At 43.0% G+C, this 243793-nt stretch overlaps 1 protein-coding gene across 7 annotated transcripts; it reads left to right on the forward strand.

Annotated features, from left to right (window-relative positions):
• Window positions 1-15060: 15060 nt before the first annotated feature.
• MTUS1 (microtubule associated scaffold protein 1) lies at window positions 15061-242490 on the forward strand. Of its 7 annotated transcripts, none has more exons than XM_073645396.1 (16): window positions 15061-15162; window positions 71386-73678; window positions 96992-97196; window positions 133654-133830; window positions 138405-138545; window positions 142979-143074; window positions 143968-144000; window positions 187874-188082; window positions 205057-205123; window positions 224788-225002; window positions 225941-226046; window positions 227445-227518; window positions 227596-227694; window positions 228413-228529; window positions 231480-231577; window positions 240699-242490. In XM_073645396.1, exons 2-16 carry the CDS (start codon window positions 71576-71578, stop codon window positions 240910-240912), a joined length of 3954 nt encoding a protein of 1317 aa, XP_073501497.1. In that variant the 5' UTR covers window positions 15061-15162; window positions 71386-71575; the 3' UTR covers window positions 240913-242490. The 7 variants fall into 7 exon arrangements, with proteins under 7 accessions (XP_073501497.1, XP_073501495.1, XP_073501494.1 ...); XM_073645394.1 differs by having other exon boundaries at window positions 15101-15199; XM_073645393.1 differs by lacking the exon at window positions 15061-15162 and adding an exon at window positions 45506-46025.
• The last annotated feature ends 1303 nt before the right edge of the window (window positions 242491-243793 follow it).

Below are 243793 nucleotides of genomic sequence, written 5' to 3' on the forward strand. Positions count from 1 at the left end.
TACACTGTATCCTGTCCCGTACACTGCAGCATGTCCGGTACACTGTATCCTGTCCCGTACACTGCATCCTGTCCCGTACATTGCAGCATGTCCCGTACACTGTATCCTGTCCTGTACACTGTATCATGTCCCGTACACTGTATCCTGTCCCGTACACTGTATCCTGTCCTGTACACTGTATCCTGTCCCGTACACTGTATCCTGTCCTGTACACTGTATCATGTCCCGTACACTGTATCCTGTCCCGTACACTGTATCCTGTCCTGTACACTGTATCCTGTCCCGTACACTGTATCCTGTCCCGTACACTGTATCATGTCCCGTACACTATATACTGTCCCGTACACTGTATCCTGTCCTGTACACTGTATCCTGTCCCGTACACTGCAGCATGTCCCTTACACTGTATCCTGTCCCGTACACTGTATCCTGTCCCGTACACTGTATCATGTCCCGTACACTATATACTGTCCCGTACACTGTATCCTGTCCTGTACACTGTATCCTGTCCCGTACACTGCAGAATGACCCTTACACTGTATCCTGTCCCCTACACTGTATCCTCTCCCGTACACTATATACTGTCCTGTACACTATATGCTGTCCCGTACACTGTATCCTGTCCCCTACACTGTATCCTGTCCCGTACACTGTATCCTGTCCCGTACACTGCAGCATGTCCCGTACACTGTATCCTGTCCCGTACACTGCATCCTGTCCCGTACACTGTATCCTGTCCCGTACACTGTATCCTGTCCCTTACACTGTATCCTGTCCTGTACACTGTATCCTGTCCCGTACACTGCATCCTGTCCCGTACACTGTATCCTGTCCCGTACACTGTATCCTGTCCCCTACACTGTATCTTGTCCCGTACACTGTATCCTGTCCCGTACACTGCAGCATGTCCCGTACACTGTATCCTGTCCCGTACACTGCATCCTGTCCCGTACACTGTATCCTGTCCTGTACACTGTATCCTGTCCCGTACACTGCAGCATGTCCCGTACACTGTATCCTCTTCCGTACACTGTATCCTGTCCCGTACAGTGTATCCTGTCCCGTACACTGTATCCTGTCCTGTACACTGTATCCTGTCCAGTACACTGTATCCTGTCCCGTACACTGTATCATGTCCCGTACACTATATACTGTCCCGTACACTGTATCCTGTCCTGTACACTGTATCCTGTCCCGTACACTGCAGCATGTCCCTTACACTGTATCCTGTCCCGTACACTGTATCCTGTCCCGTACACTGTATCATGTCCCGTACACTATATACTGTCCCGTACACTGTATCCTGTCCTGTACACTGTATCCTGTCCCGTACACTGCAGAATGACCCTTACACTGTATCCTGTCCCCTACACTGTATCCTCTCCCGTACACTATATACTGTCCTGTACACTATATACTGTCCCGTACACTGTATCCTGTCCCCTACACTGTATCCTGTCCCGTACACTGTATCCTGTCCCGTACACTGCAGCATGTCCCGTACACTGTATCCTGTCCCGTACACTGCATCCTGTCCCGTACACTGTATCCTGTCCCGTACACTGTATCCTGTCCCTTACACTGTATCCTGTCCTGTACACTGTATCCTGTCCCGTACACTGCATCCTGTCCCGTACACTGTATCCTGTCCCGTACACTGTATCCTGTCCCCTACACTGTATCTTGTCCCGTACACTGTATCCTGTCCCGTACACTGCAGCATGTCCCGTACACTGTATCCTGTCCCGTACACTGCATCCTGTCCCGTACACTGTATCCTGTCCCGTACACTGTATCCTGTCCCGTACACTGCAGCATGTCCCGTACCCTGTATCCTCTTCCGTACACTGTATCCTGTCCCGTACACTGTATCCTGTCCCGTACACTGTATCCTGAACCGTACACTGCAGCATGTCCCGTACACTGTGTCATGTCCCGTACACTGTATCCTGTCCTGTACACTGTATCATGTCCCGTACACTATATACTGTCCCGTACACTGTATCCTGTCCTGTACACTGTATCCTGTCCCGTACACTGCAGAATGTCCCTTACACTGTATCCTGTCCCCTACACTGTATCCTCTCCCGTACACTATATACTGTCCCGTACACTATATACTGTCCCGTACACTGTATCCTGTCCCCTACACTGTATCCTGTCCCGTACACTGTATCCTGTCCCGTACACTGCAGCATGTCCCGTACACTGTATCCTGTCCCGTACACTGCATCCTGTCCCGTACACTGTATCCTGTCCCGTACACTGTATCCTGTCCCTTACACTGTATCCTGTCCCGTACACTGTATCCTGTCCCGTACACTGCATCCTGTCCCGTACACTGTATCCTGTCCCGTACACTGTATCCTGTCCTGTACACTGTATCATGTCCCGTACACTATATACTGTCCCGTACACTGTATCCTGTCCTGTACACTGTATCCTGTCCCGTACACTGCAGAATGTCCCTTACACTGTATCCTGTCCCCTACACTGTATCCTCTCCCGTACACTATATACTGTCCCGTACACTATATACTGTCCCGTACACTGTATCCTGTCCCCTACACTGTATCCTGTCCCGTACACTGTATCCTGTCCCGTACACTGCAGCATGTCCCTTACACTGTATCCTGTCCCCTACACTGTATCCTGTCCCGTACACTGTATCCTGTCCCGTACACTGCAGCATGTCCCGTACACTGTATCCGGTACCGTACACTGCAGCATGTCCCGTACACTGCAGCATGTCCCGTACACTGTATCCTGTCCCGCACACTGTATCCTGTCCCGTACACTGCAGCATGTTCCATACACTGCAGCATGTCCCGTACACTGTATCCTGTCCCGTACACTGTATCCTTTCCCTTACACTGCAGCATGTCCCGTACACTGTATCCTGTCCCGTACACTGTATCCTGTCCTGTACACTGTATCCTGTCCCGCACACTGTATCCTGTCCCGTACACTGTATCCTGTCCTGTACACTGTATCCTGTCCCGTACACTGTATCCTGTCCTGTACACTGTATCATGTCCCGTACACTATATACTGTCCCGTACACTGTATCCTGTCCTGTACACTGTATCCTGTCCCGTACACTGCAGCATGTCCCTTACACTGTATCCTGTCCCGTACACTGTATCCTGTCCTGTACACTGTATCATGTCCCGTACACTATATACTGTCCCGTACACTGTATCCTGTCCTGTACACTGTATCCTGTCCCGTACACTGCAGAATGTCCCTTACACTGTATCCTGTCCCCTACACTGTATCCTCTCCCGTACACTATATACTGTCCCGTACACTATATACTGTCCCGTACACTGTATCCTGTCCCCTACACTGTATCCTGTCCCGTACACTGTATCCTGTCCCGTACACTGCAGCATGTCCCGTACACTGTATCCTGTCCCGTACACTGCATCCTGTCCCGTACACTGTATCCTGTCCCGTACACTGTATCCTGTCCCTTACACTGTATCCTGTCCTGTACACTGTATCCTGTTCCGTACACTGCATCCTGTCCCGTACACTGTATCCTGTCCCGTACACTGTATCCTGTCCCCTACACTGTATCCTGTCCCGTACACTGCAGCATGTCCCGTACACTGTATCCTGTCCCGTACACTGCATCCTGTCCCGTACACTGTATCCTGTCCCGTACACTGTATCCTGTCCCGTACACTGTATCCTGTCCTGTACACTGTATCATGTCCCGTACACTATATACTGTCCCGTACACTGTATCCTGTCCTGTACACTGTATCCTGTCCCGTACACTGCAGAATGTCTCTTACACTGTATCCTGTCCCCTACACTGTATCCTCTCCCGTACACTATATACTGTCCCGTACACTATATACTGTCCCGTACACTGTATCCTGTCCCGTACACTGTATCCTGTCCCGTACACTGTATCCTGGCCCGTACACTGCAGCATGTCCCTTACACTGTATCCTGTCCCCTACACTGTATGCTGTCCCGTACACTGTATCCTGTCCCGTACACTGCAGCATGTCCCGTACACTGTATCCTGTACCGTACACTGCAGCATGTCCCGTACACTGCAGCATGTCCCGTACACTGTATCCTGTCCCGCACACTGTATCCTGTCCCGTACACTGCAGCATGTCCCATACACTGCAGCATGTCCCGTACACTGTATCCTGTCCCGTACACTGTATCCTGTCCCTTACACTGCAGCATGTCCCGTACACAGTATCCTGTCCTGTACACTGCAGCATGTCCCGTACACTGTATCCTGTCCCGCACACTGTATCCTGTCCCGTACACTGCAGCATGTCCCGTACACTGTATCCTGTCCCGTATACTGCAGCATGTCACGTACACTGTATCCTGTCCCGTACACTGTATCCTGTCCCGCACACTGTATCCTGTCCCGTACACTGTATCCTGTCCCGTACACTGTATCCTGTCCTGTACTGTATCCTGTCCCGTACTCTGTATCCTGTCCCGTACACTGTATCCTGTCCTGTACACTGCAGCATGTCCCGTACACTGTATCCTGTCCCGTACACTGCATCCTGTCCCGTACACTGCAGCATGTCCCGTACACTGTATCCTGTCCTGTACACTGTATCATGTCCCGTACACTGTATCCTGTCCCGTACACTGTATCCTGTCCTGTACACTGTATCCTGTCCCGTACACTGTATCCTGTCCTGTACACTGTATCATGTCCCGTACACTGTATCCTGTCCCGTACACTGTATCCTGTCCTGTACACTGTATCCTGTCCCGTACACTGTATCCTGTCCTGTACACTGTATCATGTCCCGTACACTATATACTGTCCCGTACACTGTATCCTGTCCTGTACACTGTATCCTGTCCCGTACACTGCAGCATGTCCCTTACACTGTATCCTGTCCCGTACACTGTATCCTGTCCTGTACACTGTATCATGTCCCGTACGCTATATACTGTCCCGTACACTGTATCCTGTCCTGTACACTGTATCCTGTCCCGTACACTGCAGAATGTCCCTTACACTGTATCCTGTCCCCTATGCTGTATCCTCTCCCGTACACTATATACTGTCCCGTACACTATATACTGTCCCGTACACTGTATCCTGTCCCCTACACTGTATCCTGTCCCGTACACTGCAGCATGTCCCGTACACTGTATCCTGTCCCGTACACTGCATCCTGTCCCGTACACTGTATCCTTTCCCGTACACTGTATCCTGTCCCTTACACTGTATCCTGTCCTGTACACTGTATCCTGTCCCGTACACTGCATCCTGTCCCGTACACTGTATCCTGTCCCGTACACTGTATCCTGTCCCCTACACTGTATCCTGTCCCGTACACTGTATCCTGTTCCGTACACTGCAGCATGTCCCGTACACTGTATCCTGTCCCGTACACTGTATCCTGTCCCGTACACTGCATCCTGTCCCGTACACTGTATCCTGTCCCGTACACTGTATCCTGTCCCGTACACTGTATCCTGTCCCGTACACTGCAGCATGTCCCGTACACTGTATCCTCTTCCGTACACTGTATCCTGTCCCGTACACTGTATCCTGTCCTGTACACTGTATCATGTCCCGTACACTATATACTGTCCCGTACACTGTATTCTGTCCTGTACACTGTATCCTGTCCCGTACACTGCAGAATGTCCCTTACACTGTATCCTGTCCCCTACACTGTATCCTCTCCCGTACACTATATACTGTCCCGTACACTATATACTGTCCCGTACACTGTATCCTGTCCCCTACACTGTATCCTGTCCCGTACACTGTATCCTGTCCCGTACACTACAGCATGTCCCGTACACTGTATCCTGTCCCGTACACTGCATCCTGTCCCGTACACTGTATCCTGTCCCGTACACTGTATCCTGTCCCTTACACTGTATCCTGTCCTGTACACTGTATCCTGTCCCGTCCCGTACACTGTATCCTGTCCCGTACACTGTATCCTGTCCTGTACACTGTATCATGTCCCGTACACTATATACTGTCCCGTACACTGTATCCTGTCCTGTACACTGTATCCTGTCCCGTACACTGCAGAATGTCCCTTACACTGTATCTTGTCCCCTACACTGTATCCTCTCCCGTACACTATATACTGTCCCGTACACTATATACTGTCCCGTACACTGTATCCTGTCCCCTACACTGTATCCTGTCCCGTACACTGTATCCTGTCCCGTACACTGCAGCATGTCCCTTACACTGTATCCTGTCCCCTACACTGTATCCTGTCCCGTACACTGTATCCTGTCCCGTACACTGCAGCATGTCCCGTACACTGTATCCTGTACCGTACACTGCAGCATGTCCCGTACACTGCAGCATGTCCCGTACACTGTATCCTGTCCCGCACACTGTATCCTGTCCCGTACACTGCAGCATGTCCCATACACTGCAGCATGTCCCGTACACTGTATCCTGTCCCGTACACTGTATCCTGTCCCTTACACTGCAGCATGTCCCGTACACAGTATCCTGTCCTGTACACTGCAGCATGTCCCGTACACTGTATCCTGTCCCGCACACTGTATCCTGTCCCGTACACTGCAGCATGTCCCGTACACTGTATCCTGTCCCGTATACTGCAGCATGTCACGTACACTGTATCCTGTCCCGTACACTGTATCCTGTCCCGCACACTGTATCCTGTCCCGTACACTGTATCCTGTCCCGTACACTGTATCCTGTCCTGTACTGTATCCTGTCCCGTACTCTGTATCCTGTCCCGTACACTGTATCCTGTCCCGTACACTGCAGCATGTCCCGTACACTGTATTCTGTCCCGTACACTGCATCCTGTCCCGTACACTGCAGCATGTCCCGTACACTGTATCCTGTCCTGTACACTGTATCATGTCCCGTACACTGTATCCTGTCCCGTACACTGTATCCTGTCCTGTACACTGTATCCTGTCCCGTACACTGTATCCTGTCCTGTACACTGTATCATGTCCCGTACACTGTATCCTGTCCCGTACACTGTATCCTGTCCTGTACACTGTATCCTGTCCCGTACACTGTATCCTGTCCTGTACACTGTATCATGTCCCGTACACTATATACTGTCCCGTACACTGTATCCTGTCCTGTACACTGTATCCTGTCCCGTACACTGCAGCATGTCCCTTACACTGTATCCTGTCCCGTACACTGTATCCTGTCCTGTACACTGTATCATGTCCCGTACACTATATACTGTCCCGTACACTGTATCCTGTCCTGTACACTGTATCCTGTCCCGTACACTGCAGAATGTCCCTTACACTGTATCCTGTCCCCTATGCTGTATCCTCTCCCGTACACTATATACTGTCCCGTACACTATATACTGTCCCGTACACTGTATCCTGTCCCCTACACTGTATCCTGTCCCGTACACTGCAGCATGTCCCGTACACTGTATCCTGTCCCGTACACTGCATCCTGTCCCGTACACTGTATCCTTTCCCGTACACTGTATCCTGTCCCTTACACTGTATCCTGTCCTGTACACTGTATCCTGTCCCGTACACTGCATCCTGTCCCGTACACTGTATCCTGTCCCGTACACTGTATCCTGTCCCCTACACTGTATCCTGTCCCGTACACTGTATCCTGTCCCGTACACTGCAGCATGTCCCGTACACTGTATCCTGTCCCGTACACTGTATCCTGTCCCGTACACTGCATCCTGTCCCGTACACTGTATCCTGTCCCGTACACTGTATCCTGTCCCGTACACTGTATCCTGTCCCGTACACTGCAGCATGTCCCGTACACTGTATCCTCTTCCGTACACTGTATCCTGTCCTGTACACTGTATCATGTCCCGTACACTATATACTGTCCCGTACACTGTATTCTGTCCTGTACACTGTATCCTGTCCCGTACACTGCAGAATGTCCCTTACACTGTATCCTGTCCCCTACACTGTATCCTCTCCCGTACACTATATACTGTCCCGTACACTATATACTGTCCCGTACACTGTATCCTGTCCCCTACACTGTATCCTGTCCCGTACACTGTATCCTGTCCCGTACACTACAGCATGTCCCGTACACTGTATCCTGTCCCGTACACTGCATCCTGTCCCGTACACTGTATCCTGTCCCGTACACTGTATCCTGTCCCTTACACTGTATCCTGTCCTGTACACTGTATCCTGTCCCGTACACTGCATCCTGTCCCATACACTGTATCCTGTCCCGTACACTGTATCCTGTCCTGTACACTGTATCATGTCCCGTACACTATATACTGTCCCGTATACTGTATCCTGTCCTGTACACTGTATCCTGTCCCGTACACTGCAGAATGTCCCTTACACTGTATCTTGTCCCCTACACTGTATCCTCTCCCGTACACTATATACTGTCCCGTACACTATATACTGTCCCGTACACTGTATCCTGTCCCCTACACTGTATCCTGTCCCGTACACTGTATCCTGTCCCGTACACTGCAGCATGTCCCTTACACTGTATCCTGTCCCCTACACTGTATCCTGTCCCGTACACTGTATCCTGTCCCGTACACTGCAGCATGTCCCGTACACTGTATCCTGTACCGTACACTGCAGCATGTCCCGTACACTGCAGCATGTCCCGTACACTGTATCCTGTCCCGCACACTGTATCCTGTCCCGTACACTGCAGCATGTCCCATACACTGCAGCATGTCCCGTACACTGTATCCTGTCCCGTACACTGTATCCTGTCCCTTACACTGCAGCATGTCCCGTACACAGTATCCTGTCCTGTACACTGCAGCATGTCCCGTACACTGTATCCTGTCCCGCACACTGTATCCTGTCCCGTATACTGCAGCATGTCACGTACACTGTATCCTGTCCCGTACACTGCATCATGTCCCGTACACTGCAGCATGTCCCGTACACTGTATCCTGTCCTGTACACTATATCCTGTCCCGTACACTGCAGCATGTCCCGTACACTGTATCCTGTCCCGTACACTGTATCCTGTCCCGCACACTGTATCCTGTCCCGTACACTGTATCCTGTCCCGTACACTGTATCCTGTCCTGTACTGTATCCTGTCCCGTACTCTGTATCCTGTCCCGTACACTGTATCCTGTCCCGTACACTGCAGCATGTCCCGTACACTGTATCCTGTCCCGTACACTGCATCCTGTCCCGTACACTGCAGCATGTCCCGTACACTGTATCCTGTCCTGTACACTGTATCATGTCCCGTACACTGTATCCTGTCCCGTACACTGTATCCTGTCCTGTACACTGTATCCTGTCCCGTACACTGTATCCTGTCCTGTACACTGTATCATGTCCCGTACACTGTATCCTGTCCCGTACACTGTATCCTGTCCTGTACACTGTATCCTGTCCCGTACACTGCAGAATGTCCCTTACACTGTATCCTGTCCCCTATGCTGTATCCTCTCCCGTACACTATATACTGTCCCGTACACTATATACTGTCCCGTACACTGTATCCTGTCCCCTACACTGTATCCTGTCCCGTACACTGCAGCATGTCCCGTACACTGTATCCTGTCCCGTACACTGCATCCTGTCCCGTACACTGTATCCTTTCCCGTACACTGTATCCTGTCCCTTACACTGTATCCTGTCCTGTACACTGTATCCTGTCCCGTACACTGCATCCTGTCCCGTACACTGTATCCTGTCCCGTACACTGTATCCTGTCCCCTACACTGTATCCTGTCCCGTACACTGTATCCTGTCCCGTACACTGCAGCATGTCACGTACACTGTATCCTGTCCCGTACACTGCATCCTGTCCCGTACACTGTATCCTGTCCCGTACACTGTATCCTGTCCCGTACACTGTATCCTGTCCCGTACACTGCAGCATGTCCCGTACACTGTATCCTCTTCCGTACACTGTATCCTGTCCTGTACACTGTATCATGTCCCGTACACTATATACTGTCCCGTACACTGTATTCTGTCCTGTACACTGTATCCTGTCCCGTACACTGCAGAATGTCCCTTACACTGTATCCTGTCCCCTACACTGTATCCTCTCCCGTACACTATATACTGTCCCGTACACTATATACTGTCCCGTACACTGTATCCTGTCCCCTACACTGTATCCTGTCCCGTACACTGTATCCTGTCCCGTACACTACAGCATGTCCCGTACACTGTATCCTGTCCCGTACACTGCATCCTGTCCCGTACACTGTATCCTGTCCCGTACACTGTATCCTGTCCCTTACACTGTATCCTGTCCTGTACACTGTATCCTGTCCCGTACACTGCATCCTGTCCCATACACTGTATCCTGTCCCGTACACTGTATCCTGTCCTGTACACTGTATCATGTCCCGTACACTATATACTGTCCCGTATACTGTATCCTGTCCTGTACACTGTATCCTGTCCCGTACACTGCAGAATGTCCCTTACACTGTATCTTGTCCCCTACACTGTATCCTCTCCCGTACACTATATACTGTCCCGTACACTATATACTGTCCCGTACACTGTATCCTGTCCCCTACACTGTATCCTGTCCCGTACACTGTATCCTGTCCCGTACACTGCAGCATGTCCCTTACACTGTATCCTGTCCCCTACACTGTATCCTGTCCCGTACACTGTATCCTGTCCCGTACACTGCAGCATGTCCCGTACACTGTATCCTGTACCGTACACTGCAGCATGTCCCGTACACTGCAGCATGTCCCGTACACTGTATCCTGTCCCGCACACTGTATCCTGTCCCGTACACTGCAGCATGTCCCATACACTGCAGCATGTCCCGTACACTGTATCCTGTCCCGTACACTGTATCCTGTCCCTTACACTGCAGCATGTCCCGTACACAGTATCCTGTCCTGTACACTGCAGCATGTCCCGTACACTGTATCCTGTCCCGCACACTGTATCCTGTCCCGTATACTGCAGCATGTCACGTACACTGTATCCTGTCCCGTACACTGCATCATGTCCCGTACACTGCAGCATGTCCCGTACACTGTATCCTGTCCTGTACACTATATCCTGTCCCGTACACTGCAGCATGTCCCGTACACTGTATCCTGTCCCGTACACTGTATCCTGTCCCGCACACTGTATCCTGTCCCGTACACTGTATCCTGTCCCGTACACTGTATCCTGTCCTGTACTGTATCCTGTCCCGTACTCTGTATCCTGTCCCGTACACTGTATCCTGTCCCGTACACTGCAGCATGTCCCGTACACTGTATCCTGTCCCGTACACTGCATCCTGTCCCGTACACTGCAGCATGTCCCGTACACTGTATCCTGTCCTGTACACTGTATCATGTCCCGTACACTGTATCCTGTCCCGTACACTGTATCCTGTCCTGTACACTGTATCCTGTCCCGTACACTGTATCCTGTCCTGTACACTGTATCATGTCCCGTACACTGTATCCTGTCCCGTACACTGTATCCTGTCCTGTACACTGTATCCTGTCCCGTACACTGTATCCTGTCCTGTACACTGTATCATGTCCCGTACACTATATACTGTCCCGTACACTGTATCCTGTCCTGTACACTGTATCCTGTCCCGTACACTGCAGCATGTCCCTTACACTGTATCCTGTCCCGTACACTGTATCCTGTCCTGTACACTGTATCATGTCCCGTACACTATATACTGTCCCGTACACTGTATCCTGTCCTGTACATTGTATCCTGTCCCGTACACTGCAGAATGTCCCTTACACTGTATCCTGTCCCCTACACTGTATCCTCTCCCGTACACTATATACTGTCCCGTACACTATATACTGTCCCGTACACTGTATCCTGTCCCCTACACTGTATCCTGTCCCGTACACTGTATCCTGTCCCTTACACTGCAGCATGTCCCGTACACAGTATCCTGTCCTGTACACTGCAGCATGTCCCGTACACTGTATCCTGTCCCGCACACTGTATCCTGTCCCGTCCACTGCAGCATGTCCCGTACACTGTATCCTGTCCCGTATACTGCAGCATGTCACGTACACTGTATCCTGTCCCGTACACTGTATCATGTCCCGTACACTGCAGCATGTCCCGTACACTGTATCCTGTCCTGTACACTATATCCTGTCCCGTACACTGCAGCATGTCCCGTACACTGTATCCTGTCCCGTACACTGTATCCTGTCCCGCACACTGTATCCTGTCCCGTACACTGTATCCTGTCCCGTACACTGTATCCTGTCCTGTACTGTATCCTGTCCCGTACTCTGTATCCTGTCCCGTACACTGTATCCTGTCCCGTACACTGCAGCATGTCCCGTACACTGTATCCTGTCCCGTACACTGCATCCTGTCCCGTACACTGCAGCATGTCCCGTACACTGTATCCTGTCCTGTACACTGTATCATGTCCCGTACACTGTATCCTGTCCCGTACACTGTATCCTGTCCTGTACACTGTATCCTGTCCCGTACACTGTATCCTGTCCTGTACACTGTATCATGTCCCGTACACTGTATCCTGTCCCGTACACTGTATCCTGTCCTGTACACTGTATCCTGTCCCGTACACTGTATCCTGTCCTGTACACTGTATCATGTCCCGTACACTATATACTGTCCCGTACACTGTATCCTGTCCTGTACACTGTATCCTGTCCCGTACACTGCAGCATGTCCCTTACACTGTATCCTGTCCCGTACACTGTATCCTGTCCTGTACACTGTATCATGTCCCGTACACTATATACTGTCCCGTACACTGTATCCTGTCCTGTACATTGTATCCTGTCCCGTACACTGCAGAATGTCCCTTACACTGTATCCTGTCCCCTACACTGTATCCTCTCCCGTACACTATATACTGTCCCGTACACTATATACTGTCCCGTACACTGTATCCTGTCCCCTACACTGTATCCTGTCCCGTACACTGTATCCTGTCCCTTACACTGCAGCATGTCCCGTACACAGTATCCTGTCCTGTACACTGCAGCATGTCCCGTACACTGTATCCTGTCCCGCACACTGTATCCTGTCCCGTCCACTGCAGCATGTCCCGTACACTGTATCCTGTCCCGTATACTGCAGCATGTCACGTACACTGTATCCTGTCCCGTACACTGTATCATGTCCCGTACACTGCAGCATGTCCCGTACACTGTATCCTGTCCTGTACACTATATCCTGTCCCGTACACTGCAGCATGTCCCGTACACTGTATCCTGTCCCGTACACTGTATCCTGTCCCGCACACTGTATCCTGTCCCGTACACTGTATCCTGTCCCGTACACTGTATCCTGTCCTGTACTGTATCCTGTCCCGTACTCTGTATCCTGTCCCGTACACTGTATCCTGTCCCGTACACTGCAGCATGTCCCGTACACTGTATCCTGTCCCGTACACTGCATCCTGTCCCGTACACTGCAGCATGTCCCGTACACTGTATCCTGTCCTGTACACTGTATCATGTCCCGTACACTGTATCCTGTCCCGTACACTGTATCCTGTCCTGTACACTGTATCCTGTCCCGTACACTGTATCCTGTCCTGTACACTGTATCATGTCCCGTACACTGTATCCTGTCCCGTACACTGTATCCTGTCCTGTACACTGTATCCTGTCCCGTACACTGTATCCTGTCCTGTACACTGTATCATGTCCCGTACACTATATACTGTCCCGTACACTGTATCCTGTCCTGTACACTGTATCCTGTCCCGTACACTGCAGCATGTCCCTTACACTGTATCCTGTCCCCTACACTGTATCCTCTCCCGTACACTATATACTGTCCCGTACACTATATACTGTCCCGTACACTGTATCCTGTCCCCTACACTGTATCCTGTCCCGTACACTGTATCCTGTCCCGTACACTGCAGCATGTCCCGTACACTGTATCCTGTCCCGTACACTGCATCCTGTCCCGTACACTGTATCCTGTCCCGTACACTGTATCCTGTCCCCTACACTGTATCCTGTCCTGTACACTGTATCCTGTCCCGTACACTGTATCCTGTCCCGTACACTGTATCCTGTCCCCTACACTGTATCCTGTCCCGTACACTGCAGCATGTCCCGTACACTGTATCCTGTCCCGTACACTGCAGCAAGTCCCGTACACTGTATCCTGTCCCGTACACTGCAGAATGTCCCTTACACTGTATCCTGTCCCCTACACTGTATCCTCTCCCGTACACTATATACTGTCCCGTACACTATATACTGTCCCGTACACTGTATCCTGTCCCCTACACTGTATCCTGTCCCGTACACTGCAGCATGTCCCGTACACTGTATCCTGTCCCGTACACTGCAGCATGTCCCGTACACTGTATCCTGTCCCGTACACTGTATCCTGTCCCGTACACTGCATCCTGTCCCGTACACTGTATCCTGTCTCGTACACTGTATCCTGTCCCGTACACTGTATCCTGTCCCGTACACTGCAGCATGTCCCGTACACTGTATCCTCTTTCGTACACTGTATCCTGTCCCGTACACTGTATCCTGTCCCGTACACTGCAGCATGTCCCGTACACTGTATCCTCTTCCCTACACTGTATCCTGTCCTGTACACTGTATCCTGTCCCGTACACTGTATCCTCTTCCGTACACTGTATCCTGTCCCGTACACTGTATCCTGTACCGTACACTGCAGCAAGTCCCGTACACTGTATCCTCTTCCGTACACTGTATCCTGTCCCGTACACTGTATCCTGTACCGTACACTGTATCCTGTCCCGTACACTGTATCCTCTCCCATACACTGTATCCTCTTTCGTACACTGTATCCTGTCCCGTACACTGTATCCTGTCCCGTACACTGCAGCATGTCCCGTACACTGTATCCTCTTCCCTTACACTGTATCCTGTCCCGTACACTGTATCCTCTTCCGTACACTGTATCCTGTCCCGTACACTGTATCCTGTACCGTACACTGCAGCATGTCCCGTACACTGTATCCTCTTCCGTACACTGTATCCTGTCCCGTACACTGCAGCATGTACTCTGCACAGTTATTATCCTGTTGTTTCGGTGATAACCGTTTGCTCAGCATTCTAGAGCGCTGGTTGCCTTCCTCTGCGCGACCAGCAGGAGGCGCCAGAGATCCAGCGGGAGAAGTGATTTAAATGACCTCTCCCCCTGTACAGCGGCCTCTGCAGGAGAGAGGATCAGCAGGAAGCTGAGCGCAGCAGTACACACGTGTAAGTGGCCGGCATCTCCCGGGGACGCCAGGAGCAGGCAGGTGCAGCGACCCCATTACTACTGTCTTTATGTGCATGACCTTCACCGAACACCCCTATAATGTACAGTACGGGGAGGGGACAGTGTAGGTGACAGCTGCGATCATAGTGGATTCCTATAAATCCGCATAGTGCTGCAGCCTCCATCCTGCTGCCCCCCACCATCCCTCCTGCGGGGTCCTCTTTCTGCTGTGCTGTGACTTGTAGTGCCCCTCCCTCCTCTCAGGACTATCTGACACAAACTGCAGTGAAGACAATGGGGTTGCCCCGCTCTCTCCTCAGGGTGGGCGGTGGGTTGTGCCATATGCTGGCCTGGGCTGCTGGTGACTGTTCACATGTCGGTGTGCATGGCTGGTACTTTGTGAGAAGTAGGAGGACACTGCTGTGTGCTGGGGATGGGCAGTATGGCTGATTCTCCTCTGTGATGACCTGTAACCAGGTGGTGCTGGTGTTTGCTGAGTTACCGTGCTGTGTATAGGGTATGGCGGCTGTGTATAGGGTATGGCGGCTGTGTATGATCGCTGGTCACTGGTGTGTGCGCTGCTCTACAGCAAGTAAATGGTAATAGGGCATGGAAATAACATAATAATAATAATTTTTATTTATATAGCGCCAACATATTCTGCAGCAAATAACATGGGGTTAACTATGTTTAAATTAAAAAAAACAAAAACCTGAAAGCCATCCCACCACGACAAGGTGCACCCATCTGACTGTTCCCTACGGATTCTGATTTATAAATATTTATGTAAAATACTGACCGTGTGAATGAGGCCTTGGGGTTAAAAATGGTGAAGGTGAGCTGCCATTCCCCTGTTGTCTTCTGCATAGTCTACAATCTAAGTTAGTGTGAAGGCTTAGAAGACGTCAGGGCATCTGTTTGAGCGTCTTGCTGCCAGTTTTACTTGGAAGAAAAAATTCTAGTGGTTTCTAAATTGTTGAATGGAGTTTAAAAAAAAATATATATTTTTTTTAACTAATATCTGAGAATGTTAAAAAAACAAACCTGTTTGCAGCCCCCTCCAAAACAACGCTCCAGAAACGTCCTAATAAAGTTCTAGAATAAATATTCTTTAGGGGAAAAAGTTCTAGTTATCTGAAGCTTGATCCTCTCCCTCCAGTAAAATATTGTGCAGGTAACCTGAGAGCTGGTGCAGACGTGTGGACCCCCATCACAGAGCGCAGTGCACAGATCGGCCACGGCTCTCAGGTCAGATCAGTGGCAGATTTTCTGTACAGATTTGTTTTCAGTGGAAAATCTGCCAGATATTACATTACTAGTGCTGTGGAGGAGGTTTTATGGCATGTCCTCTTCACACTGTGGAGAAAATCTCTAGTGTAAATTGACCAGTGCTGTGAATATTACATGTGGAAGATAGTGATATCCACACAACTTAGTGCAGACATGATTGCTGCGCATATTCCATAATTTCAGACAAAATTCTTTCCTTGTGACCCTTCCCAGGGAATAAGGACGAGCGCTCACAACCTGGTGTCACATTAATGCCCAGAGCCCGGCATTCATAGGCGATCCGGTGCAGCACTCGGGGCACCGCACACGTTTGATGTCTGAGAGCAGCATGAAAGTCTTATATCCAGGTTCTGTTTTTTAGGCCGGGTTCATACGATCCTATAAAAAAATTGTTTGAATTTCAACCAGAATGCTTGGTCGAATTTATTTGCTCCCCTTTAGACTTCTATGGGTGAGTCTCATCCAATTTACAGAAGAAACTAGTGATGCTGTAATTTTTTTCCCATTGGACAGCACTCAGGCCAAATACAGTGTGAAATATGGAAGGGAAACATCATTGGGGAACTTCTCTTCATGTTACCTCCCCCTTTACCAATTTGAGGACCATGTGTGATTTTTTTATTCTTATTTAAGTTGGTGTTTCTTTCTGCTAAAGGTGTCAGAATATCAGCAGGTACACGTCTATTCACACCTTGCACCCAACTAGGACATTTGTCAATTCCATGTTGAGACATCTGGATTATAGAGATCTTTCATCTATTTCGGCTGGTGCTGTAGACGTTAGATGGAAAATGCTACGGTATATATACGAGTGTGCCAAGGGCGATGGATGAATCCGTCGCTGCTGATAAATGACAAGCCGCTATGACATGAATAATTGTTTTAATGTCAACGCGTTTCAGAGTCATTCTTCAGGACAAATCATAACAATTATTGTGATTTGTCCTGAAGGAGTCGTAGTGACTCCGAAACGCGGTGACATTAAACCTCTTTGCTACTTTATAGTAGATTGCATGGAATTGGCAGTAGTAATTTCTTGTGCAGTCTGAGCCCAGATTTGCCGTTGTTGTGGAGAGCGCCACATTAGGTCACACCATGTACAATACTTCACTAATATCCCCCCCCCCTCCCGCCCGCCCCGTATCCCTGATTCCTATATCTGTTTCCAGACCTTATTTGATACTTCTACAGAGGTCATGTTACGGGATGCGCAGAGGTCTCTGAAGGCGTTCTTCATGTATAGGATTTCAGCTGCCAACTACTGTTAGTACATTCCTTTACCAAGAGCCGTTCTTGTCAATGAGGAGCCATAAGGTCAGCGTGATGTACGATCTGTCAGCCAGATGGAGAATCGCCCTATGTGCTGCCTGCGCTTTGCACCTCTGGATTTTAATAGACGCTGTAATGATAGAATGTTTTGTAATATTAAAAATGTATTACGGTAATACAGACTAATGCACATAATATGCAGTTAGTACACGCACACAATTATCACAACATCGCTCAGAACCTAGGATGACTAAAAGAACAGCTGTGGCGCCCTGCTGCGCATTGGTGCCACAGATCCCAGAGGGGTGCATGGACGGACTTCTCCACAAGAGGCCCTCATAGCATGTCGTCCCCAGCCATCCCCTGGGCGCGTCACAGCTATGGAGGGTATTTGTGTGGAGCATTGCTTACACCACTACTGATTCAGCCGAGAAGGGCAGGAAGGTATTAATTACCTTTTAAAAAGGGTTGTCTCACCTTAAGTGGGTAAAATTGTTAAAGAAGCACTCCTCCTCCCATTAAAGTGTTTATCCTCTTAATATATTGCAGTCATCATATTATACAGCGCTGTGTACTGACAATTGCTCATTTTGCCTTTCTACCCTGCTAATTCTTTTCTTTGCTCTATGTAGCAACAGGAAGTCTCTTGTTCCTGCATTTATCATACTCTTCAACTCCTGACCCAGCCGCTCCGCTCCCCTGCCAGGGACTTTTGCAGTGACTCGTTAGCCACACAGGAAACATTGACCTCCTGTTTCTACATAGGTCATAAATCAAAAATTAGTGGAGAACCTCTTAAATATACTCACCTACCGCCTTGCTGTTCTTCTCTTCTTCTGAGCACCCTATTCATTATTTGGTATATTCAGTGGTGCACCCTAATCCATACATGTTCTTCTCCTCACTGCTCTGCGGACTGTTTGTCACACTACTGTGTGTGACCCAGAAGTGGCTTTTATAATGTAAGTCTATGGAGCGTCAGAACGAGGTGCCATAAGCTAACATTCTATATGAGACTTATGGCTCTTGCAGTGAGTCAGCTGGCTAGTCGCAATTGTGGCGACTTCATTGAGAAGAGAAGAACAACGACCCTGGACACCTGAGTGATCAGCAGTAGGGGAGTACATTCATGTGTATGTATGTACAGTACAGACCAAAAGTTTGGACACAGCTTCTCATTTAAAGATTTTTCTGTATTTTCATGACTATGAAAATTGTACATTCACACTGAAGGCATCAAAACTATGAATTAACACATGTGGAATTATATACTTAACAAAAAAGTGTGAAACATCTGAAAATATGTCTTATATTCTAGGTTCTTCAAAGTAGCCACCTTTTGCTTTGATGACTGCTTTGCACACTCTTGGCATTCTCTTGATGAGCTTCAAGAGGTAGTCACCGGAAATGGTTTTCACTTCACAGGTGTGGCCTGTCAGGTTTAATAAGTGGGATTTCTTGCTTTATAAATGGGGTTGGGACCATCAGTTGTGTTGTGCAGAAGTCTGGTGGATACACAGCTGATAGTCCTACTGAATAGACTGTTAGCTGCATTTTTCTTGCCATAATACAAATTCTAAGTAAAGAAAAACGAGTGGCCATCATTACTTTAAGAAATGAAGGTCAGTCAGTGCGAAAAATTGGGCAAACTTCGAAAGTGTCCCCAAGTGCAGTTGCAAAAACCATCAAGAGCTACAAATAAACTGGCTCACATGAGGACCTCCCCAGGAAAGGAAGACCAAGAGTCACCTCTGCTTCTGAGGATAAGTTTATCTGAGTCACCAGCCTCAGAAATCTCAGGTTAACAGCTGCTCAGATTAGAGACCAGGTCAATGCCATACAGAGTTCTAGCAGCAGACACATCTCTTCAACAACTGTTAGGCTGTGTGCCCACGTAGCATTTTTCAAGCGTATATGCTGCGGAATTTCCGCAGCGTAAACGCTTGAAAAACGCATGTATATCCGCACCCCATGGTCCCCAATGGGATTCCGCAACTTCTATGCACATGCTGCGGATTTTTCCGCAGCGTTTATGCCGCGTTCAAAAATCCGCAGCATGTCATTTAATTTTGCGTTTCCGCAAGCGGAATTGCCTTAGTCCAATGCATAAAAAACGCAAGGCAATTCCGCATGTGGAAAACGCGTGATAAACGCGCGAAAAATGCGCGATAAACGCGTGCGGAATTCCGCATGCGTTTTTCCGGGAGAGGACTTGCATTTATGCAGCAGAAATTTTCTGCTTCATAAATGCAACGTGGGCACATAGCCTTAAGAGGAGACTTTGTGCAGCAGGCCTTCATGGTAAAATAGCTGCTAGGAAACCACTGCTAAGGACAGGCAACAAGCAGAAGAGACTTGTTTGGGCTAAAGAACACAAGGAATGGATATTAGACCAGTGGAAATCTGTGCTTTGGTCTGATGAGTCCAAATTTGAGATCTTTGGTTCCAACCACTGTGTCTTTGTGCGACGCAGAAAAGGTGAACGGATGGACTCTACATGCCTGGTTCCCACCGTGAAGCATGGAGGAGGAGGAGGAATGATGGTGTGGGGGTGCTTTGCTGGTGACACTGTTGGGGTTTTTATTCAAAATTGAAGGCATACTGAACCAGCATGGCTACCACAGCATGTTGCAGCGGCATGCTATTCCATCCGGTTTGCGTTTAGTTGGACCTCATTTATTTTTCAACAGGATAATGACCCCAAACACACCTTCTGGCTGTGTAATGGCTATTTGACCAAGAAGGAGAGTGATGGGGTGCTACGCCAGATGACCTGGCCTCCACAGTCACCAGACCTGAACCCAATCGAGATGGTTTGGGGTGAGCTGGACCGCAGAGTGAAGGCAAAAGGGCCAACAAGTGCTAAGCATCTCTGGGAACTCCTTCAAGATTGTTGGAAGACCATTTCCGGTGACTACCTCTTGAAGCTCATCAAGAGAATGCCAAGAGTGTGCAAAGCAGTCATCAAAGCAAAAGGTGGCTACTTTGAAGAACCTAGAATATAAGACATATTTTCAATTGTTTCACACTTTTTTGTTAAGTATATAATTCCACATGTGTTAATTCATAGTTTTGATACCTTCAGTGTGAATGTACAATTTTCATAATCATGTAAATACAGAAAAATCTTTAAATGAGAAGGTTTGTCCAAACTTTTGGTCTGTACTGTATATACCACACCTGTAGATAAACTCCCAAAGGGGTATAATTTCCAAAATGGGGTCATTTGAGGGGGGGGTTCTGCTCTTCTAGCACTTAGGGGCGCTGTATTTGGAGTCTGCATACCATTCTAGGAAAATTTGAGCTCCAGGAGGCAAATGGCTCTCCCTCCCTCCTGAGTCTCGCTGTGTGGCTACACAGTACTGTACAGCAACATATGGAATGTTTCTACATTCAGTAAAAATTGTGACAAATTCTGGTGCCATTTTTACCCATTTCCCAGTACGAAAATGTAAAATCTGGGGATAAAACAAAACGTTCCAATTCCTGCCGACTCCATCTCAAAAATATCTCCCGGATCCGTGCACTCCTCAGCAAAGACTCTGCAAAAACACTAGTGCATGCCCTCCTCATCTTCGGCCTCGACTACTGCAACCTCCTGTTCTGTGGCCTCCCTTCTAACACTCTCGCACCCCTCCAATCTATCCTAAACTCTCTGCTGCTCGACTAATCCACCTGTCCCCCCAGCTATTCCCCGGCTTCTCCCCTGTCCATCCCTTCACTGGCTCCCCATTTCCCAGAGACTCCAGTTCAAAACCCTAACCATGGCATACAAAGCCATCCACAACCTGTCTCCTCCATACATCTGTGATCTAGTCTCCCAGTACTTACCTGCACGCAACCTCCGATCCTCACAAGATATCCTTCTCTACTCCCCTCTTATCTCCTCTTCCCACAATCACATATACAAGATTTCTCCCGTGCATCCCCCCCCTACTCTGGAACTCTCTACCCCAACATATCAGACTCTCGCCTATCATGGAAGCCTTCAAAAGAAACCTGAAGACCTACCTCTTCCGACAAGCCTACAACCTGCAGTAACCACCGCCCCACCACATTACTGCATGACCTCCTCTACCCCCACTTACTGTATCCTCACCCATCCCTTGTAGACTGAGAGCCCTCTCGGGCAGGGTCCTCTCTCCTCCTGTACCAGCCGGTGACTCGTTTTGTTAAGATTATGTAAATGTTTTTGCTATGTACGAGAATATCTCTATCACATGTAAAGAGCCATGGAATAAATGGCATAATAATAATAACTTTGGTGGTAAAAATGTAATTATTCTTTCTTGACTTCACTCGACTTTCCCCTCTCCAGTCCATCCTTAATGCAGCAGCCAGGGTCATCTATTTGGCTCATAGTTACTCAGACTCCTCCTCTCTGTGCCAGTCATTGCACTGGCTGCCCATGAGTTATAGGATCCAATTTAAATAGCTTGTTCTCACCCACAAAGCTCTCCACAGTGCGGCACCACCCTACATGTCTTCCCTCATTTCTGTTTATCGGCCTACCCGTTCTCTACGCTCCGCAAGCGACTTTCGACTAACATCCGCACTAATCCATACCTCCCACTCCCGGCTTCAAGACTTCTCCCGAGCTGCACCTATTCTTTGGAATGCTCTACCCCAAGAAATTAGGATGAACCACAACTTACACAGTTTTAGGCGCTCCCTAAAAACACACCTGTTTAGGTCGGCCTATCACCTTCCCTAATCGAAGTCCTTTTATCTTCTTATAGCCCATCCCTTATTTCTTCAAACATATCTCTCCACCGAACCAAAAAGCATTACAGACACTGGCTGATGATGAGCTCATGCAGCCTTCATCTATCCCTCATCCCCTCAAGATGGCTGGACCATCCTTGTAAATAAGCCATTGCACTTTGTGTCACCCCCACCTCATTGTAGATTGTAAGCTCTTACGAGCAGGGTCGTCGCTATTTTTGCTGTAATTATTGTATTATCTTTAGCTATATTACTTATGACTGTAGTGTATGAACCTCTGGATTTTTTAAGCGCTGCGGAATATGTTGGCGCTATATAAATAAAGATTAATAATATAATATTATTCACCGCCCAATGGTGTAAATTTCTATGAGACACATGTGGTGTCAATATGATCACCTCACCCCTAGATGAGTTCATTGAGAGGTGTAGTTTATAAAATGGGGTCACTTATGGGGGGTTCTGCTGTTCTGGCACTTTAGGGGCTCTACCAATGTGACATGGCACCCGCAAACCATTCCAGCAAAATCTGAACTCTAATATGGCGCTTCTTCCCTTTTGAGCTTTGCACTGTGCCTCAAAGGTAGTTTTCAACCACATATGGGGTATGGGTATACTCTGGAGAAATTGCGCAACAAATTTTGGGGTCCAATTTCTCCTGTTACCCTTGTGAAAATAAAAAAAAATTGGGGCTAAAAGATAATTTTTGTGGAAAAAATGTGATTTTTTTTTTTTATTTTCACAGCTCTTCATTATAAACTTTTGTATAACACTTGAGGATTCAAAGTGCGCACCACACATGTATACAAGTTCCTTACGGGATCTAGTTTCCAAAATGGGGTCACTTGGGAGAGGCGGGGTTCCACTGTTTAGGCGCGTCAGGGGCTCTCCAAATGCAACATGGCGTCCGCTAATTACTCAAGCAAATTTTACATTCAAAAATTCAAATGGCGCTCCTTCCCTTCCGAACCCTGCCATGCACCCCAACAGTGGGTGTTCCCCCACATATAGGGTATTGGCACGCTCACAACACATTTTGGGGTCCATTTTTTCCTGTTACCTTTTGTAAATATAAAAAGTTTTGGGTCTAAAGTAACATTTTTGTGAAAAAAGTTAAATGTTCATTTTTTTCGTCCACATTCCAAAAATTCCTGTGAAGCACATGAAAGGTTAATAAACTTCTTGAATGTGGCTTTGAGCACCTTGAGGGGTGCAGTTTTTAGAAAGGCGTCACTTTTGGGTATTTTCTTTAACGGCTCCTCAAGGTCACTTCAAATGTGATGTGGTCAAATTTAACCCCTAAAACTTCTTAACAAAAAAAAATTTTGGTTCTGAAATTGTGCTTATATAAAGTAGACATGTGGGAAATGTTTATTAAGTATTTTATGTGACATATCTCTCTGATTTAAGGGCCTGAAACTTCTAAGTTTGAAAATAACAACATTTTCAAAATTTTCGCCAAATTTCCGTTTTTAGCACAAATAAACGCAAGTCATATCAAATAAATGTTACCACAATCATTAAGTACAATATGTCATGAAAAAACAGTCTCCGAATCAGCGGGATCCATTGAAGCGTTCCAGAGTTATTACCTCATAAAGTGACCAGTGGTCAGAATTGTAAAAATTGGCCTGGTCATTAAAATGCAAACAGCCTTCATGGGTAAAGGGGTTAATAACGGCCATCCAGTAATGGACAACCCCTTTTTAAGATTTGAGAGACCCTTATTGGCTGAAGAGTGGAGAATCTCTGAAATGTTTCATTGTACAAAGAATACATTTACATGACTTAAAACCCCTTAAATACAGCAGGTTCCCTAATGTCCCCTCTGTCTCCACTGTTCTCCTCATGCCTTGGACCTGTCTCTTTTTCCCCTTCCTACACTTAACGCCCTGTAGTGCAAATGTCATCTCATGCGAGACGCCTCCTAGTTCTTGATCTTTTTGCCTTATGGCGCTCCACTTCAGGGTGTCCATTCGCTTTCTCCACCAAGGCTTGTTCACACCTGTGCGGCTGTCATTGTGGAATTGCTGTAGGCTGCAATGGCCATTACTTCTGCCCAACAAAACTAAGTTTTGATTTTTTTTTTTTTTTTTTTAAACGTAGATTTTTTTAATTTTTTTATTTTTCTCTTTGAAATGTTTTATAAGCACACCTAATATGTAATAAAAAGCCATTTTCTAGGACTAAATAATTAATGGCCTGCCCTTGTCTCCCATACTGTGCCGTAGGCTGGGGTCACACGTTCGTAATAAAAATCTGCCCGATTTTCATCCAGAAAAGTGGGCTAATTTTTTATTTTTTTTTTTGTGTGCAGGTCATATGCAATCCGTTTTTTTACAGCAGCGGCTATTAATCCTTTACCGACCATTTATAGTTTCCCTTGCTACAGAATTGCATTGTATCCGTAAAAATCGGAAGCTGTACTGTAATATGGTATCTGATATTTTAATTTTTTTTCCTCACTCATTCAACTTTGCAGTGAAATCGCATGTTGCAGGTTTTTTTTTTCACGGCAGGATTCTATAAGTGAAAAAGTCAGCACTCTCCCCTAGAATTGGTCCAAGTGCTATCCTATAAAACATCTGATGGCACTCGTCCGACTTTATAGGGTGGTGTGAGCGAGCCCTTATACTTATAGTTCTAGTGGGAGAAACCTCCTGCATTGTGCCATAAATATGTAGACATAGTGCTGAAATGGTGAAGATTGGAGAGAAGGTGGATTCTGACCACTTATTCCCTTTCATGTTGGTGGGACTGTCATGTTAGTGGTTAAACCGGACTACAGTAGGAATCCCTACCTCGGTCTGTGCCCAAGCAGTACAATGCCACTATGCCAATAGTTTGCCATGGTGGCTGGGGCCTGCAGATCTACCATATTGGTGTTCCTCTTTGGTCCTGCCTGAGGCCGGCCTCTTAAGCTTCCTGTCAGTGTAGGGTCATTTTTAAAAGCGCATATTACTGGGTTTGTTTTGTGCTTGTATAATGGATGCTACACCACGGAGTTAGCAAATTTCAAGCTGTTTAGTTGAACCTCATGCAGTTCATTGGAGCCAGAGTTAAAGTTTTGCTTCCATTACACTGGTGCAACTACACCCAAACACTTGTCCGAGAGCAGCCTAACTCTCCCCAACCATCCCAGATCCATTAACTGTCCCTAATTTGTCGAGTTGTCCTGTTGTCCATGGAGGTCAGGGGTAGGTCCAGACTTCAGCTTTGTGTCTTTGTGACACTGATGCAGTTCAATGTTACTGCATAGCTCCCAACCGTCCCGTATTCAGCGGTACTGTGCCGCTTTGAGGGCTCAGTATCACTGTCCAAGCACGTCAGGGATTTGTCCCGGCTTCTAAATACTCACCTCAATCAGATGTCTTCATTGCTCCTCCTCGGGGGGCAGGGCCGCATCTCTCAGTGCAAAAATTAAACTATTCTATTCCCTTCCGGTCTTATGATTGTGTCTCGCCGACTCAAACCGAAGATCTCATGTTTGCAGGCAGCAACTCTAGCAATGAGCCACAGCACACAATGATGTAAATAGGAGAATTTGGTAATCTTGAACTGTATTGCAGTCAGTCAATTTAGAAGCAGATTATACTATTATACATAGAGATACTGTTCTATACAATGTATCTCTATGTATTTATATGTATTCTACAGGTGAAGAAAGTCAGGTATTTTTGTTCCTATAATACTATAAATAGTGAAAATCAATTACAAAAAACTCCTTTTCTCTCTCTTTTTTTGTGAGTCTCCCCAGGACTCGAACCGACAACTTTTATAATTGCAGGCAGGAGCTAAAGCTTTTGAGCCACAGGTTCTAGTGATGTAATTGGGAGAATTTTCTTGTACTTGACATTGCAGCCACTAACCCCACAGCCAGATTATACTGAGACATAGAGATAGAGATGAACAGGATGCATAGATGTCGCTCCAGACCTGGGTGATCCAAGGCTGAGCTGAGGATGCTGGAAGGGAAGAGATTAGCGGTCTCCTGTCCAGCCGCTGGGTACCACTGATCTGGATGCTGGACTGGAGTCCAGTGAGTCGAGACGCTCATCTATAGTCCCAACTGTCCCAGATACAACGGACAGTCCTGGATTTGGCTCTATGCCCTGGAGTCTCAGCTGAATGCCCCTCACTGCCAGTGCCCCTCTTACATCTGCTCCTGACAGAGTACAAAGAAATGTTAAATGGGCATGGGTTGGGGTATGGCCAGGGGCATGGCTAAAATTTGCCACAGCAACTCACATAATTTGTTCCTCTTTCTGTTCCTCAAAAGTTGGGAGGTATGATAATGGTGAGGCCGGGTACCAACAGATCTCTAGACCACCATTCAGTCGAAGTTGAGACTGAAGGACCTGCCAGGTACATTCTGACATGACATTATCAGGCCTTGTGACTAGGCAGCGGAGATGAGGAGATGGACACATACAAGGTGTGTGTCTGTTTGTCTTCCGTGTAAGGGCATCATGCTACATGTGAATTCATGAATCTGTTTGCTGTTTAATTGCTCTCTCTCATTTGAATAAACTTCAGTTTCTGCATATTATTAGGATGTTCGGTGGCACCCTTAGTGTGGCCAAGAGGCTCAGTGCACCATTCTGCCCACTGTTTTTGCATGCTCCCGATTCACTCACTGGTGATAGACATTCATGAAGTGAACACTGGCTGCAGAGGACGCTCAGGCAAGCCAGCAATATCAATCAATAGTGAGGGAGACAGACTTATCAAGCCAGTGGATAAAAGAGGGCACTGAGCCTCTTGGCCACACCTAGGGTGTACTGGGCAGCCTACTTGGCATGTTTGATTAGACATCAGTTTCTGCAGATTGAAGGTAGGTTAGAATACTAGGGTCTCATTCAGACTGCAAAACGCATACGTAAGAGACAAACTTTTTCATGGATAGAAGAAATCACAGCAACTTTTCCATTTTTTATTGGAGTCACTTACTATCGGCAGTACAAATCTATAGGTCCACGAGAATCGTGTACAGCACATGGTTGCAACCTGTGTGCTGTCTGTTTTTTAAATTGCAATAAATGGGATAAGCTTTGCAACTTTTTTTTTGCATATTAGAATATCGCTAATGGTAGAAATTGACCAAACCCTGCTGAAACTGATTCAAAATGCTGATTAAAATAGGCCCTCTTTTGTTTCATATATTAGGAAATAATTGTCGGAATGTGCCCTCAAATTGCATAGTTTTTTGCTTTGTGTTTATACCCCTTCCCACTCGCTCCCCACTTAGAGGGGCTATGTATTTAGTTTAGGCTTACGGTTTCTAGCATGTGATTTCTTATTTATTCAGATTTTTTTTACTACTTTGAGTCTTTCTATTAAAGTCCAGAGTAATTGGTCCCTGGTACAACCCCCTTAAAGGGGTTGTCCTGTACTTTATATTACCCCCCAGTGCCCCTAAGGATTTTTGTAATTACCTTACATGGCAGTATCAGTGGCTGCTCACAGGCAGCACGTGACCCCCGGCTGCAGCCGGCTCTGACATCCGCTGACGTCACGACAAGTGCTGGCAGCAGCCGGGGGTCTCTGTCTTCTACATTCCACGGTGGATGCCAGGCTGTGGGCGGGGTTACCCCCCCTTCCCCCCGCGTCACACCCGGCATCCACCGTGCGCTCTGCCTCTCCCCATTCATTGGGAAAGCGTGCGGTGGATGCGTCGACATTTAGCGTCTCCCACACTACATCCTCACCCCGCCCCCTCTCTGTTGAAGTCCCTCAAGGCTCTTTCCTAGGACCCCTAATCTTCTCAATCTATACCCTTGGCCTGGGAGAGCTCATAAAATCCCTTGGCTTCCAGTACCATCTGTACGCTGATGAAACCCAGATCTTCCTCTCTGGCCCAGATGTCACCTCTCTGCTGTCCAGAATCCCAGCTTGTCTAGCTGCCATATCCTCCTTCTTCTCCTCCCGCTACCTCAAGCTCACTGTGGACAAAACTGAACTCATTATCTTTCCCTCATCTCGCATATCTTTCCCACCTGATCTTTCTATCACAATAAATTACATCACTCTTTCCCCTGTACTGACAATCCGCTGCCTCTGAGTAACCCGTGACTCTGCCCTGTCCTTCAAACTCCACACCCAAGCTCTCGCCGCCACCTGTCGCGTCCAGCTCAAAAATATTTCCAGAATCCGTCCTTTCCTCAACCCTCAATCTACTAAACTGCTTGTGCATGCCCTCATCATCTCACACCTTGACTACTGCAACCTCCTCCTCTGTGGCCTCCCTGCTAACACTCTCGCATCCCTCCAGTCTATCCTTAACTCTGCTGCGTGACTGGTCCATCTCTCGCCTCGTAACTCCTCTGCTACCCCCCTTTGCAAATCCCTTCACTGGCTCCCATTTCCCCAGCGTATCCAGTTCAAACTGCTAACACTGACCTACAAAGCCATCCATAACCTCTCTCCGTACATCTCTGAACTAATCTCCCGCTATATTCCCTCATGTAATCTCTAGTCCTCCCAAGACCGCCTTCTCTCCTCCACACTTATTCATTCCTCACGCAATCGCCTCTAAGATTTCTCCCGAATATCCCCCGTCGTATGGAATTCTGTGCCTCAACAAGTCCGATTATCCGCCACACTTGGATACTTCAGACGGAACCTGAAAACCCATCTCTTCAAACAAGCTTACAGCCTGCCATGACCTGGCTTGCTGCCACCTCCACAACAACGGAGCTACTGCTACCCCCCAACCTACTGTCTCCTTCCCCATTCCTGTAGAATGTAAGCCTGCAAGGGCAGGGTCCTCTTCCCTCCGTACCAGTCTTTCATTAGTTTGTTTACTGTAAGTGATATCTGTATTTGGTATGTAACCCCTCCTTATGTACAGCCCAATGGAATCAATGGCGCTATATAAATTAATAATAGTGCTCTGCCTCCACCCCTCGAACCTTCCACAGTCCCACCAGCCACTATTGGAAAAACACCACTTCTGCTCCCCGTCCTCACCAATCAAACATTAACCATTAAACACCAGATCACATACATAGCAGTCAGCTTTTTATTTGGCCAAAAGCTTTTTTTTAAGCCGCCACCCCGATTAGGTAGACTCTCTCTTGGTCGGACGGGTGAGTCGGCGGGCGCGTGCACCTCAGCACTTTGGTGCCCTCAACTCCTGCGTGTAATGTGCAGCAAGGGCCTGGGGTGCTCTGGCACCTTAAGAACAGAGGGCGCACTGGCAGTGTCTGATGTCATTGTCGGACATGGCCGACCCCTTCTACTGCGGCCATACAATGTAAATAGCTGTGAGTGACTGGGGCTTAATAAAGTAGCCTTTTAATACAGTGGCTCGGCTGTGCTGCCTCATCGTAGACTGCACTATGTGTCTCACCTAGTCTGGGCCCCCCTCTTTGCTTTTGTTCACCAGGCCCCATACACCAGTAATGACAGTAATACACCAATTTTTTTTTAATGTGCCCATCTGACCCCAGCCCTACTAAACTACTCTTTTTTTGTTGACTTTCCTACATCTGGTCTTTGTAGGTGTTTTTGGACTCTAATTAGGATAGGTTACTGCGGCTCATCTACTGTATATACTTTTGGTTGTACCTGGTATTGCAGTTTGGGCTCCATCCCTTATGGAGGACTAGCTGTGCCTGTCTAAGTGATAAAGGGAACCAACCTGGGCTGTGACCTCATTCTGCTTATTGCGGTGGGTCACACAGACTGGAAACCCACCAATCACACCAAGTCTTAACTATTTAAGTCTCAGAAAAGCCATGAGAAGTAGCTGATCTTACTTGATGTATACATATCCTGTTTCCGGACACCCCTGGGATAAGTGTGTATGGAGACTTGTCTATAATAAGTGCTGGTTTATGATTTCAGTGTATACATTACGGTTGCGTGCTTCAGCTTGGCTGTGTGCACTGCCTCATGGTTCCTATGAATATCCTCGGTGCTGAGCCAGTGTCACCCTGTGTTTATCTTCCTGTCATTCCATAGTACTAGTATCTCCTATATATAACCGAGACTTGGGCACAACGCTGCACTGTTCATGAGGAAAGCAACAACCACACACTGTGGTCTCTTTTATAAATAAATGTCTGTGGGGCGTTGGTTTGCGGTTTCAAAGACTGGACAAAAGTTAATTTTAATGGCAGTGTCCCGTGCACTGCAGTTATTCCTATAACGCTTGAAGTGATGCTATAAATTTAAAGGGCTGTCTGGCATTACTGCTCAGCCCCATGCACTTGAATGGAAATAAATTGCAGTAACAGTCTTGCAAACTTTAGTCCTGATTCATCATTGTTTTTACACTTCTTTTGTTTGTTTTTCTATGGAATAAAAGTTAATTTGTTTCTTTTTTTTCTTTAAAGTTAACTTTAGTTGGTTTTGTCTGTTTTTATTATGATAATGTTGGCATGGTTTTTCTTATCCAGGTGTTTCTTCCTATTTCATCACTTTTTGAAATGTTGGAAAATTTTTGTGCAATTGTACTCCAGTACTTTGACACACACTGTTTAATATTATCTTTTTGATACTGAAGACGAACGTGTGACATTTTATGACTTTTTGTTCAAAAAAGGTAAAAGGGGGGGTGTCAATCATTTAATAGCCGGTTTACACAGGCCAAGCCAACTTCAGACTTCCAGTGAATGATCAGTGATCGTTCAGGCGCATAGGCTGACCTTGATCTTTGCTGCACAGCTCCTGTTTACGCACAAGATCAATGAGTTTTTGTGCAGACCAAAAGATCATTTTACGCATTCATAAGTTAGATGGGTCACCTGTGTAGACTGCACGATTTCCAGAAAATGAGTGCAGTTATTGTGAGTGAGCTTTCATTGGAACAGTGTAAATGCACTTTGGTATAAGGGATGATTTTTTTTTGTTTGTGTTTTTAGAGCTAGTCCACTCAAAGAAGAACTAATGATCGCTTCAAAGACACTTGAAGGGTTAGTGTGCTTTCAAGCAACTGTTCAGGCTAAGGTGTCCTGTTTTGTAGATGAGGAACAACACAATTTCTAGCCATTATGTGACTTATATTTTGCATTTTCAACACTTTTCCCCTCTACATGCTCTCTGTTAACTATAAATCTGTTTTCTGGGGGAAGAGGCGAGCCGCAGTGATTTGTCCCAATAGACCGCACAGAGAAGGGAATGCCTGCTCTTCATTTACATTCTAGCCCAGAGACCAGTTGCAGCAACATGGAGGACATTATACTGCAGAGCTGAGCTGTGTTGATCTGACTCTGGCTCTGATGTGAGGTAAAACACTTGTTAAAAAGCTCTGCACTGTGGTTTTCTGGGCGTCTGTCTGTTCCTTCCCCCTCTCCTCTCCAAGGAGGATAATGGGCTGTCACATGACACCTGTAATAAGCCTCTTCTGAGCAAGACAGACTTGAACCCCATCCTGGCAGGAAAGCAATTTATCCAGCACAAAATCCAGGGAATTAATTATAAACTTTAAATTTATTTATAGAAATGGCTATGTGGCACTCTTATGGTTTTGGGTGCTCAGATAGGATTCCATTCTGCTTACAGATAACTACAAGAACCTGGCACTCCAAAAATTGGTGAAAAAATTTCAAGAATTTTATTTACATAATTCTTCAAAATTAAATTGATGTTTCGGCCTCATACGCTTATGGGCGTGGAGAGCAGTGAATATTCATTTTCCTTAATGGCGCTCACACTGTCCCGCAGTGTGGCTCCTGCAGCGGCCAGCTGTCAGTGTGCCCACTATTAAAGACCATGAATATTCACTACTACTCACTCCCATAGGTTGTAGTGAATATTCACTCACTTTAATAGGGGGCACACTGGCCGCTACAGGAGCCGCGCTTCGGGTACAGTGTGCGCGCTATTACGGAGAATGAATGGTCACTGCTCCCCACGCACACATTCCCAGCGTGGGGAGCTGTGACTCTTCCGGCACAGCATCTCACAGTGTGAGGGCACATGGCGTCACCGCCATGCACGGCTCAGCTCACACTGTGAGATCAGTGCATGCAGCAGAGCAGGACACAGTGCTGGAACACAGGGAAAAAAGGGGAGTTGAACTAGGGTTTATTTTTTCTGTGTGCAGCATGGGATGGGGTGTGCCATGCATACCAGGAAGAGGGATGAGGGTGGCCATGCATACCAGGAAGAGGGGTGAGGGGTGATGTGCATACCAGGATGGGGATGGGGGCAACATAGAACAGGAAGGAGGGGCCATATAGATCAGGATGGAGGATATTAACGGAATTGGGGGACATTACCCCAACACCAGTGTCAGCAGCAGGACCCTCCCCCTTAACAGTGCATCATAACCACATTTTTTGCTTAATTTTTTTTTTCTGTTTTCCTCCTCCTAAAACCTAGGTGTGTCTTATAGTCCGAAAAATACGGTAACAGTTTGAGCACCCCTGGTTACTGTTATTGTGAACATTTAAGCAAATTGAAGATGAAATGATCTCTAAAAGGCCCAAGTTAAAGCTGACACATTTCTTTTGTAATTTATATTTTTCATATTTTACATTTTAAAAATTATGAAAAAGAAAATAGGCCAATGCAAAAGTTTGGGCACCCTGCATGGTTAGTACCTAGTATCACCAACTTTAAGTATCACCGCTTCTAAACTCGTTTTGTAGCCAGACAAGTGTCTTTCAATTCTTTGTTGAGGGATTTTCATCAATTCTTCCTTGGAACATTCTTCCAGTTCTGTGAGATTCCTGGGTCATTTTGCATGCACTGCTATTTTGATGTCTAGCCACAGATTTTCAGTGATGTTCAGATCAGGGGACTGTGAGGGCCATTATAAAACCTTCAGCTTTGCACCTTTTTAGGTTGTCTATTGTGGATTTTGACGTGTGTTTAGGATCATTATCCAGTTGTAGAAGTCATCCTCTTATTATCTTCAGCTTTTTTACAGATGATGTTATGTTTGCATCAAGAATTTGTTGAAATTTCATTGAATTCCTTCTTCCCTCTACCCGTGAAATGTTCCCCGTGCCATTGGCTACAACACAACCCCAAAGCATGATTAATCCACCTCCATGCTTAATGTTTGGCGAGATGTTCTTTTCCTGAAACTCTGTGCCCTTTTTCTCCACTTATACCTTTGATCATTGTGGGCAAAGAGTTCTATCTTAACCTTATTGGTTCACAGGACTCGTTTTCAAAATGCATCAGGCTTGTGTAGATGTTCTGTTACATATTTCTGACCCAGAATTTTATGGTGCGGATGCAGGAGTTTTTTTCTTCTGATGACTCTTTCATGAAGGCCATATTTGTGCAGGTTTCTCTGAACAGTAGAACAATTTACCACAACTCCAGAGTCTGCTAAATCTTTCTGAAGGTATTTTGCAGTCAAGTGGGGGGTTCTGATTTTCCGCCCTAGCAATCCTACATGCAGTTCTCACTGAAATTTTGATTGGTTTTCCAGACTTTATCTTGACCTACACTGTCCCTGTAAAGTGCCGTTTCTTAATTACATTTCAAACTGAGGAAAGGGCAACTTGATAACTCTTTGGTATCTTCTTTTAGTCTTCTCCTGCTCTGTGGGCCTCCTTCATTTTCAGAGAGCTACGCAGCTGCTTAAAAGAATCCATGGCTGCTGTTTTTTTGGCAGAAGGTCCTCTTGTGAAGCTGGTAGTTGACTTCGGAGTGGGGCTGGAGTGCATGGCATCAATGCTATGCGGCCCGTCATGTGCATGCTGACAGCTGTTGGCCTCTGATTGGCTAGCAGAGTGTATTGTCGCGCACGTACATGATGAGTCTGTGTGCCTTAATGCCCTTCAACTAGATGCGTGTCTAAGGACTCGCATCCAGTTGAAGTTTCTGCTGACGTTGGGCGGCTGACCCGCCGGGCCCGGTCGCAGAGGTGACCGCAGTCATTACGCCCTGGATACATTACACAGTTTCTTACAATTGCCTACATGAGTGATTTATGCAGAGTTTCTTTTTAAAGACTTTAATATTTGGTTTTATGGTAAAACCTCATTGCTGCTAGTAAGTTCAGCCTTTTGAGCATTTTTTCCCGCTTTAGGTTTTGAAAAATGCCTAGTGGAAAAAGAGTGCAAGTCCCTTCTTGGAAGTGACTCCTGATGGATCCTGCTCAGAAGAAGGCACTGTCCAATCAAAAGGCTGCAAAAAAAAAAAAGCGAAACAAGAAAACTTCAAAGGAGTAAAACCTTCTACACATTGCTTTTGATTCCCATCGAAAATTGAAACTCGATTTCATAAGGCTCAGTGCTATGGAGACATTTGGCCTCCAATTGTGTTCTAAGATGGGAGCAGACATACCATTGGGGCAACTTGTGCAGCCACACAGTGGCCCAAGAGCTAAGGGGGCCACTACCTCCTCCAAAGCAGCTGGAACTGTGCATTATGATGAGCTACTGGACTGCAAAAGACCCATATATTGTGATTGCACAGGAGCAATCACAGAGATTGCGATTACAGAAACCGCAAAGGCACCACCTCTATGAATGATACTGAATGCTGCCAGGGTAATAACGCTAATTTCCTCCCGGCACAGGGGCTCAAAGTGCGGGTGCCAGGCAGGTTCAGAAAGCGATTTAACCATATATCTACAGGTTAATATTGTTTTTTTACGTGACCGGTTCCCTTTAAGCTTGTACACGACCATTGTCATAATTGCAGTTATGTCAGCATTCATACCTTTGTGCATATTACTTGTTGCTTAACGAAAATATCAAATAAGTATCTACATTATAATTAAAAAAAGGAATGTTTCATAGATTCTAGTTAAAAGAAAAAAGGGTCTGGTATCATGCTAGCCAGTTGAAAAAAGATTGATTGCTCTCAATGAGAGAAACAAAATACTAATCTTGTATCATTAATTTATTATTTTGTGCATCCCACTGAGAGCAATGAGTTATACATTCTACACATTATGCACTATAATAGGGTATACATATACAGTGGGTGAAATAAGTATTGGACACATCACCAATGTTCTAAGTAAATATATGTGTAAAGGTGCTATTGACATGAAATTCTCACCAGATGTCTAACAGACCATCCAATCCACACAGGCAAGGAAATCAAACAATAGATGTCCATAAATTAAGTTGTGTAAATGACACCGGGAAAAGGTATTCACTATGCTTACTAAAATATATCTAATACTTTGTACAAAAGCCTTTGTTGGTGATGACAGCTTCAAGACGCTTCCTGTATGGAGAAACTAGTCACATGCATTGCTCAGGTGTGCGTTCCTTCCATATATTTTCTGCTGGATTCAGGTTATTTGATTGGCTGGGCCATTTTGGCAACTCTTTCTTTCTCTGATGCTAGTTTAGGGTTTCCTTCACTCTGTGTTTGGGATCATTGTCTTGCTGAAATGTCCACCCTTGTTTCGTCTTCATCATCCTGGTAGATGGCAGCTGATTGTTATCAAGAATGTCTCGGCATATTTGTCCATTCGTCATCCTTACTTAAATTTATTTGAAGTTTGCCAGTGCCGTTTGCTGAAAAACTACCTCACACCATGATGTTCCCACCTCCAAACTTCACTGTTAGTATGGTGTTTTTGGGGTGATATGCAGTGCTCTCTGGCCTCACAACATTGTGTGTATTATGGCATCCAAAGAGTTAAACTTTGGTCTCTTCTGACCAGATTATAGTCTCCTAGTATTTCAGGCTTGTCTAAACGTTGTTGATCAAACTTTAAATGCTCTTGAACATGTTTTTTCTTCTGCAATGGAGTCTTGTGTGGTGATTGTGCATACAGGCCATGGAGGTTGAGTGCATTACTTATAGTTTTCTTTGAAACAATTGTACCTGCTGATTCCAGAACTTTCCGTAGCTCTCCACGGGTTGTCCTTGGCTCATGGACAACTCTTCTGATGATTCGTTTCACTTCTCTGTCTGTCTGAAATCTTGCGGGAAGCACCTGGTCGTAGCCGGTTTATGGTGAAATGTTGTTCTTTCCACTTCTGGATTATGGCCCCAACAGTTCTCACTGGAACCTTCAGTAGTTTAGAAATTCTTTTGTAACCAATAGTATTAGTATGTTTTGCAACATTAAGGTTGCAAAGGTCTTGAGACAGTTCTCTGGTTTTTCTCAACATGAGATGTTTCTTGTGTGGCACTTTGGTAATGAGACACCTTTTTAGAGGCCCTCAGTTGAACCATCTGATATTATTTTTCACTAGTAGCAGGATTGCTTTTTACTTACTGATGGCTTTCATCTGCTGTCATTACTTTCTATGGCTTTTTGCACCTCTTTCTTCATGTGTTCAATATTTTATCCATGTATCATTTCTCATTATTACACGTTACAAAATTTATGGACATCTATGGTTTTGATTTCTTTGCCTGTGTGGATTGGCTGGGATGTTACCGACACCTGGTAGGAATTTTATGTCAATAGCACCTTTAGAAATCAATTTACTTAGTATACTGGTGACATGTTCAATGCTTAAGCACACTGTAGATAACACATGCACATACTGTAGTTACTTTTTCTATCTTTTTTTTATTCTTTTAGCATATGAAATGGTCAATTCCTGTGCGATATATGAACATGACCACCTGATACACAAATACATCTATATTTCTTCTTAGACACACCATTTATACAGTTTGTAAAAATTAATTTGGGTGTAGGTTCATTGAAATTTTCACACTCGATTATTAGATCTCAGATGTCGGAGTGAATGCGTTGATCGATTCTTAAACATTGTTTCCAATGCAGCCAATGAATGTAATTACCACGCATGCGCATATTGTTCCATCCAAAATCTCTCTGGCTCTCTGCTCTCCTGCATTTTGGTTTTCTATACAAATGCACCCACAGTACACATTTTGACTTTTAGTCTATGTGCCCACGTTGCAGAAATGAAGCAGAAAATTTCTGCTTCATTTCTGCAAGTCCTCTCCCGTAAAAACACATGCGGAATTCCACACGCGTTTTTCGTGCGTTTATTGCATGCGGAATTGCCTTGCATTTTTTAATGCATTGCACAAAGGCAATTCCGCTTGCGGAAACGCAAAATTAATGGACATGCTGCGGATTTTTGAGCGCAGCATAAACGCTGCTGAAAAATCCGCAGCATGTGCATAGAACTTGAGGAATCCCCTTGGGGACCATGGGGAGCGGATTATCTAGCGTTTAACAAGCGTTTATGCTGCGGAAATTCCGCAGCATATACGCTTGAAAAACGCTACGTGGGCACGCAGCCTAAAACCTGTCCAATGCTTTGTGCCCCTACATGTAAAATATTATATGCGTGTTGCTGTTTTTTTTTCCCTGCGCCTCTTTTGGATCCGGTGATATTCCCGGATAAATACTCTCAACCGCTGCTTCTTTATACTCTTCCCTGCATGATCATCGTTTGTGGGACCAGGGTTTCTAATTCTAGCCAGAGATTAGCGGTTAGACCCCCACCAATGTAACATTTTTCATTTTGGTCACTTGTTAGAAAGTTGCTCATCGCAGTCTTGTTCACACTAGAGGACTTGTCACTTGCCTTAAATATGTAATTTTTTTATTGACCTGGTGTAAAGGCCGTTGGTATCCTTAATCTTAAGTTTTTTTCTTCTTGTTCTCCTTTTCCGGTATATTCGCTCCTTCTTTCCTTTTATATAATTTTTCTTTTTTTTTCTTTAGCCAAGTGGGTGTGATAATCAACTCTTTGTGGGTGTTTTATTGATGGCTACACCCAGTTGGCTAAAAATACTTTGTTTCTATACAGGGAAGAAGGGGTCATATCTCAGTAATGGAAAGGCGCAGGAATAAAAAATTAAACGCTGCCAGAATCAAAAGATGAGCGCATTATACTAAAGATAAAAAAAAATCTGTATATTTATGGCAAATAAATGTCTCCTTTTAAATCCCAGGGAATAAAGACTTTTCCATAACTACTACTGATACAGCCAAAGAAGTGAGGGCACAGCGTGTACTCACGAAAATGACATACAGGCTGCTCTGTGGTGCAGTCGGAGCTCATGAAATGTTAATGCAGTGCTGACAATCCAAGTCCTCACTCCTTGGAGACCTGGAGATTAGGATCTCACTGTCCCTTTTACATATGATCTTACAGTAAATTCCGTGAGCAGGTTCCGCTGATGTTTGCTCGGGATGGTATGTGGCCACGTGACGTGGCTGTCAGCTAATCATGGTGCTGGCGCTGTGCCTGAACACAGACCATGTGGCCTCACAAGTAAATAGGCACGTCTGTCTCCTGACTGTTACTACGCTACTGCTCTTTGTTTTGTTTGCCCAAATGGCCTCTATAACGCCCCCGCTCTGCAGTCTGTTGCTATTGGTTGAGAAATCTTTAAAGAAGTGTAATGCTGGATACAAGTGTGCCATATTGGATGACATCAGGCTTTCATTAAATGTATGAAGAATATTTAGTTGCGGACTAAAAGTTGTATATGCCAATCTGGACCTGCTATTAGTTGGGTATCATTCATGATCAATGACTGCTGTTTAGCTGCTTTATCCACCATGCTTTACACTGCACCTCTGCCTATTCAGATTAGCTTCTATTAGCACTAAACTAGTTAGAATATACATTCGATATATAAACTGAAATACCCATTTCCAAAGTATTTAAATGCTTCCTAACACATTTGTTATCCTTTAATTGCTAAATCTTTGTGGTCAGAAGGAAAGAGTCACTGTAGTATTCATGTACAAATCTAACGTGAATCATTGACAGAATTATTCCCACCATTCTTGTCAGCCTGATAATATGCTGTCCTAGAGAAGTGCCATTAGAGTTAGTCATATTTTGCTTTATGGATTTTTACTGTTTACATTCTTATTCAACAGAATAAAAGAAGGAATACTTGCTGTATCTGTACCAATGGGCCTCCACCCATCACACCGATGGCCTATCATTAGGATTTTTCTGAAAAAAATCATGAGACTTAAACCAATGTCCTCTATAGAGAAAAAATATTTTATGTTGTCTATAGATTTAATAAGCGAACACTGATTGGCCTCAGGGATTGAGTGACATAAGTGTCATGAGATGCCCAGGAGAGCCAGTGCTGACACCGGAGTTGAGTATAGCAGCTATTTTACTGAGAGGGGTAAACATAGGAATTTAGAAGTGGTTTTCAGAGTAGTGGACAACCCCTTTAAGAAACTTATTCAAAGGAGTGTTCCCAAATCGGACATAATAGACCTGATTTATCAAAGGGATTGTGTCAGAATCATAACTTAGAAAAGTTGTACAATTTTGGGGCAGTGTGGAGTTGTGCAAAAAATGTTGACTTTTGGCATTTGAACACCATTTTTGCCTAGCTCTGCTAAAATTTGACTCACTCGGCCATGGAAGTCAGTGAGTCTATGGAAAACATCGAACCGCACTCGGATAACATCTGAGTACGGTGCGATTTTCACTGACTGACAGAATGGAGTAGGTGGAGAATTTAATTTTTTTTCCATCTGCTCCACATCTAAGTAAATCTGATCAAACTATGATCAACATATTTTCCCGATCCTCTTGGATGAAAGAAATGTGGTGTGTGCCTTATTTAGGACCATCTGACTCCACCATGTCAAGACTTGAGAAAATTTCCGGTTTTGATAAATCAGGGCCATGGTCTATTTAAAGGGAATCTGTTAGTAGGATTGTCCCTACTAAACCGTCTATATGGGCATGTATGTCATGGGAAGCTGAATAAAGTGACACCTTGATATCTGCAATCCAATGTCTTATTCCAGAGAAATCCACATTTTTCTAAGTTTGTAAACTTGCTGTTAAAATTTATGGGCCAGACACATCTCCCTGAGTGTGCCTCCAGAGATTATTAAAAATGAAAGTTACCAGTGTGAGACATGTAGATCAGGGGATCAGCCTGTCAGTCTTTACAAGGCCCACACTGGTATCGCCCCCTTTTATTTAAAGACGCCCTTTCATCGAAGTTTTTGTCCTTTAAAATATATTGCAATCATCACATTATATAGCACTGTGCACTTACAATTGCTCATTTTGCCTTTCTACCCAGCTAATTCTTCTCTTTTCTCTGCTCTATGTAGAAACAGGAAGTCTCTTGTTCCTGCATTTACCATTTCCCTCTTCAACTCCTGACTCAGCTGCCCAATCCTACCCCTGCCAGGGACTTTGCAGTGAATTATAACTCATGCAGGGAAAATTGACCTCCTGTTTCTACATGAAACTTAGGAGTCAGCTAGTCAGTTTTTAATAACTTCATGTCATAAACCTAATGGAAAAGAGAAGAATTAGCTGGGTAGAAAGGTAAAATGAGGAATTGTAAGTACACAATGCTATATAATATAATGACTGCAATTTATTTGGAGGATAAAAACTTTGATGGGAGGAGGAGAACTTCTTTAATACAATGTCTGGAGGCAGATTCTCAGGGAAATCTATGTCCGGCCAATAGATCTTAATGGCTCCTTTTATATATTAAGAAAACTATTTCCCGGATCCCAGATATATAGACTGCTTTGGAAAGGTTTGATCCTCCTGACACATTCTCGTTAAACAGAATCTATCATCAGAAAATTACCTGTTGAAATTTGGAATCCTGTGTTAAATACATACAGTACAGACCAAACGTTTGGACACACCTTCTCATTTGAAGATTTTTCTGTATTTTCATGACTATGAAAATTGTACATTCACACTGAAGGCATCAAAACTATGAATTAACACATGTGGAATTATATACTTAACAAAAAATTTGGGCTAAATGCCTTCAATTTTGAATAAATCCCCAACAGTGTCACCAGCAAAGCACCCCCACACCATCACACCTCCTCCTCCATGCTTCACGGTGGGAACCAGGCATGTAGAGTCCATCCGTTCACCTTTTCTGCGTCGCACAAAGACACGGTGGTTGGAACCAAAGATCTCAAATTTGGACTCATCAGACCAAAGCACAGATTTCCACTGGTCTAATGTCCATTCCTTGTGTTCTTTAGCCCTCATCAAGAGAATGCCAAGAGTGTGCAAAGCAGTCATCAAAGCAAAAGGTGGCTACTTTGAAGAACCTAGAATATAAGACATATTTTCAGTTGTTTCACCCTTTTTTGTTAAGTATATAATTCCACATGTGTTCATAGTTTTGATGCCTTCAGTGTGAATGTATTTTCATGACTATGAAAATTGTACAGAGAAATCATTAAATGAGAAGATTGTATGTATGTATGTATGTATGTATATATAAATATAAATATAATTTTTTTTTTTCATATTACCATCTCTATAAATAAACTAAAAACTTGTAGTTTTCACACCAGCCAATAGGCTTAGTATTAGACTTCTTCTGCTGTTCACATAGACATTAGCTGCAATAGACTGACTCAATCCCTATTTGATTATACACTGTGTGCAGAATTATTAGGCAAGTTGTATTTTAGAGGATTATTTTTATTATCGATCAACAACTATGTTCTCAATCAACCCAAAAGACTCATAAATATCCAAGCTTAATATTTTTGGAAGTTGGAGTGGGGTTTTCTTAGATTTGGCTATCTTAGGAGGATATGTTTGTGCAGGTAACTATTACTGTGCAGAATTATTAGGCAACGTATTAAAAACCAAATAATATAATCCCATCTCACTTGTTTATTTTCACCAGGTAAACCAATATCAGTGCACAAAATTTAGAAATAAACATTTCTGACATGCAAAACCAAAAAATTAGTGATCAATATAGCCACCTTTCTTTATGATGACACTCAACAGTCTTCCATCCATAGATTCTGTCAGCTGCTTGATCTGTTTTCGATCGACATTGCGTGCAGCAGTCACCACAGCCTCTCAGACACTGTTCCGAGAGGTGTACTGTTTTCCCTCCCCGTAGATCTCACATTTTATGATGGACCACAGGTTCTCTATGGGGTTCAGATCAGGTGAACAAGGGGGCCCTGTCATTATTTTTTCTTCTTTTAGACCTTTACTGGCCAGCCACGCTGTGGACTAGTTGGATGCATGTGACGGAGCATTGTCCTGCATGAAAATCATGATTTTCTTGAACTATACAGACTTCTTCCTGTAGCACTGCTTGAAGAAGTTGTCTTCCAGAAACTGGCAGTAGGTCTGGGAGTTGAGCTTCACTCCATCCTCAACCCGAAAAGGTCCCACAAGTTCATCTTTGATACCAGCCCATACCAGTACCCCACCTCCACCTTGCTGGCGTCTGAGTCGGAGTGGAGCTCTCTGCCCTTTACTGATCCAGCCTCTAGCCCATCCATCTGGCCCATCAAGAGTCACTCTCATTTCATCAGTCCATAAAACCTTTGAAAAATCAGTCTTAAGATATTTCTTGACCCATTCTTGACGTTTTATCTTATGTTACTTGTTCAAAGGTGGTTGTTCTTCAGCCTTCCTTACCTTGGCCATGTCCCTGAGTATCGCCCACCTTGTGCTTTTTGATACTCCAGTTACGTTGCAGCTCTGAAATATGGCAAAACTGGTGGCGAATGGCATCTTGGCAGCTTCACGCTTGATTTTCCTCAATTCATGGGCAGTTATTTTGCGCCTTTTTTGGCCAACACGCTTCTTGCAACCCTGTTGGCTATTTGCCATGAAACGCTTGATTGTTCGGTGATCACGCTTCCAAAGTTTGGAAATTTCAAGACTGCTGCATCCCTCTGCAAGACCTCTCACAATTTTGGACTTTTCAGAGCCCGTCAAATCTCACTTCTGACTCATTTTGCCAAAGGAAAGGAAGTTGCCTAATAATTAAGCACACCTTATATAGGGTGTTGATGTCATTAGTCAACACCCCTCCTCATTACAGAGATGCACATCACCAGATTTACTTAATTGATAGTTGGCTCTCAAGCCTATGCAGCTTGGAGTAGGGCAGCATGTATAAAAAGTATCAAAGTGATCAAAATACGCATTTGCCTAATTCTGCACGCGGTGTATGGAAGAGATATCAGAGCAAAGGTCATTGGGAGGGGGAGGAGGTGAGCTGTGACATCGCCTGATCTGAATGTTGGATCCTGTTACGCTGCATGTGGAGCATCAGCAGCAGTATGAGTCTAGTATGAAGCCTATTAGCCAGTGTGAAAATTGTGAGATAGAGAGATATAATTTTATATTGGGTTGATATGGAAAATCGTGAAAAAAAATCTAGATATATATTATAATATATTTAATTTTTCTTTTCATACCTTTTAACAGAACAACCTGCTTTAATCAATGTTTTTTATTCTGTGACTGTCACTGATGTAGTTTTTTATAGAGTAGTTCCTCTAGTTGTGGCACTTTACCATGACTATCTCCTGGTAGGTTAGTGGCAGTTTCTAGTGTGATTAATATATAACCTGTCGTGACCTCTGTACTATGTACATGGAGTGGATTTCAGTTGATCGGTGTCGATGTTTTGTTTCAAAGTTTAAAATAAAACAACAACAAAAAAGCCTCCTAAGTAATACTCTGAGGAGTCTCCACCTTGGTGCTGCCCCAGGCTGCTGAACTTTACTCAGTGACAGCCCGGCACACCGCACCCCTCCTTCACTTTCCTGAGTCTCCTCTTGTGTAATGAGTGCAGAACCTGATTGCTGGTAGTCATGCACTATTTACTTGGTATAATTTTACATTCCAGTGTATGCTGGGATAACTTCTTAAAGGGGCCACATCTGCGTCTTACTTCCAAGCAGTGCTGATGGTAGAGCTGTTCATGTCAGCCTTCCTCTTGACATCTGAAGAAGGTGAAGTGCTGACTGTGACTAGCTTGGATAGCATTTTCTCTACACAGCCCTGGTTCACAATTATTTTTACCTACTGCAATTTTGCATAATACAAGAAGAAGGATCCTAACATGGCATTTGTTTCTTCACATGGCATATACTGATCGATTTTAGGTTTTAGGGCCTGTGTGGCCACAACATCTACACTCCTTATGATGGCTCTTCTGACTGATGAAGTAATGTATGCATGCTTTCATAGTGCGCTTATTTTCACGTTCATGGGATATGGGTCCTGTCGGGGCTTGAGTCCGAAACCCCCCCCCCCCCCGCACAACAGGATTCGGAGCTATGTGCCGACAGGGCTATAGACTATAATGGTGCCGGCAGTGCGAACTTGCGCTCTGTCGTGCATTATTTTTGGGCGTATACACCTACTTGAGACGGACACCAGATTCGGTCTACTACGTCTGAGTCCATCTCCATTTGGCATATATGACTGAAAATTATGCCCGGCAGGGCGCACGTTCACTCAGCCAGCACCATTATAGTCTACGGCCCCATCGAATACATGCGAATCCTGTTTTGTGTGGGAGTTCCGGACACAAGCCCCAACAGGACCCATGAACGTGAAGATAAGCGCAACGTGAAAGCACTCTGACGGAGTTCAGATGCATGTGTGTTTTTATCTTTGTGCGAAATAAATCGCACCTGGACCACACAATTACCAATGTTTAATATGCCAGCGCACATGAGATTTTCTATTTTTACATAAGATCTCTGTGGAAAACATGGCAGCATGCTCTATTCTATTCCTGACGATTTTGCGGACAAGACTTAATTGTTTAAATGACCTGACTCCGGAGCCATCCACAATGCGGGCGAGTGTATGGGCACTAACACAGACTTAGTTGACTGGTCTGAGAATATACTTGTGTGAACCAGGTCTTACGTTCACATTTACTTTATTATGCTGACTACATCTATTCTGATTTCTAGTTATCCAAACTGTTCTATAAAGAATCACCTATATATAAATAAGAATCCAATTTTTTTGCACAGTGTTTCTACATAAATGTGTATATTATGCCTGATGAGACCTCAGAAGTCTCGAAAGCTTTTCAGTTGGCCATTAAAAGTTATCAACCACTATGGACACTCTACTCTAAATATTTTACAAAAAGTATGAAGCGGTTTGTCCCGGCAGGTTATTTCTGTAACTGAGGCGCAAGTTATAATTTGTGCCCCAGATCCCATGTGAAGATGGTTGTCTGCAGGTGTAAATTCTCCTCCACTTTCTCTTGTGTAATAATGCAGACGTTGGATGCCAAGTCTTCTCCTCAGTTGTGGGAGGTAAATCTGCTGACTGTGCATCCTCTTTACAAGACTGTACAAGGCAGATTATAATTAGACACAGATGACTAGGAAGCTGGATCGCTGGTGGTCTCCAGCACAGAGGGAGAAATGCAATCCGGACCTTTTATCATCTTCATCTTTTCAAACTTTCCCCTTCTCATTCACGCTTTCCTTCAGAATGTCCCTGGTCATTGCTAGGCAACTGGGAATGCTGACATGCCTTCGCTCTAGTTCCACCCCCTTCGTCCAGGGGGATAGGCTCCGCATTGGCCACTTTGTGGTGTGGGTCTGTGTGCTGCACATCCCTGTGGACCTTGATCCTGGGATGGAAGTCCTCATTATCATCAGTGTTTTCATCTAACCAAGGGCTGAATGATCTGGCGGTGGGTATGGCTACACGCTGGCAAACCTTTCTAGAGGAAATTCTTTTGTAATCCTGCAGCAAGTCTGTAAAGCTTCGCCTGCTTACTGCTGCCTGGGAAAAGTGCCTTGTGGAGAAGCTGTCCAGAGCTGGAAATACTGCAGCACCTCTCCTATGGAGCATCAGTGATCGCAGAGGAGGGAGACTTTCTCTCCACCACTAAGGTGTCCTTCTGTCTGACCAGCAAGGACAACCCGGAGAAGGTTAGTAGACTTCACTATTCCTTCTGCTAGGCGTGCTGTTAAAGGAAATGAAGCCTTGAGGGACTTTCTGAATCTATTTGACTAAAATCTGAAGGCCCCGCAGTGAGGTCTGCACTGTGCCTGGATTTCCCAGCGCCAGCCCCTATCTATAGATGGAAGAACAACTGACAAAGGGCACCGTCCTTCTAGCTGCCGTAGGACGTCTTATAAATCCTATAAGAAAAAGCTAATTCCTTATGCAACGTGACAGCCTAAACACATTTAAGCTTAGTGATGCCTTTATGACCTGTGCATACCCTTTGGTGTCTCCCTGCCTGCTTTTATGGGCTTGGGTATTGGAAAACATGCTCTCTCGGCTTTTCTCATCATAACAATTAGATGGTGAGCTCTGCTGGAGAGGAGGATTGATGTGCGAGGGATTACTGCATAAATATTGGGAAAACTCTGGCTATCTGCAGTACCTATGACTCGATGGATTAGCGCGCAGCCTACGTTTTGTGGTCCTATTGGTGTTGGGATTTTTTTGTCTTCTCCCTCTCTGCATATAGTGATTTGCTGGTGACTCTGCCGCACTACTATTCTAATCCTCATCAACACTTGGCTCTGTCAGCACAAACTGGAATGTTGTGTTCAGGAGAGGGAAGACTCTGTCCTGTTTGGTGACGTGCACTACCTCCCATCCCAGCTTGCTACCTATAAGGGACACAATGGGATATTGCTGTAGGCTCCAAAGCACACTCCTGCATGGTTTATTAGCAATGCGCTGCCAAAGTGAGAACCTACGCAGATACTAAAAAGTTCTGCAGAGTCCCAGCCCTGCCTCGCATACTAAATAATAGCTGGAATGACTTGCAAAACCCAAGAGCTTTCTGAGTTCTGCAATTTAAAATTTCAAGTATTTTTTAAAATCTAAATTTCACTACCGTTATTCACATTTAGCCGGAGCTTACCCTTTCTTACAGGTTCACTTAAAGTCATATCCGGACAGTTCTATTATGCCTGAGCAAGACAAAACTGATGTCGGACTTGAGCACATAGTCTATAGGTGGACACGGAAATGTCCGGTGTCCCTAGTAATGCCACTAGACGCACAGCTGTTCCAGAGCACACTAAAGGAACAGTTTTTCTTGTGGATTGTGTACTTCTAACCCTGATATGAGGGGTTGGGAGCAGGAGTCCGCTGTTTGAATACTTTAAATATACCCCTTTGCGTATTCAGGAGATTGCAGTACAGACTCGGCTGCAAAGCGATTTGTGACCATGACCTGACACTAATCTGAATGCCAACCCTTCCTGTTTTTTTTTTTTATCATTACTTTTGTCAGCTGAATATTGCAGAAATTTAATTTTCTCTTACCCAGTTTTTAATATATTTTGCTTTTAATGCATCTAAACGAGACTAAATCTGCGCCATATGAAAAGAGCCATATTAATTGCTTTATTTGTGGAATGGTTTAGCCTTCATTCGGGACTGACCACTCATGAGGTCTTTATTCCCTTACATGCTGGTTTGCCAAAAGTAGGCTCTGGAACAATTTTTTTTTTCTCCTTTTTTCTGTATCCTGGATCTAATCTCAACATAAAATTGTACCAGTCAGCTCCTCTATCCCTCTTGTAAACCACTGCTGTGACTTCAGATCAGCCTGTTACTCCAATATTAGAAGCTCATTCATGTGTGATAGACTAATTTCTATGTGTGAAAAATGAATAACTTTATTTCTCTCGCACTATGCAGATTGATCAGGAGTAGTCTGACCTTGGATCCTTTAATTATTCCATGTGTGATTGAAATCCAGCACAGCGGCGACATCACCATCAGGTCTTTGCAGATCTCGGAGCATATGCGACATTCTGCGTCCCTCGTCATGTACAGGGCAGACGTGAAGCCATGGAGTGTACACCCGGCTTCATGGCGCATGTGCCAGGTAGGGACCCTGTGTTGATGCTGCTGTGCTGGATGATGGCTAGGACCCGGAGGGCATGCTTACAAGTTCTGAGGCCGGACTAACCCGAAAACTAGTCTGGTGGGGTGTTAATTCTCCTTTAGATCAAGGGAGGTATATAACTTTATTTTGAGATAATTATATTGCACATGAAGGAGTTGGTATGTGCCTATGCCTGTATTACTATGTCTCGCTCGTGGTTTAGGACTCATTCAGACTTCAGATTTTTTTTTTTTTTTTTTTTTTTTTCCGTGTACGGGTTTTTCATGTATAGTAATCCTACCTATAATAATAAATTGTCTGTTCACATGTCCGTGATTGTTTTATTTTTTTTGTGGACTGAGCGGACCGTGCAAAATGGAGACCTGTCTGATATTTTACAGAGAGTCGGAACAAAATCTGCGATGCCAGTATGTTTCCCTGAAAAAAAATCAAACGGCACTTTGATTCCATCCAAGTTAATCCAATTTTCATGGACTGTTAGGGCTGGTTAACTGACAGGTAAGTAACAGGGATATTGTTAAGTAGAGGGTCACGTGGAAACATTTCGCTGTAATGTCTTGGATGACTGAGGGTATCTGTAATCGCCGTGCAGCTATATTTTGGTTTGGGGTTTTGGTACATGACCCTGCACCTATAGTAGCCTATAGGCCTCTATTGCTCCCGCCATATCAGTGGGAAATGGTGGCTTTTACCCCCACTGACAGATTCTCTCCAAGAAGCCGTGTCCTAGTATCCTCACGCAGGTACAATACTGGGTCCTAGAAGGGCACTGTCAGCCTAATTTAATCCCAAATGTGTTCTTACTACTTGTATATTGTGAAATGTAATCTAATCTCCTAGTAATCACCATTTGTGAATGACCTGGAACAATGGCTTTTGCCTAATATGTAATTTCCATTGTGACAGTAATTAAAGGGAACCTGTCAGCAAAAAAGCTACAGTATTGTGCTGCAGCTATAGTGAAATCTGCAGGTTAGTACTGTGCACCGTAATTGGCATTGGCGTAGTGCACCATAATGGAGCAGCCGAAACCCATCTATGTATTTCCACTTGCACTTACTGTGGTTTTGACTCTTGTAGTTTTGGTACTGATTTTTAGTAATGAAAAATCTTCAGTTTAATGAAACCTCACACATTTTAAGATTCTGGCAGGGCCAATTAATGTTCCTTAACATTTATCATTAATGCTATTTCCAAATGATGGCCTCATGCGATTATAGCAAACAAGGCTTGTAGCATGCGAGACCTAAACAGACCACCGTGCCCAAGAATAATTAGATGGAAATCGGTCAATATTAAATGTGTTTGTTGTGACCTAAAATAGATCAGCTCAGCCGATGGCCCAGGGTACCTGCAAGGGCTGTGCTGCAGCCAATGGCCCAGGGTACCTGCAAGGGCTGTGCTGCAGCCAATGGCCCAGGGTACCTGCAAGGGCTGTGCTGCAGCCGATGGCCCAGGGTACCTGCAAGGGCTGTGCTGCAGCCGATGGCCCAGGGTACCTGCAAGGGCTGTGCTGCAGCCGATGGCCCAGGGTACCTGCAAGGGCTGTGCTGCAGCCGATGGCCCAGGGTACCTGCAAGGGCTGTGCTGCAGCCGATGGCCCAGGGTACCTGCAAGGGCTGTGCTGCAGCCGACGGCCCAGGGTACCTGCAAGGGCTGTGCTGCAGCCGACGGCCCAGGGTACCTGCAAGGGCTGTGCTGCAGCCGACGGCCCAGGGTACCTGCAAGGGCTGTGCTGCAGCCGACGGCCCAGGGTACCTGCAAGGGCTGTGCTGCAGCCGACGGCCCAGGGTACCTGCAAGGACTCAACATGCGCTGTAGATTTTTCTGCACCAGAATCTAGTGGGTTGGCAGGAAAAGCCATGTGTTTTTTTTACACAATTGTACTTGAATTTTTTTTCTGTTTGAATGGGTGAAAAACAATGAAAGCGACATGCTGAAGATTTGACAAAATGCTTTGATTCAAATTCGCAAGATAATTAATAAAAAAACATCATTGAAACGTTCAACCATACCATCGTGTGATTGTTGTCCAGACAGATTAATAATGTATGTGAGTGGGGATATCTAGCTCTCATGAATCTAATATTGTTCCCACAGGGGAAGCGATGGGACTTATATTGGTTTATCAGGTTGAAATTTGCCCAGTTGGCACAGCCTGATGGTCACCATAGAGTGATCTGTCCTGTAGGTCGTGGCCTCTCATGTCTGCTGTTGTGCAGTATACAACACTAGATTTCATTTTACAGTTTTTAGGTTTATGACCGACATGATGAGCTGCAAGTACTTCCCTTCATGTGGGTTTATATGTCCCAAATTGTTTATTATTTTTAGTGTTGGAGCATTTCTCTAAGGCTACAGCCCCATTATCAGTATTTGGTCAGTATTTTTTTCCCAGGTGTGGGTGATAAATGCAGAATTGGTGCACTTGTTTTCTATAAGGGTACGTGCACACTATCAGTAATCGCTGTGGATTGGACGCAGTGCACCTGTGCTGCATGTAATCCGCAGTGGCCAGATGTTACAGCATAGTGGATGGGATTTGTAGAAATCCCATGTCCACTATGCGTCTCTGTGCTCCTGCGGATCACCCACGGACACGGACATGTGGCGCGTCTTTCCAGACCGCAGCATGTCAATTTCTCTTGCAGAGTCGCCAGTCACCACAAGAGAAATGATATCAATACAATGTATAGGATGCGGTGAATCCGCACGCTTCAATGAACACATGCGGATTCACCTGCGTACAGCGCTTTGGACGCAGCATAAAGTATACTGCATTCAAAGCGCGGCCAATACCGACTGTGTGCACATACCCTTATACCTTTCTCTGTTCCTCACCTGGTTTTGGCTCCCACTCCTGAGAAAAAATACTGACCAAATACTGATAGTGGGACCGTGGTCTTACTCACGTTCTTTCTGCAATGTGTTACTGATGAATCCACTCACAGCTAATTTACCAGACGAAGATGGGTTAAATTTAGTTCCGACATCTGTTTCATGGTTAGAACACGCACCCATTATAGTTTATGGTGCTGTTCACATGTCTGTGTTCCCCCACCCTCCGCGGGCCATGTATCTGTGTATTTGTATATATAATTTTTTTTTTCTTAAACTCTTGGGCTGTGTACTGCCAGTTACTCCATTCTCACCTTTACACATGAATGCTAATTACAAGCAATGTGTGAAGATCTTGTAGACTAAAGGAGCATTTACGCTGCATGGTTATCAGGAATGAGAGTTCTTGGATATGTTCATTCCTGATGATCGTACAGTGTGAACAAGCGCTCGATCACCCGTCGAATGTGCAGAGGGCAAATTATCTTTAGTTTTGGTTAAAAGATCGTCGTTCTTGGCAGCACATTGTTCTGAGACTAATGGACACCTATACACACAGAACGATCTATTACTGTTTGTTCTGTGCGCCTATGAAGCGAGGTCAGCCTGTATAAACAGACTATTAAAGACCACCGACCAGCAAATGTGTTACTGATTGGCGGTCATTTAACGCCACTGGTCCACTGGTGTGAACACAGCACAAATGCTCGTCACAGTGGTCACGCAGCTGCCGTAGACTGCTGCTGAACATGTGCATAGAAGCCGATTGGCGGTCGTGTAAGCCCCTGTGTAGACCGGCTTAGCACGCGTCTAATGTGCACATAACCATCATTAATATATCCAGACACAGACATATCATTGGTCCAACCTGCACAGCCGCACAGGGGCCCAAGAGGTAAGGGGGCCACATCCACCTCAAGCGCAGGTTGCAGTGTGCATTACCGTGCACTATTGCACTGCATAGGTGCCATACACTGTCCTTGCATCCGGGGCCTCTACTGTCTGTCTGCTCCTGAACAGACCATTCTGTTGGCTATTATTCTCAGCAGCACAGTTTTTTTTTACACCAAACAATATGCTACAGAGAAAGGTTACTTCTAAGCAAGATCAATAATTTAACTCTATAATCAAGCATTTTGCTAGTTGGTTGGATGATTGGCAGCCTATGACAGTTTATGGGGCTTTTCACATGTTCTTTATATTCTGCGGACAGTGGTCTGTGCAAAACCGCTGATCCTTGTTCGATATTGATCTGAGTGTTGGATCGGACTCTGCAATGAAAGTCTATGGGTCCTTGAAAAAAAAATCGGACAGAACTCTGAAGCCATACATGTGCTGTCCGGTTCTCACGAAGTGGAGAAACTTTTTTTTTTTCTCATCAGTGAAACTGTCCATTTTTTTTTGCATGTCACAAAAACTGACATCTGAATGAGGCCTAAAGTTGTGTTCACCTTTTGGTGAATTTCTGTGGAATTTAAAATCCTGTTCCATACATCTGAATTATTCCTAATATCTGCATTGTGCAGTGCATTGATCAGGCTGCGGATTTGGAAACCTCCAGCTTGCTCTTAATTCTGCATGATTTTTTTTTTCTCATGGCGTGTGCTCGAGGTTTCACTTTACCGTCAACAATCTTCTTAAACTACAGCCTTCGGGGTATATGCCATATTCAGCGTAATATCTGTATAGTGGAAGATCCACAGTGAAAATCCTGACAGTCTGCTGTGTATATGTGGGAATACACCCTAAGGGGTAACCCACCCAAAAAGGTGCTCAATAAACGTAGAAAAGAATGACCATGTGCACTGCAATGTGGAAACCACTTGCGGTCTTAAGTCTTTTCAACTTATTTTAACCGCTTTAAATTTCCAAAGACCTAAATTAGTTAAAAGAAGTGATCGGTGCATTCTTGGGGCAGCACGGTGGCTCGGTGGTTAGCACTGCAGCCTTGTAGCACTGAGGTCCTGGGTTCAGATCCCACCAAGGACAACATCTTGAAGGAGTTTGTATGTTCTCCCCATGTTTGTGTGGGTTTCCTCCCAGGTTCTCCGGTTTCCTCCCACACTCCAAAGACGTACTGATAGGGAATGTAGATTGTGAGCCCCAATGGGGACACTGCGCATAATGTCTGTAAATTGTCTGAATTGTAAAGCGCTGTGGAATATGTTGGCTCTATATAAATAAAAAGATTATTATTAATAATAATATTCTTCTTCGTGCCACTCCACTTGGAAGCCGCTCACAAGTTTATATGTACAATTTAGCCGCAAAAAACATCCAAAAAAGGCGCAAAGATGACTCTTCATTTAGACCCAAGTGACGTTTTTCCTGAAGTCTTGTGCACAGAACTGAACCTTTCAGCTGGACAATCACTATGTTATTTTTCCCATCTTAACCCTCCCTAATTCAGGCACTCGTACGTAATTTACCCTACCCAATACGTTTTTAGAGTGTGGAAATAAAGCGAAGGAACTAGAATATGCAGACTCAATGAAGCGGCACTATATGGACAAACCTATTGCGACACCTATACATTACACCTGACATTGAAATCCTTTATGCACCCTTCTTTGTACAGTGGGCACAGTCATGCTGGAACAGAAAGGGGCCTTCCCCAAACTGTTCCCGCAAAGCTAGAAGCTACAATTGTACAAGATGTCTTGGTGTGGTGAAGTGTTCAGATATCTCTTCACTGCAACTATGGGCCCCAGCCATGTCCTGAAACACAACCCCATAGTATTATCCCTCTTCCACTAAACTTCACAGTGAGTTGGCACAATAGTCAGACAGGTAGCGTTCTTCTGGTATTCGGTAAACCCAGATTCGTCCATCAGTCTGCTGGAGATTTGGTTTATCACTCTACAGAACATGTTCCACTGGTCCAGTGACGGTGGCTTTACACCACTGCACCCGCCAGTTGGCATTGTGCTTGGTGATATAATGCTGCCTGACCATGAAGGCCCGTGTCTGGACACACATTTTATGTGCCGAGGAAGTCCGGAGCTCTACAGTTACTGAGTCAGCAGATTGTTGGTGACTTTTCTTCTACAAATGTTAGTAAAGGCAGAATGCATGGCGAGGGGCTTTATTTTATATCCCTGTCGCAATGGGACTGAATGAAAAAACCTGAATTCAAAGATTGAGATGTTTATCGTGTGTGTCCTTACTCCTATTAGAATCCAGGACTTCAGTGCTGAAGAAAACTAACCACTGAGCCACTATGTTCACATTTTATAAATTATAACGTATCGGTTATATTAGTAATGTCTTACATGGGACAAGGTGACATTAGTAAATGATTCCCTAAGTTCGTCTTGTGTAAACATTTCTTTCCAAATGTGTCTTCATTACACGGTGAACCAGTCGCCTGTTCTGTAAGGATGACGTTGCTACAATTTTTACCTTCTGCCAGGTAGCATTACAACTTAAAGCGTCCCTGAAGTTTCAGATGAGTTTTCCGCATGTTGTCTCTGAGCTGGTGCGTGGAGATTTTCTACCATGTCTCCCATAAAGAGCACAGACATGAGGGTTTCCTGCTCTCCAGTGATGTGGTCAGATGTTTGGTGGGATTACACATCCATATGTTTGATAGAATTTCAGAATGCCTGGAAGAATAGAAATAATACCGATTTCTAAAGACCGGCCACAGATGCAAAGAAAATCATGTAAGAAATGGTGTAAACTGCTGGAAATTCGTTTAATGTACCTGAACATGCTTGAAGCCTCCCTCACCCATCCGTTATTTTCATCATGCATAAAATTAAGTGTTTGGCCAGTCGTTCAGTTTTATACAATCCCGGTTTCAGCAGTGATTTTTTTTTCATGCATTGGTGGGAGGTGCGGGGGGTAAAGATTTTACTATTCAGTACAATGTTAATCCCAGTCGGCACGCTGACGCCATCCATGTGCTGTCCGTAATTTTCATGAACCCATACATTTACATGGGTAAGTTTGATTCATGCCCATGATCAAAAAGCGGAAATGTGTCTGTGATATACATTTTTTTTGCCAACTCTAAAGTCCGCAAAAAGACAGACCTGTGAATAGCGCTCTAGACTATAAAACGGATGTCTTCTATCAGTGAAAATCGCATGAGTGCGTGATTGAAGGATGTCCGCATGAGGCCTGAAAAGTGTGACTGATTGTTTAGCTATAATTATTTTTAGCTAGTCAGATACTGCCTCTATGACTATAAATGACCTACTTATGAGCAACTCTGTTACAAATATAAGATGTAAAAAAAAAAAAATCCCAAAAATGAATCGTTCACCTGTAAGGCCTCCCCGCTGCTCAGTCTGGTCTGCTTTTTCCTGCCGTCACATCCCGCATCTCCAGCCTTAAAACTGTAGGTCAGGATTTCTGGTATCATCCAGGCCTCTGACGTCAATGCATACTGTTAGGCTGTGTGCCCACTATGCGTTTTTGGTGCGTTTTTTGGTGCGTATTTTCAGCGCGTAAACGCTCCAGAAACGCATTGCATACCTTATCCCATGACTTCATATGACATTCTGCGAGTTCTGTGCACATGGTCTGGATTTTTTCTTTGCAGATTTTACGGACATCACCAATTCTTGTGCATTTCTGCATGCTTCTTTGCCTATACAATGCATTGGAAAAACGCATGGCAAATACGCATGCAAAAACACATCAAAAACACATGGAAAAACCGCATGCTTTTTTCTGCCAAGGAGATGCAGAAATGCTCAGGAAAATTTCTGCTTCATTTCTGCATCGTGGGCACTAAGCCTAAGATTGTGTCTTCCAAGTCCTGGAGGCAGGTGGAAGTCCTGGCCTATAGTGATGAGCCTGGAGGTACGATGGTGGAAAGAGAACTGGACAGTGGGCAGCCAGGGAGGCGAGTATACGTAGTTGTGTGGGGTTTTTTTTGTTTTTTTTCTCCAGCCCTATTCTAACTTTCATACAAATACAGGTTACAAATAAACCTACAGAACCTATCCAGTTCATGACCTACGACTGCCTGTTCTTTGGAGAATTTGCCCCAGTATGCAGATGCTTAAGAGCCAAGAATAAAGAATACGTTGTGTAGACCATGATAATTCACAATTTAATGGATGGAGTTCCCTTAGAACCCATGGGAATGTTTGGTAACGACTGAGTTTTAAAAATAAATCTACCCTCAACTTTATTGAGGGTATTGAGCATGCTGCACTCTGTATTTGGGGTCCTCCTTGTTGATATCTTGGTATTATCCCGTATGTCCTTGAGATGCCCAGGTTGTGAGTTCTGCGTTGCTTTGCTAATGACATGAAGTATTGTCCTCGTGCTGCTTGTTCTTTATTCATGGTCAGTTGTTTGTCCTGTCCTACAGAACATATAGAATCCCTAGGTCCCACATTTGTGTCCGTGCTGATGACTCGTGGCCCAGGACAGTGCCATGTCCTACATGCATCATGTCACATGAGGTAGACGTGACTCCTAGACTGAGGTACAATTCCTAATCCTAAAATGGTGTCTTATCTACAGTAACCAGCGTACACTATTCCTTCAGCCTCAGTCACACTTTAATTATAAAAGCTAATAAAATAATGTGATGACTGTGAGGTTGGACAATTAGGAGGCCTGATGACGAGCAGGTCCTATTGATGTATAAGCTGGTAGACTGTTTCATCCCTTGAGAGGAAAGACGATTGAGACATGAGACGCTCGTCCTGGACTCTTCTGGTAAGATGGATGCATTATGTGTTTCATGTATATTAAGTAGATGCGTCCCTACAGGTTCATGCTATCGTAGAGACTTCGGTGTCTGTGCTTGTATGGTCCGTGAGGGTTGTTGGCTTATGTGGTTAATATGTGGTTTTTCACTGGTAGTTTAGTGTTTTTGATCTGGTTTGTGTGGTTCTGATCTTGATATAATAGTCCCTGGTGGTCTTGTGCTCCTTATAGCTGTGGTTGTGGCCATTCAAAAGCTTTTATTGTACAGCTTGACCATGCAGTGTCACGTCACTTTGTATGTGACCGCGAGACTGTTTTCACATTGATTCTTGAAAACTTCTAGCTAAACCCACATTGGAGCCTCTCCAACGAGCAGAGCTGTAGTGTAAAGCAGCAGCTTGACTCTGAGACAAAGGATGGATGCCATACTACCTTATACTATACTTATTAAATAATGTAGGTTGAGTGAACAATCCCTAAATGAAAATTATGAACGACAGAAAAGGTTGGACTGCTAAGTGGATGTTTTTCTTGATTTGCTTCATGCAGTTTTCCATCTGATGCAGGCAAAGGCATCCACAGCTCCGATCAATAATTATATGTATTGTCCCATCTTTAGGCTCCCATCATACCTATAAAATATAATGGGAAATTGGATTCTGCCTCCTACAGACCTTTCTTGAATTTTTTTTTTTTTTGGGGGGGGGGGGGGTAAGTTGTCCTACACTTCTCATTCGGTCGCACCGCGTCTTCACTGCAACACATGTTCTGTGGACAAAAATTACAGTGTCAATGTTACAGCAGAGCATAGAGTAAGTAACTGTGGTCCCGTTCCATGCAGAATATTACTTCAACACACGTGGCAAAAAAATCCATCAGGCTTTCAATATTTTTGGTAAAAGGAGTCAAAGTTGCAGCAACTGAAAACCTTGCGGCCACATAAACCTACATAAAGCTGCGGTGCAGCATCTTTGGCCTTGCGACATGCCGTGGCCAAAAGTGCTGCGTAACGAGCGGCCATCCTTACAGCAGTGAGACCTGACTATTGGGGAGCTTAGTGTTCACATTGTGATAATGATGCAATTTTGCATTGATTGGTTGTAGTATTCCATAATTCTTTCTTTTTGCCACATGTCCAGCACCATAGATCAGGACACCATAGCAATAAATGAGGTTTGTGTTACTGACATCAGCAAAATCTATACATTTCGAGGATGTTCCTGCTCATTGCAACATGGCATTCTATTGTTTAAAAGGAATATAATTTTTTTTGTGTGTTGACTGCTTTGTACTGGCTTTAAGCCCTCACGTCCCGAGTTGCGGTAGGACCTGCTTCGCTCAGGATGAATACGCTAGTCCTTTGTTTTTCTCTTGGCTCTGGCACAATAGGAGCGGTCCCATGTCTGTTCAGATATCCAGTGTATGAATGAATCATTCATGAGGTTTACAATTACAATGCCTGCTGAAGCCAATATGCCTAATGCAAAGATCCCATGGCCCGCATTGTGCGATCACGTTACATACGCCACTAGATTAAAACGCAGAGTTTATTCTTTCACCACCGTGGCCAGTGTTTGTCCTTGTATTGTTAGGGTCAATAAAAAATGACAAAGTAGACTTTTCAGAGCTAAAAATTTGGTTGACTATGTAGTATGTAGAATTAGCAGTTTTATCTTATTTTACTTTGACTCTCCACTTTAAGAGGACCATTTGGATTGTTTGTGGGGTTTGTTTTTGGCGCCATTTGTGCACTCGTGGGCGGTGCGCTCGCTCCCCGCTGACATCACTGCAGCGTGTACATGGCGCTCTGACTCCTAGCTCTGCAGTCACACATGCTGGACGGGTCATGTGCTAAACCGAATATTATCCCCATGTCAGGAATCTGAGCTGCACTTAATAATGGCAGGAATGTGAACAAAACTGGGAGAATTGTCCTTTGGCGCTGGAGCGGTGGGGACTTCAAAGGGGAGTATGTGTCTATTTGTTGTTTTGTACTTCTACACTGCAGCCAATGCCAGAAATCCAAATGTATCTTATATTAGTTGTATTTTACCAATTAAACCAGACTGTTGTACATATACTTAAAAGAGCAGAAAAACAGAATTGGTGCCGGAAACTGATCGGTTTCATGACTGATAAACGGCGCCCGACAGACCCGACTGACTTTGTCGTCTGCTGGGGTTTCATAGTGGTGGTGTTGTTCTACTGGGAAAAATATCGCCACTTGTTGCGCTTGTTCTACCAGTAATACTTGCGTCCGTAATGGAGCTTTCCATCGCTGGCTCCAACGCTGAAACGCTGATGTGAACAAAGTTTAAATTTGGTTAGAACCTGACCATTAAGGCTATCTGCAATTTTTACAGACCTCATCATCATGGTCTCCATTGGGCCTCAGTCTAAATTCTCTGTCATTTGAATTTTGGAGTGTTTGAGGGAAAATTTAAAATCATTCTCCAAAGGGCTTATCCACTACTTTTCTATGGATGATTTTTCCACAAAATAGGGGTCACCATTATCACATCGGTAAGGTGCCAGGTGTCAGACCCCGGACCAATCAGCTGTTGGCTCCAGCAAGCAACAGCCAGATAGATACTGCTCTAAACACGGTTTAGTGGCCACTGCTGGGTATTGCATATCACCTCCGTATTCACTTACCCCATTGCCGATATCCGCCATACGTGTACGGCACAATTCGATAGCGGGTGTATGGAGCGGGCTCACTGGTTGAGCTCACCCAATCCTCGGCAGGTAATGGCTGTGTGTTACAGCCAGCGCCTGCCTCTAACATCCGCAGGTGGAGCAGAGCTCTGCCCGAAGCTGCTAACCTGTTAACTGCAGCCGTCGCACCCTGACTGCAGTATGGGGGTGCATCATTCTATGCTAGGATGTGATTGCGGGGAGCTGATGGGTTGCTATGACACCCCATGGGTCTGGAGACCTCCATGCCTGTCATTACTTAGCTCGTTTGTGGCCGGGCTTCAAAGGAGACCGTGATTTTTTACTAAATGCAGCAATGCTGTGGTATTACATAGTAACATAGTAACTTAGTTTTTAAGGTTGAAGGAAGACCAAATCCATCTAGTTCAACCCATAGCCTAACATGTTGATCCAGAGGAAGGCAAAAAAAACCCTGTGGCAAACACTAAGCTCCACATTGGGGAAAAAAAATCCTTCCCGACTCCATACGACAATCAGACTAGTTCCCTGGATCAACGCCCTATCATGGAATCTAGTTTTTGTAACCTGTAATATTATACTTTTCAAGAAAGGCATCCATGCCCTGCTTAAATTTTAGTAGTGAATCACTCATTACAACATCATGCGGCAGAGAGTTCCATAGTCTCACCGCTCTTACAGTAAAGAATCCGTGTCTGTGATTATGTTTAAACCTTCTTTCCTCCAGACGTAGAAGATGCCCCCTTGTCCCCTTCTCAGGCTTCAGAGTAAAAAGATCAGTAGAAAGGTCTTTTATATACACCGCTTAAAAAAAATAAAGGGAACACTTAAACAACACAATGTAACTCCAAGTCAATAACACTTCAGTGAAATCTACCTGTCCAGTTATGAAGCAACACTGATTGTGAATCAATTTCTCCTGCTGTTGTGCAGATGGAACAGACAACTGGTAGAAATGATAGGCAATTAGCAAGATACCCCCTATAAAGGAGTGGTTCTGCAGGTGGGGACCACAGACCATTTCTCTGTTCTCATCCTTTTTTTGGCTGTTGTTTTGGTCACTTTTTTTCATTTTGCCATTGCTCTCACCCCTAGAGGTACAGTAGGATGAGGTGGTGTCTACAGTACAACCCACAGAAGTTGCTCAGGTAATGCAGTTAATCCAAGATGGCACATCAGTGCGAGCTGTGTCGAGAAGGGTAGCTGTGTCTGTCAGCACAGTGTCCAGAGCGTGGAGCTGATACCAGGAGATGTGGAGGGAGCCATAGGAGGGCAACAACCCAGCAGCAGGACCGCTACCTCCTCCATTGTGCAAGGAGGAACAGGAGGAGCACTGCCAGAGCCCTGCAAAATGACCTCCAGCAGGCCACAAATGTGCATGTGTCTGCACAAACGGTTAGAAACCGACTCCATGAGGGTGGTATGAGGGCCTGACGTCCACAGATTAAGGTTGTGCTCACAGCCCAGCACCGTGCAGGACGCTTGGCATTTGCCACAGAACACCAGGATTGGCAAAGTCGCCACTGGTGCCCTGTGCTCTTCACAGATGAAAGCAGGTTCACACTGAGCACATGTGACAGAGTCTGGAGACGCCATGGAGAGTTATCTGCTGCCTTCAACATCCTTCAGCATGACCGGTTTGGCAGTGGGTCAGTAATAGTGAGGGGTGGCATTTCTTTGGAGGGCCACATAGCCCTCCATGTGCTCGCCAGAGGTAGCCTGACTGCCATTAGGTACCGAGATGAGATGCTCAGACCCCTTGTGAGACCATATGCTGGTGCGGTTGGCCCTGGGTTCCTCCTAATGCAGGACAATGCCAGACCTCATGTGGCTGGAGTGTGTCAGCAGTTCCTGCAAGATGAAGGCATTGAAGCTATGGACTGGCCCGCCCGTTCCCCAGACCTGAATCCGATTGAGCACATCTGGGACATCATGTCTCGCTCCATCCACCAACGTCATGTTGCACCACAGACTGTCCAGGAGTTGGCGGATGCTTTAGTCCATGTCTGGGATGAGATCCCACAGGAGACCATCCGCAACCTCGTCAGGAGCATGCCAGGCGTTGTAGGAAGAAGGTCATACAGGCACGTGGAGGTCACACACAATACTGAACCTCATTTTGACTTGTTTTAAGGACATTACATCAAAGTTGGATCAGCCTGTAGTGTGTTTTTCCACTTGAATTTTGGGGGTGACTCGAAATCCAGGCCTCCATTGGTTAATAAATTTGATTTCCTTTGATGATTTTTGTGTGATTTTTGTTGTCAGCACATTCAACTTTGTACAGAACAAAGTGTTCATTGAGAATATTTAATTCATTCAGATCTAGGATGTGTTATTTGAGTATTCCCTTTATTTTTTTGAGCAGTGTATTTGTACATAGTAATAAGATCACCCCTAAGCCTTCGTTTTTTCCAAGTGTAATAACCTGTCTTGGTATTGCAGACCCCCCAGTCCTCTAATAACCTTGGTCGCTCTTCTCTGCACCCGCTCTAGTTCAGCTATGTCTTTCTTATACACCGGAGACCAGAACTGTACACAGTATTCTAAGTGTGGTCGCACTAGTGACTTGTATAGAGGTAAAATTATGTTCTCATGAGCATCTATGCCTCTTTTAATGCATCCCATTATTTTATTTGCCTTTGCAGCAGCTGCCTGACACTGGCCACTAAACGTGAGCTTGTCGTCCACCAATACACCCAGGTCTTTTTCAGTGACCATTTTGCCCAGTGTTTTACAATTAAGCATATAATTATACATTTTATTTCCTCTGCCCAAGTGCATTACCTTACATTTATCCCCATTAAAGCTCATTTTCCATTTATTAGCCCAAGCTTCTAGTTTACATAGATTCTCCTGTAATATAAAAGTTTAGTGTCATCTGCTAATATTGAAATACACTCTGTATGCCCCCTACAAGGTCATTAATAAATGTTAAAAAGAAGGGGGCCCAATACTGACCCCTGTGGTACCCCACTGTTAACTGAGACCCAGTCTGAGTGTTTTCCATTAATAACCACCCTGTGTTTCCTATCACTGAGCCAATTCTTAACCCACATACATATATTTTCCCCTATCACCATTGTTCTCAATTTATGTATCAACCTTTTGTGTGGAACCGTATCAAAAGCTTTTGAAAAGTCCATATACACAACATCCACTGCTTTCCTTGGTCCGGTCCGGAACTTGCCTCTTCATAAAAGCTGATCAGATTAGTTTGACAGGAACGGTCCCTCGTAAACCCATGTTGATATTGGGTCATGAGGTTATTCTTCTTCAGATACTCTAGTATAGCATCTCTTAGGAAACCCTCCAGGATTTTACCCACAGTAGAGGTTAAGCTTACTGGCCTATAATTTCCTAGTTCAGTTTTTGTCCCCCTTTTTGAATATTGGCACCACATTTTCTATACGCCAGTCCTGTGGTACAGACCCTGTTATTATGGAATCTTTAAAGATTATAAATAATGGTCTATCTATGACGTTACTTAATTCCTGCAGTACTCGCGGGTGTATCCCATCCGGGCCCGGGGATTTGTCAACTTTAGTGATTTTTAGACGCTGCCGTACTTCCTGCTGGGTTAAGTAAGTGACATTTAATGGAGAATTTTTGTCATCACTGATCATGTTTTCTGTCATGCGATTTTCTTGTGTAAATACTGTTTAAAAAAAATCATTTAGCATATTGGCTTTTTCCTCATCCTCATCCACCATTTCACCCAGACTATTTTTAAGGGGGCCAACACTATCATTTTTAGTTTTTTACTATTTATGTAGTTAAAGAATATTTTGGGATTATTGTTACTTTCTCTGGCTATGAGTCTGTCTCAATCTTTGCTGCCTTGATTTGGTTTTTACAGAATTTCTTTATTTCTCTGTATTTATTTAAACCTCATCACTACCTACTTGCTTTAGTTCTCGAAGTGCTTTCTTTTTGTCAGTTATTGCGCCCCTTACAGCTCTATTTAGCCATAGTGGTTTCCTCCTATTTCTAGCATGTTTATTCCCATAGGGTATATATTGTGCACAGGTCCTATTCAGGATGCTAATAAATGTCTCATTTGCTTTGTGTAGTTTTATGTCTCAGGATATCGTCCCAGTTTATTGCACTAAGATCATCTCTCAACCGTTGGAAATTCGCCTTCCTGAAGTTTAGTGTCCTTGTAACGCCTCTACTACACATCTTATTAAAGGTTACATGAAAACTTATTATTTTGTGATCACTATTACCCAAGTGACCCCCATCTCGTATATTTAATATGCGGTTTGGCCTGTTGGTTAATATTAGGTCTAGCAGTGCCCCCCTTCTTGTTGGGTCCTGAACCAGTTGTGAAAGGTAATGCTCTCTCGTAGTTGTCAAAAACCTATTACCTTTGCTTGAACTACAGGTTTCTGTCCCCCAATGTATTTCAGGCTAGTTGAAGTCCCCCATAATAATGACTTCTCCTTGAGTCGCTGCTTCATCTATTTGCTCTGAGGATATTCTCCGCTGCTTCCTTTATTTTTGGAGACTTATAACAAACCCCTATCAGTAATTTATTATATTTTCTCCCTCCCCTTATCTCCACTAACAGGGACATTTTCATTAGATTCACATAAATTCTCACGCAAGATGGGTTTTAAGGATGATTTTAAATATAAAGACGCCCCCCCCTCGCTTGTTTGTGCGGTCATTTCTGAACAGACTATGGCCCTGTAAATTAACTGCCCAGTGTCATGGCCCTTGTCCAACCATGTCTCAAATATCCCCACCATGTCATAATTATTTTCCAACAAAATTAATTCTAATTCCTCCATTTTGTTGGTGAGGCTTCTGGCATTAGTGTACATGCATTTTATGTATTTCTCTGTACCTCTATTCCTTCTTACTATATTGACTGTTCTAACCCCACCTCCAATTTCTTTATTAGTGCAGATAGTGACCTGGGCTCAATCTTCCCCACCTATAAAATGAATACCCCCCCCCCCCCCCAATCCCTAGTTTAAATACTCCTCCAACCTTGTAGCCATTTTCTCCCCCAGCACAGCTGCACCCTCCCCATTGAGGACGGGGAATGTCCCTAGCGTAGAATTTGTTGCTAACTGAGAAGTCGGGCCCAGTTCTCCAGGAACCCAAATCCCTCCTTCCTACTCCAATTCCTGAGCCACTTATTTATCTCTCTAATTTCCCGTTGCCTCTCTGGCATGGTACAGGCAGTATTTCAGAGAATGCCACCTTTTGAGGTCCTTGCTTTAAGCTTGCAACCTAATTCCCTGAAATCATCTTTAAGGACCTTCCACCTACCTCTAACCTTGTCATTTGTGCCAATGTGCACCATGTCCGCTGCGTCCTCACCAGCCCCTCCCAGTAATCTGTCAACCCTATCAGCGATGTGCCGGACTCGAGCGCCAGGTAGGCAGCACACTGTTCCACTATCCCGGTCTTTGTGACAGATTGCCTTATCTGTTACCCTAATAATTGAGTCCCCTACTACCAGCACCAGTCTGGCATGGCCTGCTCTCCTATTTCCCTCCTTACTGGAGCTTTCACTCCTCCAGCTTTCAGAGGACATGCCTTGCTGCAGCAGTGCTACCCCTGTACCGACACCCCCCTCATCTGCAAACTTTTCAAACTTATTGGGGTGTGCCAGATCAGGACTAACCTCCCTGGCACTCTTCCCTCTACCCCCCATTCTGTCACCCAACTAGATGCCTCACTGTCCTGCAGCTCCCTACTACCACCCTCCCCCCACATCTACCCCAGTGAGCAGCAGACTCCTTTCCATATTGTCAATGGATCTCAGTGTTGTCAGCTGCTCTTTTAGATCCAGTACCTGGGCTTCCAAACGCAGAACGTGCACACATCTCTCACAGCAGTGGCCAGATGTACACTGGATAGCATTGTCAATAATGGAGCTCATTTCCTAATGGGGATTGCACTTGACAGAAATGTTAAGTAAAAAGAAATGTAAAGAATTAATAAAATACAGACAGCAATTCAGTCCAAATTCCTCCCTTCCAAACTCCCTGAATCCAAAGTCACTGAACAAGTCACACACTTCCTTTTGTACTTACACTCAGCTCGTTCACACTCGCTAAGGAAGAAGATTTAAAGAGGTTTTTTTTTTTTTTTTTTTCTCCCTTTAGCAGCAATCCAACCTACAGCTCAATGCACTTCCAAAGGACTGGATGCCCTAACCAGCTGCCCCTTATAAACTCTTAATTATGACCCCTCACCCTTCATTAACCCCTTGTGAGTATAGCTACACCTCAGGATTTAAGTTAAATGTAGTTAACCCTTAAATACACAGGTAGTAAAATAAGAGACTGTAAAACTGTAGAGAGAAAATAGGTTTTAAAAAGCCCAATAAAACTATACAGGTAGAAAAGCACTCAGCAGGTCACAATTCAACTACTCAAAGCAATTCACACAGGTATTTTCTGCAGGATTCCCAAATACCTATTCACTGAAAAACAAGTCACACACTTACTTTCGTTCGCACTTACGCTCCGGTCACACTTAGCTCGTTCACACTCACTAAGGAAGGAGATTTAAAGAGGGTTGTTTTTTGTTACCCCTTTAGCAGCAATCCAACCTACAGCTCGATGCACTTCCAAAGTACTGTACTTGCTGTAAATAGTAGAAGCGATCAGACAATCGCAGGTTCAAGTTCCCTAAGGAGACTATAAAAAATACAGTGAAATAAAAATTAAATATGAAAAAAAGTTCAAATTCGCATCCCCCATTTAAAAATAAAGATAGTAAAAAATAAATAAATTGTAAAATGACATGTGGTATCGCCGAGTCGGGAAAGTCCAATCTATCAGAATATAAAAATAATTTAATTAGATCAGTAAACACTGTATACAGAAAGAAAAAATCAAAATGCCAAAATTGATTTTTTGGTTGCTGCAAAAAAAAATAAATAAAAAAAAATGCTGCAATAAGTGAGTACAATGTCATATCTATCCCAAAATGGTATCCGCAAACACGCTGTCTCGCCCCGCAAAAAATAAGCCATCAGTAAACTCCATTGACTCAAAGATAACATTACTGGTTTTTGAAAATGGCAACACAGGATTTTTTTCTCACCACTAAAATGATCAAAAAAACCTGGACAAATTTGGCATCACCATAACCGTACTGATGAGAAGAAAAATATTGGCAAGTAATTTTTGCCACACAATGTACAACGTAAAAACCATTCCCAAAAAACAATGTCCGAATCAGTGTTTTTGCAATTTCACTGCACTCGTCCTACAAAAAAAAATAAGACCTCATACATCTGTGTGGACAGAAAAGTGAATAAAAAAAAAAATAATAAAAAAAAAAGCTATGACTTTTTTGGAAGACTGAGAAGAAAAGATGATGAAACCTGAAATTGACCGTGTCGGGAAAGGGTTAAATAGTTGACTTTCAGTTACTCGTCAGCGGTCAATAAACAGCATGATGGGACAGTAGTAGTTGTCTTCATGTACCTAAGGGGGGGAGGGAAAGGATTGCCGGGTGTTAGACCCCCACTGATCTGATATTGATGACCTATCCGATTAAATGGATCCATAGACGTTGTGTCAGCACACTGCGACTAGTGAATACATGAACTCCACTATTGCTTCAGAGGGTAAATATGTAAGACTCTTAGTTAGCATTTTTTGATCAAAGAGCACAAAAGCCATCCAACCACGCCAAGGTGACCCTAAATATGGATGGACCCTATCACATGTCTTATCTCTCCATGTGCCAGACCAGGCCTCATCTGAATGGGGAGTGAAAAGGAGACCGGGCGTAGCTAGCAATTAAAACCTTGTGTGGGAAAGATAGGTGGCTAAGGAAGCTGGGTCCTGGAAGGAGCCCCCCCCCCCCAATATATGCTACAAAAAGGCAAAATGGGGCCGGCACACCTTTTAGTAATGTACAGGAGCACAAATGTGCTATGTGGCCAATATACAGACCTGTACACTGCGACTAGTGAATGCATGAACTCCAATATTGCTGCAAACATTAAAAACGTAAGGTACTTGGTTAGCGTTTTTTGATCAAAGAGCTTTTATCTTTCCAATAAATGGATCATCAATATAAAATAATGTACAACCCTTTTTAACTTTGTCTGTTTAGGAGGAAGGGAGGAGAGTAGGAAAGGAACGCTGTAACCTGGCCATACAGACCTGTGGGCACCTCTGTAGGAGCGGCACCAGCCTCCCTGCGGCCATATTGTCTCTGGGTACGTTCCCTATAATTGGGCAGCTTTGGACTTGGTTTGCAGATATGAATATTGGAGTATTACTCTTCTTTCTACAGGTCTGTGATCACTTTGCCATGTGCGCAGTTCCTTTTTTTTGTTATTTTAATCTCTATCCTACTAAATTGAGGAATCATTTGAGAGAACCAGCTTTACTTCTGAGTCACTTAGGAAAGGTTGATGATGCTGCTGGAACTTTAGTATTTCAGTTTTTAGTGGAAAATCTAGTGGTTTCAAGAGTACGTAGTAGTAGTATTATTCCTTTTGCAGTGTGTGCTTTGGCTCATGTATTGAATATTTTCCTTGATTTTCCCCGTGTACTTGGAAATGTAACACCGATTGGGGGTGGGAAGTTGTAAAAATCTCAAGAAATCTGTTTCTGTTAATACACTTATGTTATGGAATATATTTCATGTAGACTTTTTTTAATATTCAAAGGCTTATTTAACTGGAATATTACTATGGCAACATTCAGTGTGGAAACTTTCTGAGTGGGCGAGAATCTTACTTCTCAGAATGGGGGTTTGTCACCTTAATACACCTCCTTGAAAAGGTGTTTAGTTCTACTGATAAACCATAAGTTCTATGGAAAACTCAAGAGAAGACAGCCAGTCTTTAGAAGTATAGTGATGATTTAGGTTGTCTGTGCACTTCTACATTATTCCAGACAACTTGATCTCATTTGTCAGAAGTTGTTGATGTTGTGTGTTTCTTTTTTTTTTGTAAATTTCCTTTTAATTGCTCTAGGTTCCGTGTGGACAACGAATATATGGAGAGGAAGTTCCAGCACCTATAGTGCTTGTAAAATGCTGATAAAGGGACCACTGAGAGTGGATAGAAAGTTATAGCATTAGAGTTGTTGCATATATTAGACTGGTTGTGTTCACCAAAAGTAGCAACCTATGCTGTGATATGACAGGTCTATTTTAAGATACTCCCTTCCATTAGTATTCAGGGTTCATATATTTAGGAGACTGTAAATATTTTATAGAGGAGTTATACAAGTAGTGGACATGATTGTGCTCTGTGTAAATGCCGGGTATGCCATAAGAATCAATTCCCTGTATAGCAAGGCCAAAGCACACTGCCGAGGGTAATTGCTGATATCAGCTCATTATAACTATTTAATTAAAACAAATGTGGTAGACTTTGGACCGACATGGCTGCTAATCAGGAAAAATGTAGATGATATTAACTGGAGTTCATATCTACTTTTAAACGTTAAATGAATCAAGTTTCCCCTTTGTAATCCATGATGTAGAAAGCTGGATATAGGTTTAAAAACTTTGTGCAAGCAAGCTAGTGGCCCCATTACTTTGAGCCCAAGGGACTGGTTTACCAAGCTCATAACGTGTGCAGAGCATGGTGAGGCCATGAAGTTATCAAAACTACAGAAAGCAGCTCAGTAAGAGATAAATCCATGTAATCAGGATCTCTGCTCCTACATCCGCCTGCTCTGAGGTACAAAAACCTGCTGACAGATTGACTTTAAATACATCTGCATACGCAAACACCGCGTACGCATATTTATAGTAACTGTTCAAAAGTTTCAGGCAGGTGTGGAAGACATGTGAATAATTTAATATCAATTACCAGATTATGAAGTCAATATTTGTTGTGACCACCCTTTTACCTAGGTACACTTGCACAGTTTTTGATGGAGGTTGTTCCAAACCTCTTGGGCAACTGACTACAGATCTGATGTGGGTGTAGGATTGTACAAATCCTTTGTTCTCTACATGTAATCGCGGACATACTCTGTTGATGATATGGCCGCCACAGAGCTCTTCCTTCATTTCCAGGACTGTGTTCTTCTTAAGGCGGAATTTATCTCTTAATGACATTGGCTCCAAATTCATTCTGCAGCAGAACAATGTCCCCAAACATACATAAAGTAGATTTCTTCGCATTGAGGACACAAAGACTCAGTGGTCGGTCAAGGAAACTTGATGCAGCAGATAAGACCCATCATACTTATTACCTTAATGAAGTTGTATACTACTTTATATTACCCCCCAATGTATCCACCCGGGGCCCCTAAGACTTTTTGTAAATACCTCATGTTGCTGTTTCTGCCTGTGAGCGGCGCTATTGCTGGCCGCTCACAGGCAGCACGTGACCCCGTGCTGACGTCACGACAAGTGAGGCGTGACTCGGCGCTGGGGTCCCCGTGGTGGCTGCTGGGTTGTGGGCAGGGTTATTCCCAGCGTCACACCCAGCATCCACCGCGCACTTTCCCAATAAATGGGGAGAGGCAGATCGCGTGGTGGATGCCGGGTGTGACTCAGGGGGGGGGTAACCCCGCCCACAGCCTGGCATCCACCGTGAACGCAGAAGACAAGGACCCCCGACTGCTGCCAGCATTTGTCGTGACGTCAGCGGATGTCAGAGCCTGCTGCAGCCAGGGGTCACGTGATGCTTTTGAGCGGCCAGTGATACTGCCTCTCACAGGCAGTATCTGCAATGTAAGGTATTTACAAAAAGTCTTAGGGGCCCCGGGGGGATACATTGGGGGGGGGGTAATATAAAGTACTGGACAAACCCTTTAAAATTGGAATATGTCCAGCAGTGCCATCAGCTTAGAATTGGCAGCAACCAGTGGGATCCAGCTACACCCATCCGGAAAAGTCCGGCAGCCTTTTCTTCCAAAAGCTGTGGCTTTTATTTCTCTGTTGACTTAGGAGGGTTTTGGTTTTGTTTTTCCGGAATGAGTTGTAGTTTTAAAGGACATTGTTAATTTTAACATTATAAAGTGCTGGAAATTGGAGAAAAAAATCCAAGTGCGGAGAATTGGTGAAGAAAATAAGATTTGTGGCATAAAGAACGCCACTGCTCGTCATGAGTTTGACAAGCTGGTGTCATCATGTCCCCTGATGGAGCTGAGCCAAAATGGTATGAAAATGCCAAGTCACATGTACTACCTTTCTCAGCTTTTTACACCAGTTTTGTGGTACATCAGCGCCGCTGTGTCTAGCGAGTGCTGTGTCTAGCGAGTGCTGTGTCTAGCGAGTGCTGTGTCTAGCGAGTGCTGTCGATGGTGTTTAGTATATAGATTTATTTAGATATATAATATATCACCGAATCATCTGTTCTGAGTGCGCACACAGCTGTATCCATCAAAGTAATCTGTGAAATCCCATCATCTGGTCAGGAGAACATGGTTATTTCTATAGGTTCAGAACATTATTGTAATGTAGAAAACCTGTTCTGAAAGATTGTTCTTATAAACAATAAACTAAACATTAGGGGGTGTCATCATGTGTTGAAGTCCTTCTGTGACTGACTTGGGCATTATCTTTTGGAGTTCTGAGTTATGGGGTGATTTAAATGTGTGTGTGTGTGTGTGTATATGTATATATGTATGTGTGTGTATATGTATATATATATATATATATATATATGTGTATGTTTTTTTTTTTTCTTTACTTTGAGACTGGGTAAAGTGTGGGGCCATCAACAGTGATTGGAGTGATTAATGGATGGTTTAATGGAGATGTTGGAGAGAAGTTTCAGTTTTCTCCATGTTGAGCTAGAAAGTGAGAGGAAAGGGTAGGTACAGCTCATCGACTTGTTTGAGTTTTGAGTAGCCAAGAGCTGACTTCTGGGCCAGAGAAGTACATTTGAGCATCATCAAAGTGGTACTGAAGGGCATGACCAAGGGTTTGAATGAAGATGAGTAGGGGCCCGCGGCCAGTTTTAAGTGACACAAAGGGGATAATAAGGATGAGTGAAACTGTGCCAGAGAGAAAATCATGTCTTAGGAGTATCAGAAGACAGATTATAGAAGGTCAAAGAGCGAGTTTGATGAGCGGTTGGAGGACAGGTCAAGGTGGACATGTTCTAACGGGAGTAGGGAGACGGGATGTCAGCTGGACAACAGGGATAACAGTGATGTTTTCTTAAGGATGGATTCGAATGGGAAAAAGTAGCAATGCATGCGTTATCATGCTGTATTACATTTGGGTTCTTTGTATTATCTACTATTAAATTTTTTTTCTTCTTTCTACAGATTTCACCTTATCTGTTCTGATGAATGCATAACACAAACAGCCTGTTTAAAAAAAAAAAAAAAAAAAATCTTTGCATGGACTATTTCAACTCCACCTTGGTCAAGACGTAACTTTACTTCTTCTTTGGATTTTCTTTTCATTTTTATTGAAATGCCCTGATTGAAGTGTTAAAAGCTGAAAGGCAGCAGGATGAATGTAGATAATGTGGAGGAATCAACCAGGAATGGATTCAGGTCCCCATTACTTTATGATGATGAAGACAATGGAAATGGTAGTGCGGAGAATATTCCCAAGTGCTCAAAGTGTGAACAAAACCTAAACACCATATTTGATCACAATGGCAGAAGCGTCGAAGATGGAAATGATTCTTTGCTTAAGTTTCACAATGGATTGGAGATGGACAGTACCATGGACAATATAAAAAACACAGATGATAGTATAACTTCGACAAGTTCGGAGTATATAGACACAATAGATCTGGAGGAAACCGTGGATTATGTTAATAAGAAATACTCTGAGAAAAGCAGTTTATTTTCCAGTAAGATCATTTTGCCTGCACAATATGAATCCACCACAAATCCTGGTTCTTCCCAAAATAAGCACATTAATCAGAATGTTGAAGACTCTATGCCTTATGTACAAAAGTCGAAAGAAGCACAAAATCAGAAAATTGATTCCTCAAGGACTTCCCATTTCACTATAAAGCAAACTGATGAGCCCTGTGAGAATGTTCTCATGGAGCAGGTAGAGATGGATTCCCCATTTTCCAAACACAAGGGTTCTAAAGTACCAAAATTTAGCTTGTTCTCCCTGTCATTGGACTTAAGTAATGAAGAATTTATGAGAAAAAACAGTCATGTGTCTAGTGAGTCTGAAAAGCCAATGAGTGCTTCTTTACTCGAAACTTCCATGTTACCAAATACCTCCACTGAAGTGTTTTCCGGGTCCTTGAAGTGGACAAAGAATCTTCATGGTAACTGTCCGAATGTCGAACAGTCCAGCAAAGACTTGAAAGACTCAAGTAATTTTGAAGTGCCTCCACATAATAAAGATTCCAAAGAAAGGGTGCTGAACAATATGGGTGCAGAGTGTGTAGACCTTGTACTTAACACAGATGTACCCACTGGCAATACACCTAGAGAGAGCAGTGAAGGAGTCTACCAATCTCAAAACCATATTGGCCCAGATGTAGAAGTGCAGGACTCAAATAAAAATAATTTGTGCTCTACTCCAGGGACAGAAGAAGCCATAATTCCAGTTGGAACGATAGAGGCAAATGACATTGAAACCAAAAACTTAAGTGATGTCCTGGTTGAAGACACTGGCTCTGGTAAGTCCTCTGGTGGGACGCAGTCTTTAAGCCCGGAGTCAAAAGACTTGTTAACGAACCTAACTGGACACACCTGTGAGGACACTTTCTTAATTGCAAGTCCCTGTACAGAAACTGAGGCATACACCTCTACTCCTCTGCCAGAGTCCAAAAATATGACTTTCTCTGTTCCATTGCTAGATGATATTGGACGGATTGAGAAACCAAAAAATCCAATTTCTGTGAAGGATGTAAACCGTGGCAATGGTCTAGATACTGTTAAATCTTGCCTTGGGAATGGTGCAGCAAGACAAGCAAATAGGAAGCAAGCCATGGTACCATCAGTTCCGAAAGGCAAAAAAACTGAATTGGTGAACTTTCCAAAACCCAACTTTAAAAATGTAAGGGCAAAAGTGCTGAGTAGACCTGCATTAATCGCAAGAGATTGTCCTTCATCTGCTTCAAAACAATCTCCAAGGTCCCCACAGTCTCATTCCAATGTCTCTTCACCTGTAGCGTCACCTCGGGCCCCTGCTTCTACCATCAAAACATTGAAGAGAAAACCTGTTCCTGATCAGGACCTGAGAGCTGAGGCTGCTATTACTAAATATCAGAAGCAGCCAATTAATAAGCAGCTCTTCCCTGGCCAACCTGCACATGCCCCAACCCATACTAAATATGCTTTAGGTAAAGTTCCCAGAGCGGCTGTGTTGAAGCAGACACAGGATGAGATTGAGAGAGCGAGTTCTTCGAATTCATCGCGCTCCTCTGGATCAGCTGCTGTCGTAAGCTGCACAGCCAGCTCCAGGGTGATAGAAGAGAAGGGGGACAAGGCGAAAACCAGTTCAAAGACTGTCGCTGTGAATGGTGTACACATGGGACCGGACAAAACGGAGCAGAACGGCCTCATCGATGCTCCCTATGAAAAAAATGAATTCCAGAATGAAGATGGCACTTCTGGTGATATATTTGGCAACGTATCAGTAAGTGTGCATTGTATGTATTGTTCTCTTTGCTCTTGTATATGCTCGCCCTTTTAAAGTTGTACGTACTATCTACTTTTTCTTCGACCCCTGGAATGCTTTATTTTATTATGGGTTGATAAAAAATGCAACTTTTGTTAAACAAGATATGAGGAAATTGCTATTTGAGCATTTCCAGATGACCGTGTCTCCAACTAAATCAAGTCTTAAATTTTTATATCCCATATTTCTGGAAAAGTAATACTCTACATTGGGCCTCGGTGCTGCATCCATATAAACATCCTGCACGATTGTGAGGATCAGATTTCAAGTCCTTTCAGCCAAGACCGCACGTTTCTCTGCAGGGCCAAACTCATTCCACACCTTGCGGCTCAAGCATTGTTGCTGGTGTTTGCTCCTCGTCCGGTTATCCTGAATGTCTAGGTTTTGTTTCTCCACAACATGAGACAGTAGGGCATTACTGGGAACCAGCGATGTTCTGGGCTGGGAATTTGTTCTTGCTAATGAGACTGTAAACATTGCTCCTGGCTCACCTAATGTACAAGACGCTGAGTATACTCAGCTTAATGATATTACTGTTACATAATTGGGAGAGGAGTTGGTGGCGGAGTCATTTTTTAGTTTTCTGGGTGGTTCTTATTGTTGAACGCAAGCCAAAGTAGAAGTGTTTTGATCTATCAAGTACGTACTGACAGTATTTTTTTCTGTCATTCTAAGTTTGCCCTAAGGGAAGGTGCTTCAGATCAGGGTAGAGGAATGTCCTGTTCTACAGGCTTATACGTGATCTTGGCTCCGATCTGAAAAAAATACAGAATGTCCAAAGAACACCTTATATATTATATTATAGTTTAACACGGAATGTACAGTGAATGTTAACTACTTTATTTCGCACTATTAACTAGCCAAAAAGTAAAAAAAAAATAATAATTTAACTGTTATTTAAAAGCAAAATAAAGTCCTAAAATTGTCTCTAGTTGAGTCTCACTGTTCTGATGAATTTGGTTGGCAGTGGACTATCTTATATATTTATATATTTTTTTAACATTATTTATTAATTTTTTAACAAATTGCCCTTGATAAGGTCAAAATAGGCCATTTTGGCCACATTGAAAATTTTACTTTTGTAGAACTGATATTATTCCTGTACCAATTGCAGAACAGAACCAGAGGATTTTATTGTGCCGGACATCAGTGGCTCCCGATGGATTCCATTGATTATGGAGTCCTTCCCATTTTCTACACCTTTTTTTGTTTTTGCAATGGACAAATAAAGGCCTATCCCTCAGCTTAGGGTGGAACCACAAAATCATTTTAACCAGTCTACGAATTTCTAAGGCTCCAATTAATCAAGAATGATTTATTTTACACTGGTCTTAATGGACAGGGCTGATCTTTCAGCTGCCGTGTGCAACCGCAACAAATGGACGCCAATCAGTGACTAGAGTACATTTCTGTTGTAATTTCTGCCATTTTTTATGTATAACTTATGAATTTTCTTAATGTGCTTGGCCACACTGCCTCCTTGCAATGTTTTGCCCTCTTTTCAAAAAGTTGTCAGAGCTGGGCGCTACTCATGTAAAAAAAAAAAAAAATCACAATTTTTGTGCAAAAATTGTGACATTTCAAGTGGTTTCATGTCAGAATTCTGGCGGGCGAAATCTTCTTGAATGAATATAGCCCTAGAGCTGGGATTGCACCTGTAGATTTGTGAGCCAATGTTAGAAGTGGATCCTACAGGAAAGGAAAATAAATTCTTACTTTTAGATCTCCCATTCCGTCTAGATCCTTTTTGACTCCTTTTTGCGTGGTTCTAGACGAACGTTTCTCATGTTTTCACATTTTACTTGCTTTAGTGCCGCCTTTTTCAGATGTATGTGGTAATTTAAGTGGCTGTTGCAGTGGAAAGTTGCTGATGTGACTTCATCCATGTGCAGCTTCTGATCAATCTAGTTTCGATAGTCCGTGCTATGTGCTCTACGGCACAATCTGTTCCGCAAAATTGGCAGGATGAATTTGTGGTTCTCTGCGTGAAAGTCTGCTCCTGTGAGCTTGTACACTGACTTGCATTATTCCCGTGGTGTCTGTCGTGAAATTACTTTTGTCTGAACTGGCCCCAAGGCCTTATCTGGAGAAGTTACTACTAGCCATAACAGGATTAATACAAGGCAGTAATGGTGAAAGAAACAAACTTAAAACTACCCAACAATATTTGTGCATTTTCATTTTTTTCTCACAAAATGGTTACACTTGTGTTTTGAGTAAACAGATCCGACCTGTGATTGATACAAGTAGTGTCATCAGTTGTGTGTGTGTGTGTGTGTGTGTTTGTTTTTGGTGGAATGAGAACTGGAAACAAAAATCTTACAGGCGAGTGAGTGCTAGTTTTAAAAGTGCCACATAGCACTGCACAACCAAGATGTACTTTGCAGCCGTGACCGGCTCAAGGTCCTTAATTACTGTGAACTTGACTTAAAGGGGTATTCCCAACCTCCAAGATCCTATCCCAATATGTAGTAGGTATAATAATGATAATATTAGCAAATACATTCAATTAGAAATGTAGTATAGTTTTTCTGATTCGCCATATCTTTCCTTGTGCAGGCATCGCAGGACCCTGGGTATCCATGGTTACGACCACTAGCAACTAGCTAACTTTCACTATACCAGTGGTCGTAACCATGGATACCTAAGATCTTGCAATGCCTGCACATGAGGAAAGAGACATAGCGAATTAAAAAAAAAACTATACTACATTTCTAATTGGAGGTATTTGCTAATATTATTATTATTATTACACCTACTACATATTGGGATAGGATATTGAAGACTGGAATACCCCTTTAAAGCCAAATATTTTAGTTTCCCTTGACTGCACTGTAGTTTCTCTGTGTACTATGGCAGTGTGCAAGTTTAAAAAAAAAAATAAATAAATTCTGTCTTTCTCCTTTTACTGTAATTTATTTTGTATGGCATTCTGCATTCCACGTCAGCTTATTTCATTCCGTTTTGTATAATTTGCTGCTTTGAGAAGATGACAGTGACGTTTGCAGTGGATACAGTCCCTATCCTGCAGTTTGCATTTGCAGGCTCGGTAGCAGGAAAGCGGTAGTCCTTGGTTATCTCCATGCTTATGTCTTTATCCAGGCAACAAGAATCACTTTCTATGCACACTCAAAGCAGTGCAGGTCAAAGGCTGATCTTGGTGATGGTGCCTTGTAGATCTAGAGAGGTGTGGGTAGACTTATTGTGTAAATAATGGTTAGTACTAATTAGGAGCTGAGCAGTGTTCACACATCGCATGTAGGTTGAACAGAGGTCAGGTTTATATTAGTACAGTTTTGCATGTCATTATCAGGAGACTGGCTGATAACAGCGGGGAGCTGCAGACGGAGGAGTGAGCAGTGCAGTGAAAAGCAGCTTCTGTCACATCTGCCCCCTGATAATGTCTGTGTGCAGTCTGAGGTGAGGGGGCGTGGCCGGCTTGCAGCCTCTAGTAGCAGCCCCCTGATGTCTCATTCACAGGGCTACTAGAAGCTGGGAGCAGGCCACGCCGCCTCACCACTGACTGCAGGCAGACATTATAAGTGGTCTGGTGTGGCAGGAGCTGCTCGTCATGCTCACCCCTTGGTCTGGGACATTACAGCAGTGTGCATCTCCCCACTGTAATCTGCCAGTCTAATAGCAGTTTCTCTGCAGAGAACAGGGGAGTGGCCACGCCCCCTCTTCTCAGGCTGGCTGTTCCTTACAGGGGGGAGCTGCACACTGGTGTATGATGTAATGACCCAGAGGGAGGGGGAGCAGTGAGGAGCAGCTCCTGTCACACGGAATTATAAGGGTTATAAAGATAACACTGGGCATCTCTACTTCATAGTGTATGGAGTGTAGGAACTGCCCCGATTTTTTTTATCTCCTCGGAGTACCCCTTTAAAGAGGACTTGTCACCAGGTCAAAAGTGTAAAGTGTTTGCTCTTCTATTAATCCTGCTGACCCCCTGATTATTCCTTTTTCTTTAAATCCTCTGTACGCTTTCGGTTTTATGGGTCTTTTTTATTTATGGATAATTTTTAGGGTCTTTACAACTGGGTATGGCTCACAAGGTAATAATGCAGAGAAGCCTAAAGACGCGCCCCTAGATAATCCTGTGAGCTTCACCCCCCTCGGTACAGGTTATTAAAAAAATAGCTCTAAATAAAAGACCCATATGGCGAATTAAAAAAAATAATAAAAAATATCCGCCTTGGAGCAGCAGAAAAAGAGTATAAAAACTGAGCACTATTAACATGTCCACATTAAAGGGGTTTTCTCATGAGCAAAAGTACATTTTAATGAATAGATCTTAAAATGATGATGATTTCCACAATTAGATGTTTAAATAAAATGTTCTTGTGCTGAGATCTTATACATGTGCCCCTGCTGTGTAATGGCTGTGTCTGACCATACAGTAACATGGTCTGATCATACCACAGCTCCTGGGCAGGGGAGGACGCCAAAGACTATACAGACATTACAGCAGGGGATCACAAATTATTTCTTTGAAGTAAAACATTGTTTAAAAACAGGGAAATGTTTTACCTCACAAAAAATCACCTGTGATCCCCTGCTGTCCTGTCTGTATACTCTTTTACTCCCCCCTGCCCAGGAGCTGTGGTATGATCAGACCATGTTCCAGCACGGTCAGGCACAACCATTATAACAGGGGCACATTTATAAGATTATCTCCGCACAGGAACATTTTTATTTTTTTTTTCAAACCGATCCAATTGTTGAAGTTTTTATTAGTCCAAGATCTATTGATTAAAATTAACATTTGTTCATGGGGAAACCCCTTTTAAGGAGCAGTCATTGAGCAGTGTGCATGGTATAGTGGCAGTGCTGGTCCCAGGAATCGTGTGACTGATGGCTGAAATGCTAGACCAACGGCCTATTGCTGCCCCGTTACATTAGACAAGTGTAGTGTAAAAGAACAAAAGACTTTACATTTCTTATAAGAGAGACCGAATATAAATATTGTCCCAAAAATACAAACAAACTTATTCCACTCCTTTATATTATAACGCAAACCTGCAAAAATAAAACGCTTTAACGCCCATAGGCTGTAATGGTATCTGTGTAACCAGCAGTGTATATATAATAAACTTCTCATGACATACTTGTTATACAGATGCCATTACAGTATATAGTGTACATATGTTATACTATGGTGAAGTACAAGTCTGTTATTTTTTTTTTTTTTTAAAGTGATCTTTGTGGGATTAAAGAGTCTACGCCACTAATACCAATTATAATAATGTATTCAAGACTGCTCCCAAATAAGACACTCTTGGCTCCTTCTGAATATTAGTTCATATAGATCTATGGATATCTTTATCATGTTTGTCTTGAGCTTTCCTAGCATGCGTACAGAACAATGTAATGTGAACAAGGTCTAAGCCGTACTACAGGCTGCTATACTTTAGTCTGCAAGACACAATTTACCCCAGACTCCAACTCATTTAAGGAGTTGTCTGGGACATTTATTGAGTTTTAAATAGTCAAAAAGCTCATGCACACGACCAATATTCTCGGATAGCGCTTGGACATATATTATATGGGGCTGTGTAAATGTCCTATATTTTTTACTTATTTTTTTCCCCTTTTGGACCTAGTGCTTCGCAGAAAAAAAATCGGAGACTTGTCCGATTTTGAGCAGAGTGTCAGATCAAAATATGCAATGCAAGTTTGTGTCTGTGGGGAAAAAAAAAAAAATCACAATGCACTCTGGTTACATGCAAGTCCGGTCCGATTTTCACAAACTGACAAAATGGTGAAGGATGAGAACATTATTTATTTTTATTTTTTTCTCTTCATGTCCAAAAAATACTGATACCACTTTAATTAGAATAATCTGACCGTTTTTCTTTGATGTAGAGAAAACTGTTGTGGCCATACCCTAACATGCAGAATCCCAAGCGTGTAACATACTCACTGTTAGGATTTCACTTTCCCTACTCTTCCGGCAATTTGTGTAAAGCCCGTCACGTGATGACTGCTTTCTCTTGCGGTTCTTTTAAGACTAATGGTGACCAGAGCAGTCTCCTATCCAGGATGTCAAGAACATGATTACTCTGCCATGAAGCTTTATACCTTGGTAAATTACCCCCTTTTTAATTTTTTTTATTTCTTTTTCATTTTTATTGTTCTGTTTTTCTTGCGATAGACATTTTTATTGGTTTTCTCGAAGTTTCTTAGAAATCAAGGTCAATGTTTTGGCTCAAGTAAAGCATGTGTCCTACACTGTTGACTGGCATTGAACAAAATCCATTTGGAAAAAGTGATGTTTGCTAAAGGTGGTTGGTAATTTCATGCCAAGAGCTCCTATCCGGACACAGTATGCTATTGTATTACAGAAAAGCGGTGCTTTTGTGGAGTGGACTGCAGAGCGTTGTGACCTGGCCACTTGGCCCCAGTATTGAGCATGGGCTGTGGTTGTAGGCTTCGTCTAGAGACTTGACAAGCATTTCATATAAATCAGTGGGATCTTATCAAGATGTGCTCGCTAACGCGGGCTCTCAACTGCACAGTTGTCCTGATGTGTGAAATTTGTGTTTTTTTTTTTTCCGGCTTCGTACACTGTAGGTGTGGGAGGGGTGTAAAATTGGCATTAAACTGTATTCCTTTACTACATAAGAAGGAGTTGAAGGTGAGATCTTGCCTAGAGCGGTGATAAATTACTTTTTCGCGTGCAGTTCTGGGAGTGATCTTGGCTTCCAGTGTAAGAATCTTACAATAAAACTTTTTTTTGTGTGCGCAGATAACTGCAGTATAGTAAATGAGAAGTAAATGAGTTCTGATGACCTACTTAAACATAGGTTTGCAGACTACACAACTAACTACGTCAATGTTCATTTCATGGGTTTAACTTCTGTTGCATGAAACGCCAAAGAAACATTAAAGCTAGTGATATGTTTCTGTCCTCAAAATGACAATTTATGCTATAGTCTAAAAGCACAATAGGAAACCCAACCATTTTATTGTGCATACAGTGGGTACGGAAAGTATTCAGACCCCTTTAAATTTTTCACTTTGTTTCATTGCAGCCATTTGGTAAATACTAAAAAGTTCATTTTTTTTTCTCATTAAAGTACACTATGCACGACACCTTGACTGAAAAAAACAGAAATGTAGAAATTTTTGCAAATTTATTAAAGAAAAACTGAAATATCACATGGTCCTAAGTATTCAGACCCTTTGCTCACACTCATATTTAAGTCACGTGCTGTCCATTTCCCTGTGATCCTCCTTGAGATGGTTCTACTCCTTCATTGGAGTCCAGCTGTGTTTAATTAAACTGATAGGACTTGATTTGGAAAGGCACACACCTGCATATATAAGACCTCACAGCTCACAGTGCATGTCAGACCAAATGAGAATCATGAGCTCAAAGGAACTGCCCAAGGAGCTCAGACAGAATTGTGGCAAGGCACAGATCTGGCCAAGGTTATAAAAGAATTTCTGCAGTACTCAAGGTTCCTAAGAGCACAGTGGCCTCCATAATCCTTAAATAGAAGAAGTTTGGGACCACCAGAAGTCTTCCTAGACCTGGCCGTCCAGCCAAACTGAGCAATCGTGGGAGAAGAGCCTTGGTGAGAGAGGTAAAGAAGAACCCCAAGATCACTGTGGCTGAGCTCCAGAGATGCAGTAGGGAGATGGGAGAAAGTTCCCCAAAGTCAACTATCACTGCAGCCCTCCATCAGTCGGGCATTTATGGCAAAGTGGCTCGACGGCAGCCTTTCCTCAGTGCAAGACATATGAAAGCCTGCATAGAGTTTGCTCAAAAACACATAAAGGACTCCCAGATTCTCTGGTCTGATGAGACGAAGATAGAACTTTTTGGTGATAGTTCTAAGCGGTATTTGTGGAGAAAACCAGGCACTGCTCATCACCTTCCCAATACAATCCCAACAGTGAAACGTGGTGGCAGCATCATGCTGTGGGGGTGTTTTTCAGCTGCAGGGACAGGATGACTGGTTGCAATTGAAGCAAACATGAATGCGGCCAAGTACAGAGAAATCCTGGATGAAAACCTCTTCCAGAGTGCTCTGGACCTCAGGCTTGGCCGAAGGTTCACTTTGAAACAAGACAATGACCCTAAGCATACAGCTAAAATAACAAAGGAGTGACTTCAGGACAACTCTGTGACCATTCTTGACTGGCCCAGCCAGAGTCCGGACCTAAACCCTATTGAGCATCTCTGGAAAGACCTGAAAATGGCTGTCCACCAACGTTCGCCATCCAACCTGACGGAACTGGAGAGGATCTGCAAGGAAGAATGGCAGAGGATCCCCAAATCCAGGTGTGAAAAACTTGTTGCATCATTCCCAAGAAGACTCATGGCTGTACTAGCTCAAAAGGGTGCTTCTACTCAATACTGAGCAACGGGTCTGAATACTTATGACCATGTGATATTTCAGTTTTCCTTTTTTAATAAATTTGCAAAAATTTCTACATTTTTTTTTTCAGTCAAGATGGGGTGCAGAGTGTACTTTTATGAGAAAAAAATGAACTTTTTAGAATTTACCAAACTTCTACAATGAAACGAGTGAAAAATTTAAAGGGGTCTGAATACTTTCCGTACCCACTATATATGTAAAGGGGCCCAATACCAGAACTGATCCCGAGGGGTGCAGTTTAGGAGTCATATTTGGGGCGCTAAACCATTTTCTGCTTCTGTAGCGTGGGACGATGGCTTCGGGCGAAGAATTTTTCTTCTGTCTTGCCCCAACGTGCTCCATGAAAGAGTGGGTCCTGGCTGGGTGCTGGTGTTGGTGCTGTGAGGGCCTTGTGCCCTTGCAGGCTGCTTCCTCTGTAATCTACTCCAGGGCCGGTGAAGCACACGGATTCACCCTACTTCGTCACAGCCTAGCTTGTCGTCACAGTCCTGGTCAGCAAGTCTCTACGGGCTCTGCACCTTATTTCTTCCACTACTGGTGCCCTGGATCTACTGCTCAGGACCCCCACTTGTCCCACGAACTCGGTCCTGTTTAGGTCCGTTGCCTTCGGCGTTCTGTAAGCTCAGGGTTTATCGTCACAAGTCATCCTATCCAAGGACCCTTTAAGGTTGAAGGCCACTCTCTAGTCTTCGATCAGTTCCTGGTTATGCTACTCCCTCGTCACTTAGTCTCCTTTTCTTAGTAGTTCACCCAAACGGCAGCACTGCTCAGACACTTCCTACTTGTTCTTGAACCTGTTCCTAGCTAACGAACTACAGAAAACAGTCCCTTGCCCTAACACTAGTCCCAAACATTAAATCTATCCTTAACCTAATGTCACGATCTAACTACAGTCACTATCTTATACTAGTAATCTTAGGTTAGGACTTGGGATAGAATAGGGTATGACATATGTCCTATATTGTACACTCTTAGGATATGTGCGCACTATGCTAATTTGAAGCAGCAATTTCCTGAGCTTTTTTGCCTCTCCCTGGCAGAAAAAACGTATGCGAATTTTACATGCTTTTTTGATGCATTTTTTAAATGTGTTTTTGTACATCAATGAATGCATTTTGGAGCAAAAGTTATTTGGTGGGACATTTCTTAAACCCTTGGATTAGCATAAAAACTGGGGTGAATATATTGGTTCATTTAAATGTTTAAAGAATGTGTCTGTTGTATTTCAAATAAAGTGTTTTTACACTGTGTTTTTTTTTAACTCTTTACTTTAAATTTTGTTGTAAAAGGTGTCAATCAGACCTTTTCATATCACCACACAAGAGCCGGGTGTCAGCTAGTCCCATTCACCAAATCTTCATTAGCATTTCTATTCATGTAATTTATGCGGCTGCTGTGAGCTGCTAATTTTAGCCTGGGAAGGTGCAAACATGGTCCCTGGCCATAATTAACATCTCACAGCTGGTTTGTTAGCCTCTACGTCCCCCCGATCAGCACTCAGCAGCGCTTTGGACACAACGTATTTTTGTTGCATCCAAAATGCAGTGTTCTAATGCCGTACTTTTGTTGTCAGTACATGTGAATCCACCGCATATGACACTTAAATCGGTCAAAATCTGCAGCGGAGACTGGCGTGTCCGCTACAGACATTGACATGCTGCGGGTGAGTTTGGTATGTGGCCATGATCAGGAGCCGCTGCAGGTCTGACGCTGTGTGTTTATACAGCGTCAAATCCGCAGCGTCCAGATGCAACAGCATAGTGGATGGGATCGCTAGAAATCCCATGTCCACTATGCATTCATCAGAGGCTGTGATTCACTCGTGGACACTGACATGCGGCGTGTCTTTCAGGACCACAGCATGTCAAATTGTCTTGCGGAGACGCTAGTCTCCGCAACAAAAATTTGACTACTAGAAAGTATTGAATGCGTTAAATCCGCATGGTTCAGTGAACACATGTGGTTTTACCTGCATTCAATAGAATGCAATGTTTTGGGTGCAGCAAAAAATATGCGTCCAAAGCGCTGTCCGGATCATGGGCACAGAGACTAAAATTAAAAAAAAAAAAAATGGCGTGGGCTCCCTCGTCATTTTTATAACCTGTAGAGGTTAAGCTGACCGCTGGGGGCTGATATTAGTACCCGATGAAGGGGCCATTAGCCAACAATGTTCCCTGGCTATTAATATCAATCCACAGCTGTTTGTTTAGCCTTTACTGGCTAGATTACAGGGGGACCCCAGAAAAAAATTGACGTAGGGTCCCCCTATAAAATCTAACCAGCAAAGGCTAAACTAGACAGCTGCGGGCTGATATTAATAGACAGGGAAGGGGCCATGGATTCTAGCTTCGGCTGTTAATATCACCCCTCAGCAGTCCCAGAAATGGCATATCCATAAGATGCGCCAAAACTGGCGCTTAGTCTCTCTTCCCACTGCCCTGTAGCGGTGGCGAGTGGGGTAATGGGGTTGGGGTTCACGTCAGCCTTGTAATGGCGGCTGACGTGAAGCCCAGGTTAGTAATGGAGGGCGTATATAATATGTCCCCATTACTAACCGCGTAGTAAAGTGGTCGCTGCTTTTTCAATTAAAGACTCTGCCAGAATAAAGTATTTTAATGAAAAAAAAAAAACACATGGTTCTACAATTTTTTGTTATTACATGCGTCTGCAAATTTATCGATCGCCTGAAAAAAACGTAAAATAAAAAAACAACCATATTCCTCACCTGTCCGCCGTCAACGACGCAGTCCACGTACCGCCAACGATTGTCTCACGTTGATCTGGGTGACTTCTACAGCAGTGACATCAGCAATGTATACTGACAGGGGTGTAAAATCGCCCCTGCCCTGGTGAGCTTACGATCAGCTAATGGTCACATGACCATCAGCTGATCTGTGACGTCAGCGCAGGTCCTGTAAGTACCGCTGGAAGGAGATCATCGCCCCCGGGTGCCACCGGACAGGTGAATATAGAGGTTTATTTTTAACTTTTTCTTTTTTTTTCTTTTTTTTGCCTCTTGTGGTAGCCGACTTGGCTGGGAAGGCTACTTCTCCTCCCATCCACGTTGCTACCGCTGTTATCAGCGGGATCGGTGGTCGGGATGAGAGGAGTTTTAGTCTCCTCTTCATCCCGGGTACCACATGCACCGTGTTTGCACCGCGAATTCATGGCCATTGAATTTAATTGAAACGCAGCAAATCCACATTTACCTGCGTGTTTGCTGCGCTTCAATGTAACTCAATGGCCGCGAATTCGCGGTGTGATCGCGCTAGAGATGGCTATGCTGCGTTTTTCAACGCAATGCGAATTTGGTGCGTTAATTAAAGAATCGTGTGCAGCACATTCGAATTCGCATTGCTATGCATGGCAGATCGATTAACAAGCGTTTTCGTCGCCAGAAAAACGCTGCAAAAACGCTAAGTGTGAACTTCACCTTACACTATACATTACCAACATTACTTATCTTGCATTACTATAACACACAAGAACAAATCACATGATGAAATATATATACAACTGATGCAAGACATACTACACACAATGCAATTGTAAAGTACCAGTCCAGCGTTGTTGTTTTTTGTTATGCAGCGCTGGAGTGCTACTAATGTAAGGCCCTTGCTCTTAGTCTTATACTTACCAGCTGCCATCTTCTGTTACTAGCACCGCTTTGGTTGGTCTCCAGCAGTTTGTGACCTGCCTCCACACCATACTCTTTTAATGTCCTGTAACACTGGCTTTGAGTGATGGGGATATTGCTTTGTTTCAATGTGGCACTTTTTATGCGATTCGTGCATTTATTTATAGCCTTTATTACCCTCTCCCATGAATTGCCACTTGCACTGGTCAGTTTAATCAATAATTTATAATTAATTCAGGGTTAATGTTAATCCAATTGGCAGCATACTAAATTATAGTGCTCAAACTGATTGATATCTGATGGTTTTTTTTGCCCACATAGCCCTTGTCACTTTATTGATTTATCAGCTATTGTTTAGATTTGTGTAATATTTACTACTTCAATGCATAATATAACACTATGCCAGTGTTTCCATATTTTAATATAGCCATTAATATATAATTGAAAATTTTGTGGAGGGAGGGCCTTCCCCTTTTTTGCGGTACTGTGTTGTTTTAATTTTATATTTGTGTATTATAAGAATTTTTTGTGGTTAACTAAAACTCTGGCCTCCCGGAGCCTTTTTCTTTTTTATATGGGCCCAATTGTGCATATCTTAGATGATAGTCTGACGATTTGGTTTCTTTCATGGATTATATTACCATGCAGGAATTACTATTTTGTATAATATGCAAATTACCTCTTCAGAGAGGAAGAGGACTGGAACTCTAGTGCCACCTACTGGAAGTTTCAATCCTAAAGGTCAATATCGACCCTTTAACGAGCCTTGCCGTATGACTTGAGATTAAAGCCAAACCAGAATCTCCATTTGCAGACAGTGTTTCAGGGTGTTGCCCATCATCAGTGCAAAGCTGAGATCTGATTTGACTGTATGACAGGTCCTCTGACTGGGATATTCTACTTTGTCTAAGAAACATGGCGACAGACAATAGATATGAGCCCTCAGTATTATTCAGAGCAGATAAAGTAGTCCTAGCCCTCTGGAGCTCTGTTTACGGCCTATAAATGCAACTCTTGTAGATGCTGATGGTAAATGTTAATCCCTACACACAATATCGGTCTGGGACGGCAAGGCCCACCAGTAACTTTAACTGTGAGGGCCCACTGTTCAACTACATGCAAGTATTACATTACTCTTTATCAAATTTATCTTATCTTCTCTATAATAATCTAGATAGTTGGTCACATGAATGATGAGATGCTCCTTTTGTCTGTACATAGAGAATCATATGTATTGTGCCAACTACTGCTCATGATGGGGAGTTGGTGCCTTGTTTCTCTACAGGAGTCTACCGGGAGATCCACCAGTTACCCTGTGAGCCAGTCCAAACCTGCATGCAGTGTTCTTCTCAGCCTTTTTCTCTAATTCCTGCTGATAATTGGACCTGTCAGAAACTTCTCACTTTCTATTTCTGTCCAAATATCAAGACCATTTGAGAACTGTTCCCTTGAGATTTGAGTCTTACCTTAAGAATATTTATCTGGTGACCAAACAGAAGTACTCTGACTAATGAGATTACTGCCGATAGTGTTGCATAACCATTCAGTTTTAGTTACCGCTTATTCTACCTGGAGCCGTTGCTACAATGAGCTGTATGTAGACTTCCTGCATGTTTTGTTGGAGAGGTCAAAATCTGAGAGCAGAAAATCAGATTTTCTTCATCTAAAAGCTGGGAGGGTTTGATTGACTGAAATAGGAGAAGTCTGTTTTAATCCTCTGAGAGCAATTAGCTAAGAAAACAATTACTTCTACATTCCTGTAGTGTACTGCAAGACGTGCTCTGAACTCCTCTCGCACTGCACAAATCTCTGGATTAACCAGTGAACTGGTTATTGACTTTTTGGCATTTTCATATTTTGCATATTTTTCTAATGTACTTCTTGATGATTACCACTCCGGGAGAACTGACCTGTAAAGATCAGGTTTGTTGAGGACATGAGGGCTATCTTGATGTGCCAGCAGATGGTTTTACTGGGGAAATTCTTCTGGAGCTATTGAATTGTGAGGGTTTCATTTTAACACTTGTCGTACTGTGATATCTGATTAAAAATTAACCTAATGTAACACTGACTTGGGGGTCAAGTGTGTCTAAGGATTGCCGTCTTCTGTGGTGCTGACTGGCATATAAAGGACCTTCACTCTAATTTATACTGTACATTAGGTCCCAAACTTGATGCCACCAATTTTCTTAAATATGTTGATGGCAAAAGAAGTACATCAGAGCACAAAATAAATCCTCTGCCATCTGACCACTAACTATAACCTATAGAGCTCCAAAGTGTAATGGGCTCTGAGCCTACTGCTCAGCATCTCCAAGACATATATATATATATATATATATATATATATATATATATATATATATATATATATATATATATATATATATATATTCCTTACCATTTCTGGTATGGAACATGTCTTTGAAGTGCTGGACTCCATCCTAGTAACTTCAATACATCTTAGAGCCTGTTCTTTCCCAGACTGGAAGACTTTCCTTAAAGGCTTACACATATATTTAAAGAGCTCTCTCAGATACAGGTGCATCTCACTAAATTAGAATATCATCAAAAAGTTAATTTATTTCAGATCTTCAATACAAAAAGTGAAACATATATTATATAGAGTAAGTACAAACAGAGTGATCTATTTCAGGTGTGTGTTTGTTAATGTTGATGATTATGGCTTACAGCCAATGAAAACAAAAAAATCATTATCTCAGTAAATTAGAATAATTAACAAAAAACACCTGCAAAGGCTTCCTAAGTGTTTAAAAAGGTCCCTTAGTCTGTTTCAGTAGGCTCCACAATAATGGGTAAGACTGCTGACTTGACAGATGTCCAGAAGGCAGTCATTGGCACACTCCACAAGGCGCCAGAGTCTGGAGGAAGCATGGAGAGGCATACAATCCAAGCTACTTGAGGACTAGTGTGAAGTTTCCACAACCAGTGATGGTTTGCAGAACCATGTCATCTGCTGGTGTAGGTCCACTGTGTTTTATCAAGACCAAAGTCAGCGCAGCCGTCTCAGGAAATTTGAGAGCACTTCATGCTTTCCTCTGCCGACAAGCTTTTTGGAGATGGAAATGTCATTCTCCAGCAGGACTTGGCACCTGTCCACACTGCCAAAAGTACCAATACCTGGTTTAATAACCGTATCATTGTGATAGATTGGCCAGCAAACTCGCCTGACCTTAACCCCATAGAGAATCTATGGGGTATTGTCAAGAGGAAGATGAGAGACACCAGACCCAACAATGCAGACGAGCTGAAGGCTGCTATCAAAGCAACCTGGGCTTCCATAACACCTCAGCAGTGCCACAGGCTGATCGCCTCTATGCCACGCCGCATTGATGCAGTAATTGATGCAAAAGGAGCCTTACCAAGTATTGAGTGCATTTACTGAACATACATTTCAGTAGGCCAACATTTCGGATTTTAAAATCATTTTTTAAGCTGTTATAAAGTATTCTAATTTACTGAGATAATGACTTTTGTGTTTTCATTGGCTGTAAGCCATAATCATCAACATTAACAAAAATAAACACTTGAAATAAATCACTCTGTAATGACTCTATATAAGGAGTTTCACTTTTTGTATTGAAGAACTGAAATTAACTTTTCGATGATATTCTAATTTAGTGAGATGCACCTGTATCTCTTGGCTCAGGCTTATTAGGCCGCTGAGACCATGTATGTGGAGCCATCTCTACTCCATGATTTGATTCTCTTCCCGATTGTCCACAAGCCACAGCACAAGAAAAGACTATTTAACACAAGATATCCCAAGCATTACATTTATCACACTTTGTGACAAAACCCATCACCTCAGTAGCTGTCATGCTAGCTTTTGAAGAAAATTTTAAGGAATCTGAAGGAGATGACCTCTAGCTTGTGAAAAAGCAGTCATGTTATGAGCCCTCTTCACTTTTGACTGGCTGATAATGCAAGTCAAATTTTGAGTTACTTGACTGCAATGTGATCAGCCGCTTCTAGTTTACTGATGACTGCAGATTGACTAGGTCCGTTCATGTAACTTTCGAGTGAATAGCTGTACCAGATACAGAGGCGTAGACATTAGCATGACTGTATCAGGTACTGGTGATGGTCGGTATAACTGTGGGACATGCTGGTCCGCTTTATAATTTAAGAAGACTTTGCACTTGAATGTACATAGTAAAATATATTCACGTTTGTCCACATCTACATTGTTTCCATACAGCTGTGCCATATCAATACTTTGAGGCAACAGACAAACACAATGGGAATCAGAGCATGAAGTATTCTTTCGTTCACCCCAGTATCCCTTAAAGGGTTTGTATAATTAGAAGATTAACGATTGTCTAAATCTTCTAAAAAAGAGTTCAGAAGTCTCATATTAATCGCAGACAGGATAGACTATGACCGGTATTGCCTCTTTACACAGCCGATGACACAGGATCCTCTATTCGCAATGAGTGCTATCACAGTTCTCCTCTCCTTTCACAACCACCTTTGCAATACAACGAACACAAAAATTTGATTTGAACAATAGGTCATGTTCAGATACTGGCCCAAAGCTTAAAAGGAATGTAATATTGAGAGAATATTCATTTTATTTTCTTTTGGTAGGGGCTTAAGGAGGGCAGTCTCCTTTTAACAATAGTCTCTATATAAAAGGTTGAGAACCTTGAATTCTTCTTGAAGCTGCTAGTTCAATTGTTCTTTGTTGTATAAATTCATCTATCTTAGATCGTCTTCCAAGAATGTGGTTATCCTTCCATTATCTGAAAGAATGTGCGGTTTTTCTCTTGCAGGGACGAGCACGGTACGATCTCATGACAAGGGCACCGTTTATACCCTTGACAGTTAGATGTGGGAGTGTTGTGTCTGAATAGCTTTGAAAGTGTAATATGTTTGTTTTTCATTACACATTGTATTCCCTAAATTACCGCGCATGGTGCTAGTTGCTCTGGGTTTTTGTCTAAGTTGCAGATGACATAAGCGGCTCATTACTATGCACACGACCACACACCATGCTGCCGATTCAGTAAACTATTTTTGCCGAAAATCTGTTTTAAAACCATTTGAAATTCACCTTGTAGTTGCACAGACGTTTAGCGACTTAAAGCACTTTTTTTCTAGTCTGTCAGCTTCGTCAACTTATTGAAATGTGGGGAGAGTTTTGCAAAACAAGGTGGTGGCCAAACATGGTCCACAGATTCATCAAAATGTACACGAGGAAAGTGGCACAAGTTACGGCAAATGTACTGAAGTCTCTGGAGTACATGTCTTGTGGTAGCGCACAGTAGCTGAAAGATGCCCTAAATACATTAGGAGGTGCACTACTTAAAGGGATGTTCTAAAGTTTGATAGTTAGCCCCTAATCATGGGATAGGGGATAATTTTCTCATCGCCATTGCCCCCATTGATCCCCAGATGTGGGGCTGTAAAGAGCCCAGGTTCAATGGAGCGGAGGGTGACCATGTGCACTGCCTCCTCTATTCATCTAAATAGGAGTACCGAAGATCAGCCAAGGGCTGCGCTCAAATCTCTAGCGTACCTATTAAGAATGAATGCAGTGGTAGAGCACATGATCGACCTCTGCTGCATTCAGCCAGGGAACTTCCGACCCCTGTTTCTCAAACTCATATGGGCCCATGGTAGTTGGAACCCCAGCTATCGAAAGCTTATCCCCTATTCCGTTAGGGGATAATGTTTAAACTTGAGAACACCCTTTAATGAGCTTGCCACATCTTCCTCCAGCTCACTCTTCCTCAAGACCAGTGTACAGAACGCCAGTCTTGATTAATCTGAGCCCATGAGTTTAGAACAATGTCCTTCCTAGTTAACAAATTACTTGTCTAATGCACCTTCAATTAGTTAGAAGAATTGTCCCACATCCATCACCTATCCACAAGTGATGGGGACTCCCTTGTTTGAATGGTGTACATGCATTAACTTCTAAAAAGGGACTTGGGGCCTTTATTTTAGACCCCCTAGTGATCATACATTTATGGTCTATTAATTTTTTTTAGTGGGGACCACCCCTTTAAATAGAACCCATGTATACAATGCACAAATTTATGATATTACAATAGTCTCAACTTCAAATGTGTTAAGAATTTCTGTAAAATCCTTTGTGACTGATAGTGACTATAACTAAATCTCCATTGCAACATCCAATATCACAAGGTACTTGGCTTCAAGATCATGAATTGGTCAAATATTGCATTGTGTGGCTAAATCCTATGTATTAATATTCTATGTAACGCCACCTTCGTGCCTCTTGGGCCACAGCCCCACTATCAGTATTCGGTCAGTATTTTTTCTCAGGAGTGGGAGCCAAAGCCAGGAGTGGGTGATAAATGCAGAATTGGTGACTTGTTTCTATTATACCTTTTCTCTGATTGTTCCTCACCTGGTTTTGGCTCTCACTCCTGAGGAAAAATACTGATAGTTGGGCCGTGGCCTTAACATGAAAAACTGATTTTCAGTGATGGCAATAGACAAATGCCAGTTTATTTTTCATAGGCACAGGTGCCACGAGGGTTCAGCGCTGCTATAAATGGTCGCACTTGTAAAATGTCTTATCGCTCTGTTTGATGTAACATTAGTTGCTGAGATCTGTTATCTGCCACTTGACATTTTTGAAAATATTCTCACAAGTCCTTTAACCAAAGCACAGGCAGCCAGAAGTTGTTACTATTTGTTTTAAAGTGAAATGCCATCTTTGTGTTTTACCTAATCATTACGGTAAATCTTTGAACCATGATTACATGTGAACTGTACTTTAAGCAAAGTGTCACTAGTATGGAAAATGTAAGAAAGTTTGTAATAAATCTTTTCAGAGAAATCTGCTAATTTCTCCACTTATAAACCAGTTTTCCTCTCCCCCCTGCCTCCTGAACTTATTCATTCTGGGTGAAAAAATAACATCTGAAGTCAGCTATTTTTTTAAGCTAGTTTGACTGCCACCTCACTCACGGTGGGGAAAATAAGTATTTGATACACTGCTGATTTTCCTACAAAGAATGGAGGGGTCTGTAATTTTTATCGTAGGTATGCTTCAACTGTGAGAGACAGAATCTAGAAATAAAAACCAGAAAATCATTGTATGATTTTTACATACTGTAATTAATTTACATTTTATTGCATGAAATAAGTATTTTATCACCTACCAACCAGCAAGAATTCTGGCTCTCACAGACCTGTTGTTTTTTTTTTTTTTATCTAAGAAGTCCTCCTACTCTGCACTCATTACCTGTATTAATTGCAACTGTTTGAACTCGTTACCTGTATAAAAGACACCTGTCCACACACTCAGTCACACTCCAACCTCTCTCCCAAAAACAGAGTTGTCCAAGGACACCAGGGACAAAATTATAGACCTAGTCTAGGCTGGGATGGGCTACAGGACAATAGGCAAGCAGCTTGGTGAGAAGGCAACAACTGTTGGCACAATTATTAGAAAATGGAAGTAACACAAGATGACTGTAAGGCTGCGTGCCCACGTAGCGTTTTTCAAGCGTTTATGCTGCGGAATTTCCGCAGCGGAAACGCTTGTGAAACGCATGGTAATCCACACCCCATGGTCCCCAAGGGGATTCAGCATGTTCTATGCACATGCTGCGGATTTTTCCGCAGTGTTTATGCTGCGTGCAAAAATCCGCAGCATGTTCATTAATTTTGCGGAAGCGCAGCGGAATGGCCGCCATTGACTTGCATTGAGACGCATAGAATCCGCATCTGTACATTTGTACAAGCGGATTTTATGCGCCTCTATGTGCGGATGGTACCCAGTTCTGGAGGAGAGGAGACTCTCATCCAGACCTGGGTACCATTGGGTACCATTGTACCTGTAAAAAAAGAATAAAATAACAAAGTTTATACTCGCCTTTCCGAAGGCTCTCTCTGCATGCCGGCAGCGCTGAAGGACCTTTGGTGACGTCAGTCATGTGACCGCAGGCCCTTCACCGCTCTGTCTCGCGATATGCCGGCAGCCAGGAACCAGCGAGGAAGCAGCACTGCAGCCACGCCGGGGCCTCGGGGGTGAGTATAGCTTTTTTTTTATTTTTACGGTCACACTATATAAATCCATGCCGTTTGCATGGATTTATACAGTGTGACCTAGTTGTCAAGCACTTTCCAAGTGATGCTATCGCCTGGAAAGCGCTTGTCAATCTGCATGCGGAAACGCATGTGAATCCGCATGTATTCCGCATGTATTCTGCAGGAAAAACGCATGCACAATCTGCATGCGTTTTTTCTGCCAGGGAGATGCAGAAATGCTGCAGAAATTTTCTGCTTCATTTCTGCGTCGTGGGCACACAGCCTTAGTCTTCCTCATTCTGGGGCTCCATGCAAGATCTCGCCTTGTGGGGTAAAGATCATTCTGAGAGAAGTCAGGAATCAGGCCAGAACTACACAGGAGACGGGAGGACCTGGTCAATGACATGAAGAGAGCTGGGACCACAGTCTCAAACATTACCATTAGTAACACACTATGCCGTCATGGATTAAAATCCTGCAGGGCACGCAAGGTCCCATTGCTCACGCTAGCACATGTCCAGGCCCATTTGAAGTTTGCTAATGACCATCTGGATGATCCAGAGGAGGCATGGGAGAGGGTCATGTGGTCAGATGAGACCAAAATAGAACTTTTTGGTATGAACTCCACTCACCATGTTTGGAGGAAGAAGGTGGAGTATAATCCCAAGAACACCATCCCAACCGTGAAGCATGATGGGGGAAACCTCATACTTTGGGATGCTTTTTTGCAAAGGGGACAGAACGACTGCATTGAAGGGGAGGATGGATGGGGTCATGTATTGCGAGATTTTGACCAACAACCTCCTTCCCTCAGTAAGGGCATTGAAGATGATTCATGCCTGGGTCTTACAGCATGACAATGACCTGAAACAAACAGCCAGGGCAACTATGGAGTGGCTCCATAAGAAGCATTTCAATTTCCTGGTGTGGCCTAGCCAGTCTCCAGACCTGAACCCAATAGAAAATCTTTGGAGGGAGCTGAAACTGAACATTGCCCAGCGACAGCCCCGAAACCTGAACGATCTGGAGAAGATCTGTATGGAGGAGTGGGCCAAAGTCCCTGCTGCAGTGTCTGCAAACTTGGTCAAGAACTACAGGAAACGTCTGACCTCTGTAATTGCAAACAAAGGTTTCTGTACCAAATATTAAGTTTTGTGTTTCTGTTGTATCAAATACTTATTTCATGCAATAAAATTAATTATGTAAAAGTCATACAATGTGATTTTCTGGTTTTTCTTTTTAGATTCTGTATCTCACAGTTGCAGTGTGTCTACGATAAGAATTACAGACCTCTCCATTCTATGTAGGTGGGAAAACTCGGCAGTATATCCAGTAATGATTTTCACTGTCTGGATGCATAGGCCATTTATACTCTGTGGAGAGGGGAATTTCTTTACCTCACCAAAGAACTAGATTCACAGATACACAGCTCTGTACTGCTATACAATTTCATCTAGGTTTCTGTGTGTGCTGAAGAGGAAGAAGAGGAAAAAAAAAAAAAAAAAAAGCAGGAATCCCTCCATCTTCTGTGCTGTGTATGGGAAACATAACAGTTGGTCTGAGCTCTTTAAAGGGGTTTTCCCACAAACGAAAGTTCATTTTATAAATTGTCTGTGTCTGATTGTGTACGGAACATACCACATCTCCTGGGCAGGGGAGGAAGCAAAAGACAATACATTTATTACATCAGGGGATCACAGAGGATTAATTTTGTGAGGTAAAATATTGTTTAAAAAACAGGCAGTGAAATGTTTTACCTCACAGAAAGCAGCAGCTGTGATCCCCTGATGTAATGTCTGTATTGTCTCTTGCTTCCTCCCCTGCCCAGGAGATGTGGTATGTTCCATACATGGTCAGACACAGACAATTTATAAAATGAACTTTCATTCGTGGGAAACCCCTTTAAGTCGATGGAAAATGAAAGAAGCCCCCATGAATATTTTTTTTCTCTCCAGATATCTGTGTATGTAGTCTACTGTCAGGGTATTAAAGAAGTTGTCCAGTACTTTATATTACCCCCCCAGTGTATCCCCCCCGGGGCCCCTAAGGATTTTTGTAAATACCTCATGTTGCTGTTTCTGCCTGTGAGTGGCGCTATCACTGGCCGCTCACAGGCATCACGTGACCCCGTGCTGATGTCACGACAAGTGAGGTGAGGTGTGACTCAGTGCTGGGGTCCCTGCGGGGGCTGCTGGGTTGTGGGTGGGGTTACCCCCCGCGTCACACCCAGTATCCACCGTGCGCTTTCCCAATGAATGGGGAGAGGCAGAGCGCGCGGTGGATGCCGGGTGTGACGCGGGGGGAAGGGGGGGTAACCCCGCCCACAGCCTGGCATCCACCGTGGAATGTAGAAGACAGAGACCCCCGGCTGCTGCCAGCACTTGTCGTGACGTCAGCGGATGTCAGAGCCGGCTGCAGCGGGGGTCACGTGATGCCTGTGAGCGGCCAGTGACGTGTTTCTATTATTCTTTGTCCTCTGATTGTTCCACTCCTGGTTTTGGCTTACAAATACTGATGGAAAATACTGACCAAATGCTGAAGGTGGGGACGTGGCCTCATAATGCAAGTCTATGAAGCCTCCTTTGGACTCTCCATTGGCTCACATTGTAAAAGCCACTTCTGGGTCTCTCTGAGCGCAGTGTGACTCGGGGACTTCACTGACAGGAGGAGCGGAACGGTGCTGGATCCCAGACAAGACTGAGGCAGGGGAGTTTATTAACATACTACACGAAATACACATATTTGGGGGAAATGAAAGTTAATTGGAGGGCATCTTTGAGTGAGCCAGCAGACCTCGCTATTCTATGACTTTTAGCCTACATTTTCACTAAAGATGGTGTAATTCCTCTTGTGCACACAGGAGAGCTTATTCTGGAAAGACACGATCTTATTGGAGTTTTCAGATTATTAATAAAGGATAACTGTAATTAGTTTAGGAAAACTTTGCTGCCTCCTATTAGAGGCTGTACCGCTCTTTTCCATACGATGTGTCCCATTCAATTAAATGATGTGGATCTGCAGTGCCACACAACTCGTGGAGATATTTCTGTAAGAAAGTGACCACATTTTTTTAAAAATCTACCTTTTTTTTTTTTTTTTACTCACAAGTTAGGAAATACAATAACTCGTACATATACTCTAAGTGTTTAGAACTTTTCATGAATGGCTTATTTGTCACTGAGCACAATGTAAAAAATGTATATTGTGTTTTCGCAGCCATTTTCTACAAGGATAACCACTCCAAGCAAGAATTTACCTAAGGAGCTGTTGTCATGTCTGAAGAGTACAACCGCCCAAGTCACCACGGCCAAAGCAAGACTCCACTCCACCGAGCTAAGACGAGGAAGTCTTACGAGAAACGTGGTCAGAGTGTCATCTCCTCCCAGGGGAAACCAGCAGCCAAATGGTGTTAAGAGCCTTGGTGAGTTTTGATTATGGTCATTTATTTAGTAATTTGCAGTGGGCTCTTAGTTTGTCTGCCCAATATAACTGTTCAAACCAAGCAGAGGCGTTCTGTGCACCCTTGGTGTGGCTGAGCAGTGCCCTTTCCTTTTTTCCTACCTACTTCTTTTTCTTCTGTCTTTATCCATGGACGACAGTTAAGGCTTTACAGGAGCCAGAGAGATGGAAAACAAGTAGATGGGGAGGTGCAATGAACTGCCTGGCCCCGGCAATGGTGCACAGAATGCATGTGCTTAGTTTGAACAGTCATTTTGTGTTGACAGACTCCCTTTAAGATTTGAGGCTAATTTAACTCTGCTTTTACAGTGTGTTGGTAAGAGTTCCCCAATGGAAACCTCTGATGTATAGGTTAATTGGATGCCACTAAATCACTCATAAGCTCATTACATATATGTTGAAAAGATGCCTGTGACTAATGCTGGACAGTGGCATCCATCACTGATAGACAATTATCAAGAATCAAACATTTATTGCATATTATTCAGTATTTCTCTATATACAGCATATATTGAATAATGATGTGTGTGTGTGTATATATATATATATATATATATATATATATATATATATATATATATATATATATATATATATATATATATATATATATATATATATATATATATATATATATATATATATAATTTATATTTATTATGATACCTGTGTGAAATGTCCGACTTCCAGAACTATGGATGTGCCTCACAAATTTCTAGATTGTCAGACCAACATGTCAATTCCTGAGAGCTACAGATTCCATGCTGTTTAAATGTAATTTAGACCATTCTTTAGGTAAGAGCATTAAAGTAGCTGCTCACCGAAAAGAACATAAAATTTAAAATAAAAAAATCACAGAAAAAAAAAAAAGCTAAGGAATTTACAAACACAAAGACACAATATTAATGCACTAGCAGGATCAGCAGACCCCATGATAAAGGCGGAGGCAGCACAGGTGCAACATACCGATGAAACCACCACTCGCACACCTACCATTCATTGAGGGGATGGGGCTCTAGTATTGTAAATGCCCATGCATAAAGCTTGTGTAGGGCGCCAGTCACGCAATTAAGTCCAGTGCACAGTGTCGGACTTGCAGCCTTTTAGTGAGGCCCATAATAAGTGCACCCCACCAGGATAGACACCCCAATTTCCCTAGGGGCCTGGCTGTACCCTGCAAAAGATGAAAAATGTGGTATAAAATACATGTAGTATCGGTCGATATTTTGACCAAAATATGCAAGCTCGCAACTCGCGTCAATGATCCTCATTGTTCTCAAGTCCATACACTATAATTCAAAGCAAATCGCCGAAGAGAAAAGAAAATAATAAAAAATAAAAAACCTCACAGAAAAAAGCTGCCGTGTTTACCAAGACATGACATTAATGCACTGCAGGATGCAGCAGACAACCATGATGAAGGCTGAGGCAGCACACATGCGACGTAGTGATGAAACCACCACTCACTCCTACCATTCATGGTGAGGGCAGTCGCCTAGTATTATAAAAGCACCCGGTTAAGGCTTGTATAGGGCGCCAGTCACACAGGTACGTGTGGTGCACCGTGCCTGACTTACAGCCCATTAGTGACTGCATCCTGCAGTGCATTAATAGTCCGGTGCTGGTAAATACGTCCGCTTTTTTTATATGATGATCAAGTAGCTGCATGGAAATCGTATATAAAGTGTAGATGTACAGAATACATATTTATAATAAACACTTGTACTCCTTTTTATAAAATTTCCTTGCAAATATGCACGTATGTATAAGCTTAAATATATACACATATGCACATACTGCAAGAAGCTCAACGAGCTAATTATGTATCGCCTTTGATGCTAGGTGGTCAGTGCTTGTCTTTGTTTTCCTGCATCGATGACCTGTAGTCGATCCAAATGACCATTGCAGCCAGCTGCAGTCCTCAACTATGACCTACTGTATGTGCTAGACTCACTGGTGAGGCCAGTGATTGGCTGCAGTGGTCATGTGGCTGTACAGGAAAATAGACAGATGGGCATCACTAGAGCATCAGATAATATAATGGAGGAGTGGTTATTTTGCTTTTTATTTTACACCATTTCCTATATCTATTAGAACTTCTTAACATTTTGGCTAACTTTTCTGATGATTTTTGCAGTTGCCTTATGCCCTTCACTTTCTCCATTATGTGTTTGGTTCTGTAATGTCTTGGTATACTACGTGAACAGACATGTTGAATGATGGAACAACATTTTTATATGTTTGATTATTTCAGTTGATTTAGGGAGAGGTGCCAGACAGATGCCTCAGACGTTGGCGTTTTGAGATATTAGTAATGGGTGTTCAGTGCTTATGTAACCAGAAAAGTTAAGGCTTGTTCATCTATAGCACGGCAGGTCACATAGGAATTGTGTGTATCCTAAATTATATCTGACACTGGCTAAAAACGGGCGTAATGTAGTACTGAAAATGCTCAAGTCATACTGGACAATGGTTTTTGAACTAAAATAAAATGTTAGTTCAGAAAAAATCAGATTCCCCATTAGATTTTTGTAGGGGGGTTTTCATTTTTTAGGGCGTACCCGCTAATTGTTAACCAGTGGGAAAGTCCACAAAAATGGACTTTGGGACCATTGTGGCTGCGTAGCTAAAGGAGCTTTACGCTAAACGTCATGCGTATATAATCCATCCTCATGGTTTGAGCTTTGTATCAAGGTCATCACTAATTTAGATATTGTTTGATCCTGGAGATAGTACAGTTCTCTAATGGCATATTGTGTGTACTTTAAGCTTCTTCTATGATACATGAGTTCCCCCTCCATAATTCTGATTTACAATCCATATTAATCTAGCATATAATATTTTAATGGTTTATTCTCTTCTTCAGGAGTCCTCTCTGGAAGCTTTACTATCGTTCTATTTTCTAATTCTCCAGAATAGACACTTTACGGAGTTTGTCCACAGATATAGTCTACATTATTTACCTTAAATGTGAAGGTTCTAATTACATTGCCTAATGCACTGAAATAGAAGAGTAAAAAAGCATAACCTGTGAATAAACAGATGTCGTAAAGGGGTTTTCCACTTCTTAGACAAACCCTTCTGAATCAATCCCTGCCCCCTTTCCCAGTAAAATAACTGTCACTCCCCTCCAGTGCTGATCCAGCGGTGTCTGCACTTGCTCTCCCGGGGCTCGCGTGACATCGTCATGCGATCCTTGCGGCCAATCAGCGCTGGCTTCACTCTCACCTCCTACGGACATAATTGCCATCCGGAGGAAGCCAGAGCTGCGGCTACTCATGGTTTTCAGATGTCTTGAATTGACTGAATGAGAGGAGAGCAATTTTAGCACAGATTGCCCTTTAGTGATTGTGTGACATGACAGTGTGACACAAGCTCTGGGAAAGCCAGTGCCGTAACGGCAGAGGTGAGTATAACTCGTAGAGATTCAGAAGGGGTTGTTAAATAGCGGACAACCCTTTAAAGAGAATGTGTCATACCTATTGTTTAAATCAGGTTTTGTGTTGCTTGTATTTTTTTGCATATCAGGATCTGTATTGGAAATTTTTCAATTTTCAGGCAGGACACTGGGACTTTTTTGGACTCGTACTTATTGTTACTTAAGAAGAGTTAACAGACGCTTTCTTAACGGCAGCAGGATAACACGGACATCTCTATACACAGCTGATAACACAGAATCCGTCGAATAAAATTATTTTTGCACAGCACAATTAGATGCTTCAATACAAAAGACAGGGTTGAGGTCTGACTATTGTGGCTATGTACATGTGTTGTTTCCTCAAACTGGAAGTTAAAGTTAAAAAAAAAAAAAAAACTGCAGTGGCCATTGTGAAAATGGCAAGATTTTTTTTTTTTTTTAATGCAGATTGATAGTGGGGAAAAAAACACACCTAACCAATAAAATGTCTAAAATACTTTTTAACACATAAACCTGATTTATAAAATAGATCATTTTCTGATGACAATTTTCCTTTTTAAGAAGGTTCAATTCTGTAGCTTTTAAACAAAAAAAAAAACAACAAAAAAAATAACATAGTAGCCATTCTTCCCTTCTGTATAACTGTTCTGTTCATTAGATTATAGCCTTTCTCATAATTTTAGATCTAAGATCCGATCAGGCCTCTGGATGTTCACCCATTGGCCCTTCTTCCATTTTGTCCAGATATAACAGACTACTCTCTATAGTATATAGCTATATACAGCAGAATATGAGCTATACATATTCTGGTTCTTGGTTTACAATAACGTGTAAGAGAAAGGTAAAACTCCTTCTCTCTTGCTTCATAGTTCAACCACAATTGAGTACTTTTGACCCAGTCTTTTTTTTTTTTAAATCAAATAAATTTTTATTAATTATATTAACACATACAGTAAATTCAAAGGCATTTATGTTTTCAGTGTTATAAACACAGAACACAAACAATCCAACAATCCCCTCCTCCCCCCACCTCTTTCCGACAGCACCCCTTCCCCTACCCTGTATATAGGAGAAAAGAAATGTTTCAAGCAATAAAGAAGATTTCTCTTATTCGACTCTAATAGAAAAGACCCGATGGTGTCTTATTTGAATATTAAACTATGCAATATTCTATTCATTTGGAAAGTGTTTATATTATATATTATCCTTGGATCCCAAATTTTCCCAAATGTTCCCAGCTTCCCTCTTTTTTCATATATTCCCTTTTCTATTTGTATAATAAATTCCATTTGTCTGAGGAATTCTAATTCAGAGGGGGGATCGTTTCTGATCCACTTTCTTGCAGTAACTTTCCTGGCACAATAGAGCAATCTAGCGATGGCTATTTTAATATTTTTATCAACAGGTATTTCCTCGACATAACCGAGTAGACCTGTAACAGGGTTTCCTGGGACCTCACATCTATACGCGGCTTCAATTTCAGCAAGAAGACCAGACCAGAATCTCAATAATCTAGGGCACTCCCTCATCATGTGGTATATGCCCGCTTCTTCTCCTCCACATCTGGGGCATTCCGAGTTATCTTTCAGCCCCATTTTATACATAATTAAAGGAGACATATAAACTCTATGAATTACAAAAATGTGTGACAGTCTAGCAGGTTCACTCAACGAAAGTTTAGGTATATATTCCAATATATTTTCCCAAGTGTCATCCCCTATGATTCCTACTTCTTTTTCCCAATTAGTTTTGAATTTTATTGGATATCCCAACAGAAAGGTATGCATTAAGTCCTTATACGTGCCAGAGATTACTCCCCTAGTGGAACCCTCTTGGCACATCTCCTCCATAACTAGGTCCGTTTACACTACTATGCGTTTTCCAATTTTTTTTTGTGTCTAGATTGCATGAGCAATCTGTCTATGATGGTACTATTCTGAACTCGGTAGCAAGAATTCTTTCTGTAACTGTGTAAAGGACTTAACATTTTCCCCCTCCATTATTTGAAACATATAATTAATTCCATTATCTATCCATGTTCTTATGATGCCAATCTTTTGCATCTCAGGGAGGTTTTAGTTATTCCAAATAGGGGTAAATTTAGTCAATCCTTTCACTCCCCTCACACTTTTTATCCTGTTCCAGATTTTATATATTAGGTCCATTGTAGGCATTATGCCTCCCAGCCTATCTATGTCTCCTCCCTCCACTCCCTCAAGTATTGGCCTTCCTCCGATGGAGTGTTCCAGAATCCTTTTGGTAGATCCACCAAATCCCAAATATGACCATCCTTTAAAATGTTGGCTCTGCGCTGCTAGATAATAGATTTCCGGGTTTGGTAACGCCAGACCGCCCTCTTCCTTAGGTCGTTGGAGAGTTTCTAGCTTTATTCTTGCCTGCTTCTTCCCCCACACCAGGGCTCTAGTTATTACATCCAGGGATCTAAATCTCTTTTTAGATATCCAAATAGGGGCATTATGCAGGATATATAATAATTTGGGCATCGAGATCATTTTAAAGAGATTTATTCTCCCTACCACCGTTAAATGTAATTTATTCCATACATCTATTTTAGTTTTAAATTTCTGAAGTAATGGCAATAAATTGGTATTAAGATAATCTGTATTCCCAAATATTTAACCCCTTTAGAGCCCATGCCGTATTAGTACGCACATTTGCGTACCCCCGGTTCAGTGAGGGCTGCTGCGCTGAGCCCTCACTGAACCGAGCACATGTCAGCTGATTCTTACAGCTGACATGTGCCCGCAACAGCCGCGGGTGGAATCGCGATCCACCCGCGGCTGTTAACCTGTTAAATGCCGCTGTCAATCTCCGACAGCGGCATTTAACGCGCGCTTCCGGGTTGCGCGTCATAAGCCCCGCCCACCGGCGACCCCGTCACGTGATCGCGGGTCACCGATGGGCGTGCATGACAACCCAGGGTCTGCAGCAGATGCCTGTGGTTGTCATGATCTCGTCGCTATGAGCGCCACCTAGTGGTCGGCGCTCATAGCACAGGACCACTTCTGCTATATGCAGGGGATCTGCTGATCCCCTGTATGTAGCAGAGACGATCAGACAACTGCTGCTTCTAGTCTCCTATGGAGACTATTGAAGCATGCAGTAAGTGAAAAAAAAATGTTTTTAAAAATATAAAAAAAAAAAAAATATATATAAAAGTTTAAATCACCCCCCTTTCGCCCCATTCAAAATAAAATATAAAAAAAAAAACCCACATAGACATATTTGGTATCGCCGCGTTCAGAATCGCCCCATCTATCAATATAAAAAAAGAATTAATCCGATCGGTAAACGGCGTAACGAGAAAAAAATTCTAAACGCCAGAATTACGTTTTTTCAGCAGCAGAATGGAAGGAAGGGAGACAGACATTACTAGTGGGTAGGCGGAGCCCACACAGGATAGAACACCTCAGATTACAAAAAAGTGTTGACCGGCCCCTCCAGCTTGGGCTCCTCCTACTCCAGCTCTCCAGTCTAAAATTTGAGGTCGCAGAGGATAGTCGCTGCTGGAGCAGCTCCTCAGAAATTTTTTTTATTTTTATCGGACAGAGACTTGGACCCCCCGTGGTCTAGAGGTCTCAGGGGTCTCAGCGCTGCTGGACCCCCACCCCTCCCCTGGCGGATCTGCATACCCTTTATGGTGGTCCCTGCAGAACCCTGCCGGCCCCGGGGGATGAGGGACGCTTCCCGGAGGAGACGCAAACCGCGCCATTGGGGTCCCTGCGCGCTCCGTCCTGGGGGGAAGCTAAGGGCCACAGCGCCACAAATCCCTGGGGGTCCCTGTGGCGCTCAGCTGGGTGAGTACTCCGCATTTGTAAATGTGCTTGAGTGCTTCAGCGGCGGCCGCTGTTACATGTACCGTTGGTGACTGTGTGTTTTTCGTCCGCAGGTGGATCCCTGCAGGACATGTGAAGCGGGGCAGGAGCGGAGAGCGGAGGAGTCGCGCGCCTTTTTGAATGCCGGCGGGGGGCGTGGCTTCGCGCCTTCCTGGTCTTTTTGCGGGCAGGTAGCGCTCTGAGCGCGCGTTTTCTCCTGTCCCTCCCCTTCCGGCTTCTCTCTTCACTGCACGGTGGCCATTTCTGACGGCCTCCTCCGGCTTCTCACTCTCCTCTCCTCCCGTCAGAACCGAAGGAACGCTGCACCGCGGCCAGCTGGGTGAGTCGCTTCTGCCTGTCAGGGCAGAAGCTTAACCTCCTCACCCCCACAGGGCACCTTTCTGCGGCACAATTAGGTGGCAGACTGCGCTGCCCTGCAGCTGCTACCTCATATAGAGGTTTTTTTGTCTGGGACTCGCACACCTCTTTCATTTAGCAGAGGTTGTGGGGAGTCTGCTGCATTAACCCCCTGGTAGGCGGTTAATCCTTAATTGGGGGACAGCTGGGGTAGCTCTCCCTGTAAGAGCCTTAACCCTTCAGCGTTCGTTTCTTTCCTTTTAGAAGCCACACTGTCCTAGTTACTGACAGGCTTAAGCCTGCTATATACTGTGTGAGGGCATGTCGGATCAGGGTCCAGGAGGCGCGGTCCGTCTCCCAGGTCCGCTACAGGATCAGTCTCGCGTATCTGACTCGCAGGAGTCCTCGACGGCGTCAAGCGCAGCGCAGGTCGGGGGACTCAGTGATGTTAAAATGGAGGCTCTCACTCGTTCTATTGATAGCCTGTCTGACCTTCTAGGTCATTGGGTGTCAGCTAGATCCCAACTGTCTTCTCATGGCAGGAAGCGCCACAGGCCGGTACTGTCCTCCCCGCGCAGCGACTCGGAGATCTCTGATATGGAGGGTTCCCCTTCAAGCTCTGCTGGGGAGATGTCCGATTTGGATAAAGAGGATCGGCAGGGGCGCTCTGCCTCTCTTTTGGGCCGTGTGGATGCTTTTATTGGAGCTATGAGGGAGGCGTTACAGTTACCGGAGGAGGTAGCTAGACGCCCTGGTAAGTCGGCCCGGCTTTTTCAGGAGTCGCATAGGTCGCGGTCAACGTTACCATCTCTGGATGAACTTGATGGGGCGGTGGAGAAGGAACGCCTGTGTCCAGATAAGCGTTTTCAGGGGACACGGTTTTTTGAGGCACTGTATCCGTGTTCTACGGAGTCGATTGCTAATTGGATTCCTTCTCCTGAAGTGGATGTCCCTTTATCCCAGCTTAGCAAATCTTCATTGCTTCCTGTTAAAGGGAAGGCGAGTCTGCAGGATCCGCTGGACAGAAAAACGGAGATGGCGGCTAAATCCATCTACGAGGCCGCGGGTCATGGATTCAGAGCAGCTTTAGGAGCCATGTGTGCTGGTGAAGCTTCCCTGAGGTGGTTGGACTGCCTACGGACGGCGTGGCAAGATGGATCCCCTCTATCCGAGGTAGAAGGGCTTTTCAAGTTGTTGGAAGAGGCAGCGCGATATGGCAGAGATGCAGTTCTGGATACTACGTCACTGCTGTCCAGGGCGCAATCCTCGGCTGTCAGTCAGAAGAGCACTGTGGCTTAAGCAGTGGACCGGAGACGCGGTTTCCAAGCAAGGTTTGCTGTGTTTAGCTTACAAGGGTGGTCAGCTGTTTGGGTCTGACCTCACGGAACTGATTGCGAAGGCCAAGGCAAAAGAAACGGCTTTACCGCAGCGTAGAGCTGTGGCTTCTGCGTCTGGCAAGTCTAGTGCCGGTAGTAGTCGGCGGCCCTTTCGGCCCAGGGGACTGTTCGGTCAGCCCTCTTGGGGATCGGGTCGTCCCTCGTTTTCGGGAAAAAAGATCTCTCAGAAATCCCGCACTCCCTGGAAACAGAACTTCCGTCAAGACAAACGGGAAGCTGACAAAAAGCCCGCTAAGGTTGACTGACGCCAGGGTTTCACTCGAGGGTCCTCGAGTCGGGGGTCGCCTGCTCCAGTTCAAGTCGACTTGGGCGTCCCACGTTTCAGACGCCTGGGTGACGCGGGTTGTGTCGGCAGGCTATTTCATAGAATTTCTTTCTCGACCCCCGGACAGATTTTGTCAATCTCGCATTCCGTCAGAGCCCGAGCTAGCTACCGCTCTACGGCGGGAGGTCGATTCCCTAATGCAGAATGGTGTGGTGGTGCCGGTTCCGCCGGAGGATTGGGGAAGGGGGTTTTACTCCAACCTCTTTGTGGTCCCCAAAAAGGAGGACAAATTTCGCCCCATTCTGGATCTCAAAAAATTGAATCTGCATGTCCGGACCGGAAATTCGCATGGAGTCGCTTCGCTCCGTTGTGGCGGCTCTGTTGCAGAACAATTTTTTAGTGTCAATCGACATTCGCGACGGGTTGGCATCAGCAACCAGAGTTTTTACAAAAATTCTGGCGCCTCTCATGGCGATCCTTCGAAGGCAGGGGGTGACAATTCTTCCCTACCTAGACAACCTTTTGATTGTGGCGTCCACAGAGGAGGAGGCGGTGATGGCTCGCAATCTATCCCTTCAGCTCCTGGAGGACTTCGGATGGCTAGTCAATTGGAAGAAGTCATCTCTGGAACCGTCGCAGTCAATCCTGTTTTTGGGGATGCACTTCGACACGGTACGGGCAGTGGTGTCCTTGCCTCCGGACAAGCAAGCAAGTCTTCGTCAACATGTACAGGTTATGAAGTCTTCGACAGCAATGTCCCTTCGAAGGTGTATGCGCCTTCTGGGTTTGATGGTGGCGTCAATGGAAGCGGTCCCGTTTGCTCAATTTCATTCCAGGGGTCTCCAAATGCTCATTCTGACCCGTTGGGATCGATCGCAGGCTTCGCTGGATCGCAGTGTCATCATCTCCCACAGGGTGCGAGAGTCTCTAGGATGGTGGTTACATCCAGAAACGTTATCCCAGGGGAAGTCCTTCCTCCTTCCGCGGTGGTCGGTCATAACCACCGATGCCAGTCTGACGGGCTGGGGGGGGGTCTGGAACGATCTCTGGGTTCAGGGAGTATGGTCGTCAGAAGAGTCTGTCCTGCCGATCAACCTCCTGGAGTTGAGGGCAATTTTCCTTTGCCTCCAACATTGGACGGTCCCTTTAAGCGGTCTGCCAGTCCGAGTGCAGACAGACAACGCGACGGCGGCCGCGTATATCAACCATCAAGGTGGGACGAGGAGCTCCAGGCTCATGATGGAGGTCTCTCGGATCATGGTATGGGCCGAAGCCAGGGTTCCAGCCATCTCCGCGATTCACATCCCAGGAGTCCAGAATATCACGGCGGACTTCCTCAGTCGCGAGAAGGTGGATCCCGGAGAATGGAGTCTTCATCCGGAAGTTTTTGCACTACTGTGCTCCCGTTGGGGAACTCCCCAAGTGGATTTGATGGCATCCAGGTTCAACGCCAGGTTACCGACGTTCATGTCCAGGTACAAGGACCCGGAGGCTGTGGCGGTGGATGCTCTAGTGGCTCCGTGGGACCAATTCGAGCTAATCTATGTGTTTCCGCCGATATCCTTACTTCCTCTGGTGTTACGTCGGATCAAACTGGAGAGAGTCTCGGCTATGTTGGTGGCCCCAGATTGGCCAAGGAGGACGTGGTTCTCAACGCTGGTGTCTCTTCTGGCAGTGCCTCCGCTTCCACTTCCACTTCGCCCGGACCTGTTAACCCAAGGGCCCATTCGTCATCCGGACCTGAAGTCTCTGCGTTTGATGGCGTGGCTCTTGAGACCGAAATCTTGACCCGTCAAGGATTTTCAGCCAAAGTCATTGCCACTCTGCGAGCGGCCAGAGGTCCTGCTGCCACTAGGATTTATCACAAGACTTGGGAAGCCTTCTTCTCGTGGTGTTCCGGTTCTTCAAGGAACCCGAGGATTTTTTCCATTCCCAATTTGTTGGCCTTTTTGCAGTATGGGCTGGACAAGGGTTTGGCAGTTAGCACCCTGAAGGGTCAGGTTTCCGCTCTATCCTTGCTGTTTCGGAAGGCTATCACCTCGCGTAGGGACGTACGTTCCTTTTTTCGCGGGGTAATCCGTCAATTTCCTCTGCGGAAGGCACTTGTGACTCCTTGGCGGCTCAATCTTGTCTTGGAGGCTCTTCAACATGGGCCTTTTGAGCCTATGGACTCTGTTAGCCTTTCATTGCTTTCCTGGAAGGTTGCCTTCCTGGTGGCGGTCACCTCTTTGAGAAGGGTTTCTGAGTTGGCGGCTCTTTCTTGCTCGCCTCCTTTTCTGGAGTTTCACCCGGATCGTGTAGTGCTTCGCACACGGGGCGACTTTCTACCTAAGGTGGTGTCACAATTTCATGTTAACCAGGATATTGTGTTGCCCTCGCTCTGTCCAGAGCCGAGGAATGCGAAGGAACGGGCCTTGCACACTTTGGATTTGGTGCGGGCGTTAAAGTTCTATTTGTCTATTACTCAAGGTTTTCGGAAGTCGGACTCACTTTTTGTGATTCCAGCTGGTCGTCGTCGTGGTCAACGAGCTTCCAAGGACACTATAGCTCGATGGATTCGGTCGGCCATTTTAGAAGCTTACCGATTTAAGGGCGAGCCTTGCCCAATTAAGATTCGAGCACACTCCACGAGAGCTGTGGGTTCATCGTGGGCTTTTCATCAAGGGGCCTCGGCAGCTCAACTCTGCCGGGCGGCTACCTGGCGCTCCGTCCACACTTTTACAAAGTTTTATAAGGTGGACGTCCGTGCTTCCGCGGATGCGGCCTTAGGACGTAGGGTCCTGCAGGCGGCTGTAGTTTATCTCCTTAACTTGTGTTTAGCGCTGGTTGCGCATTTATCTAAGTTGTTGGGAATCTGCCTTTGTTGTTTTTTCCCACCCTTAATTTTTGGACTGCTTTGGGACGTCCCACTAGTAATGTCTGTGTCTCCCTTCCTTCCATTCTGCTGCTGAAAGACGGATTTTGGTAAGAACTTACCTGTAAAATCCTTTTCAGCGAAGGAAGGAAGGGAGACACAGCTCCCTCCCATGGCAGAAGTGTGTTGTTGTGTTTTCAGATGCGGCGTGACCCTTCTCTGATGGCGGTTATCTGGGCTGGGGTCGGCGCTCTAAGGCTCTGTTCCAGCATTGCCAGCTCATCGCAGTGGTCAGGTCCAGTGAGTAGTACCTGGGACTGTGTGTTTTTTTCTGTTATATGCATAACCTGTCTTCTTGCTTTTTTCTAAGTTTTTCAGAAGGGGTTGTGTTGCTCCGCTGGTGTTAATTGCTCTTCCTTAGCTTGTGTACGGACTGGAGAGCTGGAGTAGGAGGAGCCCAAGCTGGAGGGGCCGGTCAACACTTTTTTGTAATCTGAGGTGTTCTATCCTGTGTGGGCTCCGCCTACCCACTAGTAATGTCTGTGTCTCCCTTCCTTCCTTCGCTGAAAAGGATTTTACAGGTAAGTTCTTACCAAAATCCGTCTTTGGTCGCCGCAAAATTGCAATAAAATGCAATAACGGGCGATCAAAACATCGGATCTACCCCAAAATGTTATCAATAAAAACGTCAGCCCGGCGCGCAAAATATAAGCCCTCACCCGGCCCCAGATCCCGAAAAATGGAGACGCTACAGGTCTCGGAAAATGGCGCTATTTTTTTTTTTTTTTTAGTTTTTTTTTTTTACCAAATTTTGGATTTTTTTTCACCACTTAAATATAAAAGAACCTATACATGTTTGGTGTCTACGAACTCGTAATGACCTGGAGAATAAGAATGGCAGGTCAGTTTTAGCATTCAGTGAACGTGGTAAAAAAAATAAATAAAAAAACAACTGTGGTTTTGCAGTTTTTTTGCAATTTTACCGCACTTGGAATTTTTTTCCCGTACACGATATGGTAAAACTAGTAATGGCATTGAAAAGTACAACTTGTCCCGCAAAAAATAAGCCCTCACATGGCCATATTGTCCAAAAAATAAAGACGCTATGGCTCTGGGAACAAGGGGAGCAAAAAACGAAAAAGCAAAAACGACAAAACCCAAGGTTGCGAAGGGGTTAAACTCTTTTTTGCACTGTAGTCTATCGACCTCTTTCCCTTTATTTGTGATCTCAGCATCTTGATCCACCTTAAATAGAACTGATTTGGACCAGTTAATCTTCAACCCCGATATCGTCCCGAAACTTTCGATTGTCCGCATGGCATGGCTCAGCGATTTATCTGAGTCGCCCAGAAATAATAGTAGATCATCTGCATAGAGAGCAACTTTTTCCTCCAATATTCCATATTTAAATCCCTGGATCTCTTTTGTTTCCCTAATTGCAGCCAAAGGCTCAATTGCCATGGCAAAAAGAAGCGGCGACAACGGGCAGCCCTGTCTGGTTCCTCTACCCAGCTGAAACGAAGAGGATATAGCTCCATTTATCCTTATATTGGCAATAGGATGTGAATAAAGTAGTTGCACCCATTTAATAAATTTAGGTCCAAAATCAAATTTTTGCATAACTGCCCATAAATAGTTCCATTGTACGCTGTCAAATGCCTTTTGGGCATCCAGTGAAGTGATTATTCTACGGCCTGGGTTATCGGTTTTAAGTTGTAGATTAAGATATAATCTTCTAATATTGACCGCAGTGGATCTATTGGGCATGAAGCCCGACTGATCCGGGTGAATTAATGTGGAGACTACCTTAGTTAACCTATTAGCTAGTACTTTGGCCAGTATTTTAACATCAGCCGTCAGTAACGAGATTGGTCTGTATGATACAGGCGTTTTAGGGTCTTTCCCCTCCTTAGGGATCACCACTATCACCGCCTCCCTCATGGATTCAGGTAACATTCCCACTTTGTTTGACTCTTCAAATACTTTCAACAATTTAGGCAACAGGAGTTAAGCAAATTGGTTGTATACTTCTCACTAGCCATGCCACGCATAGCGATCTCCATTTCCTCAACCGTAATGGGAGAGTCCAGCCTGTCTCTATATTCTGAACTTAATTTAGGAAGTATAATTGGACTAACAAAGTTGTCTATTTCCTCAGAAGTCCCCATCCCCTCCGAAGAATAACGTTTTTTATTTGACCCAGTCTTTGATGTACCACACCAAGCAGGCCAAATTATACTGCTTAATGTTGGAACCAGTCCTTTTCTATTCTGCATTTTTAGGCTGGTCTTTTTTTTTTTTTATTTTTTTTTTTTTATGACATTAAATCTTGTTCTTATCAGAAAAAAAAAATCTGTTTTCTATGCTATACACTGGTAATATCAATTATGATTCTTAGGCCTCATTCAGAGGTCCCTGAAACGCGTCTGAGCTCTATCCGTGACTTTCACAGGACATCTACCCATTAAAGTTATGTCAATTTTGTTTTCATTTTTTTTGTGTGGGCCTTATGTCCCAAAAAAAAAATCACAGAAAAATGTCCACGGCTAAAAATTACTCATACATGTCTATGGGTGCGTGAAGATCTCTGACCGCACACTGATGGCATCTGTTTACTGTCCATGATTAACATTGTAATATATGAGACACTTGGAATTTTATATTACTGATGAAACACCATTTAAACAGTGATCCAAAACATTGACTAATGTTGTTGCATTTTTACGTACAATAAAAATTGATGTCTGAATGAAACCTTAGTGACAGATGGAAGTTGTATCTCCAATTAGGGACCTGCATTAAAAAAAAAACAACAACTTAAATCCCGATTCATCACAGCTTTTATTCTAGAAAACTGGCATAAAAAGCTTTGAAACATTGTCAGAACTGGGAAAAAGTGGCCTAGAGTTGTACAAAAATGTTACAAAGTGGGTGCAGCTGGGGCGTCTTCTAAATACCAAGGTAACGTAAATCACGTGTTTGACATCCTTGTCACTGTACATGCGCCTAGGAAATGTATTCACAAAAAGAACGCAAGTAAATATTACAGAATGTTTTGTCTATTCAGCCAATAATAATGATTGAGGCATCACTTAAAAGGCTACAGATGCCCCTTACCTAGAGGCAAAAAGAGGTTGTTAGGTTTCAAGTTGCAATTTCCATTCCTTTACTCATAATTCATTCTCAACCTCTTCTTACTTTCAGAATTTTCTCATGTGTTTGTGTTCCTCTCAGTAATACATAACAGATGTCTCCGGTTCATTGAGACTTGACTTTTACAGCAGTCTGAACAGTAAGATCCTCCAAATTCATCAAGTGGCTTATCTTTTAGCTGCCGTTCACCACCGCAAGAAATGTACGTCCGTCAGGGACTAGTGTGTGTTTGTCATAATTTATCCACTTTTGTGATGTTAATTATGATGAATTTGCCAGATGCACTTGGCCATGCTCGCTATTCAAAGCTCCACCCACTTACCGAAAAGTTGGCAGAGCTGTCCGGGACTGGTGTTAAAACTCTTGGGTCTCGAGTTCTGTGCAACTATGGTTCGCACAAAAAACTTTGTACCATTTGAATGAGTTATACACCAGAATTCTAGCAAAAATTGCTTGATTGAGCCTTAGGTTTCAAGTATGCTTATCTAGTAGCTGTCATGTATCAACATAACTTCTTTTTTGTACTGCATCCTCCTCCAATAGCTCATTGGCAATTACCTCATTTGGGCTGTTGATGTAGAGCTCTCCTTGCTAGCTACACAGCCTGGATATCTCTCTCTGCTTTCCTGTGTGCTTTTCTCACTATATACACTCCAATACACCCTACAGTCTGTGTGATGTGAGCTACCCAATCAGAAGACCTCAATACTTCATTCCCCTTCACACTGATCTGCTCTGAACAATCTGTGCCACATTGTTGATTTGTCAGAAGCATCAGAACAGTCGGCTATGTGAAGGAGTTCAGGCTCTAGAACAGCAAAATGGTAGAACATTTTTCATATATACTATTTAGAAAGTTGTTTTCATTTTGTATTTCGTAATCAAACTGCTAACGTCACTGTAAAAGTTTCCACATTTTTGGAGTGACATTCAAGTCTTTAAATTAAATTAAAAAATTTATTGACTCCAGAATTTTAAACATTAGATGCTGTTCATTTTGGATGTGCCATCTTTTGTGTCAACTTTGATTTAAAAATACATTAAAGTTAAAGAAAAACTTTCTACCTTTCATAGCATGGATATTTGTGTAGATTTGGGCATATTTGGCATCATTAAAATAAACAGTACTGTATGGGATGTTTCTGGGGAGTTTTTCCTTTCAAAAAGGATATGGCATTCAGTCATGGTTGAAAGTGTTGGCATCCTTGAATTTATTCCAGAAAATAAACTATTTCTCACAGAAAATTATTGCAATTACAGATGTTTTGTTATACATGTTTATTTTCTTTGTGTGTATTGGAACAACACAAAAAGGGCAAATTGGACATAATTTCACACACAACCCTAAAAATGGGCCAGACAAAATTGTTGGCACCCTCAACTTAATATTTGGTTACACACCCTTTGGAATAAATAACTGCAATCAATTGCTTCCTATAGCCATCAACAAGCTTCTTAAACTTCTCAACTGGAATTTTGGACCACTCTTTTGCAAATTGCTCCAGGTCTCTCATATTGGAAAGGTGCCTTCTCCTAACAGCAATTTCAAGATCTTTCCACAGGTGTTCAATGGGATTTTGATCCGGACTCATTGCTGGCCACTTGAGAACTCTCCAGCACTTTGTTTCCATCCATTTCTGGGTGCTTCTTAAAGTATGTTTGGGGTCATTGTCCTACTAGAAGACCCATGACCTAGGACGAAAATCTTTCCTTTGTGTACATTGGAACAACACAAAAAAAGGAAAAAAAAGCAAATTGGACACCATTTAACACAAAACTCCAAACATGGGCTGGACAAAATTGTTGGCACCTTTCCAAAATTGTGGGTAAACAACTTTGTTTCAAGCATGTGATGCTTGTTCAAACTCTGGTGTGGGCAATATCAAAATCACCCCTGAGACCAGATAACAAGGGGAGAAGCTGACTCAATCTTTGCATTGTGTGTCTGTGTGTGCCACACTAAGCATGGAGAACAAAGAGGGGAAAAAAAACTGTCTGAGGACTTGAGAACCAAAATTGTTGAACAATATCAACAATCTCAAGGTTACAAGTCCATCTCCAGGGATTGTGATGTTCCTTTGTCCACTGTGCGCACCATAATCAAGAAGTTTACAACCCATGGCACTGTAGCTAATCTCCCTGGACGTGGATGGCAGATAAATATTGATCAGAGGTTGCAACGCAGGAAAGTCCGGATGGCCCCAATCAAGTTCCAAAGAAATTCAAGCTGTCCTGCAGGCTCAGGGTGCATCAGTGTCAGCGCGAACTATCCATCGACATTTGAAGGAAATGAAACGCTATGACAGGAGATCCAGGAGGACCCCACTGCTCACGCAGAGACATAAAAAGCTAGACTGCAGTTTACCAAAATGTACGTGAGTAAGCCAAAATCCTTCTAGGAAAACGTCTTGTGGACCGATGAGCGCTTTTGGTTAAAGTATATTCTGCGGTTTACCGAAAACTGAATGAGGCCTACAAAGAAAAGAACACAGTACCTACAGTGAAATATGGTGGAGGTTCAGTTATGTTTTGCCGTTATTTTGCTCCCTCTGTCACTGGATGCTTTGATTGTGTGCAAGGCATCATGAAATCTGAAGATTACCAAAGGATTTTTGGTCGCAATGTAGTGCCCAGTGTCAGAAAACTGTGTTTACATCCTAGGTTATGGGTCTTCCAGCAGGACAATGACCCCAAACATACTTCAAGAAGCCCCCAGAAATGGATGGAAACAAAGCGCTGGACAATTCTGAAGTGACCAGCAATGAGTCTGGATCTAAATCCCATTGAACCCATGTGGAAAGATCTTAAAATTGCTGTTGGGAGAAGGCGCCCTTCCAACATGAGACACCTGGAGCAGTTTGCAAAAGAAGAGTGATCCAAAACTCCAGTTGAGTTGTAAGAAGCTTGTTGATGGTTATAGTAAGCAATTGGTTGCAGTTATTTATTCCAAAGGGTGTGCCACCAAATATTAAGTTGAGGGTGCCAACCATTTTGTCTGGCCCATTTTGGGGGTTTTATGTGAAATTATATCCAATTTGTCTTTTCTCTTGTTCCAATACACATAGGAAATAAATACCTGTATAACAAAACATGTATAATTGCAATAATTTTCTGGGAGAAATACCTAACTTTCGGCAATGACTAATCAATTTTAGGTTTTCGACATGTTGTGCACATGTTGAGTATTTGGTGCAGAAATTTCTGCACCATTTCTACATATCTTGGCAGGAGAACTCAGCTCTGAAAACGCTGCGTTTTTTTTTTTTTGCCTGCGTTTTTTCAGTGCATTTAATGAATGAAAAACGCAGTTATAAACGCACAGAGAATTGACATGCTGCACACTATTTTCTGCACCAAGTCGGCAAGTCAAAAATACTCAACGTGTGCATGACACTTCAGGTTTCTCATTCACCTTGCTGGCATCAGGGTTTGTGTCAGGTTTTGTCACACGTGTACAGAAAAAAAACACCAAATCTGCATTGTGTGCACACAGCATATTGATCCATAAGAGTTAGACAGGAGTGAAAAATAATTGCATCCATGATCCTCTCCAAATAGTTTCTTGGACCAATTTATTGGCATTGCTAGGTCTCTCTGGAAGATTTTCTGCTTGTTTAGTGGCTGGTTAAACCATGTGAGAATTACGGTTCTGCGCACTTCCTTAGGGATTACAGCTTGCTTGTGTGACGCCCTTCCTGAGCGGTGGGGTACCTGGAGCCGGGCCTCTTGCCGATGTTGAGGGAATGCAGTCGTGGCCTAGACCCGTTCCGTGCCCAGGGCTGTCACATGAAAATAATGGGCTTCTTTTAGGATGAGTGGTATTTCGACTACGCCACCTGTGGTGTCTGATGAGGGCCACCAGCGCTGCAACAGTCCACTGAGGCTGGTGTTATGGGCAGCTAAGATGGGACGGCTCCCCACAGGCGTAGCAGGCCTCAGGGCAGTGTGAGAAGGTATGGTGGGTGCAGTGCCGCACAGGAAATAACAGGCTGAGGCGGTGTGTGAAGTCATCCAGGTCTTTACTCACTTTCAGATGAACTTTAGCCGCAAAGCTTCCCTCTGCTTCACACGGCGTACTGCGGCCACCGGGAAGGGGGTTCAGCACTTCCCAGGTAGATCAGGAGCACCTGTCGAGACCCCTCTGGTGTGTGTTCCTCTCCTTGGTAAGTTCTCCCACTAAGTCTTCTCCTGACTGTGTGTGGTATGAACGTGGTGTAAGGCCGGGTCCCACTGGATAAACGCAGTTTAAGAGATACAGGTGGCGACTCCACTCCATCCATATCCCCCTGGGATCCGCTAGGCCTCCGGGCTTTTCTGACTGAACGTGAAGTAACAAAGTCAGATATCGGGGGCCGGTCACCCCTCTTGCAGCAGGAATCCCTCTGACTAAACCAAAATAAAGAGTACAGGTGGTGTATGCCGCTCCGTCCGTATCCCCCTGGGATCCTTTTGCCTGTGGAGCCTATCTCCTCTGCTCCCCTCCAAGGCCTTCTTAGGTCTTGACCGAGTAGAGACAGTGGTTAACTCTGACCCGCTCCTCGTCTCAAGGCCAGAGAACGAGGACCGTGTATCTTCAGTCAGCTGCAGACTCTTGCTGGACCCTGGCAGAAGACCACAATCAAAGACCTTGAACTTAAGATGGCCGTAGATTAAATATGAATCAATGAGTGTTTCCTGAAAGTGTGTCCTCCACCCTCACCCACTACATGGTTCCCCCTATCTTTGGTTCCCCCCCATCTCCTCTATCCCGGGCCGGGGCAGCACCCTGGTGCATTTAGGCCCCCTACAGGACAGGAGTGGTGTAGTGTTGAGTGTGAACTGGGGTCCTGAGTGATGCTCCATCCTTACCTGGAAGAGGAGATACCACACCTCTTAATGAGGTGCAGTACCCCTGTGGCGACTGAATCCTCAGGGGCGCCACACTTGTGTTTTTTCTCTACATTGGATTACTTTTCCCTTCTGATGGCTGAATATTTGAGGATACATTATTATTGAATGTTATGTAAACTCAGATTGCAAGGAGATTAAAGGGGTCACTTATCATTCTTTTCTGGCATTTGTCTTTTTTTTGACCAGAACAATTGCTTTTTAGCCACAGTCTAGTTTGAGGTTACAGGTCACTTGTTCGGCTCAGGAGCAGGTTGCACATAATGCCATGATGAAGCAGAGGGTGCAAATTGAGGGGCAAATTAATTGTATGATCACATCAGCCATTGTGAAGGCCAGAATTGTGCCTTTCTGAAGATCTCCTGTCAATAATACGGTCCTTCACATTACCCTCTGACCAGACTGAACCACTGGCAGTTACAGACAGAAGAGGTCCCTGTACAAGAACAATATATGGGCTGCTTACAGTCCAAAATCTCATCATAATTCTCAATTCATCCTGCTTTGGAGGTAGAAATGGGCCCTTTTCTCTTGGCTCCTGTGCGGAGGTTGTACTAATATGTCCGCCTGTGCACTGAGGACATATTGGGTCATGGCACCGATTATAAGGATCAGGTAAGTTTGTGTTAGCAGCTGTAAGTAAGAGAGATCGCCATGTTTAGCTGACTTTAGGTAATGTACAAAGAGGATGTGATGATAAAAGGCTCTGGATACAACAATATAGATTTGTTCCTGGGAGCAGCCGATCGTTCTATTCAGTGGCGGATACGGACTGAAGAGGCCCCTTGTGCAGGAACAGCACATGGACTCCTTTGTGTCAGTGACAAAAGCTGCTTTGGAGGTGGATGTGTCGGGACCCCTTTCTCATGGGCCCCTGTGCCCAGGTGGCACCAATGTTCTGTCCCCCCTTGGTTCTATGGCTTGGAAATCCAGGACGTAGTTTATTGCCCCTGCATACTGAGTGCTACAGAAGAGCTGGAGCTTATTGATCTCGAAGAGTGCGGAGTCAGGCCTCCAGCGTGAATTATTCATGGCGGCTGGCACAGATTCAGCAGAGTGAATTCTTCTCTGTTTGGTTTAGATTTAGAGGCCGTATCTAAAACCACATAAAACACTGGTACGAGCGTGAAATGCACCAATTCACTGTGTGTCTACATTCACATATCAAAGAGCTTTCCAAAAAATGTTTTGAATTTTATCCTGTTGCCCATGCTCTATTATTTATAAGTGGGGCATAGTATTAGTGAGATATATTAATTTTATATTGATGTTCTCTTTGGTAAGTTCCTCAACGTAAATTGAATGTAGAACACAAAATGCTTGAATGATTGATTGTTTTTAAAGAATGAGACAAATAATCATAGATAAATCCTAAGGGGTAGAGGGTGCTCCTCATCCATGTTTCTTTTTACAGCGGAGTGCTTTCTGGTCTAGATGTGATGGTGAAAGAGCTCCCCACTCATAAGTGGTACCTGGTGCTCGCTAGGAATCTGAATTCATTCAGATGAGGCCTATAACACGTAGGAGGAGCAGGACTGTGCTTATAAAGTCCGGTCGTGGGCAAATCTGTCATCCTCTTGTCCATGGACCTTGTGCTCTAAAGTCAGAACCGAAAACTGGCCATGTAGCGCATCTCATAATCTCTATTATATATATGTAGAACTTTTAGACTCCATCTCTCCCTCTATTTGTGACATTATGTTGTTGTAACTTTATATTTACAGATTATACAAGTACTGCCATCTAGTGATTACTTTAATGAGTTTCTGTTCTAAAGAAAGGGACACCTATGAATTACACTAGAAACATTCTTGCCTTACTGACTGCTCTAGTGCTTAGAGGAGTTATAATGGAGTTTAGCGAGTCCTAAAATGTCATCCTCTTCAGAGATTGAACACCTCGGTTATATTGCGACATTACCGAAGTGACTTCACTGAGTAGTCAACATTGCAGGGGGCCAAATGGAGACGTTAAATGAGTTGTCCCTTTTTTTTAAACGTCATTGTACTATAGAGTTGCATAGCATAAGACTAAAATGGCAAGCGAAGCATTTAATCGTCCTCCTGGAGCCAAGTGGGGCTCCTCCATGCATTGTTGATTGGAAGTGTGTGTGTGCGCGCGCACACATATGCGCCCACACATACACATATATACACGCACACACACACACACACACACACACACACACACACACATACAGTATATATATGTGTGTATGCATGTAATATATATATATATATATATATATATTAGTACAGACCAAAAGTTTGGACACACCTTCTCATTTAAAGATTTTTCTGTATTTTCATGACTATGAAAATTTTACATTCACACTGAAGGCATCAAAACTATGAATTAACACATGTGGAATTATATACTTAACAAAAAGTGTGAAACAACTGAAAATATGTCTTATATTCTAGGTTCTTCAAAGTAGCCACCTTTTGCTTTGATGACTGCTTTGCACGCTCTTGGCATTCTCTTGATGAGCTTCAAGAGGTAGTCACCGGAAATGGTCTTCCAACACTCTTAAAGGAGTTCCCAGAGATGCTTCGCACTTGTTGACCCTTTTGCCTTCACTCTGCGGTCCAGCTCACCCCAAACCATCTCGATTGGGTTCAGGTCTGGTGACTGGAGGCCAGGTCATCTGGCGTAGCACCCCTTAACTCTCCTTCTTGGTCAAATAGCCCTTACACAGCCTGGAGGTGTGTTTGTAGTCATTGTCCTGTTGAAAAATAAATGATGGTCCAACTAAACGCAAACCGGATGGAATAGCATGCCTCTGCAAGATGCTGTGGTAGCCATGCTGGTTCAGTATGCCTTCAATTTTGAATAAATTCCCAACCGTGTCACCAGCAAAGCACCCCCACACCATCACACCTCCTCCATGCTTCACGGTGGGAACCAGGCATGTAGAGCCCATCAGTTCACCTTTTCTGCGTCGCACAAAGACACGGTGGTTGGGACCAAAGATCTCAAATTTGGACTCATCAGACCAAAGCACAGATTTCCACTGGTCTAATGTCCATTCCTTGTGTTCTTTAGCCCAAACAAGTCTCTTCTGCTTGTTGCCTGTCCTTAGCAGTGGTTTCCTAGCAGCTATTTTACCATGAAGGCCTGCTGCACAAAGTCTCCTCTTAACAGTTGTTGTAGAGATGTGTCTGCTGCTAGAACTCTGTGTGGCATTGACCTGGTCTCTAATCTGAGCTGCTGTTAACCTGCGATTTCTGAGGCTGGTGACTCGGATAAACTTATCTTCAGAAGCAGAGGTGACTCTTGGTCTTCCTTTCCTGGGGCGGTCCTCATGTGAGCTAGTTTCTTTGTAGCACTTGATGGTTTTTGCAACTGCACTTGGGGACAATTTCAAAGTTTTCCCAATTTTGAGCACTGACTGACCTTCATTTCTTAAAGTAATGATGGCCACTCATTTTTCTTTACTTAGCTGCATTTTTCTTGCCATAATACAAATTCTAACAGTCTATTCAGTAGGACTATCAGCTGTGTATCCACCAGACTTATGCACAGCACAACTGATGGTCCCAACCCCATTTATAAGGCAAGAAATCCCACTTATTAAACCTGACAGGGCACACCTGTGAAGTGAAAACCATTTCCGGTGACTACCTCTTGAAGCTCATCAAGAGAATGCCAAGAGTGTGCAAAGCAGTCATCAAAGCAAAAGGTGGCTACTTTGAAGAACCTAGAATATAAGACATATTTTCAGTTGTTTCACACTTTTTTGTTAAGTATATAATTCCACATGTGTTAATTCATAGTTTTGATGCCTTCAGTGTGAATGTACAATTTTCAAAGTCATGAAAATACAGAAAAATCTTTAAATGAGAAGGTGTGTCCAAACTTTTGGTCTGTACTGTGTATGTGTGTATATTATATTATATTATATTATATTATATTATATTTTTTTTTGGGATGGTCTGGCAGGTTGTCCCTATTGCCCATGTGTGAGCTCCGGGTCGGCCTTGGCGTATGACACACTGCTAGATAATAACGTAATGCCGGGCTTAAAGAGGCCTCACATTCTAGTGTCTCATTGCCTCCCATTTCATTTCCCATAAATGGAAGGGTTAAATGGATTCCTACTTCAAATAGGCAGCAGCTGCTGTTGTGCAGATTATGGGGGGTCTTGTTGAGGCGCAGGAAGTTGGGTTCATTGTTGGGTTGAGTTACTTGTTATAGCGTGCTTTTGGCATTGTATCTGCAGAGGGAGGTGTATGACCAGCAATGTGTGATGTGCCATTTATTTTCCATAGTGTATAATACCCTGTGTATATACCTGACGCAAGAACGGTCGTTCCTGAAAACTGCTGTAATTGTATAGTGCTTTGGCGGTACAGGAGCTGCCCGCACCACCACCCCCGGGGGTCCGCTGTATTCTACAACAGGCGCCCCACTCCAACAGCCCGCATTGCCAAGAACGCTGATTCTAAAAGCTTAACCCCTTAGATGCCATAGTCGATGGTAGCAGCAGCATGTTAATGGTTGGACTGAAGGAAGAGGGCACCCACCAGTTCACCCGATAACACTGCTAGACGCAGGGCCTCAGGGTGCCTATTTTTATGGGGAAAAATAATGAATGTCTGCATTTGTTAGCACATGTGGAAGGACTGAAACTGTACAATGAGAAAGTTTTACAAACCATGCCAAAATTTGTTTAGTTCTTCTCCCCTCCCAATTGATCAAAAGGTCACGTATAATAAAATGGTACCAATATCTCCCAAAATGTGCACAGGAAAAGTTATTCTGTTCAGAGTTTTTTATGCAAAATAGTTACTTAATTTTTAACTGTTGATTGATTTGTATGCCTTAGTAATTGTATTATTTCTTTGTTTAGTATTTTTAACAATGTAGCTATATCTTTAATAAAGGCATCTTTAAATTGTCCTTGCATTCAGGTTAACACATGTAGAAGGACCATAGGAAAGACTAAAGACCGGTCTCATCTATTACATAGTGGCAGGTGAAGGCTCTGGCCACAGGGTGTCGCTCTCCTGCTGTGTCAATGCAGGTCCTGTTTTGTGGGTGTTAGGGGACATACTTTTCAGGTTCAGCCAGCACTGGATGAATAGCAGCAGCCATAGACCTGTAAGATGGATGAAAAAGAAAGTCACCTGGTACAAAATTAAAGGTGGGGTTCTGGTAAGAAGTAGTTATCTATTCAGGTCTGCTGTTAAGTAGTGGCGGTGGAGGATACGTACTGCCGCTCATTCATTCTCTTTATGGGACTGCTGGAGATAGTGGAGTGCTGTACTCTGCTCTGAGAAAGACCCATAGACTACACATGGTGCTTGATCCAGCACCACTTCATACAAAGTTGGGTCAGAAGACTATGCTGAAGTTTTTTTTTTTGTGTTTTTTTTTTTTTTTTTTCGTTCAGTTTCTTATTCGTCAAATTTTTTTTTCTTTACAGGTTTAACAACAATCACAATAATGAAAAGCAATGTAGCGAGGTGCCCTGATTTGAATACAATTAAAAACAGCTAAAGAAATTATAAAACTGCCACTGAAGAGCGTTATTGAAAGGTTTCCATTACTTTGGGCTACTGATGTCACAAGGCAGACACACAGATAGTGATGCCCAACATCTAATTCTGGTCACTCCAGCCTGGCCCAAACAGGTTCTGGGCATCAAAACTGGCATCAAAGTGGTCAAATGGCAATTTCTCCCCGGTTTGAATAAGTAACTGGTGTTTTTAAAGGGTTAAATGATTTTGGGCCACTGGTCTTACATCACCAGTACAAAACAGGAAGACCACTCCATCAGTTTGAAAAAAACAAACAAACTGATTTTGATGTGGGTTACTGGCATGAAGATGAACAAATTGCAACTTTGTACTGATTTGAATAAGTTGCTGTTTTGTTTTAAGTGTTAAAGGGGTTGTCCGGTCTTAAGCTACAAGTCTGCAGTCTCTCTGTGACTGACTGCAGACTTGTGAATCCTCACATTTCGCATACTGCTTACTGTGAGCATTCTCCGATTCCAGATTGGCATACTTAAAGGGGTTTTCCCACAAACAAAAGTTCATTTTAATCAATAGATCTTGGAATAATAATAACTTCCACAATTGGATGTGTTTAAATAAAATGTTCCTGTGCTGAGATAATCTTATAAATGTGCCCCTGCTGTGTACTGTGTAATGGCTGTGTCTGACCATACAGGAACATGGTCTGATCATACCACAGCTCCTGGGCAGGGAGGAGGCAAAAGAATATACAGACATTACAGCAGGGGATCACAGCTGATTCTTTCTTTTGAGGTAAGCCATTGTTTAAAAACAGGCAGGGAAATGTTTTACCTCACAGAAAGAATCAGAAGGGCACATTTATAAGATTATCTCAGCACAGGGACATATTATTTAAACACATCCAATTTTGAAGCTTATTTTCATTGCAAGATCTAGTGAATAAAATTAACTTTTGTTTGTGGGAAAACCCCTTCCCCTTTAAAGCCACATTCTGACTAGACTTGTCTGTCCTCGCGCTATACACTTGCAGTGAGTGGGACCGTGCACATTTATGCGGCACATGTATGCGAATCACATGCTTGTGTTTTTTGCGCTGACACCAGAGAATGCTCACAGTGATGCATACATGATGTGAAGATTCACAAGTCTGCAGTCATAGTCACATATGGAGACTGCAGACTTGTAATTTAAGACCAGACAACACCTTTAACCCTTAAAACAAACCAGTAACTTATTCAAAGTTGCAATTTGTTCACTCTGATGCAAGCTTCTTTGATCAGTAACCATGCCATCAGTCTGAAAAAAACAGCCTAATTTTGATGTGGGTCTCCCTGTGCTGGTGCTGTAAGACCAATGGCCCAAAGTCATTTAAGTGTTTAAGGCTGCGTGCCCACTATGCGTTTTTCAAGCGTTTTTGCTGCAGAATTTCCACAGTGAAAACGCTTTAAAACTCATTGTAATACGTGCCCCATGGTCCCCAATGATAATCCGCATGTGCTGTTCACATGCTGTGGAAATTTCAGCTGCGGATTATCATTGCGGAAAAATCCGCAGCACATCCATTAATTTTGCGGAAACGTGGCGTAATTGCCGCCATTGACTTGCATTGAATCGCATAATATCCGCATGACTACATGTGCACATGGGGATATTAAGCGATTCAATGCGCGGATGGTACCCGGGTCTGGAGAAGAGGAGACTCTCCTCCAGACCCGGGTACCATAGTACCTGTAGTTAAAAAAAAAAACAACAACAAAAAAAAACATACTCCCCTTCTCCGGTCTCCTGTACGGTGCATCCGGTGTCTTTGACTGCTCGCTGTGGTGTAAAAGGACCTTCTTCGATGACGTCATGTGACCGCGGTCGCGCGATCTGTCACATGACTAAATGATGTCATCGAAGGTCCTTTTACACCACCACGAGCCGTGAAAGACACCTGAGAAGGAGAGTGGGGGCCATCTGAAGGTGAGTATAATGTTTTATTTTTCACCATTTTATTCTTTTTTTTTTTTCTCTATTGATGCTGTATTTGCAGCTTTAATACTTGGTCACACTATATAAATCCATGCCGGTTGCATGACTTTATATTGTGTGACCAAGTTGTCAAGCACTTTTCCAAGTGATTCTTTAATCACTGGGAAAAGCGCTTGATAACCCGCATGCGGAAATGCATGTGAAGAACGCTTGACAAACGCTTCTACCTGGCGGGAAAACACATGTAAAATCCACATGCGTTTTTCCTGCCAGGGAGAAGCGGAAAAAATCTGGAGCAATTCTGCTTCGTGGGCACTTATTACTTATTGAAATCTGGGAGAATTGGCTATTTGCCCACTTTGATGCCCAGAACCCATTTGGGCCAGGCTGGAGTGACCTGAATTTGATGCGGGGCATCACTATCTATGTAATGGTGGTGTGAGATCAGCGGGCCAAACCTTTTCAATAATTCCCTTCGGTGCCCACTTTGATTCCAGTTTTTGTGCCAGATTTCTAATTTTTGTAGCTGCTTTTAAGTGTATTCACACTTGGGCACCTCGCTGCATTATTTTTAATTATTGTGATTTTTTTTATTTTTTGTTTAACCTGTGAAAAACCGAAGAAAAAAAATTGAGTAAGAATCTGTCGAATTAGAAACCATCTTCAGCATAGTGGCCAGAAGACCCTGATACGGAGTATCAGTAGATGTCTCCTTTAATTAGACCTCCATCTGTGTAGTAATCATCTATCCAGCGGATAGCGGATAACACATTCTTACCAGAACACCTTTTTAATGAATTATTTGACCTAAACCCAACTTTGTTCTTTATTGGGTATTACGGGTTAACCTTGACGGTGTTGCAGTGTGTACACCTCCTGATTCCCTAAATTGTCTTATTACTATGCAAATGGCAATATCGTTGTATGCAATGTCATCTCTCTGTCCACACTCTTATGGTATTCCTCCCATTCGGTTTGGTGCCCGCTGTAATGCGGTGTTAATGTCTAGTCATGTTGTTGGCATCTGAGTGCATGGATGGAGTTGTGAGGAAATGTCCAATATATGGGAGAAGCGCCCTACTGGGTCCAGGAATTCCCATGTGTAGGGGCTGGGGGCAGTGAGACCAGAGGGTGCCGCTCATTAGCAGCTAGGACTGTGCAGTCCTTACCTATTTCATGCACTAAAACGTGTTTCTAGAAGACATACACAGGAGCCTATAGATTATTTATGGCTTACCCTGCACTATACAAGGAAACCAATCTGCTCGAATGCTGCTTTTAAATGTGCTTGTAGATTACAATGGCCCAGGGCAGGTGCACCCTCAGTGATGCTGTAAATGAAGTATTTTTTAAGCATTTTTTAAGATTTACCGGCAGCAGCCAGTAGAGGGCAGTATCCTCTTCCTGAATAGTTCTGGTGATTCTGAGCAAGCAAAATGTGGTAAGAGTTGAAAGTTAGTTTACTGCAGATATATTTGTACTGCTGCCATTGAACGCCAGTAAATCTGTACAGTTAGCGTCTAACCCCCCCTTCCTCCCTCCCAATGGTTGCATTCAGATTGTTTTTTTTTAAAAAAAGTTTGTTAAAATATTATTTTACTTTGTTAAATCGTGCAAAATATAATTTTGGAATGGAGTTGTTTTTTTTTTATTATTTTTTTAAAAGGTCTCATTGCATAGACCTTTTTATGTTATAGCGCCTCCTTGTGTTCTTTTCCTTCACTCTCAGAAATTCCACCTAACAAGTCTACTGCCAGGGGTCACACGTTATATAGGTTACACTGCCTGATTGTTTGTACAAGTACAGCTGAATGATTTACTCTTGTGCCTAGATATTGCTATTCTATTCTTGGTATGTCGCCTCTTGGTGGTTTTCTGAATGTGTCTATGGCTGGGGTCACGCGCTCGGTCACTAACACTGACCAGGTCTTGAGCGCAGGCAGCAGAATAAATCTTCCTACTGTCCAGGATAACCAGAAAGAACCCGTGCACTTCAAATGGCTCTTACCACCATGGGACACAACATTTATAGGTGTTCTGAGAGGGGATCAAAAGTATACGAGAGGCGCCACAACAAGTAGATCTTATTTTCTTCCCACTGGCCACCCTGTGTGTATATATTATATGTATTCTTAAATCCGCCATACAGCTCCCCAATATATGGGCATTTTTATATAGTTCTAATTTTTATGATCTTTTTCAAGTGGGTGTGGCTCCATTATTACCCTGTGAGCACCGCCCGTGTGTTAAAACCATAGAGGGTGGCTCTAAATAAAAAGGCCCAAATCTTTGGAACTGTATGGCACATTAAAAAAAACAAACAAAAAAAACTTAGGGGACTATCGGGAATTAAATAAGAGCAGAAACTGACCACTTTGATGTGGTGACTGATTTATTTGCCAATAAATAAATATATATTTCAACAGCAGAATGTAACATCCAGTCGTGGGACAAACTGTTATCGGAGATTTCCCCACGTAACTAATGCCAGGATAATCATATAGGGTGGACAAATCCTTTTTATACCTGTACTTGTGGAAATTAGTCTATTGGAAGCCTGGAAGTAACATGCTGTGATGATTTTTTAATATATTGGATGACTGACTTTCCTAACTTTTCTTATTTTTGCTTTGACACCCAACCTGCATGCATCCGTTCTTTGATTACCCGGGGGAGTAGATCATCTTATTACTTATATTTTAGCTGCGGATCTAATTCTTCTATTTGTGCCCCTTGCGTTTCCAGATGCTTTATGCTTTGATCGGTGAGCGGTCATCTTGGGGCTTCTATTCCATATTATATAAGCCAGCGCTGCATTAGTGCTTCGCTCACGGCCATCAGACAATCGTCTATCAAACATGAGATCTATTATAATGTTTCCTCGCCTACAGCTAGGCATCTGCTTTGTATTAACTCTCTTACATTTTACCACTAATCTTCAATCCTTTCAGCCTCATGTAACGTCCATATTCTGGAAATGTCTTTAAAATAGGAGGGAGCTTAAAAGAATTGACCAAAACTGCACATATTGTTTTTCAATGTCTCTGTATTTTGTTATCCAGCTAAATGTGAGTAATTGTAGAGCCTAAATGTGAGTAATTGTAGAGCCTTCCTCAGCCTGGACATCTTAATTTCTGATTTTGCTTTTTGACACACACCTCGTATAGGCACATGGTGGATGGTGCATGTATACAATGTTTGTGCAAATTGAAGATCCTTCCCATCAGTGTCTTCTAGAATTTCTATAGATCTGCAGCCAAAATCTGTCATGATGGCACAGAACAATTTTTGCTCTCATATTGTTTTAAATCCGCTTTTTTAAAAAAAATTTTTAAAGGGGTTGTCTCATGCTTGTTCCTTAGAAGTGCACCGCCTTTTGCTCTCCAGATGGCAGCACCCTCCTGAAGATTCAGACTGGCGCATTGCTGAACCTCTGGCCCAGTCTACACACTCTTTAAAGAAGTTGTCCACTACTTGGACAACCCCTTCTCCTACCTTACTCTTGTCCCCAATAAAATAAAAAAGCCTATACTCTCCTCCTGTTCCGGCTCTGTTTCACCAGTGTCTGCCCTCGCGGTCCTGGATCTCCCGTGCGGATTTTGTGACACGTGAGCCATGTGCCAAATCAGCGCCGGTGTCACGGTCTCCGTCTTCAGACAAATTGAACATGAAGAGGAAGTCAGAGATCAGCTGCAGCCCGGACTTCCTCTTCATGTTCAGCTCAACAGAAGGAGGGGGACAGATGCCACCGCTGATTGGGCACATGGCTCATGTGTCGCAACACCGCACAAGAGCCCCGGGGCCGCGAGTACTGACACGGCTGGAACGGTGCCGGCACAGTAGGCGAATATAGGCTTTTTTATTTTAGCAGGGGCCAACATGTAGACCAAGAAGGGGTTGTCCTAGTAGTGAACAACCCCTTTAAGGGTAACTCTCCTTTTGAAAAAGCGCTAAATAAATGTTAAAATGAATATATATCATTTACAATTGAAAAATCTACTTGCCATTACTACAGGTGCATCTCACTAAATTAGAATATCATCAAAAAGTTAATTTATTTCAGTTCAAAAAGTGAAACTCCTATTATATAGAGTCATTGCAGAGTGATCTATTTCAAGTGTTTATTTCTGTTAATGTTGATGATTATGGCTTACAACCAATGAATACACAAAAGTCATTATCTCAGTAAATTGTAATAATTAACAAAAAACACCTCCAAGCCAAGGCTTCCTAAGCATTTAAATAGGTCCCTTAGTCTGTTTCAGTAGGCTCCACAATCACGGGGAAGACTGCTGACTTGACAGAAGGCAGTCATTGACACTAAGCAAATGCAAAGTAAATTTTGCATTTCATTTGGAAATCAAGGTCCCAGAGTCTGGAGGAAGAGTGGAGAGGCCACAATCCAAGCTGCTTGAGGTCTAGTGTGAAGTTTTCACAATCAGTGATGGTTTGGGGAGCCATGTCATCTGCTGGTGTAGGTCCACTGTGTTTTATCAAGAACAAAGTCAGCGCAGCCGTCTACCAGGAAATTTTTAGAGCACTTCATGCTTCCCTCTGCCGACAAGCTTTTTGGAGATGGAAATGTCATTCTCCAGCAGGACTTGGCACCTGTCCACACTGCCAAAAGTACCAATACCTGGTTTAATAACAACAGTATCACTGTGCTTGATTGGCCAGCAAACTTGTCTGACCATAACCTCATAGAGAATCTATGGGCTATTGTCAAGAGGAAGATGAGAGACACCAGACCCAACAATGCAGACGAGCTGAAGGATGCCATCAAAGCAACCTGAGCTTCCATAATACCTCAGCAGTGCCACAGGCTGATCGCCTCCATGCCACGCAGCATTGATGCAGTAATTGATGCAAAAGGAGCCCCGACCAAGTATTGAGTGCATTTACTAAACATACATTTCAGTAGGCCAACATTTCGGATTTTAAAAACATTTTTCAAGCTGTTGTTATAAAGTATTCTAATTTACTGAGATAATGACTTTTGTGTTTTCATTGGCTGTAAACCATAATCATCAACATTAACAGAAATAGATCACTATGTTTGTAATGACTCTATATAATATGAGTTTCACTTTTTGTATTGAAGAACTGAAAGAAATTAACTTTTTGATGATATTCTAATTTAGTGAGATGCCCCTGTATGTTCAGTGTTTGAAAACTCTTAAAAGAAGCTCCAAAGATGTAAAGCAGTTGAAAAAAAGTGATCTTACCAGCCTTCAGGTAGCTTCTGCTTGGAAGCCACTTACTAGTTTATTCAGTACTAGTGTTAAAAATTTGCCGGGAATGATGTTGCAAAAAACAACAAAAACTAAGTGAATACACACCTGCATGAAAGGCGCCCTGTGCACATAACCGAAGGGTGTGTGCACACAACATTTTTCGCCCAGGTACAGTGATCCATAGCAGCACTGTATAGAAAATAGCTCACAAGAACTCGCTTCTCGCCTAAGAAATTGGCCACCTCAGTGGTAACTTAGACAAGGAGTTAAAAACTAGGAAATTTAAAAATCTGAGAATGGAGAGGAGATTTAAAAAGTAAGTTGCTTGTTTTTGTTACCACTTTTTGCAATTTTGCTAATTTACACACATGAAGCCTTCATCTTTACTACGTCCCGGTATGTGTTCACTAAGGAAGTGAAAGTCTTGTGCTAACCTGCGCGGAGTCCTTTCCCTTTGAACCTCCAGAGCTTTCAGCGCTCCCATGGATTGGTGTCTTCATAATCAGTCGCTTCACTTCACCATTTACGGCTGTTTTCTCACTTCCTTCACACTGGATTCCTCACTACCTATGGAAGGTACAAGCTGTGGGAACAATTTTCCATTCTTCCATAGAGGAGGGCTTGACTTGTAGAACATACCATAAAGCTTGTTCAATAGAGATAATGTAACGGCCTCCTCCAGCATCCACCCTTGTATGTAGCTCTTGCTGCCTTTCTCTCTTGCTCCCAGGAGATCCTTGCTGCTGATGCTGTGAGATGTGTTGTCTTGGTGAAGACTTGGATGGATCGGATAAGTGCATAAACACTCTGGAAGTGCTGCTCTGGGACCTGATTGATGCTACATTAAGGACAGGGAGAATATTGTGGGAAGTAAGATAAAAGCACTTGAAATGGGATGAGGAGTTGGACAGAGAACATGTTGAAGGTGAAGTGCAGACAAACAGCAAGTCATGAAGTGTGCACCAGAGAAACCCTAGCACAAAGGCATGAAGATCACAAGCCATGGACTAAAGAATCCTAGCCGTGACCGGCAATTATTCCGGAGTCTTCCCAGATGCGGACCCTGCCCAGTACTGGAGAGTCTCATAACCCTTGTCGGATTTGATTGTGAAGTCCTCTGTAGCAGATTTGGATAACTCTCCTCTTTCTGGTGACCATGCTGAACTACAGGAAAAGAGAATGCCGCAGATCTGCAGTCTGGCCGCTTTCCTTTGGTCTACATCTTCTATCATCTGCCAAATCCCAAAACTGTGGCGGTAAAAACAGCAGAGAAAATTGTAATTTCACTGTTATAGATTGTAACTTTAAGTACTGTACTTAGTTCTAGTCTCCTGCGGTCTATAGGAATATAGTAGGATTCTAAAAATTATAACTCTATGAAAATGTTATTTTATAATTGTGCTTTTTTTCCTGTTTTGTTGTTGTCATTGGGATATAGTTGGAAGGGTGGGGTGCCGGTTTACTAACTTAGTACTTGCTAATAATGCTTAAGGTATGTCTGTACCTGGCTTCCATGATGGCTAGAAATCAAGGTGGTTACAGCTTAGTGTGTGAATAGGTGACTGTTAATTCTTCCCTGTATGCCATTGGATCTAGCTATGCTTGTATGTTTGCACATATTCTTCCACTGTTGCACATTTGTAAGCTAAAAATTAAACCTCTCAAAAGTGGATGATGACTTTTTTAGAAAATGATTTGAAGCAAAATTAAAGGTGTTTTTTGTGCTAAATCATTTGATAAAGATTTCATCTCCTCTAATGCACAAATGGGATCGACCATTCTATTATTGTGATTGCAGGAATTTGCCTACAGATGTTAATAGTATTAAATATAATTATATATTTTAATGCGTGCGTGCGTGCGTGCGTGCGTGCGTGCGTGCGTGCGTGCGTGTGTGTGTGTGTGTGTGTGTGTGTGTGTATTTTATATAACATAGGGAGAGGGAGGGAAGGAAAAGTCAGCTCACCAATTGGTGTATGCACCTTGCATCACACGGAGCCGCCCTGGTCCTGGTGGGAAACTATGCAGAAAATAGGAAGAAATCTCGAGCGATCGGGAAATAAAATGTCCAAAAACATTATTTATGAAAATCCAATAAAACCATAAATCTGGAAATCCGCAACCACCAGTGTCCAGTATTAAGAAACCACGCGTTTCGACTGCACCAGTCATGATCTAAGACTGGTGCAGTTGAAACCTGGTGGTTGCGGATTTCCATATTTATGGTTTTATTGGATTTTCATAAATAAAGTTTTTGGACATTTTAATTCCTGATCGCTTGAGATTTCTTCCTATTTTCTGCATAGTTTCCCACTCAGACCAAGGCGGCTCCGTGCGATGGCTCCTTAGAAGCAAAGTGCATATACCAATTGGTGAGCTGACATTTCCTTTCCCGCGTTGGCTAGAGAGTTAGCTAGAGAGTTAGCTAGAGAGTTAGCTAGAGAGTTAGCTAGAGAGTTAGCTAGAGAGTTAGCTAGAGAGTTAGCTAGAGAGTTAGCTAGAGAGTTAGCTAGAGAGTTAGCTAGAGAGTTAGCTAGAGAGTTAGCTAGAGAGTTAGTTGTCGTAACCATGGATACCTAAGGTCCTGCAATGCCTGCACATGAGGAAAGAGACATAGCGAATCAGAAAAACTATGCTACATTTCTAACTGGGGGAATTTGCTAATATTATTACACCTACTAAATATTGGGATAGGATCTTGGAGATGGGAAACCCCTTTAAAGTCTTTTTGGTGATATTAACCTGGCCTTTATGTTTTTTGAAAACCATGTGTCAAGAAAAAAAGACAGATTTCAATTAAAGTCGCTAATGGTAAAAACTGACACACGGGCCAAACACTGATGAAACTCTCATGCAAAACACTAATGAACAATGATCTATATTTTTATGTAAAAGAAAAATCAGGGACTTCTGAATGAGGCCTAAAGTGACACTATCCATATTCTAAGACCACCGTAGTAGTCTATAAGGAGAATGTGATGTAGGAGACTGACTGACTGAATTCAAGTCTATTATCCAATGGCCTTATTTAATATTTTTTTTTTTCTTAGTAAGTCTTGTCTGTATTGGTAACCTAAAAAGTGATGTATGGCTACATGTGTGTCCTCTGCCTGGCCCCTCTCATCGGGTGACTGTAGAGCTTGGTCCACAGAGACTCCATTATGTAATGTTACATTCCTCAGCAGTGTGTAATGATATGGCGTATTACATGCGAGATCATGTATACCCAACTCTGCACTAACTGCTGCAACCAAGTACAATGGCGTAAAGCCCGACGCTGCAATCACCAATAGCTAGTGATCTCCATGTACACAATGTACACAATGTAAGGTCGATTTATTAATTTGTTCATGTACATATATCATATTTTTAGCAATTTTGCTGTTTATATGGGCAAATCCCAAGAAGGATTGTTAATTGAGACTGGAAAAGAAACTACTGTGTATAGGGGAGCCTATCACTGCTGCATATAAAGGGGTGTCTGCATTGTTGTGTTGAATGTTTTTGTTGAAAGTGATATCTGAAGATGCTTTTTTGATACCTTGTCTTTGTCTCTGTTAGCGGGAGGTCTGAGTTCCCCCAAAGGAAAGTCTAGTATTGTAAAAGCTTCAGCTGTGATTGGGACAAGATCTCTGCCTAGAACAAGAGTCCCATGCAAAGGACCAACTCTCCAGAGGACTCCTAGTGTGTCTTCCGTATGCAGCACCCAGAGCGATCACAGCACTCTGAGTACCAGGTGTAAGTACAGTGTTCACCTTTGGCTCAAATGATGGTTGGGCACTTCACTTGCACTTATTATGTTTGAGCACCTTGTCATTGGCACACGGAGGTGTCCATCCTATCTCCATTCTTTGCTTTTTGCGCACTGACAACGCGTTAATATGGCTGTGTGCACGCTAGGGACAGTGGATGCACCCATATGACGCCACATATTTATTATGTTGTGCCTGCATTGTCCTTTTTTATTTTCCTAATTGCAACTTTTTGACTTTTATACTGAAGGAAGCATGCATTGGAGAGGATGAAAGGAGCCGTTCATTTCTTGCAGCTTCTCATTGACTCTTATTTTACAGCTGTTATATTCGTATTAATTGCATTGAAGTTGAGGAACTGGAAAACAAGCCTGGTCTCTGCCTTACAGATCTCTGCAGATCTGACAAATGTGGCTTTGCTTATGCTGCATCTCCACTGCTAAAGGAGCCTTGAGCAAATGCTAAATGTGCTTATTGTATCCATTCTCCTATTGCAAGTACAGACAAACGGCTACTTTATTATGTATAAAATGCCCTTTGAAACAAAGCTCCTTCTAACCATGTGGCCAAATTATGCAGCCTACCCAGTGCAGACTTTCCTAGTTAGACTTTCATGTTGGATTAGTCTGTCCTGCCCACCGCCTCAAATCCTGATTACTTTCCACTCTAATTCATCGAGAGCACACAAAGGAGTGAACATGGCCGGTGCCCTTTTGTCTGTTATCTGGTTATGATCCTTTACCTTAAATGACCGTGCCAGGCGGACACCGCAGTTGCACAGAGAACGCTTTGCCAGTACAGCTTTCTATCAATTCCACTATAAAGCTGGTTGCTGATTCAGGGAGACTCTCAGATGTTACCTTCCTGACCTTGCTGATTGTCGCATCCTGGAGCTTTTGCATAATTCCTTTGTTGGCTTCGGCTGCTGGGAAAAGAAGTAGGTCATTTTCTTTTCATGTTTGAAATTGATCCTAAATTAAATGTCATTCTCCCTGAGCTGCTTACTCTCGGAGTTGCAGGGGGCTCCAGCATTGAGATGTCTAGAGCCCATTTACGGAGATGACATTGGTAATTAAGTGAAGCCCTCTAGGAATGTATTGCATGCAGACTACCCAGGCTTTTTTTTTTCTAGACTGTTCAATTATTTAGGTATCCTTTTTAGAAAAAAAGGCAAAAAAAACAGTTAAGTTGTTTCTACTCCATGGCATGAATGCACTGATTATGAGCACACAAGTCTTGTAAAACTAGACAATAGCACTTCCAGTTAGAGTCCACGTTACTCATAAATGGTCAGGTTTTAGAGTTAGTCAATGGGAAAATGTTAAGGAACCACTTAAATATGTCTCATAATAAAGTATAATCTGAAACAATGATGGGAGTGGTCTTCTGTGATGAGCCTTTAGTTTGGAGTTCATTGACTGGGCACATTCTGCTGTAGACTATAGTGGTCTCGAGTCTTCTGACTGGTGGCAATGCTGGGTATGTGACATGGAGCTTTGGATATGGGAATGAATTGCTTCCACAGTTGAAAAGGGTAAGTATGAGAGGACTACATTAACTGCGACACGTTAATATGCATGTTCATAAAATACTGATAATAGTACACCCAGGAAAGGGACAAGCTCTTCTGGTCCCCTAGATGGTGAGTTCAGAATGCAGCCACCAGTGTTTTCATCCCGAACGTTCTGCTTAATGGTCAGTGGATGGGTGGTCTAGAAGGGGGTAATCCAGTTTAAAGGGACTCGGTCATGCCAAATTAACAGTGTAAACTAAGCACAAAGCCTTTTATTGTAGACACCCTCTATACAAATCACACTTTTAATGTTCTAATCACAGTCTCTGTTATGAAGAAACTGAAGTTTAACCAAATGCGTTAATTGGGCTGCTTGGTGTACCCTCTATGTGCTCCAGGGGCTTCGTGTACTGTTCCGCCCACAGGATTTTGTGGCTTCTCCCGCCTGCTGACCTGGATTGACAGATCTCTACCTATAAAGGCAAATGGGCAGAGACCTGTCAGTCAATGTCAGCAGGTGGGGAGAAGTCGCCGGGCATCCGCCTGTCTGACTAGTCTATAGAGGGGTCTCTGTCCTCAGCAGCAAAGTATGATTTTTCTCTGAAATGAATGTTTATCCATGTTCACCGGTGAACTGACTGTTCCTGGCATCTTTCAACAAGGCAAAATTCAGAGTTCATCACCTGATATAATTAGTTTAGAGTCAGATACCTGGCTGAGTTCATACAGCCAGTGCTGATGTATGCTGCTCGTGGTTCAGACAGCATGTATCCACTGTCAGGTTCACGTTAAAGATCAGTAGCAGATAAAGGGCTGGTAGGCAGAACAGCGTGATATATACTGATGCAGACCCCAGATTGCTAATTTTTGGAGATTTGCAATTTTTGAGACCCACATTATGTTAGGTTTCTATGCACCCTAAATATATGTACGGTTTACAGCCATTTAGATTTTTTATAAGACCAAGTCACTGCTCTGTTCATAAAGCCCAATCTATCAATGTCTGGTTAAACGGTGTTCCCTGCGCAGGCTCTCGGACCGTATAGAAATTACAATACTAAATAATGCGGAGATATAGTCGTCATCAATTAACCTACTGTAAAAGCTCTTTGTTTCTCTGCAAATATAAAGTATTGTGCCATTCATATTGCCGACATTATTACGGAGTGAAGTCTTTCCTTTCCATGCCCTGATCCAGGCATTGTATTCTGGCTGGAAACGTGTTAAGAATCCCCAGGATCTGGTGACATGGCAGCAGTGATGACATGGCTGCTGCCGGTCTGGCATGTTGGCACCGCTGCCATGTGAGCAGACCTAGTAACAGAGCAACGAGGACTTTATCCAGGTAATATTTAATAAGGTATATTTTAGTTGCATTTCACAGGCCGACCTATCGTTTATCCCACTTCTTATGGCTTATTCCCATTGCATTCCATGTGTTTTCCATTGTGTTTTTTTTTCTCTCCTTTTTCCCTTCCTCTATTTCCAGTGTGAATGAATGAAGTTAACGTTTCGTATGATGGGTTTTAGATATTTGTGGCCCATATCATTTCAGTTGACTTATTTTTAGCCATTTTTTTTTCCCCTTTTCCAGAAGGTTTGGGTAGAATGGGGAGAGATGGGAAACGCAGCCAAGGCTTTATGCCATGTGATAGGAGTTACTATATGAATCATTTTGACTGCAGGAGTTCCAAATATGTATTTTTATTTGATAAACTATTTAAACACAGTAAGTTTTGTTCTTTTCTCCATTTTTGTGTAATGCTTTGACAGATACTGATATTGGGTATGCTGACCTTAAAGCCACCAGATGCCTCGGTACTACATCTATTCTCTTCAGTTTAGTGTTTATTAAAGTGACATCTTATATGTCATGGATGCTATTAACCAGGTCATCTAAGGCATTAACCTGACTGGATCGGAGTTGCCTCTTACGCTGGCAGCTGTGACAGGCTCACTGTGAATATCAGCCGCCCTCTTGCCACTCATCTCAAGGGTGTATTTAATTACCCATAAGATAATTGTGATGGATATACTGTACGAATAATGTCGGGAGGGAAATAAGGATCAGGCAAGTTGAGGTTAAATACCAGAAGAAGCTACCAGAGACTTCCCCCTACTCCCCCACCCCACCCCATACACAATAGATAGCTGTCAGCAAATATTGGCTCAGCCGAGTAATCCTGTGTGCTCTATGAAAGCCAGGAACAACAGGATCAGCAGTCCATCATTATTTCCCCTTCATCATCCATTGGTGCAGAGTTGTAAAGACCCCACCCCATTACTTTAGATTGTATTGATGGGTTCGGCCAACATTAGCATAATTTGTAGGGACCTTTACTTCGATCTCCTTATCGAAAACGTATTAACGCTTGTTTTATGTATAGAAGTGAATCTCGAGAAATGACTCCTGGCCAAATTAAGCATTCGAACAATTATCTGAGGCAGTTTTTCTCAAAGAGTGAGGTCCCTTTTAGTTCTTGGTAAGGCTTAAATAGAGGAGCAGTTTTTATAAAATTTGTCATTAACTTCGCAGACCCTTCTTGAACTACAATTAAACGATTTAGCTAAATTTAATACATTGAGCAATAGTTTTAATAATCAATTGGACTCTCTACTGTGGTTGGTGGGGCCTGGATCTCGTTATGATCTGATTGGTGAGGCCTGGATATTGCCATGTTCTGGTTGATGAGGCCCCAGTAGAAAAATATTGACAAGCCCTGGTCTAAGGTATATGGGTACCTTTAGGTTTAAGATGGGTATGGTAGAATACACACTGAAAATCTGCAGCAATTATGCCTGAAAATGGTTAATACAGTAGTTTCTGCGTAAGATATTGTCCTTTATTCCGTTTTATAGTCATGCATATTGACCTGAAAAGGAATCTGCGTGTTAATAGCTGTTCTTTTAATATTTTCTTTTTTTTTGTTTACTTTTTTTTCTCAGAATTTTTAATTAATTTTGTTTTTATGTATATGGAAACATTTACTTTTGTTAGTAGATCATGGACACCTAAGTAAGTTTTATTTTTATTTTAATTATTACAGCTACAACTGCAACGAGCAGCATTAGGACTGATGAAGTCCCTGCAAAGTGTGTAAAACAAAATGGAGCAGCTGGAGCTCATGCTGCGAAGGTTACCTTCCCAAGAGTCCGCTCACAATCTCTTAAAGTCACCCAGACTGCGAGTAAGTATTGGTGAACAGACAAAATACGACTAATATTAATATTAACTAACAGGCCAGACAGAATAACTGAGGTGCAGGTCGGGGGGCACCTGGGAAATAGTGACCACAACATTATACAATTCCACATGTGCTTCAGTAGGGTGCCCAGCAAGGGAGTCACAAAAACACTGAACTTCAGGAGGGCAAAGTTTGATCAGCTAAGAGATGCCCTTCACCTTATAGACTGGGATAGTATCTTCAGTAATAGGAGCACGGATAGAAAATGGGAAATTTTCATAACAGTCCTACATAGTCACTGTAGAAGGTTCATACCTTATGGGAATAAAAGGGCTAGGAATAGGAGGAAGCCAATGTGGCTAAATAAGGAAGTCAAGAGGGCAATGAAAAACAAAAAAAGGGCTTTCGGTAAACTTAAACAAGAAGGCAGCGAGGAAGCGCTAATATCTTATAGGGAAAAAAACAAAATCTGTAAGAAACAAATAAGAATAGCAAAAGAGGAGACAGAGAGACTAATTGCCAAGGAAAGTAAAACAAATCCCAAACTGTTCTTTAACTATATAAACAGTAAAAGGATTAAAACTGATGGAGTTGGCACATTGAAAAATAACCTGGGTAAAATCATAGAGGGCGATGAGGGTAAAGCAAACCTACTCAATAGCTTCTTCTCCACTGTTTTCACAAAAGAAAACAATTTATCGGAGGAAATGCAGAGTGATAAAGTAAACTCTCCGCTAAATATCACCCACCTAACCCAGGAGGAAGTTCAGAAACGCCGAAATAATATCAAAATAGACAAGTCACCAGGCCCAGATGACATACACCCCCGGGTACTAAAAGAATTAAGTAATGTGATAGACAGGCCGCTGTATCTTATATTCAAGCACTCTTTATGGACAGGGACTGTCCCACTAGACTGGCGCCAAGCAAATGTGGTACCAATATTCAAAAAGGGGTTTAAAAGTGACACTGGGAACTATAGACCAGTAGGTTAACGTCTGTTGTGGGTAAATTGTTTGAAGGATTTCTTAGAGATGCTATTGTAGAATATCTTAATGATAATAACTGTCTAACTCCATATCAACATGGATTCATGAGAGATCGCTCCTGCCAAACAAACCTGATCGCCTTCTACGAGGAGGTGAGCTCACAGCTTGACCGGGGAGAGTCAGTGGATGTTATATGCCTTGACTTCTCCAAAGCGTTTGATACCGTGCCACACAAAAGGTTGGTATATAAAATGAGAATGCTTGGTCTGGGGGATAATGTGTGCAAGTGGGTAAATAGCTGTCTGAGTGATAGAAAGCAGAGGGTGGTTATCAATGCAGTAAGCTCAGGGTGTGTCAGGGTTACTAGCGGGGTGCCTCAAGGGTCTGTCTTGGGCCCTATATTATTTAATATATTTATTAATGATCTAGTGGAAGGGTTGCATAGTAAAATAGCAATATTTGCAGATGATACTAAACTTTGTAAAGTAGTTAATACAGATGAGGATAGGGCACAGCTACAGGAGGATTTAGATAAATTGGGGAGTTGGGCCAAAAAATGGCAAATGGGGTTCAATGCCGATAAATGTAAGGTCATGCACATGGGAAAGAAAAACAGCAGTCACCCATACATATTAAATGGGAAACCGTTGGGGAAATCTGACATGGAGAAGGACCTGGGCGTCTTGGTTAATAGCAAATTAAATTGGAGTGCCCAGTGTCAGGCAGCAGCTGCGAAGGCAAATAGTCATGGCATGCATCAGAAGAGGAATAGGGGCATATGATGAAAACATTGTTCTTCCTCTGTATAAAGCGCTGGTAAGGCCGCACTTAGAATATTGTGCACAGTTCTGGGCTCCGGTGCTCAGGAAAGACATATTGGAGCTAGAGAGGGTACAAAGGAGGGCGACTAAGGTAATAAAGGGAATGGAGGGACTAGAATACCCAGAGAGGTTGTCAAAATTAGGCCTATTTACGTTGGAAAAGAGAAGGCTTAGGGGAGACCTCATAAACATGTATAAATACATCAGGGGGCAGTACAGAGATCTCTCCCATGACCTGTTTATACCAAGGATGGTGACAAAGATGAGGGGGCACACTATGCGTCTGGAGGAAAGGAGGTTCCTGCACCAGCATAAAAGGGGATTCTTTACGGTCAGAGCCGTGAGACTCTGGAACTCTCTGAGAGAGGAAGTGGTGATGTCCAACTCACTTAATGAGTTCAAGAGAGGCCTGGAGCCTTTCTTGAGAACAATAAAATTACATCTTATGCTTAGTGATAGTTAATTAATCCAAGGATTTAATCTGACTGCCAGATTGGTGTTGGGAAGTGAATTTTTCCTCAATGATGTAAATTGGCCTATACCGCATGTTTTTTTTTGCCTTCCCCTGGATCAACGCTGCAGAATAGCTGCAGTGCACAAGAAATAGGCTGAACTCGATGGACGCTTGTCTTTTTTCGGCCTTATAAACTATGTAACTATTTCTGGTAGGAAATCTATTTCCCTGCAGTTATAAAAGTCTAAATGAATCCCTTCCATTCACCACTCCCAGATATTTCGTTAGGAATTTGAGTATCTGAGAAACCCCCTCCCGTTGATTTCCAGGAGTTTTTAGCCTAAGTTTTACCTGAAGCAGCAGTTTTGTTAATTTCCAATATTGAGGGTGGGTTTCTTAGCTTTCCCACAGAAGACAACATTTTAATGCTCTTTGGGTGTTGCCTGTTATTGATATTGTCTTCCGTTTCAAAGCTGGAAAATGTTTCATCATAGTAGATTAGTGGTAATTGCTGCCTCCCACACCCTTAAATAAGATTTTTTTTTTTTTTTTTAAGCTTTTGTGAGAATATTTGTTTCTTTTTTTTATTTGATAGTAACACATTGTATGGTACATGTCACGTTGTAGATGAGGAACTTACACAGGACCGCATGTTGGAGAAAAAAACATTGTGTACAGTTGTAAAGTTCAGTGTAATTTTGCTCTTCATGGGTATACGTCCTTGCTCCTCCTGGGCTTAGGAGTCCAGTGGGTGGTCCTGGCCAGTTGTCACTCACTATCTTTGTATTTTAACTAAAACTTCAGCACCTCCTATCCGTAGCACTATTTAAAGCCATTAAAGTGTTCTAGATTGTGATGGAACCAGAACACTTTTTTTCTTTTAATGCAGATTTTTGGACGTTGCAATTTGTGCATTAGTTTACTCTAGCCAGTGTGGAGACCAGCACATCTCACTACTAGAGGAACAGAAGTGAAGCTTCAATGTCATTTCTGCGTTGAGTCACTAAGTAGAGCCCACCCACTGGACTCCTAAGCCTAGGAGAGCAGAGATATCAAATTCAAGATATTGTGCATATTCTACCACAAAGCTTTGTATCAATTGGCTTGTTTCCTTCTGTTCTAGTCATTGCTGCCTGCAGATCAGACTTGTTCATCATGACTGGTTCTTCTTTATAAATTATCTTTTCAGACTATCATAATTGCAAACAAGGCTCTTGTTTTCATTTGCAAAATTCTGTTTTTTTATTTTGACTTAAAGGGAAGCTGTCGGCAGCATTTTACTAACTAAAGTACAGGCAGGGCCATATTGGTGCTGTCATACTGATTACAATGATACCCCAGGTGAAAAAAATCCACTTTGGAGATTTTCTTTAATCCTTGTTTAAAGTTTCCTTGTATTCATATCTCTGTGCATCAGGGTGGGCCTGTGGGTGACACTGTGAGAGGGGTCTACAGCTTTGTTCTGTCCCCGTCGCTGTGTCTGGGTGTCTTTTTCTTATAAAATTTCGTTCCATCGACGTTCTACCCACGGGCAGCGATAGCTCAGATTGGTCAGTGCTATGGCACCATTTTACTGGAAGCTCACCGTTATGTCAGTCTACACATGTGCAGCCGCCGGCACCATTTTTCTGAATACTTCCAAGAACTCAATTTGTGCAAGTCCCTCCCGCGACTAGGACAGGGTCAGCGTGAAATTTTAAATAATGAAGTAAGACACCCAGACACAGCAAAGGGAATGGAACAAAGCTGAAGACCCCGCTCACAGGCCCGCCCACCTGCACAAAGATACAAGGAAACTTCAAACAAGGATTAAAGAAAATCTACAAAGCGGATTTCTTCACCTGAGGTATAATTTTTATCGGTATGACAGCGCCAATATGGCCCTTTCTGTACTTGACTTAGTAAAATGCGGCTGACCAGTTTTCTTTAAGAGCCTGACTACCTGATCTGATCATTGTTTTTCGTCATATATCATCTTCAATAACGAAAAACCTTGTGTAAGTTATGTTCAATGAGGCCCCAAGGAAGTCTGTGAGTGCCATAAACTGGTAAGGGTCTTCAATAGCCTGAATGTGGGCAATTGGAATAAAAATTCTGCTTTGCTGCCCTGTATTTTTCTTCGTAATTGTAGTATTTTTATTGTGTGAAAGATAAACTTTCTCCTCTGCTCAGGTACAAAGAAAAGTCCTATTTTACAACAAGGAGTCACAAAATCATCTGGTTCATCAGGACTGTTGAAGCGAGCAGACGCTAAAGGTATCAATGGAGGTAAGAGCAATAATTAGTCTGCTGATTATTCTGAAAAACTCTAAATTCTAAACACTCATCTGCCTGACAAACCGGATATGAATGCCTACTGTCCTTCCATTGGAGTGACGGGGAATATTTTTTTCTTTTAACTCCCTTTTATTTCAGTGTTGAGGGAACATATATTTATTATTGTTCACAAGCTTTGTATTCCATGCAACAGTAATGCTGATTTGAAGTATCCCAACGTCTGTGAATGAAGGTGTAAGATTTATCTGATCATCTTCTAGATTGTTTCTTCTAATATGTAAGAAACTAAAAAAAACAACAAATCCTTGCAGTAATGGCAATCCATTCTTTATTCACAGATGATTATTATTATTATATTTTTTTGAGGATGTTGTGCGTAAATGACAGTGTGTTTCAAGCTACATTTATCTGATCCACGTATAGTGGATTTATAGATTTTATAGCTGTGCTCTGGTGAGTAGGGAAGAATTGTAGAGGGGGCACACGGGGAGCATAGGGCCTCCACCACCTAATGGGATCTAAGCTTGCTCCATCACTCGCCATCCCTGAAGCCTAAGAGAAGTTAGAGGCTCCTTTTGCAGTTTGGTAGAGTTACTGGTCTGGCAGCTTCCGTGCCTCCATAGCCTTTTGTGGAGAGAGCCATGCACATTATGACTGTAATGGGACGTCGGATGGAATTTGGGCCCACAAATATTTTGCCCAGTGACCTTTTTAAAAAATAAATAAACCCAGAGTTAGCGCTATAAGAAGACCAACAAAAAAAATTGCATGCACGAATATCAGAGACTTGTAAAATGTATAAATCCATAGTTGAATCGTTTAAAACACACACTCCACTAAAAATAACCCCAAAAAAGTCTGAAATCATATTTTGGATATTTCAGGTACCCTCCATGGCCTAAAAAGTTCTGCCATTGGTAAGTCTTCAAAGCTTCTCTTTTTTTTTTTTCTAGTCTTTATATTATGCTGGAAATATTTGATCTGCAGTTTGTTGGAGTGACTCATATCACTGAGGGATATGTGTAATACGGATTCATTACTATTCCTGGAAGTGCGAGGCTTAGAGGTAATTTCAGGAACACAGTATAATGCTCACTTCTACCCTATGAATGTGCTTCTGACTGCTACTTGCAGAGCATTGTTTGATTTTTCACAATATGATGTCCCTTCTCTGGTTCTGATCATTAAGCTGCTTGAAGGTATCTTCCTTCCAAGGAAATATTTTAACTGCAACAGCTATGTGCACTTACTCTACCTTCACGCGTGAGGCCACCATTCTTGAGGTGGCTCCTTCAGTAGACAATCTGTCACTCACTGTACCCAGCACCTATTCTTGAATTCCCCAGGGATGTATGCACACAAGATGCCTTGCAGCTCTGCCCAGCACTTACTTGGTCTCTGATTAGCCTCAGCTTCATGGTCCAGTCTCCGTTCCTGGGAAATGGCGAGAGATATTGAGTGCAGCACGCCTAGAGGCCTTTGGTGCCAGCGGCTGCCATGATGACCAGTCAGCACTATGGGCTGACGGAGCATTAAACACTAAATTACCGGCTGTCAGTCACCGCAGGGCTTATACTGTTGATCGTATGGTCACAGGTTTTGTCCCTGTACAGTCACAATGATATGAACCTACAGCTTGAGATACTTTTAGTGAACTGATCAGTGTTCTTGGTGCTTGTAACATTCGGACTGTTGTGTGTTTTTGAACTTGCGTTGTAGACATTCAATAAATGCAACCTTACACCTACTGCATCCACAGCGCTCCTTTTTTTTGGGGGGGGGGGGGGGAGTAAGAAATTATGCATTATGTCATTTAAGACGTTAAACTTTTTTTGCTTGAAGAGGTCCATAGTATTTAGTGTCAAACAGGCAGGAAAGAGTAAATGGTCAAAAGTATAAGGTCTCTGTTTTTATGGTATTCTAATGGTATTGAGCTGTATTTTTTTCCGTATTTTGTTACATGTTAAGAACTATTTTTTTAATGTTTTGTGGACAAATCTGGTATCTGTAGGTTATGTAGAGAAGACAAATGGTCAGTGCTGCAAAACAAATGTAGCTAGTACAGATGGGCACACTGCCGGCACAATGTGGTCAGTAACACTTGCAATTGTCTGACAGTGTGCGGTCACGTAATACAGGCTTCTAGTACTAGTATTATCCACAACACTTGTTTCTTTCATTCTAGAATTTCCAGTTTCTGTTCATCCTTTATTATATAATGACTTGCATGTCATACACACACTTATGGCTATTTCTGCACTGTATTTTGCAGTCTGTGTTTGCCATATGTGCTGAGGAAGCTCCCGGTGTATAAGTCTGACCCATTGATGGACTCCTGTTTGCAAATGGAGGCTAATGGGCTTCTATATATTGGGGATACACACTGCTCCATTTCATACTGAGGCATCTGCTGAAAAAAACAGTATCGCACAGTATAAGGCCTCATTCACACGTCCATGTTTAAACACCTATGTGAGAAAAATGGTACCAGTGTCATCAGTGTTCTGGATCAATATCATCAGTGTATGGTCCGTTTTGACACTCGGTGTACGGTCCGTGGGTCCGTTTTGACACTCGGTGTACGGTCCGTGGGTCCGTTTTGACACTCGGTGTACGGTCCGTGGGTCCGTTTTGACACTCGGTGTACGGTCCGTGGGTCCGTTTTGACACTCGGTGTACGGTCCGTGGGTCCGTTTTGACACTCGGTGTACGGTCCGTGGGTCCGTTTTGACACTCGGTGTACGGTCCGTGGGTCCGTTTTGACCCTCGGTGTACGGTCCGTGGGTCCGTTTTGACCCTCGGTGTACGGTCCGTGGGTCCGTTTTGACCCTCGGTGTACGGTCCGTGGGTCCGTTTTGACCCTCGGTGTACGGTCCGTGGGTCCGTTTTGACCCTCGGTGTACGGTCCGTGGGTCCGTTTTGACCCTCGGTGTACGGTCCGTGGGTCCGTTTTGACCCTCGGTGTACGGTCCGTGGGTCCGTTTTGACCCTCGGTGTACGGTCCGTGGGTCCGTTTTGACCCTCGGTGTACGGTCCGTGGGTCCGTTTTGACCCTCGGTGTACGGTCCGTGGGTCCGTTTTGACCCTCGGTGTACGGTCCGTGGGTCCGTTTTGACCCTCGGTGTACGGTCCGTGGGTCCGTTTTGACCCTCGGTGTACGGTCCGTGGGTCCGTTTTGACCCTCGGTGTACGGTCCGTGGGTCCGTTTTGACCCTCGGTGTACGGTCCGTGGGTCCGTTTTGACCCTCGGTGTACGGTCCGTGGGTCCGTTTTGACCCTCGGTGTACGGTCCGTGGGTCCGTTTTGACCCTCGGTGTACGGTCCGTGGGTCCGTTTTGACCCTCGGTGTACGGTCCGTGGGTCCGTTTTGACCCTCGGTGTACGGTCCGTGGGTCCGTTTTGACCCTCGGTGTACGGTCCGTGGGTCCGTTTTGACCCTCGGTGTACGGTCCGTGGGTCCGTTTTGACCCTCGGTGTACGGTCCGTGGGTCCGTTTTGACCCTCGGTGTACGGTCCGTGGGTCCGTTTTGACCCTCGGTGTACGGTCCGTGGGTCCGTTTTGACCCTCGGTGTACGGTCCGTGGGTCCGTTTTGACCCTCGGTGTACGGTCCGTGGGTCCGTTTTGACCCTCGGTGTACGGTCCGTGGGTCCGTTTTGACCCTCGGTATGTCATCAGTGTTTTCCACAGATGAATAAATAAATTACAAAGTTTCTTATATTCATAACTTTTGCTACAGTGGTTTGTTTCTGTTTCTAAACTTTGCATTCTGCTTTGTTTTCTATTTATTGATAAACTAGCTGTTGAGAATGTAATTGTGTAAGGGTTTTAGTAATTATGACAGATTTGTCAAAAAGATTTTGCCGTACTAAAATATTGATGGCCTATCCTTGGCCAAGTACTGTAAACACATTGGCAGTGACCCTCCTCTGATTGCTGCATCCCCTTCATGTTTTTTTTACAAGGCATGACTCTGTACTTCATAGATGTTGTGCCTGCCTGGTGTTGTAGTCCCCCCACCCTCCCCCCTTCACCTCCCCCTTAAATAAAAAAAAAAAATAAAATAAAAAAAATCGGTCATTCAAGTCAGTGGGACTGAGCATGATACCTGGCACAATCTCGACGAAAAAATATATGTGGATCACCAGCTCCTCCTCACTATGTTCCACTCGATCTACCTCAAGGACACTGTTCTCTCCTTGTTATCCTCCTACCTCTGACAGCGCCTTCACTGTGTCTTTTGCTGGCTCTTCTTCCACTAATCTTTCCTTTATTGTCGGGGTTCCTCAAGTATCAGTCCTAGGCCCCCTTCTCTTCTTGAATACCTCCCCTATTGAACAAACAATCAGTAGATTCGGTTTTCAGTACCATCTCTATGCTGATGAAACCTAATTATACACCTCTACTCCGGACATCACCCCTGCATCATTACAAAACACCAGTGATTGTCTTTCCGCTATCTCTAACATCATGTCCTCCCTCTATCTAAAACTGAACCTGTCAAAAACTGAACTCCTTGTGTTTCCTCCCTCCACTAACCTACCTGTGCCCGATATTGCCATTTCCGTGTATGGTTCTACCATTACTCCCCATCAACATGCCTGCTATGGTCATACTTGATTCACATATTTCATTTACTCCTTACATCCGATCACTCGCTTGCTTATGTCCTCTACACCTCAAAAACATTTCTAGAATTTCACCTTTTCTTACCTTTTGACTCTGCAATAACTTATTGTTGCTATTATTCATTCTCATCTGTATTGTTGCAACTCTCTACTAATTGGTCTCCCTCTTACCAAACTCTCCCCTCTCCATTCCCTCCTGAATGCAGCAGCAGGATAATTTTCTTCGCCAATCGCTACACCGATGCCTCTTCCCTGTGCCAGTCATAGCACTGGTTGCCCATCCAATACAGAGTTCAATATAAACTCATCACTCTTACAAAGCTGTCCACGATTCAGCACCACTCTACATCTCCTCATTCGTCTCAGTCTACCACCCTACCTGTGCCCTCCGTTCTCCTAATGACCTAAGATTAATATTAATATTCTCAATAATCCGAACCTCCCACTCCTGTTTTCAAGACTTCTCGCATGCTGCGCCAATTCTTTGGCATGTTCTACCCAGGACAATTCGATGAATCCTCAATACCCACAGTTTTAAGCGTGCCCTAAAAACCCATTTCTTTACACTGGCCTATCTCCTCGTCACACATGTCTAACTATTCCTGTTTTTTCCCATACAAAATTTCCTTCAAATCAGGACCCTCGAATCGTCTGTTCACACACCCCCATTCGCTTAATAGCCCTCGGAGTCTGTACTTGTACACATACTGGTTGGTGACTGGTTCATGCAGCATTACGTGATTACCCTATTTATTATATTGATGGCTGGACCATACAATATAAGCAATTGTTACCATTCATCTTTCGTGTCTCCCCTATTTCCTCATAGATTGTAGGCTTGTGAGCAGGACCCCCACTCCTCTTCGTATCTGTTAATCTATGTGACTATTGTTATTCTATAATGTCTTTTATTGTCTGTACAATTCCCCTCTAACATGTCAAGTGCTGCGGAATATGTGGGCGCTATAGAAATAAAAATTGTTATTGAGTTTACAAAAGTCTGTTTAATTGACCATGCAATGAATTTGTTTGGCTGCGGTGTGGACATTGTGCATTTTGTTGTCTAGAAGCCTTTTGTATAGAGACCTGTCAATCATCTCCAGCATTGACTACTGATGGTAACGCTATACTAAATTTGTCGGCGCTATTACCAATACTGCTTTGCCAGTCAGGTCCACTCAGTCTTGTGTTTAATCACTACACGACTAGCCTATCTGTTCCCACATAGGCGCCAATCTGCCAGCTCATTAACCACACACAACCCGGTTGTGCAGATCACTTTTGATTGTTATTTGCATTTGCTTTTGCATTCCATCGACTTCCTATTGAAGCGTGGAAGTGACTGAATACATTTATTTCTTTGCGAATCAACAATTCGGATGCACTATGTAAATTACACATTGAAACCGGCCTTTTTTGCACATAACCTTCATTTCACTGTAAGTTGTGAGCTACTTTAAGTTTTTAAAATGTTTTTTTTTAGCCTTCTTTTTGTAAGACTTGCTTAGCAAACTTTTTAAGCTCCTAAATATCGCCTTAATTTTTGGTGGCAAAATATGGATTAGGTCCTATCTGTTTAATACAGGAAACTATTTTTTTCCTTGATTCAATCCCATTTTTAGCACTATCCGATTTACACCTAAGGTGTAAGTTCTAATGTCTCATGAACAATCAGTTTTGTAGAACCGAGGGCCATAAAAAGGCACTCGTAGACCTGTCTGTGGGCTTCTGCTGTACCTCTGTGACCCTGATACAGTGGGGAAAATAAGTATTTGTTACATTGCCGATTTTGCATGTTTTCCCACCTACAAACAATGGAGAGATCTGTAATTGTTATCGTAGGTATACTTCAACTGTGAGAGACAGAATCTTAAAAAAAATCCAGAAAATCACAGTTTGATTTTTACCTAATTAATTTGCATTTTATTGTATGAAATAAGTATTTGATACAATAGAAAACAGAACTTAATATTTGGTACAGAAACCTTTGTTTCCAATTACAGAGGTCAGATGTTTCCTGTAGTTCTTGACCAAGTTTGCACACACTCCAGCAGGGATTTTGGCCCACTCCTCCATACAGATCTTCTCCAGATCCTTCAGGTTTCGGGGCTATCGCTGGACAACATTGAGTTTCAGCTTCCTCCAAAGATTTTCTATTGGATTCCGGTCTGGAGACTGGCTAGGCCACTCCAGGACATTTAAAATGCTTCTTACGGAGCCATGCCATAGTTGCCCTGGCTATGTGTTTCAGGTCATTGTCATGCTGGAAGACCCATCCATGACCCATCTTCAATGCTCTTACTGAGGGAAGGAGGTTGTTGACCAAAATCTTGTGATACATGACCCCATCCATCATCCCTTCAATACGGTGCAGTCGTCCTGTCCCCTTTGCAGGAAAGCACCCCCAAAGTATGATGTTTCCCCCACCATGCTTCACGGTTGGGACAGTGTTTTTGCGGTTGTTCTCATCATCCTTCTTCCTCCAAACACTGAGTGGAGTTGATGCCAAAAAGTGCTATTTTAGTCCTATCTGACCACATGACCTTCTCCCATGCCTCCTCTGGATCATCCAGATGGTCATTAGCAAACTTCAAATGGGCCTGGACATGTGCTGGCGTGATCAGGGGGTCCTTGCGTATCCATCACGGCGTATTGTGTTACTACGGTAATGTTTGAGACTATGGTCTCAACTCTCTTCAGGTCATTGATCAGGTCCTCCTGTGTAGTTCTGTGCTGATTCCTGACCTTTCTCAGAATCATCCTTACCCCACGAGGTGAAATTTTTCATGTTGCCCCAGACCAAGGAAGATTAATAGTCCTCGTATTTCTTCCATTTTCTAATAATTGCGCCAACAGTTGTTGTCTTCTCACCAAGCTGCTTGCCTTTTGTTCTGTAGCCCATCCAACCTTGTGCAAGTCTACAATTTTGCCCCTGGTGTCCTTAAACAACTGTTTGGTCTTGGCCATGGTGGATAGGTTGGAGATTAATGGAGTGTGTGGACAGGTGTCTTTTATACAGGTAACGAGTTCAAACAGGTGCAATTAATACAGGTAATGAGTGCAGAGTAGGGGTCTTCTTAAAGAAAAACGAACAGGTCTGTGAGAGACAGAATTCTTGCTGGTTGGTAGGTGATCAAATACTTATTTCATGCAATAAAATGCAATTTAATTATTTAAAAATAGGATGTGATTTTCTGATTTTTTTTTTTTTTTTTTTTTTTTTTAGATTCTGTCTCTCAGTTGAAGTGTACCTACGATAAAAATTACAGACCTCTCCATTCTTTGTAGGTGGGAAAGCTTGCAAAATCGGCAGTATATCAAATACTTATTTTCCCCACAGTAAATGGATTTTTTTGCCTGTATGACTATATTCCATCTATTCTTCTAAGGAAGATTAAAGGCCCCTGTAGACAAGTCGATCATGGTGAACGAGTGTTTGTTAGAAAGCACATGTGCCGATTATCAGCTTTTGAAAGCATCCCAGCAATCGCCCACCGAACAAGGAAAGCCTATTGGTTACTTGGGCTTTAAAACCATCGTTACTGCTTGCACATTGTTCTTTGTAAACCAGAGATGTGCTGCCGAGAACTATTATATTCTATCCACACAGAATTCTGGTCTGCTAAATAGCACATAAAATGACCACCATTTGGCTTATGCACAGCTGATGGGCGTTTAATGGCCGCGGTCGGCAAGTGTAAACCGGCTTCAGTTTCATAATACAAGATTGTAAGAAGGACAATACATTGGCAAAAGGAGTGTATATGCCACAATAGTAGACGCTGTACATCCTCCTATATACTCCTGTAATGTGTAGATGAGGCCTAGTACTTTAGTCAGAACTTTCATGCAACCAAAAATTGACATGCATAAAGGGGTTTTCCCATCTCATACCACTACGTTATACCATCACTTTATGATCCATGAAGAGACCCCTCTGTCCTGAGAGTGAAGGGGGCACAGTACTGGTGTAGTACTGTATACCCTAAAGATTTTTCACTGCATGGCAGCAACTGGTCACTTAACTTTGCAAGAGAAACGAAGTTGGGAGCTGGCAGCACTATATGGGGGGGCGTTGTACCCTTCGTTCTCAAGATTACCATAGGTTGGACGCCTCCACTGATCTTAGTGGTGCCATATCCTAGCAGTATAAGTGGATCTGTCCACTTTCCTGACATGTCCGTTTTTATTAAATAATTGTGTTCCGTAATATAACAAATCCTGAGTGTATTTTTTGGAACTTTGCATTGTACTGTTCCTGTTCTCTCTAAAAATGTATGACTAAATTGTCAGCTAATGTGTCCCTGCATTGTCGCTGTCAAGTCACTGTAGATCAGTGTCTGGGACTTACTCCTTAGCGAAAGGGAATGGTAATACCAAGTTGTAAATGTCTGACAGATAACTTAGAAGACTGCACAACCCAGGATTATAAGAAAAGCTCCATTTTTTTTTTTTTTTTTTTTTTTCCCTTTTACACACGGAAAACCTACTAAGTGACGTTCTCGCTGAAAAAAAAAAAAAAAAAAAAAAAATGTCTACACCCCTGGCATCTGCTGTTTGTAGAAAGATAATGCATTTTGTATTATAAGGGAGAGTTTGTAGTTCTTTGCAAATAATGGGTCACCCATCATAGGATGGTCACCCACCATAAGGTTCACCACCATAAGTAGACAGGATGGTCACCCACCATAAGGGTCACCACCATAAGTAGACATGATACAGTCACCCACCATAAGGTTCACCACCATAAGTAGACATGATGGTCACCTGACGCGCCCCCTGGGCCGTGGGGTACTCTGTGCCGGGCCGGTCGTTGCTAGAGGAGATGTCACAGTGGCCGTGACCCAGGGCGGTCAATCGAAAGGGGAATTTTATAGTTTTTATGTATATACTTCATGACGCCACCTGTGGTATGCGGCTAAAGGGAGCCGCCGCTGCGGAGCAGGTCCTCTGGAGCTGATGTTAGTGCAGCAAAGCTGGTGTGGCTCTCCACAGGTATAGCTTAGCTCCAGGGCAGTGTAGATGTTATAGGTTGTGCTGGGCATTGTAGTGCAGGGGTGATGGCGCAGACAATCACAGAGACAGTGGGGTGCAGTCTTCCGAGTTAACTCACAGTTGATAAGTTCCTCAGGTTACAGGTTCCGGACTACAACCTCCCACGTCGTGCTGCGTTCACCAGGCAGGGGTTCAGCAATCCCTCAGGTTATTCAAGAGTGCCTGACAGGACCCCTTTCCATGTGCCTTCCTCAGTCGTCTTCCTGCGCTGGCTCTCGCCCTCCTGCCCTGCGCCTCGCAATCACTGTCCCAATCCGGTAGCCTCGGGTCTTGTCTTGCGACCTGCAGTCCCCTGGACCCTCTGTGGCCTCCTTTTCAGTGATATAATTGCGGATGTGGCCACTGCACCTTACAAGTACAGCAGCCACCGGTTCCTAGCTGAGCATTGTAGTTCTCCACTAGTTTAGGGGCCGGTCCTCTCTGCGGCTCGATCCATCCACTGCCTGGCAGATTCGGGCGTACGGGTGGCCCTTCTGTTCATGGAGCCTTTCTCCTGCTCCCTCTCCTCTCTGTCCTCTGCCTCTCACTAGGCCCGCCTCCAGAGCAGAGCTCCTGCAGAGCCTCTGCTCCTTTCACTTCTCCTCTCACTGGTCTCGCTTTCTAAGATGGCTCCCCCTTTTATACAGCTTCCTTTCAAGTGCTCCCCTCATCTACGTCCTCCACCCACACCCACTACATGGTTCCCCCTCACTTGGTTCCCCTCCACTCCACCCAGGGACCAGGGACTGTGCTCTCCCGTAGGAGCAATCTCGCACTGCCCTACTGAAGTGGACGTGTTGGATGCTGGTGTTAGGGTCCCGGGCAGCACTCTTTCCTTACCAGAGAGTGGGATACAACACCTCTGGGTGAGATGCAGTACCTCTGTGGCGACTGAACCCGCAGGGGCGCCACACACCCACCATAAGTAGACATGATGGTCACCCACCACAAGGGTCACCACCCTAAGTAGACATGATGATCACCCACCACAAGGGTCACCACCCTAAGTAGACATGATACAGTCACCCACCACAAGGGTCACCACCATGAGTAGACATGATACAGTCACCCACCACAAGGGTCACCACCATGAGTAGACATGATACAGCGACACTGTAAAGTAATTTAATTCCCTTACACCGGAGATCTAAGCTCAGACAAAGCTTGTGCTTTCCTGTTTTCTCAAGGTTTTATTGACATGTTGAACAGGTAACCACCAATTACCATAATTCTAGCAGCCGACACCCAAAAACCTATAGCAGATATTGAGATTTTTGATCCTTTAATAGTCTCTTTATAGAATTATAAACGCGCTCTATTGAGAATTATGAGGTGCTCCAAATCGCTTCAATGCTTCAAGCTTTATTTTTCCGACTACATCACAAATGCTTAATGCTGTATCATTATATTGTGATGTTTATCAATTCAAAAACCTCTTAAATCTCAACTTTCGCATCGTGTCATCAGTTTCTTACTTTTACATTACAATAATAATCGGACACTAAAGTTTGACAGATTTTTTTTTTTTTTTTTAAATGTGCTCGTTGGAGCCACATTAATCTTTGTAGTAACGGGATAATGAGCAGGTGCCTCCTGGAGCCTGTAGTTTGTGACGTCAGTAAGTGACGAGCTGTCCATTCTTATGAGGGCCTTAATGACAGCTCTTTTCCTTACTGCATTTATAGAATACCAGGGTCATAAAAGATGGCTGTAACATTTGTAGTTGTAATTGAGAAGCATGGGACACTTAAAAAAATGAGTGTTCTAGAATTAGTTACCGTGTAGTTTCATAATTAAATTGTTTGTGCTCCTTTTAAGAGAAACCTGTTATATAACTGTAAGAACACGTCGCGTTTCACACGTTCGTTTAGTGGTTTGTGTGCTGTCAGTTATTTTTAGAGAGATCATGGACCAGTACAGTAAATGTGCCTTTTGACGTTTCCATTTTTTTTGTTTTTTTGCAGCTCAATTGTACACAAAAAAAATAGTTATATGAAAAAGTTTGGGCACCCCTATTAATCTTAAGCTTAATGTTTTATAAAAATTGGTGTTTTTGCAACAGCTATTTCAGTTTGATATATGTAATAACTGTTGGACACAGTAATGTTTCTGCCTTGAAATGAGGTTTATTGTACTAACAGAAAATGTGCAATCTGCATTCAAACAAAATTTGACAGGTGCATAAGTATGGGCACCCTTATCATTTTCTTGTTTTAAATACTCCTACCTACTTTTTACTGACTCACTAAAGCACTTTTTTTGGTTTTGTAACCTCATTGAGCTTTGAACTTCATAGCCAGGTGTATGCAATCATGAGAAAAGCTACTTTAAGTGGCCACTTGCAAGTTGTTCTCCTGTTTGAATCTCCTCTGAAGAGTGGCATCATGGGCTCCTCAAAACAACTGTCAAATGATCTGAAAACAAAGATTATTCAACATAGTTGTTCAGGGGAAGGATACAAAAAGCTGTCTCAGAGATTTAACCTGTCAGTTTCCACTGTGAGGAACATAGTAAGGAAATGGAAGAACACAGGGACAGTTCTTGTTAAGGCCAGAAGTGGCAGGCCAAGAAAAACATCAGAAAGGCAGAGAAGAAGAATGGTGAGATCAGTAAAGGACAATCCTTAGACCACCTCCAGAGAGCTGCACCATCAACTTGCTGCAGATGGTGTCACTGTGCATCGGTCATCTATACAACGCACTTTGCACAAGGAGAAGCTGTATGGGAGAGTGATGCGAAAGAAGCTGTTTCTTTAAGCACGCCACAAACAGAGTCGGCTGCGGTATGCAAAAGCACATTTGGAGAAGCCAATTTCTTTTTGGATGAAGGTCCTGTGGACTGATGAAACCAAGATTGAGTTGTTTGGTCATACAAAAAGGCGTTATGCATGGCGGCATAAAAACACAGCATTCCAAGAAAAACCCTTGCTACCCACAGTAAAATTTGGTGGAGGTTCCATCATGCTTTGGGGCTGTGTGGCCAATGCCGGCACCGGGAATCTTGTTAAAGTTGAGGGACGCATGTATTCCACTCAGTATCAGCAGATTCTTGACAATAATGTTCAAGAATCAGTGACAAAGTTGAAGGTACGCAGGGGATGGTCTTTCAGCAAGACAATGATCCAAAACACCGCTCCAACTCTACTCAGGCATTCATGCAGAGGAACAATTACAATGTTCTGGAATGGCCATCCCAGTCCGCAGACCTGAATATCATTGAACATCTGTGGGATCATTTGAAGAGGGCTGTCCATGCTCGGCGACCATCAAACTTAACTGAACTGGAATTGTTTTGTAAAGAGGAATGGTCAAAAATACCTTCATCCAGGATCCAGGAACTCATTAAAAGCTACAGGAAGCGACTAGAGGCTGTTATTTTTGCAAAAGGAGGATCTACTAAATATTAATGTCACTTTTCTGGTGAGGTGCCCATACTTATGCACCTGTCAAATTTTGTTTGAATGCAGATTGCACATTTTCTGTTAGTACAATAAACCTCATTTCAAGGCAGAAACATTACTGTGTCCAACAGTTATTACATATATCAAACTGAAATAGCTGTTGCAAAAACACCAATTTTTATAAAACATTAAGCTTAAGATTAATAGGGGTGCCCAAACTTTTTCATATAACGGTATACCCTGAGACGTGTCCAGTTATGATCGCTATTGCAGAACATACTCTCTAATGCAAATCAACAGCCCCATGTTGGAAGGGGGGTGGATGACGTTACATTGCCATTTATGTGCAGTCCATAATTTAATGTGTAGGAGAAGCGAACAATGTTTTTTATTTTTTTTGCATACAAGCAAAAAAAACACTATGTATGGCAAGAAAAACTGTTGCCTGAAGCTAGCCTTAAAGGGAATCTGTCAGCAGTTTTTACTATGGAATCTGACAGCAGCATAGTGTAGTAGTAGAGACCCTGGTCGGTTTTCTTTTTCCTGCAGATCTAGCAGAGCTCTGAATGCTGAGCCCTGGATAGCCCCGGCCTCACCACTGGCTGCTTTCTATGTACAATGTAATTTGACAGAAAACTACTAATCAGTGGTGGGGATTTGATTGGACCAGGAGGCTCGGGACACCTAGTCCTTTAGTGATAATCTCCTGCTAATAAAACAAATATTTTTGAAAATGCAAAACACAGCCTAGTAAATGACCCATTAATGTAATCAGGGTCTCTGTCCCTACATTATGCTGCTCTTAGATTAGGTGGCAAAACCCTGCAGATGGTATGTAGCTTTGATTGAGATTGGTGTGCAACATACAGTGCCCCATTGGGTGCCATGTGTGCATACCTTGTCCTGCATGTACAGAAAATAGCCGATGGAGCATGTCACACATTTTTTTTCTATAGGAAACCATTATATGTCTCCATACAATATCTGATATATATGAAGTTACACATATGCATCTCTGCAATGTCCATTATGGCTCCATACAGACGTTTTATAACCGTGTACAGGAGATGGATTTTAAAGGAGTGTCCACTACCTGGGAAACCCCTTGTAAAATAACACATACACTATTCCTGGAGCCATAGTGGACCCGGCGCAGGAGAACAGTGATAACACGTGAGCACTGCAGCCCATCAGCTGCCATTTCTGATTGTCCAATGGAAGAGCGGGCGCAGCAGCCCATTAGCAGCCGCTGATTGGTTGCAGTGCTCATGTGGCTTAACAATACCAGAGATGGAGGTATTTTTTAAATTACCTTTTGTAAAGAAAAAATAACAATTAGTTGTCCAGGTAGTGGACAGCTCTTTAACCCAGAAAGACCGTGAATTTAAAGGAGTCCAGTGGGCTGTCTTATCTGGTGACTACTATCTCTGCATGCATACTCTCAGGGAAGGCTGACAGTCATTTACTCGCTCCCCTCCAACAGAATGAGGGGATTTAAATGTAGTTTTTTTTGGGTGGGCAGAAATATTCCTTATAACTGCTGGTTTGTCTTATCTGCTCTGCTCCCTCTGCCCTATATCATGCACGCACATAGAGCAGTATATCCTATGTGACCTGTTCCCTTGATGTTCAGCTATTTTAAAGATTATATGGAAAAACAAGGTCCCAAATCACCCAGTTCTTGGCTGTCAGGCAATTGTAGTAAACATGGCTGTACTCCCCTCGCACTGTACTGTCACACCGCCCATAGTGCGGTTTATCCTGAGGATTGCTGCACGGGTACGATTCTGGTGTGGGGTGTGTGCTCATTATTACCCACTGAAGTAAATCAGGCTTTACATTGAGAAATGCACGCAAACCAGCCTTTAAGTGTGGCCAAGCATGCCTCAGTTTAAGCGTGACGTGTTCTGCGATTGTATATTGTGACAGCGCCTTGAAGCAGCATGAATCCACCCGACAGGGACTGTGGAGGGTAAAGAGGGTTTGTAGATCCGGTGCGGCTGAGAGAACGACTGGTTCCACTTCATTCATGTGTGCAGCCATGTGCGGACTTGTATGTCTGAATATCACTATTCATATGGGTAATATTTATTTTTCCTTTTTGTTAATTAGCCATAGGTGGGATGAAAAGGAAAAGAACAAGAATGTGAAGTCTTGAATGTAAACTTTCTGCTGGATTTTACAGGTGTAGCGTGGCGCAGGGCAGAAGCTGTGGGCGAGGTACTCATCTCTTACACCCGGCACGTTACATGAAGTTGGGGGTCCTGGCTGGGTGTGGGCCTGGAGGGCACTTGGAGTTATAAACTCTGGGCCTTGCTGCTAGGCATCCTCTCCCAGGACTCGTCTCCGATTGATCACTCTGTCACTTCTGCTTTGGATCACGCTATCCCTTTTCTCTTGGTCTCCTTTCACTTAGGGACACCCAAAATGCGGCACTATCCACAACTGACATCAGTATTACTAACACCTTTAACACGCATCACAATGCACATTACATATCACAGTTTACATTACATCACATAACATTCCTTCACTACTAAAATGTTTATTTTAATATCTGGCACAAAAAAAAATCAAATAGGATTATATGGCCATTATCACATGGATTTCCAAAGTAAGCTCACCAGTCTAAGCAGGTCAAGAGAGCGATCTGATCATTTAGAGCTCAACTGAAAGCTACTCTCACAAGTCTTCCATCTTTATTATGGCTACATGAGTGCAGAATAAGGCCACGTTCACCATTTTGTTGGGCAATATTTTTTATGTACCCTTTTTTTTGTAGTTTTTAATGCAATAAACACTTGCTTGACAATACTAAGCCTCCTTTACACAGTCTGAATTTCTGACATTTTAAAATGCATAACATACAATATGTCACAAAAGTGAGTACACCCCTCACATTTTTGTAAATATTTTATTTTCATGGGACAACACTGGGCACAATTTGGCCATTTGAGGGGAGTACTCACTTTTGTCGTCAGCGGTTTAGACATTGATGGCTGTGTGTTGTTAGAGAGCACACCAAATTTACACGGTTATGCAAGCTGTGCACTGACTACTTTACATTGTATCAATGTGTTTTCAGTGTTGTCCCATGAAAAGATATAAGATTTACAAAAATGTGAGGGGGTGTACTCACTTTTGTGATATACTGTATATGTAGTTATTATTGCATGCATAATTATTGGGTTTCTTAAAGGGAATCTAAACTGAGCAGTATATTGTAGAGACAGAGCCTGATGATTCCAATGATGTGTCACTTACTTGGCTGCTGTAGTTTTTGATAAAATCACAATTTTATCAACAGGAGATTATCACTAGAGGTCTAGTAAACCTGCTGCCAGGTAGTTCAACCTCACTCCTGCCACTGGCTGGTAGTTTTCCATGTACACTGTGCATAGGCAGAAAGCGGACAATCAGTGGTTATACAGAGCTTGGCATTCAGACAACTTTTAGATCAGCAGTAAATAAAACAGTGATTTTTATTAGAAATGCAGCAAGAAGCCCCTTAAGGGATACATTGTGGGAATCCTGGGTCTTTGCCCCTACATTATGCTGATGAGGTAGCAAAACCTCAGCTACAGATCCTCATTAAAGGTGTGAACCAGCTCTTCTGTCCACACAATGGCTGCTGATAGAAGAACATGTGATTAGAGCTGTCCACCAGCCTCCTCCAATTAAAAAATCACTTTCCCTTGTGCAATGTTAATTTTTTTATTTTATTTTTTTTATTGGAGAAGTGGCTGACGGACAGGTCTGGTCACGTGCTCCTCCATCAGCGGCCATTTTGAGCACAGGAGAGCTGTGCAGTCCGTGAAGGAGGCGGCGCTAACAAGTGTAGGAGGAGAACCTGTAATACTTGGTTGTGGACACGCTTTTGTGATCTTACTAATGTATTCGTTAAAGAGCTTAACACTTGATCTTTATTTTAACAAGTTCATGTTTGTGACATTTTTGTGCTATTTTCTCATTATAAATCATGTGATTTTGAACTATGTAAAGATGCAGTGCGGCTTAAGGCATCGGGCACCATTTTATCATAACTTGCTTAAAGCACCACTCCAGTGTTTTTTTTATTTTTTTATTGCTCCTCTAAAGTGGTGCTTTCAATGTAAGTCCCCTGTCTCACACTCGCCTGCCATCGCCTTCATCCTTTTCCAGCGTCGCTCCTGTCGCTCTCTGGCAAAAAGTGACCTGCCGGTGCGCTTCAGTGTTTCATGGAGTGGCGCGGAGGTCACCTTTCAATACAAGTCTATGAGACCCTCGTTCTGCCTCTCATAGACTTGTATTGAGAGCGTGTGACGTAGCTTCTGGTTTCTGGACAGTCAGAAGCTACGCTCAAAAGATGGCGCTGGGGACAGGAGCGGAACTGAAAAACAGTGAAGACGCTGGAGGGGTGACTACATGACCGGGGGCAGGGGACTTGCCCTTAAAGTGCCACCCCAGCACTGAAAAAAAAAAACTCTGGAGTGGTGCTTTAAAGAAAAATTGTCTGTTGCCCATGGTAACCAATCAGAGCACAACATTTTTTTTCTGAAATTGCTCTGCTAAAATGAAAGTTGTGCTGTGATTGGTTGCTGTGGGTAACAAGGACAGGCTTTCTTGGAGACTGTTCTGATTTTAAAAACAAAATCAAAAGAAAAACAAACAAACAAAGATTGACCTCTAGGAGCAAAACACCGCGCCATACTCAAGGCAAGCTTCATCTAGGAAAGAAGGCACTGACCATAAACAAGACTACATTGTATGTTCAGAGTTTCATGATTCAATGCAGACTTCATTTGGCTGGGCCATTTTGGCTAATGCAAAAGTGCTGTTAAAAATAGAATTAAATCCACAACAAAAAGCATGTTTGACGAGAGGCAACTTCACAATGGCTCTGCTCTGGGGTTTGTGGGGTGGCATAATGTACAGTAGCCGGACCCCCCTAGCCCCCCAGGTAGCAGCTCACATTACATTGATTTGGTGGTGTAGCCAGTGGTCGGCCATTTCTCTAAATCCCAGGAGCTGTTTTTCAACATAACATAACGCTAGCCCGCTTGTTGCTGTGCTACTGTGAGCAGCCTGCATGGCGTAAAGTGCCACCCTGGCCGCCAGCGTCTCCTGACTTGTCTCCCATCAAGCACATCTGGAATGTTATGGGTCGGCAATAGCAATGGGAGCTGCCAGCAGTGGATCTTGATGATTTGCTCAAGTGCATAAAGCGTGGCAGAATATTCCTCACACAACCATTAATAACATCACTGATAGTATGCCACGGCGTGTAAGTGCGGGGGTTTCTGCACGTGGCATCCTTACTCCATACTGAATACATTGAGATGTTTTGAAGATGTAGTTTTCATTTATTTCACAATTTGAATATCGATCCTTTCCATACCTATACGACTTTTCCTCCCTGGTGCTGTCATTTCAATGTTGAGTTGTGTGCGTGTTTGTATATATTATAATATAATATATATATTACACATGCACAATGTATACTACTGTGTCTGTGTAATTGTGGAAGTTATTGTGTTGCGAGCATTGCCGCCTCGGTCATGAATATGTACAGGATATTTCCCCAGGGACCAGTGCCACCATTTTGTACTGATTCCTCCTATTCTCTGTGAAGAATAAGGCAGTCCGCAGGATTCTGCCTGTTATTGTCTGGGTGAGGGATAGATGGGGGGCTGGTGGGCGCTGTTTTTTGATCACCTCCCACCTTTAATCACATCACTGAACCCCTCAGAGATGAGCTTGCGCTTAGGAGACCTGTCATTTGTGTTTTCCCTTTCGCCTCCCCCTGCTCTGCGGCGGCTCCAGTGTTGGTCTGTGTGCACCAGTTTCCTTAGCACCATTGTCTTGGCGATGCATGGTTTCCATCGCTGTATAGCTACACACACAGGATTAATGTCACTGGGCAGGAACTCTTCTATTTCGGTGACATTGTGTATATAATCCATAGTAAAGCGCAGACGACAAGGAGGGTTAAGCAGCCCTCTCCCTGCATAATAGATTGTTGTGCATGGACTTGGTGTGATGTAATTCAGATGCTGCCTGTCTTCACAGGCTCTGGGAGGAGGGCTCATTCTAAGGGCACGCTTTGTTTCTGCAACATCTGGTTGGGGGAGTGCTGCCGGACAGATTTGCATAGTGGATTTTTGCTTTCTGGGATTTGTGATGTGTGCGCCTGGCAGTCAGGGTGATGGAATGAGCTGCCTTTTCAAATTGCTTATTTCTGCCTTCCTTCTGCTGCTTGGCTCCAGATCATCAGTGGTGAGCTAAAAATATATAGCGTGGCAGTACATGGAGGCAGTTTCTTGCTGGATATCTCTCCACTTTTTCTGAAGACATGTTATGGTCTCCCAAATTCTCCTTATCCAATATGCGTGTGCGGCTGACTGCAAGCGGACTGCTCCGAAATCTGCGTCTGCCGTCTGGATACCGGAAAAGCTCGGTGATCTTTCATGCAGGTTAGTGCTGTCTACATGTACGGTGTTCAGTGCCTGAGTGCTCGTAATGGCAGGGGACATCTTGTTTACTGCTGCAGCTGATGGCTGAGACCCACTTGTTAGGTGTGCGGCTATATGTATTGGGATATCGTATGTGGCACTCACGTATCCTCCTAATACCTTTACCTGTATCCGTCACCGGGTGCAGAATTACGATCACGTATCCGCTTAGTGCACTAGTTCTTAATTTTAATTTAGGGGTCCCCATAGATTTTTTTTTTTTTTAATGGACTTTTATATATACTGTATTATAGCCCTACAAGATAATGTACCAGGAATATCAACCTTAGACTTGGACCTGACTGCAAGTGCTTGATTATCAGTCTGATGCGAATAATAATAAAAAAAGAATCATTGGACTTTGTCATTTGAAATCTTGTTAGGTTTTTTTTTTTTTTTTCCACGTAAATACATTTTTTGGATTTGGTATGCATGATATGCATTTACAGAATAATGGCCAAATCCACTGGTTAAATATAATTTTGCAGTGCAATGGCCGTATCGTATTCATGCCACCTGTGTAATGCATCTCCGATCCTATAAATCCCATCTGTTGTCATTCCTAGATCTGATATGGTGGGCGCTGGGGTCTAATGGAGGGCTTATGTCACCTCCTCCCACCCTCCATGCTGCTGTTTTTCACACTCGCACATTTCCAGTATTGAGTCCATGGTCCAAATGTTGCCTCCATATACAAAAAAAAGCTGTCTGCAGCCACAGTGTTTCCAAGGTGATGGCAAACGATCCGTACAGATAGAAATAGCATTCGCCTAAACCCTTAATTATCATCCATGTCACATTGTCTGCAATTTTCTATGTGCAAGAAAATGTCCATGGTGATGGCCTCAAATAATCCCGATCCATAGTCTATGGCTATATTCTAGTGGGGTAGCATGGAGGTCCAGTGATCGGCAGCAGTCTCATAGCCTTTACAAGCGACACCAATGAGTTATGAACAGGAGGTGAGAAGATGTGGGGATCGCAGTGTATTTGGGTGGTAACTCTGGGATATAGGGGCATATTTGAGAAGAATCACCCGTACAGCCGTAGTTTGGGCAGTGCAGTTGAAGTCCATCTATGCAGACTGTGGTTGGTATACACGGCTGCTGATTTTATTTTGGGTAGGAGATATTTATTCCCTCCGATTACTACTGCTGTTGTCAAGCCATGTAGAGAGCTGGGGTTACCAATTATTTTACATGCTGTAAGCGGTGCGGCTTTCTTTATAAGGTGGTGTGTGAGTCATAACCTGAACCTCGTACCCTTGGAGATGAGCTTGGTGAATCGTCGCCACTGACGTGAGTCATGCGGATAATTGTACCTAGGGTGCCATGCTACACGATTGTCACAGTAACCCTATCGGATAATGAGTCTGGGGCTAGGTGTACACCACATCTTGAGTATTTTTGGCAGCAGTTTAGAGCACAACACGTACCCCAATCATATTAACAAAAAGCTATAATAAATGCAGTTATCAAAACCACTTGGGAGCCGTAGCCCGGCCAGATGTTTGCCAAAAAAGCATTCTTATGGAACAGGTTTGCCTATTCCAGTTTATAGGACCCATTAGAGTAAAATTTCTCAATAGTTTCTTGTAACATGCACTATGGTGATGCAATTAAATCGGGGAAAATATAAAATCTAATTTGAGTTATATTTTCCATACACTTTATGTAGCGATAATCGTTGTGGTTCCATGGGGTTTTTGCTCTCAAGCAAAGAAATCTACAAGAGTCTAAAGCCACATTACCAAGCAAATCTGTCAAGGATCAGGTCACTACATAAAGGCAATGGGTAAATGCCGTCGATGAGTGGTTTTAATGTCAAGTGAATACCATTGAATATCATGTCAATGGCACCTGTCAAGGAGTTGGAATATTAAACTATGGATACTAATCTGTTCTTGACCTATGCAATAGGCAACTTTGGCAAGGCTCATATAGTGGTGGATAGATGACTGGGTCTCTGCATATCCACAGCTGCAGGTCTTGTGGGATGGTTCTGGTATGAAAGCATTTCTACCCCACAAATGTGAAATAGGAATGGAGATCTGGTGAACTGGTGATGGTCTTGAGTTCCCAAGGTTCATTAATGATTGTAGAAACTGAATGTTGGTCTAGCCCAAACCCAACGAAGAGGAAAACTGGTGAAGTTATAAGCGCCCGGGGCTCGTTGATGTGTGTGTTGGGTGTGAAGGGTAAGCTAGTGCAATCCCACTGAAGAGCTCCTATAGTACAAATTGCTGGGTATGCTGAACTGGGGTCAAAACACGGGTTCCAGTGTGAGCGTGTTAATATACTCTCCTAATGCCGCTCTCTCCGGGATCCAGCACCATTTTTCTGCTATTCTCAGTGACCTCACTGCAAATGAGACCTGCCGTCTTATTCTACACTCAGTGTGAGCCAGAAGTCGCTTTTAGGCCACAGCCCCACTATCAGTATTCGGTCAGTATTTTTTCTCAGGAGTGGCAGCCAAAACTAGGTGAGGAACAATCAGAGAAAAGGTATAATGGAAACAAGTCACCAATTCTGCATTTATCACCCACTCCTGGTTTTGGCTCCCACTCTTGAGAAAAAATACTGACAGAATACTGACCAAATACTGATAGTGGGGCTGTGGACTTACAATGAGACTATGGAGCCTCGTTCTGATGATCAATTGGCTTATATTGTAAGTCACTTTCTGGTCACACACACTGCCCAGTGTGACCCAGAGAGTCTGCAGAGCGGTGATGTCACTGAGAAGAACAGCGCTGGACACCGGAGAGTGGCGGTAGGGAAGTATATCACAGTATATTACGTCCACATACACACATTTTAAACAAAAATGTTACAGGGACTGCTTTTTTAACCACGTGTTTTAGACCGATTTATGAAATGTGACTTTGGCCAAGTTGTATTTTTTTTTTTTTTGGGCGCATCTCACTTCAGTCCCTGCCTGGAGTAAGACTTCTGGAGGGATTTTCAATTTGGTGCGTTTTTGCAACCTTTTCTAAGGATTTGTGACTTTTTGTGCTAACAGTTCACATAAGCTGGTTAAAAATAACGAGCATTTTTGATTTTGTGCCAAGTTCATGAACTGTACTATTTTGAAGAATTTGGCGAAACAGACATCAGTGAATGTCATAAAAAAAAAAAAAAAAAAAAAATGAAAGTGACTTCAGTTAATCGCAATCTGTGAATTGTGGGTGCACAATGCACCGCTTTGTAGATTGGGCTGACGGTGCACCAGCGCTTTGTGGATTGGGCTGACGGTGCACCAGCGCTTTGTGGATTTGGCTGGCTGTGCACCAACGCTTGCTGCTTACTCAGACTTGTCCTCTTCCATTGAGTGCATTATCTTGTGCATCAGAACCAGGTCCGTTAAGAGCTGGCAGAGACTGTGCGCACCTTTACTGCACCTCTAAATCCGACTGATTTCTGCTCGTGTAGATTCAGAAAGTACAAAACAATATCCACCACCAGTGGATTTCTGATGGTTAATATCTTTCATTATTTTTGAGAAAAATGTTGGGTGCTTTTATAAATATCTGGTCCCTTTTTCATTTAGAAATCCATGATGCCTTGAGCCTTGGATCCTCTACTGATTACACTGTGTGGCATTCAGCCAGTGACACTTAGGATGATAATACGGTGGGTTTCCCCTTTAAATACCTAAAATGAAACGCATTGTGGTTACATTCCAGCGTGATCAGCCAGTGAAATGTTATTGGTTTTCCTTAATCGGAGGTCTGAATCCCTGTTTTCTGGCACTTGTGCAGTAACTGAGCCTTATGGGGCTTTATGACTCAAATTAGATTCTGCACATACGGCTATAGCATGATTATGAAACAATAACACAGGAAGGCTGGATCTCTGGAGCGGCGCAGGCAGGAAGCATGTATTTATAACGTGCTAGTATTAATAGATGAGCGAATACAATGGGGCTCTTACCAGGGCTACCAATTTATTACCTTTCACGTGTGATATTCACAGCAGGCTGTGCACCATCTCCTTTTACCAGTGGCTAATACATTAGCACATGATGTCGGCAAATAAAAATTGCAAAAGTTAGTTTCTCGTTTAACCATTTTTAAGTATGTCCACATGTGGCTGATTTTTTTTTTTTTTTTCAAATGCTCCAATTATCTTAAAGTTTGTTGCAGAAATCCTAGCACATAATTAAAGGGGTCATCTTAAACGATATTATTTTTTTTACTGTGTGCCTTTAGAACTAGCCGGCAAGTAGTAGCGAAATACTTGCCTGTTCTGCCCAGCACAGATCTCGGCAGGCACAGAGTGGTCACTTGCTTCGATTCTGTGTCTTCTGCTGACAACACCTCGACAGAGGAGCAGCTTCTCTTCCACTCTGTTCTGATTGAACGTGATTGTCGATATCATCCTGACTGCTCCCCGCTGCTAAACTGTGGGGAGCCAGCTGTCAATCAGCATGATATCGGCAGTCCCTCCTGACGTAGAGCAAATGAGTCGCCGGCAGGGAGTGATCCATGATCGCTTTGAGCTGGCAGTGGGTAGAACAGTCAGGTAGTTGCTAACTAGCTAGCAACTACCTGCCTGTTAATTTATTTATTTTTTTTTATCCTGAGGTGAGGCATAAGATGGCCCGCTTTGACATCACTTCTCAATGCGCTTGCACGTGATACACCCTTATGATGATCTCCCCTTATTTATTGCATTTTTTCCATAAAAGGGTTGTCCACGTTGTATTTTTTTTACCATTGATGTGAGGGGCTTTAAAATCACATGCTCTAGGGAATCGTGTGACAAAGGGCAGGCAGTTATAGCCGTCGTAGAGGTCTCCTTCAGTTCCTTGAGCCCCTCATCCACACAAGACCCCTATAAATGGCACATAGTTGTAAGCCCCATTTACAAATTTTAACCAAGAGCGTCCCATATCAGACATTTATGGCATATCTGCAGAATTTACAAAGAATGTCTGACAGATGCGCTTCCCACCTCTACTTGGCCATTTTCTGCATGCACAGCCACCTCTCCATACTCCATCTCGCTCGGGAGTCAGATGCCGGGTCTACATCCTAGAATTGTGATTTCAATTCCACCTAGAAGCGATCTATATTTTTAGCTAGCGTTCTGTGTAAAGGTGGTGAGCGAGGCTGTAAATCCACAGATACGGTTTACTTTATACTTAACTTAGACATTACAGTTTACAGTAAAGAATCTTTTCTGGCTCGAAGCCGGTGACCACCTTTTATATCAAAGAACAACCAATTCTAATTTATTGGCCTGTTTACAGAGGAAAAACATTTGCGGTATTAAAATTTATACAAAAGTCACCCACTATTAATGATCATAAACTTCTGCTTAGCCTTAAAGGGAATCTGTCTCCAGTTTTTTTGCCACCTAATATGAGAGCAGTTTAATGTGTAGGGACAGAAACTCTGATTCCAGTGATGTCTCTTATTGGGCTGCTTGCTTCAGTTTTGGTAACATCACAGTTTTATCAGCAGGAGATTATCACTAGAGAAATAGTAAACCTGCTACCAGGTAGTCCTCCATATTCAAAAGCTGGGTATAACCCCACCCCCACCACTGATTGGCTGATTTCTGTGCACACTGGCAGCTTTTGACCATTTCAATCAGTGGGCGGGGCTATACAGAGCTCAGCATTCAGAGGGCTGCCAGTCAGTGGTGTGGGCGGGGTTATACTGAGCTCAACATTCAGAGGGCTGCCAGTCAGTGATGTGGGCGGAGTTATACAGAGCTCAGCATTTGGAGAATTGATAGATCTGCAACAGAGAAAACAGGGATATTAGTAAAACTGAAACTTAAGCAAGCAGCCCAGAAAGTGGTTGTTGGGGTCTCTGTCCCTACATCATGTTGCTCTCAGGGTAACAAAATTCTGGTGCTACTCCTTTTAAGACCTCCATACAAATAAGATATTTCACAACGCCCTATTTCCCCATACACCGGAATATTTGGCTTAGCCATGCACTCTGAGACTATGTGCCCACGATGCAGAAATGCTGCATATTTTTTACGCTTCTCCCTGGCAGGAAAAACGCATGCATTTTTTACATGCGTTTTTCCCGCCAGGTAGAAGCGTTTGTCAAGTGTTTTTGCATGCATTTCTGCATGCGGGTTATGGCTGTGTGCCCACGTAGCGTTTTTCAAGCGTATATGCTGCGGAATTTCCGCAGCGTAAACGCTTGAAAAACGCATGTATATCCGCACCCCATGGTCCCCAATGGCATTCCGCAATGTCAATGCCCATGCTGCGATTTTTCCGCAGCGTATATGCTGCGGTCAAAAATCCGTAGCATGTTCATTAATTTTGCGGAAGCGCAGCGGAATCAATGTGCGGATGGTACCCAAGTCTGGATGAGAGGAGACTCTCATCCAGACCTGGGTACCAAAGAACCTGTAAAAAAAAGAATAAAATAAAGTTTATACTTATCTTCTGATGTTTTCCTGGACCTGCCACGTCATTGAGTCATGTGACCCACCACATGACTCAATGACGTCACCGCAGGTCCTGCACACAACAGCGTGAGCCGCTCAAGCCTCCGGACGGGGCAGAGAATGCATCAGAAGGTGAGTATAAAGTTTATTTTTTTTTTTACCATTCTGAACAAGTTGTCAAGCACTTTTCCAAGTGATGCTTGGAGAAGTGCTTGATAACCCGCATGCGGAAATGCATGCAAAGACGCCTCACAAACGCTTCTACCTGGCGGGAAAACCGCATGTAATATCCGCATGCGATTTTCCCGCCAGGGAGAAGCGTAAAAAATATGCTTCAGGTCCGCAACGTGGGCACATAGCCTATCAAGCGCTTTTCCAAGCGATTTTAGCATCACTTAGAAAAGTGCTTGACAACTTGGTCACACTATATAAATCCATGCAACCGGCATGGATTTATAGTAGTGTGACCAAGTTAGTTTAAAAAAAAAAAAAAAAGAATAAGAATGGTAAAAAAATAAAAAAATAAAGTTTATACTCTCCTTCCGTTGTCCTCCCGGTGTTTTGTCTGCGCCGTCCGGTGTCTTGCATTGCTCGTGGTGGTGTGAAGGACCTGCGGTGACGTCATTGAGCCATGTGATGGCTCACATGACTCAGTGACGTCATGGCAGGTCTGCTGACAAAACATCGGGAGGACATCGGAAGGCAAGTATAAACTTTATTTTTTATTTTAAATTCTTTTTTTTACAGTTTCTATGGTACCCAGGTCTGGATGAGTCTTCTCTCCTCCAGACTTGGGTACCATCCGCACATAGAAACGCATAATATCCGTGTGTACAAATGTACTGAAACGGATGTTATGCGTTTCAATGCAAGTCAATGGCGGCGATTACGCTGCATGTCCGCAAAATTAATGGACATGCTGCGGATTTTTGAGCGCAGCATAAATGCTGCGGAAAAATCCGCAGCATGGGCATTGACATTGCGGCTTGTCATTGGGGCCATGGGGGGCCGATTACCAAGCGTTTATGCTGCGGAAATTCCGCAGCATATACGCTTGTAAAACGCTACGTGGGCACACAGCCTAAGTGAGCAATTGACAGACGCCGTTAGCAGCGACTTATTTGCCAGACAACAAAAGAATCGGCCCAATCTTGCCAATACCAGAGGGTTCTGCTAGCTTTAGTCTGTGTACGGGGGCCTTCAGAAGGTAACTTGGTTTCTAATTTTTTAAGTACTGTTTCTATTCTCACCACCATGTTTTACCCTGCAGCATTGCACAAGTACAAATACACTGCTCAAAAAAAATAAAGGGAACACTCAAATAACACATCCTAGATCTGAATGAATGAAATATTCTCATTGAATACTTTGGTCTGTACAAAGTTGAATCTGCTGACAACAAAATAACACAAAAATCATCAATGGAAATCAAATTTATTAACCAATGGAGGCCTGGATTTGGAGTCACCCCCAAAATTCAAGTGGAAAAACACACTACAGGCTGATCCAACTTTGATGTAATGTCCTTAAAACAAGTCAAAATGAGGCTCAGTATTGTGTGTGACCTCCCTACAACGCCTGGGCATGCTCCTGATGAGGTTGCGGATGGTCTCCTGTGGGATCTCCTCCCAGACCTGGACTAAAGCATCCGCCAACTCCTGGACAGTCTGTGGTGCAACGTGACGTTGGTGGATGGAGCAAGACATGATGTCCCAGATGTGCTCAATTGAATTCAGGTCTGGGGAACGGGCGTGCCAGTCCATAGCTCCAATGCCTTCATCTTGCAGGAACTGCTGACACACTCTAGCCACATGAGGTCTGGCATTGTCCTGCATTAGGAGGAACCCAGGGCCAACCGCACCAGCATATGGTCTCACAAGGGGTCTGAGGATCTCATCTCGGTACCTAATGGCAGTCAGGCTACCTCTGGCGAGCACATCGAGGGCTGAGCGGCCCTCCAAAGAAATGCCACCCCACACCATTACTGACCCACTGCCAAACCGGTCATGCTGAAGGATGTTGCAGCAGCAGATCGCTCTCCACGGTGTCTCCAGACTCTGTCACGCTTGTCACATGTGCTCAGTGTGAACCTGCTTTCATCTGTGAAGAGCACAGGGCGCCAGTGGTGACTTCGCCAATCCTGGTGTTCTATGGCAAATGCCAAGCGTCCTTCACGGTGTTGGGCTGTGAGCACAACCCCCATCTGTGGACGTCTGGCCCTCATACCACCCTCATGAAGTCGGTTTCTAACAGTTTGTGCAAACACATGCACATTTGTGGCCTGCTGGAGGTCATTTTGCAGAGCTCTGGCAGTGTTCCTCCTGTTCCTCCTTGTACAAAGGTGGAGGTAGTGGTCCTGCTGCTGGGTTGTTGCCCTCCTACGGCCCCCTCCATGTCTCCTGGTCTACTGGCCTGTCTCCTGGTAGCGCCTCCAGCCTCTGGACACTACGCTGACAGACACAGCAAACCTTCTTGCCACAGCTCGCATTGATGTGCCATCCTGGATGAGCTTCACTACCTGAGCAACTTCTGTGGGTTGTAGAGTCCGTCTCATGCTACCACGAGTGTGAACGTACAACCAACATTCAAAAGTGACCAAAACATCAGCCAGAAAGCATTGGTACTGAGATGTGGTCTGTGCTCCCCACCTGCAGAACCACTCCTTTATTGAGGGTGTCTTGATAATTGCCAATAATTTCCATCTATTGTCTATTCCATTTGCTCAACAGCATGTGAAATTGATTGTCAATCAGTGTCGTTTCCTAAGTGGACAGTTTGATTTCACAGAAGTTTGATTTACTTGGAGTTATATTCTGTTGTTTAAGTGTTCCCTTTATTTTTTTGAGCAGTGTATAAACCCATTATGTACCCACTTCCTCCCACCATCCCAAAGGTTGGACATATTAGTGAATGAAAATGTGCCTGTTACTGTGGTACTGCAGCTCTCTCCCATTCCAGCTCACTGGAGCATTGGCGCGCTTCTACTTTGATTGCCTGGAGCTTGATCACCTGTCAGCAATTAGAGAATAAGGGCTCAGACGTCCATGTCAGTCGAACCAAGCACAGGACACGAATGCACAGACGGCCGCAGCTCTCCTGACCCGAGTGTGACGGCCTTGTATATTTCTATGAGGCTGTATTTTTGGGTCTGGAGACCCGCGGTCAGTCTGCTCATTGCGGTTGGATATCTGACCGAAATCCACGGACGTCTACATGAACCCTAGCCGTTTTGCTCCCCCCCCCCCTTTTTTTTTTTTTTTTTATAATATTCCCCCCCCCAAAAAAAAAAAAAAAATAATCACCTTATGACTGATCATTTTAATCTCTTCAGGACTACTCTGCAGAACATTTGTTCTTGATTTTAGGGGAAAAAAAAAAACGTGCTACAATGAAGCAGAAGACATAATTTTAATATTACCTTCTATTTAATTTTCCCTCTGTTGGTCCATTCCTCTGCTTTTATTTAAAAAAAAAAAAAAAAAAGTCATGTGAAATAACCTCTTAATTGTAATGGGGCCTATAAGCTGTTCCTGCTGGTATACTAGCGCATTTGTTGAGAAGGGGGAAACCACAATTGTCTCCTTGTCATCAAATTCAGTTTACGTTACTTGGACGGTGAAAATGCATCTTGTGACCAATATAAGAATAAAGGAAGTGGAATCCAACTCGCGTGGATAAAAAGTAATCCGCATTATTTATTGCCAACATATTTTAAAATACACAAAAAAAGAGAAAAAGGAGTCCTAATTCAATAAAAATTAACAAACTTTTATTTCATTAAATGAAAACACAAATGAGGTTCTCAGACTCGTCACTGGTGAAACAGTGATGACCGGGGCTGAACAATGCTATTTCCATGCAGAAAATCAGATTTAAGTGGTTTCTCCTGCTACCATCTACAACCTGTGCTAAAAAAATGTACATACCCCGGCAGAATTTTTCCCTTCTTGGCCTTGTTTCAGAGAATATGAATGATAACAAAAAACTTTCTCCACTCATGGTTATTGGTTGGGTGAAGCCATTTATTGTCAAACTACTGTGCTTTCTCTTTTTAAATATTAATGACAACCAAAAACATCCAAATGACCCTGATCAAAAGTACACACGCTGGTGATTTTGACCTGATAACATGCACAGAATTTGACACAAATGGGTTTGAATGGCTACTAAAGGTAACATCCTCACCTGTGACCTGTTTGCTTGTAATCAGTGTGTGTGCATAAAAGCTGAGTGAGTTTATGGGATCCAGACAGACTTTTGCATCTTTCATCCAGCCACTGACGTTTCTGGATTGTGAGTCACGGGTAAAGCGAAAGAATTGTCAACGGATCTACGGGAAAAGGTAGTTGAACTGTATAAGACAGGAAAGGGATACAAAAAAATATCCAAGGAATTAATACTGTCAGTCAGCAACGTTCAAACTGTGATTAACAAATGGAAACTCAGGGGCTCTGTAAAAACCAAACCACGGTCAGGTAGACCAACAAAGATTTCTGCCATGACTGCCAGGAAAATTGTTCGGGATGCAAAGAAAAACCCACAAATAACATCAGCTGAAATTCAGGACTCTTTGAAAACTAGCGGTGTGGCTGTTTCAAGATGTACAATAAGGAGGCACTTGACAACAAATGGGCTGCATGGTCGAGTCGCCAGGAGAAAGCCATTACTGCGCAAATGCCACGAAGTATCTCGTCTACAATACGCCAAACAGCACAGAGACAAGCCTCAAAACTTCTGGTACAAGGTAATTTGGAGTGATGAGACCAAAATTAAAATTTTTGGCCGCAACCATAAACGTTACATTTGGAGAGAGGTCAACAAGGCCTATGATGAAAGGAACACCATTCCTACAGTAAAGCAAGGAGGTTGATTGCTGATGTTTTAGGGATGTGTGAGCTACAAAGGCACCGGAAACTTGGTAACAGTTGAAGGAAAGATGAATACAGCACGTTATCCGCAAATACTGGAGGCAAATTAGCACTCATCAGCCCGGAAGCTGCGCTTGGGACGTACATGGACATTCCAACATGACAACGATCCATAACACAAGGCCAAGTCGACCTGTCATTGGCTACAGCAGAACAAAGTAAAGGTTCTGGAGTGGCCATCTCAGTCTCCTGACCTCAATATCATTGAGCCCCTCCGGGGAGATCTCAAGCGCGCAGTTCATGCTAGACAGTCCAGGAATTTACAGGAACTGGAGGATTTTTGGCAAGAAGAATGGGCAGCTTTACCATCTGAGAAAATAAAGAACCTCATCCACAACTACCACAAAAGACTTCAAGCTGTCATTGATGTTAGAGGGGAAATACACGGTATTAAGAACTGCGGTATGTGAACTTTTGATCAGGGTCATTTGGATGTTTTTGGTTGTCATGAAGATTTAAAAAGAGAAAACAGTCGTTTGGCAATAAATGGCTTCACCCAACCAATAACCATGAGTGGAGAAAATGTGTTTTGTTATCATTCATATTCTCTGAAACAAGGCCAAGAAAGGAAGAATTCTGCCGGGGTATATAAGCTTTTGAGCACAACTGTATGTATATAGGCCCCCTGAGGAAGTGAGTGACTCGAAACGTGTGTTGGACTTTGCTATGAGTACTTACCTGCTCTGATGTACTTTTCATTAGATGCATAGGTGCAATTCTGCATCATATGAGCTTTTGTGGGTACTATTACAAACAGTATAGCTATATGTATATTCATGGGTTTGTACCTGTTATGTAGTTGTAGATGTTACTAGGAGCATCCACTTAATGTCATGTGATTTTCTGCATGGATATGGCATTGCTCAGCCCTTGTCCTCATCGTTTCACCAGTGGCAAGTCTGAGAACCTAAATAATTGTATTTTAATTTAATGAAATAAATGTTTAATTTTTATTGATTTTAGGACTCCTCTTGTTTTGTGGTAATATGTGATGGAGTTTTAAAGCTAAATGCAATCAATATGCAAATCTGGCATTATTTAAAGTCCAGTACAGACCAATGGAAACTGATACTAATGCGTTTCGAACCTGACGTAAACTCAATGATGTGTGGACAATAGAGCCGAAAACTCTCTCCATTTAAGAGTGCTGGGTTCCACTTAAGCTCATCTCTCTGTTTGCAATGCCCTAATCTATCTGTGCCCCCATACCGGAGAAGGTGAGCTGGCCTTTCCTCTAATTTGTTTATTCTTGTGAGCAATATACACCTGATTTCTATCATTTCAGGTCATCCTTAATCAGTGCTTTTTTCGTAATTAACAACGCATAAGGCTAATGTGAAACAATATATCCTCCTCCCTTCCATATAACCCTGTGGAACCGTTCCCTAGTACTAAAATTTAATTTTAGATTTAATACGTGGCCTTTAATCATCCGCTTCATTATTTTCTCTGTGGTGACAAATGTATTCCTGACACATAATGGTCTTGTTCAGTGTCGTAATGCTCGGTGTTGAAAATCCTATAATTCGGGGAATAGGTGTTGCGATATTAGAGATAGAAGATAATAAAGGGGAAACTATATACCTTTCTTTCCAACTCTGTTTAAACCCCTTGATATTGTGATCGTCTTGTGCATGTTGCTTGCAATGAAAATTAAATATTCATATTAGCTGACCGCTGAATTATAGATCATACATTATTAAATACCACATTAACAAAGTTGTTCATACAAAAGCGGGGATTTTTTTTTGTATGCCTCCATATTTAAGGGGCACGCGATGGCCCCATGCCGGTTTGTTGGTAGTGGGCTTGAATAAGATAACCGCAGAAGGATCCCGAAGGTAATTATACCAGCGCCTCTCCATTATTTCATAAAAAATCCATTGTTTGCGAATATTTGGGGCTTAAGGTACCTTTTACTATGGATAAGACATTGTCTACTTCAAATATGAATGTATTTTATTTTCTAAACATATATGTTGCTTTTAGCACATATTTAAAAAAAATCATTAAAGGTTTTTTTCCAAATCTGGAAACTATCCCATATCCGTAGGCTATGGGATTCCTGCAGTGCCTAGACGATGAATGGAGCGGAGGTTGAGCAATCCACAAATTGGCTAAAGTCCTAGAGATGAGGGACAGTTTAAAGCGTTATTCCCAAAATGGTAAAAAGGGTATTTCCACAAAAAAGTTTTTTTTACTAATTGGACAAATTGTATTTACCATGCTTTTTTTTTTTTTTTTTTTTTTTTTTTTTTTTTTTAATTATTATTTCTTTATTTTTATGCTCTACTACATCATTGCAGGTCCTCCGTTTTCCTTTCATACTCGAGAAATTTACTGATCAGTTAATTCATTGTCTTCCTGTGAAAATAACCCTAATTAGGATGTATGTGCTGATGTATGTGCTGATGTAGCAAACGTTCCCACTTAACACATTGCATGGCATTTAGCTGGCTAGATCATGGTATGCAAGCACGCTGCAGAAACGCTTAAAAGACGCTTGGTAGAAGGTCTGCCATGTTCCCCAATGATAATCCGCATGTGCTGTGCACATGCTGCGGAAGTTTCCGCTGAGGATTATCATTGTGGAAAAATCCACAGCACTACCAATTATTTTGTGGAAGCGCAGCGTTTTTGCCGCCATTGACTTGCATTGGAAACGCATGGAATCCGCTTCACTGCATCTGTAGATGCGCATTCCATGCGTTTCAATGTGCGGATGGTACCTGGATCTGGAGAAGAGGAGACTCTCCTCCGAACCTGGGTACCATAGAACCTGTAAAAAAAAAAAAAAAAAAAAAGAATAAAATAAAAAAATATACATTATACTTACCTTCTGATGGCCCCCGGTGTCCTTGTCTCGGCTTGCCCGCTGCTCGCGGTGGACTTCAGTCTACTGAATATGTCTGATAAATCACAGACATATACATTGCTTTTTGGCTCTGCTGCCACTTCTGCACTTTAAGCTGCTGACCAGTAGATCTCATGAACCTAAGATGCCCTGACAATTGACCTGCACCATCTTGTTGATCAGCGTGTTGAAGTCTGACCTGGAACAACCTTGATCTGCAGCTCGGGGCTTCATCCCTGTGATGACCCTGTGCCCACACATCTCCTATGTGGACGTCCTATTGTGATGACCCTGTGGCCACACATCTCCTATGCGGGTGTCCTATTGTGATGACCCTGTGGCCACACATCTCCTATGTGGACGTCCTATTGTGATGACCCTGTGCCCACACATCTCCTATGTGGATGTCCTATTGTGATGACCCTGTGCCCACACATCTCCTATGTGGACGTCCTATTGTGATGACCCTGTGCCCACACATCTCCTATGTGGACATCCTATTGTGATGACCCTGTGCCCACACATCTCCTATGTGGACGTCCTATTGTGATGACCCTGTGCCCACACATCTCCTATGTGGACGTCCTATTGTGATGACCCTGTGCCCACACATCTCCTATGTGGATGTCCAATTGTGATGACCCTGTGCCCACACATCTCCTATGTGGACGTCCTATTGTGATGACCCTGTGCCCACACATCTCCTATGTGGACATCCTATTGTGATGACCCTGTGCCCACACATCTCCTATGTGGACGTCCTATTGTGATGACCCTGTGCCCACACATCTCCTATGTGGACGTCCTATTGTGATGACCCTGTGCCCACACATCTCCTATGTGGATGTCCTATTGTGATGACTCCGCTCCACCACCATTACTGCTATTTCTTGTATGCTTTAAATGACTTCTCAGTTTTGTGAAGATTGCAGCGGATATTGAGGAGGACAAAGCTTGTTCCTGACAACATGCGGTCACTTGATACTCTGTGCAGTGCCAACATGTCCGACACCTACTAATGTGCCCTCTTCCAAACTGGATCCAGAATTAGCTCAGAAACTAAACACCTCTTGGAAGGTGCTTCAGCCTGTGGCATTTTTAATTTGGGAATCTGATCTAATAATGTATCACTGAGCAGGTTTCCTCTTACTATTTTCTTTGGTAGGATCACACATGAGCACAACTACCCGGGTAGTGGGCACAGCAGCTGTTCTCTATGGCAGCAGGACCGGCTGGGATCCTGGGTTTCTTGTGATAGATCCTAGACTTTGTCAGGGACTCTGTCTTCTCCAGAGATAGCAAGTTTATATGTATAGTTGGTTGTTGCCAGTGTTTTGGACCACCTTATATGCAATTTGCTCACTGTCAGGTCCATTGATTTCTATGGGCTACTCCTTGCTTAAATTTATTGGCATTGGATCCTTTGTATTTGTGGAAAAATAATAAAGGCCGGTTCCCTGAGAATGTGATGACCATTCTTTGTAGCTTGTGAACCCTAGGAGAAAGTATCTTTGGTCTCTGCAGATGTGGTTAGTGCTGGAAATCCATCATGCCTTGTACAGATCAAGCTAATGAGCCATGGAGAAGACCTCAAAAGGCCCAAGCAGAGGTCATGTAGGGTCTTCTGAAGATCTGGTGCAGCTAGGATAGCTCACTGATGGATTCTTTCTTTACTCATTCTGCAGCCAGCAATGTGCAAGGAAACAAAGATGCTGTACAATCAAGTGTAACATTTTTTATGAAATTACAAAAAGTGATTTTTAACTCAAGATACCTTCATTGTAATTTTTACTTCTGGAGGTAGCTATATCCGCTGGGTTTAGATTTTTCAGAAATGATACCCATGCAATTCAAAAGGCGAAATCCCCCCCCCCCCCCCCCCACCAAAAAAAAAAAGAACTGCATGCCAAGGCTTCTTCAGATTTTCACTTTCAAGTTCAAGCCATGTTTTTCAGAGATAGACTTTTATAGGTACGAGTTCTAAGGGGCTGTTCACATGTCCGAGTGGTTTTTTCCAGAGTGAAACACTGATATTTGTCCTATTTGTATCAGGCACAGCTCAAACTTGCCTATGTAAGTCTATGGGTACATGGAAAAAAAATAATTCTGACCGCACTCTGATGCCATCCATGTGCTGTCTGCTTTTCACTGACCTATCGCAGAAGCTTGATAAACCAAATTCAATATTTTTTTTGCATGGGAAACTGATGGTAAAAACTGACCAAAAACTGATAAAAATGTCAGTTTTTTTGTATATGTAATAAATCACTTGTGCGCTCTCTCTTAGGGCTCATTCATGACCCAGAGTGCAAAAATACTGGCCAAATACTGATTATTTATAATATTTACTCTATTATATAATATATGATATATGTGTATATATCTCCTTATTGCCTCTATTAAAGCAGTAAAGTCAGTAAATAGTTTCACAGTTTGTTTTTTTCTGCTGTATAAAATTGAAAAAGACTGCTATTCTATGTATATGGCATTTGTTAAAGAAAATACAGCACTTTTATATATTTTCCTATTTTTATCCCGATACATTAGGTAGGTGACATATGCCACTTTCGCCCGATACATTGACATTCCTTAGAAGAGCAAAAACAGAAGTGTAAAACGCATCTGTTCAGTTCCCAGCAATTGAACTTTTTCCAGTTTCTTACGGTATCTTGTATAAATGGTTCCAATTTTTTTCAGTTTTCATCTGAAAATGATAATTTTCCTGTCTTTTTTTTATATTAATTCCTGCTTCTACTGGAAACCCTAAATGAACATCTCGGAAAGCCATGGTTAATAAAGGTGTCAGCTGAACAACCCTTGTGCTTGCGAAAAAATCCTGGAACACGATCTTCGCCACTGCCTAGGTGTCTGACGTTGGCTCACAAGAATAACATAAAATCCACTCTTTTATTAAACCATTGTTAAAAAACAAAAACTCTACAACAGTGTAAATGATGTGACGTTGTAGTAACTGAAAAAATGTTTTTATTTAAAAAAAAAAAAAAAAGCTCTATAAAAAGTGTCAATATTATGCTATTCTTTTGAGTTGGACTATTTTAAAATAAATCCTGATCCATGTTGGAGAAGGATGATTGCGGTGGGGGGGGGAGAGGAGGGTTATTGTTCTATCTAACAATTATAAGTGACACTTTTGTAGGTTTTTTACTTTATTTTCATGGTTTAGCTGTGGATGTTTCCATTGAGGTCTGAGCTCCTTCCGCTCAGTCTGTCTTTTATCATCTGGAGTAGCAGTAGTTATTAGAAAATTGTCTCTTCAGAGAGGAAGAAGACTAGAACTCTAGCGCCACCTACAGGAAGTAGCAATCCTAAAAGTCAATAGTGACCCTTTAACGAGCCTTATCACATGACTTAGGATAAAAGCCAAACCAGTAGTTATTAGAGCGCACAGTATTGCGTATGCTCGGAGATTTGAAGTTAATGGTGGAGTTTACGTTACTGTTCTTTGCAAAATAAATCAAATACATTTCAACATCCTCCCAGAAAGACGAGTGCACTGGCTGAGCTCCTCAGTAGTGCAAATTTGTTAAAGGGAACCGGTCACTGTGAATCTGCAGGCACCATGTTATAGAGCAGGGGGAGCTGAGCAGATTGATATGTGTTTGTGAGAAAAGATTTAGTATGACTTGTGTTTTAATCATTTAAACGTCTGGTATTTTGGGTCTAGTGGGCGGTCCTATCAGTGATTGACAGCTGCTTGTGTATAAGAGTATATGCAGTGTTGGATGTCAATCACTGATAGGACCATCCACTGGACCCGAATCCCAGAAAGAGCAGAGCTTTAAATTATTAAAACAGCTTGTCCTGCTCTATAACACTGTGCCAGCAGACTGGACTGCATTTTCTGAGTAGGGATTTTATTTTTAAAGGGAAAAAAATATAACCTTAGATGTTTATTCTCAGTTACGGTCTGCTCTGTTACTTAAGCAGCTGAGATTTAGGGTACTCTGTGGTTTCATGACATTATTAGTGTCAGGAGACCAGTGGGGCGCGCACAGGGCTGAGAGCACAAGAGCATGTCTGAACCTGGGGCAAAGTATATCAGTTTTTTTTTTTTTCAATTATGCAGCATCCTAGGGGCATTAAAGGGGTTGTTTACTACTGGACAACCCTTTATTAAAGGAAATCGGTCAGCTGTTTTGTTACCCGAAACATTGATAGTATGAATTGGATGCTGGTTGCATAATTGCAGGCATGTTTTTTCTGAGCAGACGTAGAGAGACTTGTAGGCCATGCAATGCTCCTCTAGCAATTTTTAATATGTAAATATCCTTCTCAGAGAGGAAGAGGCCTTGAATGCTAGTCAGTCAATACTAAAGGGTCAATAGTGCCCTTTTAACGAGCCTTGTCATTTTGATTTGGAATAAAAAGGCAAATCAGGCACTCCATTTGCAGGCACATGTTTCAGGGTGTTTACTCCTCATCAGGGCAAAGCAGGAAATCTCATTTGGCTAGGTGACAGGCCTCTGACATTGAGTCTAAGGGGAAATGTTTCTCCTAGTTAATGGTGCCAAGCCGGCATAAGGAGACTTATGGGTCCTGCAATACTCTTATGTGAATTTAAATATGCAAATAACCACTTCAGGGTGGCACTAGAGTTTAATTTCTTTCTCTCTGGAGAGGATATTTGCATATTTAAATTCCCAGAGCCCTCACTTGACCAAATCAGACTTCCTGTTTTTCACTGATGAAGGGCAAATGCTTTTCATCTAGTCTTCAAATGGAGTGTCTGGTTTAGCTTTTTATCCTAGTTGGCACTATAGTTCTCGTCCTTTTCTTCTCTAAATAGGGTATTTGCATGTTTTCTCTTTAACGCTGCTGTATTTCACAGTATATCGTACCTTGTGAAGCCGTCTTAAGATTAGATCACGGATGACTAGTACGAGGCAGGTTCATGGTGGCTTCTCTCCGCCCCACTCAGCATGAATGACAGGTGTGTCCATTCACAGAGCGAGACCGGTTAGTCTTGAGGAGTCAACGATAACCAGCCTCCAGTTACTAGCTTTGGACTAGTCATCAGAATTGCATAGTTCCCAGTTGGCATTTCAACAATATTTTCCCTAAAATGCTGCCCACCTTCAGGGTTAAATATACTTTGCTGCAATAATGCAGCCAGTGTCACACTGACTGGAAAACCTCTTTAAAGTATGTAATCTAAGGACCGTATGAGGTAAGGGTTAAAACACACTGATTTCACAGGTCAGGCTTTGTTCTGTTCACTTACAATGAAGGTTTTATCACCTGGTGATTATTGCCTAGACTAGAGCAGCTACAGCAGCGCGTGCTTGCTAGTCTGACCACCTCCTCCTGGGATGAGCTGCTCACTGTCAATAGACTATGTACATGGTGTGGACAGGGTTAGCTTTCTCAGCTCTGCTGCATTGCTAAATATAAAAGCTCCAAATGTATCAGAACTGCAGCGCCCAGTAATATAAGTGATACATCGTTTGATTCGGCTTCTCTTTGCCTACATCATGCATCTCTCAGATGAGGTAGCAAAAACCTGCTGACAGATTCCCTTTAAGGCTGAGTATTTCTGGTCAGGGTGTTATCACTCACAGCTTACTGCACACTGTCCTTTCCTCGGCCTCCCTGGTGCAGCACTGATTGTGCGCCACTGCTCCCGGTCTCTGATATATGCAGCACCGTCCTGTCATGTTGCTGACATCTGAGCTCAGCAGCTCGTGCTGTCAACCTGGGCAGAGCCACTGAGCTCAGTTATTGGCTGCAGCACAATGGGGCACCCTCTCCCCTTTTTAATTGTCTAAGGCCTAATACACATGTCCGTGACTTTCATCATGTCTCTTTGAGGCTGAGGACCCCAACGATCCTGAGATCGGGGCTGTGGAACCTAAAACGTGTGCTCTGCAAATTCCCTGGGATCTGCAGGGCCCTGTTCTTACAATCTCTGTGGGTCCCAGCAGTCAATTCCCAGCTATCCAGTGGGTAGAAGATGTCTTCATATTTTGGGAATAACCCTTTAACTATAGCGCCTAACTGTCTAATGGAAGGGTATGCCAGCTATTTGTGCCTCCTGGACCCTGCCTGGTTGATGGTGGCTGTTAGTGACCTGCATTTCGGTGTAAGACTGACCCCTACTGGTGGTACATTATACTACATGTTTGGGTTTGTCTTTTCAGCTCATTCAGATCAGATGTTCTGCCTAAGGATCTCTGCATAAGCCAAACAAAAATCACCTATGCTGATGTAATGGGGGAAGGATAGATTAAACTTTGAGAAACTGAGCATTCGTTATGTATACAGAAGTTCTCCAAAAATGTAGGCAGACCGTGCACTAAGCACTAGAAATGTCATTTCTAAGACTAGCATTAGGTCTTTGACCGATCTGTTTTTTTAGGATATCATTTTAAGGCTACGGCCCCACTATCCGTATTCGTCAGTATTTTTTTTCAGGAGTGGGAGCCAAAACCAGGAGTGGGTGATAAATGCAGAATTGGTGACTTGTTTCTATTAGACCTTTTCTCTGATTGTTCCTCATCTGGTTTTGGCTCCCACTCCTGAGAAAAAATACTGACCAAATACTGATAGTGGGGCTGTGGCCTAAGGAGGAACGTTTCTTCATGTGGAGAGTCAAGCTGGTGGAAGGAGACTTGGAGCAGTCTTTGTCCTATACAAACACTTATTTTTAAAAATATGATTTTGTTAGTATTTTTCCATTGTGGACTCCTGTTTTTCAACAGAATTATGGTTTCCACAGATTGTTCGTTATTGGATAATTTATGGACATAGATTTCCAGATTCTATATGGTTGATCTATCCCCTGGGTGGGGTTTGGTGGCTGTTCTTCACCAGGCCCCCCATCATTTATCAGCTCCGGTGGCCGATGGATGTAAACGGACAACAGGACTGAACTGTACAGCTGTGTGCTGTGGCCATTCCCGGGTACTGCAGCTCAGCTCCCATTACAGTCAATAGGACGACCACAGTAGATGCTGCAGCTATGGCCATAAAATTATAGACAATTGTGTGTATCTATAGATATATTTATTTTACTCGCTTCTATATCGCCATTAATTCCAAGTGCTTTACATACATTACGGGCATTGTCCCCATTGGGGCTCACAATCTACATTCCCTATCAGTATGTCTCTGGGGTGTAGGAGGAAACCGGAGAACCCGGTGGAAACCCGCACAAACACAGCGAGAACATACAAACTCCTTGCAGATGTTGTCCTTGGTGGGATTTGAACCCAGGACCCCAGCGCTGCAGTGCTAACCACTGAGCCACCGTGCTGCCCATCTATATCATTTATTTTTCTCTTTGCCAGTTCACTATAGGGGGGCAGCTTTTTATAGTGTTTTTTTTTTCTCGTTTTTTTTTTTATCTGATGGGTTGATTTGTACAGTACAACAGTCTACTCCATTGTGTTCTGATCAATTTTGATATACATTTTCTATGCAAGGATTGCTCTGTCATGAATATATTCCATTTTTTTTTTTTTTAGATTGAATTTATAGACTGACGTGTGCTTTTTATATTTCTGAATCTACATGTAACGCATTTTGATAGCTTGGAAAAATCGATTGTTCTACTGTTGCCAGCATTGTTCATTCTGCTCATCATGACCTTGACTAGCCCCTTGAATTTCCTTTATTTGTTGTAAGTGGATAATGTAGTTAGACTGCCCCCTAGTGGACATATGCGAATTTGTTAGGGGAGCAGGTGGACAGAGCTTTGAAGCTGGATGTAATTGCATCGGCTAATTAAAGAGTGAATTTTCCATTTGACTTTTCCTGGAAGGATTCCACCATCTCACCTCATTTGTTATTAATGGATCTGAATAGCAGGCAGGTTACATAACTTATTAAACCAAGGCTGATCAGTAGGTAAAGCGAATGTCTCCTCTGGATAAGTTTTACATATTTTTTTTTTTTTTTCCTCTTTGCACTGGTAAATTCAAAGTTTGATTTTTTTTTTATTTTATGTCCATTTTTAAAGTAATAAATTTGCTGAAGCCATTCACTAAGCTTTAAGATGTCACATACTAGTTTTCAACTGTGCAAGAAGAGCGATTTCTCTGGGGCGCTGTAGTACAATTCCACTAACATTTTACAACATTTCAAAAGCGTAAATGACGAGCAAGGAGAAAACATCTGAAGAACCAAAACCATAATGCTAAACAGAAAAAAAGATAAAACAAGTAAAAAAAAATAACCCGCAAATTAAATGACTAAAGAAAGGTACAAAGCCTATGATGAATCGGCCACATCATGTCATAACGTACCGTACTGGATGGGTCATCATGGACTCGTACAGGCAGATCAGCAGCTCTGGAATCTCCTCTTCTCTTCTATGGTTCCAACTTTAAAATTATTTTTTTTTATTAAAATTACATTTTTCATTTCTCTGAAGCCTTTTTCTTTCTAGTATCCATCCATTCCTTTTCTTTTTGTGAATTAATTTCATGACTCTGCCAGCATTTCTTCTCATCAGCATTTCTGATTTAGTTGATGCATTTGCCGTCACTATAAATATTCTGTAATAAGCGATTCCTGAGCAAAAATGTCGTCTGTTCGTGACAACCTGTGTGCTGACAATGGATTTAGTGCTGGTTCACCAACATTAGGAGATGGATGAAAGAAGAATCATGTTTTTTAGATCAAATGCTGAATAGGAAACATTGGAGCAACCTTCACTTAGGTGTAGACGCTGAGCCGGCAGAGGGTGGCAATTCTGTATTTTACATAACTAGACGTGATTTTTCTGGGTAAGACAAGTTACTTGCAGAGTGATGGCCACTAGGTGACTCTTTTCCGTCTAACTTGCTGGCTCTGCCTGTTTCCAGCAGTAGAGATGCCATGGGGGGATTACAGGAAGGGTGAACAGATCATTGTCTCTTTACTTCTGCTTTACTCTGTCAAACTAAACAGGAGAGACCACCGTTCAGTTCAGATCACTCAACCTACTCACTGATCAATGGCAGGAGCAATATATATTAGGAAGTGAGAATTAGAAAGTCTCAGCACCTATAGTGCTGACAGAATACTGATAGAAGAACCGGCCTTTCATATTGGATCACAAGTTAGAGCAGGAGTATCAGGTCAGTTACCGGCTGCATTGGCTTGGTATGTGTCCACATGTGATAAATGTAGTAAGGCCATGATTTTCTACAGGTTGGGTGTGAAAGGACAGATTAGTTTTAAGTTTCTGTGCTATTGTAAGCTAGCCAGCCTAACAGTAAGGTTGCTCAACTTTTAAAATATAGATTGCCTGTATAGTTAAAATGGAAAATGATAATCCTATGTCTGAAATCTAGAAATAATGGTGAGGACCTTGGTGAACATCCGCATGTGTCTTAGTGGTGCAGTGTGGGTTTCTGAGATTGACAGTGGCAGAATATGTGCAAAATATCCTAGCTGTGATTCACACCCACCGCCTCTAGAGGGCAGCAGTGTTACTGGATATTTGTGTAGTGTAATGACCAGTCTCCTGCATTGCGCTTCCCCCCACGTCACAGCCGGCTGTACTGTGTGTAGTGTTGTCTGAGGTTCCCATTCTGGGTTCTGTACACAGCGCCATCTTCCGCTATGCACAGGGCATGGGAACAATCTAAAGAGTATAAGCTTTTTTTATTTTATTGGGGCCAAGTGTGGGGTATGAGAAGGGGTTGTCCTAGTAGTGGAGAGAATGTGTTCCTGTGCCCATGCAAAGGGGCAGCTTCGTCTCCCCAGTAGTAGTATTGGGGTATTGGCTTATTGTAAAATGTGAGAATATTTTCAAAAATTTCCACCCACCTGGTAATGGAGCGTCCCATTAGTCCTCGTGCAGACGTCCTATAGTCTCATACGTGCTGTGACTAGCACCATAGGCCATAATGGCTACGTCTTCTATCTGTGACAATCACACAAGTTCGTGTTTTTTTGCGCACTGTGTCCCTGCAGAAATCGGGGATTTTTTTTTTTTAACTGCCGTCACAGATGAAAAGTACTAATACAAGTCTATGTATAGACCATGAAAATTGCATACAGCCCCCGGCTTACATGATCATGTATAGGAGACACTTTGTCATTTCATTTATATGTGAAAATCGCTGATGGTAAAAGCTGACCCATTGATCAGACGCTGATAATTTTTTATTTGAACATTTGTGAACTTCTGCTTAAGTCCTAAGGGTGTATTCACACTTAAAAGTTTTCTGTCCCTGATTTTGGCTTTTTTCCGCTGCAAGCACATAGTCCATGACCAAATCTGCGTCTGTGGCATGCGGACCTATGAAATGTGCTGCAGCCAAAGGCTATTTTCACATGCTGCGTTTTTGTGCATTCAAAATGCAGGGTATTGCTGTTTTTTGTTTTTTTTTTGTAGTTTTTGCATTCCCATTGCTTTTTATGGGTGAAAAAAAAACACTGGAAGAATTCACATTGGATTTAAAAAAAAAAAAAAAAAGCTGCAGTTCTCAAATTCAGTCATGGAAAAAATAATCTGTCTGTGCATGAGATTACTGAAATCTCATTGCTATTACTTGTACCGGAAAAAGAAAAAAGCTGCAGACAAACACATTAAAAAGAAAACTGCAAAAAAACTGTGTGTGAACATAGCCTAAGTGAACACTGTGTCTGCACTGCGCCTACAATACATGTTGAGAGCTTTTTGTATACCAGAATGTTCCCATAAGCCCTCGTTCACCAGACAGAAGCCAATACTGTGTTTTTCCGGCCTCTTCTAGGGGTATGTGTCCAGACTTCAGTTTCCAATACAAAGGGCCACTATAAAGAAACTTATACCATGCAATGTTTTATTACAGTGGGTTCCTCTGGAGGACTGAAGCCTCGGCCTCCATCATGACTGTGGGCACCTAACTGCTGACTGTGGGCACTTCGCCTGACTTGGCAGATTTACAATGTGTATATGGGAAGTGTCTATACATATAGGAGGGTTCTCATTTGAGGATGTCTAAGGTGTATGTGGCCATTCAGAGCTACAAGAACCTGCTGCAGGTCTGATCACATGGATTAGACGCCATTGTTTCCATCTGTAACAGTGTTTTCTGTCCGCAGTTGACAAAGGCAAGCAGAAGCCGAGCCCCCGAGGACCGGTCACACAGGTGCAGACCCCTCCTGTGGATGCACAAGCTCTGGAATTGGCCCAATGCAAGACAGTATGTCAGGAACAGAGCGGCATCATCCAGCAACTAAAGAACTTGCTCTCCAGCCGGAATCAGCGCTTCGAAGCTCTGACGGTGGTGATCCAGCATGTGATCAAGCAGGTGAGCTCGTGGCTTAATGCAGGGATGGCAGACTCAAATACACAGAGGCCAAAATTAAAAGCTTGGACCATGTCTGGGGCCATCCTAGATATTTATTTAAAAAGATGTGTTCAAGTTTTTTCTTATCAAATATGGAAACAAACTTAAAGGGGTTGTCCCACAAAGTGCATTTTAATTCTATAAATCTTAAGAGACAGACCGGAGAATTGAGTATTTCCTCACGGGCAGGGGCTTACATAGAAATCATGGGGTCTCATAACAGAAGGCCCCACATAGTCCGGCATACAGTATAAAGGGCCCCACGTAGTCCGGCATACAGTATAAAGGGCCCCACGTAGTCCGGCATACAGTATAAAGGGCCCCACGTAGTCCGGCATACAGTATAATAGGCCCCACGTAGTCCGCCATACAGTATAAGGGGCCCCACGTAGTCCGCCATACAGTATAAGGGGCCCCACGTAGTCCGCCATACAGTATAAGGGGCCCCACGTAGTCCGCCATACAGTATAAGGGGCCCCACGTAGTCCGCCATACAGTATAAGGGGCCCCACGTAGCGCGCCATGCGGCGTAGCGGCCCCACGTAGCGCTCCATGCGGCGTAGCGGCCCCACGTAGCGCTCCATGCGGCGTAGCGACCCCACTATAATCACTCTGCGTCCAGAGTTTGGCATGCATGCGTTAAAGGAATTGTGTCATATGATCTCTTATCTCTCTCAGTTGGTTAGGAGCATGTTTTATCATTAACATTTTTTCTAATTCTTTGACTCCACAATTTTTGCTGAATACTACGTTTATTTTTCTTTGTGTTTTTTTTTTTTCTGTCATCCATTTAATACGAGCATTTTCAGATCATGTTAATATAACGTAATCTTTCTTCTGATCCCACTCGTATTACTCGCCTTCGTTCTTTCTTGCGAGGCAGAAAACTCGTTGGCATTTTGCTGGTCTGTGACACACACAATCTCTAGTTTATTAGACGGTGTTGTAGATTAGCTGATTTGTTTGGACAGCTTCCTATAAACGTTGAGGGTGTTGGTTGCCACAACAAACCATGTGCAAGTCCGAGTGGGTGGAGGTGCAGTGTATCAGAGGAAACGGGAAACCGGGAGAAGGAAGATAAATGTTCTGGCCCCGTGTTTACTTTTTCTTGGTGTCTGCACACTTAGCAGCTGTCTGTAGTGATCGGGTGACTTGTGCGTGTTTTCCGGGGCTGAATTATAAAATTATACTAACCTATGCTGTAGCCTTGTATATAATAATATATAATGTGTATTAAATAATAATAATATATAACCCAACATATTTGCTGCACGTTAAACATAATCCCTGTCCCCATTGGGGCTCACAATCTAAATTCCATACCAGGTTTCCTCCAGGTACTCCGGCTACTTCGCACACTCCAAACTCCATGTCCTTAGTGGGAATTGAACCCATTGTCTCGGCACAGCAAAGGAACATTGCTAACCACTAAGCTACCATTCTACCAGTGTATATAAAAAAAATAGTGTGATCATCATATGTAGACCTTTTGAATGCAAGAATCATGTTAATCTCTCACCTTATCCTTTACCTTTTTTTAAAAAAAAAAAAAAAAAAGATAAAAAAAAAAAATTGCTTACATTGATTTGGACCCAAGTGCTAGGGGCAAGAGGCTGTATTCCTCCCTTGGTCCCCAGAGTTTGAAAGTCCTGTCCTAGCCAGGTTGTAAAGCAATAAAATAGGTAAAAAGCCAGGGGGTGAATACTTTCACAAGCCACTGTACATTATCTGAGTTCTTAAAGGGAATCTGTCACCCCCTGGGAGATATCAGACCTCTACTATGGCCATACAGGTTATAGAAAAGTAAATCTATACTTACCTGTATGGCCCATGGTAGAGGTCTGATTGCAGAGAAAAGTGTTATCACCTCTGTTTTCCACAGAAAAAATCCCCGCCTACCTGTTTATTATTCCCTGAAATCCCCGCCTATATGCTTAGTTACCATATTGCCCCCCTCCCCTGCACATCACAGGGTCCTGTGATGTGCACTGTGCTCCTTGACCTCCTGGGCATGCGCAAAGCGCCGCTCCCCGTCTCTCCGTGCACTGCGCCGCAGGGTTCACTGTCACTTCCCGGCGCCTGCGCAATAGATTCCTGTGGCGCAGCGCACTGAGAGACTGGGACGGGATGAAGCAAAGCGTGCTCTATGAGTGGCGCCACAGTGCACATCACAGGACCCTGTGATGTTCAGGGGGGGTGGAGGGGTGGAGGGGAGATATGGTAACTAAGCATATAGGCGGGGATTTCAGGGAATAATAAACAGGTAGGCAGGGAATAATAAACAGGTAGGCGGGGATTTCTTGGCGTCCCTCGGACACCAAGCCTGTGGAAAACGGAGGTGATAAACACTTTTTTCTGCAATCAAACCTCTACTATGAGCCATACAGGTAAGTATAGATTTACTTTTCTATACCCTGTATGCCCATAGTAGAGGTCTGATATCTCCCATTGGGTGACACATACCCTTTAAGAACTCAGATAATGTACAGTGGCTTGTGAAAGTATTCACCCCCCTTAGCTTTTTACCTATTTTGTTGCTTTACAACCTGTGTTTAAATATTTTTATAATCAGATTTGTGTGTGATGCATCAGCACTAAATAGTCTGAGTTGGTGAAGTGAGAAAAATATATAAATTAAATTTATGGGATCAAATAACTAAAAATTGGCATGTGCATATGTATTCACCCCTTTTGCTATGAAGCCCCTAAAAATTTCTGGTGCAAACAATTACCTTCATAAGTCACATGCTTGGTGAAAGGAAGTCCACTTGTGTGCAATTTAAGTGCTGCAACACCATTAAGCAAGAGGCACCACTAACCAAACACCATGAAGACCAAGGAGATCTCACCAACTTTGTCCCCAACTTGTTTGGAGAAGTACAAGTCAGGGTTGGGTTCTTAAAAAAATAAAATTATCCTAATCTTTGATGATCCTACAGAGCACCATCAAAGGCATTATCATTAAATGGAAAGAATATGGTATCACAACAAACCTGCCAAGAGGGGGCTGACCACCAAAACGCTCAGCCCTGGCAAGGAGGGCAATAATCAGAGAGGCAACACAGAGACCAAAGAGAACCCTGAAGGAGCTGCAGAGACTGGAGTATCTGTCCATACAACCACAATAAGCCATACACTCTATAGAGGTGGCCTTTATGGAAGAATGGCCAAAAAAAAGCCTTTATTTACACACACGTTTTAAGGCTTGTTTTTGAGTTTGCCAAAAGACATGTGGGAGACTCTCCAAATGTATGGAGGAAGGTGCTGTGGTCAGATTGAACTTTTTAGCTACCAAGGTAAATGCTATCTCTGGCATCAAACCAACACAGCTCATCACCCCAAGAACACCATCCCCACAGTGAACCATTGTGGTGGCAGCATTATGCTATGGGGATGTTTAGGCAACAGGGACAGGGAAAATGATTCTTGAGCAAAACTTGTTTGTCAGTGATTTGAGACTTGAGGTTCACCTTCCAACAAGACAATGACCCAAAGCATACTGTTAAAGCAACACTCGAGTGGTTTAAGGGGAAATGTGTACATGTTTTGGAGTGGCCTAGTCTAAGCCCAGACCTAAATCCAATTGTGGATCTGTGGTCAGACTTGAAGATTGCTGTTCACCAGAGGAAACCATTTAACTTGAAGGAGCTGGAGCAGTTTTGCTGTGAGGAATGGGCAACAATCCCAGTGGCAAGATGTGGAAAGCTCAGAGACTTATCCAAAGTGACTTGCAGCTGTATTTGCTGCAAAATGAGGCTCTGCAAAGTACTGACTTTAGGGGGTGAATAACTATGCACACTGAAGTTTTCATTTATTTTGTCCTATTTGTTATTTGTTTCATAATAAAATGTAAATCAAATGTTCACAATTATAGACATGTTCTTTGCATGACCTGATGGAAAGCCTCAAAAAAGTGAAATTCCAGGGTGAGGTAGCAAACTCGAAAAATGGCAAATACTTTCGCAAGATGCTGTAGATGACACGAACCACTGAGCTCTGTGACTTTTTTTAAACATATGCAAGTCTTTAGAATAATGAAAAAAGTTTCACAGTACATGGCTCGTTTGGCTGTGAACACAAGTCGTTGATAAAGATTTTTAATATATGAAAACAAAATGGTTGCTCGTGTAGTACAGGACAGGACCGCTCCTGTCTTTTCTCCGGCCAAACACACTCCTACCGTTCCCAATATCAACTCTGATTTTGAAAATGGCTCCAAAGCAGACAACTCGGTGTGAACTTCCCTCTACTATTCAATCAGACAGGACAATGTTCAAGCAATTTTTCACTACCAAGATCATGTGATATCTGCAAGACATTACGGGATTGTGGTCTTCACTCATTAGAGAGACGGTCAGTAATGAGCATTGTAAGAATGATATCCCCCACATATTGAGGGATCTTGCTACTGAAGCATTGTCCAATGCCACAGGACAGTGGCGAAGGAAAAATCATGCCCAGTTGACATTAAGTAGCTAGGGTTAATCAAGGTAGTAATGGGTTTTATTGAAGACTGACTGTTATGGATAGGTGTCGATGGCGAGATCGCAGTGTAGAGCTACTTTAGAGATCTTTGTTGGAAAAAACATTATTTTTGTTTCCTCTGATACTTTTTGGTATACTGTTCTGCAACTTCAATATCCTATGTGAAAAAGCAATGAATATTGTCCATAAATATACATTTTTGCTACATTTTCTTGGTCTTACAGTCCTACATAAGACATATAGCATCGGCATGGCAAAGAGATTGTCCCCCAGTGAATGACACCATCTGAGCAGTAGACTCGTATAGTAACAATAGACAGAAATTCCTCCTTCTGACGTTCTCCACCCCATCCTCGGACTGGCACATTGGGTGAGCGGCCTCCCAGCACCCTTTCTCTAGGCTTTGCGGCTCTCCAGGGTTTCTATATTGGTCAGTCCAGGAATTCCATGTGTCCAATGACTTCAGTGAGCACGGTGACTTGTAACCGCATATCATACTGTGAGATACATGTGTCTGATTAACTCTTGTGTATGTGTAGTGGCCAGAGGATAGCACTAATTACTGTATTTTTTATGTTGTGTTTTTGATAGTTTGATAGACTGTTTGGATGGTTTTTTTTTTTTGTTTTTTTATTCTCAGTCTTAGAACAAAGATTACAGTAGATTGAGTGTTGGCTTTCATAGATCTAATTTTAGATAGCTCGGGGTAGGACATGAGCAAATTGATCTCTGGTGAAGGCTGACGCAATGGACATAAGCCAACCGAGGGTCTTATTATAGCACACTAAGTAGTATGTGGACACTACCTTGAAGGCTGTCAGTACTGTACAGTTCGTCCGTGTAAAACTGAACTGGATTTACTAAGAATTACATTTTTTTTCAACTTGTAATATGAAGGCTCAGATGTCATGTTCCCTTTATGTAAAAAATGGAGTACACTCAAAACTGAACAACTACCTCGCTCTAAGGAGTAGGTTCACACAACCGATATCTAAACATCCAAGAAAAACAGTCCTATAATTCTCATAATACTTTGATCTGACTGGCATCAGTTTTTTTCGGATGTGAGGAGAAAAAAAAATTCTCTCCTCTCGGTCCATGAAAACCTGCTGTCAATGTTTTTGAGCTGGGCATCTATAAAGCTTCCCATGGGCTGGTCTCTGAACAGTCAAGCTTGTACCCTGCTCTGCCCTTATCTTCATTGAGGTCCGCTGACACAAGGTGAGGTTTTAATACTAGACAGGCTCGGACTGTCTCGATTGGGTACACCTTGTCGCTGTGGGATGGCTTGTATGCTTTTTAATCAAAATAGTAATAATATAAATAACATAGGGACTTGGGTAACGCACTTCTTTTTTTGGCCTTTTGTTAAGAGGCCTTGGCCTTCACTCTCTTCTGAACCTGTTAGAAATGATTGTCCATTTTAATTTTATAGATCGCCAGTGCAAATAGTGAGATCGTTTCTGTTCCAACGCAGTAATCTCATCCTAAAGCTGGCCATACTCTTGAGATGGCATTCGTGTTTTTGGCAGGCGGCCATCTCTCTCCCAACACAGACTAATGCTCAGTTTGGCCAAGCATTTGTGTTATCAACAGGGAAAGCGGATTTTTCCCTTTAAAACAAAATGCTTGGGCATTGAAATTCCAACAGCCCAATCCTTCTATTACCCGACATTGGGGTGAGTTGGGACTTCCCATGTATTTGATTGCCGGCACTCCAAAATCTGCGGGTCCATCCAGAAGACTTTCATCTAATGTGTATGGGAGCTTTTAGCATATGATATTTTTGCTGACCAACTACTGCTTCGCTGGCATAGGAGTGATCTGGTTGCATTTACTAATGGGTGTGCTTTTAGAACTTTCCTAGAACAGTGAGTGAACAAGTGTGTAATCAGCACTAGCAGAACTGTGTAAATAGCCTCACAGGAAGAGACGCTCAGTGTAAAATGTCTGCACTCTTAAGGTTCCCATCCATATTGGATTCAGGTGAACAGACTCATTGTGGCATCCTATGTGTTTAGGGGTCTCTTGACTCTGATGTTGATGGAAAGAAAGGTCAGGCATATTGGATTGAAACACATCTGATCCTTTTCATCTCAGTGCATAGCCCACCAGAGGTGTCTGGCAGCAGCTTATTCCTCTCTCCCTGTTGAGAAAACACACATGCTCAGCCCAAAGCTTTATATATGTAGTCTGGTCTTTCCTGTAGTATCGTATGGATTTGAAACCTGGACGATAAAGAAACAAGACAGTAGAAGAATCATCGACTCCTTTGAAATGTAGTGCTGGAGAAGGATATTCTCAATACCATGGATGGCAAGGAGTTCAAACCAGTTTTGGAACAAATAAAGCCAGACCTGTCACTAGAAGCAAGGAACCCCCAAGCTCCGACTTGCCTACTTTTGGACACCTCAAAGGAAGACCGCAATCACTGGAGAAGACATCATTGTCTGAAGAATAGAAGAAGCAAGGTGAAGAGGAAGACCAGCAAGTCAATAATATCAAGATAACGGTGGAGAAGACCCTGGTGGACCTATCTAGGCTTGCACAAGATCAATTAGTTTTTCATCAGAATTTGCCAAAACCACAAGTGACTGCAAAATGCAGAATGGGTGGCAAACTTTTGATTAAAGGTTTTTTTTTTTTTTTTTTGTTTCCTGCAAGTGCTACTCCTGATTTTGTTATACAAACACTGATGCAAAATGCTGACCAAATACTGACTTGTGAATAAGCCCCATCGGAGCGTTCATGTGCACAAGTCCCGCTGTTCTCATGTTCTATATTTCCATACATCTATATTTCATATGCGAAAAAAGCCTCTTCAGAAAGGAAGATGACTGAAACTCTAGTGCCACCTATTGGATGTAGCAACTTTTAAAGTCAATATCTACCCTTTTAAGGAGGCTCGTTAAAGGGTCAATGTTGACTTATAGGATTGGTATCCCAAAGCATACAACATGGAGATCTTTGCTTCAACTTTGCCTTCGACTATGTTGATCCCCAGATACTTTGGAATACCATGAAGGATATGGGTGTGCTGAACCAACTGATCAGCCTCTTTGGGAACCCTTATATTGACCAAAAAGCAACACTGTTAACGGAACACTACGATTTGGCATGGCGCAAAGTAGAGCGTGGCGTCAAACAAGGCTGTATCCTGTCACTATTTCTTTTCAATTCATATGCAGAAGCTATTTTTAGGAAGGCTGATCTTGCAAAAAAAGGAGTCATCAACCATCTTAAATATGGAGACGATACAACATTGATGGCAACAAGCATAGATGGAGTGAAGGACTTATTACAGAGTGTTAAGATGTAAAGCTCGAACATGGGATTGTTACGCAGCACAAAGAAGGCAAAGATTTTGACTACTGCAAGGAACAACAGGACACATTTGAGATGGAGGGTGACTAACTGGAAGTTGTTAAGGACTTCAGTATACTCGGAACAATGATCACTCAAGATGCAGCGATTACGGAACTCAATAGAATAGTTATGGGCAAGTCAACAATGAAGTCACTGGATAAGGCCTTCAAATCAAGGAACATTTCAGTGGCAATGAAGACACGGCTTATATGTAATCTGGTCTTTTCTGTAGTATGGCTATGTGCCCACGATGCAGAAATGCTCAGGGTTTTTTCCTGAGCGTTTCTGCATCTCCCTGGCAGAAAAAAACGCATGCGGATTGTACATGCATTTTTCCTGCCAGGGACATGCGGAAGTGAAGCATTCTTCACATGCATTTCCGCATGCGGGTTGACAAGCACTTTCCAAGCGATTTTAGCATCACTTGGAAAGTGCTTGTCAACTTGGTCACACTATAAATCCATGCAAACAGCATGGATTTATATAGTGTGACCCGAGAGAATGTCACAAAATAAAAAAATAAATATATACTTGCCTTCCGATGGCCCCCGGTGACTTGCTTCGCTCCGTTCTCCCTTGCCGGCAGCGGTACACTGAAGGACCTGCCGACTTCAGCGTCGCGTGACCCGTCACATGACTATGACGTCAGCGCAGGTCCTTCAGTCCATCGCGAACTGTCGGCATGCGAGGAGGAGCGTACCGCGGGCCGCCAGAAGGTAAGTACATATTTATTTTTTATTTTATTCTTCTTTTTTTTTTTTTTACAGTATTCTATGGTACCCAGGTCCGGAGGAGAGTCTCTTCTCCTCTAGACCCGGGTACCATCCGCACATTAGAACGCATGGAATGCGCATCTACATATACAGTGATGCGTAATCCATGCGATCTAATGCAAGTCAATGGCGGTGAAAACACAGCACTTCCGCAAAATAATTGGTAGTGCTGCGTTTTTTTCCGATAAATGATAATCCGCAGCGGAAATTTCTGCAGCATGTGCACAGCACATGCGGATTATCATTGGGGAACATGGCAGGCCTTCTACCATGCGTTTTTTAAACGTTTCTGCAGTGGAATTGCCGCTGAGGAAAAGCTTAAAAAACGCATCGTGGGCACACAGCCTATCATGGATTTGAAACCCAGACGATAAACAAGACAGTAAAAGGCATCGATGATTCATCGAAGTGTAGTGCTGGAGAAGGATGTTATCAATACTGTGGATGGCAAGAAGTTCAAACCAGTTTTGGAACAAATCAAGCCAGCCATGTTACTTAAAGCAAGGACCCCACAAGCTGACTTGCCTACTTTTGGACAGCTGATATGAAGACCGCAATCACTGGAGAAGGACATTGTTGTCGGAATAATAGAAGGAGCAAATTGAAGAGGAAGATCAGCAAGCCGATGGCTTGATACGATCAAAATAATGGTGGAGAAGACCTATCTAGGCTTGCACAAAATCAGTCTTCCTACAGAATATTCATCCATCAAGCTTCCATGGTTCGAGACTGAGCCAAAATAATCCCTATATGTGACATCAAAGTACCTGTAGTATTCCTCACTGAAGAGACTATTTGCATATTTAAATTGCTAAAGGCGCACTTCATGGCCTATAAGTTTCCAAACGCTCTTCACAAGGAGAAACTTTACACTTTTAGAGTTTGATAGCAACTGAAAAGGTTGACACATTACTATGAAATATAAACCTAATTCTTGAATCTACACTCTAAAAAACGATGGCAAAAAAACTAATGGTTTGTGAGAAGTTCCCATAATTTTATTATTGAGCAAAGGAATAGAATAAGAAACCCACCCTGGAAAGGCATCTATTACGGAGTCAAAAGTATTTTAAATATGTGCAGAAGAATGTCTTAATCTGATGACGTTCACATAAAAAGCGAGAGTTGAAGCTGTGCAGAGTACGGATTTTTCTGGGTTCTGCTTATAAATTGGCATTTAGTCCACATTTACAGATTATGGTTTTGGAAAACCATTTTTTTGCAAGTTACGTTTATTGGAAATAATTATACAAGAAGTGTGATTCCTTCATAACATTGGAGTCTGACATTACTGGTGCTCCTTCTTGGACAACACTACTGTCTTGTCTGATGCACATTTATAACGTGCCGGATTTCAATTACGAGAGCAGCAATTACCAATAAAATCCATAGATTCCATTAATTTACAAGAGTCTATAGCTAGATACAATGGGAATGAATTGGTTGCACGCACAGTTGCAGCATCTGAGCCCAGTCTGTTTGTTACAGCCATTAGCTTGTACTTCTGATTGTAATTTGTCTACAGTAAAAGCTCCATACACTTTGCTCAGAAGTGGACTGAGCTTCTGGATAAGCCATTATCAGGCCGGTGCCCTGTGTAAGCTCTGTTGTCATCCCATTGTTTTCTCAGGGTCTCTGCACAATACTGATGTCATTGCGTTAAACTATAGGAATTTTTTTTTATTTTATCTTTTCAGATAGGTTATCTGCTTTATCCTGTTTATTGAGCTTTAGGATATGGCCTTTGTGCCCAGTAGAAGGTCCACTACTTATAATATTGGGAATTTCACAAATGTCCTTGCTTGTCCTTGTTGATAGTTTTTAAGTAGTACTGGTGAGTGTAGAGTACCATGTTAGATCCTGTTCACACTGCGTTTTCTGCAATACATTTGGGGGATCTGCCAGATTCACCTTAAGCTGGATTTAGACATATAGACTGCAATAATTTCTGATAATGTCTGTTGGTTCAGATGTAACATAGCAGGCACGTTTCTGTGGCCGTCTGCACAAGCGTACAAATTCAGGAAAAAACAAAACTCTTCATTTTGAACTCCATTGAGGTCATTGCAATTTATGGTCCAGTCAGCAGGCCTTCTGAACTCCATTTTTAGGGCTGTCCCATATTTGCAAGGAGTTTTTCTAGCCATAAATGCAATATATTTTCCGGGAAGAAATTTGTTGCATATTACTGTACCATCTTTGTGGATTACATAAATCTCATTCACACACTGCAAAGAAAATCTGAAATGGAAAATGAAATGGGACAGATTATAAATCTGCAGGAACAGTCAATTTATACTGTGGGAAAGAAACAAAAGCTGGTGCAAGTAAAAGAAATAAGCAGACTTACGAGAACATAATTATGAACTATGAGGGGAACCCCACAAACTGTATATTTGGGCATGCAATTCTAAAACCATCAAAACCTTTACATACGTTAAAAAAAAAAAAGACCTAGTTTCACAAAGTTCAACCTTTCTCTACCAATTATACATTTTTTGTCACGAATTTATTTACATTTTTAATTATTCTTTTTTCCTGAGAAATCAGCATTTTAATTCATATATGCAAATGACGCTTAAATGCTCTGGGTGTGATAAAGCACTTAACAAGCCTTTGCCTCCGGAGCTGGTTTCCCCGCCCAACACCAGCCTCTTTAGCTTGATTGTTGATTCACTGTGTGACATCAAGCAAGAAAATCAGATGGGTAAACTGTCAATCAAGCTAAAGAGGCTGGTGCTGGGTGGGGAAAGAAGCCCGGGAGAACTAGTTAAGTGCTCTGTAATGCCAAGAGCAGTTAGTATTTAAATTAATATGCAAATGAGGAGTTTAGTGGCTACCTCCCAAGCTTGTTTCCATGCCCAGCCCCAGCCTCTTAAGATTGACAGTTCACCTGTCTGATTTTCTTGCCTTGTGCCCGACATTACACAGACTATGAGCAAATTGAATCTTTTGTTAGATTTCTCCTCATCGACACATCAGGTCTGTATAAAGTCATTAGGTAAATCAGGCTGGAAACGCGCTGGTTGCATGCCACTGGTAGCAGTTCAAGTGCAGTGACCTCTCCAGTGCACCTCCAGCCTGATATGCATATGGCTTCTACACTAGGTTCCTCATGACCGGCACATCAGATGTCTATAAAATAGGTATCCTTTTTATTTGGGAGCATGCACCTTTACAGCTATACCACTACTTCATATGTAAAAATGTGCTGACCAGTTCCCTTTTATAAAGTGCATTGAACAAAGAAAAAATAAAATGGTAAAACTAGGTTCTTGGTGTGATTGACCTGGTGAGAACAGTTGGTGAAGCTTCAGAAGAGGACATCCCTCGTTTCCACCTGTAACTTTTATTCCCACTGTATTTGTATTCCGTGCTATGTATTGACACTTTATCTATACGAGTCGGGGTATGCTCTTTGAAGTCTTTAATTGTGTTACATCAACTTTAGTTGCCTCAATCTTTTTGTAGATAACTTAAAATGTAAATGGCTTTCAAACTATTCAAGTTTAGAGATCTTCACACATGCACTGGTATGGCATGCCGGCAGTTCTACAGGCCTCCTCGCTGAGAGACCATGTCAACCTTTAATTTGAGATGATCTACAATCATAAAAAAAATATATATATATATATATTCATCAAGTCTAATGAGCTTTCCTGCAACAACATGCAAAGATATTCAGATTAAAACCTTATTCTGTGGACATTACAATACCGACTCCCATGCAATCGGACCCTCCAAATCCCGCACCTGCACTATTGTGTCCACCTTCATGATCAAGTCCTGGTCTTTCAGAAAATAGTTAAGGTGAGAAATCCAAGTGTGCAGCTAGGATTGTGTGGAGCGGGCTAAGATTCTTTTACTTGGCTGTTCCCATTTTGTCAGCTCCTATATGTAGAGCTACTTTTGCTGTGCCACCATTTCATTATAGATGTTCTGTGGCCCAAGGATAGTGTCTGTTGTACCCTTACGCCCTGCATTAGGTATAAGTTTTTTATCTCAAGTATTCATCTTTAACTTTGCAGTACTATTTGCTGGTCTATATGCAACACGAAGGTACAACCACAATCCCTAAAAAGTTGGGACACTGTATAAAACAAGAATGGAATGGTTTGTAAATCTCTTAAAACCTTATTTTATTCACAACAGAGCATAAAACACAGATCAGAAGGTGAACGTTAGACATTTTTCATATTCAGTTGAAAAATTTAACTCCTTTTAGAAATTGATGGCAGCAACACATCTTAAAGTTGGGAATGGGTTAACAAAAGGCTGGAAAAGTGTTACTAATGAAAAACAGCTGGAGGGTCAAACATCAACTAATTTGCATGACTTTATAAAATGGGAAGGTTAGAGAGGCAGAGTCTCTCAGAAGCAAAGTTGGTCAGTGGTTCACCAATCTGTGAGCAACTGCACTTTGTTGTATTAAAAACTGAAAAATCTGACATTCAGGTCTGTTAAGCGGCAAGAAACCTATGTCTGACAAGAATGGGACAACCTTCTTGTCAGACATAGGTCTAAAAGTGATCAGTTACCTTAATAGGAATGTAATAAATGGCTTCTCAGGTTTCACATAGCCTTTAAAGTTAGGAAGGTATGTTTCCCAGACAAACCACTGAAAATAGAGAAATGAAACTAAGTGAGCTGCGCCTGTCAGATCAGTTGCCCCTGACGGAGGGTTAAGATGTTGTTGCCATCAATTTCTAAAAGATTTTTATTTTTTTTCAAATGAAATGTAAAATGTCTAATGTTCACCTTCTGACATATGATCTATGTTGTTGTGAATAAAATATGGCTATAAGATTTCCAAATCAATGCATTCTTCTTTTCTTTAGATTTTACACAGCGTCCTAACTTTTTGGGAATTGAGGTTGTAGATTAAAGCTCATAGTAACATGGAGATTGACACATGGCTTCAGGACATCAATGGTCCTAATAATGGGGCTGTGTATGATCTGCTTGTTCTGTGGTTACCATTTCACAACTTTTGTGACATATAAACTGTGGATCAAAGTTGGATATGAGACAAAGCAACACATTGATCACAAGTAGCTACAAGTTGTTCTTCTGTTGCATGTTCTCAGCTTCCACAAATACATAGTAATTATGGTGCCCGTCTAGCGTGCAGTCAATCACACAAGCTGTAGGCTCCATTAATGTTCCCTAAAACTAGCATCATTAAGCTTTAGAGTCCTAAACCTGTTTTTAAATGATTTCATTGATGTCACTAACAAATATCCCGAGCTGTTACAAAGCTACTACTATAATGTGGACACCACTTAACCCATAATCAAGCACCTTCGGATGCTATCATGACCCCTGGACGTGACTTGTGTCCTCCCCACTGATCTCGTCCTCTCTGGGCATAGCCAATCACATCTACCGATCTGTGGCACGTGCGTGGTGTCACTGCCATCGCTCACCTTTTGATGCGGAAGTGAGCAACGTCGAACCGACTCAAAAGTCAAAATTTAGTGGTGGATGATTTTGAAGTTTGAGTGATTTGAATGGATCCCCATTTAAGAGTTTTCTAGCCGAATAAACAAATTCTGAAAAGGGCCTTGACTAGTTAAATTGAAAAAAAAAAAACACATAATACTGTCCCACACTGATCCTTGACAATCCTGTACCAGCACTTTGGTCAAATTCATACTTCTTGAAACGCGATGTACTGGCTGTAGGTCATCCAACCTAAACTAAACTACCTCATGGGCATATATAAGGGTGCTGGGTTCTGATTGGGAGACCCGCGGCCAGTCCACACATCATGGTAAGTACTTGGACTGTGCTACATGGACCTCTAATTGCGGTCTCAGCCCATTCACTCTAGTCAGTGTTTTCTGGTTTCATCTGCAACAAACCTGAAATGGTACGAAACTGCCATAGGTGGGCCACACATTCATGATTGTAGCAAAACTATACAACAGTGATGGGTGTGAAAGTGGCATGGTGGTAATAATTTTGTATGCATGCAGTCGTTGGGATGCAGCATTAAAGTTACACCTAAAAGTAATCTCATAAATCATCCTGCTATTTCCCGGATAACCTCACTTGAGCTTTACTAGCATCATTATGACGAGTAGACTGACTGATGCCTATAACCCATCCACCAGACACCGAGCCGGAATATCCCCAACAGACTTCATATAATATCCTCTCAATCTTTGTGCATTGTCCCTGTCTATGGCTATAGGGTGACTGGTAGTGGGGAGGTTAGCAGCCTGCATTATTATCTGACACATATGAATAAATAATGATGTTTTAGAAATGTACACCAGTTCAGTGTTTTCTATACAACTAACGTATAGAATGCCATAGTGTAATATTGCTAAAGTGTACTGAACCCTATGCATATAGTAATATTTGTCTGACAGATCAATCGGGTCAATCTTTTGGGTGTGTGTATATTTACATTATATATACACACTACAATATATACATACACAATATAAGAGTACCCATGTGTGTGTGTGTATATATGTAATATATATATACAGTACAGACCAAAAGTTTGGACACACCTTCTCATTTAAAGATTTTTCTGTATTTTCATGACTATGAAAATTGTACATTCACACTGAAGGCATCAAAACTATGAATTACCACACATGGAATTATATACTTAACAAAAAAGTGTGAAACGACTGAAAATATGTCTTATATTCTAGGTTCTTCAAAGTAGCCACCTTTTGCTTTGATGACTGCTTTGCACACTCTTGGCATTCATAGTCATGAAAATACGGAAAAATCTTTAAATGAGGTGTGTCCAAACTTTTGTTTGGAAAACTACATATGCAACACTTCCCTAATATACATTAGTTGCACTATCTGCACCTTTTACCAGTACAAGCGGTGCAGGTGTAAGTCTAGTAAGGGCGTTGCAGTACATAGTGGTGTTTAAACAGCAAAACAAAACCTCCAAGCAGTCCATGTGCTAATGCTTTAAGCAGCCTTTAAGGCTTGAGGTTATTGTGCGTCACTGCCCCCCTATATACTACCAGCCCGTATACTGTATGGTAATTTCAGCCTGGCTTCGCTGTGAGGTCAGCCCTCTCCTTCACCATCCAGGCTGATATTTGAGTAAGTGGCAATCGATCAGGCTAATGTCTGCTCTCGCTTTCCATATTGGAGAGGGGTTGTGGCTTATAGTAATGAGCGGCTGCTGGTGCCAGGAGAGGGACTGCAGTATGTGCTGGAGGCTGGGAGGGATCGGAGCACGGGGAACCTGCAGAGCATGAGTGTCAGGCACAGGCTGAGTCCTATGGAACTCCTATCCTAGCAGCTGCTGTATAAATGTGGCCAGACCAGTTTTGGCTGCCGTGTGTCCTCCAGGAGAGAACACCTTGGGAATACAGAAGCTGTAATATGGGCTGCTCAAGCAGTAAACTCTGCGTCTACGCCCCATGTACTGCACCCCGGGTAACTAACGTATTTTTTTTCCTTTTTCTATACATTTATATGTATATACATTTTTGCTTTTTATCATGGAGTTCTTCCAGCTGCTGCAGCAATGGGAGCAGTGCCAGCATAGGACCTATAGCAGGAGAAGACGCTTGCAGTTACTTGATCTGCTTTTTTCCGTACTGTTTACATCTAGGAGAGTCTCCAGCCGGATATTAAATCTAAGCGGTGAGGCTGCTCGTACTCCTCCGTCATCCTGGGATTGCTTTGTTCTTCATAATAGAAGATTTTCCACTTTTTAGCTTGTTTTCCTGCATGCAGTAGTTTTCTATTCTTGTATTCTTTATGTTTGACTGTAAATACATTTTACGCTTTTCTATTATGCAAACGTCCATATCTCTGCACATTTAATGGAATTATGCTCTCTGGGGATTGGATTGTGTCCATTCAATTATACTAATACGGATTCCTCCTCACATAGGAGATGGAGCAGGGGGAGCAGGCAAAGGATACTGTTTTCATTAAGAAAGGAAGATAAATCTTGCAGGTCGCTGTGCAGGAACATTCACCACTTGTCATGAGAGGAGCACGCCGTCCTCCTTGGCATGAAGTCAATGGCTGTAGTTTAACATATGTTCATTTTTTACCTGTGGAATCCAGGCTGTTATGTGAGTTGGGAAGTAAATCAAAATTGGCAAACCAGTCTGATTTGATTCTTGAGCTTATAACTGGTAGTGCCATGTTGAAAATGGGATTCTGATGGCCTTGAAGTGCATCCTCCATTCTGCAGAAGCATCCTCAGATTTTCTACCCACTGCTCTGCTGATCCATGACCTATAATTTTATGAGTTTTTTGAAACCCTGTAACACAGATGTTTTTATTCTAATACGTTTCTTGTCTTTACAGCGAGAAGAGACGCTGAAGAAACGTAAAGAGCTTTCTCAGGAGCTTCAGAACTTGCGAGGAGACTTGGGTAAGTTACTCAACCTTTCAACTGGTCATGATAAATGGAACTTGGTGCCTTCTGTAGACTTGCACAGACTCTCGTTTCCTAGTCAAGTCATGCACTTGATTCAAATACTTTCTTTTGAGTTCCAAAGAGTTAAATATTTTTAAAGTCTTGTAAATGTCTTTTCCCCTAAGGCAGATTCCCATAGAAACTCTGGAGGTCTACATTTCTCTAGAGCCTGTTAGTTGACCCCGGGTTCATCGGATTCCTGGCAGTTATCTCTTTGAGGCACACAGGGCTGATTTCTGCTACCTCTCGCATGGAAAAACCAGTTCCGTAACTGTCAAAACCTCTTCACTATATAGAGTTGAAATCATCTGATGGGTCTGATGCATATAAAATGATCATATCGGTGAGGTCTCATCTCAGATCACCGCAGATTGCCAGAACATGCCAGCACGACTAGACTGTCATTCACTCTGCGTATTTCCACAAAAAACATGGGCAAAATAGACATCTGAATGGATAACACTGACCTTTTTGTTCAGTAGTTTCCACTGAAAACAGTTTTTCTAATGTCTTTTTCTTGCCTAACAGACGTTTTGCTTGCAACATGTCTGTCTGGTGGGAGATGGTAATTGCCATCAGTGAAGGGCTGAATGAGAATGGCCTGTTGTTCCCATCTGATCAGGCTTTTACTTCATAAATCAATAGTACACGTGAAAATAAGCAACATTGTAATATATTATCAAAGAAATATGCTTCTTTCTCTGACAGAATTGATCACTCATTATCAAAATTCTCAATTCTAAGGTAAAATCTGTATTCTGTGAAGGCACTTTCCCATTTCCGAGATAGATGACAGTTGGTGCTCATAAAGTTCTATGGTGAAGTGTCACTGATTTAGTAGAGCAGTAGAATGTTGGGGTCTTCCTCTTGCTCCTCCCTGCATAGAATTTCAAAAACACCAACTGTCATCCCTATCTCAGTAATGGGAAAATCTGTCATTACTGAATATAGATTTTACCCATAAATTGAGAGTGAAGGATCAGTCCAGAAGGAGAGAGAAGCAAATTTCTCTAATAAGATATCTTACAAAGTTTCTAAATCTTATGTCCCCTATTGATTTATGAAATAAGATGTAAAATATTGGTTACTCTAGAAGTAAACAATTCTCTCATCTCATGCCAGGAGCTGTATTTGTCAGCCTCACCCAGTAGGTTATATTTCTTATTTATATATATTAATTTTCAGGACATTTTCAAGGTGTTTGCCCTCATCCCATGGCTCATAGACAGTTTTTCCTGGTTACACCAGTGCAGCCTCCTCTGCTGGTCCTGGGTTTTTCTACCCTGGGCTTGTTTTCTTGCCTTACGTTACATGACCTGTGTCTTTGGTAAGTGTTGAGTGCGCAGCTCCATACACCAGACACTGCTCAACAACCAATTCAATTTCCAAATATTACTGTCAGCTCCTTGTTGTCCCCAAGAATGCACTAAGGTTCTGGTCACAAATCCACACCTTTATCAGAGTCTTACTAGTATAAGCAAATATTGCCGTGTGAGGGCGCAATCAGGCATCCATGAATATTGGTCAGAGACCGGGCAGTGGCATTGGCATGGCCATGGTTCTCCTGACTCAAGCGTGACGGCCTCATCCAAATACACACAGCTGTCCAATCTCTGACCGATTTACTAGGACGTCTGAATGCGCCCTAACTTTAATTATTTTGTAACTTTCTCTTTTTCTTGCGTTACATCACCTTATCTCTAGAAGGTATTCATTTTTGAATGTCGAAATGCACAAGAACCTCCAAAAATGATTTGTGGAAAAAGAATACTTAGACATTTCTGGTGTTTTACTTGTTACTAATGAATCTCTGCATAATGTGTCATTTTACCCTCAAAAGTCAGTAAATGAGAAAACTTCAAGTCCCCCATTCACATTAGATTGATTGTTCCCCCACAAGCTTTCGGCCGTCCGCTGTCTCTCCTAACTTCCCTGTATACAGCAATGTTCGGCCAAGCACATGTTCTCAGAGCTGCTAACTCCTCTTTCCGCCAAATAAAAGATTCAGCTGAGTCTGGAGGCCACATACACAGTAGATGGTCAGCCCAAATTGTCTAACTTGTAACTAAGGAGTATGGGGGCCTTTACCCAACTTCCTTTTGAAAAATGCTTCGCCTCTCCCTAGGGGACATTTTTTAGGGACTTGAGTGGATAAATGGTTAACAGAAGTGGAAATTCTTATCTGTTTACTTTGTATCACATCTATACAAGTGTTATTTGAAGAAAGCAAGCTGCTGAACACCTCTTATAATGGTGGTGTTATTTCTGTCTGGAGCCACTAGCCTTGTAATGACCTTGTACCTTGTTTGGATCTCTTGTACCCTTTTAGGCTGGAAACACACCTGCTGTTTTTGATGGAGTTTTTCAAACCAAAGTCAGAAGTGAATCCAGTAGAAACCAGCGGTTAGAGATCCTTCCGGTGTAGTTCTTGTCCCCATTGAATTCATTCCTGGCTTTGGCGCATAAAAACTTGCATGGATCATTTTATATTGGGAATCCATACAGATTTCTGCCAGCAACATGTAAAGGACATTCCCATCTTCTACTTTATGGCATATCTGGTGGGTATGCTATACGTGTATTATAGAAGCTGGCACCAGGAGGGGTGTGCATGCGCGTCTCTTCATTCATTTCTATGAGAGCTCCAAAAATTGCTGTGCAAACGTGACGCTAGTACCAAAATGTATCATATTTATGGAATTATCTGTTGATATGCCATATAGGCAATGAATGGGAATAGCCCTTTATGCTGCCTATATCGTTTTCAAGATTTTTCCTTTCCAGTCAAAGTGTTAGTGCGTCATTAAAAAGGATGTCTTGGATTTAGAAAAGGCACAAAACTGATAAGGGGCATGGAGGATCTTAGATTAGGAGGAAAGAAGAATTACCGGTACATAAATATTTTTATATATATATATTTTATATATATATGAGTATACACACGCATAATTTAATTACTTACAATATGCTTGTGATGACACTTGTGCACATCTTTTAAATTGTCCTGAATGTTGGTCCAGTCAATCAACACTTGGGGTCAACTTGCTCTTTAGGGCACACTGCATGCATTATGTACAGTACAGACCAAAAGTTTGGACACACCTTCTCATTTAAAGATTTTTCTGTCTTTTCATGACTATGAAAATTGTACATTCACACTGAAGGCATCAAAACTAGGAATTAACACATGTGGAATTATATACTTAACAAAAAAGTGTGAAACAACTGAAAATAGGTCTTATATTCTAGGTTCTTCAAAGTAGCCACCTTTTGCTTGGATGACTGCTTTGCACACTCTTGGCATTCTCTTGATGAGCTTCAAGAGGTAGTCACCGGAAATGGTCTTCCAACAATCTTGAAGGAGTTCCTGGAGATGCTTAGCACTTGTTGGCCCTTTCGCCTTCACTCTGTGGTCCAGCTCACCCCAAACCATCTCGATTGGGTTCAGGTCTGGTGACTGTGGAGGCCAGGTCATCTGGCGTAGCACCCCATAACTCTCCCTCTTGGTCAAATAGCCCTTACACAGCCTGGAGGTGTGTTTGTAGTCATTGTCCTGTTGAAAAATAAATGATGGTCCAACTAAACGCAAACCGGATGGAATAGCATGCCGCTGCAAGATACTGTGGTAGCCATGCTGGTTCAGTATGCCTTCAATTTTGAATAAATCCCCAACAGTGTCACCAGCAAAGCACCCCCACACCATCACACCTCCTCCTCCATGCTTCACGGTGGGAACCAGGCATGTAGAGTCCATCCGTTCACCTTTTCTGCGTCGCACAAAGACACGGTGGTTGGAACCAAAGATCTCAAATTTGAACTCATCAGACCAAAGCACAGATTTCCACTGGTCTAATGTCCATTCCTTGTGTTCTTTAGCCCAAACAAGTCTCTTCTGCTTGTTGCCTGTCCTTAGCAGTGGTTTCCTAGCAGCTGTTTTACCATGAAGGCCTGCTGCACAAAGTATCCTCTTAACAGTTGTTGTAGAGATGTGTCTGCTGCTAGAACTCTGTGTGGCATTGACCTGGTCTCTAATCTGAGCTGCTGTTAACCTGCGATTTCTGAGGCTGGTGACTCGGATAAACTTATCCTCAGAAGCAGAGGTGACTCTTGGTCTTCCTTTCCTGGGGCAGTCCTCATGTGAGCCAGTTTCTTTGTAGCGCTTGATGGTTTTTGCAACTGCACTTGGGGACACATTCAAAGTTTTCCCAATTTTTCGCACTGACTGACCATCATTTCTCAAAGTAATGATGGCCACTCGTTTTTCTTTACTTAGCTGCTTTTTTCTTGCCATAATACAAATTCTAACAGTCTATTCAGTAGGACTATCAGCTGTGTATCCACCAGACTTCTGCACAACACAACTGATGGTCCCAACCCCATTTATAAGGCAAGAAATCCCACTTATTAGACCTGACAGGGCACACCTGTGAAGTGAAAACCATTTCCGGTGACTACCTCTTGAAGCTCATCAAGAGAATGCCAAGAGTGTGCAAAGCAGTCATCAAAGCAAAAGGTGGCTACTTTGAAGAACCTAGAATATAAGACATATTTTCAGTTGTTTCACACTTTTTTGTTAAGTATATAATTCCACATGTGTTAATTCATAGTTTTGATGCCTTCAGTGTGAATGTACAATTTTCATAGTCATGAAAATACAGAAAAATCTTTAAATGAGAAGGTGAGTCCAAACTTTTGGTCTGTACTGTATGTACCTATGCCTCATCCCATTTATCATTTCCCACCCATCTATTGAACTTGGACATATTTTCACCCCTATTACTATGTAACATGTTGGGAAACCTTTCTATACTGAAGTGCTTCATTTTCAGATTGGGTTATTTCCTTGGTAAAACATTTTCCCATCTGGAGTTTGATTTGTAAATGCTATGTAGTGAAGACTGCAACGGGTTAACACCCTGATAAGTGGAAGATGGATGAACACATGTTTTCCATGTATTTTAATCCAGGGTGTTATAAGAAGATAGAAACTCATGCAAATAGTTTCCATCTATAATCTGCATCGTGAAGGTATCTAATCCTTGTCTATGTTTGATCGAGTAAATATTCTGGTTAGGCCTCGTTCACACGTTCAGTATTTGGTCAGTATTTTACATCACTATTTGTAAGCCAAAACCAGGAGTGGAACAATCAGAGGACAAAGAATAATAGAAACACGTCACCACTTCTGTATTTTTCATCCACTCCTGGTTTTGGCTTACAAATACTGATGCAAAATACTGACCAAATACTGAAAGTGGGGACGTGGCCTTAAAGTGAGGAAAAGATATTTTCCTTCATCATATTGCCTTGTAGGAGAATTTATAAAGCTTCTGTCTTTGAAGGGTTGTGTGAGGAGTAGAGATACTAAAACCGTGGCTGGTGGATTTGTGAAAATGAGAACCTTGTAGAATGTGAGGATCAATAGAAACTTTCGTTCTAAGAGTTAATATAACCAAACAGGAGAATAGTCTAAAGGCCTAGTGCAACTCTGTACAAACTAACTTGTGCACACTCATCGGCCATATTATCCCTCCTGTATCTTATCCTATTTTATACAGAGGTTTTTAGTGCCTTCAGATGCATTTGTACAGAGCTATAATTCTTTAAGAGCATCTTTGTGTGCCGCCATATGGTGCTCTGTAAGCTAGAGTGCAACCACAGGAGGCTCAGGGCTGCCATGCAGAGCATGCTTACATTGAGCATAGCAGATATATATAAAATACTATCACAAGTATCTATAAAGCCTATTTCCACTACACAGCTATGCGCTTAGTTTATGCGGTCTGTTAAGGCTGACAGTATCCCTTTAATAATGAGTGCAGGTTGGATCTGGACTAGCTGAATTCTTTGTGGCCTCAAGTCTCCTGATTTCTACACTTCCCTGATTGCAGGCAGTTATTGTGTTATAGATGGAACCAAGTCTACATTTATTTAGCATAAATTACCAAATGTTTTAGTGTCTTTATCTAGTAAATGAAGCAAATGCTTAGATAAGGTACAACTGATATCAGTTTGAGTGCTAAAGGGCTAAAGTGGTCCAGGGCCATGCATATCACTCAGTGATTTTTGTTTTCTAGACCCCCCTCTGAGTAAGGATAATTACTTTTATATTCTGTTTTTTATGTAGGCTTGCCTTCGCTGTAGAGTTGTGAACCACAATCTTGTTGATTTGGTTGTAGTCTTACAAATGGTTACTGCACTTTGACAGCCTGATCTTATTTAATAGCATAAGATCAACAACATTATCTAATTGCTCCATATAAAAATTGTCTCACCCGTGAAAAATTACTCCAAATTACCAAGCACTATGTACTTTCCTTCTGTCCAATTTGCTATCTACTCCCTGTTATCAAGTGTAATCTGTCTTCAGCAGAGATGAATTTTAAAGGCGTTGTCTTGTGAACAAACTTACATTTTAATGAATAGATCTTGGAAGAAGTTTCACAATTGTATTGTTAAAAACATGTGCTGAGATAATGTTCTAAATGTGTCCCTGCTATGTATTGTGTAATGGCTGTGTCTGACCGTGCAGGAGCTTCTACTACAGATCCTCTCTTCCCTTGGCGTCAAAGACCTTTCCTTCTCTTGGATCCCCTCATACCGTTCAAACTGCATATTTAGCGTCTCCCACTCCCATACTACTTCCTCTTTGCACCCTCTCTGATGGCGTCCCTCAAGGCTGTGTCTTGGGACCCCTACTCTTTTCTATCAAATAGCTTTTGGCCTGGTACAACTCATAAAGTCCCATAGCTTCCAGTACCACCTATATGCTGATGACACTCAGATCTAACCTCTTTGACCTAGATGTCACCTCTCTGCTGTCTAGAATCCCAGAGTGTCCATCAGCCATATCGTCCTTTTTCTCTTGCTTCCTAAAGCTCATTGTGGACAGAACCAAACTAATCTTTCCTCCATCCCACTTAATTCCCCTACCCAATCTGTCTAGAACTGTAAAAAACATCACTTTTTCCCCTGTACCGGAAGTCAGCTACTTCAGAAGTAACCTTTTGTCTATGTCTTGTCCTTCAAATCGCACATTAAGGCTATGTGCCCACGATGCAGAAATGCTCTGGATTTTTTCCTGAGCGTTTCTGCATCTCCCTGGCAGAGAAAACGCATGCGGATTGTACATGCGGATTGTGCATGCGGATTGTGCATGCGGATTGTGCATGCGGATTGTACATGCGGATTGTATATGCATTTTTCCTGCCAGGGACATGCGGATGTGAAGCGTTCTTCACTTGCATTTCCGCATGCGGGTTGACAAGCGCTTTTCCAAGCGATTATAGCATCACTTGGAAAGTGCTTGTCAACTTGGTCACTCTATATAAATCCATGCAAACGGCATGGATTTATATAGTGTGACTTTAAAGAATGGTAAAGAAAAAAAAAAAAAAAACTATACTTACCTTCTGATGGCCCCCGGAGTCTTACTTCGCTCCGTCCTGGCTGCCGGCAGATCGCGGTACACTGAAGGACCTGCCGTCACATGACGTCAACGCAGGTCCTTCAGTCCATCGCGATCTGCCGGCAAGGGAGGGCGAGCGCAGCGGGGGCCGTCAGAAGGTAAATATATTTATTTTATTCTTTTTTTTTTTTTTTTTTTACAGGTTCTATGGTACCCGGGTCTGGAGGAGAGTCTCTTGTCCTTCACACTCTGGTACCATCCGCACATTGAAACGCTTGGATTCCCCATCTACATATACAGTGATGTGGAATCCAAGCAATTCAATGCAAGTCAGTGGCGGCGAAAACGCAGCGCTTCCGCAAAATAATTGGTAGTGCTGTTTTTTTTTCAGCAATGATAATCCGTAGCGGAAATTTCCGCAGCATGTGCACAACACATGCGGATTATCATTGGGGAACATGGCAGACCGTCTACCAAGCGTTTAAGTGTTTCTGCAGCGTCTTTGCCGCTGCGGAAACGCTTACAAAACGCATCGTGGGCACACAGCCTAAAGCTCTTACCACTTTCTGCCGCCTCCAACTAAAAACTGTTTCCAGAATCCATCCTATTCTCGACCCTGAACCTACTAAAATGTTAGTGCATGTCCTCATCTCCAGGCTCGAATACTGCTATATCCTTCTCTGTGGCTTCTCTGTGACTGTAGTTTGTTCCCCTTATTTTATATTTATATTTTATATGTAAATCCCTTTTCATTGACCGCACCATGGAAACAATGGTGCTCTAAAAATACCACAGCTTCTGGCCAGGGGAAGTGGCAAAAGAGTATACAGACATTATAGCATGGGATCAGAGATGATTCTGTGAGGTAAAACTATATCCTGCCTGTTTTAAAATCAATGTTTTACCTCACAGAAAGAATCAGCTGTGATCCCCTGCTGTGATGTCTGTATACTCTTTTGCTTCCTCCCCTGCCCAGGAGCTGTGGTATGATCAGACCATGTTCCTGTACGGTCAGACACAGCCATTACACAGTACATGGCATAATATTCTCTCAGCACAGGAGTTTTTTTAATTCATCAAATTGTGAACCTTGTTTTTCTTTCAAGATCTATTGATTAAAATGTATTTTGTTGGTGTGAAAACCCCTTTAAGAAATTTTGGCTCTGCTTTCTTGTCAATCAAACATCATACAGGAATAGTAGAGAAGCCAGACTTAAAGGGCTAGCCCACTTTTAGTAAAGTATGATATTTTATGTACTTTACAAATTCATAAAGGACTCTCCATCCCAGGGTCCAGCGCCAGCTCCCCACCGCTGCTGTGGTCCCATTGTTGTGACTAGAGATGTCAGCAGTGAAGGTGACCGCTGTAGCCAGTCATGGAGCTCCGCAGCACGGCCATGTAGCACAGCGAGTGGCTAGAGCAATGACGTGTGCTGTTGACTTGTCACCGCTTTACCGCGATGAGATGGTGCTGGACCCAGGAAGAGCCAGTATTTGAGTTTGTTTTATGTACATTAAATACTTTTGTGAACTACTTTACTGAAAGTGGTCAGGCCCTTTTCTGTTCAGGGCAGACAAGCCATTTGACAATGGCAGGAGCAATGCATGCTGGGAAATTTCTGAGAAAAGGGAGTTTCACCACCTATAAAGCTTACAGATTGGTAATGAGGGTCCACACTTCAAAGGGACAGATGGTAAGTTACAGGGCAGAATAATTGAGACCGGTCCTGGACATATTTGCTTTGTTATAATGCCAATGTTAAGATCCTACTTTACAGCAGGTTGTAAGTGATGGGAGAGACGCACTATAATAACTAATTTTGTCATTTTGTGATCTGAGACCCACCCAGAAAAAGTAGTAATAATTAAAAAAATTCAATATGACACTAGTTGGACTCTGTATTCTACACATTTGTATTCAAAGCAATCGGACCCAAAGGAGCAACAAACCTGTGCTTTTTTTCCATGGGTAAGAACAGGTTAACAGTTCTGGAGTCGTGACTGACCACACATTCCATATATGAGATTATTAATGATTAGTTCAGTTATCATTAGGGCTATGGAATATTTGTTCTTTACTCTAGCATTTCCATTAATTTTTTTTTCTTGGACCCCAGGTGAGATGAGAATTAACCAGTTAGCTAAAGTGTAGCAGTCAATGTATAAAAATGAAAAGACTCTTAAGAAAGCATCTAAGTTTTAATGTATTTTATTTTCTGTCGTATTAGTATGCTATGAGGTTTGAATAAAACAATCTGTAAACCTAGTTACTCATTAAAGCGGAATGCTTCATTAATCTGGTATTACATCGCCTGTTTATTGCCATGTAATGACCCGCGGTTGTAATTATACAACATCATCATGGCCCCACCTCATACTCCTGGCACAGTTCAAGCGATTGCCATTGGCTTTACACTGAAAGGGAATGGGTCATTAAAAAAAAAAGTTTCAACAATTGAAAAAACTTAAAATAATTAAAAAGTTATATTTTCAACTTTTAAGACTATGGGAAGCAGCTGCTGATATTTGCTATGAAAACCAAGTGAACTGCTAGCTCACTTTACGACTGTAGTAAATGTCAGCAGGATATGCTTGCATGTGTCTGACGTCACTCCTCCCCTTCCCTTCTGAGCAGGGCTGTGGAGTTGGAGTCGGTGTCCATTTTGGTGGAATCTTGAGTCAGTATAAAATGGACCGACCCCAACTGAGCGCTCACCAGGTCCAGGCACCAGGACTGCGGCGGGGACTTGTACTCACCACTGGATGAAATCGCCACCGCAGTCCTAGTGACTGGATCTGATGAGCGCTCACCGCTCATTTCTGTGAACGGACCCCTGCAGTGACATGACTGCTCTGCTCAGATCACAGCAATTACAGGTGACCTAGGGAAATTGTAACCTACAATAAAATGGGGCTCCCAGGTAGTGTCCAGTTCACGGCTGATCCAACCACAGTATAAAAGATGGAGTTGGTCAGCAACCACTGTCTCCTATGGCCTATGGAGGCCATATTGGTGGCGTGTAAGTGTCGTACTTGCATACCAGCAAATAAAATGACCGCCGCCAGTGGCTCATTTTAAAGAGTTAAAAAAAATAAAATGCACCATTTAATTATATACACTTATAAATTATCTTTTTTTTACAGAGTCCAAACCTTAAAAAAGTGACACATTTTCATTTAACATTCAGATAATAATAAAAATATTTTTTTGTAGAATGTAATCCACTTGATGTCACTTAGTGAACGGATCTCCAGGTTCTCCTCTTTGTTTTTTTTCCACATTGAGCTTTAGGAAGTGAGAAGGATATGGAGCATTGTATTTATTACATGCTCTTGTTTTATACGGTGGTTATATTGTACAGAAATGCAAAGATAATAAATGTTTCCATAAGGACAGCACATACTGTATTCTCGTATGCTAAGCAATCGCTAGCTCATAGGGCTGGGCGACATGCATTTAGCGGCTGATTTCTCTAAACTTTGATGGTCATAGCATACTGTAATACAAAAGTATTGTGACTTGTCGTCTTCATGGAATTCAGGTGCTTCATTCAGTCCCATTGCCCCAGGTGTATGCAATACAGCCCCTCGCCATGCAGTCTGGCTTCAGCCATTCTTTCACTAATGTTTGGAAGGGGCTCACTGAATTTGATCGTGGTCTTGTAATAGGACATCACCATTATAACAAGTCCGTTCATGACCTTTCTTCCCTCCTCTTTATCCACCCATTGCCTATGAGTGGTATTATTGAGAAGTGGAATCCTTGAGAACCACAGGAACTCGGCCACATAGTGTCAGACCATGTGAAGGTATAGAGCGGGGATGTAAAGTGCTGGGAAGTATAGTGTGTAAAAGTCACTGACTCATTAACTGCAGAGTCCAAACCTCCTCTGACATTAACATCAGCACAAAACTGAGTTCTGAGAACTTCATGACATGGATTTATATGGCCGACCGCCTGCATGCAAGTTGTACATCACCAAGCACAGGATGGAGTGGTATAAGGCTCACTATCATGGATTCTGGAGCAGTGGAAATGTGTTCTGTGGAGTGTGGGATCACGCTTCTCTATCTAAGGGCTTGCTCACATTGGTGTCTAACACGGCCGAGTACTATGTTATGTTTTATCACATAGCGCTCAGACCAGTGTTATTCTATGGGGCAGCTCAGATTTTATTTTATTTTTTCTTATGCTGATTTGGCATGAGAAAATAATCGCAGCATGCTGCGAGACTCTACACACACGCACCCATACAAGTCTATTGGTGAGCGTGAAACATTTGACTGCACTCGGATGTCATCCGAGTGCAGTGTGATTATCGCTGGCAATGGAGAATATGGAGAAATTACATTCTCCGTCTTCTCTGCACTTGATCTGTGATTCTCTCATGCGAGATTATACTATTGAGATGTTCTTCAGGGCTTGGCTTAGGTCCTTTATTTTCAGGGAAGGGAAATATTAATGCTTCACCACCTAGACTTGTTGGACAACTGTATGGTTAAAACTCTGTGGGTACATTTTTAGAAAGGCCCTTTTCTATTAAAGTACAACTGTGACCTATTGCACAAAGCAAGGTCCATAATGGCATGGATGGATGGCTTTGTTGTGGAAGTATTTGGCCGCACAGAGTCTAGACCTCAACCCCATCGAACATCTTTGGGATGAACAGAAATTGCCATTTATGTAAATATATTGAACAAGAAGACCGGGATCACAGTATCCAGCCTTGTTCATGCCAAAGGTGTTGAATGGGGTTGATGTCAGGGCTTTTTCGGCCAGTAAGGTCCTTCCACCCCAAACTCTCCCAACAGTGCCCGAGTGCACAAAGCAAGGTCCATAGTAGTGCTGGAACTGAAAAGGGCCTTCCCCCAGCCATTCCCATAACTGGTATGTATGTATGTATGTATGTATATATCCATTATTATTCCTCTTCTCCTATACTAGCTAAGGACATGTATAAAGAAGGGCCATAAATAGAGCGCTCCTTGGCATGCTGAGGGGCTCGGCTGTATAACAGTGCAAGGAGTATTCCCCGCTGCCAACTTCTGTAATCTACGTTCTCATATTCCCAAAGCAAGTGCTAAATTGCTAAGTGTCTGGATGATACTTTTCATGATGCTGAATTGTACAAAAGTACAGTGTGAATACATCTGTGGTTATAATCTGCAACTCTGGTGCCTCAAAGTAGTCTGGACTTTGCCCTGCCATAGTGTGACACCGGATAGTAACAGACTAGTAAGCAAATCACCGTCTATTTTCTTCCTTTATGCTGAAAGACGTTAAAGTAATATTCTGTGCTACCTATGTGCGGTCATAACGGCGGTCCCGGTCATGCAGTCCTTGTAGGCAAGCAAGTTCCAGGGGCGTTATTGCCCTAAATCAATGTTTCCCAAACCCCATCCTCACGGCCCCCCACAGGTCATGTTTTCAGGATCTCCTTAGTATTACACAGGTGCTTGAAGTATCATCAAGGCATCAGGAATGCTCTTACCTGTGCAATACTAAGGAGATCCTGAAAACATGACCTGTGGGGGGCCGTGAGGATGGGGTTTGGGAAACACTGCCCTAAATGCTCCAAGTTAGGACTGCAGGACTACGCCTGAGCCCGGGACCGCCCTGGTGACTAGCATAAAGTAAGAGAATGTAGAAGATGAATTTACTAGTCTGTTATTACTAGTCTGTTATTCTCCTATGTAACACTATGGCAGCAGTTTTGTTGTGACAGGTTCCTTTAGTAAGAAGCAGTCTTTTTGGTGGGTGCCTAATTAAAAATTGATTTATGGCCCAGAGATTGCCTGTTATGCAGTGCTCTATTTCATAGAAAGTAAGACCGTTGTATCCACTTGTGTAGAGGGATATTGGAGACAGATGTTGGATATGAAATAGATTATAGTTATACATGTGTATAAAATGTATAGACTCACTCCCAGGGCGGTGGGTTGGGGGGAGCAAGGTGTGAAAGGATTGAAAGCAGTTCCAGGGGAGTCTCATTCTTCTTTTTTTAAGCAAGCACCGCCACCTGCCACACTTATGGACGCTGCTTGTTTTCTTCTTTTTCTCCTGCCAGGCAAAGAACCTGTTTTGTTTTTTAAGACTGTCAGTGAATTTAGACACTCTGCATCCCATGTTGCAGTAAGGAGGATGCAAAATAATTTCTTATTTTTCTCGCCACATTCCTATGATCTAGAACGGCTTTTAAGCCATAGGACGATTTTAACCTTTCTAGGAATCCGTCTTCTGCTTTTCGCTTTCACAGCCGTCCACGTGTTGGAATTCCTTGTCGGGCTGCGGCATGGGTTGTACAGTGAAGTTTAGCTCTTCACTTACTGTCCCAGTTTTTACCAGGGAAAGGTCATGCGTTTCACATTATATCGTTATTTTAATGCATGACCTGGCCTCTTTGGCTTGAAATGCGTCTGTATGCGAAAGTGTGGAGGGGGGGAGGATTTTAGCTACTTGGAGGATCGACTTTAGAAAATGTTGCTTTATGCAATGATCTTCCCTCCATGCTGTGAGTTAGGTGGTTTGGTTTTTTTTGCTGCTTATCTAATATAATGGTGGGGGATGGGTGTTTTTTATTAGCCCCATTAATAATATACAGCACTGAAAACAGATCTGCCTACAGGACATGTAATGACAGCTGACACACAAGGTCATGATTCCAGCGACATCCAGACAGTGAGGGCGGGTAAGGAGAGAACAGTGCCGCCCCGACCACCACTGAGATTCCAGGTTCCATGTCCCCATTGCCATAGGTGGACATAACTGGGTTCTCTTGACTCCAATTATTACAAATTATTAGTGATGAGCACAAGTGCTCGTTACTTGAGTCTGCTTAGGGTGCTCGGGTATGCACATAGTATGGCGGGTGCTTGAGTGAGATGTCCGAGTAACCGTGGCCGTATGTTTCACGGCTGTTACACCACCACAAAACATACAGGGATTGCCTGACATGCACGGGCAATCCCCGCATGTTTTGTGGCTGTCTAACAGCCGCAAAACACGTGGCTGTGGGGGCGCGAACACCTCATTCGAGCACCCGCCATACTATGTGCATACCCGAGCACCTTCACCAATCTCGAGTAACGAGCACTTGCGCTCAACACTACTAATTATCAAGTGTTTGGAAACCTGGAATCTCCGTCCTATTCCCGTTCTGTACATTACGTCAGGGCCTTTTAAGTGCCAGCTCTAAGTGCAACACTATTAATAACATTCTGGTTTTACATGGGGCTGCAATGTGATCTGTACAGAATGGAAAACTGCACTTGCTCTCATTTGAATTTCTGTATTTATTGGACATTTCTGCGGACTTAGACAATAAATGCTACATATGTTAAGTTTTGGGTTCTTTAACCATGACGTAGGACATTCATGGCCCTCTACCATGTGCATTTCACCACTGTGCAGAGCTTTAAGAAATTTCTAATATCTTTCGTTCTATGTTGCTCTGAGTCGGCCCTACACGAGAGCGTTTTTCTTGGGATCTATTTTAGGCTCTGAAAGGCGATCAGTTTTCTATATCCTTACAGAATCCCTCATTATATATACAGATTTGCACTGTGTCAGGAGGCACGCACGTCACATTATTCAGGGTTTTACTGTCTGCAGAATTCCTCTTTAGCGCTGTGTGATCTGGAAATGTTGGAGAATGGCTTGTGTAGCCATTCCCTAATATACTGGGGCTGCAGTGATACTAATGGACTAGTTTCCTTCCTTTCCAGCAAAGTCATTTGGAGAAAGTAAGAGAAGGACAGATTTTTTTTTTAGGATTTCAAGTCGATTAATGGGAACGCTGCGATCTACAGGCTGCATATCCCCCGCTCCCTATTGAGATAAACGTGATCGGTCGATCTATGTGCGTATATTCATGGGCTCGTGGACGTATTCTGCGTTAACAGCTTTAACCTTGTTTTCCGGAATAGAGGGCATCCATGTTTACTACCTGATGGAAACAAATTGCTGCATCACTTTACTAATGAATCAATGCACCTCGACCTCTCCAGCATACTGAGCAGAAGCAGATTATTGTATTTATGCCCAGGACGTTGTCTGTATATACAGAATGCTTCTCCATGTAGGACATCTCTTAAGATAAATTGAGTTAAAAATCTTGTAAAAATTCCCTGATTCTGCTGCTCTTTTCTGTTTTGCGCTGTGTCACTACATTGCGTAGATACTGTATTTACATTTGTTTTTCTGAAGCGGAGTATGTGAAATCTCTGCTTGCAGACCAACTGGGCGTTACTTCAGAGTCTCCTCTGAAGGTATGCATTATTAGTCTTGCTTTGTCAGATGCTTTCGAGCTGCGATTGGTAGTATCTAGAAGGGAGGAGTGAAAATGCACGCCTCAAGAGAAGACTCTGGAAAACGCCCAATTGCACCACAAGCAGAGATTTCACATACTGCGCTCCAAAACCAACAAATATGATCATCTCTGCAATGGAGTGACATGGTTCAAAAAGGAAAGGAACAGCAGAATTAGGGGAGCTTAGGAATTTTTACAATGTATGTATTTAACATAATTTTTTGTACTAAGTGACAGGTCCTCTTTAATAAAGAGGTGTAGCTGGAGCAGGGGGCGAACAGGGCATTGCTTGCAATCCACTTTGACTGGGCTGAGGTATTAAGATCAAAGCTGAAGACAGTACTTTGAACATTATGCCCTGGCTGAAGGAAAGCCTGGCTACTGCTCTGCTCTACATAGGACTTGAGATGGTCGGTTATATGTTGGAGGCTTTTATGTAGCGTGTATTCTGTATCCTCACTTGACTGTGTTGGGAAGTGCTGGCTTGATATGATCACTTTGGCTAATGGATAATTCCCTAATGTCTGGCCGATTTATCTTGTTAAGCTGCATTTATATTAGCAGACCTCTCCGTGACAAAATCCAGGCAGCAAAGTTTAGTGAGATCAGCCCGGACTAATGAGCTTAATTACATTAAAACACAGTCAGCGCATGAGTAGGCAGAAAAGCAATGACTGTATATGGGGCCCAGCCAAAGACTGCATCTCGGGCTGTTCTATTATGGCATACTGTGTGTCGTAAACTGCTATGTGCCAGTATATAGCGATCATTTGTTCAGTTTTATCAATTTGTCTAACTTATTAGCGCTCTAGAAATGTTTATCTTTTGCGATGACAAAGTACAATTTTGGAATTTTTACATTTTTTTTTCCTTTTGCCCATTTACAGTGTCTGTTAAACAAACAATTAAATTTTTGGACAGATCAGACTTTTACGAAAGCAGAGATACCACATATGCATTTTTTTTATTATTTACATTTATTTTTGACTTAAAGATAAAGGAGGTGATTTGAATTGATTGTAAAATGTAAAGATTGAGACCTCATCTCCGTGCTGTCAGTTCTCACCCTCCTCCCACACCGACTGCTGTGAGATGAGGAACATCTGGAAGTGTTTGTAATGATACAAAACTCAGCACTGCTGTAGCTCTACACAGTAGCTGCAGAGATCAATGAGGAGAGGAGGGCGTGTTCTTTTCTCTCCTGCATGACACTGCCTGCTTATGATTGGTGAACCTTATGTAATGGAAGAAGTACACGACCCCACTAACAAATCTCTAATGTTCATTTGAATTATAACATAAATTGTAACCTAAACTTTGCAAGCTAATATCTCCGCAATGGAGCAGAGAAATTTTAAAAATAAGCTGTTTATTGCAGCCACTATTGCATGATGTGGCCAGTTTGACATGCTCAAAGGTACTCTGCAAGACTCCTATTTTGGCTCAGATCTTCTCGGACTAGGGTTAAAATGCATTGTTGCCAAGTAGGCATGGGCTCAGTCTTTTTGGCAACATTGATATTCCTCGCCCAAAGATTTTTGCCAGGCTTCTAGGGAAAAACACTTGCAATAAAAACTTGGAAAACCTCTCGCAATTATGAATAAAATATGGCCTTCCTGGGACTGCACATAATGAGAATTGTAATTGAATTTGCTTCCTTATGTGAACCAGCTTTGAACTTTCTCTGTAAAAGCTGTCTGAGAATATAAAATCCACTAGGGCTTGGAATATGAGATTTATTACAAATGTTACATCTACTTGGGCGGGCTGTATAACTTTCCACAGTTTTATGTCCATAAATGAGGACTGGTATCTTGTCTGAACTACTATTAAAGGGCTTGTCTGGGAATAATCTTTACTACTGTACAAGCTTGTGGAGGTTGAAAACTACTTCAATACCCTCTATCCCCAGCTCCAGCGCTGCTTCTCTGCCGCTGATTCGGTGGTCTTCTGGCTGGAGCAATGATGTCATAACTACAGAACAACGTGATGCAGCCTATCACTGGGCTCAAGGAATTCACCATAGAAGTCAATGAACACCTCCAGTCTACAGATTCCTATGGGAGTTTTATAGGCATGCTCTGTGATCTGTGCAGAGGTTACTATGCAGGGAGGGGTGAAAAAATGCATCACTTATTGTGAACTGTGCATCCACTGATTGTGTGTGCATGATATACTATATTTTATTATAGTAAAACGTAAAGGGGGCAGAAAAATCTCTACAATCTGCACATAAGGAGTTTTCATGAAATGGGGTACAGGAAAAAGAGATGAGAAACAAGAAATAAGGTGTGATTCACTGATGGCTTTCTCGTACAGAAATAAATGCAATTAATAAGCTAGTGACTGAACTTTGTGGCGCTGAATGTTTGAATTACCGCTACATACAATAGACAATATATGCATTCTTGAAAATTACGGTTTGTGCAGTCTTTTAATGTTACCTCCCCCTCCCCCAAATTCAATAGCATGTAAATTAATCCCTACGATGTCCCATTGACATTGTTGTGCTGATGTACAATAGCCATCTTGACTTTTCCAGTACTTCACTGTCCTGTCCTTTTTGTGCTCTGCATTTACAACGCTCCATGGAGATATCACTGTTAAATTTTATCATTTTTTTTCCAAAATGCTCATTTTTTTTTTTGTCAAAGCCATAGAGGAAAATCAGCAAATAGAAATGGATTTGGTAAGGGCTACACAGTGACACAACCCACATGTCCCTGCTACATCGCAGGATAATGCAAGTGAATGGGATTGAATTGCGACACATAGAGTACCTTGACCTCAACAAGCGAGTTGCAAAAACTCTGACCTGTTAGGCTTTTTTATAACTTGCTTGCCACCGACTCAGTACCCCAGTGGGCACCATGCAATCCCATTCACTTATACTGTGCTGCAATGTAGCAGCGACACATCCAAACCGACTAAAATGTCTTCTGTTTGACTGCAATCTTTTTTTAGCTGGAACAAAAAACGTATTAATCGATTACATCACAAGTAACCTCTTCTCACTCCTATAGCCTCAGCACGTTCCATCCCATCTATTTATTCTGACTGTCAGACAAGTCCTTACAAGTGAAATGCCAGATCCGCCCACACAGGCCGAACCATGCTCCTGAAAATCGCTGATAAAATTTGGAAAAAATGATTTACTCTCTTACATCTCGCTCACATTCCAAAAAAACCAACAAAATACAGAATAAATTGTATATCTATGGTTAAGACATCTGTCCCCCTGCCAACCTTCCGATCTGTTCGGCATGGTTTATGGTACACAGCTAGTGTTTTTGCCTGCCGTGTGCTTTATTGTTGCACTTGTGGTTTGTATGTAGAAGACGTCTTGATGCTTGTGTAACCTCACATTTTTCAAATTCCTCCTGGTATGGGATGACTTCTACTATAAAAACTCACATGTGGTGGAAACCTTCCCATAGGGATAGACTACAGCAAACGAGCTATAAAAATAATTTTTCCACCATAGAATACTTCACTGCCTAAGGGTTTATCTGTGAACTGATGGACATGATGTAAACCTGATCTAGGCCATAACAAACGCCCGAGCTGTGCATAGAATAAATCCTCATGACTGGCTAAAGTTTTGCTTTTGAGACTTCTGCCAAACTTCATATTATTGCAGATCCAATTTATCTCATATGCCATTATGTTATTTGGTAGGAATACTTATTTCTTATGCTTTTTAACTGTGATTATTGTATCTTATCGAATCAAACGAAAAAATGTTGTACTTTTACTATAACTGGCAGTAAGAATCTGTCTTCATCCCATTAATTTGGCCGGGGTGGTTTTAAATATACAAAGATCTGAGATGGGGATGGAGCTAAAATAAGGTATGATGCAGATTAATCTTCTATACATATATATTTTTTTATCTTTTTCAGTATCTGCATCCGGCACCTGTGAGAAGTTAGAGAAGGAGAAGAATGACTTGCTAACCGCTTATGAAGGCATTCTGCAAAAGGTGAAGGATGAACACTTTGCTGAGTTATCTGACCTGGAGGAGAAACTCAAGCAGTTCTACACCGGCGAATGTGAGAAACTTCAGACAATCTTCATTGAGGAAGCCGAGAAATACAAGTGTGAACTTCAGGAAAAGGTAAATGTTGCTTTCACTGTAGACTGTACAGAACACGTTGATGGCTTGTTCATGGCTTATTAACAGTTTCCTGGATACCGTGGTCTTGAACTTTTTTTCCAAATAGACTACTTCAACCTCCATGAAAAATATTTCTTTATAACCTTAAAGGACTTGAAACTGCTGAAGTATTGCAGTAAAATCAGAGTATTCTATGAAGCCCAACCACAGGTTGGTCTTGACAGGACAGTCATGGCAGGCACAGGGGCCTTCAGCAGCCCATCAGCATGATATCATGAGTGTGTGTAATGGAGCACCCCCTGATTGTCTTCTTTTAAATGGAACCACTCGTGTAAAAGAAAAGAAAACACAATTAACCTTCAGATATTGGGTTAATCTGCAGGTTAATAGCATTCTGAACCTGCCCAGCGCCGGCACTGAGAGCCCCACTGCCGTGAGGAAATGCACTTTTTTCCTCCTTCCAGCCCCCGGCTTTTAGTCATAGGGGTGCGACCGGCACAGCTTCAGTCACAGCTCAGCGCACATGAGCGGCAGCTGTAACCACTCCCCGAAACTGACAGCTTTTTCTAATGCTAGAAGCAGATGTTGGCTGTCCGATATGATGTAGGCTCAGCTCAGATTGGAGAACACAGGAAGAGTGCTGCAGATAGTGCAAAGTGGTGCCGGCGCCTTTAAAACAACTTGGATCTTAATGAAAGTCTACACAAGTGAATGAGCTGGAAATTTTTGTTTGTCCTTAAGATAAGAAACTTTTAAAGTGTCAAAATACTTGACCTCAAACACATACAGGATAAGATTATAGTAATCTCTAACATACTCCTTGTAAATGGTAGAGGAATTGAAGTCCACTAATCCCGCGTGTTCATTGTGAACCTTATATTAATCTGAAAATCCTAACAGCAATTGTTACAGCCACTAAAACGATTTTTGCATTTTAGGTTGATGATCTCAACTCCACTCATGAAGCCTACAGGCACGCAGCTGAGACCAGTCACGCTGAGGAGATAAAAACCATAAAGGAAGAATATGAAAAATCTTTGACAGGTAATTTTTCCAAAAGCAAAAAATATTGGGCTAGATTTACTACGCCTAATAGTCAATTAAAATCCCCTGAAAACTATTGCACGTCTTACATTTATTAGTTCTAGATGCCTTGTGCAGCGTGCGAGACACTTTTAAGCGTCTACAAAAGAGCGCATGGCTTTTTAAAGTTGAAAAACTGCACCAAATTTGTTAATGGCGTGTTGTAGTATGTTGGTGTAAAATAATGGTGTAAGTAAGCTGGGATGAGTTGAGGAGGATGGTTGACAGCACTAACTGCATCCATAATTACTGGCGTGCGTTTACATCACTGGACTACTCTCTTCTTCATTCAGGCTAGGTTCACACGTAAAGGTCATAAACCAGCTTTTAATTGAAGCAGGCCTGTGCCGGTATGGTCTATACACCGTTTCCCTGGATAATCACTTAATCTTGCTGGTATCAAGTGAGTGTGTGGCGAAAGGGTGAGATATTTTTAAAGCTTCAGCACGACCACTTCATGTGAACCATCTGGTGACAGTGACCAAGAACACTCAATCTTGATCTTCAATCACTGTAGAGTCTCCATTTGGAGTGTGCCGTCTGATCCTGCCTGTACCTCCCCCTCTATAAAAGGTCATTTCCCGAAAAATAGGGCCAGTCCCAGCTAACGTTACAGACCTGTATTTATACCCAGTAGCCAGACAAAACTGCCGAACACTTGCCTCTGCTGAGAGGACACAAGTCAATCTCTTAAAAAGTCACCACTCATTCATAACCTGGGAACCAGGGAAGATTTGAGGACCTATTTTGTCCTATGGTAGGCTGTCATTAAACTCTAGCTAAGGGGCAGTCCCAAGACTTTTTACCTGGTACTGATCCTACCTCTTCACCAAAGTGTCTTAACTTCTTGTAACATGTACCTTGTACACCTTCCTCTGAAATTTGGGCTTTTGTGGTTGATTTAGGAAAACCGTTTAATGGTTTCATGCCCCAAAAATTTATTTGTGTAACTGCAATATTTAGTTGGACTTTACAGCCAACACTTCAACCACGATAGACTGGGAATGAGCAACTTGGTCAATAGATCCTTTATTTTATATTCTAGCCCTTGTGTGTAGGACTTTAGACTTTTTTATAGTATCTGGCTTTTCTGCTATTTCTCTGTATGCAAGGAGAAAGAGAAACTCAACAAGGTAGAAGGACCAAAGTTGTCCTGTCCTGTTCTCATGTACCTGCTGCACATGCAATATTGTTTTATATGCCACGTGTGTGTGGTTTTCATGGACTAGTATATTATCAAGTTTATATAAACTTATCACCCACCTTATACTGGACCGGTAAAAATCTTTTCATGGTTTGAGGTATGGCGTCATGGATTCTTAATAAAGCAGCTGATATGTTCTTCCCCTTTGTTTCTAGAACTAAAAGACAGTCAAGAGCGAGAAAATAAGGCATTGGAAGACTCCTTTAAAGAAAAACAGGCTGAGCTAGAGGTTGGTTTTATACCTTATGTCTACTAGTTTTTCTCATTTCACCAGTTGCTTACCCTTTTTTTTTTTTCATTGCCAAGAAAAAAATTGAAGAGCTGAGACAAGAGAATGAATCTCTGAAGGAGAAGCTGAAAGCCGAGGAAGAACAAAGAAAATTATCCAAAGAGAAAACCACACTGGTTCGTGTGATGGTGAACATTTCTTCCATCTTGTAGTATCTAGACTAAAATGTTGGTCCTTCTGCCATTGTCCTTATTATTTATCCTCCTTCCATTTTTGTATGTTTTTAATGCTTTCTGATCATCATATTGGTTGAGCTCGTACCGTGTCAGTCACTAGCTGGCTAATTTCATGGGAGGACATGGGTACCACTTTATGGTGCTGTCGTTTCTTTTTATCTACAAAGAAGTGAAGGATAATCCTGATCCCCTTCCCTTAGTCAAAAGGACCTTCCTTGGTAAAGGAAACCTTTTTAATGTGAAAAAGCCAAGCACATTAACAATGTTAGGTGGGACTTATGAAGAACAGATCTTGATGACTATACGAGACCTTACATTTTGAAGACACTAAATATTTCTTTCCAGACTGTATTCCCAGTCTCCCTCTGGTATCCTTCACTCTAAGTTTACAGTCAGATTGATTTAAATTGAACATGTGCAGACTGTGGAGAAGAAATTCTAGACATGTTGTTGTAGTAATCTCTTATATTTGGCGTCTTCATGAGATCATGTCTTTAGTAGAGCTGCGATGGTTGCAGCAGGACACATGAGATGATGAATTTCTGCTGCAGGACAATTCGTGTTTTCAATGTGTGTTCTCATAAAGTCCTACATCTTGGATATTCTCATCCTATAGGACACAGATCATTGTAACGTGTTACCCCTTCCATTTTTGCAGAAGAACCCTCATGTGATGTATCTTGAGCAGGAGCTGGAGAGCTTAAAGGCAGTATTAGAGATTAAGAATGAGAAATTACATCAACAAGACAAAAAGCTTATGCAGATCGAGAAGCTGGTATGTACCCTTGTGTCTCTCTTATAGCCCAGAGGGATGACAAAGCTTGATCCGAAAATCAATGTTTCTTCAGTACAAGGTGCATCGGTCAGGCAAGCACCATTTCCACATAATTATTGTTGGTCTTGTTCTAGCAATGAGTACTATGTAGGTTATATAGGAGATATGATACAGTCGTTAGAATGGATTTACAGGCCCTGATGCATTAAAGCAATTTTACCAAAGTTCTGGTATTAATTACTTTGAAAAGTCACAACATTTTTGCACAACTTGGCATTGAGCAAAAAAATGCTAAGACTTAGTATTTTCACGTTAGTTTCTGCCAGCTCCAAGAATATAGACAAAGCTGGGGTTGGACAGGTGCGTGTCGTGGATGTGACACCACTGCTCATCTAATTCATGATCAGCTGTGGCATTGCTTATGCAAGAACTCTTACTCCAGTTAGATTTCTGGTGTGACGGATGGAGTCAAACGCCAATAGTTAGATGCTCCTGTTTCATTAAGAGGCATGTGTCTCTAAATAAATCAGGAGCATCTGACTACTACATGCCCCCTCATCTACACCAGTGAGAAAAATTGCCACTCTTGATGACTATGGTCCACGGCAGATTAATCGTGGACAATTGGCTTGGTTTTGGACATTTCCAGGGCCCCTTTTCAAAGACCAAATGTTTTTTCCTTTCACCTGAAACTACACAACTGTAAATGGGCTGTCTTGTCATTTTTATTCAGTTTACCATACATTTTCTTACTTACAACATCTTAATATTTTGCTCAGAGGATTTTCGATTACAACGAAGTGTATTGGCATTAGCATCCCATCCCAGACTGTTTACTGCTTTAGAGCACTATGGGGGTGATTCATTGAGTCCGGCGATTCTCTCGATGAGGGGACATTTTGTAGCAGATGCTCCTGTTTCATTAAGACACGCACCTCTTAATGAATCAAGGTGCGTAGTGGCGTGCGTTGCACCATAAAATGTACTCCGGCCCCTTCAGGAGTAAAATTTTGTGGCATAGCAAACGCTGCCACTCGTCATGAATTTGACAAGCAAGGGTCACACAGCCTGACCCTGTTCCACTCCAGTGTCACCCACTTTGTCAGAGCTGGGGCGAGAATGGCATGAACACACAAACATTGCATTTTTTTGCCTGAAAAAAAGGTAATTTTCAAAGCTTTTTTTAGACAGAAGTCTGGCAAAAAAGCTTTGAATTACCCCCCCCCCCCATGTGTTCATGAAAGCTGCTTCCTACAGGTGGATACCCCACGGAGTATCGTACTTGCAATTGGTACTTGTTCCCTACACTACGAATGTTTTGCACAGGTTCGATTTTTGCTTTTTCAACCAAAAATTACTTCCTTGTATCTTCACCACTTTGAAGAATACTTGGCATGTTACATTCCCTAAATGTAAATATATGGTAGGCTTTAATCCTAATCTCTTCTAATGCTCCTCCGTGTAGGACAGGGATGTCAAACTTAAACACACAGAGGGCCAAAATGAAAAACTTGGACAAAGTTGCAGGCCAACCAGTATACAGTACATTGGGCCCCGCCATAGTCCTCCACACAGAATAATGGGCCCCGCCATAGTCCTCCACACAGAATAATGGGCCCCCCATAGTCCTCCATACGGAATAAGGGGCCCCCCATAGTCCTCCATACGGAATAAGGGGCCCCCCATAGTCCTCCATATGGAATAAGGGGCCCCCCATAGTCCTCCATATGGAATAAGGGGCCCCCCATAGTCCTCCATATGGAATAAGGGGCCCCCCATAGTCCTCCATATGGAATAAGGGGCCCCCCATAGTCCTCCATATGGAATAAGGGGCCCCCCATAGTCCTCCATATGGAATAAGGGGCCCCCCATAGTCCTCCATATGGAATAAGGGGCCCTCCATATGGAATAAGGGGCCCTCCATATGGAATAAGGGGCCCCCCATAGTCCTCCATACGGAATAAGGGGCCCCCCATAGTCCTCCATACGGAATAAGGGGCCCCCCATAGTCCTCCATACGGAATAAGGGGCCCCCCATAGTCCTCCATACGGAATAAGGGGCCCCCCATAGTCCTCCATACGGAATAAGGGGCCCCCCATAGTCCTCCATACGGAATAAGGGGCCCCCCATAGTCCTCCATACGGAATAAGGGGCCCCCCATAGTCCTCCATATGGAATAAGGGGCCCCCCATAGGGGTGGCCGTTCTGGTGTCTGGTCCAAATACAACCACCCTGCGGGTCAGATTTGGCCCACGAGCCGGAGTTTGACATGTATGATGTAGGATATACACGATGCCGTAGTGCATTTGTGGATATTACCATAAATCTTGCCCTTAAAAATTAAAAATCCCCAACACCAAAATATACATTTTAATTTGCAAATATTGAAAAGTGAAGATCCATTTAGTAGAAAGACCTGTTTTTAAGGAGCTTTATATTCTTTCTGTACTTTAGTGCACCATGTCACAGTTTCTTCACCACATGGTATTTATACATTGACCCCTGAGCACATATGGGAATATAGTGTATAAATGTGCTCTGGCTCCATTGCAGTGTTAGAATATAGAATACCAGGACTAAGATTGAATATCTTATATTTTTCTGCATACAACTTATTTTTTCTCACTATAGAAACAATAAAAATGTTAAAGCTCCCTTTCTATGCAGCTAAAGAGTAGCACACAGTGAACATGTCTCCGGATTACATACAGTTCTACTTTAGCTGAGAGAGAACACGTATAACTTTCTGTCTTGTGCCCTTTGTTTTTCTGCACATAATTCTTGCAAATGTCACTGAATGAATATTGATTGTGTGTGATGAGGTGTTCAGAGCGGCCCAACCCGGATCTTCATTACCTGCTCATTTCAAGATAAAACAATGCCCAGTCCAATGTCCCAGTCTTCCACAAGTATGGTAACTTGTTTTTGTTTTGTTTTTCTTTTTACAAGGTTGAGACCAACACAATCTTGGTGGAAAAATTAAACAAATGCCAGCAAGAAAATGAAGATCTGAAAGCTCGTATGGCAAATCACATAGCCTTCTCACGGTAAGGTTTGGCATATTTATCTTAAAGGGGTAGATTTTCTTTATCTGGTGAATTTTTTGTGGGCTAAATAAATAAGACCCTGTGAGATCAATTAACGCTGTTATTGGGTAGACTCCTTACTAGTGATGAGCGAGCGTGCTCGTTTAACCCTTTAAACGAGCACGCTCGGGTACTCGCCGAGTACTTTCGGCGTGCTCGGCATTTTAGTTTTAGCCACCGTTAGACATCTGTGATACATGTAGGGATTGCCTGACAAACTACTCGGTGAGTACCCAAGCATGCTCGTTTAAAAGGTTAAACGAGCACACTCGCTCATCACTACTTCTTACCCTCAGTTCTGCACATTCTGCAGTCCTCTATGGTCAATCCTTTCCTTTGATGAGAATCTTGGGATTTCTTTATCAGTTCCTCCTTTAAGAATTTCTATTTTTACGTGTTCACCTATTGTCATGTATGAACCTAATGATCTTAAAGTCATGAAATAATGGATGATGCATGGCAGACCTCTGTACACTCTCTCCAGATGGGTCAGCACTAGAGTTGGTGGGAGTTTATTCACACGTCCCATTTCATTGGCCATGGCAGTGGCCGCTGGAATGGCAGAGAGGGTACCGCATCTCACCTGCCGGGAGCCATCGTTCTTCTTTTAGTTAGATTGCCTGGCACATCATCATATTTGGGACAGGTTAGCTAATCAAAAGTAGAGCCGTGGACACCAGCAGTTAAGAGGCGCTTCTCCTCCTATTCCAGAGGCCACAGAACACAGTCAGGATTGATGAAATTGGACAAGCGAATCCATTCGCACCAACTCTAGTCCAGTTTCATAATGTGATCACAAAGACAGTCTGCAAAAAAAACGCTTAAAAAAACAAAATAGAAACACTTCTCGTGGCAGGGACGGACACTGACTGCTTGGGGCCCCTGTGCAAGAAATGTCTGGGCCCCCTACCTTTTATGGCGACAAAGCTACAGATGTGTATATATAGCCACACACACATATATACCTCTTACATAGCCTCCTTTATTATGTATATTGCCGTCCCTTATTACATTGTGCCCTCCCGTGTTATGTACAGCACCATCCCTTACGTATTGGATTATTTATAGCGCCCTGTTCTTTATTACATAGCGTCCTCTCTTGTTAGATATATAATGCAATGACGTCTGATGGAGCATGGCAAAGCTTCTTTTCTGATGGAGGAGCTGATGGACTGGTCTTTTGGTCACCAGCTGCTCCATCAGCAGTCATTTTATATCTAACAATAGAGGACTATGTAATAAAAAAGGGCACTGTGACTGACAAAAAATAACAAGAATACGCTATGTAAGGGACAGCACTGTACATAACAGCAGAGGAAGCTATATAATAAGAGATGGCACCATATATAACTAGAGGATGGTACGTAATAAAGGAGGGTGTTATACATAATAAAGAGGAAACTATGTAACGAAGGACGGCGCTATACATAATAAGTGAGTACACTATATACTAAGGGAATATGCTATTCAGAAAATACAGCAACATTCCTGCATCTGTATGCAGTGCTGGTGTGCTGTCTGCTTTTACAAACACATTGAGTATGTCCTATTCTGATCATCAAAATAGGATCAGAACAGGACAGTCTCTGACCCTCTCAGATCCGTGATTTTCATGGATGTGTGAATGGATCTATAAAACTCTACGAGTCCGTGGACCATCCGATAAAAAAATCTGGCAGCACACAGACTTTTCACACAAATGTGAGAATGCAGCCTAAGGGATTTTACAGAAAACATTATCCCTTCAAGTCACACAGTGCAGATATAGAATAATATTTACATATCATAGAATCATAGAATCATAGAATGGTAGAGTTGGAAGGGACCTCCTGGGTCATCTGGTCCAACCCCCTGCTCAAAGCAGGATTCACTAGATCATCTCAGACAGATGTCTGTCCAGCCTCTGTTTGAAGACGTCCATTGAAGGGGAACTCACCACCTCTCGTGGCAGCCTGTTCCACTCATTAATCACCCTAACTGTCAAAAAGTTTTTTCTAATATCTAATCTGTGTCTCCTCCCATTTAGTTTCATCCCATTGCTTCTAGTCTTTCCTTGTGCAAATGAGAATAAAGATGATCCTTCTACAATGTGACAGCCCTTGACATATTTGTAGACAGCTATTAAGTCTCCTCTCAGTCTTCTTTTTTGCAAGCTAAACATTCCCAAATCCTGCAACCGTTCCTCATAGGACATGGTTTGCAGACCAGTCACCATTCTGGTCGCTCTTCTCTGAACTTGCTCCAGTTTGTCTATGTCTTTTTTAAAATGTGGTGCCCAAAACTGTACACAGTATTCCAGATGAGGTCTGACCAAAGAGGAGTAAAGACCGATAATGACTTCACGTGATCTAGACTGTATGCTTCTGTTAATACATCCCAGAATTGTATTTGCCTTTTTTGCTGCTGCATCACACTGTTGACTCATGTTCAGTCTATGATCTATTAGTATACCTAAGTCTTTTTCACATGTACTGTTGCTTAGCTCTATTCCTCCCATTCTGTATATGTTTTTTTCATTTTTATTGCCCAGATGTAGTACTTTGCATTTTTCCCTGTTAAAAACCATTCTGTTGGTTGCTGCCCACTGCTCCAGTTTATTTAGGTCTTTTTGAATCCTCTCTCTCTCTTCTCTAGTATTAGCTATCCCTCCTAGCTTTGTGTCATCAGCAAATTTAATCAGTTTACCCTCAATTCCTTCATCTAAATCATTGATAAAGATGTTGAACAATACAGGTCCCAGGACAGAGCCCTGTGGTACCCCACTTGAGACATTCATCCAGCTGGATGTGAAGCCATTTACAACCACCCTTTGAGTCCGATCACTAAGCCAGTTATGAATCCACCTAACAGTTGCCTGGTCCATTGCATACTTGGTCATTTTTTCAATAAGGATGGTGTGAGATACTTTGTCAAATGCTTTGCTGAAGTCAAGATATACTATATCTACAGCATTTCCCTGATCCACCCAGTCAGTGATTCTGTCATAGAAGGAAATTAAGTTAGTCTGACATGACTTGTTAGTTACAAACCCATGCTGACTCTGGTTAATCACTTCATTCTTATCCATGTACTTACATACATGTTGTTTAATAATTTGTTCAAAGATCTTTCCTGGTATAGAAGTCAGACTCACCGGCCTATAGTTCCCTGGGTCCACCTTCTTCCCCTTTTTGAAGATAGGAACAACATTTGCTCTTCTCCAGTCTTCTGGGACTTCTCCTGTTCTCCAAGAATTTTCAAAGATTATGGAGAGTGGTTCTAAAATTTCTTCTACGATCTCCTTCAGTACTCTGGGGTGTAATTCATCTGGACCTGGAGACTTGAACTCATTTATGTTAGCTAAATATTCCCTCACAATCTTTCTGTTTACAGATAACTTGGATTCCTCTATTCCTTTAAAAGGACAGTGAAGATCAGTTGATGTTACATTTTCTTTCTGAGAGAAAACAGATGCAAAATAGGAATTAAAAAGTTCGGCCTTCTCAACATCCTCTCTTACCATTTCTCCATTTTCATCCTGTAAAAATCCTATAGCATCTTTGACTTTTCTTTTACTTCTGACATACCCCCAAAATCCTTTTTTATTGCTTTTGACATCTCTTGCAAGCCTTAATTCATTGTCAGCTTTAGCTAACCTGATACGTGCCCTGCAGGATCTGCAGACTGCATTATAATCTTCTTTAGATATGCCTCCCTCTTTCCATTTAATAAACATTTCTTTCTTTCTTTTTAGCATGTGTTTAAGTTCTGTGTTCATCCATCCTGGTTTCCTTAAATGCTTCCCATTCTTCCTACTTTTCGGGATTGTTAACGATTGTGCTTTGAGAATCTCATTTTTAAAAATTTCCCATCCTTCCTGGACATTTTTGTCCTTAAGGACATCCAGCCATTGGATCCCTCCTATTCTCTTTCTGAGTCTCTTAAAATCTGCCTTTCTAAAATCTAACCTTGAAGTTTGAGTCTTCACATGTCTTCCTCCTCTAGTTATCCAAAATTCTATAATAGCATGATCGCTGCTTCCTAGGGTCCCAGCCACCTTTACCTCCTCAACCATTTCCTCCCTGTTTATAAGGATTAGATCCAAAGTAGCAGATCCCCTTGTTTTCTCCCCTACCTTTTGGAAGATAAAGTTGTCAGCAAGAGAGGATAAGAATTTGCTTGACCTGTTAGTTTTACTTGAGAGAGATTCCCAACAAATGTCTGGATAGTTGAAATCTCCCATGACCACTACGTCATATTTTTTGGAGAACTTGGTCATTTGATACATAAAGAGTTCATCCATATCTTCAGCTTGCCCAGGTGGCCTGTAGTAAATGCCTACAATGGTGTCCTTTCCGTTGTTCTCTCCTTGTATTCTTACCCAAACAGTTTCCACAGAACTCCCAGTCTCTGAAGCTTCAATCTCTGTGCAGATATACGCTTTTCTAACATACAATGCAACACCTCCTCCTCGTTTATCAAGTCTGTTTCTTGCAAATAAGTTGTATCCTTTTAGCCTTTTATTCCAATCATGTGTATCGTCCCACCAAGTTTCAGTGATTCCAATGACATCATATTCCTTTTCCTGCATTAGTAGTTCCAATTCTCCTTGTTTGTTGCCCATGCTTTGTGCATTTGTATAAAAACATTTTAGTTTGTGATTGGTTTCTCTTCCTCCCATATTTTTATTATTTAAATTGTTTTGTCTTTGTTCTTCTTTTCCACTTCCAGTAGCAGAGATCTCAATAGTATTTGTCAGCTGTATGGCTTTTTCTGGCCTTTTGCTTCCCTTCCCACATTGTTCTAGTTTAAAGCTCTTCTGATGAGTGTAGCAAGGCGACTTCCAAATACATGTTTTCCAGTCTTCGTAAGGTGCACCCCATCTCTAGCAAGTAGTCCATCGTATAGGTAATTCATTCCGTGATCCAGAAATCCAAATCCTTGTTGACGGCACCATCGACGTAGCCAGTTGTTCACCTGTAGAATCTTATTCCACCTCATTGTTCCATGGCCATCCACTGGGAGGATGGATGAGAAGACCACCTGCGCTCCCAATTCTTTCACTTTCTTGCCTAAGTCTTCAAAGTCACTGCAGATGGTTTCCAGGTCCTTTCTTGCAGTGTCATTTGTCCCCACATGTAGTAGCAGGAATGGGTAGTGATCTGTAGGTCTGAAGAGTCTTGATATCCTGTCAGACACATCTTTAATTTTTGCTCCTGGAAGACAGCACATTTCTCTTGAGGTTATGTCTGGTCTGCAGATAGCGGCCTCTGTTCCTCTTAACAGGGAATCCCCCATGACCACCACTCTCCGTTTTTTCTTCACAACATTCTTCTTTCTCCATCCAGGAGGATTCTGAGGGCTTACAAGGTTATTCATTGCTGGCAAAGTCTTATTTTGCTGTATTTCTTCATGGTTCTCCTGCGTGAGAGCCTGGTACTGGTTCCTGAGCAGTATGGGTGCTGACTGCCTCTCGATCCTCCTGCTTCTGTGGGTCACATGCTTCCATTCCTCTGTTTCGTCAGGTGCAGTTCGAATTTCTTCTCTTTCTGAATCATGAAGAGATAATTCTGCTCTGTCTAAGAACTCTTCACCTTCCTTAATGATTTTCAAGGTAGTTAACCTCTCTTCTAGATTTCGCAACTTTTCCTCCAACAGGGACACAAGCTTGCATTTCTGGCATGTGAAGTTTGGCTTTTCCACTGGCAAGTCTGTGAACATGTAGCAGGATATGCAGCTCACCAAATGGCTCCTGGACTCTTCCATGTTCTTATTGTTAATGTTCTGAAAACAGTGAAAGAAGCTTAAAAAAAAAAGCTTCAAAATGCGCGCGCTGGTAGGCGCGCGGTTTACCGATGTCCTCTTTTCAGCTCCAACAGCCAAAATCCAGTGTTCTTTGAGCTCGCGGAGACTCTTCACTTACCCCAAAATGCAGTGGGAATATGCAAATTATCTCCTCAGGACTCCTCCCCTGGTTTACCGATGTCCTCTTTTCAGCTCCAACAGCCAAAATCCAGTGTTCTTTGAGCTCGCGGAGACTCTTCACTTACCCCAAAATGCAGTGGGAATATGCAAATTATCTCCTCAGGACTCCTCCCCTGGCTTACCGATGTCCTCTTTTCAGCTCCAACAGCCAAAATCCAGTGTTCTTTGAGCTCGCGGAGACTCTTCACTTACCCCAAAATGCAGTGGGAATATGCAAATTATCTCCTCAGGACTCCTCCCCTGGTTTACCGATGTCCTCTTTTCAGCTCCAACAGCCAAAATCCAGTGTTCTTTGAGCTCGCGGAGACTCTTCACTTACCCCAAAATGCAGTGGGAATATGCAAATTATCTCCTCAGGACTCCTCCCCTGGTTTACCGATGTCCTCTTTTCAGCTCCAACAGCCAAAATCCAGTGTTCTTTGAGCTCGCGGAGACTCTTCACTTACCCCAAAATGCAGTGGGAATATAGGTACTTACCGCTGACGTCTCATCTGATAAGACTCGGTTTCTGCTGATTCTCCTCCATCTGTTCAGACCTTCATGTCGACATCTCCCAGCCACGACTCGCCTTGTCACTATGATCTCCAGCCTAGAAAATAACAAGGTCACATATATTGTATATATACATGCATGTCTCCCCCACACTGCGCCCCTGACTACAGATGTCTACCACCACCCCCCCCCCCCCCAATTAATATACTATTAGCCACTTAGTAATCAAAGTATAAAGTGATCAGCAGCACTGTGCCCCCCATTGACTATAATCTCCACCGGCCAATAATACACTGCTCAAAAAAATAAAGGGAACACTTAAACAGAATATAACTCCAAGTAAATCAAACTTCTGTGAAATCAAACTGTCCTCTTAGGAAGCAACACTGATTGACAATCAATTTCACATGCTGTTGTGCAAATGGAATAGACAATAGATGGAAATTATTGGCAATTATCAAGACACCCTCAATAAAGGAGTGGTTCTGCAGGTGGGGACGACAGACCACATCTCAGTACCAATGCTTTCTGGCTGATGTTTTGGTCACTTTTGAATGTTGGTTGTGCTTTCACACTCGTGGTAGCATGAGACGGACTCTACAATCCACAGAAGTTGCTCAGGTAGTGCAGCTCATCCAGGATGGCACATCAATGCGAGCTGTGGCAAGAAAGTTTGCTGTGTATGTCAGCGTAGTGTCCAGAGTCTGGAGGCGCTGCCATCTACCAGGAGACAGGCCAGTACACCAGGAGAAGTCGAGGGGGCCGTAGGAGGGCAACAACCCAGCAGCAGGACCGCTACCTCCGCCTTTGTGCAAGAAGGAACCGGAGGAGCACTGCCAGAGCCCTGCAAAATGACCTCCAGCAGGCCAGAAATGTGCAGGTGTCCGCACGAACGGTTAGAAACCGACTCCATGAGGGTGGTATGAGGGCCCGACGTCCACAGATGGGGGTTGTGCTCACAGCCCAACACCGTGCAGGAAGCTTGGCATTTGCCACAGAACACCAGGATTGGCAAAGTCGCCACTGGAGCCCTGTGCTCTTCACAGATGAAAGCAGGTTCACACTGAGCACATGTGACAGACGTGACAGAGTCTGGAGATGCCGTGGAGAGCGATCTGCTGCCTGCAACATCCTTCAGCTTGACTGGTTTGGCAGTGGGTCAGTAATGGTGTGGGGTGGCATTTCTTTGGAGGGCCGCACAGCCCTCTATGTGCTTGCCAGAGGTAGGCTGACTGCCATTAGGTACCGAGATGAGAACCTCAGACCCCTTGTGAGACAGTATGCTGGTGCGGTTGGCCCTGGGTTCCTCCTAACGCAGGACAATGCCAGACCTCATGTGGCTGGAGTGTGTCAGCAGTTCCTGCAATATGAAGGCATTGAAGCTATGGACTGGTCCGCCCGTTCCCCAGACCTGAATCCGATTGAACACATCTGGGACATCATGTCTCGCTCCATCCACCAACGTCACGTTGCACCACAGACTGTCCAGGAGTTGGCGGATGCTTTAGTCCAGGTCTGGGAGGAGATCCCACAGGAGACCATCCGCAACCTCATCAGGAGCATGCCCAGGCGTTGTAGGGAGGTCATACAGGCACGTGGAGGCCACACACAATACTGAACCTCATTTTGACTTGTTTTAAGGACATTACATCAAAGTTGGATCAGCCTGTAGTGTGTTTTTCCACTTTAATTTTGGGGTGACTCCAAATCCAGGCCTCCATTGGTTAATAAATTTGATTTCCATTGATTGTTGTCAGCACATTCAACTTTGTACAGAACAAAGTATTCAATGAGAATATTTCATTCATTCAGATCTAGGATGTGTTATTTGAGTGTTCCCTTTACTTTTTTTGAGCAGTGTATAAATTATTCAGTCTCTGTGACTCTCCCAATTAACTGTAAGGCTATGTGCACACGGAAAATATACAAGGCTTTACAGTACAAGCAAAGTGAAACCCCCATCACTGCTCTCTCCCAGCGCCCCCCGTTATTGCTCTCTCCCAGCACGGCTTTCCCCCACCTCCCCTCATTCTCCTGTTCCTCTCCACAGTGTATCAGTACTAAAAAAAAAAAAAACATAACTTCTCTCTCAGCACGCTCCCGCAGCATCCTCCTCGTTGCCGGTAACTTTCTCCCTGACACAGGTCCACACTGCTTGATGACTCCATCAAGCTGCACGCGTCTGTGTCAGGGAGGAAGTGCCAGGCAGGAAGCAGAGGATGGATCTCTGCAGCTCTGCTGCCATTTTCCTCCGGTCAGTAGCGGAGCTGTAGGGATTTCTCCCTGCCCGCCGCACATGAGAGGGCAATCTGCCCATGGCCCCCCCCCCCCCCCCCCCCCCGGAGCTTCGGGCTGCGAGAAGCAGGCCAGATTGTCCTCCATATTAGCTGCCCGGGAAGGGCCCCCTTGCACTGCCTGGCCCCGGTGCGGTTGCACCTGCGGTAGGTCCGCCCCTGTCTCGTGGTCCCATGAAGTAGATAGAAGAGACTGCCATGTGGTCAATATGCAACACTTTGAAAAACAGTATCATGGTACTAATGAATGCCTAACAAACTAGTGGCCTACTGTTCGAATGTGCATTGACGTCATGTAACCTTCATTAATACACCTTATTTTGCTCTTGCAGGCAGCTGTCCACAGAGCAAGAAGTTTTGCAGAGGTCTCTAGAGAAAGAATCCAAAGCGAACAAACGTCTCTCAATGGAGAATGAAGAACTCCTCTGGAAGCTACACAATGGTGACCTATGTAGCCCTAAAAAGCTGTCGCCATCTTCCCCTGGTATACCTTTCCATCCTCGGAACTCTGGATCGTTTTCTAGTCCGACAGTCTCACCAAGATGACAGCACTTTTATTATTAATGAAGATCCGAAAACTTCTCAAACATTTCGAGACATTGTGGTGAGATTGCTTTGGACAGATACAATGGAAACTAAGGCTATATTAGCTACCTAACCATTACAAGATGTCTGGAATTTGGGATTTGGGTTAAAGATTCTGTAACCCACTGGAATTTGAAGGAACAACTGGATAATGTTGTTTCAGCTAAAGAGAAGACTTTATGGTAAATATATATGGACGTTGTTGCACAAAGCACTTACCTAGCAAGATGAAACTATTCTTGCGTTTTTGCCTTTTTTCACCTACAGCAAGTACATAGGGAAAAAAGCTCAGGGCCTGTAGATAAATCACAAACTTTCTAAAGTTTCTTTATTCACCTGTTATTTGTTCTTCCCATTGGATAGGGTGTTTGTGAAATGAATGAGATGGATGTTACACACACAGCTTGTCTGCCTTATGCTGCCTTTTTGTTTTCTTTCTCTGCATTTTTTTTGGCACCATTTTTCGTTCTGTAATCTGTACGCGAAGCTTCTGAAAACATGACTGTTTCGAGGAAAACTTGAACATTCTGCACAACATGTATCTGCCTTGTAGAACATGAGAACGCCATCCGTCAATAATTGAGGTTCTCTGGTTTTGTCTTTGTGATCTTCTCAATCCCTCAAATGTAGACCTATTGACTTTTATATGCCTTTGTGAAATAAAATGTCTGCTGCTTCTCATCTGTAAGTACAGTGATTATCCATCTCTTACATAATTATATGTACTGTTTTGGACTATGCAAAAAAAAAAGCACCACATTGGTGTTGTACTATTGACCTGCGTTAAATTGCTTATTTGCAGCTAGAACTCATTTTCCAGTGCAAAAAAAGAACGTCTCCAAAAACTAATGAGAAGCGAGCCTTGTTGTAAGAAATTAATTGCCATCTGTCAATGCATGCGTCATCTTCGAGCCAACATTTGCTAAGTATCAGATCAAATTGGGAGGACAACAAAAAAAAAAATTGGCTATCGTTTTTATACCTGCCTTGAAAAAGCCAGAGAAGACGACTGACCCGGAACTGAGACATTTTGTTTTCTTTTTCTCTTCTTCACTGTCTACTGCTACTTTGAGTTGACGTGGATTTTTTTTCAAGCATTTCCAAAAAGAAAAGTTTCCAAAGAGTTTTAGAAGATAGCCTACATTTTTTTTTCTTATGTTTTGTAACTCAATTTTTTATCCATGCAATTCTTAAGTCTGTCGCCACTTTTTTTTTTCCTTGGTAAGATAGTTTAGGCCTGTGACCAACAAGTATTGGTTTGTACCCCTGATTAATCTTCTGAAGTTTTAATTCTGAACACCAGTATGTCAAGTTTGGGCACGGAAAAGGAAATGGTTTTGTGTATTTTTTTTTTATTATTTTTCAGCAATTTTTTTGGAGGGGGGTCATATTTCATCTTTATCATGCAATTGTGTGTAGCTTCTAGCTTACTTGGATGTAAAAAGAAATAATAAAGCTGTAGTTGCTTGGTTTGTAATGATGGAAATATATTCTGATGTTTAAGAGAATAAATTTATTGGTGCAATAATTTACTTCATATTGCTTGGTGTTGATGGTTATTTTTAAGTCTAATTCTCTAGCATGCTAGTTTTACGTGCAGCGTGCTTATACGCCAAACTTTGATTAAAGCACTTTGCAGTAAGGTTTCATAGTTCATTATTATTATTGTATTATATGATACACTGATCTTATGACACTGATGTATAATATTACATTATGAGGGAACCTGGTGTACTGTGACTATCACTTACATTGATTATTGGTAAATGTAACACTACTGTTCCAAATCACCAAATGGTAAATTGATGCAATCATCTTAAGGGAATTGGGTCATTTTTACATTTTTAAGATCTTGTAGTAAAAGCTTAATATTGATGAATAAGTCAGGAGGTTGTCGTAAATCTTTGAGTCTTATAAAGTTACATGGAAAAAGTGACGTCTGGTCCACACAGAAGACTCTGTATGAGCTGGCAGGTCACCAGTGGAGTCACATGATGCTGAAGTGGTGCTGGAATCTGAAGAAGGCAGTACCGGTACGTATTGGAATACACACTCTGATTTGATTTCATTTTCATTATGTTAATTGATGTGTGTATGTATTCTTTATAATTAAATTTTACTTTCTTTTTTTGTCATCTCTGTTAGCAAAGTGAACAAAAGAGAAATATTTGGTGTGACCACCTTTTTGCCTACAAAATGGCACCCGTTCCTCTAGGTTTTTGCAGACAGTTTTTGAAGGAACTCTGCAGTGAGGTTGTTCCAAACATCTTGTAGATGTTGCTTGTGCAAATCCTACAGTCTCCATGTAATTCCAGACAGATTCAATGTTGAGATCATGGTTCTGTGAGGGCCATATTACTTCCAGGACTCCTTGTTCTTCTTTGCGCTGATAATGCTGTATGTTTGGGATCACTGTCCTTCTGCAGAATAAATTTGGAGCCAATCAGATGCCTCCCTGATCTGTATCTGTATGTAATTCTCAGCATTGACACCTTTAATCCAGACTAAATCTCCAAGTCAGTTTGCTGAAATGCAGCCTCAAACTTGCAAAGAGCCTCCACCCTTCTGAGCTGTTGCTGCAGACATTATTATACCGCTCTCCAGCCCTTCGCAGAGCAAACTGCCTTCTGTTATAAAGATTTATTTTACATTTTGATTCATCAGTCCAGAGCACCTACCCTCATTTTTCTGCACTCCAGTTTCTAGGTTTTCATGCGTGGTTGAGTCACTGAGTATTGTTTCCAAGTTAAATGTATGGCTTTCTGGCCTCTATTCTTCCATGAAGACTTCTCCAAACAGTAAATGGGTATGACCAAGTGCCACTGGTTTCTACCAGTTCTTA

Source organism: Phyllobates terribilis, unplaced genomic scaffold, assembly GCF_046119375.1.
Source record: "Phyllobates terribilis strain yellow unplaced genomic scaffold, ASM4611937v1 Scaffold_1__5_contigs__length_1240528914, whole genome shotgun sequence".
Taxonomy (NCBI): Eukaryota; Metazoa; Chordata; class Amphibia; order Anura; family Dendrobatidae; genus Phyllobates; species Phyllobates terribilis.

What these genes read in the sequence shown, in the direction of transcription:
- MTUS1 (XM_073645396.1), top strand. Translation starts at nt 71,576, where the DNA reads ATGAATGTAGATAATGTGGAGGAATCAACCAGGAATGGATTCAGGTCC. An exon ending in AAATGGTGTTAAGAGCCTTG is followed by an intron (nt 97,197 to 133,653) that starts GTGAGTTTTGAT and finishes TGTCTCTGTTAG; the next exon opens with CGGGAGGTCTGAGTTCCCCC. An exon ending in CAGCACTCTGAGTACCAGGT is followed by an intron (nt 133,831 to 138,404) that starts GTAAGTACAGTG and finishes TAATTATTACAG; the next exon opens with CTACAACTGCAACGAGCAGC.